Source organism: Mytilus trossulus, chromosome 2 (genome assembly GCF_036588685.1).
Source record: "Mytilus trossulus isolate FHL-02 chromosome 2, PNRI_Mtr1.1.1.hap1, whole genome shotgun sequence".
In the NCBI taxonomy this organism is placed as follows: domain Eukaryota; kingdom Metazoa; phylum Mollusca; class Bivalvia; order Mytilida; family Mytilidae; genus Mytilus; species Mytilus trossulus.
Window position 1 is genome coordinate 60,040,669 of NC_086374.1, and position 276,392 is coordinate 60,317,060.

Genomic DNA, 276,392 nt, shown 5'->3' on the forward strand with positions numbered 1-276,392 from the left:
TATTAAACAAATTAGAATTTTGTTATTTAAAATTATCTTTTGATTGAAGGTATAAGTTGCAAATTGCAGGAAGGATGAAATGGTTTTGTTTTTTAATAGTAGCAAATTTCAGTGATAATGAGTTTTCATGTCCCATTTATTGGCATTATGTTTTCTGGTCTGTGTGTCCAAATTGACTGAGTTCATTTTGATTAAAGTGCAGAAGCACTTCATTCTAAAAATGTGGGCACAATCAATGCTTCTACAATCCTATGAAATTACTAAAAGAAGCATTCAATACTAATAATTACATTTTTTTCTAGGATCATGAAAGCACAATTTGTATGAAGTTTTTCTTTTAATTTCCTTTAAACTGTATTGTGGAAGGTTGTGTCATTATGAATGTTCCATTTCATTTTGAAATGAATGTTAATTTCAGAATGACACAAAATTGCTGATAGCCAATCAAAATAACGTAATTATGAAACTTTCATGCAATGTAATTATTACACAGCAGTTTTCATGTAACCTATACTCTTTTCTTGCACAAGATTTTCAGGAATGTGATTCTACTTATTAAGGTTCTTTAGTGTCCATACTTCAAGCTAAAGTACTATGGATTCATTATTATTCGTTGGATACCAATTTTCGTGAGTTTTGTGGGTACAGGTGAACCACAAATTTGAATACTAAATGAATAATATATATTCAGGCTTTGTTTACTACGATCGCAAAACCACACAATCAAATATCCAGGCGTATGCAAGTTTTTAGCAATCCACCAAAATTGATACCCACGAAAATAAATGAATTCACAGTATACAATGTTTTATTTTTTTCTCAAATAGAAAAATACCTAGTTAGATATGACATAACTTTCATATTTTTGATTCTCATATAACCAGATAATTATATTGTGTTTGTATGTGGGCGTTTTTCAATAAAAACATATTTTCTTGTCCTAGCCACTTCAAAAAAATGTGTTTGATCTTTGCAAATATTTTTTTGTGCAGTCAGTACATTGAATTAGATTTAACATTTTTATGCAAAGAAACAGTTTATTTTTAGAGGGATTGATAAGATATTGACTCCTGAATGGTCCAAAACAACCAAAATGGCATGTCCCTAGACCGCCTGATCAACATTCATACTCTAAAATATCACAAAAAAAAGAAGAAATAAATGTTTTTTTTACCTTACATAAGTTCTTTAAATATTCAAAAGTATGTTCAGAGCCAACATATTTTGATAAACAGCTTTCAATATAGGTTTTTTAATTTCAGAAGGTGTGTCCCTCACAAAATGTCCACTACGAAACGAAGTCATTAAAATTTGCCAATAAACAGTTCTTTAAAATCAATGTAATTTTTGTTTGCAAGAGATATAAACATTAGGGTCTTACAAAAGAAGTGATGCTTTTATAACGGCAATCAAATTGTTACTAAGAAAAATTGAGCACATCAAATGGACCAGAGTGATACCGTATTTTTAGCTCACCTGGCCCGAAGGGCCAAGTGAGCTTTTCCCATCACTTTGCGTCCGGCGTCCGTCGTCGTCCGGCGTCCGTCGTCCGTCGTCGTTAACTTTTACAAAAATCTTCTCCTCTGAAACTACTGGGCCAAATTGAACCAAACTTGGCCACAATCATCATTGGGGTATCTAGTTTAAAAAATGTGTGGCGTGACCCGGTCAACCAACCAAGATGGCCGCCACAGCTAAAAATAGAACATAGGGGTAAAATGCAGTTTTTGGCTTATAACTCAAAAACCAAAGCATTTAGAGGAAATCTGACATGGGGTAAAAATGTTTATCAGGTCAAGATCTATCTGCCCTGAAATTTTCAGACGAATCTGACAATTCGTTGTTGGGTTGCTGCCCCTGAATTTGTAATTTTGAGAAAATTTTGCTGTTTTTGGTTATTATCTTGAATATTATTATAGATAGAGATAAACTGTAAACAGCAATTATGTTCAGCAAAGTAAGATATACAAATAAGTCAACATGACCGAAATGGTCAGTTGACCCCTTTAGGAGTTATTGCCCTTTATAGTCAATTTTTAACCATTTTTCGTAAATCTTAGTTATCTTTTACAAAAATCTTCTCCTCTGAAACTACTTGGCCGAATTAATCCAATCTTGGCCACAATCATCTTTGGGGTATCTAGTTTAAAAAATGTGTGGCGTGACCCGGTCAACCAACCAAGATGGCCGCCACGGCTAAAAATAGAACATAGGGGTAAAATGCAATTTTTGGCTTATAACTCAAAAACCAAAGCATTTAGTGGAAATCTTACATGGGGTAAAAATGTTTATCAGGTCAAGATCTATCTGCCCTGAAATTTTCAGACGAATCGGACAACCCGTTGTTGGGTTGCTGCCCCTGAATTAGTAATTTTGAGGAAATTTTGCTGTTTTTGGTTATTATCTTGAATATTATTATAGATAGAGATAAGCTGTAAACAGCAATTATGTTCAGCAAAGTAAGATTTACAAATAAGTCAACATGAACGAAATGGTCAGTTGACCCCTTTAGGAGTTATTGCCCTTTATAGTCAATTTTTAACCATTTTTCGTAAATCTTAGTTATCTTTTACAAAAATCTTCTCCCCTGAAACTACTTGGCCAAATGAATCCAAACTTGGCCACAATCATCTTTTTGGGTATCTAGTTTAAAAAATGTGTGGCGTGACCCGGTCAACCAACCAATATGGCTGCCACGGCTAAAAATAGAATATGGGGGTAAAATGCAGTTTTTGGCTTATAACTCAAAAAACAAAGCAATTAGAGCAATTCTGAAAATGGTCAATTGACCCACTAATGAGTAATTGTCCTTTATAGTCAATTTTTAACAATTTTCATAAAATTTGTAAATTTTTATTAACATTTTCCACTGAAACTACTGGGCCAAGTTCATTATAGATAGAGATAATTGTAAGCAGCAAGACTGTTTAGTAAAGTAAGATTTACAAACACATCACCATCACCAAAACACAATTTTGTCATGAATCCATCTGCTTCCTTTGTTTAATATTCACATAGACCAAGGTGAGCGACACAGGCTCTTTAGAGCCTCTAGTTTATAATGTCCACTACGAAACGGGTCAAATCTCCTTCAGTATCTAGTTTTAAGATTATGAAAAAAATATCAGTGTACAGCTTGATAAATGCTTTGATGAATACAATCAGTATTTTTACTATTGCAATATAGGGATTGTGGGAAAAAAATAAAACATGCGAATACGTCCCTTACAAAACGGTCCCCTACGAAACAAGTATGGAAGAAAAACGTTTCGTAGTGGACACTACCACTACCATGCAGTCTTTTTTTAATCTTTTTTCAATTATATTCGTGCAAAACAAATAACAAGGGTTAGTTTCATGTAATTTTTATTTTGTTTTTAGTAACATATGATAGGGTTGATGTCAACTACGAAACTTTTTGTCCACTACGAAACGGTTTTGTCAACTACGAAACGCATCAAAATGTCCACTATGTAACATAAGTTGAACCTTCATATGTGAAGTACTGTCTAATCTTTATCCATAAAAATGGTTTTCCAATTCAGAAAAAAATGATATTTTTCTAGTATTTAAAGTAAACAAACTGGAATGTCTACAGGAAACATTTAAAATTGCAAAACATATGTGTGTTTAGAAGAAGTTTCGTAAGGGACAAAAGTCCCCTACGAAACAGTACACAAATTATGAAAATAATATCATTTTAAAGAATATTTAAGATTGCACTTTTTGTTTACAAACAGGTCTATTATAGAGGTATTCAAAATAACTCTTGGAATTAGATTTTAGACAAGTTGATTTTCCATTTTTTTAGGTCTGAAAATAACGCTTTTATTGAAAAACGCCCATGTATGATTGTTGTGAAAGATGTGAAAGAATATCTTTAAAAAAGATTTTGAAAGAAAAAATATATGTGTAAAAGGTTTTTGAAGAGACTTATAGTAAATCATAATGTTATTTAATGATATTTTTAAAAGTTGTTGTGACGTGTAATTTTCTTTATGTAACCACTACTTTCCTGTATTCATGTCATTTTCCTCAAAGTGTTAAGCATTATCAAGATACAAACCAATTGATGAGGTATAAGAACACCAGATACAGCATGTTTGTAGTTCCAGGAAAGGAATGAAATTAGGCAGTGGCTTCCAATGGATTGTTAGAAAGAGATAAAAAAAAAATGTGGGTTTACAAGTTGTTGGATTACCTTCTTAAACTTCATTCACAAAGAAATTACATCAGGGAATCTGTTTAACAATTTTAAGAGAAATTTATGATAATGGCCTCTATTTTTTTGTTTTTGAGATAGTTTGATAACTAAGCATTGGCATGCCTTTTTCATGTTAAGATTTAGTGCCAATTTAAAAAAAATCAAGGATTTTTTCACCATTTTTTATATGACCGCAAAAATTAAAAAAAGATTTGGTCGTAATACTATATTGGTATCATGTCTTTGTCTACAGCGTCATCCAAAGACAAATTGTTTCCAGATAATAACTTTTGAATAAGTGAAAAGAAATCAATTAAATATTTATACAATGTTTATAACCTTAAAAGAAAGCTGGGGATAGATTTTGGGGGTTATGGTCCTAAAGGTTTGGGAATAAGGTGCCTAAGGGGCCAAAAACAGCATTTATCTAGTTTCAGGTCAAAAAGTTGTGTATTAGTATTTCAAGTGTTCTGAAATTGTACAACAATGTTTAATATCATAAGTAGAAGGTTGGGATTTATTTAAAGGAGTTTTTGGGCAAACAGTCTAGAAACTAGTGGCCAAAAAGGGGCAAAAAACAAGCATTATTTTAGTTTCAAGACAATAACTCGTGTATAACTATGGATCTCTCTGACATTGTACCACAAGTTTCCATATAACACAGGGAAGGCTGAGACTTAGTTTGGGGTTTATTTTCTGGAAGATGTAGGAATAAGGGGCAAAAAAAGGGCCAAAAAAAGCATATATATAGTTTACAGACAATAACTTGTGTTTTAGTAAAATTGAGAAAGGAAATGGTGAATGTGTCAAAGCGACAACAACCCAACCATAAAGCAGACAACAGCTGAAGGCCACTGTTGGGTCTTCAATGTAGCTAAAATTCCCGCAACCAAAAGGTGTCCTTCAGCTGGCCCCTAAAAAATATGTATACTAGTACAGTGATAATGGACGCCATACTAAACTCCGAATTATACACAAGAAACTAAAATTAAAAACCATACAAGACAAACAAAGGCCAGAGGCTCCTGACTTGGGACAGGCGCAAAATTGGGACGGGTTAAACATGTTTATGAGAGATCAACCCTCCCCCTATATTTCTAGCCAATGTAGAAAAGTAAACGCATAACACACATTAAAATTCAGTTCAAGAGAAGTCCGAGTCTGATGTCAAAAGATGTAACAAAAGAAAATAAATAAAATGACAATAATACATATAGTCCGGCGGCTACAAGCATATTTCAGACAAATTGTGCACATCCTGTTACAAGCATGAAATTTGGCATAGACCTTCCTTAACTATTACTCTTTTGTTTCAGATAGGGAGGCATTTGAAAAAAATGTCTCACTTCCGGTAAAATCCAAAATGGCGGACATCATACTTAAATCAGCCCAATATCTAAGGCTAGCGTGTAAAATGTGTTATTATCATGCTACTATCATAATATTTGGTACAGACCTTAGTTTTTTACTACTTTTGGATAAATTAAATAGATTAGATGTCTTCAGAATCCCCACTTCCGGTTTAAATCCAATATGGCTGACATTGTACTTAAATAAGCTTATTTTTTAGGGAGGGTAACTGAAATGTGTTTTAACGTATTGCTTCTATCATTACATTGTGTATGAACCTATCGTTGGTGTTTCTGATGGATACAATGCATAAGACATATGTCTTAAAAACCCTTTCTTCCGGTAATATCCAAAATGGCGGACATAGAAATATCAATTTTTTATTAAAATTTTATTTTTTTCAAAATGTAAAGAAAATGATTTTATTTTGTGCTGGTCTTTAAACTTTTGGCTTAAAGTTATCCTCAAAACCACTTATTCTAGCATGTTGTAAATATTTAGATATAAAGTTGACAATAGTTAAAAATATGACGTAAGTTTCAAAGATGAGTCCTCAATCTATTTCTTTGATGTAGAGTTTTGGATAGATTGATTAAAACAAAATAAAATAACTATAGTACTAAAAATTATTTAGAATTACTACTATTTGGCCAAGAATACATGTTTGTTCACAGTCACCATGACATGCACATATCGCAGTGCACGGGATACACGATTTTCCACATTAAAAATGACCACGTTATCCTTTCTTACATCCACAATGTATAAGCTTTTGACAAAATGATGAGGCCTCAAAAAGAGTTTTTCAAAAGTTGTCCTCTTTGTCCTCGCCTGGAGTGGGTAGCATAAGAGCCAATCCCAAGCTCGTCTCCCTAAACACCTACCTAAGTATATTGCATGATTTACATGCTGGAAAAGACTAGTCAAGTATAGGGAATAGCCTCAAAAAGCCGTCCCTGTTGCGCAAATAGTTATTGCCTTGCTTCGTTATCCATGTTATACCCATCTGTTAAGTTTGTGCGATCTTACAGTAAAACCCTGGTGATTTAATCTGATTAATCATCATTCTTTTTGTTAAAATCACATCTTCAAATGCAATCAATGTCTCCCACATAGTCTTTTCCCCCCTTTCAAGCAAAGAGAGAACCATATCACAACATGTAAAGACATGGCTAACAATAAATGTTTCAAATCACTCAGATCACTCATTGCCTAGTGCATTTGAAAGGCCATTGATAGATATAATATTAATCCAAGGCTTTTGCCCTCCCAAACACAATCCATAGTTCGTCTACCCCTATGTCACGGAATAGCGAAACAGTAGTGACAGCATCATCATTAACGACTGTTCGAATCATGACTCGTTTAAGTGCGTGTTTCACTGCATCAGACACATGCACCATGATTTTAGTGTCTGCCTCTGAATGTGAACTTGGTGCTGAACTTGAAATACATTACGTGGTGGATAAGATAGAATATCCTGACCATTTGTTGCTATAACTACCATACGCATCCAAGACTTCATCCACTCGTATTTCAGTTTCGAGATATTTTATTTCGGTAAGGGCATAATACCCAAACAGCATACTCAGTAGGCCGCAATTCACAATCGGAGAGCTGATTTCCAACATTTACAAAGACTGTGGTATTGCTTCTCACATTCATAGATTCTGCAAAAACACATATTTTCTTGCCTTGTTAACCTAATCTGTTTCTTTTATTTTTCGATCTTCCAACAAAACCACGTATCGTTTTCAATGACATTAAACATCAAATCCATATGGTGATGTTGGCTGGTCAATCATCATTCTAAATGCTATAGTCACATCTTCAAACTCCATTAAGGTCACCAACGCAGTTCCTTTTTCAGCAAACGTGTTATCTTTTAATGCCTATAGAGCATTTGAAAGGTCATTGATTGATATTATCTTATACTTTTACCCTTCCAAATGCAAACAAAAGTTTGTCTGCCCCTATGTCACGGAATAGCAAAACAGCAATGACATCAGTATCTACTGTTTGAGTCATGACTCAATTAAGTCTATGTTCCACTGCATCAGACATATCTATCTTGATTCTAGTGTCAGTCTCTTCGTGTAAACATGGTGCTAAACTTGAAACATCATCAAGTGTGTATTCCCTTTCCCCTAAACGTTGCCCTTGCTTCTTTTAGCAGCTTTCAAACTACCAGTATTGTCTATGTTCACATCCAACACTACATTCACTGTTGTTACAGTTTCAAGGTGTTTCCTTACGAGTATGATGATTGAGTATTATGTCCTTACCTTAATAAAATACCTTGAGACTGTAACAAGAGTGGATGAAGTCTTTGATGAGTATGGTAGTTGTAGCAACAAATGCTCATGATATTCTATCTTATTCACCACGTGGTGTATTTTAAGTGTGGCACTGACACTGACACTGACTGACACTAAATCATGGTGCATGTGTCTGATGCAGTGAAACACGCACTTAAACGAGTCATGATTAACAGTCAATGATGATGCTGTCAATACCATTTCGCTATTCCGTGACATAGGGGCAGACGAACTATTAATTGTGTTTGGGGAGGCAAAAATCTTTGGATGAATATCTATCAATGGCCTTTCAAATGCACTAGGCAATGAGTGATCACACACTTTTATTTCTGACCTATACCTTATGACGGGTTGTGATACTGTTTTCTCTTTGCTTGAAAAGGAAAAAAAAAGACTGCGTGGGAGACATTGATGGTATTTGAAGATGTGACTTTAACATAAAGAATGATGATTGATCAGCCTAAATCACCGGGGTTTTACTGTAAGATCGCACAAACTTATCAGAACTTACATGATAAACGAAGCAAAAAAGTCAATTTTTGCACAAAAGGGAAAACTCATTTTAAGTGAGGCTATTCCCACGACTTGTTCTAGTCTTTTCAAGCATGCAAAACGTGTAATATACTAATGCAGGTGTTTAGTGAGACGAGCTTTGGATTGACTCTTGTGCTACCTAGTCTTGTCACTAATGGATTGAGAAGGGACAAAGAGGGTCCCTTTTAAAAAAAAACTCTTTCTGAGACCTCATTCTTTTTTTCAGAAGCTTGTACATTATGGGTGTAAGAAAGGATGCCTTTTAACTTTTAAACGAATCGTAATCGTAATTTGTAAAATCGAGTATCCCGTGCACTGCCTTGTGTGCATGTGGTGGTGACTGTGAATAAGCATGTATTCTTGGCCAAATAGTAGTAATTAAATATTTTTTAGTACTATAGTGATTTTATTTTGTTTAAATCAATCTATCCAAAACTCTACATCGAAGAAATAGATTGAGGACTCATCTTTGAAATTTACGTCATATTTTTACCGGAAGTGTCAACTTTATATCTTAGCATTTACAACATGCGAGAATAAGTGGTTTTGGGGATAACTTAAAGCCAAAAGTTTAATGACCAGCACAAAATAAAATCATTTTCTTTACATTTTGAAAAAAAATAAAAATTTGAATAAAAAATTGATATTTCTCTGTCCGCCATTTTGGATACTTCCGGAAGTAAGTTTTTTTTAAGACATATGTCTTATACATTGCCTCCGTCAGAAGCACCAAAGAAAGGTTCATACACAATGTAACTATAGTAGCAATACGTTAAAACACATTTCTATTACCCTCCCTAAAAAATAAGCTTATTTAAGTACAGTGTCCGCCATATTTGATTTTAACCGGAAGTGGGTTTCTGAAGACATCTAATCTATTTAATTTATCCAAAAGTAGTAAAACACAAAGGTCTGTACCAAATATTATGATAGTAGCGTGTTAATAGGACATTTTTACACGCTAGCCTTCGATATGGGGCTGATTTAAGTATGATGTCCGCCATTTTGGATTTTACCGGAAGTGAGACATTTTTTTCAATTGCCTCCCTATCTGAAATAAAAGAGTAATAGTTAAGGAAGGTCTATGCCAAATTTCATGCTTGTAACAGGATGTGCACAATTTTTCATAAAGCCGCCGGACTAATATATAACAACAGACTACTAGCAGTTAACTGACATGCCAGCTCCACACCTCAATTAAACTGATTGAAAGATAATGTCTTCATCATATGAATATCAGGCACAATCCCTCCTGTTAGGGGTTTAGTATCATACTATCAAAATATATATGAGAAGAACATAACCTGTGTCATGCCAACAACTGCTTTTTAGAAAAAAATATGTTTAGTTCTGATGCAAAGACCCTATAAGTGAATCAATATGAAAGCCAAAATATGCAATTTAATGACCTGACAACAGTATCGTAACTATATCCCTGTTTAATAAGTCTAGTTTAAGTTTTTTTTTAGTTTCTGAGGTGAATACTGACATTTTTGAATATTTCCATAAAAAATTGGATATAAAATACCTGAACGTATAATATAGCGTTATATATATATTATAATTCCTAGACTGTTTGCCCAAAAATCCCTTTAAATAAATCCCAACCTTCTACTTTTGATATTAAACATTGTTGTACAATTTCAGAACAATTGAAATACTAATACACAACTTTTTGACCTGAAACTACATAAATGCTGTTTTTGGCCCCTAATTCCTAAACCTTAGGACCATAACCCCCAAAATCAATCACAAGCTTTCTTTTGTGGTTATAACCGTAGTGTATGGATCTCTATAAAATTTTAAGAAGGTTCAATACCACTTAAGGAAGGTTTGATTTTTTATTTTTTTTTATTTTTTTTTGGGGGGGGGGGGGGGGGGGGGTTATGGTCTAAATAGTTATGGAATTAAAGGGCCAAAAAGGGGGCCCAAAATATTCATTTATTTAGTTTTCAAACAAAAACTTATGTTTAAGTGTATGAATCTCTCTGAAATTAAACCACAAGTTCCATACCATGAAGAGATGGTTAGTATTGACCTTGGGGGGTTATGGCTCAAAATTATTCCGAATTAGGGGAAAAACTAGGTATGTCAGGTCAATGAACAATTAAGACAATTTAAAAGCAGTGTATGGGAGGTAATTCTAAAACATTTAACATACAAAGTTTGATATGTATGAATTTAAAATTTTTAAAAAGTTGAATGAAGAAATATCTTGACATTTGTTTTGTGTCAGAAACTCATAGAAGTCCCAATTCAGAGCTGTATTAAGCTTGAATAAATACTTGCCCCAACTTCTGTAGTAGTATAAAGCTGTGCCCTGCAGAGCACCTGGTTTCAAATGGTTTCGAATATTTTGGTATTTTTATTTTTATTAAGATTAGATTATAAAAAGGCAACACACAAAACATATTTCTAAAAATAAATTTTAATGAATAATGTCCATGAAAAAAAGTTAATCTTGCTGTATATAAGAACATTTGGAAGTAAAGCAAAAATTTAAATCCAACCAAATATGGGAATAGTTTCAAAATATAGAATAAACAAATTGATGTACTCAAGATTTAAAAAAATCGGTGATTTGAAAATTGAAGTAATGTGGATGCAACCAAACAACAGCAGAAGATTTTATAGTTATATAGAAAACAAAATGTGGTCTTGTCTGTCTTGTTGGAAACCTGTAATGGTATATTTAATTTTTAAATAGAAAAATAAATATTCTTGATTGTCAAATGCAAATGTGTACCCCAGATGTGGAGATGAATAAAGGTTATATGCTATAATTTGCACTCTGTTGTTAATTTATGTAAATTTATTCAGTTACAATATTATTAAAGTTGTTAAATACTAATGAAATTATTTATATGTGAATTCCTATGTTAATATTATCTGTACAGAATTTTTTCTCTATTGGCACCATTTTATAAGTTTTGCTGTAACCTATAGAAAAAATTCAGGTAAATTTAAGAACAAAATGATCTGTCAAAAGTATTCTTTGAAATGTGCACAAAAGAAGATGTTTTGCATATAATAACAGGAATGAGACAACGCCTATCATAACAACATACAGTTCTCATTTGATTGAAGGTAACAGTAGTATACTGATGCTCAATAGTCATAAATAGATTAAGCAAAAACAACAAATCAGGGTCACAAACTTAAACCAAGGGAAACACACCAACTATAAGAGGAAAACTGCAGATCAACAAACAAACTGAACTGCAACAAAAGGCAACTCAAACATTCATAGAAACGGACTATTTGGTAACAACAGCCATAACTGACTTGGTACAGGACATTTTAAGAAAATATGTAATGCATTTGTCAAGCAAGATGATGTGAATAATTGGAAAAATAACTTTAATGATCTACCATCAAAATGCTATTCCTTCATAGAAAACAAAGTTTACATATTATATACACAAAGACAAAATTTGAATGAGATATTTAGGACATGGAGTATATCTCAATCTTGAAATAGTATTGTTAGTTCACCAATTAATTAAGTTACATGTAACAAATGAAAAGTTCAAGAATAAACAACAAAACCAGTTCATAAAAAGCATTCACTGCATTGATACACAGAGGTAGTCCAAGTGTAAATTGCAGGACAGGTAGATAGAAGTATTGTTGGTACTGATATGAAAATCAAGATCATTGGTGGCCTTTGGCTGTTGTTTACTTTTTGGTTGGGTTGTTGTCTCTTTGACACTTTCCCCATTTCCATTCTCAATTTCATTTCATAAACATCTAAGCTTCATTTGCTGTTTTTTTTAGAATTATTGTGTTTCCTTGTCCATTTCCTCTACAGCTTTTATAGCTTACTATGTTGGATAGGGTTTGGGCATTGTTAAAGGCTGTATGGTTACCTACTGCTTGCTTTCGTCCACGACATTTAGTCTACTGGATATTTGTTTCATTGACAATCATGCCACATCTACTGGATTTTATATAAACAATAAGTTAGAAGATAAATATTTTATTATTTTATTGACTGACTGCTTTAATAGATAATTTAACCAACTAGTAGTCTTCTAGGTCATCTGAAAATATATCAAAGTAAAGTTGATTTTTTGATTTACGTTTATTTTCTACTGTTGTTATGATAGGCAAATCTAAGGATTCACAATTTAACTTCCACCCTCTTCCATTTTCCGTCGGTCTTGTTGATTTAAGTTGAGGGTAAACAATGATTTATTAAATAGTTTAAGTACAACATTTCCACACAACAAGGCACAGTATACATTTAAACAAAACAACACTAGTGATCACATACTTAAACATAATGACAACACAATTATTTATTTCAAAACTTTCTCATAGCTGACTTAAAGGATGTATCAAATGGTTAATCCAAAAATAATATTAATGTGCTTATTAACGAATATTGATGTTGACTGTATTCTTATTTTACGATTTCGTGTTTTGTTTGTTGTTGAAGGCCGCGTGCACTTTCTAACTTCTTAACTTTCAACACAACAAGGTGCACTTTATATTTTAATAAAACAACACATGTAAACGTATGTACAAACGTAATGACAACACATTCATTTATTTCAAAACTAACTCATAGGCTATTGAATAAAACAGAAAGACCGATGGAAAAAGATAGAGAGTGGAAGTGAACATGGACAAGGAAACATAATTATCCTAGAAAAAGCAGCAACTGAGGCTTAGATGTCAACCTCCAAATGCTCAGCTGGAGTAGGATCTGCTCAATCTTCCAGAGCATTTGATATCACTTCAAAATTGTGGTGGGATTTTTTTTGCCTAGTCTTTAATTTTCTATGTTGTGTTTTGTGTACTATTGTTTGTTCGTTGTTTTCTTTTTTAGCCATGTCTTTGTCAGGTTTTTTTTTTTCGATTTATGAGTTTAAATGTAATAGTGATATGGAATAGTTCATTTCTATAGTTCAAAACTAAAGATTTGTTACATTTTTTTAATTTTCTTTTTTTTTTGCATTTACCATTGTTTCGCCATTTTTATTATTATTTAACTTTTGTGTAATGCAACTGATTAAACTAGTCAATACATTCAATAAAAAAAACATGCATCAATAAGAAACGTATTCTGAAATCGGAAGTTTTAAAATGTTTCAATATTGTCCTCTTTAGGAGAACCATATTTCAACATTACTATTGTATTTTAACAATAACATATTTTAAAAGTTTACTAATGCCTCAATAAAAATACTATTTTAATCTAAAAGGTAACATACCAAGTCGAACCTCATCCTCAAGTGAGCGCCTTCTTCCCCAACACGGATAGGAATATGTCTTACAACAGTAGCTTCCCCTACACCAACATATCCTCTTATAGCATGTTTTTCCTTCCACGGCATGCGGAACAACTTTAAAAAGCAGAAATCTATTATTGAATATATTCAACTATTGCAACGCCATGGCATTCGGAACAACATTCAAACATAATAACTGTATTCAGTATCATTACCTACGACCAAGTCCATACAAAGTCTTTTTTTATTAAAGATTTCTTTTTTCTTCTTCGTTAGTTTTTAATTTTGTATCAGGCCATATGAGACTCACAAATCAAATAATACACATGAGAATAGTGTTATGAAAATAGGTGCCGGGAGAATGGACTGAGCATTTAATTGTTATGTTGACCCAACCCAAGAGTTTGGAATATGATATAATAATCGACAAGGAGGAGTGTTCAAAAGTCAACAACAACAAAACCTACAACACAAATCAATCGAAATAAGTATCTTAGTAAATTACAAAATAAAACTCACAAAAAATTAGTAATGAATATGATTTGTTTAATACTTACTCAGAAGTCCAGCAAGAAGTAGAAACATCACACATTTCAACATTTCCCCGTTTATGTAATTAAAGCACTGCTACAAAACAAACAAAATCAGCCATTATCATGATACTTATATATATCTAATAATATCAACTAGATTTTTCCGTTGAAGGTTAGTTGTTAATTATAATTTGATATATTTTATAATTTAGAAATGTTTCGTATAGAAGAGACGATTAAAAAAAAAAAATTGGCAAACATCTGCGATCCGAATAATTACGAATTCACAAATATACGCTGAAAACCATTGCATAATTAAAAATAACTAATATACAATTTATCGCAACTTAAACATTGTTAATGCATTAATGAATATCCATAACAAAAGTGATTTAACTAGTATATTCTCTTTAATTTTATTATTGTGTCACAAACTGATTGAACATTTTACAATGACATAATGAAAATATACATTAAAACAATCAACACCAGGCCATAAGGTTGGCTTATACGACACATACAAAATATTTCCCATTTTAAGGAGGTAGAACTAGGTTAAGGGAAATAACTCTTAAAATCATCAGTACGTTTGTATCAACCATTTCCATAAGTATATTCTAAGCTTCTATGTTACATAGATTATTTCCAATCTGTTTCAGGTGAATGCTTAAAATACATTGATGATACTTGACTTTTACAAACGCATAACTGATTTAAAGAGTTATCTCCCTGAACCAAGGTCTACCCCCTTAATATATGTAAATATAACATTTCCTAATTTTTGATTTTTTGTACAATTTCAAAAAAAATTTAATATTTAGATATAATTACGAATTCAATTGAAAATTCATTCAATAGATTAAAATAATAAATTATGTAGATACAATTATTATTCAACATATAATACTTACATACACAACCTTAATTGATATCTGAATACATTATTATTCTGTTTTTGTTTATATTTATTGCCAAACTATATTGATTGATACAACTGTTACGGAACAACATGTGGTACCAAACAATACCTTCCTAGAATACAATTATGATCAAGGTTACATACAATTAACTAGAAATTGAATTATAAACATATCAGTTACTTGTATTTTAAATATGTATACATTTTAACAGATGAAAAATTATATGTGCAGTTTTTCATCAAATTATTCAAAATGTTATATGAATTTTGGGTATAAGAATGTTATTTTTTTTAAGAAAAAAAGTAAAATAACGAAAATAGCAAACTCCGACTAAAGTTCTAAATGGAAAGTCCATAAGCTAATAGCAAAATCAAAAGCCCAAACACATCAAACGAATGAATAACAACAGTCAAATTCCTGAGCTGGTACATGTATTTTCTTATTTAGAAAATTGGAGATTAAACCTTGTTTTATTGCTAGCTAAACTTCGCACTTGTATGACAGTAGCATCAAATTCCATAATATTGACAAGGATGTGTAAACAAAAGAAACAGACATCATAAGTAAAACTATCAAAAATAGGGATACAACAGTCAATAATGTGTTATAGTCTTAATCCCTATAAAAAAACCAAATATCTCAATAAATTTAATATGAATGAAAAGTTATAATTCTTAGATGATACCGCCAATTGAAAGTGTGTGTTTGTGTGTGTGTGTGTGAGAGAGAGAGAGAGAGAGAGAGAGAGAGAGAGAGAGAGAGAGAGAGAGAGAGAGAGAGAGAGAGAGAGAGAACTGCAGGCTGTAAAAGAATTGAGATCACAATACACACATATTTTACATTGTGCCATGCAGTTCATCAATAAATTGTCTGCACACCTTAATTGTCGCGTAAAACAATTATCTACGACAATATTCAACCATGCTACGATAAATTCCTCTTTGTCACACTCTTGATTATATTCAATTAAACGAAGAATAAAAATGCAAGATACATAAAAGTATCTGTATTAGGTAAAAGTGGGTACATCATTTGGAGGATTATACCTAATCACCTATATTACCGCGCTGGAACATGTTATAAGTAAGAAATGTTTACATTCATTTTGTTTATATCTAAAGGATAATTGAAGAGCATAAAGTGTAGAACATGCATACAAATGGAGATGCACAGTTATCATTTGAGGGTTAAAACAACCCAGAATATATATAAAAAAAGGGTATTAAAACCTCATAAGTCGAATAATTGGCTTTATAAAAGTTTTGCAGTATCCTGAAGGATATGAGTAATTTGGTGTGTGGAAATGATAAAACTATAATTTTGCTTCAATTTCTGAACCTTTCAGACAACTAAAATTGTGATAAGCATGGAAGACACTGACTTAATTTTTAACGAAAATCATAGTTGTTATCTTCTTTTGTTACTGAACCACAATGGAACTCCAATAATAATTTTCTACTTTGTGCTAGCAGTTAAGCAGTTGTGTACCTGCTTAAAATTCCTAACATATACAAATGTGAATTTATTCAAGGGAGAAAACTAACAACTTATTTTAAAACAAAACAAATCAATGTGCACGGAATATAAAAACAAACAATACAACTGTTTTTAAATGAAACACGTTTTTTGTATTATTGATTGGTTATTGAAATACATGAAATTTAAAACCAAAACAATAAATATAAGTTCTTTCTCGAAATAAAATTTACGTCAGCACCGACACCAGTGTTTACATATGTTATCAAATTGGCACAGTGCAAATTGGTATTGTCATATTTATGAATCAACTATATACAAATCTTTGAAAAGTTCGAAGTACTAATCGTTTTTTATCACAAGAATATGTGACATCAGCTGTGTATATATAAACTTTCCGGAATGTTGGACCTAAATGCTCTCCAAATTTGTAATATACTTGACATTTAAACTGTTTTCATTCGAGCGTCAGTAAGGAGCGTTTCTAGGTAAAACGAACGTCTATTGTACACAGTTATGAGGATGTTATCCTTGAACAGTTGTTTTCTTTTATAGTAAATAATTAAGAAATAATTGATGCAAGCTATACTTTATTGTTGTTTTAACATGGGTAGGCATTATATTCTTATTTTCTTGCCCGAGCAATATTGAGGGCTACAATAACACAAATTTAATGCTTACCCATGTTAAAACTATAATAAAGTATAGCTTACATCAATTATTTCGATTCTGATTAGGACAACTAAGGTAGTTTCTATCTCCTATGTATATAGTTATCAAAGGTACCAGAATTATATTTAAGTACGCCAGACGCGCGTTTCGTCTACATAGGACTCATCAGTGACGCTCATATCAAAATAGTTATAAAACCAAACAAGTACAAAGTTGAAGAGCATTCAGGATCCAAAATTCCAAAAAATATTGCCAAATACGACTAATTTATTATTCCGCAGTAGTCAATATAAGGATGTGCAAACCAATTTTATTGGATTTAGAGAACGGGTTTATTCACAAAAAGAACGAAGCACGTCATATTTGAATTCATTATCAAATCTGTTCATGTTTTCTCATCGAAATATTAAAGTTATGATGAACATACACTTAGAGACACAAAGAAGAGACTGGGTCATTGCATGAAACAACATAAGACACTAGGTTGTCCGAATTATATTCGTAGGTCAACACACCCCTAAGTTGTCTGGTTTGAAAGTTGACACTATGTATCCTAGATTAGCTATTGTAAATAATTATGTCGTTTTGACTGACCTATAATTGCTAAAAAACAACAACATTGTTGTATCAGCCGAGTTGTGATATTTATGGAGTTGTAATATAGGTACAAGATTATTATATCGAGCACATAGAAATTTGTTAAGTTCCCCGATACATCAAAATAGTTTCTCACTTCCATTAGTTGCCTCTGTAAGTTAACATTGGCAAACGCTAATAGGGTCTTTTAAAACCGAAAACGATCAGAATAGATTTTTTTGGAAAAGTTTTAATATATTTATAGTTTCCGTAACCTTGAAAACTTTTTCAAGTGACATTGTCCGTCATAGATTGCTAAAGATATGCCCAGAAGGTGGAAGGCGAAAAATACGAATGCTAAGCGAGAGATGAAAAAGAGCAGTCAAATAATAAAAAAAACTCCTCCTACGCCTCTACAATATTAAATGGTCGTCCACTCTTAAGTTTTTTGAACTTAAAAAAAAAACCTCGAATGACTTCACAAGAATTGATGCTTCAATAATATCCTGTATTATTTGTTAAGTGGATACGGATTATGAATCAACAAGGTCTTGGTATCTTCCGATGAAACCTTTAGAAAATAGACGAGGATGGTTAAACTAGTTATAAAACCAGGTCTTAACCACCTTTTCATTTCAGAAAATCATTTTTTTCGCTCACTTTTTTCAGCTATTATGGACTACATCTTTTTGAATTAGTCATTTAGTTGTTTTTTGGGGCTATACCTTTTTTCACTTTGAATGGATTTACTATTAATTTAAGTCGTTTTTTTTCCATTTAGGTCTGCAACTGATTTTTATACATCCTTGCCTAGGCTTTGAGTGTTTCTGATAAAAATAAATTAGGGAGGCGAAGGCTTTGTACGCATACAATTAATAAAGTGTGGTTTTCATTTTTACTAATTCGTATTAAAGGAGCATGCAAATTGTAAAGTAGGACAGCAGACTTTTCACCTATCGATATTCTAGATATGGAATAATGGGTGCAATTCGAAGGGACAAACAGACGAAAGAGGGGCTATATATTCTAGAGGGACAGTCAAATTCATAGAAAGTAAACTGACAACGAAGTGGCTAAAAAAGAAAAAGGTAAGAGTAAAGCAAGTACATCGTGATACTACATATAGAAGGTGTAATACCATATTTGATTTTCTGCTATTATACTTTGTTAAATTTGCACCCTTTATTTTTGTTTCAAATAATAAATTTCTTGGCATTAGTAAATATTGATCCAGCTCAATTCTATAGGTACAATTTACATGAAAATTTCATCTCATATGCACAAATAACCATCACTTGAAATCAACCATTCACATGTTCACCTCTATTTTTCCCATGTAAACAAGCTTGAGTAACAATGTAATATAAAGTTTCCAAAATATTACATAGAAGCACCAAATATAAACCAATTGTGCTTTGAAACACTCTAGATGTTTGTTCATGACCAAGATTTTTTTTTTACTGCAATGAAATAAAGGATTGATTTGAACTGTCAAATTCAAGGCAGTATTTTTTCTACCCTTTGACGGACTATGAGTTGGTAGTGTAACACATAACTAGAAGCAAATTTAATAACAGTTTGATTGTAAAATATTTCAAAATAAACAAATAAGCATATACGCGCATGGAAATAAAAGAGGAGCAAAGATACCAGAGGGACATTCAAACTCAAAGTGACAAAATAAACGAAAAACGCAATGTCTAAACAAAAAAGACCAATAGATAAAAAAACAGTACACAAAACACAACATAGAAAAATAAAAACTGAGAAACACGAAGACAACCCAGAAATAGGGGTGATCGCATGTGCTCCGGAAGGGTAAGCAAATCCTGCTTCGCATGTGGCACCCTTCGAGTCGCTCATGTTAAATCTAACAATCCCGTAAATAGTCGAATTCGGTAGGTCACATTCATGAAAGGGGATTGTAGTTACGACATTCGGAACCTATTCGATATCGTCTGTGAAACAGATATTCTCTAACAATCAACCCACACGTTATGGCGTCCATAAAATTTCGAAGGGTTGATTTTAACTTCACCATTTGGAACTCGTGGTTTAATAGATTTCGTGTGAGGAACAACACTCTATCAAGGTAATTATAATAGGATATACGAGCCCGGGAATATCATATCAATTGGGAGATATATAATCCGTATTCAAGAGCAGCTAGTCTGTTGCTACATAGAAATGGAAAGTTCACAATTGGGAAGTTGAAATCATATTTTTTGTTGTTGTAAAGTTTCTTTTTATCCAAACCTCATTGTAAATTTAAAAGTTAAACAAAACTAAGATAATACCAGTATGGAATTACATACTACTAATGAATTGACAGGGAAAGTAATGATTTTTCAATATTTTGTGTTATAAGTTAGTACTGTGCAATAGAGGGTTCTATATCTTCACAATTAAAATACTGTAATAATCACACGAAACAGAATTTATCAATACAAGTCTTTATTATTTGAAAGCATATCTGCTTAGTAGGTATCGTGAATTAGCTTGTCTTCTAGCTCATCTGTAAAATAGGAGAATAATGTAATATTAAGATTTATTGTCCATTTTACCTCTATATATTTGCCAAAAAAAATCTTAAAAATTCATTTTTATAAATTAATATTTTTTTCCTCGATATATGTTAATATGTTTATATTTATAAAACTTTTATTCTTACAACCATGGTGATTTTTACTTTCTTCTTGTCTTGCATACCGAACATCGTGCTCTTCTTAAATAAATATATGGTCTTACTTTAATCGAAAAAATTTACTGATTGCAATAGCATGAATTGTTCTATATAATAAGAATGTTCTTATCCCGGGCATAAAAACAATGCCGTATTTGGCGAAACCTTTTCAACTTTTGATCTTCAGTGCTGTACAACTTTGTACTTTTTTCACTTTCGATCTTTTATATCTGGGCGTTACTGGTGAGTCTTGTGTGGACAAGGCGCGTTTTTGGCGTATTGAATTTTAAACCTGATGCTTTTTGTTATCTATTAATCATGTTTTTCTTTGTCTAATATGTTCTCCTATTTATTTGTATTGTAGTCCTGTAATATTATGTTGTCATTTCAATATTATATTTAACTTTGCCATTAAAGTGCGAGGTTTGGCATGCCATAAAACCAGGTTTAACCCACCACTTTTATTCCCCTTTAAAAGTGTCCTGTACCAAGTCAGGAAGATGGTCATTGTTATATTATTGTTCGTTTCTCTGTGTATTGCATTTTAACGTTGAGTCGTTTGTGTTTTCTCTTATTTTTGAGATATTGAGATAAGACGTGGCACGGTACTTGTCTATCCCAAATTCATGTATTTGGTTTTCATGTTATATTTGTTATTCTCGTGGTGTTTTGTCTGATGATTGGTCAGTTTCTGTGTATGTTGCGTTTCGGTGTTGTGTCGTTGTTCTCCTCGCATTTCGCTCGGTTTTGGTTTGTTACCCCGATTTTGTTTTTTGTCCATGGATTTATGAGTTTTGAACAGCGGTATTCTACTGTTGCCTTTATTAATCCCATTTATTTTGTGATACGATTTTTAAACACTTTTTTTAAAATTCTTAATGCTGTCTATCATCGTCAGTCACATTACATCATTTATTTCATTGGTCTTATCTGCAAAAAAATACTGAAAGAAACAATCTTCATTTTTAACATATCGAAAAACTCAACAACTAGATAACTAAATTTATTATAATAATGGTTGTTGCATACCTTGTTTGACTTCATTCTCGGTTGAGCGTTTACGTACATAACAATTCCTCACCCATCTACAACATCTTCTCCCTCCACGACAGCGCACTGCACACTTCCAAAAACAATAACCGTCCACTGAATCAGGAACAACTTTAAGAAATAAATCAATTCTCGTGAAAGATAATATTTATTTTACAAATTTCACATTTGCACAATACAATTTGAAATATTTTCACCCTTTTAAATCGAATTAATAATTTAATGGATCTTTGTTTTATTGAAATTTACTGTTAAAAATTCATTTAAAATTAACATGAGTAGGAAATGTACCTCCTTATTGCATATAATTTATATTTAAAAAAGAGGATGTGGTATGATTGCCAATAAGACAACTATCCACAAAAGACCAAAATGACACAAAAATTAACAACTATAGGTCAACGTACGGCCTTCAACAATGAACAAAGCGCATACCTTATAGTCAGCTACAAAAGACCCCGAAATGACAATGTAAAACAATTCAAACGAGAAAACTGAAGGCCTTATTTATATAAAAAAAGAATAACGAAAAACAAATATGTAACACATTAACAAACAACAACCTTCGGTTTCGATCCACTCTTTGACCTTTTCAGTTATCTATACTTTTAAGCGTTTGCATAATATTGTGTGTTTTCAAACATTTTGGCATCGATCATCGGTTAAGAGCCATTAATTGTCGAAATTACCTTACTATGTAGTAACATGGGTACTGTTAAATATATATTAAGATATTTGCCGAATTATCTATCTCAAAATCTTTAAATAAAATGTAGATGAAATAAAGAATATACTTACCCAAAAGACCAGCAAGAAGAAGAAAAATCACCAAATTCGACATTTCGATCCCCTTTTTAATAACAGCACTGTAATACAGTTAATACTCAGTTACTTTTATGCTAGAATCAGAAACAGCTTTCAGATGTTTGTAGAATTTGTAGAAATGCAAATACGTAATTTTTATACAGTCGGAAACCCGGTTGAAATAGAACAAAAGAATCGAAACTCTTTGTTAGAGAAGGCGAAAAATGCTTACTGTAATGTTTACTATAGTGATGAAAGTTTAAGTTTATAGAAACAAACAAAATTACAATGTACTTCTCAATTACGAAGTGTTTTAATTTAAAAACACCATTTACATAAGTTTTCAATTTATCTAGTACATACTAGTAAAGCAGAAAAATTATATATCAAGTCGACGACATTGGTATCTTTCAAGTTGGATGTAGAAAATGCATAACCTCCGATTTTTAAATAAAATTTACCACGGACGGAAACATATCGATCTATTAGTTCAGTAATTTTCGTGTCTGCCCTTCCATTATGTGACTCAAGAAAAAATTCCAAAAAATGGATTACAATTGTATCGAAAAGAGAAAATCGAGTGCACCTTTTTATGTTAGGGCGTGTTTGATTTGAATATTTTGTATTGATATCTAACAAATCAAGAATATTTCATACATTGTCTCGCTTCAGATCCTATCATTTTTATATATTAAAGCTACAGGTTGACTTTATAACATAAAAAAATCACAGTACTAAAAGATCAAGTGAGATACCTATATAATGAATCACAAAAACAGAGTAGGTGTGTTCGAATAGCTATTTTACTTAAAGTACTTGACGACAGGCTTTCAAGTTGAATGATGAAAATGCATATCTTCGAGAACAAATAATTGTGTGTGATAACTAGGGTTTATAAGCTTCAATTACTAAAAAGACTTTAGTCTGCCCTTCCACGACATATTTAATTAGAATGTTTTTAAATATTTATGAATTTTCGAAAATTCTACCTGACAACCGATCAGACAATAGTTTCAAGTTGAATCAATGCAGACATGATCATTACTTGATGCTCATTAGCTAGTTGATATATTTGTCTTTTGAAATACAACTGACATATAAGTTTCGTAATGATGCAATGTGGATAAATTTTTCCGTTTTCGAGAGCAAAATGGGCGCGTCATCCCTACAATGGCTTCCTTTTTTACGATTGTAAAAAAAAACCTGGCGTAATGGGGAGATAATTTTGACGAAATAGAATCATGACTGTATATCAGTAAACAATGTAAGGAATGAATGTAAAGTATTCTCAATACGTAGTTTGTATGTATTTTCAAGTACTGAAACATTATTTGGTAAACCTTATTAACTGAATATTTCTTTTAAGAATTACAAGATAAACCAATTAAATGACTATTGAAAAGCAGTACTGATTATAGATAAAACAATTTACCTTCTAAAATTAAACCTGTAGTTGTTATTTCGCTCTATATTTTTATTGTTGTTTTCAATATATATAATGCTTAAGTATATTGATTTCAATTTCTGTAATTGAATAATATATAAAATCAAACAAAACCTTCCTGGAATATTAATTTGATCAAGGTTAAATCCATTTATGGGAAACTGACATGATTCTGTTATTGTTTATACATAAATACTACCATTTCATATTTATTGGAAATGACACCATACGTACAAATAGGTTAATATGTATTCCCATTTATTCAAGAATGAACGGTTTTCTAGTAATTTGTTTTGATTTGATTTTTCTGTCATATTCTTATATTAATCAAATATGGCCAAAGAAAAACAGAAGATAAACATGTTAGTTTTTAAAGATTTTAAAATAATGGAAAAGTTCAAAAGATAGAAAAGTGGGGATAAGAATTGAAATCATTTTGTGTTCAAACTGCACATCAACAATTCGCAATGTGAAATTATAATTGTTTTGAATATACATTGAACGACAAAATTTCTGCTTATGTGACGTTTACATTTTCTGACACAAAATTCGCTAAAGAATGATTATGATTTTAGTTTGAAGATGTGCTTGTTTGTAAATGTTTTTTTTTGTTTTGAGATTGTAACACAGTGAAGACTGTTGTAACCATATTTTGACTATTTTACCGATTATATCTATTTTGTTCTCGCATCGTTGTAAAAATAACGGAATTTGATGTGACTATCATACAAGTGAGAGGTTTAGCGTTATAAAACTAGGTTGAATCAACTATTTTCTACATTTGAAAAGGATTGTACCAAGTCAGAAATATGACAGTTGTTTTCCATTTGCTAGATGTGTTTTATTTTGATGTTGACATTTCATTATGGACTTTCCGTTTTGAACTTTCCTCGAAGTTCAGTATTATTTGTGATTTTACTTTTTATGTCATATTTTGTTTGCCAACATTTTTCATGCTGTTACTAAAAAGTCAATTTGATTAATCAAGATGACCATTAGCCGAAAGTTATTTTTGTTTGTGAGAAAACTTTACATTACTTTTATCTTACTATGGACAAGGGAAGACAATTATGATTATTCTGCCTCATTAGACTTGGGGCTTACTTATCATAATTTGAGTTTCAGCTGCTTTTCGTAAATATAAAATATTAATTCTGGTTTATTTTCATGTTTGAATGTCTATCCTTCTTTCTAGGATATACAGAGAGTTCTTGGTGTTTCTAATGAATGACCAGGTATCAAAACATCTCTCTATTTGTACGTATTAGTCCGACGGTAATAACATTTAATCTTAGTAGATAAAGCTGCTCAACAAAAGTGTGTCATCTTTATTCTTTTTATTGTTATTCTGCGATTTACATGCTGAAATTTTGTATTATACTATGTATCTATGTATTTCTATTTGCTGAGTGTTCTTGCATTTGTGTTTACTGTATTCCAGTCACGTAATGTTGTCATATTAGCGGTATTTTTTAACATGCAATATAAGCGGGAGATTTGGCTAGTCGAAATAACAGGTTCAACCCACCATGATTAATTAAAATGTCCTGTACTAAGTCAGGAATGGGGTATTTGTAATCTATAGTCTGTTTCTATGTATAATGACGTTTGCTTTTTTGTTGTATTTCAGTTTTTCCTTTGTTCCTGTCTTCCTGTTTAAGTTGATGTGTTTCCCTTCGTTTTAGTTTGTGAAGATTTGTTTTTGTTTAATCGAATCAAAACTATTGAAGCGGTAAACTTTTGTTGTCTTTATTTTTTAGTAGTAAATTTATGTAATCGCCATATCGGAGGAGATACTAACGTACATCACTTGAGGTTAATCTTAGCTTATTTTCTTCACTTTTGAACCCTTTATATAGCTATAAGCCTTAAGTTGTTTCGTTTTTCATTCCTTTCTTTTATCAGTATATTTGATTTGTGTTTTGCTGATTGACCTTCGCCAACCCTTCTGTTGGGATTTTAACGTTATCTACCTTTTTTCCTAGTACAAATGACTTCTTCAATTTTTAGACTAGCAATAGATGAGCTTGTGTATTTAAAATGAATTGTCTGAAATTGCATAGGTACTGATTAAATGTGATTCTATTATGAAATAACCCAACGAATTTATCTCGAGAACTTTTTCATATTTATTTACTTTATACGTTTTCAAAATAGTCTGCACCAACACTTGATTTTTAGGATTTCATTTCTCTCAATAACTTTTCTTTCTGACGATTTTTGTTATGAGGAATTAATACAAATGCATATTAAAGATGCAAACGTTTATGCACCTACCGTTATCTACTTATATTTGTACTTTCTTTAAATCTTGAATTATATATCTTCGTAAAACTTTAAAGTTATAAAACCAGGTGAAAACAATTCAAATATCCTAAAATTGGTTATTTCTCCCTTCCCTAATTACGAGCTTAATATTTTTGTTTTAGTTTTAGGTCAATATCAGCTACATGTAGTATGCGTTTGCCATATTTCTACCTAAGGATCATGATTCAGTTTAATGCATACGGATAAGCTTACACCCCTTTGAAATGATTTAGTGAATCATTTAGCTGATGACAGTTTATTTTCAAGATATTTAAGAAAACACAAACAATAAATTAGTTTCAATATGTTTTTTTTATTTCACGAAGCTTGATCTTTTGTCTGCTGAGTTTGGTCTTAGTCATCTATGTGTCTTTGAGCTTAGCTGAAATATACCAAAGATAAAGTTATTTTGCAGATTGTCATTTAAAAATTTTTAAGAATATTTAAATGCAAAGTCAACATATTTTACCAAAATCCTACCTTTTCCTCATTGTATTTTTTTTATTGGTAGCGTTGATGGTCCGTGTATTCATCTGTCAAAAACTTAAGAGAAATAAACAAATCACAAAACTTTAACGGACGCCATCACAAGCTGTTCCACTCATGACAAATGAAGTAGTCATTTGAAAACTGTATAGAATTAGAATTGAAATGTTTTATAGATAAAATTCACATTGCAACCTATTGTGTTTTATTAGCGAAATTGTCTATATATATATATATTTAATGAAATCTAATTATAATGAAAAAAAACCCAACTAATTCCTTGTCATAATAACAACAGTTAAATAATGAGTCTTTTGTAGACGAAACGCGCGTCTGGCGTATATACAACATTTAGTCCAAGTATCTATGATGAGTTTATTTGAAATGTAGGAAAAATACATACCAAGTTCAATTCTATTCTCGATGGATCGTCTTCCATAATCACAATATTTATAGGAAGTTATCATCTTATATCTACAGCAACGGTAATAACAATACTTTGTACACACAAAACGAGTCCGCAAACAACTCCTACACTCGGTATTCTGAATAACTGAAAATGAAACAAACATTAGAGATTATTGAATCTTGTCCATTGATGATGATATTATATGTTTTTTATACTTAGAAAAAAAAACCGTCGATAAATATATTTTTTAACACAATAGCATTTACATTTATTATCTCTATCCTTTATCACACTAAAAAAAACAATGTATACATACACTTTGCTTATAATTTGTTTTTACCAGCCCCTTTCCTTTCCTGAATCTTTAATACTATATGAGCGACACTTAGTATTAAAACATCAGAACAGTGCACTTTTTAAAAGAAGTTTGTGTTATATTTCTGCTTTGTTTTCTGTGACTACATTGTATCTGCTCTTCTATGTTTGATAGTTTCATTTCCAATTTGATCTGATACACTGATTTTATTTTAAACTGTCACAATCTGTCGTGAATAATTATAACAATCAAAGTTATTTAACACTATAACATATTTAAAACAACAAGTAATACACTTAGATTTGAAATTATATACGTACCAAGAAGACCAACAAGAAGAAGAAAAATCACAAATTTCGACATTTCTTTAGAAAAGTACAACTACAAAATGCATAGAAAGGAGGTAAATTAACGTGGTATTGAGATAAATTATTGTGAACTAGATTTTACATTTCTGAAAATAGATAGGTGTTATTATTAGATTTTTTTTCTAAATAGCAAAGCAATAAATGAAGATAGGAACAATAAATGTAATATACATAAACATGGGTTCTATATTAATTCATAGAGTGGAAATTCTGTTAATCGTATAAATCGTAATTCTATTTTAAAATTTTTCAATCAAAACTTTTAACAATATTCAGAAAAGAAGAGAACGCAAATGTTTGACATACCTTCACTATCTTTCGTTGATATCTGTTTACATCATAAGTATTGGTTTACAATATATATTGCCAACGTGTATTGATTTACTCCTGCAATGGAACATGTGGTCTTAAATAATATCTTTCCAAAATGAAACGTTGATCATGGTAACATACATTTAAAAGGTTTTGTTTGTGCAGATGTCAGCTGAATCACTTAAGATCGATTGATTGACTGGTGTTTGTGCAATAACATTGATAAAGAGGATGAAAAAAACATCATGTATAAGTACTTATTTCTTTTTTTAGATTGTAGTCTGTATAGTATAGAATGATAATTATTGCACAGCCTTATTCGAACAAATTTAACATCAAACTCAGACATTTTGTTGTTGAATAACTTTTGTTCTACTTTAAAACTTTGGAAACTCAACATATACCCTCACGACACTTACCAAAGAGGAAATCCTGGATAATCATAGGTCTGTTCTTTGTTTCTTTGGTATTTCAACCAAAGATGAAGAACTGGATCTTCCATCACTGTATTGGATACCTAAACTACATAAGTGTCCTTACAAACAACGGTATATTGCTGGGTCTTCCAAGTGCTCCACGAAACTCCTTTCTAAAATATTAATATCTATTTTATCAGCAATCAAAGACGGGCTTCAAAGTTATTGTGAAACTGCCTATTCTAAAGGTGGCGTGAATCAGATGTGGATACTTAAAAATTCCAAAGATCTTTAAGAGTACATACAATCTAACTCTCTTTCATCTTGTAATAGTATTAAAACATTTGACTTTTCTACTCTTTACACAAGTATTCCACATTCCAAACTAAAAGACAATTAAAAAGAGTTGGTATTACTTTGCTTCATAAAAAAGAACGGCCAACGTAGATTCAAGTATCTTGTCTTAGGGAGGAATAAATCCTAATTTGTAAAGAATCACTCTGATTCAAACAATAAATTCTCTGAAACCGATATTATCAAGATGCTTGATTTCTTGATTGACAATATATTTGTTACGTTCGGAGGACGTGTTTTTCAACAGACTGTCGGCATCCCAATGGGAAAAAACTGTGCCCCTCTACTTGCTGACTTGTTTCTTTATTATTATGAGGCTGCATCCATGCAGGAACTTCTTAGGAAGAAAGATAAGAAGTTAGCAATATCCTTTAACTCTACTTTCCGCTATATAAATGACGTTCTTTCACTAAACAATTCAAAATTTGGTGACTATGTGGAACGAATCTATCCCATCGAATTGGAGATAAAGGATACTACAGATACAGTTAAGTCGGCTTCATATCTTGACTTACATCTAGAAATTGACAATAAGGGTCGGTGGAAGACAAAACTTTACGACAAAAGAGATAATTTCAGCTTTCCAATTGTGAACTTTCCATTTCTAAGTAGCAAGATTCCAGCAGCACCTGCATACGGGGTATATATCTCCCAATTGACACGATATTCCCGTGCTTGCATTTCCTATCATGATTTTCTTGATAGAGGGTTACTGCTCACAAAGAAGCTATTAAACCAAGAGTTCCAAATGGTGAAGTTGAAATCATCCCTTCGTAATTCGCAGGATCTGCTTACCCTTCCGGAGCACCTGAGATCACCCTTAGTTTTTGATGGGGTTCGTGTTGTTTATTCTTCAGTTTTCTATGTTGTGTCATATGTACTATTGTTTTTCTGTTTGTCTTTTACATTTTTAGCCATGGCGTTGTCAGTTTGTTTTAGATTTATTTGATTTTTAGAGTTTGACTGTCCCTTTGGTATCTTTCGTCCCTCTTTTAAACTAATAAGACATTTGAAAATAGTTTTTCTTGATAGCCTGGCACTAGCAGAAAAAATAAACAGTTTGTCTCAAATAAATAAGAGAAATTGAAATAACTGTAAAGCAATGTTTAAATCTGATTTCGCATCTAAACAGTAAACAATGTCCTTATAGACACTAATGATCGCCAGCCTGATGAATATATTTAGATTGCAATTATTACTTTTATAAATACATATTCTCTTAATCAAACATGACAACACTGAGACCTGTTATAATGGATAATCTAATAATAAAGATGTTAAAGCGGTTAAAATGAACATTAATATTCCAAATAGCAACCCTCCTGTTGTATATATTGGTGTCAAACTGTGAAAGTGTAAAACAATAATTGTCGAAATTGAATAGAATTTTTAAATACAAAATATGAAAGCAGTAAACAAAAAACAAGATGCAGTTTGGAATAATCTCATCAAATATACCAGGATAGAATTGTGTTTGCAAGCCGTACGTTTCGTTTACAAAAGATCCATTAAAGACGTTCAAATAAATATAAGTTAATAAGGCCAAATAAAGTTCCTAGTTGAAGAGCATTGAAAATCAAAAATATCTGACAGTTTGCCAAATAAACGTAGATAGTCTATTCTTAAGTGAAACATTTTCCGAGTAATATCAAAGAAACTTTACAATGCTATACAGATGTAAAAGAGAAACGAAAGATACCAGAGGGTCAGCCAAAATCATAAAGCGAAAATAATCTGACAATGCCATGGCTAAAAATAAAAAAGACAAACAGACAAACAGACAAACAGACAAACAATAGTACACATGACACAACATAGAAAACCAAAGAACCAGCAAACACCAAAATTTAACACCGAGCAATCATTTCTGCGGTTCAACAGGGTCTTAATCGAAATGTGAGAGTGGATATTTAATGCTTGTTTGTTCAATTAAAGTTAAACATTGACAGAGTTGAAACACGGTAAATGGAAATTTTATTAATTCATTTTTTTTATGGACCCCAAAAATTTCAAAATCAAGTCGCTATTTTTTTAAATGATGACGTATTTGTTACTATGGAAGAAAATTTGTTTTAATAGAACGCAATATTTTCTTTAATAAACGAAATTTTATTTCATGTTACTAAACATTTTGGAGAGTTGTAGCATTATTTGGTTTTTTTTCCAAGTTCCATGCTGGTTTAGTAGTGGCGATATTTCGCTGAATGAATTTAAACACATAACAAATAGATTTAGTATAACATTTTATTACTTTACATCTGTCTGTTGCTAATTGTCGTCAAGCTCACCTGAAAATAGATTAGATTGAGTTATCTTACAATTGACATTTAGTTTGACTGTATGCTTTAAACTATTGTCAATGGATGTGGCGTACTACTATACTTAGTCCCTAATTTTTTAAACCGATCATGTAATCATTATCGTCTGAATTTATATATATATGTCTTTGTTTTGTTTATGGTCGAATCATAGTATTATTAAATAAAAAAAAGATATGTTCTGATATTGTTGGTGGCTTACTTTAAACCTAGGTAAGTTTTCTGCAGTGAATACGATTGTCTGATAATAATGGTCAAACAAACAAGACTAAACACGACCTATGTCCGAATTTTCACGATGAACAAGGCGCCATGTTTACTTCTTCAGTTCACTTGTTTCTGTTTCAAATTTAACTTTTTTTGTCATCAACTCACGGTTCCATCCTATATTGAATGCTAAGTTAAATCTGATAAACATGTTTTCCAAACTGTTTTGCAATTTTCTTTAACTCTAAATATAAAAATAAACTTCCTAATCATCTGGCGTCTATGCATATGTATTTGTATTCCTATTGTAATATCACAGAAACACCTTATTGGTCTAATCGATAGAAGCGTGAATTTAGATATTACATAAACATATATTTTTAAAGTACGTAAAGTACTTCGCCCCGAGACTGTATAACTACAGTATTTAAAACTTAAGTAATTACATACCAAGTTCAACTTCATTTTCGACGGAACGTCTACCTCCTCTACACCTTGAACACGTGCATACAACCCACCATTTACAATAACCTGCGTTACATGCCAGTCTATGACAATACTGTGCACACTTCCAATCATTTGGGCAACCATGTCCTGCGTCAGCAATTGGGATAACTATAAGAAAATCAGAATTAATGAAGATTGTTGACAATGTCTTATTGATGTTCATTGATCTTTAAAGACTTTATTTTTAATTTTGCTAAACATGGATTCCTATTTTACTATCACATTTACCTTGTTCCATCAGATGGAATCGTATTATTAAAGCTATTGGGATAGCGGTGCCAATATCCCTCCACGGATTACAGCACTTAATACCAGATAGCGAAAAATGCAAGACGAATGGAAAAAGTACACCGGAAGCGCTTTTCGTTCACATAAGATTCATCATTGTCGTTATTAACTGAAATGTATAAGGATAAATTTGTTTTCGAGCATTGATGATAAAAGTTGGAAAATCAAGTTGTATCAAAGCTTGCTGTAAAGCTTCAGGTTCATTAAGGTTTATAAATTAAACTGTTTATCTAGGTTCAAATCTAAAATGGATTGTGAAGGGACTGACCAAAAAAAAAATAATGTTTAACCATTCTGTGGTCAGCAATGTATGATATCAAACGAACACCAAGAGACCACAATGTTTTTGGGCCTTCCGATGCACAAAAAAGTAACGAATATGTTCTGAAATAATATACTTACCAACCAAACCAGCAAGGAGAAGAAAAATCATCATTTTGGACATTTTTGTTTTGTTGATAATAGTTCTGCAAAAAACAGAGAAAATTGATTACTTCTCATGAAACTAATGCACACTAACATTAATTATGCTTGTTATTTTGAAGATTTGCTGTAAAAACAAATTTAACAATAAAACCACATGTAAAGATATTAAAGATTTTCTTGTTAAAAATTGAACAATCTAAAAATCTAAAACAGTATCATTTAGAATCTATTAAAAATCAAGAACGAAATTGATTAAACTAGCTACTTTACCTGCACAACCAGTTGTTAATATATGAATACACTATTATCGCTATTTAGTCAATTTATATTCCCAAAATATATTGACTGAAACTTCTCAAATTCATAAATATGTGGAATCAATTAATATGTTCCGAGAATAAAAGTTTGGTCAATGATACATACAATTAACTTGAAAATATTTTTTTTTTAAAGAATTTGTTCTAATTTGAACTTTATATTTCTATACGCAACATAACTCGCCCTTGACAGAAACTCGGCATTGTAACAATAATTCACCCCCTTAAAATTACAGAATATAATTATTAGCATTTGCTTTTTATCTTTTTTAAATAAATTGTCCTCGCAATTCTCCAAGTATAATTTTTTATAAAATATAAGGTTTAGCGATAGGTAAGTATACTAGATAAAGTGTTGCTTTTGACACTTATTTACAGTTGATTTTAATTTGTAAGGTTAGTTTGAACATACTGTTTGTTGGGATTCTGTTTCACCAATCTGTACATGTTATGTATGTATTGCACACAGCATGTACTGTCTAATCTGGTTTTTGTATATAACTGAAAACTCACTTACTAGACCACGTATTCTTTTTTTCATAGATAATTGAAAACATTTATTGTTCTACATACACATATAAACTATCAAAATAAAAGTAAATATAATTTGATACAAATCAAAACGTTGAAGAATTGTATGTCGAAAGATACAAGTATAGATCAATATAAGACGAATAATTATGTAAATATCTACGTTCGAATGCAAGCATTTAAACCCGCTATATCAATGTCAACAATGAACAACAATTATGTAGACATATTCAACTGTCAATTACATCACGCATTCAACAATGAGCAAAATCCAGACTTTAAAGTAACTTACAAGAGAGAAAACATAGCAAAATTTAAAAAATTAAAATAAAAAAACCAACAAATTTATCTATGAAAAAAACACGTTTCGAAAAACAAGTAGACAACTAACAACAACAACCATTGATTTACAAGGTCCTGGTTTAGACCAGATAGATACATCATGTTGCAGGGTTACGCATGTTTGCGAGTATCCAGCCCCTTTACATAAAATCTATGTTATTTGAGATAAAGGAGACATGTTTAATCTTTCAAGAATAACTATAACAAAATTTATTATTAGTCAATTACTTACAATACTAAAGTACATTATACATTGTTCATTTTATACAATTCCATGTGTCTGAAAACTGTAATAAAGAACTAATGGAAAGAGAAAACTTAAATTTGTTGTAATATGTGTATCATTTATGACAGCTGGCTATACAGTCCTCAAACGGTCGGTTAAGGTGGCTTGCGTGTCTTCCTCCATCGTAGACTTTAAATAAAAAGATAACAGTTTTATTCTATAATGATATGTGCACATTTGAGATGATATGTAATGCATGTGGAAGAGTATGAATTTTAATGCAGATAGAAATGTGTTTGATCATATTTACGGCTGTTTTTTCTAAAAAAAATTAAAAAAATTCAACTTTGCCACATACGGGGAGATAACTCAGATAGAAGAGGAGATAACTCAGATGGAGTTCGGTGACGCATAATCTTTTACTATCTGAAAGCATGTTATAAAAGTTTTTTTCTATTTTATATCAAAATTCTATTTTGAATTTAACAAATGTTTTACATTTTTTTTTAAAATTTCATGCATAATATAAATAAAATCTGACAATTTTGCATAACCTGTAACATGAAAAAAAAACCGGTGATCTATACTTTTTACTATATTTGGAAAGAAAAAAACTACAATTTGAAATTTTTAAAAAAAATTATAAGAAATCTTATAAAGACACCACCTCTAACCCCTTCCCCCCCATTCCCAATCCAACTCAAGTTTTTGTTATATCTTTAAACTAATTTTAATCTTTTGTCAAGCTTTAATTTGTTGATATCAATATTTTTTTTCTTTGAAATTGGATAAAACGGGTATTTGTCGCTTTACTTACATCATGATTTCACGAGGGATTAGAACCACCAGACTAAAATCGTGACAAATGTAGGCTAGTGATAACGAAATCAAATCGACGATAACACATTATTTTGTAAATATTTAGATTTTGTTTTGTTTTGTTTTGGTACAGTGAATCAATGCTGTAGAGCTGGAGACATTTACGTTGTACAAAAACATTAGATGACGAGATGTATTTCATTCCGAGAAAAAAATTTCGTATAGATATTGATTGCATATTATATATCGTGTTTAAATATGAATGGCATGTTTACAAAATAATCAATATTATTAAAAAAAAACTTGCTCACTATCAAGATTGTTTTTTTGTTTTTTTTTTAAATTCTACGTATTTAGTCAATACTGCATATTGACAAATCAAAAATATTAAATAGAAATGAGCTGTCAGTTTATTTTAAATGAGACAGCAACTAAGTTCACCCTGAGGTCCCTATGAAATCATTGTCGAAAGACTAGCCGACGTTTTGTATGCAAAGTTCTATATTTTATAATTCATGCAGACTAGAAACCAAACCGTAAGAACCAAATAAAATTAGACATGATCAAAATCTCAAACACGTAAAAGAGACGATAATAATCACTTATCACTCATTAATAAGTATACATGTATTGTTTTAGTAGACTTTTTTATATATATATCTAGTACAGCAAAACACTTTGAGAAATTAAAACATTAATCTTAAACAATTAAAGCTCAAAATATTATTTTAGATGACAACATTTATTTTACTCAATCAAGCGAACAGGTTTTGCAAGATACAGAACTTTAACGATTTATTATCTACGGTTAATATTGATGCTGCGCACTCTCGTTCGTCGCAATGAGAACAGCTGGAAGGAAGTGTATTATCAATTAAAACGTTTAATCCCGCTGCAAATGTTTGCACCTGTCCTAAGTCAGGAATCTGATGCACAGTAGTTGTCGTTTGTTTATGTAATATACAATGTATACGTGTTTCTCGTTTCTGGTTGGTTTTTTTTTTTTTTTTTTTTTTTTTTTTTTTTTTTTTTTTTTTATAGATTAGACCGTTGGCTTTCCCGTTTGAAAGGTTTTCCACTAGTAATTTTGGGGCCCTTTATAGCTTGTTGTTCGGTGTGAGCCAAGGCTCCGTGTTGAAGGCCGTACATTGATCTATAATGGTTTACTTTTTTTAAATTGTCATTTGGATGGAGAGTTGTCTCATTGACACTCACACAACATCTTCCTATAGCTACGTATTGCTTTTAATTAAAATTACTCAAAGTTACTGAGACAATATTCAAGGTTCTTACAAATATTGCCTGTATTATGAACAACAAACCTATAGCTGTAATTTAGAACGTAGGATAAGAGACGACCGTATGAAACAATAATACCGTGGATTCATTTATTTTCATGGGCATCAATTTTCGTGGATTGCTAAAACTTGCATTTTCGTTGATATTTAATTTCGTGGTTTTGCTAATCTCTGGATACAAAGCGTATTTAAAATATATTATTCGTTGAACATTATAATTCGCGGTTTACCTCTACCCACGAAACCCATGAAACACACGAAAATTCGTATCCAACGAATAATAATGAATCCACAGTAGCATAAATTAATTATGCTTAATAAATGAGGTTCATAAAATCGTAATTCCTTATCAGAATAAATATTTATGTTTCGGACAGTTTTCCTCTTGCCCGCGTCACACTGTCCCGATTTTTACGCCGATGTCACCACGATTAGGGAAATTTCCAAAATCGGGACTGATCGTATCCAGATCGGGCTATTCTTAATGCAATCTTTAACCATCGTAGAACCATCGGCCACTTTTTCTAGACTTCGGGGACAACTTCGGGAAGGGTTCTAACTTTTTTAACATGTTAAAAAATCCCCGAAGGTGCGTCCGATGTTGAGGGTTCGTATTGAGTTCGTATCACCATCCTCACCATCGTAATGTCACCGGAAATGCATCTTTGCACATCGTATTGCATTCGTGTTTCCATCGTTTCCATCGGGCAGTTTTGACATTACGATGTCTACACGAATGAATCACGAAGCTACCAGAAGGTCTTACGATGGAAACACGACTTCGTGAAGACCTCGTAATCCCGTCGTGTTGCCATCGAATTAAAGTACGAAGGCGACAAGATGGAACTACGACGGCAATAAATTCAGCTAAATGTATGTTAATTTTCGCGCTAAAATAATTTAAAGTGCCAGTCGCGATATGCACTGGTCAGTCTAATACGACAGTTAAGAAAGACGTTCACAAAACATGGATCTCATATCATATGATTCTATCAGAACAAGAAAGACGACAGCGTTGTTTCTATTAATTCAAATAGAACAAGAAGAGCAGCTATTACAGGCTCAGGATTAACTTTTACAATCAAAATATTCTTTTTTGTCAATTTTTCATATCAAGTAACATAATGAAAATCATAAACGCGCCTCATACACTAACACTGCATATTCACGTATATAGGGAAACCAACTTTTTCTTCATTATTCTGATTTTTTATGTATCGTCTGAGTTGTTGTCACACGAACGTTTACTCCAAAACCATTTTGTTTTCTATATGTCATATTTTGCCGCATTTGTTGCTTTCCCCACTTCTTTCCTTTTGTATATATTGTTATGATATTCTCCTGGAAAGAACTCTTTTTAAATAAAAGGGATCAACGAACCCATTACCTTACATTTAAGATAGATCAGTAAACATGGGCATAATTATGGGTGATTATTCAGACTAGTGCACTCATTAAACAGTTCAAACAAGGCAATGTCGAGCGGTGGCATCCCCTCGTATGTAACATATTGGGGACAAATATGAACACTATATTTGTATATGACACATGCAGAAAATGGTAAATTGAATATGCATCTTTGATACATAAACTATTCTTTTAGAAATCAAACAAAAGATTCAGTAACTGGAAATACCTTTAATATTGTCTTTAGAATAGGCAGGTAAAAAATTGAGCAACCAATTTCCTGTGTATTATGCTATTTTAAGGAGAAAAAACAAGTCCATCTGCATGACCTTGACCTTTGACCTTGAAATTAAAAAATGTCAGATCATTACAAGGAGGAACTATATACCAAATGTGCTTAAAATCTTATGAAGCATATTGGTTTAAGAGTGTCAACAAGGGTGGTATTGCCTTGTATTACGACTGCCACTGTGACCTTAACCTTTCAACTTTAACGAGTAATACTGTAAGACTTGTACAGAAACGATATGTTGTCGAAATTCTGTTCGTATCATAAAAAAGTTCAAAACAGGTAGAACGAAGTTTTAGATCGTTTGTATACTTATCGTAAGCTGTACACGACGTCTTTTATATATCGTATGGCACAGGCACTTGTCTCAGAATTTTTTTTCCCTATATACCTTATTATAACACAAGGTACTTAACTTGCATTTTAGAAAAATGTTGGGTGGTGACGAAGTTCCGTTATATGCCGCTTTATATGATGTTAATCCCACTAAAGCCTGTTTTGTCGTAAATCTAAATTGATTTATCTTTACAATGGTGTATAACATGCCTACATTTATTGTCGGAATCATCCGTAGCAATCCTACCAAAGTATGTCAATCGTTATAATTTTGCAAACCGCTGAAGAATTGGCAGTAAACGCGTCATGCTCCTTGTATATCTCGGTTTCCGATTGGTCAATTCTATTGGAAAGTCTAAATGATTCTCGGAGTTATCTGATCTTGTTTCATTTCATACGTAAAGAGAGAGTCTGCAAGACATAATTGACGTCATGGGAAAATTTGTAACTTAGACATACCACAAACAACACTTGTTAGATTTTTTGCACGGTATATAATACATTTTTACTAACTGTATGATAAGTTCTATTCATACGAACACTAACAGGTTTTTTTACAACAATTATTATAATAAACCATTTACTGCGGCCGTTTATTGCCAATTCTTCAGCGGTTTGCAAAATTGTTACGATTGACATACTTCGGTAGGATTGCTACGGATGATTCAGACAACAAATGTAGGCAAGTTATACACCATTGTATAGATAAATCAATTTAGATTTACGATATAACAAGCTTTAGTGAGATTGACAGCCTATGAAGCGGCATATAACGGAACTTCGTCACCACCTAACAATTTTCTAAAATGCAAGTTAAGTACCTTGTGTTATAATAAGGTATATAGGAAATTTTTTTTCTGAGACAAGTGCCTGTGATCGTATGGTCATCGCGCCATCATCGTAATCAATCGTGTAGCCTTCGTAATCCATCGTGTAGCCTTCGTGATCCATCGTGTAGGCTTCGGTTGAGTTATGAAGCTTAAATAACCGTCTTCGGTTAACCTTCGTATGTCCATCTTTTGTTATCGTATATGATTTCGTTATTCATCGTACTTGCTTCGGTCACTTTTTGGTATTTCAACGAGATCGGGACCAACTTCGTACGAACTTACAATTTTCGCATTCGGGTGTCCATCGTATATAAAAATCGGGACAGTGTGACACGGGCATCAAGAAGTTTTATGTCTTTTTTTGTATCCGTTCCTAGTAAACTGATGGTGCTTTTTTGTTATATTTTGCAGCTAGGCCTCAATATGAAATTGCATTACCCTTTATTGAAAATATCTGACCTGGAGAAAATAAATATATTTGGATTTCTACTGGAACGATTGCTTTGAAACTTTCAGACAGGTGAGACTATATAGCAGGCAAGGTACACGTAAACATTCTGGTAGCACCGATTGGGTTTTCGATGTTTATTTGTCTTTTTTATCGCTGTTGTGTGACAGTTTTGATCGTTTTACTCGGAGCACCACCATTCTTAGGAAAACGATTGGATGAATATATCTTTTTTTAATATTTAATTAGTTCATATTTACATAAAGAATGTTTTAGCTACCAAAAACTTGAAGCGAAAACGTCATTTTGTAACATAAGAGTGTATCAAAGTTTCCATCAAGCAACTTGTTTTTTGAATGTCGGAATCCCGCTTGCCAGTCTCCCGAATGACCAAAATATAAGAAAACCGTACAGTTCCGTTCCAACACTGTAAGGACTATAGACAAAAGTTCACATTACATTTCATTGCATTTTCTAACTACTGTATCAATCGAAGTTAACCAATCACATTTGCACCCTTTCTCTTCCTGTGTACTTTTGTAACCATGTAACCTCAAGTATTCAAAATATTCCATAGAAACATCAAAAGAAATAGCAATGGTGCTTTCGAACATCCAAGGTATATATATATATGACACAGAATATTTTCTACTACAATGCAATGTAAGATTAATTTCCTTTACCTTTCAAATTCAAAGGAAAATGCTTTTTTCGCATGCAACAGGTTGTGACGTACTAAGATTTCGTGGTGTTACACCTTGAACTGAGTTTTACTGTGCGTATTACGTTATTTTTTGTTGTTTATTTGACATTGGCTAGAGGTATAGGAGGATGTTGAGATCTTACAAAGCATGTTTAAAAGTAGGACGAAAGATACCAGAGGGCAAGTCAAATTCATAGATTGAAACTAAACTGACCCGCCGCATTTTTGCTCATGTCCCAAGTCAGGAGCCTATCACCTATGTTAGTCCTGTATGTTTTTTTTTAAATTTTAGTTCATTTATTGGTTTTAGAATTTTGATTGAACTAATACACATTTGGTTTAGGGGCGGGATTTTTTCGCTGTATTAACGACCTTTTGGAAGACTTCGGTTGTTTTCTTCGCTCCGTCGGGTAGTTGTCTTATTGACACATTCCCCATTCCATTCTCTGTTTCATTACTTGTTTGTTTTAATTTTTTACTACTTTGACTGTCTAGTTTTCGAAGTCTGTGCTATTGTAAGCTTCCTTTGCTTAAATTTGACTGAAATCTGAGCAATTCTGTTGATTAACAAAAATCTCTATTTTTCAAATAATCAGATTTAAAATCAGAGCTTTTAATAAAACTTTGGCTTAAGAGTTATATTTATCTTTTTCAATCGCTTTTCATAAACTTGAATAAAAAAAAATTCAACATGCTAATTGGGTCCAAAGACGCCTCTTAGTCAACTTACTCCTTTATGTAACTGTTCCGGACCATATGAGTATTTGGACCATACGCGTATGCATGACCATATGCGTATACTCATATGGTCCGACCATACGCATAAACGATTTGTTGTAACATGGGCAACACGATGGGTTCAACATGTGGAGCAGTTTCTGCTTACCCTTCCGCAGCACCTAAGATCACCCCTAGTTTTTGGTGGGGTCGTGTTGCTTGTTCTTTAGTTTTCAATGTTGTGTTATGTGTACTATTGTTTGACTGCTTGTCTTTAACCATTTGGCGTTGTCAGTTTATTTTCGATTTATGAGTTTAACTCTCCCTCTGGTGTCTTTCGTCCCTCTTTAAGATTATTGTGATCAAGTTAATTTCTGAAATTTAAAATAATGTTTTGGGGTATTTACAAATCAATTTGTTTGCATCGATCTTATTTCTGTGTTAGCTACAGTTGGATATTTTTTCTCTTAGGAATTAAGTACTGATTCACAAAAAAATCCAACTTTTATCAATAGAAAATGAAAGACAAATAAAACAAGTCATTATGCCTAGTATTTATTTTGGTATAGTAGTTGAAGAAATCTTTTTCACAGATGTCTCATTCTTGTCATTTGTATATCTACACCTATTCATCACATTATTTAATTAAAACTATCTATCAAACATTTGGTTACTTCCTTCCGAACTTCCAGTTGAAGAAGTGGTATCGCGAAATAAATACCAAAGAAAAATAATCTGCTCGGCTTTTAAGCTGGGGTCACACATTCACGATTTTTACTACCGTTCTTGATAGGACCATTCCCGATTAAAATTTATTAAAAGTCTGATCAAGATCCTGTGAATCGTGGATGGAAATTCAAACTTAAATTAAAATTTGTAAAAAAAATAATTTGATCACGACAACAATCAGATAGTATTCAGGAAGCACCGATATTCAACCGTTTCTAAGCGAATTAGTCCCGATAATACCGTTCTGAATCCGCTTCTAATCCGATTTGTATTTTTCGCCAGGTAAAATTCGACCGAGTCTGTCACGACTGCGTCCCGACTCTACCGAATGTTATCCGACTGAGATCAGACAGTGACCGGACAGTGAACCGACGCTGACGGAAGTTATCCGTTCGAAAACTGTCGGCATATTCGGGATGATCAAGTACTGTCGGAACGTAATCCTATCATAGTCCGCTCTATCGCATTGCAAACGGCTTTGTCTGGTCTCAGTCGTATTGTATTCTGTAATTGTCGGGACTCTGACGTGGGTATCATTGACGAATTTCGTATTAATAACGGGACTGTTTCGGAACGGTTTCGGCAAAAAACGGTTCGCAATCGACAAGATCTGGATGCAATCTGGACTCAATCGGCAGAAAAACAACTATGAAAAATTACTCCGGATCATTCCCGTTCCACAGGACACCGTCCAGAATACACAAGACATTGTTCGGAATTCGATCCGATACAGCAGAATCTGTCACGACATAGCCACGATTGTAATCCGACTAGACAAAATCGGCTGAGTTGCCCCGAATGTTACGGGACGCACCTAACTGTCGGGATGCTTTGCCGAACTATTCGGACCCTTCCCGATCCGTAGGAATCTGTTACGAACTAAAACGAATGCGTTCAGACAATGATAGGACATTCCAGATAATTGAGGATACTAATCCGACTTTTTCACTTTTCGTGTCGTATTGCTGTCTGATCTCAATCGGGAGCAATAATCGGCAATGTGTGAACCCCGCATTAGAATGTAATAATTATCATATAACAGCATTTCATGCATGATTCTTTTTAAACTATTAACAACTGCCATGCAAGTTTGAGGTTTTTAAGGTGCAGAAACTCCTGTTTCAAGCCAGGAAAAAAAGCAATTTTCCCCTTTTTGAGTTTACATTGCAGTTTGGTATTTTTGTTAATGCTTTTTTCGGTACCTAAAATAGATTGACAAAGCACCAACGTTTAGGATAGTAAACTCCAAGACCAAAAAAACTGATTTTGCGTGACACATTTGAAAAATAACTAGAATCAAGTGCCAAATAACCAGTAATTGTTTGGTAAAATTAATGGTTAAGAAAAAACATCTATCATCTCTAAGTCTGAAAATATATACATGAAAGTTTAAGAAAAAGATTTATAGGAGACATTTGTAAACATTAAGTGCCAGTCTTTGTAAGAATCAGGCAATTTAGGTAAAAATTAAAACTTGAGTAGAAAAAATCCTCCGAACTTATCATGTTTTAATTCTAACCATTATCCCGAGTTAAAAAGTATAAGTCTTTCGTTTGTGTGTGTCTGGTAATATCAAATAACTTGGTTAGAACATTGGTTAGAATGATAGCAAATTACAGAGTTATCTCCCCTTTTTCGTTAATTTCTAGTGCATTTCAACCAAATGGTATCTTCTATTAATAGTACCAGGACAGAAAATGGAAATGAATGTTATTTTGGTGCATACCAACATATTATGAACTGAAATCAATGTCAAATTGGGTGGGTTTTTTTTGTCATGTGTTTACCACTGCCTGATTCTTAGGCAGACTGGCACTTAATTCAAGTCAAACATCTGTAAATTACCAAATGTATAACTTATTCATTTGATTGCTTCAAAATGGCAATAATTACACACCATTGAAAGGATTTAACTAGCTGATAACAGTTGATTTTTGATCTATGAATTTGAATGTCCATCTGTTATCTTTACCAAATAATTAACATACTATATAATAAAATATCATTTGTATAGATCACTGAAAGGGGAAGTGGTTAAGAACACAGTATTATTTTTTATAGGGGGTTCACTGTATACACGCACATTTTTATTGTCTTCACTTCAAGGTAAATCGAGCAAATTTCAGCAAATTTCGATGTTTTACAGGCTTTCACCTTTAGCTATGGGCTCACTAGGGTCTTATATCTGATCTTATTGCTGTGTCCACAATTGGTATTCTACGCATTTCACCCGTATCGGTGTGGACAATTCCATGTTTACATCACATCACATGACATTTCCGCGGAAATTACTTCTATTGAGACCGTAAGAATGGATGCAAATTTGGATTAATGCACATGTATTGTGAAATACATTGTTCTCTGTGTATACATTTTTGATGAATTGATGATCACGTTTTCTACAACATGGTTAGATGTCAGGTTTTTAGTCTCTACACTAGTACACATTACAATATATGATTTTCAAGTGAAGAACACTGAATGGTTTGTCTTGAACGCTTAAGGCTCTCTGTCTCATTTTTAATTAATGAAAATGTACACACAAAAAAATCAGTTTCAATATATTGTTTTTGTATTACACGCAGATTGATCTTTTGTCTGCTGAGTTTGGTCTTAGTCATCTAGGTGTCTTTGAGCTTAGCTGAAAAATATCAAAGATAAAAAGTTATTTTGCAGATTGATATTTTTTTGAAAAAGTATACACTTTCTGAAAATTGTTTAAATGCAAAGTCAAAATATTTTACCTTAACCCTACGTTTTTCCTAGTTCAAAAACATAAAGGGAATACAAAATCTTTAATCTTAAACGGATACCATCTAAAGCTGTTCATATTATGACATATTAAACTTTAAAAGTAGAAATGAAATATAGAATGTTTCTTCTATGGAAAAGTTACATTGCAATCCTATCGTCGCTATTTGCAAAAGTGTCAATATAGATTTACAGAAATCAAATTATACTGAACTTTGTTTCATGACATGATAACGAAAGAATGATGTGTAATATAGGAGAAAACATACCAAGTGCATCGTCATTCTCGATCGACCGTTTACCATATCCACAAATATAATAATCCAGATAAGTCCTATATTTACAACAACGCCACCAACAACGGTTTGTACACACAGAACGATATCGCTTACAAAAACGTATGGACTCCGCCTCCTGAATAACTTTAAATGAAAAAAATACATTCAAGATTATTGATATGAATTTTGTCCGTTGGGGATGATAGTAGATTGTTTTATATTTAAAAAAAATAATAAAAGAAAATATAAACACAATTTATACTGTTTTTAACACGAAAACATTTTCTTTTTATATCAGCCTTATAATTTGGTTATTTTTAGCAGCACAATTCCTTTCTTAAATCTGTTACATTTTATGAGCTAAGCTCGTCCAACAACATCAGGAAAGTGATTTTTTTGTTAAGGAGTTGGGGTTATATTTGGAATATTGTGTTTTTATTTTAGCTTTGACCTGAAAACACTATTTTTATTCTAAATTGTCGTATTCTGTTATGAATAATGTATAACAATACAAATTATTTAATAATGTACCATCTTTCACTAATAAGTAATCAACGTAGATTTAAAATGATATACATACCAAGAAGACCAGCAAGAAGAAGTAAAATCACAAATTTCGACATTTCGTTTGGAAAACTGCAAAAAGCAAATAGATTATTGAGGTCATATAATATGGATATACAAATAGAAGACGTGGTATAATTGCCAGTGAGACAACTATAGACCAAAATGACACAGAAATTAACAAATAAAGGTCAAGTATATTTTACTTTCTGAAAAAATATTGCGAATAGAACATGATCTATTCTTATGAATAGTAAATCAACGCATATTAAAAGATATGAACAATAAATGTATTATACATTTACAATGTTTTTATAATAGTTATAGTTCTAATCGTATAAATCAAAACAGAAATTAATTTTCAATGAAAACTTCAGCAATATTCAGAAAAGAAGAGAACGCAAATATTTGACATACCTTCACTATCTTTAGTTGATATCTATATTCCTTTTTTTGGGTAACACTTGAATATAAATTTATTGCATCAAAGCTGTTAACAATGACATTACCGCTACAGCTTTAACTGTAAGTAACCCTGAAATTGTAAGTATCTATATTCCTAATAAGTATTGTTTTGCAATATATATTCCCAAATTGAATTGACTAATCTTATGCAATGGAACATGTGGTCTTAAAGAATATCTTTCCAAAATGAAACTTTGATCATTGTAACATCCATTTAAAAGGTTTTGTTTGAGCAGAAGTTAGCTAAACCACAGAACAAATTAAGAACGATTGGTTGGTGTTTGTGCAAAAACAATCATACTGAGGATGAAAACAAGATAATGTAAAAGGGTTGTCTCAAAAGAGTACTACATTTGTTTTATCATTATTAAAAATTAAAATAAAGAAGCATGTGTTCCATTATTAAAGATTATAGCGGCGCCTGTAGTCTAACATGTTTATTATTACACACCCTTATTAGATCAATTGGTATATCAAACTCTGAAATTTGGTTGTTGAATAACTTTCAGTCTATTTTTAAGGCAACTAATTGGACATCTGAAAGTAATTCTTCTTTATCTTATATCCTGGGACTTGCAGAAAAATAAACAGCTTGTCTCAGATAAAGAGGAGTAGCTTCTGTAAATCAATGTTTTAAATTTGATTTCGCATCTTAACCTTTGTCTCTATATACACAACAGTCAGCCTGAGGAAGATTTATATCGCAATTTTTCTTTAAGTACACTCTTAATCGAAATTATTTCTATCAAAATAACGCCCCCTTGGTACGTTATAAGTTCACACAGGAATTTATTTTTTTGCCATTCTAAGAGAAAATTTGTCGTAATTTCGATAAACTTAGTAATGAAACTGTTGATAAAAATAAGCATGTACAACATAATGTTATAATGAAGTAAATTATAACTTGGATGAAGAGTTGCCTCATGGCACTAATACTACATCTTCTTATATCTACTATCTAATAATAACAATGCAGAATACGTTAATATTAGTATTGGGTCGATGCCACTGCTGGTGGAGATTTATTTCCCCGAGGGTATCACCAGCCGAGTAGTCAGCATTTTTGTGCTGACATGAAATATTATTGATATAATTATAATTTAACTGTTTAAAAGATTTTGAATTTTTGAAATACTAAGTTTTTCTACCTCAGGCAAATAATTATCAAAGGTACCAGAACTATAATTAAGTACGCCTGACGCGCGTTTCGACTACATAAGACTCATCAGTGACGCTCATATCACAATATTTATAAAGCCAAACAAGTACAAAGTTGAGGAGCATTGAGGATCCAAAATTCCAAAAAGTTGTGCCAAATACTGCTAAGGTTATCTTTGCCTGGGATAAGAAAATCCCTATTTTTTTTCGAAAAAAATAAAGTTTTGTAAACATGAAATTTATAAAAATGACTACATTATTGATATTCATGTCAACACCGAAGTGTTGACTACTAGGCCGGTGATACCCTCGGGTACGAAACGTCCACCAGCAGAGGCATCGACCCAGTGGCGTAAATAGTTATCAAAAGTACAAGGATTATAATTTAGTACGCAAGACGCGCGTTTCGTCTACACAAGACTCATCAGTGACGCTCATATCAAATTATTTATACAGCCAAACAAGTACAAAGTTGAAGAGCATTGAGGATCCAAAATTCCAAAAAGTTGTGCCAAATACGGCTAAGGTTATCTATGTCTGGAATAAGAAAATCCTTAGTTTTTTTGAAAAATTCAAAGTTTTGTAAACAGGAAATTTATAAAAATGACCACATTATTGATATTCATGTCGACACCAAAGTATTGACAACTGGGCTGGTGATACCCTTGGGGACAAACGTCCACCAGCAGAGGCATCGACCCAGTTGTTCTAATTTGAATTTAAATTTCTAATTCGCAACTTTACTCGTTCTTGAAAGACGCTTGGCATTGTTGCAATAATTCACCCATTAAATTTATAGAATTATAAATATTCAATTTGATCATTTTCAAATATAAAAAATGTCCAAACAATTCCCAAGTTGTATGTTTTTTTTTTTATAAAACATCAGATATTTTAATAAGGAAATATACTTAATTTAGTGTTAATTTTTATACATTTATATGGTATGTTTAATCATACTGATTGTTGGGATTCTATTTAACCAATCTGTACATATACATGCTTATGTCTGTATTGCACACAGCATGTACAGGTAAATCTAGTTTTTGTATATAGCTCAAATGTCAATTCGAACCATGTATTTTTATTTTCGTATATAATAAAAGAAAACAGAATATTTTTCTGCATTTATACTTTCAAAAATATATGTTGATATGATATAAAACCAGGATAAGGTAGAATAGTTGGTAACTGAATACTACCGCTCAAAGTAAAAAAAAAAGGGCAACACTTCGTGCAGGATTCCTGAATTCTCCTCATAAACATTTTAAAGTTAAACTCAAATTGGCAGTATTTCAGAGAAGCCAGAAAATATTCAAAATTGTCACACCGTCAGGAGAATATTTAAAAAAAAATAAAATATGTATGTTAAGATAAGATTACTTTTCATATCATCATTATTTTGTAACGCATTTTAAACGTATCGATGAATGATGAACATCCTATATGTTATCAAAAATACCAGGATTATAATTTAATACGGTAGACGCGAGTTTCGTCTGCATAAAACGCATCAGTAACGCACAGATTAAAATAGTTCAAGTACAATGCTGAAGAGCATTAATGACCCAAACTTTCAAAACTTTGTGCCAAATACTACTAAGGTTATCTATGCCTTGGATAAGAACATCCTTAATATTTTGAATAATTCATACTTTGTAAACAGTAAATCTATAAAAAATGACTATACAATTGATATTCATGTCAAAACAAAAGTGCTGTCTACTGGGCTGGTGATACTTTTGGAGACAAAATGTCCACCAGAAGTGGCATCGACTCATTGGCGTAAATAATTTTCAAAGGTACCAGGCTTATGATTTAATGCGCCAAACGCGTGTTTCTGTTTCTGACTTGTACTAAGCTGACTCATCTAGCAGTAATCTTAATAGGCTAATGCACAACTCACGACTTTATCATCTGTCGTGGACATTTTTTTTTACCAACAAGAAACCATTCCTTTATTTTCTGCTGAAAGCTAAAATAAGACAAACACCATTTTTAAAGAGAATTGTTGACAAAGTAGCATTTCCATGATAACACATATACAGATACTATATGTTTCATTTTCCATTTATATTTAATGCAGTCCTTCAATACATTTCAAGCATTTACTCAAATGTTTCTAATTGACAATCAATGTATTGGGTACAAGTAGATAGATTCCAAACGACAAGTATAAAATGAGATATTCCAATCAAAACTTAATTCTTTCATTTCGATGTTAGCAGTTAGCGCTAATTTATTTCCAGCAGTGAACTATTACAAAAGATGATATGAGACCCCCCTCCAATATTTTAAACATAATTTGGATAAAGAAGGATGTTTGGGCGGTCTCCTGTCCATTTTCTGTTAAGGATGCAATCAGATGATTTTTGCTTTTTATAGTTTCCAAAGATAACCAAACTTAACCTTCAGTCCTGTTCTATTAATACACTATTAAAAAAAATAATTATCAAGATATGATATGAACACTTGCAAAAAGAAAAAATCACACAAATACTGAACTCCGGGGAAAATTCAAAATAGGAAGTTCCTTATCAAATTGCAAAATCAAAAGCTAAAACACATCAAACGTTTGGTTCATGCATTTCCAAATGTAAAAAATATAGAATTCAATCTAGTTGTATGGGTAGCTAAACCTCTCATTTTGTATGACAGTCGCACAAAATTCCATTAGATTGACAACGTGGTGTGAACAAAACAAACAGACATAATAGGTACATATGTAAAAAATATGGGTACAGCAGTCAACATTACGTTATTATCTATATGAAAATAAATAAATATATGAACAAACTACAGAGCCCCGTAATATGTAACAATGAAACTCAAAAAGGCAAATAGACATGATGAATATAGAATGAAGATAATAATACAGACACTATTAAAGAACTATGACAATATGTATAGGTACAGCAGAGTCATGTCTGTTATGAATGACATTATGATACATATAACTTCTAGAGGTTATGTATACATTTTTTTTTTAGTATACTACTTAGAGACGTCTTCCCAAGGGCGATGCACATTGTTTCTATTAAAATACAGACATTTCTGTTAAAACGAAGTATCATAGAACAGTGTGTCCGTTGTTTTTATTCTTCTAAGTACATGTTCAAGAATACGATGTTTAAAAGAGACTCAATTAAATTTACAGGTAAAAAGTGCACTTTTAACTTTTACAATTTTAAAAAGCACTAGCTGATTGTTTTTTTCGATACAACATTTTCTATCATTAATTGACACTCTAATTAGAGATTCATTTGTTCGAAATGTTTTCCTTAAGAGCGAAACTACTTTTTGAAAGAAAGTGAAGAAACACAATAAGGGTCTAATGAAAAGAGAATACTTCTATTTGTTGTTATGTGTCTATTGTTTGAGGTTTTTATTGACATCTTTTAATTACTTGAAATAGTTTGTTTAATTAAATGTTTAAAATTGGATAAAACTTTAAATTTATTATATTTTGCCCGGGGATAGCCCACTTTGCCCGTTTACGGATCAGACTATAATCGTAAAATTTTGTAAATATCTTTGCTTTATTTTGTTTTTGATCTAGTTGTTCAATGTTGCACAACTGGTGACATCTACGTTGTAGAAAAATATCTGTTTATGAGATGTCTTTCATTCCGAGAAAGAAAAAATTGCATAAATATTGATTGCGTATTATATATCATGTAATACATTTAAAAAGCATGTTTGAACAAATAATTGATACAATTAAAAAAAAATGTTCACTATCAAGCAAAAATATATTTATGAAATAAATTTGTATAAAGCAGTTACTGCAATTTGAAAAATAAAACAGATTTAATAGAAATAAGCTGTTAATTTTTAATTAAATGAGATAAGAACTAAGTTCAACCCGGATGTTCCTATATATTACCTAACAAAAGACTAGCCGCTGTATTGTCTTAAAAGTTTTGAATTTCCCACATTTAATCAAACAAGAAAAGAGAACCAAATAATATTACTATCATCAGATAAAGGCAATAATAAATATTGCGAAAAACTGGAATATTTTAAATATCAATTATGTGTATGATCACACATAATTGTCCTTAAACTGATCGACCAAAAATGTTCCTTACAACAAATACATGATTTCCTTTTGGTCAGTTGCAGAGGATCGTTTACTGTAAACAGATAGGGTATTGCCGGGTATTTTCGACCGGAGGCAGTTTTCGGCCACCTTACATCTAAAAAATTGAAACAATCTGACTACACTTGAAAAATTTGAGCAATATAGCACTTTTTATCAAAATGAAATTATAAACAATAAGTAAGTCGCGTCGAAAGAAATTGCCTGACTGTGTGGTTTGGTTTATATGTAAGACAATCTCAAAATAATATGAAATCTTAACTTGATAATGTTATTTTTAAATCATTTGGTGACTGTTGTGAATCAAAGATCAGCAGCACCTATTAATTAACATGAATTTTTTTCAGCTTTTGTTAAATTTGAATAGTACCTTGTCATAAAATGTAAATGAATCTTTTTCCTTTTATCTCCTTGGAGCAATCCCCGAACTCACAACTGCCGTTTGAATTGGGACTGTCCTTTTCGAATTTGCCTCGGAGTTGGGTTTGTTTTTACCAGTTGTATTCTTCACACTCCACACTAGTATACCTGATCAACGAACGAGCCACTACATAGTCTTACTAAAATTGAGAATGGAAATGGGGAATGTGTCAAAGAGAAAACAACCCGACCAAATAAAAAACAACAGCAGAAGGTCACCAACAGGTCTTCAATGTAGCGAGAAATTCCCGCACCCGGAGGCGTCTAACACACCTTTGTTCTAATAATGAAAAAAGGAAATCATTTTTTTTAAGGTCATGACAAACCTTACTGGCAAAAGAATCAGGACGATTTTAAAAATTAACAAATTACATTTTGTAGATATTGAGTATTGTGGTTTGGCTGCATATAAGCCAATACGAATGTGTATTCAGTTTAACATTTGAACTCGTGGTTTATATTTACCTACAAAATACACGAAATTGGTCTCCAACGAAAAATACTGAATCCAGAGTATCAAAATACTTTTTTTTTATCGACAACATATGAGTTGAGTTTTAAGGATTCCAATTGTGCACCACTACTGACTGACCAACTTGTTTTTAGTACTCATATGAAAGCAACATTTATACAGGACCTGCTCATCTGAAGAAATGTATATTTTTTTGGAATTTTGGATCCTCAATGCTCTTCAACTTTGTACTTGTTTGGCTTTATAAATATTTTGATATGAGCGTCACTGATGAGTCTTATGTAGAAGAAACGCGCGTCTGGCTTACTAAATTATAATTCTGGTACCTTTGATAACTATTGATCTCATTGTTATACATATTGACATTGTACAGTTAATGAATTGGCCATATCTCAAATGAAATGAATTAAACAATAAAGCCACAATTGTATCCAACACTTGCTGTCTGGTGCCTGTTTGTATTGTAAACATTTACTGAATGTTTGTTTACCGAGAATATATTCCTAAGACGAGTTCAAGTTTGTCAATTAATTCATAGGGTATCATGTGGTAGTTGAAATTATCCAGTGCAATCATTTTGTGTCCAACGGTGTCTTTAAAACATATCAAATATTGTATCCACTGTCTGCTGTTCCGTAGTCGGTTAGGTCACGGGTTTTTTTAAACTTTAGCCTCCCATGGCCACTTCGGCAATACCAAATCAAAGAGGGGGAAGGGGCGGTTACTCGGGACAAACTTTTTTTTTGTCAATTCATAAAAATATCGTTAAAAGTAACAACTTTCTGTATTCTCAAATCTACAGTGACATCACAACATTGAATTCACCAAGGTATACTTAAGCTTTTATCTATAGATGTCTTATTGAAAATAATAATCACGGAATATCAAAGTATTTTCTATGGTAAACATATATAATGTCTCAGAAATTTTCTTATGCAAATAATTTTAAAATTTTCATTTTTTTTAAGATAAAAGTGTTATCAGATATGTAATTTGACCCATGTCTTGCGGTTCATCAATTTTCGTTAAAATCAAAGAAACACCGGCACGTTTAACATTGTTAAATACTTTCATTTACTTTTTATTCTGTTTAATCAGTACAAATTTTATTAGAATTTATTTTATTATTTTGAGTTTACATATCAATCTCTAACATATTACCATGATTTTTTTTTACATGTAACAGTACTCCTTCGTGTCAAGAGTGTCATATTAGTATTATAATTCCTTCGTGCACTTAGGAGTCCTAATCAGTGTTAAGACACACTAACTTCATTAAATGTTATATGAAAATATAATATAGATTTCTGTACATAAGAAAAACCCAAATAATTACAAAAAAAAAGAACCATAGAACATAAATATTTAAAGATTTCTTGTTTATGAATGTTTAAAATTTGTTTCTTACTGTTAAACAGTCGCGAATTAGTTTATTGATTATAACATTCTTCAAAAAAACCTTTTATTTCTTTTCCCCTGTTATGTCAACGTTTATTGGGGCCAGTTATTATAGAAATTTAACTTCTGACACCTCTTAGCAATAAAACAGGTAAACCTGAGATACTCTAGCCACCTGTAATATGCATTTACCTGTAAAATCAAACCTTTTAGAGAAAAATATACAAATATACATGTATAATTATGATAGTAAAAGGTTTTTTTACTTTGTAAACGATAGAGAAACCAAAAATTATTTATGTGTGGAACTTTTAAATTTTACAATTTATTCTTCAAGAAGCTTCAATATTCGTGGATTGAAAATTGGAAAATATGTTCCTCTTGTGTCCATTCTGTTGCATGAATAGTCCGATACACTTTACCATCATAGTTAATACAAAGAAAATAGTTGACCGCCAATCAAAATCGTTTTTACAATTGGCTAGCATTTCCGGTTTTATCTAAAATTATCGAATTTACGACTTGTATTTTAATTCACTTGGTCGAGGTTAACTATCATTGTCGAAACAATTCACCTTGTCGTCTGTAAATGCATTATCGAATTAGTAACTATCATTGTCTGCGCGCGAGTCACACTGTACGCCGTACATCTATAATGGTCGACCGATAATCTATCATTGTCGCCGATAAACTGTTATTATCTATTGATGTGCTTTGCGCGTTCCATATATGTCATATAACCCATAGAACTTGAAATAAAGGATACTACAGAAACTATAAGGTATGCTTCATATCGTATTTTTTTTTCGATATTGATACAGATGGATAATCTACACTATGTGATATGAATATTTAATGTATTTTCAGTATAAATAAGTGAAAACTAGACATTTCGTGAAAAATTACATTCCCATTTGTTATTAACGTGTTTAAAAATAAAGCGTATGCTAATGACAGAAGGCGAATAATTGAATCAACTCTTCTGCAATCTGTCGTCATAATGAGACGCTCAACCTAGTTTTTTTATTCCATTTTATGATGTCTGTCATTTAACCATTAGCAAATAATATGAATCGAATTAACGAATATGACAAAAATGCTATATTCTAAATCTGGTTGTCTCTCTCATCAGGCATTTCATGTAGAGGGATATTCATATAATCTGAAGAGTTGTATTTCGCTTGTTTTATTAAACGTTGAAGGTTATAATGGATTGGTTTCTTTCTCGTTTTAATTCGTAGTTCGTTCATGTTCAATTATAATTATGTATATTTCCTCCCTTAGGAATAAATTATTGAAATCGAACAAACAGTTGTATGGGTATAATCTTGCTTGGTAAAATGCAACTATTTTGAATATCTTTTTAATCTGACAATCATGCTGCATGTGCATTTCTCGTTGAAATATCTCCGATAATTAAAATGCACTTAAAGTGCATTCGATACTAACGAATTGTACTATACGGAATATTGACTTGAGCGAAATAAGAGATAAGTAGCTATGTGTAGTGTTAATCTTAAATCTGCCTTAATGACTTTTAAAACTTGTTAAAGAAAACATGCAACAAATTGGTATATGTCATTTCGTTCTGATATCTAAGAATTCTACAGTCGACCAGAAGTTGTGATGAACGCAAAATGCAAAAGGAAACATAAGCAATGATTAAGTTATATCGCATTTAATGTGAATTTCTATTGATTTGAATAGAGCGCATTTGATGAGTCCTGTAAAGACGAAACGCGCGTCTTGGGTATGAAAATATTGGCCTTGTATCGTTACAGATTTTTGTTTATACTATTAATGTGAAATTTATATTATATTCTTTAACAATATAAAAGCTTATTTAATACACTTACTTTTGCAGTTATAACATTTTGTTTTACCTAAAGCAGTCAGCAGAGTATCCGTGAGAGTTAGTATCTGGATAACTAGGGAAATTACTAAGTAGTTAAATCAATATACATAGATAGTATAACAAATTATTAGTAGATAACATAAGGTTTTGAACCATAAAAAACTACATACAGTTGTTCAGTCTTAAACCATAATTTAAACCATATTAAACGTTAAAAATTGAGGACTCTCTGCTTTAAGGTAAATTCAAAAGAAATCAACCGCACATTTTAACATCATTTATATGTTAAACATAGAAATGACAAAGTTTAAAAATAATTTTGAGATTAATTCATAAATGTGTCTGTATGAAGAAAGGCAACAGTAGTATACCGCTGTTCTAAACTCATAAATCCATAAAAAAAAATCGGGATAACAAAGTAAAACTGAGGGAAACGTATTTAATATAAGAGGAGAACAACGACACAACATTAAAATGTAACACACAGAGAAACGGACTAAGCATTAGACAAAATCTGTATAATTGAAGATAATAAGATGTGTAATTAATTAAGTGTTTGGGTAAAACTCATCATATATAACTAGAATTGCAATTGTGTACGCCAGACTCGTGTTTTTTGTCTACAAAAAAATCATCAGTGGCTAATGTAATAACTCCAAGAAATAGACACAAAATATCTTTTAAATATAAATATTTTTATTGTAAATAAGTATTTTAAATGTTACTTCATTGCGTGTTTAATAAAAAATAAATCAGATAGAAGAAAATTCATAGGTGTACGCTAGATACGTGTTTCTGCTATAATCGTCATTATGCACGATCATGACCAAACGTTTGCACTTCGCAAACCGTCGAGCACTTCGCAAACCGTCGAGGGTTATTGCTTGCTTTAGAGTGATGCAAAATGAGTTTTAACACGATAACGAAAATTAAAAGTACGTATGCATCATGCTAGTACTAGAGGTCGGTCATTTAAAGACGTATCAACCGTATCATATACCTTGAAGTATACTGAGTACGCATCTGCAGAGTTACCAATAAACATTGTGTGATCCCGCGTTGTATACTTTCAATAATGTAGATGGGCAACTGATTAATTTCTAATGCTAATATTCAATTGGGTCGTTGACTTAATTGTTGAAGAAGAAGGACGAAAGATACCAATGGGACAGAGGGAACACGTAAAATAGTCTTAAGCTCTGGATCACAAGTCATAATACTTTTTAGAATGTCTGCAGATGCGTATACGTCAACGTATATGATAGGGTTGGTATGTTTTTAAATGACCAACCTCTACTACTGCTCGGAGGGTTCCTTTTGGTAGATAATCCACCAGTAGAGTTGTCTCATTGGTCATCATACCACATCTTCTTTTTATATAAGAAAACAAACGCAAAAATTTGCTAACACTCGAATCAAATTATTTTTTTTCTGCAATTTTATAGGGTTATCTTTCGAATATGTTTGGCATGAAGCGCGCTTCAATCAAACTGTGTTTTGGTGAACAATTTCACATCCAAATAAAGTTACAAAAGGAATCATTCGATTTTTTAATATATGAAGGTAGAATAAACGTTTGAACCGATTTGTGAGCAAATGTCAAGTGAAGTTTAGTAACATTTATTAGGTACGCTTGATGAAGCTTTACAGATATATTCTTGTAACATTCAGTGTTACAGAAAATCGTATCACGTCTTACATCATATTATTTTCCAAAAGAGTTTATACTTGTAAACGGATTAATTTCGCTTTATGCATTTTATTTCTTTTGTATATTCTTTTAACTTTATTATCATGCTGCATAAGGTTCCAACTTTTTTAAACTTCATCGTTCTTTTAATACAACTTCATGTGTCGAAGAACTGGTCTATAATACAGGATTTATACAGAAAATCCGATAATAACTGAATTTTACTCTGCTTTTTTTCATAAAGTTTGAGATTAAGAAAATGGAAAGGTTTCTATTTACACGTAATAGAAGATTTCTATAAGTTTGATAATAAAAGTTGTTATTTTTCTAAAAAAAGAATGCATTCTACAATGTTATTTGATTTGTATTTCAAAATATACGGATATAGTCATTCACTAATCAATATTTCAATGAGTGCTTAAATCTCATACTAGTATATCCCACTGACCTGAAAAAAGGATAGTATCGAAACTCGGAGGTATGCTTCATATCTCAATTATTCTTTGATATTGATACAGTTGGACAACTTTGAAATCAAATCTTTGACTTGAAGATTCAATGTGATTTTAGTGAACATATAAATTAGTAAAAATAATAAAAGCTCCGCGGAAATTTCTAAACAGGAAGTCCATAATCAGTAAATAATAATACATAAGTGAACGCTTAACCTTTATTTCACTCTTCAATGTTAACAAAAACATCATAGCTCGTTGGTTTTTTTACGTGTATTTAAAAAAAAATTACAATACTGGAAAAACCGCCAATAGCCTAACGGTGAATCCAGAGCTAGGTTAAGCTTCTCATTATGATGAGAGAAGGCGTATTGTTAAATCAACTCTGATCTGTTTTCATAATGAGTAGTTCAACCTACATATAGCTCTTTGCATTCGCCTTTTATGATACCTATTATTTTTACATTATCAATATATATAAATAGAAGTTATATTACTATTAAAAAATGCCATGTTTTAAAACTAGTTATCACTCATCAGGCATTTGTTGAAGAGTGAACATTATATTTTCTTACGATTCGTATTCCACTTTTTCTTGTAATTGTAAAAACGTTGAATTTCAAGATTGACTGGGTTCAATCTCGTTCTTATTCGTAGAAAACAATGTTCATATATAATCAAGTGTAATTCCGCCATAAGGCATTCCAATATCTTATTGGAAGTGAATTAACAGTTGTATAACTTAGTCTTGTTTGGTAAAATTGAACTGTTTTGAATATCTTTTTAACCTTGTAATCATTCGGCATGTTAATTCTTCTTTTAGATATTTTCAATTATTTATATGCACTGAAAAGACCTTCGATACTTATCGAATTGTACCATAATCGATGTTTACGTGAACAAATAACGAGACAAATAGGTTTATGTAGTGTTTAATCTAAACGTGGAAGGTGTGCTATGAGTGACAATGAGACAACTCTCCATCGAAGTTATAATTTGTACAAGTAAACCATTACTTACTAGTCAACAAAGAAACGATACACAACTTTGGAATTAAATTTATCAAAAAGTATTAAATGTAAATCAATATGGGATACACCATATCAAAAAGCTTTCATTTTCAATGTATGCAGAGATGATAACGAAAATAAAAACCTGTCGGAAAGTAACTAAATTCCGTGGAAACGATCATAAAATGCACATTCTGTTTGCGGAAAGTTGGAAAAAAATCAACATACAAAAAAAAGTACTAAATGAATTTTCAAATTTCAAAATTTCAAAATATTTGATATGGTAATCCAGTTATGTTCATGTTGTAACTAAGGGTTGAAATATTATTTTTTTTTAAATTTTGGTAAAAATAAGTGTTTTTAAAATCTCATAAATTGCAATTATATTTTTTCGTCTCAAATCAAATGCTTTAGATATGAAAACAACATACTGTAAATTTGGTAACTTTCGGATTAGTTTTAAGATTGTTACCGTTTTTTTAAATTTCACTTTACACACATTGCCTATGGTAAATCAATTGATAGTGTATACATTTAAACTATTTCTTGTGGTGCCAAACTTTGCTTTACAAATAAACGAAGGAACTGCGATTTTTAAAAAGAATTGATGGCAAACATTGTTTTACCTTAAAATGAGAGGTTGGTATCATTAGTTGGAACTTCTGTTTTTAAAATTGTCGTTCTATGTAAATTTTGTCAAAAAAATGACGTCCTGAGAGCAAGACAATTTTGTTTTAATCGAATTCATAGTGCCTTGGTCATTGAGTACTACTACCTTCAATATTGGTCCTAAAAACGGAAAACTTCATCTTTAATTTGAAAATAAGTCGTGTATCGTTTCTTTTGTTGACTAGTATATGTCAACGTAAGGTCTTTTTAACACGGAGCCTTGGCTCACACCAGACATCTGCCAGCTGAAGGACACCAATGGGTGCGGGAGTATATCGCTGAATTGAATTCCAATTGGTGGCCTTCGGCTGTTGTCTGATCTATGGTCGGGTTGTTGTCACTTTGACATATTTCCAATTTCCCTTCTCAATTTTATTTGAAAAATGTACCAAATTAATTTGAATATCTAAGTATTCTAGAGTCAATTATGACTGGTGCCACAATACAAGAAAAGTAGTTTTATTTAGTGTTAAATCTAAAATCGGCATTAATGCGGCGTTCACACATTGCCGATTATTGCTTCCGTTTGAGATCAGACAGCGATAAGACACGAAAAGGGAAAAAATCGGATTACTTTCCTCAATTATCTGGAATGTCCTATCATAGTCTTAACGCTGTCGTTTAAGTTCGGAACAGATTCTTTCGGATCGGGAATGGTCCAGATAGTTCGGCCAAGCACACCGACAGTTAGGTGCGTCCCGTAACATTTTAGAAAACTCGATTTTGTCTAATTGGATTACAAGCGACTATGTCGTGATAGATTCTGCTGTATCGGATCAAAATCCTAACAATGTTCTGTGTTTTCTGGACGACGTCCTTTGGAACGGGAATGATCTGGAGAAATTTTTCATTGTGTTTTTTTTTCCTGCCGATTGAGTCTATATTGCATCCAGATCTTGTCGAATGAGAACCGTCTTTGCCAAAATCGTTCCGGAACAGTCCCGTTATTAAAACGAAATTCGTCAATGATATCCACGTCAGAGTCCCGACAATTACAGAACACAATACAACTTAGATCAGACAAAGCTGTTTGCAATGCGGTAGAGCGGACAGTGACAGTATACCTGACCATCCAGAAAATGACGACAGTTTTCTAACGGATAACTTCCGTCAGCCTCGGTTTCTTTCTTGTCACTGTCTGGTTACATTCGATAGAATCGGGACGAAATCGTGACAGACTCGGTCGAATTTTAACATGCGAAAGTAACAAATAAAGGCAACATTAGTACACCGCTGTTCAAAATTCATAAATCGATAGAGAAAAAAGCAATCCGGGTTACAAACTAAAAATGAGGGAAACAAATCGGATCAGATTCGGATTGAGAATGGGAGTATCGGGACAAATTCGTCGAATCGTGAATGTGTGACCCCAGCTTAATTAGTTTGATTATTTAAGAATTTACAATCCATCATAACCTCAACAAGCAAAATAAAAAATTTCAATCAAAAGAAATGAATTTATTTAAATAACCATAGATATAGGAAGATGTGGTATGTGTGTCGATGAGACAACTCTCCATCCAAGGATCAATTCATATGAGTAAACCTTTAAGGGAACAATAAAATAATATCACAACATAAAAAGACTATAAAATATCAATTGGAATAAATTAACTCAATCAAAAAACGCAGTAGCACGAATTTACACACAATGAATACATTATATTTGATGAGTCTGTTGTATGCAAAACGGGCATCTTTCGTATTAAACTGTTAGCCTGATATCTTTTTCTGAATATCATTAATATTCTAAGGTAAGGACTCTTTGCTTTTATTCTAAATCATTAGAAAAACACTCATGCATTATTTCAACAAATCTGAAAGAAAATACATTTGTTTATGTTCAGTTAGCTAAAAGATGGGCGAAAGATACCAGAGGGACATGCAAACTCATAGATCGAAAATAAACTGACAACGCCATTGCAGAATGAGAAAAAAGACAAACAGACGAAAAACAGTACACGAGACCCAACATAAAAAACTGAAGACTGAGCAACACGAACCCAACCAAAAATTTGGGATGATCTCAAGTGCTTCGGAAGGGTAAGCAGATCCTGCTCCACATGTAACACTCGTCGTACTACTCATTTTATTACAAACACAGTAAATAGGCTTGATATGGTAAGAATCAGAGTTTCTTAAAACGTAATTTCTATCTTTTAATGCATAAGAAAATGCCTTTGCTTTATTTTTATAGAATACAAATTATGTGACGTTGGTCTAAAACAATATTTAACAATCTAATAACATACCATTTATTAAAATGTCAAAACTGTATATCCTTTCTTTTTTTGTAGAGTTAATACTCATATATTTAAGTTGCATATAAAATGTACAAATCAAATATACTCCCCCATATAATATACGCCTGGCAAAACAACACACATCTTTTAAATAACGATTTCTATTGCAAAAGAAAAATTGATTAAGAGAATACACAGCGTGTTCAACAACAATAAAAGATAAAACATTATTAAATGAATAAGAAAAATCTGTATGAGTTCGATTTTTGTACTCCAGACACATGTTTCTGCTATCATCTCTATTAGGTACGATAGAGGGTGCAAGTTTGAACATTTTATACATATATATATATATATATATTATTCAGCAGGTGTTACAAGGCGGATGGTACCAATAGCGACTGATATTCCAGCGAATGAAATGTCATCTATAGTTATATTCATGTTGTATTTAGTCTTACATTAAATGTTATTCAGTGTTTCAGAAAATCTTATTCAAAGTGAATTAACATTTGTACGAACTGATCTCGGTTAATTAAATTCAACTACTCTGAATGTACTTTTAACTTCATCATCATACTGCATACACATTCCTCTTAACTGTAATCATTGAAAAGCATTGGATGTCCTTTTTAAATCACAGTATAGTACCGAAGCTCTGTCCCCTTGAGTCAATTACATCTTTATCTTAAGGTAAGCCTGTTTTAACAGCCAACAAAACTTTTATATATGTGTACATATTTTGATAACTAAATGTTTAAGGTGCCGTAATCAGCTGCCATGAAAAAAAAAGAAACACTTAATAGAATAATTAAATTAATTTGAAATTCTAATAGTTTGTTGCCAAAAGCCTCCTTCTAAAAATTCATATGCAGGTTAATTAATACGTTTTATTTAAGCCGAGCGAAAGATACCAAATGACATTCAAACTAATAGATCATAAATCAGGTAAGACAGGATGCTGTTATTCAGCGATTTTCCGTTTTGCTGTTTTTTAAAGTAATTTTTTGTTTCGTTTATCTCTCATCAGGTCTTAGGTTTTTTTTTTTGGATGACAGATTCAAAGACGTTTAAAACCATACTCTGAAATTTAAATTCAAGACCAATTTGTTTGATGAGAAGCAGATCTGACAGAAGTAGAGATGCGGAAAAAAAATACCAAAGAGACATTCAAACTTGTAACTCGAACACAGACTGACAATGTCATGGCAAAAAATAAATAAAATAAAAAGGACAAAAGAAATAAATAACATATTGCTTTTTATTAATATAATATGCTCTAATTTCTCGCCTAATTTCTTACTGTTAGATCATGTATTTTGACGTTTCCGGGTGTTTCAGATGATTGATTACATTTTCTGTCGTGGTTTTGAAAACGTTTATTTCGTTCAGTATACTTTGCAGATGAACGTCAGTTTGTTCTATGATTTAATACTTTTTCGTAACTGATGTTCCTTCTCTCTATGTTATTTTGTTTTAAATCTTTGTATTACTCATCATTTTCTTACAGAGAAATGAATAAAATGATGACAATAGAGTCTAAACTTTACAAAATGGCGTTCATTATCACTAAACTAGTATATATTTGTTTAGGGGCCAGCTGAGGGACGCCTCCGGGTGCGGGAATTTCTCGCTACATTGAAGACCTGTTGGTGACCTTCTGCTGTTGTTTTTTCTGTGGTCGGGTTGTTGTCTCTTTGACACATTACCCATTTCCGTTTTCAATTTTTATAACTTTTAAGCAGAGTAAGCCATAAGTCAAATTAATTAGGAAAAGCTGAGAAGATAGTTCTAAATTATAAACAAGTAATAACTATATTTTGAAGCAATGACACTCAAACTTAAATTGAAACAATACCTGAAAACATTCACGAAAATTAAGAACTTTAACAACCCCTTAAACATCCATATCATCGATTTAAATTATGTCATGCCACTAAATAACCCACATATGAAGTGCTTCATGCATCTTATATATCACAGGGATCCAAATATTGAGGATATAACCGTAACTAGAATTTTGTCCTCTATCGTAAGTGTGTCCTCGCTATTGACACCCTCAATTGTTTACCTGGATTTTTATCTGCTTGATGGAGAAAACTAGACAAAACTATAACTAATTTTGACTTTTGTTATCGAAATTGTAGAGTTTTATTTTCAAGGCACGAAAATTATCATAGTTCATCTTGGATTAATACAATACTGTATCCTTGTATAGGCATATTTGATATTCGCTCAATTTCTTGGTAAAAATCGGATAAAATAGTTGCAAAGTCAAATAAAAACGAATTGTTCAAAATACATCTACAGCATTATTTGCGCGGGGTAGAAAACCTCCAGTTTCGAATAGTTCAAAATTTTTATTAAAAGCAATTTACAGACAATGAACATTTCGACAAAACAGATGTTGGTTACATCATGATACTTCGATAGGTACATATATAATCCCTGTCATTGGTTAAGCTACAATTTCACGTCTTGCATGTTGATTCATATGATTTAGTAGTATTTAGTTATAATACTGTTATGTCAAACCCAATCATATGTGTGTTATGGTTAAACTTATATCCATATTTCAATCCTTCACCTTTCATCTCAAACAGTGAAAATACAAAATGAGTATCATGTTATGGTTGGTTGCTGTCGTTAATTGGTTAGTCATAAATGATGCCGAACGTTTTCTCATGTGAATTGATTTACGTTTTTAATGTTGTTGCCTTTTATAAACATTGACTATATGGTATAGAATTTGCTCATTGTTAAAGACATAACGGTGAACAATATTTGCTATTACCGACGTCAACTGCACACTGGTGGATAGGTTTTCTCATTTACAATCATATAAAATATCAAACATATGTTTATTCTGCATTGAATCGACACTGAGAGCTTAGCCCTTTTCAACCGATTTTTATATTTGTTATATGTTGTACTCTTACATCAATGTCCCAGCTTAGGGGATAGTTGAGCGTTCACAACCAAGTTTTTCCCAGCCACATTCTGTATGTGCATGTCCTTAGTCACGAGCATGTTGTTCAGTGGTACTTGTTTGTTTATGTTTGTCATATTTGCTTGTCGTAAATTATTGTGTTATAACTTTACTCATGAATATTAATTATATGGTCATTAGTTTTTAAATTTCCTGTTTACAAAAGTATGATTTTATCGAAATTATAAGGTTTTTATTATCCTAGGCATAGGTTATCTGAGCCGTATTTTGCACAGCTTTTTAAAATGTTGGGTCTTCAATGCTCTCTAACTTTCTTCTTGTTTGGCTTTATAGCTATTTTGATCTGAGCGTCACTGATGAATCTTATGTAGACGAAACGCGTGTCTGGTGTATTATATTTTAAGCCTGGTACCTTTGATAACTATTTACTCAGTTGAATTGTTTTATATTTTATTGTCAGGGCATTTGACAGCCGACAATATGGTATTGACTTCTCATCATATAATGGCATCACCATGGCTTATAATTGCTTTCATCCACTTCATTTAAACTTTGATGGATAGTTGACTCCAATCACACCGCGTCACTTAATTTCCATATTTCATAAAATAAAGTACCGGAAAAGATGTAAAACGTAAGAAAAAAACTGTATAACGGAAGAAAGTCCAAGTACAAGAACTCAATTAAATTACAATTTACTGTATTTACGAATGCTCGATTTTTCAGACATCTAAAGTACTTAACCTGCTGATACTAAACCATGCCATAATTTACTTTAATATAACATGATCTTTATCAATATTAAGTATTGATCTTTATTAGTGAATAGTAACTTTGAAAAATGTTGAAAGGCTGAAGAATTTTAATTCAATATGCGTACTTTATACTAATTTTTAAATTGACATCAATGATACTTGAAAATACTCCTGTTTTGTGTGTCACTTCAACTATAAAATCAAAATAATTAGTATTGTACTATGTCGTGAGGAAACCTCAACGTGGGATAAAAGTTGTATGCAAGTTAATGGGTTTATTACTCACATCTATATAATTGAGAAGTGGTTGTACTGAATTTAAAACATATGTGTAGTGGTTGGCTTATTAATTGGCTTATTAAATTATCTGTGAGCAAACGGAGTATTTCTTCAAGTAAGTTTTAATTGCACCATATTTTCGACTACCCATCAAATATTTCAAGCTGAGAACCTGTTAGATATACTCTTTAAAAGAAGGACCAAGTAATTGTTTAGCAATGTTTTAAAATATTAAGTTCAAATTTCACACGACAATCTCATTTAGGAATATGAAGAAATAAATTTAGTCGTCACGAACGATGTGTTAAGTCAGTATTCAAGATGACTTCCATGTGCGATTAACACTGTTTTGTGTCTCCTTGGCGTTAACGAAATACAACTCTGTTTGCCCTTCATTTTAAAACGATTGACATGAGTTGTTTCAATGGTTAAGGTCTGGGTTGACATGAATTTCAACTATATGGCCTTTTTTTATGAGTTTTCTGTTTAAAAACTATGAACCTTTCAAAACTAAGTATTTTCTTGTCTAAGGCACATATTACCTTAGCCGTACATGACGAAACTTATGGAATTTTTGATCCACAATTCTCTTCAACCTTGTACTTGGTTGGCTTTATTGCTGTTCTGAGAGTCACTGAGGAGCCCTTTGTAGATAAAACGTGCGTCTGGTGTATTAAAATATAAAAGGACAGGGTTGACGTTAGGCTATATTTAGCCTTGAATTTCAACCTTTATAACAAAATATCACAAAGGCCATAATTATGTTTCTGCTAAAAGCTAGGTAAATCAAATATCTCCATGAAAGTATATAATTTTGCTTCGAAATAAGAACAGTTTCGAGAAGTTGACAACATAACACGAGTTTGTAAATATTTAGGTAAATTTTATCGCCACCTACCATCTGAAATGTTTTACAACAAAAGACGTCGATATACATTGGATTCATACAAACAAAATTTTCTTGATCTTGGATCAAGGGAGCTAAAGTTACTTATGCTACAAACTATCATACGTAAGGAAAACACCGGACCAAATGCATAATCAGATAGTCATTACTTCATAATATATGATGTGAGATACAGTAATATCTCCAATATACTTTTATTTGTAGTATTTCGGGTTGATTATGATTATAACATACTGAAATATCCTACGGCTGATTAAATCCCTTTGTTTATCTACTCCTTTTTCGTTATACCATTGTTATAAATAAGATAAATTCCAATGTATATGAAATTATAAGTTTGACTGACTGGATCTGAAGCACTTATCTTTATATCTCGATTATTTGGGTAACAGGGATTGGGAGAAAAACTTGCAATAACAAAAACAGTGAAGAAAAAACATAACAACACAAAAGTACAAGTACAAATACTAGATGTACTTAATTTCTGCTGGTGTAAGCTATTTGTTCATGTTTAATCAGGTAAATAACTGCGTAGTGTATGACTACAATTGAATTCATAACAAATGTAGTGGAAGTAAACTGCAACAGTTGTTACATGGGTGTACCACTATGTAAAGTTTTTGATTTTCTATAAATAGTTAAATTAAATAATCATTTAACAATTTTGGCGGTCATTTTAATTCAATTTAGTCGACAATAGTTCAGCCTTGTCACGCAATTTAGATGTAAGAATCTGAAATTACAAAGAAGGTTATTTGATATTTTTTCGAATATTTATTTTTTTTCGAAGTCATTCGAATTTGATCGTTTATTTAATGAAAGTCTTTTGTTATATAAAAAATTTAGGACAAATGCAGTGGAAAATTTTGAAGCAATAATATGCATGTGTAAAGTAAGATGCATGTTTGATAATGTAATAAAAATTGAAATTAAATAGTAATCATCAAAGTTCAGTAGTCATATATAATTCAACAGAATCAGCAACATAACAGTCTCGTAATGATTACTGGTTGCAAGAAATTGAAATCCCAAAGGCAAGTTCATAGCATATATATTTTAACATCTATGTTTTTAAAACTGTTTGCGGATGATAGTGCATTTTATATATAAAAAAGTTTAATAGTAAATAACACTGAGAACTAACAATTTTTATATATTATGCAGCACCTCTATATGGAGTATGTATTTCAAACTTGATTTTAGATATATAACAGAGCTAACGCATTATATGGGGATTTCTGTGATAGAGAGTTGCTGCTAACCTTGAAGTTTTTGATATTCTTGGCGACGTTCAAAATTTTTACGAATGCTTTCATAACAAGGTCGACCGTTTTTTTTAAATGCGTACGTCACATGTGACTACCAATTTGTAAAATTTGTCGTTGTCAAAAATCTATCATCGGTAATATCGTTACCATATACGACTGTAATTTGAAAATTTTGCTATGAATGAGTTACAAATCTTATATAAAAAATTGGAACAATAACTTTTAAAACTCCAGGGGCCATTTGACTTTACTAAAACTGGGGTTCATATTGTTTAATCTATAGTATTCTGTGGTGTATTCAATGATTATTGTAAGGCTAGGGTGTATTTTGTTTTGCTTTGGTGTGTTTATACCTGTTGCAACCCAGGACCCCCTAGTTCCGGTGTTTGCCCTCTTAGGATTGATGTGTTTCCCTCGATTTTTGTTTGTGGCCCTTTATTTCTCTTCTTAAAGAAAATAAACAGTTCAGTACATTTTTCAAAAATATCTTTAAAGAAAAGTTCTGCGAAATGATGTTATCATTTTTGACAACTTAACAAGGTGACGTCATATGAATGCTTCCGGCATAAAAAGTAATCTTGTATGCCTCTTATTTTTCAATAACATCATATTACTTGTAGGATCATATGGGGGTCATTCAGAACCGCCAAAATCAGTATCGTGTGTAAAGGGCTTTCACCGTTAACAAAATTACCGATCTTGTCATATTAGAATCAAAATAATTCATGGCAGTAGTAGACAGGTTAAGCATTCACATTCGTTGATTACCACTCGCTGCCGCTCGGGATAATATAATCTTAGGCCACACCAATTTAATTTCTTGTTCTACGGATTTTTGGACTCCAAAAATTGGGGCGAGCGAGCGATTTGAAAATTTTAATAAAAAAATATTTAATTTGCAAATTTTTGAGGCGAAGCTTAAAAAGTAAAGGCGAGCGATTATAATTTTTTTTTGTAAACATAAAATAGTAGGTTTTGACTATATTAAAACTTGATTTATCACTTGTACCTTGACATTTCTTTAATTTATGAAGTATTTTTCCCTGTTCGACAAGAAAAAATTGAATAATTAATTCTGGTCTATGTATGTGTGACTGGCAATGAGACAATTCTCCATCCAAGTCATAATCAGGTTCAGAACAACCCCTTAATGTTATGAATATCCCTTTTATGAGGGGTCAAAGTATTAAAGTCATAATTTTTTGTAAAAACACTTTAAGTACAAAAGGGCTTATATTTTCCCAAAGAACTATATATTTGGTATTAAATGGTCAAAACATGTCCAAGAATTTTGTTATATTCCTGGACTTTAACCATGTTTACACATTTACTTTAACAGTTTAATATTATTTAAAATAAGTGGACCCATCCCTCTTTTAGAAAAGTTGTTTAAAATATAATGTATTTCTCCTCTTTTTGAGTAAAAAATTCTAAGTTGTCAAAGGTTTTGTATAGTAGCACTGTACAAATCCTTAGTATTTCTATTTTCTTTTCTACAACAGACTGAACAGTAAACATGGTAAAATGACCCCTTCAAGGCCCTTGTCTGAGGGAGGGTTAGTCCCAACCTGATAATAACATATAATAGGTCAAAGTACGGCCTTTTACACAGTGCTTTGATCAAGACCAACCAGCAAGCTATAAGGGACCACAACTTAGTATTGTACACAATTCGAACAGGAAAACCAACGATCTAAATTATATTTCCAAACGGGAAAAATTTACCAATGAACCACATCAACAAACGATAACTGCTGAACGACAGGTCTCTGAATCAACCAGGACAGGTGCACAAACCTGCAGCAGGTATGACCGTCACCATACATTATAATTGCAGTTGAAGGCAAATCCTTCAGAAGTTCTTTGTACTTTATTTTAACAACGAACATTTTTTTTATAGGGAATATAAGTTAGGGGGAAAGAAACCAACGTTTTGTTCTGTACTGGTATTTCTATTTATATCGGAGCACTCTCGCTTGGAATAAATTGGCTTCATTCTGAAACAAATATTCTCGCAGATATTTACAGTGTTGTGGGGTGCTGATAGGTTTAAAATCGTTATATAAAGGCTAGACTGTGATTTTAAAAAACAAATGTTGAGATCTTTACATTATATTTACAAAAAAACGATGCGGGAAATGGACATGATTTCATTTCCGGATGCGGGAAGCGGGAATATAATAAAAATAAAAAAAATATGTTTTGAAAAAAATAGGTGCGGGCGGGTCCATCGAACAAGGAATCAAATTGGTGTGGCCTTATCTGATTTACAAAACTATAGTTAAATGTAAAAAAATCTACGGCTGCCATGAATTATTTTTTATTGATGTTAAAACGTATACATGTTAAATAACTGTCTAATATGTTTATCATGAATATTTATGAAAAATTAGCCATTGATTATTATTAAACTCTTATCTTGTGTTGATCTTATTTTTATAGTAAACAAATTTCCCCCCAAAAAATGCTATTCACAATATTTGTGATTCTTTAACTGTTCTTTTTTTTTTTATTTCAGTGAAAATGTATTACCTCACTGTAGTAGCTACTGTGTTGGTAAGTTTGTGTTTGATGTTAGCACCGACGTTTTAGCCAATAAAATGGAGAAAGTAAATGGAGAATGTGTCAAAGAAATAACAATCTTACAAAAAAGCAGATAATAGCCCAAAGCCGCCAATGGGTCTTCAACACAGCGAGAAAATCCCGCATGTAGAGACGGTTCAGATGACAAATGTATATTAGATCAGTGAAAGCACACTGAACTCAAAAACATATAAATAAACTAAAATTAATAAAATAAATGATATAAGACTTAAAAATGCCAGAGACCTCTGATTTGGGACAGGTGCAAAAATGCGGCGGGGTTAAACATGTTGATGTTAACATACAGATGTACATAACTTTTATGAATATATCTATTCTATGAAAACTGAAGTAATGAAAACTCACTTCAATCCAAAACAAAGATAGAAACAAAGTTACTCATTTGCATACCTGTGTATATGTAAACAACGAAATAAACTACACAAATGGATTGTGATGATACCGATTGCAAAATTAGAAGCAACATAAGTTCACCAATGCTTGAATCAATTCATTAAAAAAAGCAAATCACTGAAGTTGAATGCCTACAAGGAACAAGACTGGATGATAGACAGGATAAGTGTCACCTGAAATGCATCTAAGTCCCCAATTACTCGACAGGTTAACTGTTGGAATAAGACACAATCGGTATATTTACAGAAAAAAGGACTGATGTTGTATTAAAAGAGCAAAGGCTATAAAGCCAGTTAAGGTCGTTAAAAACTTCCATTTGTTGTTGAGCTAAGATCGCGGCAACATATGACTAGAGAGATCAGACACTGATTTATCTGATTTATCTGTGTCAATATTAACATTCCAATAGTAATTGGGTAATTGAGATACGGTCACCATTATTTTCTTATATTTTTCAAGGCGGTGATGTATATGACATGAAGTGAAACAGTGACATGCTTTTTGTAAAGAGGGATATGCGCTTTCTACACGATAAAAAAAACCTGATAAGAAAGCTCTTTTAAGTACGAAGGTGGTTCTGTCTTGCATTTTTTTCTAGCATATACGTACCATTGTATTGCAGTTCAATTAAAAATTCCCCTTAATCTATCAGTGTGGTCCTATATACCTTGTAGAACCTGCTTATTGGCTTAATTGTTAATGGTTTCTTACATTAAATGTGCATTCAGAAAATGCCATATGACAAAAAGCAAGCAATAATGAATAAATCAGTCAGTGTTTGAGAAAAAATGAACATATGAAACAAACCTTATATTTTCGGTAGTATCCTTAATTTGATGTTCAATGTGATATATGAGATGTAAGCACTTCCTAAAATGTTGGTTATTCAGCGCGAGTCATCATAGTTGAAAACATCAAAGGTTTCAACTTATTTGTATAACTTTAATAGTTTTCAAATTCAAAATAAATTTTCAAATTATTTAACTCATTTTTAAGTAATTCTACTTGTAAACTTTTTCCAAAGTACCCGTTTAAATACTTTTAAAGCAATATTAAGTGATATGTTTCAACGTTGCAGATTATTATCGATACCGCCAGCTCAGGCTACTATCACAAAGGTAAGCACATTTCCATTCAGTTATTTTATAAACATGGTGAGGTTGAATATAGGTAATTCTGTTTCTCCTTTATCAATTTTATTCCTTTTCTTGGTTAATGCTAATAAACTGGATTTTTTTTTTGTATTCGTTTCTATCAATGAGGTTCAGACAAAAAAATATAAAGCATGCAAATACAAAAGCCTATTGGCATTTGCTAACCTTCACTGATGGAATTCCATTCATAAATTTATATTTGTCTTAGTTCTATCCCATCTATTTTTTTTTTGATAGTTTTATGTTTGTCTTTGTTCAGATGGCTTGGTGAGGTGATATCATTTAATTTTTCTCCGTTTCAAATTTATCTATTTATTCTCGAACGCGGGATATCTTTTATTTTCAAATTGTTACTTTTTTATTGGAATGATTCACAATACGTGATTGGAACCAATGAAATGTTTTACCTATGTAACAAGTGTAATCTTAGGGGTGCCAAAATTAAGCGATGAATTTAAAATCTCAAAAATCGATTAAGAGAATCCTAATCAATGTAACAAATACAGACTACGGGAATTGAATCTGTCATGCAAATGCAAACTAATTAAAATGACAAAATCTAAAACACAATAAAACCTACAAGTCAAAGTAATTTTTGGTTTTCTGTACAAATAAATGTCAAAATAATTGATTCTTTTATTTTGGTTCCATGTTTATATATCTGGGATTTGATTATTATTATAGTAATTGATTGTCCAGAGAATGCTCGCTATAGATCAGTTGATGGGTCTTGTAACAACTTAAGACATCCAACTTGGGGACAGGCTGGAACAGCTCAGAGAAGACTGAAGGATATAAATGGAAGACCGATGGTATCATATGAGGACGGTAAGAAATTAGCTTTAAATATATAAACAAACGTATTTTTTTTTAAAACAAATTAGGTTAGAATATATATCATATTGATGAATGAGTAAAATAAACAAATCGTCCTTTATTTTGAATGGCAAACAACAAGCATGTGTTTTTTAAGAAATAATTAAATGTCTTTGTTTGAAATTTTATTTGGTGTTATAAAATAAAGGATATACAAATGTCAGTGCACCAGATGCACATTTCGACAAGTAATGTCTCGTTAGTGATGCTCGAAATCAAGACATATGAATATTCAAATTATAATGTTTAAAAGATTAGTAAACAAACAAAAATGATCATTAAATTTTGCATCGGCAGTTAAAGCAGATCCTGCTCCACATGTGGAACCCGTCGTATTGATCATGTAAATACTATGACTTTTATTATGTGTTTTTCATTAATCATTTATTTATGACGTAAAGAAGTAAAAAATAAGAGAAAGATTCAAAACAGTACATAAAAAGGACAAAGCACGACCCAAAACTTCGGATGAATCAGATGCACCGGGAGTGGAGGCAGTTCCTTGGCTGCGAGTGGCAGGCCTAAAATAGCGTGATATTGAAGTTGCATTTGGTTGTGCCACCATCGAGAAAAAGATGACGGATTGAAGGTTGATGATCTTTGACACAGATTAACTATAATTGTCAGTCAACTAGGGTTTTTCTTAATACTTCGAGCACCGATAACATGTAACATAATTTATTCATTCCGAATAATAAATTTTGTTGTATATCAAGCGTAAATTGTTTAGTTAATGTATTTATTTCTCAACAGGGAAAAGCTTGCCAAGAGGTTTTCCGAACAGACTTCCCGATCCACGACTGGTTAGTAATGTAGCTTCTGATCCTGCATTAGGACCATTTAATCAGTTTGATAAAATCAGAACAGGGCAACACATGGCATTTGGGCAATTACTGGCACACGATTTTATAGAAACGGATATACCTACAGGTATTTTCAATTGATTTGACTTATATTTATAACAAGTTTATTTATAAGAATACAATAGTAGCAAATAGCATATATAAAATTTAATCAAGACAAATGATATGCAATAAAAGTAATTAATCCTCTGTGATTAGTATTGATTTGAATGAATATTTTAAATTCATTTTTATTATTATTACTTGATAAACGATATTATAGTGCAAGATACTTGTAAATGAAACTGATATTCTATGTGCATATTGAATATAGATAACAGTTTCGTAAAAACAAATATATTGAAAAAGATAGTGTTTTTGTGTATGTATCTCTTTAGTGTTACTTTAATGTAACACATACTTCAGCGTTTAATGTGAAGAAAAAAGTAAAAAATAACACCGAATCAAAGTTCAAACCGATAAAACAAATGGAAAACGAATGTTATATTCCTGACTTGGTACGTTTATTCCTTATGTGAAAATCTAGGATTAAACCTAGTTTTATAGCCAGGTAAACGTCTCAATGGTATATGTATGTCTCGCTACGTTAAAGCCTTTTTTCGCTCATGTGGCATAAAACAAACACCAATCAATCAATCAATCATGTACATTTATGCCATTTGAATCAAATTCTATTATATTGGCAACAATAAATAATAATAATATCACAGAAATAAGGATTAAAGTGTCATAAACTGAAAAATTACTTGCACATTATTAAACAAAAAAGAGTGCTACAATAAATTTGACAACAATGAAATGTCGAAAAAAGTTTGTGGAAACCAAAAAGTAGTTAAAATAAACAGATAAGTGATATTTTATTATCGGTAATAGACATTTAACTGTATCGTATGGATGTAGAAACCAGTGTTATATTGTTATGCACAAATATTTGTTTTGTTTTCATAGGGATCGACTGTTGTAATAGATCAGATCCACACTTTGGCAAGTATGACCCTTTTTTCTATAAATTATTGATTTTAAAAGACAAATTGCAATGTATGAATATAAAAGGTGTATTTAATTTGAATATGTTCCTTCGAATGATTATAAAAAATGCATACAGGAGTGCCCCTCCCACGTATAGTACCAAAGAAGCCCTACTTCAATGGTTTCAAATCGTCATCGCGCGTTTAAATAAATGCATGACTTCAAATATTTTTTATATCAACTGACAGGCATCGCATTTTAAGTGAAAACAGGTTTCAAAAGAGTTTTTATTTCAGCTTTGGTGGATAATTGTCTCATTCGAAATCATACCACATCTCCTTATAATTGTTTTAAAGAACTTGTTTTTAATGATAGCAAAACGAGTTAGTACAACATGTGTCAATATATTTGTTTAAGCCATCGAGGGCACTCAGTCTGTATTTATTTTTTAATCAAACAAGGGCACAAATTCCTGCTTTTTTTAACATATTTTAAGCAATGGGGGCACTAAATCCTGTATTTAAAAAAATCTAATCCGAGATAAAATAAATTATCTTCTGACATAGTCCTTTTTAAAAGTAAAGCTTCCTTTTTGTTATTAAAAAAAACCCAATTTTAACATATTTATTTTTTTAAACCTTAGAAATCAACATGTAAGTTGGAAAGACCTTCAATTGTTCTTTGAAGAATTGTATTTTAAAAATGAATTATTGTTGGAAAAATAACTGAAATATAATTTAATTTATTTAGTCAGCATTTTTTTGTTTACTTTTCAACAGCCCTGATGTATGTTTTCCTCTTGATGTTTCTGATGGGGATGAACGATTTCAAGCAGGATGTAAAACATTTATAAGAGCAAAACCTGCAAAAGAAGATCCATATTTGACTTGTAAGTTTTTTTCGGTTCACGATTTATAATTTTGCGTTTACAACACGAAACAAATTTTGATCATGTCAACTAATTCACACCATACGCATTTCTTTTTAGATTCAGAAATGTTGTGATAGAATCAATACATAAAGGCAACAGTGGTATACCGCTGTTAGAAATTCATAAATCGATTAAGATAAAAACAAATCCGGGTTACAAACTAAAACTGAGACAAACGCATCAAATATAAGAGGATAACTACGACACAACAGAAATACAGCGATAAAATGTAACACACACGGAAACGAACTATTATATAACAATGCCATTTTCCTGACTTGGTTCATGAAATTTTAAGAAGACATGAGTGGGAGGGAGGGGTTGAACCTGGTTTTGTGGCATACCAAACCTCCCGCTTGTATGGCAATGTTAAATATATAACATTGAAAAGAACATTACCGGACAGGACTAGAATACAAATAAATGGGAGAACGTATTTTACCAGTAAAATGAAATGTCAGTAAAGAATCACTAAAAACTAGGCGGACTAAAGATGCGATTGAAAAACCAGCAGTGCACTAAAATAAACGTTTGAATATCACGCTTTAGTTTTTCAAATTATATTAACGGAGTTATGCGCATGCACAATGATCGAGCTTGAAATTGCGTTTAAAGGAAAACAAATTTAGATTCAAAATGTGTGTTATCATGCATCATTTTGTCATATTCATTTTTACGTGGGCGCATAAAGCCATACAAAATACAAACAATAGTATACTATACATTAAACATACAACTAAACACAAAGAGTAACAGGTATCTCCCACTAAAAAAAAACCCGAAACTTTGCAAAGATGCAAGTATCATATTCATTTACCCCTTGATAAAATCCGAGAATTAACTCAAAGACGCAAAACTGGTAAAAAGTTGCAGTTTCACCTTTTTATTCTTCCATTTTAATTACAACATGTTACACTCCTATGACTTGATTATGATAAATATTAACTCTTTTTTTACTTAATTTATGTACATTTATATAAACACACATGGTTGTTATTAAAATATCAATGCACATCTAGTTTGAAATATGTACAAAATATATGGGCATTCTAAGTCGTTAATGTTTGTTCCTACATATAATTTGAAATTGTTTTTTTATTGGACTTTGGAAGGGATTGAATGTATTTATCATTCTAGTGAGTCTTTCCCCTTGGACATTACAACTAAAACAGTATTTTATATAACATTTTATCGTCACATCTGACTTCAAAACTAATGTGCAGACCTGTTAAAACATTCACATCAGTTTAGTTTGCTAGTTAACGAATTCCAAAGCAAAAAAACGTACAAAAGAAAAATCAATAATTCATCAAACTTATCTTTCTTTTTCAGCTTATTGGGAACAGATAAATCTGCTGTCCTCCTACGTAGATGCTTCATTTCTGTATGGAAGCCAACATAATTTGACTGTAGAACTGAGAGTACCTAATAGCTGTGAGTCAATGATGTGTAGATGTACTCATATACATTTATATTATAATTTGTAATATATTGATTATAAATTGTTGTTTTAAAGCCAAATGTTTTATCTTATTTTACTTTTCGTATGTTTATCATTCAGATGTTATGAGTATAAAGTATTTTAAAGAAACAGACAAAAACAATATTAAGATCATTCGTTATACATTATAATTTTACAGATATCTATGATTCAGTTAAATTCAACCGTAGTAGGATAACTTCATGACAATGCCCCTTGTCGTTTTGTCGTGTGAAAACAAGATCCAGTAAAATATTCATCAGTTAAGCATGTATATTTTCATAATTCTCTACCGTGTTCACTCTATGTGTACTTACTTTATAGTTTTGATGAAGACAGACCCTGGAAACCTTTTACCAACACGTAAAGGAGGAAGTTGTTTAAAATTGACAAACAACGATAGATGTCCATTTGCAGGTAACAGTAGACTTAAGTACTGTCAGCACACGTAATAAAAACATGTCAGTATATTAGAGTCACACATCAGCGTTTAGCACCGGCGTACGCCGTGCGTGATCAAAACCATGTACGTTGCTAATACGCTATTAATTTTTGACGGATTCAACCTATAAATCATATCTGTATCGTGTGCAAAAACCAATTTTAAGCGTGTGTATGACATACGAGAACCGTACCTACACGTTTATTAGGCGTTCAAGTTACGTATGTTGGCGTTTGTCAAACGTAGATGAAAAGCACGTTACGAAGGAAAAGTTCGTTGAACGTATTTGAGATGATTATCCGGGCTTCGTGGTGTCATGTAATTATTGGCTGTTTCACGGACCTAATACACATTTTTATTTAGAGGCCAGATCATGCCAAAATCTGGCTGCAGGATTTTCTTGCTCAATTGAAGACCCATAGGTGGCTTTCGTCTGTTATTTGGTCTTTGTTTGGTTGATGTCTCTTTGACATATTCATCATTTCCATTCTCGGTTTTATTGTTTGTACTACTTCTTGATGCACATGGTCTTTTAAATTCATTGACATATGCCACTTGATAAATGTCAGAACAAATTTCGTTGAATGTCAGAAAACGTTTTTGATACGTGTGTTTTATATGTTCATGGAGCGATTAAACTACGTCAGGCATATGTTTCAAACACGCCCCGCATACGTCAAAGTAAAATTCGAACGATCTTGAGGCGTTAACAACGTGTCCTAAACGTGTCTTAAACTTATCTGTAGCGTTTTCCAACGCTAATTATGACCGATTGGTTGATTTATGCTTGCTTCATGTCCTGATGCAATTATTTCATATATATTAAGGGTGAAAATTCAGTCTTTGTACTATCTTATCTAAAACCAAGTATGTATTTTCGAATATATGTAGATATAGATGTAGCCTTTCATATATGAATTGGCTTAAAAAGAAGTATAGATAAAGTTTAGTTTTTTTTAGAGTTTACCGATGACGGACAGTTTCTGATTGTCAATTCTTCTCTTCAATTGTTGTTTTTTTACTGTCTTTGAGAACGGCTAAACATGGTTAAATTATAAAAAGAAATAAGATAAAACTAACGTGAATGATACTGTTCGAGTGCATATTACAGGGACAAGATTTGCTGTGAACTTTAAAAGAGGGATGAAAGATACCAAAGGAACAGTCAAACTCATAAATCTAAAACAAACTGACAACGCCATGGCTAAAAATGAAAAAGACAAACAAAAAAAACAATAGTACACATAACACAACATAGAAAACTAAAGAATAAACAAAACGAACCTCACCAAAAACTAGGGGTGATCTCAGGTGCTCCGGTAGGGTATCTTTAACTTATCAAGTTTGGTATGATTTAAATGCAATATTAAAGAAACACTATACTCATTTTCAAGAGCTTTCTCTCGTACACTAGTTTTGAATTTACAAATAGCACTTGATATACAATGGGCATCAAAACCTCAATAACTTAGTGCATATTTTACATAAAGACCCTTTTGTCATCTTGAGATAAAAGTAGTCGCGTATATTACAGCACAAAAGACGTTTCAATTGTTACTAATATAATGATCGACATAGCACTTTAGCGATTTAACTGCGTTCGCCAACGGATTGAAATCAAGTCGCTGCATCGTTTATACTAAAAAATCTGAAGCTTCTGTTATTTTCATGTAATTGTTTTGTTTTCCCAAAAAGATATATTTGTTAACAAGCTAGAGTTTGTTTTACTTTTTTGACATATAAAAATTCAAGATATCTTAGCCATATGTTTCTCGTTGTATATGCATGTCTTTTTTATAAGCTGTAGATGAAAGTTGATGGTTTGTGTGGACTTTTGCACTGCCCAACATGTTTCGTCATTTTGTAATCCTTTGTATGTATCATTTAAAATAAATAAACCTAAAATTTTATTTCCCGTTCTAAGTGAACTCATTTATTTCAGGAGATAAACGAAATCACGAATCACCAAATTTGGGTTTAAACCATTTGCTTTTTGTGAGGGAGCATAACCGATTATCTACACAACTTCACGAACTAAATCCATGTTGGAGTAATGAAAAGGTTTTTCAAGAAACTCGTCGAATTATCATAGCACAAGTTCAACATATTACATATAATCATTTTTTGCCACTTGTCGTTGACCATGATACAATGAGACAATATAATTTGTACTCCAAAACAAATGATTTTGATCATTGTTATGAAGAAAGTGTTGATGCATCTATTCTCAACAGTTTTGGAATAGCTCCGTGGCGGTATGGACATTCGCAAGTAATGGCTGAACAATCTGAATTAAAAGATGACTACAAAACTATATTCGAACATAAAATAGAAGATAATTTATTAAGTCCTTATTTATGGCAATACGGCTATGGAAAACATGTTACAAGTCTTTCAAGATGGCTCGCAACGGAACCGGCATTAAAAATTGACAAGTAAGTTTTATGGAAACAAATTGTTCTAAATGTTGCTTTTTTGCAGTTAGTTTATGGTTTGGACAAGTATTTGCAAATATGATTACCGTTGAAAACAACATATGAAATTGTTCAAACAGTGGCCATAATTGCCAACTATACCCTTATTTGATAACGTTTGTATCCCTAGTAACGTTTTGCGCTTACTCCGGCATGTTCTTGATTCGTGAAAAGTAGATAAAAAAAGGAAAAGGGGTGATATGATTGTGCAAGTGAAGCAACTACAAATGTATCTACAAAACACATGATTGGCGCAAGATGTTACAATCGGAACAAGACCAGTTTGCCTACTTTAGCATAGTAGTATTCAGAGCTGTCCCTTTACTTGTCTGCTATAGTTTGTTCAGTGGAATTTCCAACAGTACCTTTTTTGACGTATTCGTTATCTTCAAACATGTTCAGAACTTTTGGTACCCTTTTTGGCCTCCTAAGCTATTTTCCGTTATAATCAAAACTTTCGGTGCCTCTGTTTTCTTCCTTAGCTATTGTCGATCATACTCAGATATTTCGGTACCCTGTTCGCCTTCTTAGATCATATAAGAACTTTCGGTACCCCTGTTTGCCTCCTTATTTATTTTCGATCATACTCAGATCTTTCGGTACCCCTGTTTGCCTCCTTATTTATTTTCGATCATACTCAGATCTTTCGGTACCCCTGTTTTCCCTCTTAGATCATATTCAGAATTTTCGGTACCCCTGTTTGCCTCCTTAGTTAGTTTCGATCATTCTCATACCTTTTGGTACCCCTGTTTGTCTCCTTATCTATTTTCGATCATACTCAGATCTTTCGGTACCCCTATTTGCCTTCTTAGATGATATTCAGTACTTTCGGTACCTTTGTTTGCCTCCTTAGCTAGTTTCAATCATACTGAGATCTTTCGGTACCCCTGTTTGCCACCTTAGCGAGTTTCGGTCGTATTCAAAACTTTCGGTACCCCTGTTTGCCCTTTAAGCTATTTTCAATCATGTTCAGAACTTTCGGTACCCCTGTTTGCCTCCTTAGCTAGTTTCGATCATATTCAAAACTTTCGAAACCCCTGTTTGCCACCTTAGGTAGTTTCGTTCATATTCAAAACTTTCGATACCCTTGTTTGTCTCCTTAGCTATTTTCGATCATATTCAAAACTTTCGGTAACCCTTTTTGCCTCGTAAGCTATTTTCGATCATATTCAGAACTTTCGATACCCCTGTTTGCCTCCTTATTTTTTTTTCGATCACGCTCATATCTTTTGGTACCCGGTTTGCCTTAAAGGTGTAATACCACCATTGATTTTCCCCTATTAGTCTTTGTTAAATTTGCACTTTTCAAAAAATTGTGCAGAATTTATCTTTGTTTCAAATGAAGAAATACTTGGCATGAGTAAAGTTTTATCCTGTCCAGTTCTATAGAAAAATTTTCACATAACATTTCATTGCATATAAGAAAATAACAATCATTGGAAGTTAATCAATCAAATTTCTCCCCTTATTCTATGTGTGCACAAGGTTTAGTCACATGTAACCTCAAGATTACAAAATTTTCTATAGAAATCACAAATAAAAAATAATGGTGTTTAGAAATACCCAAGACATATGTTTATGACTCAGAAATAGTTTTACTGCAATAAAATGTAGGATTAATTATTAACAACGGTCAAATTCAAGGGAATATTTTTTTAGACCTACTTTCGTATACAACCGGATGTGACATACCATGATTTGGTGGTATTACACCTAAAGAAGACCTTTTTGTTCAATAAACTGAATGAGACTTTTTTCATTTGTTATACTGGTTATTTCAAGCATTTCTGTCAAGTTTTGTCATAATCAGTTCAATAGTTTGAGAAAAATCTAGTATAATGAAAGACGACATCTACAGCGATTCGAGCAAAATTTCTTCGACAAATCCAAACCAAGCCGCATCAAGATAGAATGGAGTGTGGACCAATAAATGATCAAATATCTATCTTATCTGCATACAAACAGTTGAATATGATACACCAGATGATTTTAGGAAGATAAATACCACTAATGAACCTCTTTATCTTCTTTATAAGGTCTCTTTGGGTCAATTTATACCTCTAATTTCCTCAAAATTTCAACATTTCAGGCCAATAAATAAAAATAATGGGGTAACTTTCACTCATTTATGGTAGAAATGATATAAGAAATGAGTAATTGAAGCATTTTAGCAGAATGAACAATCCATGTGAAAGTTTATTGTCTCCAAGGAGGTTTTAATAAGTCCTTACGTAAAAATTTAATTTACGCCGCGTTCCAAAGAGGGACATAAAAGGCTTCTTTTTTTAAAGAATAACTTGTCGTTACAACATTAGAAATAATTTCATCTACTTATTACTATATATTTATTTAAGTATATTACCTAGGAAAATGTTATATCATAGCAAAATATATGAAATAACCATCCCCTCCAAAAATATTAATATATGGCTTGTTCTGTCAACTGAATATTCATGGTACAGGCCTATTTCACGACAATTTTCTCATAAAATGTGTTTTGGAGACTCAATCCACTCAGAATATTTCAATTTTTGTATTATTGCACTTAAATAGCAAGAAATTTTAACACATGAGAATACTCACAAGGCCATAGGTGCATGTACAGCTTCCCATATTAGGTGTAATACCACCATTGATTTTCCCCTATTAGTCTTTGTTAAATTTGCACTTTTCAAAAAATTGTGCAGAATTTATCTTTGTTTCAAATGAAGAAATACTTGGCATGAGTAAAGTTTTATCCTGTCCAGTTCTATAGAAAAAATTTCACATAACATTTCATTGCATATAAGAAAATAACAATCATTGGAAGTTAATCAATCAAATTTCTCCCCTTATTCTATGTGTGCACAAGGTTTAGTCACCATGTAACCTCAACATTACAAAATTTTCTATAGAAATCACAAATAAAAAATAATGGTGTTTAGAAATACCCAAGACATATGTGTATGACTCAGAAATAGTTTTACTGCAATAAAATGTAGGATTAATTACCAACAACGGTCAAATTCAAGGGAATATTTTTTTAGACCTACTTTCGTATACAACCGGAAGTGACATACCATGATTTGGTGGTATTACACCGAAAGATATTTTTGATCATTTTCAGAACGTTCGGTATCCGTGTTTGCTTCCTAAGCTTTTTTTTCTATCATATTCAGAACTTTCAGTACCGCATCGGATATAATCAGTGTTATTTTGAACAGTAATCTTGTGTGCACTATTACATATCACCAGTAGGAATTCTAAACAGTAGCCCTGCTTGTCTTATTTTATATCATCCGTGATAATCTAAACAGTACTCTTATTTGCCTGATCGGAAAGCATCAGTCATTATCTCAACCATATTCCTGTTTGTATAGTTCTGTCTTTATGCTATATTCTAAAACAGCCAATCTGTGTATGAAGTAGTTATCTCCAAATTGTTACGAGATAAAAATTCAAAGGGTGTTGGTTACATGAAATATTTTTTTCCTTTCATTATACAGAAAGAAGCGCGTAAAGACAAATATTAGTTTGTGGATAGAACTTATTCACTCGTATACTTGTCCTGTCGAATAATCTATGACAAACTTTACAGTATTCCAATCTACCAGGCAAATATAGCAAAATGATACTCTGACAAATGTTTCTAGTCAGCACATCATTTCTTTGTAGAATTGTATCAATCTCGCAGTCTTGTTTTAACCGTATTCTTACCCAGATGCTTGTATATGTGGTTCAAACTATTCATTTGCAGAGTCCGTTCAATAATTTCTTACCTGTTTACCTGCGTTGCCAAACAAGAAATCAAGGCTAGACACCATTCGACTCTATTACTCATTTCGTCTTCCCATCCACAGACCTGAGATAGAAATATTTCGTTAAAGTTTTCTTAATATCTCAGAAAGCAATAATTTGATATGTTGGTCCTCATCTAATAATGTTTAGTTGAAGAATGTAGGCAATTTTCACATCTGCTGTGCAGCTACTTCGTGTTTCCTGATCATATGAAATTTCAATCAATGATACTAACGCAGGTGAAGACCCACGAATGGTCTTCTTATGTCTTAAAATTTTAAAACTAGAAGACGGTTGAACTGGACAAGCTCAAATGGTAGACAGACAATGTTAGGTGTAGTCGAGAAATGTTCCGAAAAATTATATTTATTGCAATCAGTCTCAAATATCAGAAAAAGTTTTCGGAATTAAAAAAAAATAATTATATTTTCTTTCAGTTTTCTAGTTGAAGGATTGCGTGACAAACTATTCTTCATCACGTCACCACCAGGTTCAGATCTGTTTGCTTTAAATATACAACGAGGACGTGATCAAGGTGTTCCTGCTTACAATGAATGGAGGAAATTCTGTGGACTACAAAAATTGAGAAGTTTTGACGACTTTGGAAAATTTGGCTCGAATCTTGCATTAGTATATAAGTATGTTTTTTTATAATTAATCTGAAGATTTAAATGAAAGTTTCAATATGTATAAAATTCATCATGTAATGTTATAAGTGAAATTAAGGAAGCTTACAAAAAATTTCCTATAATTGACAGCTACCGTGAACTCTTACCACATTTTTTACCCATGCCTCACCAAAAATCTTAAAACCGAAAACACCTTGTAGGATTCCAATATTGATTTAGAAGTAAAATAAAAACTCGATCATGACCAACATAAAAATCTTTATACCAATTTTGATCTTTTTAGATCAGTAGATGATGTTGATTTGTTTATTGGCGGTCTCTTAGAAGAAGGCGAAAACGGTAGTGTTGGACCTACTTTTTCATGTATTATGGGCAATCAGTTTCAACGTTTCAAAGTTGGAGACCGATACTGGTATGAATCCTCTGATCCAGATTTTGCTTTCACAAAAGGTAGCATTTTTTTTTATATTTCAGTATTTGATAATTAAAAACAAGAGATGAGTTTATTTTCACCAATCAAAGATATTCTTCAGTACATTATTTTGTTTAGCCGACTGCCGAAGCACGCATTAGGGTGTGTGATTTCGCCGCTGTATTGAAGACCCATTCGAGGTCTTTGGCTATGTTCTGATTTTTGGTAGGGTTGTTGTCTCTTTGACATATTCAGAATTTCCATTCGCAATTTTATTCTAAACTAAAAAAAGATATTAAGTCATTCCAGATTGGTTAATGTTATTTCTTAAAATGGATCATTCACAAATGTATAAATAAATATCTCATTTAAGCAATGTTTTAAGACATATGTAAATTGAGTTTCTTATAGCATAAGTATGAACATCGAATATATAAAACTACATATTTGATTATATACTTGTAATTTCTTTTAATTTTGAACGTTTTTTTTTCATTTAAGATCAGCTGAACTCTTTAAAATCTACTTCATTATTGTCCAAAATATACTGCACGAATTTTGGATTGAATGAGATACAATACGATATATTCATGATTCCATCTTTAAAGAAGTAAGTATCTTGATAAATTATTAACAATGTGTACATTATACACGTAGATGAGAGACAGGCATAAAGTTTTTAGTCTTTAAAATTTGACAGAGTACTTTGTATAACCGTATTATACATAGGTAACTTTATTAGATCGTCAATAGCGTAGCCAATTTGTATGAACAGTAAAAAAAACCTGAATATTTTCTCAATTAACGATATATTTTCAAATACCATAGTCGGAATGACATTATCTCATGTTTTTCTATTTATATAAATAACCGAATATCTGTATGTCCGAGACAAATAGAAAAATTACCACACAAATACAAATAAGAAATAAAAAAAGCCTTTTGTTTAAACAAATATTATTTTGAATCAGTAGTCCACAACTCTGACGATAAAGTACACTACTCTTTGATGTTGATGTTGATATATATACGGATAACAAAAAGTGTCCTTAATCTATAACAGTGTTATTTTATCAATTACATTGCTTCGATCATCATAGTACTTCCATTTGCGATAGAAAGTTGAAGAATTTGGTAAATAGAGGGACATGTAATTTTTGAAATTGTTAAGGATATAAATTATGCTCCTTTTGATTTTAATATGTACGTTGTACATGTAGCAACTGTTATGTTCAGATTTGTTAGTCATCGGTAGAAGTCGAACTTCACATATAAATTGTCACGAAAACGAAAATCTAACCGAATCCGGAATTTATCATACACAGAGATGACATTTGTTCACTTAAGAAGCACATTTTGGAGTCACATATATTTAAAACGAAGTTGTTATGTCTGATAATTATATCAACTACAGCTGCTGATAATGTTCACATAGATCAGAACATGAGTTACAAATAAAAGATGTTCTATTATATTTTTCTTTCAGTCCAGTATCTTTCTGTAGAGACCTTCCCGAGATAGACCTTCACTTATGGAAAGACAAAACGTGCGTGTATGGGCCACAAAACTAATTGATAAATGTCTAATTGATCACTGATCGGGACAATAACTCAAAGGAGGTGAATCGATAATTCGAAGATTAAATTCAAGTATTGTACAATTTGTATTTAAAGCACATATTGTTTTGTATTGTCTTAGTTTTAATTCACTTGTGGTATTATGAATGTGGAAAAAGCAAATAGTTTATTAAAAAGAGCCGCTTAAAGATGTTCTAGCTGCGAGATGTATACACAATTTTAAATAAGATTTTTTGTTTTTTTAATCATTAGAAAAGTGAAGAGGTTCAACTTTGTCAAAATAAGCTAACAAACATCATTGATGATTAATTCATTTGCGAGTGAATAATTTGACCTCATTGAATACGTGTCATTGTGCCCTTCAATTGAACCCCTAAGTTAGAAATGGATTACACATTAAGTAAGCATAACCAGTCATTAAATGGAAAATTGTCAACATGAAATTGAAACAAAGAAAATTCATTTGATTGACTGATCCACAAAAAAATAATAGGTAAAAACGCGAATTAACTTCATTTTTAAAGTAAAACATGAAATCAAACAGATAGAAAAATCCAATTGATCATGGTCGCCACCTATTTATATTTACGTGTATATCATGTTATATGACCGTCGGATGTTTTTTGGGGCTCATCTCGATTGTTATAAGATGGCGTCTAGACTTAAATACACACGAAATTCTAATAAATTTTATCTAGTTTATGCATTCTTAAATGTTTATTACAGACTGATTGTAATATGAATATGTGTTTAGTATGTAATATATAAAATCTGAGAATTTCAGTAAATTCGGTGAACATTATTTGACCGCAAAAATCCCTTTAAATAATAATAAATAGGTACAACACAATTTCCTATAATGGTATCTTATAATTACAGACTGTTTATTTATAATTTAAGAGTACTTCCCTAGATTCTATTAATAGCGAATATTATGGTCACGCTGCGTTTATTAAGTTTGCATTGTTTAACATGTATCTATGTTTTTTTCTGTTTTCTATTATACCGGTGTCACAGTGTTGCGTGTGTTGTTTCAACTTAATTTTTATTTATGTTCTTCTATGTATCATATTTTATACTCCTGTCCGGCTGATCGAGATTCATGTGATTGATCCAGCTTATATCGACGACAACTACCCTCTGGTGGATAGTTGTCTTTATTAGCAATCATATTTAAGAGCAAACAATGAAATAAAGTACAGAAAAGCTTACACATTTACAAAATGTAAGACAAAAATACAATCACAAACAAACTTCAATTATATAATATCCTACTGTATTAATGGATGAGTGCTATGGCTGAAAGCAAATTCAATGTACATAGACTACTGATGTTTGACCATGCAATTCCTCACAAGAAAATTGCATCATCTTTCACAACATTAAGCATCTATTTTTCAAAGAATAAATAATCTGAGAAATGTTGAAAAGGTTTACACATGGTTGAAAAAAAAAATGAATTCAGTCTGATTATTTTATTCTAATTGGTGAGTTGACGCCAAGGATATCGATATCTCTCATAAGACATCACTAAACCTGTTTAGTGTATCACTTCTCCAACTACAAATTCAAACAAATAGTGTAATTGCCTGACCATTACCATGATTAAGGATTATGTACCCTTTTGATGATTCAGTGCTAGCAATGATCACCTTAATAAAAAATTATTAATTTAGATATTGGTTATAATATTTTCCTCGGTTTTAGTTTGTTACCCCAATTTTGTTTTTTGTCCATGGATTTATGAGTTTTGAACAGCGGTATACTACTGTTGCCTTTATTTATAACAAATATAAATATGGACCAATTTAAGTACACCTTCTAGGGTGCGTTCAACTTTTTGTAAACAATAAACTACAGTAAATCATAGAAAAAACAAGTGAGTAATCTATGTATCACAATTTAATAACAAAAATCTACGTATTAAAGTCAGTGGATTTCCAAAAAAAATCTTGGTTTTATTTTCACCAAGTTCTCTCTTTTTCTACTAACTGCAATTAAACTATCAATAATAATGCTTTGTTTGACGTTTCCCCTTGGCATATGTTGAAAATGGCCAATCTCTATTATTCATTATCTTTGCTGTTTTCATACTATTGCAGTTTCAAAACTTCGTAATTCACAGGGCATAGATAGGGTCATAAACCTTGAGTAAAACCGACGATTGGACTAAAGCACTAAATGCTACCAGCTGATACTTAAATCAAGAACCCATCTAACAAATGGTAAAGGTCTAAAACATGTAATGATATACAATTTTGCAATGGGGTGTTATGTACGAAGTCAAATATAAATAATAGCACAGTACAGTGAATGCGAGCAAATGTTGTACATGGAACAATTAAATTCCTCGTATTTCACGTAATGGATATGTGTGAGAATGGGAAAAGGTAACAGTAGCCTCGATATTTTGAAGTTCTAACACGTTTTAAAGATGAAATATCCTCCAAGTCTGGAACACGTAAAGATAATACAGTTATAACCAACGAACTATATATATCGATGAATGAGGTTACAGAATGATTAGAATGGTTTAACCCCTTAAGATTTAAGCTATCCTCATTTTTTGTTGTTGCAAACCACAGCTACAAGCTATTAGTTCAGTACAATAAACATATCATTTTGGAAATATTGCTTAATAAAGGATACTTCTGATTAATATCACCACGATGTTGCTGAGATTCTAAAGCCTGTCAGGTGCTGATACCTTAATCATGAATCAATCGAACAGAGCTGAAATATAAAATGAATTACAATTGTATAATGGAAACGAAGAGGTTATGTCAACCTTTTTATTTTGCCATACACCAGCCATACAGTTAAGACTTTAGCTAAAGGGTAAAGGGTAAACAGTGGCATTGTTTGGGTTTTAAATCAGTGGCACATATATATTTTGACTGGTGTATAATTAAACAATGATTGATGTAAGTTATACTTTATTGTAATTTTAACATGGGTAGGCATTATATTCGTGAATATTTTTGACCGGGGGATAGTGAGGGCTAAAATAATACGAATATAATGCCTACCCATGTTAAAACTACAATAAAGTATAGCTTACATCAATAATTTCGGTTCTGAATAGGACAATTAAGTTAATAATAAGATAAGAACAAGTGTAAAAACGTTTGTAAATCCTCTTCCATGAACCTCCCTTTTTTGTTTGTAAAGAGGCAAACGGCTGGCACTGTGATTATTCAGAGGGAGGACTATGAACAACCAGCATGAACAGTTGTCGCATCTAGGTCAAATATGTCTATTTCGGAATGTAACACATTACAGTCATAATAAATGAATAAGTAACATCATGTGCACCATTTAGGAGTTTGAAAGTGTTTTAAAGTTAAGGAAATATATTGAGTGCATGATAATTTGATAAAATTCATTATTCTGAAGAAGTCAACATACGCATGTGCAAACCAATTTCACAAAGCGAAAGAAGCACATCATATTAGAAAAAAAACCTCTTTGTTATAATATTTTAAAAAAAAAAGGTTTTAAATGGTTTTCTTCTTATTATGTTTACTCATATAGGTATTTCAAATAAGTTTATTGATGGCAACACTTCAGGTTTCTATGGTAAACATGGAAAGTAAGAGGAACAATATGACTTAACACCAGCCCCATTAACAGGCAAACACGCAATGGACATTAATGAAAACAACTTGGACAGTTAACTAACACATATTTCAGACAACAACACACTACTATTCTTTTAATAAAAAGAAGATAAGTTTGTCGAAAACTAAAGACATTCAAAACATACTAAAAGGAGAAAAGTACAGTAAATATTTGCACTGAAACAAATAAACTTTCACCAAAGGCCATTATGAAATAATATGACGTACTTTTACTGATTGAGTAGTCTAATGGAGTAAATAATTAAAAGGTATTAGCATATAAAACAAATGATAGCAATAGCTCAAAATAAGGGAAAATTGAATTTCGAACGTATTTTAAAGGAAACTGTACTGTGCCCGAAAGAGGTGGTCATTACCTGTCGTAATAGTATCAATTAACTTGGTGGAAAGTCTTAAATATCATAAAAGAAAGAAAAAAATGTTAACCAGAAAAACCGTTGCTATTCAATTTTAATATTTTTGCTATACGCGTGTTAGTATATTTATAGATTTAATTGCTAAAAGAAGACAAAAAATGTGTTGATAGAATAATGTACATTAAAAAAGTTCACCATGTAGAACGCCACATGCAGGGTGTCGGCTATGTTTGACACGGGATGGGCAATTTTGACGACGGAGAAAAACTAACGAAGTAAGTTCAAGTATTAAAATTTCTTTTTTTTAGAATTCTTAGTACCATATAATGTATTGCACGGAATGAACTGAAACATAATGTATTTCCTGCACGGATAATCAGTCGTTTGCAGTGCTCTGTTTCGTCAAATACCTCTCCCTAGTTTTCCGTGTTGTAGATTTTGAGACTTCATATGCAAATTTCTTGATAAAAACTGCTTTAGACGACTTCCTCCCGTATCATTTATATAGAATTAAATTCCTATCATGGAATATAACCAAAGACCTGTTTCTTACTAAAAATAAATTGGTTTTAAAACTAGTTTTTCATCAAATATGAAATTGTACTATGCATTTACACGTTTCGAATAGATATATGCATGTAATGTTAAAATTTGTGTAATTAGTCACAGGAAGTATTACGGAACATAAGATATGTATATCAATTCGCACATGACAAACAAATGAGTAGCTTAAAAAATTAATAAAATATATAAAAAACATTCACTAATATGATTTACATTTCCTGACGTCCAACGTGATAATAGTAACAGGGAAATAATATTTATGATATGAAAACAAACATTCATATTTCCGCGAAGCGCAACTCTTGATTCACATTCACCAGCAGCGGACAATTGACTAATGAGCTGTTAATACCATGATACACTCGGAGACTGAGATTCAACAGCACCGATACGACCCAGTGCTAAAAAAATGTAAAAAAACTTTTAAGATTCCATTTGTCCGTAGCACAATCCTAGAATTGCATTCATCAAGAACGCCCAAATCGAAATATTTGAGAGTCATAGATGTATAAAACCCGAAACATTTGAAGAGCCATATGAAAAAAGGATCTTAAAGTAATTTGTTAATCCATACAACTTTGGCAGAGCGAGTTGAAACTTTAGGTTCTAAATAATTCAATATTTCGAGAATTTTTTTTTATCTTCTTTCAAAAAATATTGTTCATGTTGAGTGGTATTGTAGGGTCATACAAACGTTTTTGATTTGAAAGCCATCGAAACATTAAATTTATCTGTTTTATGTGTTTTAATGGAAGAACGAGGTCGGTTATCTAATTACTTATTTGGTAATTTCGATCAGAATATAATATAATAGTGTATATATTGTAGTTAAAGAAAATGTCAAATCCAACTGGCGATGAAGCCTTGAAGTCCAAAATATTAACATGACCAGTAGCACTATCTAAGACAATTATAATAGCAGGAGAAAACAAGCCTGATATAGTTGATGGATATATTACTCACTCCGATAGGACTGCAAAGGGGTTGTTATGGCATCGAAACATATGTATAGTGGTTGGCATACGTTGGTGCAAATAGTGACAAAATTCTTGACTATAGCATCGTCTTATTCACATCTGTAAAAGATAGCACTCCATACTCTAAATATCTACTTTTTACTTATTCAACTGTGTAAATGTATTTGCAACAGGTCATGAAATATTAAGTATCAACCACAGGGTCGATGCCACTGCTGGTGGAGTTTTAAGGGTATCACCAGCCCAGTAGTCAGCACTTCTGTGTTGACATGAATTATCATTGATATCGTCATATTTATTAACTGTTTACAAAACTTTTTTTCAGAAAGATAGATTTTCTACCTCCTGAATAGATAAACTTAGATGTATTTGGCAAAACTTTTAGGAATTTTGGTCCTTAATGGTCTTCAATTTCGTACTTTAATTGGCCATTTAATGTTTTGGGATTCGAGCGCCACTGATGAGTCGTTTGTAGACGAAACACCCGTCTGGCGTAAATACAAAATGTTATCCTGGTTTCAATGATGAGTTTATTTAATATTTAATTCATTGAAACAATCATGTTCTCATCAGGGAAGGTGATCAAAGTTAAGTATGCTGAAAATAGGCATTACTTATAAAAAAAATATACTAAAACCAACGTTATGTACAACACAAATGATGCACAGTTAAGTGGTCATATCTTCATAAATTTTAATGTGATGTACCAAAAGTACTCATTTTGTAGTGATAGTAATATTTTGTATTGATAGTAATTACAGGAATATATCTTTGTTAAATTTGTAGTTTTCTACCTGATTTAAAATTCCTTGAAATATCTAAGGGTCAATTTCGCCCTTCATGAACCAACTCCACCATAGATCTTCCAACATTTCCGACGTAAAAAATATAAATTATATTGATAACCCTTTATAACCATACGTTTTTCAAAGGAGAACGCCTGTCGAAAATTTTTAACGCCTGTCAAATATTTTGACTATAATAAAACTCATATTGATGTGATTGCATTGTAAGTAAATGTATTTCCTGCATTAAAAAAACCCAGCTGATCTGCGAGGTAAACTATGTACGCAACCTTTTGATCTGGAATTACAGTGGTTTGAAGATACGTGTAATAATAAAAAGTATAATCACAGATTTACTGGACTCCGAGGAAAATTCAAAAAGGAAAGTATAGAATCAATTGGCAAAAGTCAAAATCACAACCACATCAAATAAATGGATAACAACTGTCAAAGTCCTGACTTGGTATAGGTAGTCTCATATGAAGAAAGTGGTGGATTAATCCTGATTTTAGAACTAACTTTATGTCTCACTGGTATGACAGCTTCATCAATTCAAGTTTACAAAAACATTGAACAACATTAGAGTACAAGAACTAGATGTACTAATATTCAGCTATTGATTCATCAGGTAAAATAACTGCGTAGTTTATGACTTAAAAAGAATTGGGAGCAAAGGTAGTAGTAGTTAACTGCAACAGTTGAAACACAGTTGTACCACAATGTTATATTTTTAAAATTCTATGAATTATTAATCGTTTAACTTGTTTGAAGTTATTTTAATCCAATCTCATCAAAAATATTACAGCCTCCACAAATCTATTTCTGTAAAACAATTTGATTTCAAAAGAAAAAGATATTTGAAATGTATTTAAATATAACGCCTTTGTTCGAAATAGTTCGCATTTGATAAAAAGTCGTTTGAAATACGTAGTATAAATTACAAATATAGTTGAATATGTCAAGGTAATAACAGATGTCAAACTATGTTAAATGTTTGATTTTCTAATGAAAACTTAGATTACTTTGTAATTTATAAAATTTATCAATCATATACAAATCAAAACGACCAGTGGCAAATATTTCGTACCTATTCAGGATTAAGGGATTAAGGCGAGGTTAAGACTGCCACGGGATATGTGGGTATTTTGGATAGGGACAGACATTTAATCTCGCAACAGGTCACCTACGGGTTCCTAAGAATTGTTGCAAGGTTTTAAAGAGGCAATAGCGTAGCAATCTCTTTAAACGAAGCATCGTATTTAAGTTCCCATTTTGACCGGACATGACTGCAAATTTGCATATCCAATACGGCCAAAAACAGACGTCCCATTTTAGCGAAGGTTTTACTTCCGGTCAGAGGAAGACCAATGGTGACCATACTTTTATTTTCCAGTCATCTATGGCGGAGCAAGATGACGTACTCTTTGTTTGTTCAAATTGCAAGAACTTGAAATCACAAGGTTGATAGAATATTTGTTTTCAATATTATTTTTTCGAAATTGTTTGCAGATGATTGTGCATTTTATTATGTTTTTTCTTCTTATTAATCACTGGGTATCATTGTCACCGGAAAGTGTGACATAGCCCATTTACTGCAAAGTGACCTTAAAAGTCCTTTAATATCAATCAGTTCTACGATGCCTTTCTAAATGATAAAGTAGTGCTTGAAATTTTTATGACAACCAGAAACAAATAAGGAAACGACAAATTTCGAACCTGTTAATTTATCATTCTGAGTTACAGTTTATGGCTATAAGTAGCAAAAACCCATCGAAACAACTTCTGATTCAAATTGTATAAGCACTTTTAGATATTTAGGTGATCTATTGGCTCTCCATAAGGACGACTTCAGTATGTACTCTAAAGACATTTATCATGCTGAACTGAATTGAATAAAGCTAATAATAACAATGAACACTGCCCTTTTTCTGGATCTTGATATCAATATATTTCACGGGAAGCTTAATACCAAAATTTATGGTAAAAGAGATAATTTATCTTTTCCTATTGTTAATTTCCAATTTCAGAAAGTGACGTATCATTGTCATCATCTTAAGGTGTTTATATATCTCAACTTGTTCGATTCGCTCGAGTATGTTACATCGTATTTGATTTCAACGAAATAAATCTCTGTATTACTTAAAAATTATTACACTAGGGTTTTTGATGTAACAAACTAGTTGAGACATTTTTTAAATTCTATCATCGGTACAAGGGCATCATTCGTAAATATAAATCAACATGCAGACAGGTATTTCACATCCAATATGATGAAGACATAACCAGCTTAATTGAGGTCTGGAGCTGGCATTTCAGTAACTACTAGTAGCTCTTTCATTTATGTATCATTGCTTAGTTTCTTTTGTTACTTATTCTGACATCGGATTCGGACTTCTTTTAAAAAGAATTTTACTGTGCGTATTGCTATGTGTTTCTTTTTTCTACATTGTCTAGACGTATATGGGAAGGGTTTGAGATCTAACAAAATATGACAAACCCTGCCGCACTTTTTGTGTCTGTCCCAAATCAGAAGCCTCTGGTCTTTGTTAGTCTTGTATCATTTTTTAATTTAGTTTATTTATATGTTTTGGAGTTAAGTGTGACGTCCATTTTTACTGAACTAGTACTCAATTTTATTGAGGGCAAGCTGATTACCACCTTTAGGTGCGTGATTTTCTCGCTGTATTGAAGACCTATTAGTGGACTTCGGCTGTTGTCTGCTCTTTGGTCGGGTGGATGTCTCTTTGACATATTCCCTTTTTTTATTCTCCATTTTTTTCGTACACATTTTAGATAAAGTGCCAGAACAAGACCGCCTCTGGAAGAAAATCGTTCAATAACAAAACTTTTTTAAGAAAAAAAACATTTAACGACTCAAATGCACAAGTACTAAAAGTACTAAAAATCGGTCAGGTAAAATAACTGCGTAGTATAGGACTAAAATTGAACAAAAACAGTTGAAATAAACTGCAACAGTTGCATCATGTTTGTGCAAAAATGTATGTTTCTGAATTTAAATGATAAATCATTTATATTGTTTGAAATTATTTTATTGCAACCTTAAAATATTTCAGCCTAGTAAGCTTATGTTGATGTAATTATCTGATTTCAAAAAGAAAAGTTATGTGACATTTATTTCAATTCAAGTCTTTGTCGACATGGTTCGCATTTGAACATTCATTTAAATAATAAAAGTTTTTGTTATATAAAAAAATATAACACAAATGCTGCGGAAATTTTCAAAGGGTTAAACATGTTTGAATTTTGAATTAAAAAGTTATTAATCAAATTTAGTAGTCATATAAAGCAACGGAATCAAGAATATAACAGTCTCGTTGTGTGCATTGGTTCCTAGAAATTGTATTAACAAAGGTTAGTTGATACAATATTTATTTAACATTAATTTTTTAACATGTTTGCCGATGGTTGTGCTTTTTATATTGTTTTTCTTCTTCTAATTGACTTTTAAATCTCTGTCAATAGACAATAAAAATCTTATCTGATGATTATCCAAAAATTAATTTGGCAAAACTGATTACGGATTATGTCATTGTCTCAACTTCTCTCCTCTATGTCGTTTCCTTCTGTTTCGTTTGGAATATGAATCACCTATCACCGCATGTGGAGCAGGATCTGCTTACACTTCCGGAGCACCTGAGATCACCCCTAGTTTTTGGTAGGGTTCGTGTTGTTTATTCTTTAGTTTTCTATGTTGTGTCATGTGTACTATTGTTTTTCTGTTTGTCTTTTTCATTTTTAGCCATGGCGTTGTCAGTTTGTTTTAGATTTATGAGTTTGACTGTACCTTTGGTATCTTTCGTCCCTCTTCTCTTGTAATTGAAAATTAAGTTCATGCTCTTTTATAATACATGATCAATTCGTCGAAATATTTTTCAAGTAGGGCCTTGAAGTCGACCATAAGGTATGGATTTTCTCATTGTTGAAGGCCAAACTGTTGTCGATATTTGCTTCAATTTATCTCTTACGAACTTTTATGTGATTGTTTTCTCACCACCGTTTAGTATACAATTTTGTAATTTTTGTAATAAAACCATTTGAAACTGGCTGAAATCAGTGTAAGAAATATATTGATGATTTAGTAATCACTATATAAATATTGATTCTTACACTGCAACAAGTGTATTACGAGATTTCTCTACTGGAGACAGTTAAATTTTATTATTTAAAGCGCGAGGCTTGTCGAGCTCTTTAAATAATAAAATTTAAATGTCGAGAGTGGAGAAATATTGTTATACACGAGTTATAGTGTCGGAATCTGTTTCTCTAATGGTTTTTTATCGTTCTTTTTCAAAGATTTTCAACAACGTGTGCTCTTTATATGCGACGTCATCAGGAGAACAGATTTTTCACTAGGGAGGAGAAATATTTTTCTCACACCGGTCAGGAAATGTGAAAATAGTACAAAAATAAGAGAAATATAAGTTTATAATTGCGTACGAGTCATTATCAAACAGCGTCCTTAGTTTTTCGAAAATCCTTAGTTTTTTCGAAAACTCAAAACCGGTCATGGCCTTCGATTATGTTCTGCTCTTTGGTTGGATTGTTGTCTGTTTGTCACATTCCCTAAATAATTTACTCTAAACGAAAAAGACATTATTTAATCTTTTTATGCTGAACAGCCAACCTGGTATTTTTAGCGGCTAAACTTTTTTTTTTAAAGTGAGGTTACTCCATACCATTTTTTTTTTCAATTACTTTCCGTGTTCTGTTCGATACACATTGTTTTAATTAATACGAAACTGTATTTGGAAAACAAATTTAATACAACTAAAGATGTTCTTACCCCAGGCATAGATTACCTAAGCCGTATTTGGCACAACTTTTTGGAATTTTGGATCCTCAATACTCTTCAACTTTGTACTTGTTAGGCTTTATAAATATTTTGATATGATCGTCACTGATGGGTCTTATCTAGACGCGTGTCTGACGTACTAAATTATAATCCTGGTACCTTTGATAACTAAATACATACAAGATATAAATAATTATATGTAAGAAAGTTATAAAAACAACAAAAATATGTTGTATTGTATCCCAAGAAAATTATAATATAAGGGTCATCAGTAGTTTACCGATGTACAAATCGTGTAAATATATGTTGAATGCTAGAAATAAATCAAGTGAAAACGACTCACAACCGAAGACCCTCTCAAACACGTCGATTTGGAGTGTTGGTATATACGCATCGTATAAGCCATCCACTGTGTGATGGAGTTCAAAATGTTTGTGCAGTACGATTTCAGTCGTTCTTTCTCGTAACCATTCTAGATTGTATATTTGAAGTGAGTACATTAATAAAGTTAAGAAGATACCCAAAACAAAGTTATCATAAAACGTTGAGTCAAAGAAAACCCACAACACCTAAACCTAAATAACACGAATATGATACTAAAGATTGAACAACAAAATCCCCAGTAAACACGTAATAAAACCTCAAATGCTTCCAATGTGGTAAACGTATTTGTCCCTTCTTTTTCGCATCAGATTTGTTCCTATAGTAAATAATCGAATTTAAAATTTCTGGGAATGATAAATGTACATTTTTTTAAAACAGAAAGAGATAATCACTTTCATTTCCTTATTACGTGTTCAATCAAGATAGATTCTTGAAGAAGATACATTGTCTTTTAGCAAACATGAATTTTTAAACCAAAATGTAAGCAAAACATATATAATAGTATTAGGGTACAAATAAACTCATTATAGAAACCAGGATTAAAAATGTATTTTAACGCCAGACCTGCAAAAGACTAATCAGTGACGCTTGATTAAAAAAATGTTTAAAAGACCGAATAAAGTACGAAGTTGAAGAGCATTGAGGACCAACATTTCTAGAAGTTTTGCCAAATACAGGTAAGGTTCCCTATTCCTGAGGTAGAAAATCCTTAGTTTTTCCAAAATATCTGATGATGGGTATTGTGACTGTGACGATTTTTTTTTACAGTTTTAGATTTTGTATTTACTAGATGTCACATCTAGTAAATACAAAATCTAAAACTGTAAAAAAAAACTGTAAAAAAAATCATGTGTATGGTTTGTAATACGTAGTGTTATGAATGAAAACTAAACAGAATCGCAAACAAGTATTGATTCGAAAACGTATATTCATGATTGACCTCTCTTCTTGTCATGAATATTCATGAAAAAAATGGCCACTGTCTATTAAGGTTACTACTCTGATCATCTACGGAAAAGAGAATCATATACAAGACATGATTTTTCCAAAGAATTTACTGTTAAGGATATTGATGCGTATTGCATTGCTTGCCAAAAAAAAAGATGTAGTTGATTATATTTATTTTCAGTTGAAATGTATTACATCACACTATTAGCTACTGTTTTGGTAAGTTTATGTTTTATGTTAAAGCCGACGTTTTAAAAAAAAACGAAATAATCTGCTCAATTTTGAATTGATTGTTCTTCGATTTGGCAAAAGCAATTTGTACATTTTATCAGATTTAATATGTAAACACAAAGACAGTTGATTGTATGATTATAAGCTTAACCTATTGCTAGTGAAAATCTGAACAGATGGCTTGATGTATAGACAGATGATTTCAACAACAACAACAACCACAAAATAACTCACTCATGAGTAATTGAGAGAAAAAAAACCAATAAATATAATCGAATGAAATACTATCGATATATGTTTTTTTGCATATAAAAAATGCATCTATTATATTCATTCTACCGGAAAACATAGAATCCAAAAATTTACAAAAAACAGGGTATATGACGTTACCTCTTCTACAATAAAAAATCAAGATGATGGATACGCACGGCAATACAAATTTAAAATCAACCCAAAGTTATATATCTGCACAAATGTGTATATCTTAAGATCGGATGAAACTGAAAGCATGAGTTTTGACAATACGAATTGAAAATATGTGGCAACAGTAGTTGTGAAATAATCAAGTATCATCAATTCATTGAGAAAATACAATGCAATGTGCAAAATAAAGGAAATCAGATGAAACAGATTAGGGAACAAGACTCAACCAGCTCATGGTGGTAAAATTTATTAAGTCTCGATTTCAATCATTTTACCTCATAACTTTGTATAGTAGTTTTTGTTCCAGGACCAGGTATTGAAGTATGGTCATCATGGTCTGCTTCAGACTAACAGTAAAGACCTTTTAAAAAGAAGGGCATTCAGTTTGATGCGCGTGATGAATATAACATTTGGACAGAATAGTAATGTTAAATCCGATGTATATTTTGATACTTAATAAAATGTGCCTGATTTGACAGTAAAAAAGTAAAGGAAAAATATGTTTTCAAAAATTGCAATTCGACAAAAAAGTAATCTACAATCAATCAGTCAATATCACAGATGATATCAGAATTGAAGATTTATAGTATCAGAAGTCCCCTAAATCTGAAGTTCACTTCAATACATGGGATGCAAGTACTTATTGAAAAAAGTAAAATTACAAAAATATTGAACTCCGAAGAAATTCAAAACAGAAAGTCCTTAATCAAATGACAAAAACAAAAGATAACACACATCAAACGAATTGACAACAACTGTCATATTCCTGACTTGGAACAGACATTTTCTAATATAGAAAAATTGCGGATTGGACGTGATTGTATAGCTAGCTAAACCTTTCACTTGTATAATAATCTCGTCAAACTCCTCTACATCGACATGAAATGTTACCTTTTGAGTGACATAACATCGTTTGGGAAAACATGAAAGGTTTTATTTCATTAATGTTTTAAAAGTTTTGAATTTATAATGGGAATTGTACAACATATAATATATTTTCACAAATGGAATAATCAATCATTTGAAAAAAAAATCAGTTTTTTACTAATAACTTTTACTTGATATATCAGTTTTGGTACTTTTTTGCATTGCTCAGTGATATATTTTCAAGTTGCAGATGATTATGGATACCGGCAGCTCGGTCCACCATTACAAAGGTATACACTTTTTCGTTCAGTAATGATTCAAACTTGTATTTTTCATTTGCTCTTACCTCATTTTTAAATTTTCAATTTTCTTGTTTTCAATGAGATTATTTGAAGTTTCCTGATTCGTTCTAATATGTCGTCGACCAACAAATTAAAAGGTTGCAAAAAAAAATTATTAGCAGTCGCTGATATGTACTGACGAAATTCCATTTATAAATTTCTGTTTGTTTTTATTCTGTGTCATCCAGTTTCTATATATTTTCTTGTTTTCCAAGATTCTCTTTGGAAGTGAGGGTGGGGTGATATAACTTTTTTTCACCGTCTTCCCTTTCATCCTTATTAAAATAATTTGTTCTTTGGTGATTGTTTCATTTGTATTTATCTGGTGTTTGTTTGAACTAATAGAAATGCATTGCCCAAAGAAGCTGCGGTACAGATCAGTTGATGGTTCTTGTAACAACCTAAGACATCCAACTTGGGGACAGGCTGGAACAGCACAGAGAAGATTGAAGGATATTAATGGAAGACCGATGGTATCATACGAGGACGGTTAGAGATTAACTTTTATTATATTTAGTATGCATATATATATCAACAAGTTCAAATGAAGAATATTGATGAAAAATAATAAATCATTCTTTTTTTATTCGACCATATTAATTGACAAACAGTAATTATGTGGTTTTCTTTAGTAATATCTCAATACAGGATGCATTGCTTCTTTTTTTTCAAATGTGTAAGATGTTTTAACATAAACGGTACCAATTGTATAGCACCAGATGCGCATTTCGACAAATAACATCTTGTCAGTGATGCTCGAGACCAAAATGTATGAACATCCAATGTTAAAAACAAAGATTGAAGAGCGGATCAAACCAAAATGTATATCCTAATGAAAACAAGGATTTAGAGCTTTGAGGGTAAAACGTAGACCGAAATGCATTTTCAACGAAATGTATTTAAAAAAAAAAGAAGAGAAAGAGAAAAAAATTTAAAAAAAGTTAGAAAAGTCATATAATTTTGTGATGATGATGACGTGTGTGTTGATGAGAATGATGATGATGTTCCATTCCAGTAGCAATAACGCTCTATCAAGGCACAAGAAATCTGTTTGACCTTTTTATGAAATTTTAAACATGTTTGAACATTCTAATATTTTGTTCCTTTTAAGTTTGTGTTCATAGACGTTACTTTGACGTTGTCATGTGAATCACATGGTTTGTTGCATTAAAATTAGAATACAAAAGAGAGACCAAAAACAAGGAAGAGCTGTTTAAACTCATAAGTCGAAAAAAAAACCTGACATTACCCGGAGAATACATCTAAAATGCAAAGACCGGTATACAAAACACAACCTTAAAAACTAAAGAACACGAACACCACAAAATAAATAGCATTTGGTTGTGTCACAATCGTGAAAAGGAGAACGGGTTGAAGATTACAAGTTGGACATATCCGTTATGATATGTGACTCAACTATTTGATAACGGTATACCAAACCAAAAGGATGTCCATTATACTCTAAGCACCGGTGACTTACAAACTAGTAGGTTTTCTTTCATTTTTTGTTTTTTTTCTAAATTTTAATGTATATCAAAACGTAAGTTTTATGGCTTATGCCTCTATTACTCAACAGGAAAAAATTTGCCAAGAGGTTTCCCGATTAGACTTCCCGATCCACGGCTAGTTAGTAATTTAGTTTCAGATCCTGCATTAGGACCATTTAATCAGTTTGATGAAATCAGAACGGGGCAACACATGGCTTTCGGGCAATTACTGGCGCATGATTTCATAGAAACGGATATACCATCAGGTATTTTTAATTAATTTGTCTTTAAGAAAAGTTATTAAAAGTTTATTGATAAGAATCAAAACCAAGCATATCTCATACAAAAAAAAAGGCAAAGGATACCAAATACAAATAATTGTGTTTTTTTTTTATTTATATTGATTTGAATAGATTTTTTTAACAAATTTTATAACAAAGATTGTTGCAGTTAAAACGATATTATACAACCTGATAATTGAGATCTAAATGGATGTTCTAAATGAATAATGAATAAAAATCATAGTTCGTTAAAATATATTGAAAAAAGTGTCCTGTCTGACACAATATGAAAATAGAGTTTTACTTTAAAAATGACAATAATGACAATCGAAAAAAGTGTCTCTTGTCCAAGAAGTAATTATAATTATCAAATGTACCAGGCTTATAAATTTAAAATATTCATGATACACTAAGACATATTTTTGATACCTACGGACCTGCAGCAAACATTTATAAAAATGTATCATTTAAATAAAGTAATCTGCAATTTTATTGAAAAAACAATATTGTTTCGATAGGTATTGACTGTTGTGATAGATCAGATCCAAACTTTGGCAAGTATGACATATAGCTACTACTTTTAATTTCGAAAATTATTGATTTTATATGACAATGCATGTCAAATGATTTATTTCATATTAGTTAGGAATAATCTTTTATTATTGGATAATAAGGAACGATATGATATGACATTATTTATTCTTCAGATAGTTATTCTATCAGTCTGTAACAGGACAAACGGGCCAGAAAACCGGTCGTTAACGGACTTTTAAACGTTAATGAAGAGCTGGGCTTGGTTCCTCTGTTAAGGGTGGTGTCAATTTTATATTGAATTTGTTGAATTGTTTATCATATGTTTTCGTTTATCATAAAACTAATCAAAACTTTATATTGTATTCATCTACTGAATAATTGAACTATGACTGGTCTTCAATTTTTCCTATTGAAATTGTTTAATAACTCTTGTTTCCTTTAAAAAAATAGTTCAATAAACCTTAGTTTTTAATATGCAAGTTGGAAAGACCATCTCTGAACATGTTTATGTTCTTTATTATAATCATTTTTCGAATTATGACTGAAATATTTCGTTTCTTTGCTCAGCGTTTCTGTTTTACTTTCGTATAGCCCTGATGTATGTTTTCCTCTTGATGTTTCTTATGGGGATGAACGATTTCCACCAGGATGTAAAAACTTTATAAGAGCAAAACCTGCAACAGAAGATTCAAATGTGCCTTGTAAGTATTATTCGATCCCCGGTTTCAAACTGTCCTTTGAAACACTAAACGAGCAAATTTGCATAAATAGTTTTGGTCATGTCAACGTATTAAACCGAGCGTATTTTATAAATCATAACAGAACAAAATCGCTTATTCATTGCACAAAATATATTCTGACAAGAAAATTACTACTTGGAGTGATACTGTCGAGAATTATATTTTTAAAGGCTATAGAGTTTTGATAGACATCGTCTTAGTTAAGCTATAAGCAGCTCTACACGAGGAAAAGTGTTGAGGGAATACGGTAATCGGTGTTATAATCAGTTAAGTTTGATATATGTAGTGTTAGTTTCTCTCAAATACTAGATAACCGATGTGATGACAACGTTGTGTTTTGCAGTAGCCTTTTGTGTTGGGAAATACTAACATAAACATTTTCGCATACAAATGTTGTACTAGCGTCACTAAACGTATTGATAGTTATCAAATGTACCAGGATTATAATTTTATACGCCAGACGCGCGTCTGATCTGATGAAAATACAAAAAACAATATTTATTCAGCGTGAAAATAAAGGAAAAGACAAGATGTATGTTACTATGCATCATTTTGTCAAATTCACTTTTGCGTCAGACGTTTTAAGACACAACACGACAAATAACATCCGAGGGTGAAATCAAACATGTAAAAGGAGTTAGTAGTTCCTGTTCCACCAAATTATTTTGACATGTTTAACTAAAAATTTATTCTAAAACGATATATCCATGTACGAGGTTTATACATTTTACCACTCAACAAAATATAAGACTATTTAATCTACATATGTTTTTCATCTTAATTTATTTTTGTGTGTGTTATTCTTGTTTATAAAAATAAGTCTCTTCCCACTGAGATATAACAACATTTTTTAAAAATAACTCAGCATCTTATCTGAAATATAAATTGCTGTGCAGACCTAGTGTATTACCTATTAGAGTTTTGTTGGGTGGTTGAATTATTCAAATGCAAATAGAGCTCATAAAAAATAAAAATTGTATAACAGGTATTTTAATTTGCAGATTATTGGGAGCAGAAAAATCTACTTTCCTCCTACATTGATGCTTCATTTCTGTATGGAAGCCAACGGAATTTGACTTTAGAGCTAAGAGTGCATGGTAGCTGTAAGTTATTAATGTGTAGATATACTCATGTGTATTGGTGTTTTTTTCCAGATCAAATGTTCTTATTTTATTAATTTTCGATGATTCGTTTTGTAATTTTTGTAAGAAAAACTATAATTTTCCTTTCATTCTTTCCAATTTTTACTGGAAAAATAAAAATACGGATACATCTGTCCTTACCAGTACCGACTTTGCAATTATTTTCAACCACCAAGACGATATAAACACGCCCAATCTAAATACGTCACCTACATGCTTTAATTTACCTGTACCTAATTAAGTTTCTTTTTTGTTTCAAATAAAAACATAACCATAGTATTTGTTTCAAATTAAACGATCATAAGCCGCGTCTCACAATACTACTTCCGTTCTGGAGAAGAAGAAAACACACAAAAGACACCGAAGAAAATATGAGTTAATAAGTTGAGTTACAAGAAGACAAGTTTACTGCAACGAAAATTCTGTTTCAATGTTAGAACTTGTAAATCATATTACGGTCACAGATGAGGCATCCAGTGCTGCTTGCAGACAATTAAATTAAACTCTAGTTTTTTTCAAAACTAATTACCACCATGTAGACATAGTTTGTTATACCAACGATGTTGGGATTGCAAAAGTTGTTTCATGTCTTTAGTTGTTGACCTTCGAAATGTATTTTTAGTATTCTATCCAATATAAAAAAGATAGTTTTACTTGCGAAGAAATCACTTTTGTTTTAACAAAACAAAGTTATAAAATTCAAGCACAATTTTAGGTTTTCGAGGCATTACATGCTGAGTTTATTTTGATTCGTTGGTAAATTGCCTTGGGCTTATTTGATGTTTTTATGGCCCCGCAACGAAGTTATCGGTGCCATAGTAGTAGTTTAACCCTTCTCCGTCATTCCGTAATTCCGTCATTCCGTAATTCCTAATTCTGTCATTCCGTAATTCCATAAGTCCATAATTCCGTTATTCCGCAACGAACCAACATAAGGAGGTTTTTTTTCTAAACGCCTCCAGATTTTGAGCTGACATTTTATATGTGAGACTACCATCATGTTTGTTTCAACATATATTATTAAAAATACATATTTTTCAACTTTTTGGGACAGGGTCATCCGTGTTTCTTTGACCCATCTGTTTTTCTTAAAAATAGGGTCAGAAATTTAATAACAGGTCAAAATACGGTACAATGACATTTATAACTTGTTGAGTAAATTGTGTAGACTATAATCTTAACGCACGAGATATCATTAAGAATGTGGTATTGCAGTAGTAGATAAAAGTTCAGACAAATTTAAAATAACTTTTAAACATTCATATTAAAGGTATATAAGAATAATTATTGAATAGCGTTCAGAGAGCGAAAATGATTGTGTCAGAAAGATGATGAGTTTAAGAAGTAATTTAGTTTTAAGAAACATACATCGAAATGAAGGAGTGATGATTTTGTTGTACAATTAATTGTTCAACATATATAATTCAGTTAAATAAAACCTAGGTACAAAAAAAATGAAACAGAGTTGAATGCCTCACTAAGATTTCAGTTAAAGAACAGCAGTTGCAGCTGTTCCTTTACATTTTGTGTGATTTTTTGCTAATCATGTTCTAATTTTGTGTCATTGATGAATACCCGATATTCTTTTTTTTTCTATTAATTTATAACAACTTACATTGTCTCTTTTGTACATGGTAAAAATAAATCAAGTAAAAGAGAGGCGAAAGATACCAAATAGACATAAAAACTTACAAGTAGAAAAAAAACTGACAACGCCATGGCAATAAAAAAACCAATGACACTTAACAATATATAAAACAGAACACACAAAACTAAAGTTTGATCAACACGAACTCCACCGAAAACCCGGGAGGGGGAAGGAAGGATCTCAGGTGATTCGGTAAAATATGTTAATTTTACAAGTAGATTATCATTATTGGAATAGCATTATTTACCGTGTTTATTTTTGTGCTTAATTTATAGTTTTGATGAAAACAGACCCTGGAAATCTTTTACCCACACAGAACGGAGGAAAGTGTTTAAAGTTATCAAAACGGGATAGATGTCCACTTGCAGGTAACTGTAAAGCTGAATACTGTCATGTTATGCAATTCAGACAATTCATCATTATATATCTGTCAGCTTTGTTTGTATAACTAACCTTCTTAAAATCATCGTCATTGTTGCCCTTACTTTTGGTTTACTTGCTTAAGATAATTTATTAACATTTCATATCATTTAACGCCAATTACTGTCACATGAATACCGTATAGCGGGTTATTTTCGCGGGGTGTTAATTTTCGCATATTTTCACGGATAGAACAAAATCGCCAAATTAAAATCCGCCAATTTAAAAGTGCACATGCAAAGGTATTGATAAAAGTTTAGAATCCGCCAAAATAATAACCGCCAAAATATTTCGTATACCTTAATCAATAAAAATCACGAAATTTTACACCGGCGAAAATAACCCGCTATACGGTATTCTGTATACATTTTCAAGCCTGCGTGTATGAAACAATTTATTAACCTTTAGCTCTAAGAATCCCATAAACGTGTAACCGTATACTATAAATGTATCATATATTGGTTCGATGAAGATTGATTGATTACTGCTTTATGTTAAATTTATATTGTTTCATATAAAAAAAAGATGTGGTATGATTCCCAATGAGACAATTATCCACAAAAGACCAAAATGACACAGACATTAACAACTATAGGTCACCGTTCATGCATGCATGTTTCGGGCAAGAAAACTGGTAAGTATGTTGGTAAGGAAGCTTACATTAGTAGGGATAAGAAATCATGAATTTGAACTTCATAGATTTTTTCTTAAAAACAATATTTACGATTGAATATTGAAATTTCAGGTGATCAAACTTTATCTGCACTTGTTGATTTGTAACTGCCTTTGGGTCCATATAGGATAAATAATAAAACTCTAAGTTATGGTTACACGGGATGATAGTGTATTGGTGCATATTACCTAGTAAAGATACGCAGCTTAAATTCTTTTTTAAAGTGTGGAAGCAATTGCCACCAACAAATATTAAATATATATATAAACATTTATAGATTATCATTGATCATCTCAACTAGATTGATATTCTCGCTTGAGCCGGTAAAGCGAAAGCAAGAAAAGCAATTGAGTTGAGATGACCAATGATACTATGTTTATCCCTGTTTTACCTATGGCGACGTTGTCGATTCCATGTCAATATCATTAGCAACGCCACGTGTTTCCTTAGTTTCTAGCAATAATTTTCCATCTCAAGCGAGTAATGTGATATGAAAAGTTATCACAAAAAAAGATCAAAGGAAAAAAGGCACGAAATAGCGATAAATATACATAAGATTTAAAGAAGATGTGGTATAATTGCCAATGAGACAACACTTCACAATAGAACAAATGACACAGAAATGAACAGCTATAAGTCACTGTATGGCCGAGAACAATGGGCGGAGCCCATACCACATATTAATCTATGAAAGTCCCCAAAATCACAAATGTAAAACAATTCAGAAGAGAAAACTAACAGCATAGGTAATGTACAAAAAATAAATTACTAAAAATAGTTGTAACACAGCAACAAAATGACAGCCACTGAATTACATGCTCCTGACTTTGGACAGACACAAACATGCGTCAACAAACATGACTAAGCTTAGCTTAAATGTTTGTTAGAAAGTTCTTAATTTTTTGCATTCGGGAGTTCCCGAGTGACTTATTTGGTCTTTGATACTTATATTTTTTTCTCAATAAAATAAAAATCAACAGTTATCTCTCGTATACCATTGTGTTTTTATTTTTCTGTTTCAAGCGTAAAACTAATTGAGAGAGAATCGTTCTTCTTTCTCTTGAACATATATCCAATCATTTTATATATTTATTTATCGCATTACAGTCAAATTGTAGAAATTTAATATGGCTGCTAGATACCATTCGTACGTATTTTTTTTTGGAGGTAAATGATAGTGTTCATGTCTTTTAACACTTTTCGTAAACGAATGATGGGTTGCCGTGTACTTTTGCACCGTCCAATATTTTTCGTCATTCTTATAAAACTATTTATGTATTATTTCAGATTAATTCCCCAAAAAGTTATATTTTATGTTCTATGTGAACTTAACTTTTTCAGGCGATAGACGAAACAATGAAGCACCAAATCTTGGTTTAAACCATTTGCTTTTTGTCAGAGAGCATAACCGATTATCTACGAAACTTCACGAGCTAAATCCATGTTGGAGTGATGAAAGGGTTTTTCAAGAAACTCGTCGAATTATCATAGCGCAAGTTCAACACATTACGTATAATCATTTTCTACCACTTGTTGTTGATCATGATACAATGAGACGATATAATTTATACTCCAAAACAAATGGTTTTGATCATGTTTATGATGATAGCGTGGATGCATCTACTCTCAACAGCTTTGGAATAGCTCCATGGCGTTATGGACATTCGCAGATAATGGCTGAACAATCCGAACTAAAAAGTGACTACATAACTATATTCGAACATAAAATAGAAGACAATTTACAGAGTCCTCATTTATGGCAACGCAGTTATGGAAAACATGTTACAAGTCTTTCAAGATGGCTTGCAACGAAACCAGCACTAAAAATTGACAAGTAAGTTAATTAACAGAAACAAATGTTTTCTCACATATTTAATTTTGAAGGTAGTATATGATTTGGAGAATGTTTGCAATATTATAGGCCTTTTTATTATACTGCTGTACCCCTATTTTTGATTTTTTTACTGTATATATATGTCTGTTTGTTTTGTTCACATATCGTTGTCAATATAAAGAAATGTTATGCAACTGGTATACGAGTGAGAGGTTTAGCTAGTTATTTAATCAGGTTTATTCAACCATTTTCTTCATAGGTAATCTCTGTACCAAGTAAGGAGTATGACAGCTGTGATCCTGTCGTTTGATGTGTTTGCGTTTTTGATTTTGCCATTTGATTACTTTCCGTTTTAAAATTTCCCCGGAGTTTGAAATGGTGATACAGTTATCGAGGTTATACATTTTTAATTGTTTATTCCAGACTTTTTTTTATAACTTTGAAATACGTTTTAGTATATTCAAATTCAAATAGAAACATATAATCAAACTTGAGTCAAATCGGTTAAAGTCTGTTTGCTTTTCAATTTTTTTTTTATATAAATAAGGCCATTGGTTTTCTCAATTGAATAGTTTTGTTTTCAAGTCGGGACCTTTTAGAGCCGAACAAACTGTATGGATGTTTCATATTGTATCACTCTTTGCAGTTACCTTTGATTGCTTACATCCACTTTATTAAAACTTTGGTGAATATCTGTCTCATTGGCGATCATGCCACATCTCCTTATTTCTATATTAACTGTTTTGCTTGAGTTTGCAAAGAAGAAATCGGACTAGAAACCATTCGACTCCGTCCGTTATTTCAAAACCCTTTAGACAGAAAACTGTCGTCAAAGTGTTTTTAGCTTCTATGTAATGGAATGAATTTATAACTTGATCCACAGCTTGTTATGATAATTTGCAGTCAATGTGTTGCTCGGCCTTTAGATTTCTATGTTGTATGTTGTGCTCTGCTGTTTTGCGATGATATTGTAAATTAGTTTTTGATTTATATTTATATATTCATTTGATATATTTTGTCTGTCTTTTGATTAAGTTGTATAGTGTAGAATTTCTTTTTCTTTCTAATTCAAAATTTCAAATTTATTATACATAAGACCCGTTATTTAAACAGTACGTTTCTAATCCATGAAGACCAGCGGTGCTTTGCTTTTGCGCCAATGGGACTCGATCGTCACTGATTCGTCTTTTGTTGACGAAACGCGAGTCTGGCGTATATACAAAACTTACTCTTGGTATCGATGATGAGTTTATTTACATACCCTTTGCTGTATAGAAAATAATGTATCATCTAAGTGTTTTCAGAAGAACAAAAAAAAACCGGAGAATGATGTTGATAGGGTTAAGCAGAAATAAGACAAGTATCTAGATTTATTATAACATTTTGAAAGATTGATACTGTAAAAATAAGTACTTAATTTTGGCAACTGTTTAAGATGTCCTTGCTCGCTGTATCACCGGATATGCCGTAGATTGAACACCGTTATCTGTTTGGAATGGTTGTTTAAATGTCATTTAATCATCTACTTCTATTTTATTGAAACTCTCTGTTGAAAACGTACAAAAAGCAAAGGAGCGGGGAATTTCTAAACCGTGTAAAAAAAAAATAACACGTCGACGTTTATCACATTTCTTTTAAGCACCAAAAACAAACAATTCAGTGTAATCTTCGAGAATGTTTAAAATTTACAAATAATGCAAACGTCAGCAAATACAAGGCTAACAGACTTAGTTTATTTTACGTTAAATGGTATTGTCGTTACAGGACTACGATATAATAAGGTATGATCAATAAATGTATAATAAAATGCATGCAATTAGTCTCTTCTTAACCAATCTCATATAATTGATAAGCGAAAAAGCTTTATAAATGTTAATGACACAACTTGGTCATCCAAGTAACAATTTGTAAAAGTAAATCATCACAGATCAAAGTATTGCATTCATAGCTTACAAAAAAAAGCACCAAGAAATAAAGGTTTAACAAACAAATGTTGTTTCAGTTTTCTAGTTGAAGGAATACGTGACAAACTATTCTTCATCACGTCACCACCAGGTTCAGATCTGTTTGCTTTAAATATACAACGAGGACGTGATCAAGGTGTTCCTGCTTACAATGAATGGAGGAAATTCTGTGGACTAAGAAAATTCAGAAGTTTTGACGACTTTGGAAAATTTGGCTCGAATCTTGCAGCAGTTTATGAGTAAGCTCACCTTTATTTTTAATGATGATCTTACTATTAAGTTATAAGTGAAACTACGGAGATTTGCCCGAAATATCAAACAGCTATTGTGAACTCTATCATATTTTATAATGATGATTACCCACAAACTCAGACAAGTGTTTGAGGATCTCAATATTTATGATTTGAAGTTATATGAAAGTCTTCTTTTTTTCTCATGTGAAACTTCCGCGTTCATGTATACAATATCACTAGGTGGTGACCTGAACACGGTCACAAACAGTCTGTTTAAAAAATAACCTAAGTGTCGAAAAATCATTTGTTACTGATTGATAATATAATTATGTAATAATTTTCCCTTGGACGCCCATCATCACATTATCGACAAATACCAAAGAAAATTTGCACAATGGTAGGTGGGTCTATTGAATTTCAATCCACGATGAGGAACTGTGTGTTCCTATATAATACTGGATAACCAAATTGGATAATTGATTATAAAAACAACGTCAAAATGTTGAATCTGCAATATTTTCTATGAAACCTTTTCCAAAATTATCAACATCTATCTAATCAGCATTTGCATATTTATGAAATGAATTTCTATTCCAACTTTTGCCTGTCATGTGGGGGGGGGGGGGGGGGGGGCAGGACCTTTTCCGGGAAGTCGGGATCGGTTGTTTTTAAGCTTGAGATTTCGGGATTGACCCTTTCGGGATTCGGGATTTCTTGTTATGAATTTCTGGTTTTAATTTTTTTTTAATTCCGGACCTCGGGATTTCGTGTTTTTAAGTCAGGGATTTCGGTATCAGGACCCTTCCGACCCCCTTCTGTCATGACGGTAGCAATAGTGTAGCTGGATTTTTATTCTATTTTGAACTAGTGGGGTTACCACTGGTTTTTGTAGGGTTCAATATTGCTTCACATAAAAATAGATTTTTTTTTAAATATTGTACATATATTTGATGATTTAAAAAAAATGTCGCTGGTAACTAGTAAATATATGCCATTCAATTTCAATAAAGAACAATGCAGTTAAAAAAAACTCGAGCATGACCGCCGTAAACAAATTTCAAATCAATTGTATTCCTTGTAGGAAGGTGAATGATGTTGATTTGTTTATTGGTGGTCTTTTAGAAGAAGGCGAAAACGGTAGTGTTGGACCTACTTTTTCATGTATTATTGGCATTCAGTTTGAACGTTTCAAAGTTGGAGACCGATACTGGTATGAATCATCTGACCCGGATTTTGCATTTACAAAAGGTATGTTTAATATTTCAATATTTGATTGAAAAAGAGATAACATTTATTTCACCGATCAAGGAAATTCTCCTTAAGACTTAAAAAGGTAGTTTTTAGTTCTTAAATCTTGATTTTAGTTATTTCTCAAAATGTCACAAATGTATAACTATAAAAAAAGAAGATGGGGTATGATTGCCAATGAGAGAACTGTCCACAAGAGACCAAAATGACACAGACATTAACAACTATAGGTCACCGTTTAAGCAATATGTTTTGTAAACACTTGTATAACATAAATGATATAGATATATATACATACAAATCTTTAAAAAGGCCACCGGATTTTTCTTTTATTTTGGAATTTTCTAAACTTGTAGATCAGCTGAATTCTATAAAATCCGCTTCATCATTGTCCAAAATATACTGCACAAACTTAGGATTGAATGAGATACAAGACGATATTTTCAAGATTCCATGTTCAAAGAAGTAAGTATGTTCTTAAATCAACAAGACATAGATAAATCAATCATAACTGGTTTTGTTTTCAAATTTATCTGAATGTGATGTTAACATTGAATATATGTGCGATATGTATAAAAAAAGGGTCACGCGTATAAATTTTTACATTGCGATTTTGATTTTTCAAATGAGAATACGAAAAATAAAAAAAATATAATTAAACAAAAATAGATAATTCTAATGTTATAATTAAAACAAATTTATTTGCTAATTTAAAAGCGGGATAAAATAATTTTAAGACAGCGAAAATAAATTATGTAGTATTTTAGCTTCCACTGCTTTAAAGAATGAAAAATTTATATTGTAAAATTTACGATGTCTCTGTAGTGGTCAGTGGCTCAGATTTGTTTAACTGTGATATTTCATGGTATCTATGATGAGTTTATTTACTACCACTGGGTCGATGCAACTGCTGGTGGAGGTTTATTTCCCCGAGGGTATCACCAGCCCAGCAGTCAGCACTTTTGTACTGACATGAATTATCATTGATATGGTTATATTTATAAATGAACTGTTTACAAAATTTCGAATTTTCGAAATACTAAGGCTGTTCTACCTCGGGCATATATTACCTTAGCTGTATTTGGCAAAACTTGTTGGCAGTTTGGTCCACAATGCTCTTCAACATCACTGTATTTGGCATTTTTTACTTTTTTTGGATTCGAGCGTCACTGATGAGTCTTTTGTAGACGATACGCGCGTCTGACGTATATACAAAATTTAGTCCTGGTATCTATAATGAGTTTATTTCATTAATTGGCTAAATTATATAACACCTTTTAAAGTGAAGAAAACGATGCGAGTGGATTCCATACTTATAATTCGTCAATATCATTAAATTTCGTCTTTGATAACTTGTGATTCTAAAACATTGCGTGAAATTTAAATTCCCCCTGCAAACCTCCCTTTATTTCATCTCTAAAAGTAGTTTGGTAAATATGTTTTTGTTAGTTGGGCAGATTTTTCTCTCCACATTTGCTATTTATTCAATTAATATGATTTCATTTGATGTAATTTCGTATTAATTATGTATTATAATTGCATACGTGTCGAGTGTTCATAAGAAGGCGGAGGAAAACAGATTGAAGTAAAAGAAAAAGAGACAATACAAAGCATAGTAAAAAGAAACATCCGTCTGATGTCACAGTACATTATACTTGCAAACACAATGAAAAGTTAAAATATTTGCAATACAAAAAAAAATTGCTAATGTGACAAAAGTCCTCTATATACATATGACAGTTCTATCTTAATAACTTATATAACTCACCTAATCACATACAGTCTTGAAATACGGCATTATGTTTGATAATTAATAGAGTTACTGCTACTGCTAATAATGTTCATACAGATTAAATCATAACTTACAATTAATATATTTTCTATTCCATTTTGTTTCAGTTCATTGTCTTACTGTAGAGACCTTCCTGATTTAGACCTGGACTTATGGAAAGACAAAACGTGTGCATGGACCACAGATCTCAGTGGTAGGGGTAATCATCCAACTGACTGCTGACCGATGAATATAACTCAAAGGAGGAGATTGAATGATTTGAAAAAATAAATTAAAAAAGCACATTATCTTGCTTTTAATTCACTTTTGATTTTTTAAACCTGTATACCACCATTCCCCATGTGAAATTTTAAATTTTTTGAAAATACTTTAAACGACAAAATTATTCTATATTTCTTCCTAAGTGACGTTTACATTTTCTGACGTCATATAAGCGAATCAATGACTGTGGCTTTTAAATTTGATAGATTCTGTTTGTGCTTTTTTGTTAAATATTTGTTTGTGTTGAGATTGTAACACAGTGATGACTGATGTACCCATATTTTGGATATATAACCTATACATTATGTCTGTTTTGTTAACACATCGTAGTAAATATAACTGTTTGATGCGACTTTCATACAAGTGAGAGGTTTAGCGTTATAAAACCAGGTTCAATCCACTACATTCTACACTTGAAAATGCCTGTACAAAGTCAGGAAAATGACAATTGTTGTCCATTCGTTTGATGTATTTCATCATTTGATTAGGGACTTTCGGTTTTGAAATTTTCTCAGAGTTCAGTATCTAAGTGATTTTACTTTTTGTTGTTTTCAATTTATATTGATAATGCAATAGATTCTTTAGAACGGCCCGTTTTAATATGTAATATTTTTTTGCAATACACTTATCAATAAAGTCAACAGTAGTATACCGGTGATAAAAAAAAAAAACACATTAATGAGGGTTAACCCTAACAAAGATATTTTAAGATGTTTAAGATATTATAATACTTTTCAAGATTTTAATTATCCCAAATTCCTGTTTTGAAATGGTTTGTTGACCTTTCTTTTTCCTTTTAAATAAAGATTGACATGCTGTGCAACATTGATTTCAATCTAATAAAATACGAAACTAATCATTGTGACATCCGGAAAATCTAAAAATCTTTATTTCATCAAAAACGGGTTGGGGCGTTACCATTTGATGAAACATGTGCATATGGTATTGTGTTGCTATCATATAGGTGATCGGTTTGATTTACATACTAGAAAATACTGGAGAAAAAAAAGAAAAATTGACTTCTAAAATATAATTAATAAAAACTTATAGGGTGCTAAAATACAAGTGCCAGAATAAAAAAAAACGTAGAATAGTGGAGGAAAAAATAAATTGAGAAAAATGAGCGAAGTATACAGAAATGAAGATGGTTTGTATATGAACTATGTGATTGAGATTGTCTCCATGTTATCGTTTCTAAATCTTTCTTAAAATAATAGAATCATAATAGGATAATTAGTTAAGCCAAATCCTTGAGCTTAATAAAGAGAACTTCTTTTACTCGGTAAATCATGTGACCAGTTTTGTATGCAATTTCCCTAACACAGTTCGATTTGTTTAACAAATAATTAAAAGCTTAGTTACAGCAAATACTATTTCACGATATTTTCTTACATGTAACAAGTGTTACTTCGATCATTTATGATTCTAATTAAATATTAACAAATGATTTTGAACGAAGATAACTAAGTTTTTATTACAGTTTTAATAAAATTAATCTTAATTGTATCAGGTTGTCGTTTAATGTTTCAATGTCGTTTTAATCAATTGGTCAATGATTGTATGCATCATTCCCTGTTATAATCACGAAGTTCGGACTTGACAATTCAAATGTTTTGGCAAAGAAAAAGTTTGATAATGCCCCTTTATTGCATTCGAAACAGAAAAAAATAAAAATATCTATAAAATGACACTCGTCAGATGATCATAAGACCTTGGTCTATCAGTTTTTATAATTATAAACACTAACCTAACAGATATGATACTGCAACAAACTATAGTTTTAAAGGTTTTATGATAAGATTGACCCTGTTGTTTCGGCATTAAACATACCGCTTTACAAGCAGAGCCAAATACAATGAAAGTCCCAACTATGCATTGGCTTCCGAAGCTACACGAAACACCTTACAAATATAGATTTATTTCGTCTTGAAGCCATTGTTCCAAATTGTCTATTCATCTTACCAGCACACTTGGCACAATTAAAAACCTGATAATAAATTATTCAAATAAGGCCCTCGAAAATAGTGGAATTAATTACTTTTGAAGTGTCAAGAACTCGTTGGAAGTACTTGATAAATTGCATGCTTATATTGATGATTTTGAATCTGTTCAAAGTTTTGATTTTTCTACCCTGTATACCACATTGCCTCACATTCTCATTAAGAAAAAATTCACACACCTAATTAAATGGGCATTTAAAAAGTCAGAATGTGAATAGAATGACATTCAAAACAGTTTGGCTGTGGCCATTGATTGACACATTAAATTCATCCATTGACTGGGACAATTTACGTGAACGTTTGTCTGTAACGACCACTGTTAACGACGTACCTACGATAGACATTTAAACTATGGGGTCACCAAAGGTTTCTAAACGCCTTTAATTATAGAATACTTCGAAAAATTAATCAGGAATTAACCTTTATGATTTGATTTATATAATTGGTATAAATCAAACATCGTGTTATTTCTGATTAATTTTTCGAATTACTTTATTAAAGTGTTGAGAACCTTTGGTGACCCCATAGTTTAAGTGTCTTTAAAAAGTACGTCGTTAACAGTGGTCGTTACATACAAACGTTCACGCAAATCGTCCCAGTCAATGGATGAATTTAATGTGTCAATCAATGGCCACAGCCGCACTGTTTTGAATTTCATTCTATATATGTTCAAACTTTTTTAGGTCATTTTTTAGTAGCAATAAACAAAAAAACTATGTCAATTGGACATGCTTTGATACTATATATGCCCTTGGATTTTAAGTAGATAACATTTTTGTTCGCTGTGGAGAATCCGTATATCATTAGGTTATCGGAATTCCAATGGGGACTTACTGTGCACAACTTATTGCGGACCTGTTTTTGTATTGCTATGAGTTACAATTTATGACAAAAAATAAGCAAAGACCCATCGAAACGACATCTGATACACAAATCTAATAATACTTTTAGATATTTGGATGATATTTTGGCTCTCAATAATGACGACTTCAGTATGTTTATTTAAGAAATTTATCCTGTTGAACTTACTTTAAAAAAAGCTAATACTAACAATGACCTATGCCCTTTCCTCGATCTTGATATCTTTATCACTAACGGAAAGCTGAATACTAAAATTTATGATAAAAGAGATGATTTTTCATTTCCTATCGTTAATTATCCATTTTTAGATGATGACGTTCCCTTGTCACCATCTTACGGTGTTTACATATCTCAACTTGTACGATTCGCTCGTGTGTAACAATGATTTAGATTTTAACGAGAGAAATTTATGTATTACTGAAAAATTATTACACCAGGGTTTTTGATATCACAAACTAGTCAAAACATTTACTATATTTAATTTTATCATCGGTATAAGGACACCATTTGTAAATATAGCTCAACATGCAGACGTCTTATACGTTCAGGTATTTCACATCCATTTGTTTATGGAAATATTCTTTATAAAGCACAAAGGTGTCAGTATTCACCTCAAAAACTAACAAAACCTTTGAATAGACTTATTAAGAAGGGATATAGTTACGATACTATTGTCAGGTCATTAAAGATTGCTTATTTTGGCGTTAATATTGATTCACTTATAGGGTCTTTGCGTCGGAACTAAACACATTTATTTAAAAAAAAACAGTTGTTGGCATGACACGGGTTATGTTCTTCTCATATATGTTATGATGGTATGATACTAAACCCCTAACGGGAAGGATTGTGCCTGATGTTCATATGATGAAATCATAATCTTTCAGTCAGTTTAATTGAAGTCTGGAGCTGGCATGTCAGTTAACTGCTAGTAGTCTGTTGTTATATATGTATTATTGTCATCTTGTTTTTTTTATTTGGTTACATCTTCTGACATCAGACTCGGACTTCTCTTGAACTGAATTTTAATGTGCGTATTGTCATGCGTTTACTTTTCTACATTGGCTAGAGGTATAGGGGAGGGTTGAGATCTCACAAACATGTTTAACCCCGCCGCATTGTTGCGCCAGTCCCAAGTCAGGAGCCTCTGGCCTTTGTTAGTTTTGTATTATTTTTATTTTATTTTCTTGTGTACGATTTAAAATTAGTATGGCGTTCATTATCCCTAAACTAGTATATGTTTTTTTAGAGGTCAGCTGAAGGACGCCTCCGGGTGCGGGAATTTCTCGCTACATTGAAGACCTGTTGGTGACCTTCTGCTGTTGTTTTTATCGACGGTCGGGTTGTTGTCTTTTTGACACATTCCCCATTTACATTCTCAATTTTATTTGAATATACAGTATATATCAACAGATGAAAAATTATCCGGAAAAATTATACTCTACGAAAATGTCGCCATGCGACGTTCACAAAAAGTGATTTAGAAAAAGAGCAATTGAAATATGCTGGAGGCATCCATTTCTTGAAATATTAAAAGTAAGCGTATATTATTGTCAAACAGTTATAAATATGTCTAGAAAATAAGCAAAACATCAGTTATTTGATTTTTACGGATACGAATGTAAGCATTGGTGCAATCTTGGTGCTCCCTTTTTCATTATCACGGATGGTCTGGTCTTCAAAATAAACAGGCACACAATGAGAACGTTATTTTTTTACATGTTTTCGTTCAGCGACTGTTTAACAAAAATTCGGATATATATTAGTCATGCTTACTTCACGCGACTGTTTTACAAATATTTACAATATCTATAAGCCGCTAATTCAAGACTTAATAACGTCAGTCGTTTATTGGAAACTGGGATAATAGCTGGAAGATATTCTACATGTCATATATCAATGACTGCTTTTTTCACCTTTTCCTGAAAGATCTTACAAATAGACAAAATATTGAAATGTTGTTTTAGCCAACTTATACTAGGTCGAAGTTGTAGTCGTTTTGGCCACAAACGTTGTTATTTTTTTGGGGTTGTAAAATGGTAGTAGGTTTTATAATTTGTAATCACGATTCTTAGGCATTTAGTTTTGATACACTACCAATACAAGCATTTAATGACACTTTAACTGTACGTGTTTTCCTTCTTGTAAAACATCAATGAACAGCTGCGGCAAAACATTGTAATGATGTATTTTTGGTGAATTCAGTACTGCTGCACTTTACACGTTGTACAGCAGCCATTTTTCTATGTTCAGTTATTTAACAGTTCTATTTTTAAAGTAGTGTAACAGTACTAAGTTTTATTGAGTTTTTTTTTAGTACATTAACTGTACTGTTTTGTTTTTCAGTAACGTTACAGTACTGATGATATTGTATTATTTCTGTAGTGTTTCTAGAAAGATTTATTTCAATAGTGATTTTATAAATACTAACTTCTGACTACTGTGTTTAATTTATATTTTATCTTGATGAACTCACTCTTTCTGTGAAGTCTTTTTCAGGTTGTAAGTTTAATATAAACAACTATCTCCATAATGATAAATAAAAATAAGGAGAATTTGTATGATTACCAATAAGACTTCTATCTTCTAGATACACCATTTCTGAAATGATATCCTTTTGTTAATTCCGTTTCTCCATGTCCATAGTTTTTAAATTATGTGAAATGTTTGTGCCTTTGATTTTGACATTTGACAAAGGACTTTCCAATTTTATATGTTTTCCTTGGAGGTTGTTTTCTGTTTGTTTGTTTTACCTTGTTTCTTAAGTATTCGAGGGAACACTCTTTGATTTTGCAAAATAAAAGAGCATCTAGAGAGTTATATTGAACCATGCCTCAAACTTATGTAACTTATGTACAAGCGTATATGATTTTTAAATGTTGAAGCACCATAAAGATTGCTCGTTAAGTATAATAGTATATGCATTATGAAAGCATGAAAATTAAAAAATCCAGGCCACACCAAATCTATGAAAAAATAATAATATTAACCAAAGCGTAGTTTGAGTATAAATGTTTATTATAATGTAAACACTGATTGAATGCTAACTAATATCTTTACAACGTTACAAAAAAACACGAACTGCATCATTTAAATCAACAGAAATGAAAATTAAAATCACAAAAATACTGAACTCCGCAAAAATTCAAAACGGAAAGTCTTTAATTATTGATACTGGAAAGATACGCACTGGAAAGTAGGTACTGATTCGGTAGGGACGTTCATCTGCCCATGAACCCCAGTGATTCACATAGTCACTTTGAAATAGGGCGCCCACTAAATCAGCATTAAGATAAGAACTTGTAACAAGTAAAACTCATCATAGATACCAGGACTAATTTTAGTATATACGCCAGACGCGCGTTTCGTCTACAAAAGACTCATCAGTGACGCTCGAATCCCAAAAAGTTTTTAACAACCAACTGTGTCGCTCTCTTAAGGTGGAACTGTAACCACTTTAAACCAAATCTGATAGCTTATTACGATAAACAGTTTTCAAATTTTAAAAGGTAGCAAATAACTGTTTAGAACCAGTTATGATCAGTTATGCTGATCTTACATTTCTTGATATACATATATTTCTTTTAAACCTAACCACTATAAGATTTACTATATGATTCAATTAAAATGACAACTTTACCCTATCAAAAACTACAAGAAATTTTCCATTTCATAATTGTGAATGAATGTTTGCTTGTTTTTCTTTTATTCGATGTTATTTGTATTATTATCACAAAATTTTTGAACATTTGAAGTTAAAAAGTAATCTGTTGTGCATTGTGCAATGTTAATCACTACTATAATACATAATAAAATAATGTTTTCTTTTGATGAACACATTAAAGACTTGTATCAGCATAGAATTGAAATTCAATAAGCAATTATAATAAAATAATTCTGAGTATTGTCTTTAGAAGTAAAAAAGATCTAGCAGTCTTTATGATTAAACGAAAATGGCGGGGGAGGCCATCTGTGATCAAAGAATCAGAAGATATTTATAGTCGTGTACGTCCCATGTGCAACAATTTTGCATTTATTTAATACATTTAGATACATATATAAATATTGAAACGAATTTAAATTGTACATTACTATTTTAACAGAGCAAATAGATTTGATTGCATCTGCTTACGTGATGTTTAACGCCAATTTCTGATCAATTGGCCATTGGAGTCACTTATTATTGGTGAAGGAAGAAAGAGTATACAGGCATGACAGTCAATATTCGCGGGAGAAACTAACTGGTTATTATTATCAATAAAGATGTAAAAGATGGGCGAAACTGTCGAACTCATATACTCAGTGTAAACGAAACTCGCGTCTGGCGTTCTTAATTATAATCCTGGTACCTTTGATAATTATTTACACCACTGGGTCGATGCCACTGCTCATGGACGTTTCGTCCCCGAGGGTATCACCAGCCCAGTAGTTGACACTTCGATGTTGACATGAATATCAATTATGTGGTCATTTAAATAGATTTCCAGTTTACAAAACTTTTACTTTTTCGAAAAACTAAGGATTTTCTTATCCCCGGCATAAATTAACTTAACCGTCTTTGGCAAAACTTTTTGGAATTTTGGATCCTCAATGCTCTTCAACTTTGTACTTGTTTGACTTTATAAATATTTTGATGTGAGCGTCACTGGTGAGTCTTATGTAGACGAAACGCGCGTCTGGCGTACTAAATTATAACCCTGGTACCTTTGATAACTATTGATTGGCTATAGTGATCCAATAGATGGAATTTTTCAGACAATTCGGACATCTTATGAGGGTCTGATAGGGGAATAAGAGAAAATTTAATACGGAAAAATGTTTTAAGCAACAATACAAAGGAGCCATAACTCGTTTACATTTGAGGCTTCCAGTTTTCGTATAACTAGATCGGTTAACTTTTATCATTTCATTTATTTATTTTTGTTCCAGCCTATATAAGTATTTGGACCGTAAGTATGATCATGACCATCTACGTATATAATCATATGATCCAACCACACGCGTATGATCCAATAAATGTTAAAATGGTGTCATATACATTCAGATTTTTTTTAAATTTGATTTTTATTTATTCATTTATATTGCAAAGAGGTTTACATGAGTATTGAAATTAAGTGAATATAATTTACAAGTAAGAATTAAAATAAAATTGTTTTACATGGTTATTATTGATTTGTCATTACATTTGTACGAAACACAATATGTTGACTTACATGGAAACTACAAGAAATATCCAAATAATCTATTAATCAATGAGTGAATTGCTTAACTCACATGAATTTTTGTCAGTGAACATTCCTTCTTGTAGACATTAATTAAAAATACCAATAAAATTAGAATTTTTAAATATGACAATTGTTTTTAATTATGTAATGTATTCTTGTCAAATTTTAGTTGTTGAACGATTGCATTACAGGGCTAATTGACCATTCTTGTTTGTAATACAGTATAACCTCTTCTTAATTCATCCTTATTATTTCATTAATTCATTTGTATAGAACTAGAATTGAGAATGGAAATGGGAATGTGTTTAAGAGACAACATCCCGATCATAGTGCAAACAACAGCCAAATGCCACCAATGAGTATTCAATGCAGCGAGAAACTACCGGAGGTGTTCTTCAGAAGGCCCCTAAATAAATATGTATACTAGTGCAGTGATAATGAAAGTCATACTAAACTCCGGATTATACACAAGAAACTTAAATTAACTGTCTATCTATTAAGATAAGTAAACGAATTCATACGACTATCGGTTTTTAGTGTTATAAGAGTTACAAAATACAAAATGTGACAAATGAGATGGATGAATAAGAGCACACATTCGGATTTCGTCCATGAAGATTACTTTCATGGGGATTTTAAAGAAAAACGGTCACTTCATACAAAAATTCAGTAAAAGTTATTCCAAAACGCCATCATATCGAAACTGCAACCCAACATATCATTACGATATTGAAAATCTAGAATGATTGATTGATGTTATATGTTATTCCAAATTTATTACTCATGTCAACACTTTGTTTTATGAAAAAGTTCAAAAGATTTAAGCCAAATACAATAAATGGTGTGAAGATATCATATATCCTGTTCCAAATCGATCTCCAATCAAAAATTAACGGTAAGTGAAATTATACCAAAATATATAAAATCATATTGCTAGAATAAAGCAAAACTTTATATCAACGCTGAAGACGCTAGAAATCCTGCATTTAAAAAAAAGAATTGTATGAACATGAATAATATTTTAGTGTTTTTATACAAATTTATTTCTCGTGCACATAATTTAACTCTGCGTCTACTGCAAGCTGTGTTTAAGATAGATTTTAATCATTTTATAGTGTAAACTTTAATTAAGAGCGAACAGTTTTAAAATTCACAATAATGTACCATTAACATTTTTCATCGCAAGTTGTTATCTACTTATATTACAATTAAAAATTTCAATACAATATAATGAGGGAGGGATCGTGTGTATCCCTTATGACAAAGAACATCTGTTACACCCAACTGTGGTATAAAAACAGTAGTACAATTAAAGCATTTACAAAACGATTGCCTAACAGAAATATACAACAGCCATCAAGAAACATTTCATTCGCCTAGGATTTTTAATACTTTGTGACTTTGTTGCTTGCATGTTTGCTGTAGGTAAGTATTATGCAAAACAACTTGTTTGTTAGAACAATCTTATCAAAATAAGGATTGATGATTTTGATATGTTAATGCGTCACAAAATAACCTTTATCAATGTAGTATACAGGTAATATATTGTGTCATAGTTTTAGTTTTGCCATTTTATTAGTACTTTTTATTTTAAAATTCCTCCGAGTTCGGTACTTTTGCTATTTTACATATTCGATAAAGTTTAACTAAAAAATCATATCAGCACAATATGATGCTGTTGAAGACATATGCAACGAAATTATAAATTTTACATGGTTTTGTCATTATTTTAACAGTGAGACATCGATAATCAAAATGAACTTATTTGTATGGATAGTTTTAAGGTGGTACCCAACACTTTCACTAAAATTAATTTGGCTCGTTAAATTTTCATAAAATTTTGTCAAAGTATTTACTTTGACCCTTAAACAAAAATTTGGAAAATTTGGAACCAACCGTTTTGTCAGAAAAATTACACTGGTTATATAGCACTTTGACAAAAAACAAATTTGTTCATTGAGAAGCTTAATATTCCTTTTACAACACAACGTAATTAAAACGTTTAGCTGACTTTCAAAGTTATCTCCCTGTAGTGTTAGGTACCACCTTAAATTAAGTTACGGTTAACGATGATGTTCGTCTTGTACATTTTGGGATAAATTTTCAAAACGTGCCAACATTGAAATTTTGAGCTATCATTTGGAGTTTATAATTTTGCGAAACTTTTAGACAATTTTGTATGACGAAGAGACAGACAGACTACTGGTGCCTTGTAAAATGTCTGTTGAGTACTCAGAACCTTATTTTTTAATTTAAGACATCTGTAACGTGCTACATGCAAAATCTGTTAAGTGCAACACGCAATATCTGTAAAGTGAAACACGCAATATCTGTAAAGTGAAACACGCAATATCTGTAAAGTGAAACACGCAATATCTGTAAAGTGCAACACGCAATATCTGTAAAGTGAAATTGCAATACGTGTAAAGTGAAACACGCCATATCTGTTAAGTGCAACACGCAATAAAGTGAAATACGCAATATCTGTAAAGTGAAATACGCAATATCTGTAAAGTGAAACACGTAATAACTGTAAAGTAAAACACGCAATATATGTAAAGTGAAACACAAAATATTTGTAAAGTGAAATACGCAATATCTGTAAAGTGAAACACACAATAACTGTTCAGTGAAACACGCAATATCTGTAAAGTGAAACACACAATATAATTATTATGAATTAAGACAAGCAAACACTGACGAGCTCCTGTAAATCTTTATACATTTATACGGAAGGGTTAAAATAACCAACCCGTCTATTTGAACCTCCGAAAAACAAAAGATAAAAAATTTGCCAAAAACATTCAGAAAATTATTTTGATATATGTACATCAGTTCAATATTTATTCAATATCTGAGTTATTCTCTTCAATGTATTTTGATACTTGTTCATCCATAGATTTCAAATGTATTTGCTTTGAGTTTTCCTGATGAAGATAAGTCCAAAAAAGCTCTTAAGATGCATTTAATACATAAAGTGGGTTTTTTTTCTTCAATTTTAAAATATAATGATTTATTTTACTGTAGTATATGTTTTAACCATCTGTGCACAACTAGTTAGATTAACAAGTGTATTCAAATTTGTACTTGTGGGAGTTGTCACGTTTTATAATTTTCCTCAATATATCCAGAAAAGATAGAAACATTCAACAGATCGGAAGGTATAGGTAAGGTTCAGAAATTTGTAAAAATTGCAATAGCTAGGTTACTTTCATATATTCAATAATATTTTCAACTTGTATACTATCATATTTACTTCTCTGCAATACTTTTAATATCTTTTAAAAAATTTAATGAAATCGCCCCCCAAAATATGCAGCAAAACTTCATTAAAAAAAAGTATTATTGAAATTAAGTAGAACACATTTTTGGTAAAAGGTACCGGTAAAATTGATAATATGTCATAAAGTAAGTAGGTGTGGTAATATTTCCAATTAGACAGCTGCCTACTAAATGAAAACACATTTTAGCACATATAGGCAGTTGTACGTCCTCCAAAGACAATACGTAAAACCCGTAATCGTTCACATTTCATATAAAACAATCAATTATAAAGTAAAAACACTAATCATTTCAATACATGTATGTATTTTCGATGAAACAAGTCATTGATGATAGTCTGTAAATAAAAATAAAAGATTTATCACATACCTTTCAAAACAAATCAAACTAACTTGCCTCGTCACACGCAGATAATTACGTGATTACTCCTTTGAGTTATCAAAGATACAAGGATTATAATTTTGTACACCAGACGTTGAGTATTATCGCACGGTTAATCAATTAGTGTTGGGTGCTCTAGTTTTAATAATATTACTTTTTATCAAACAAAATTGAAAAATTTTGATTTGGAAAAAAACAGTAGGAATTAACATTAAGATTGAAAAACTAGTTAATTGACAACATTTAGAAAGAAAACAGGCTATTAGAGGTCAGCTGTAGGTCAATATTGTCCATACCATACAGATGCCATATGTTAAGATCAAATGATTGATTTTTTGTATTTTTACTTTTAAGATTGTAAGTTGACCTCATCGAAATAAATTGTTCCTCACCTAAAACAATAAACTGAAATTCATACTTTACTACTGAAAGTGGGAAATTATGGCCAAAGTTAGTTTGAAAATGGGTGGAATTACCCTCTAATGTCTTCATCATTTTTTTCCTGTACTTATCATACAGGTACAATAAAATTAAAAAAGGGGAGAGAAATTAGATCTTGGTGAATAATTGGATCAATTTTTCAAATAAGATATCTGAATTCAAATCTTTTTTTAAACTTACGGTAAATTATCTGTCTTGGTACTACAAGATAGTTTTAAGCAGTATGAACATTGATTCTGAAGATACTGCATGTAAATCACCCAAAATTTCAAATAATAATGACAAAAAAGGAATATGTCAATATGTACACGGGCGAATCTTGGAATTAATGATGTATTTTGGAGCAAGATGAATGTAATTTGCTATGTAAAATCAAGATAAACTTTAAATTTATATTTTTAATATTTTAGGTAAAATGGGGAAGACTGTGTTTATTTCCATAATCGTTTCTTCATTGGTGAGTATCACAATGTTATCATTACTAGTAACCGTGAAACAATTGCATGAATTAACATATTTACATCGTTTAACTATCCCGTTTTGCAATTAATTTTAGACCTTGATAAACATATTGGGCTTCGCCATTTATATTTTTCCCGTTTAGCTGATTTTTGTTTCCATTTTATTTATATAGAAACTAGTTGTTCAACAAATATACAAATACGATTTTGAGTCATGTACAGTCTTATGATTTGTTTTTAGAAATGTCGACGACATTTTATGCACTACTGCTCAGACGTGTGATTAAGTACTTACAAAACAAATATTATTTCTAGTTTATACTGCACAATGGCGATCACTAAGACGCTTGCAGAACGTTAATAGTGCAGGGATACAGGCGATACCTTCTATCTGGTACATGACGTCATAAAGGCGCGTATTATTGACGATTTTTTTCCGGTGACGGATGAACTCGAAAGTGGTCTATCTTCAGGACAGTCGTGAACTTATCATTTTGAATAGTATGGAGACTGACTGAAAGACTGACAATGACTCATTAATTTATCAACTAGTCTTTTAAACAATGTTCAGATCAAAATTACCATTTCAGCTAAAAAATGTATACTAGAATTTGCATGGCTTGTGTAATGAACACGTATGGAATTTCACATAAAAATAGTTAAACTTTTTAAGGTGACACATAATATATATACTTGCAAATGGAAACAGTTCTTAACAATTATCTTTCGCAAAATGATTGCTAGTTATTATTTTTTTTTCATTTCAGATTTTCATAGCGACAGCACTCTCGCCAATAGGTAATGAAATTTATCTTTTTTCTACAAGTTTTTGATACGGTTTTTGTTTTGGTTGAAAAAAAAGGATAATACCATAATTCTTTGACAAACATAAATAAACTAATCAAAGAAGTCTGACTTAATATTTTTTTCGACAAATGCGGTTTCATCTACAAAGGACTCATCAGTGACGTTTGAATATAAAAGTGTAAAAGACCAAATAGAATACGAAGATAATGTGCATTTAAATGTTTTTCCTTTTTGAATGGAATCACGATTCCACATTCTACAATGAACAAATGTACTATGATATGTCTTTTGCATTTACTGAAGACAATTTAATGATAATGCGAGATCCGAATGTAATTTTTTTTTCAAAAGAAATAATTTTTTTAATTCAATGGAATTGATGAATAGTATTCGTCGATATATCAATTTTCTTTAAACATTTGTTTCAATATTGACCTGCAAATACAAATTTTAAATTTTAAACCGCAAATACTGATCAATGTTTTGGCAAAAGGTTAGTGAGCCAGGATTTTGTAATGTAACGTCTCTTCCTTTTATTTTCCCTCAAAAAATAAAAAAACAGACAAGTAATATGACATTTGTATTACGCTTACTTTGCAAATAATACAGGATGACTTTGAGTTATAGATTATAGCATTGTGTTCCAATGCAGTTTCTTTTAATTTGCTATAAATGTATAAACTACAGTATAAAAATTGAAATTATTTCCAGTTTATTGGAAAAGATTCTCGTTATATTGGAAAGTGTTCTGTTGTTTGTCGTTTGTATTTTTCCTTTTCAGCTATGGCGTTGTCAGTTTATTTTTCGACTTATGAGCTTGAAGCCACTTTGGTAGTCTATTGCCTCTCTTTTTCATGTCCAATATTTAAGTGTTTTAAACTTTTCTATAATAGAAAAATACATAAAGTTAGTTGATTAATACACTGATTTGTATTGTACAATACGGAAACATAACAATTATGAATTTGTGAAAAAAAGAAATTAAAATATTCAAAGAATTTTAACATAATGTTTAATTCTAAAACAACAGATGGATGTCTTGTTTGCTATATATAATATTTTCGCAATTAATAAATCCATGTCAAGATCAAAACAATATGAATACAAGCTACATTACAATTTATCAATAGTTTTCTTACGTAACTGATATTTTCTTAAATTGAAAAATGAAATAAAGATAATGTTATAACTCATACATAAAAAACAGTAGTACATTATATTGCGGTAATTAACTCATTCAACAAAATATGCACACAAAATACAAGATTTTTCAGATTCAAAGTGTAATAATTTTCATTACAAAAACAGGCTTATAAATGTCAAAATTGGCTAGAAAAACATAATGTCCAAAAACGAATATATATACGCTAAAATAAGCTGATATGTAGTTTCAAAAGTCAAGGTGCGCCGATGTGGGAGTACTTAGAAATGCATTCACTCAAAATGGAACTAAATCAAGTGCCTCTCTCCTCTTTTATTTGATGCATTTCCCTCCGTGAGTGAGTTTTAGTTTGTAACCCGGATTAATTTTTTTCTCAATCGATTTATGAATTTCGTACTACTGTTGCCTTTATTTCTCAAAATGTAGAGATCATAGATCATGCGTGCATCATCAATCATGCATTAGTCATAGATCACCCTCGTGTCACTCGTCTCAAGGTCAGGTACATTAGCAACATTGATGATGTTTGAGTTCATGTTGTTAACATGTTTAATATAGTACGTGTATAACTTATTGTAACATGTAACCTTGTTAAAACCTTGAACAAACCATAATGTTGATAGTTATCAACGGTACCAGGCTTATCATTCAATACGTCAGACGCGTGTTTCGTCACACATAAGAATCATCGGTGACACTCAGATCAAAATAGTTAGTGATGACCATAGAACCATTTTTTTTTATAACATATGTATAAGAGATTAGTTTTTCAGGTTTTATTTGTGAAATTTCCATTACATAGTAAAACCAATATTTTGCATATTGTAGCATAAAGAAAAGTGAACACAAAATATCACGTTATTTCGGAAGACAGTTAAAATTGTCCGTTTGTTGTTTGAACGGAGTCACATCCATGTCATTGATAAATCAACACGTGACGTTGTTTAATGGGTTTTCTGGTGTATCAGGTCTCGTTCATGGTCTGACAAATGTTAGGCCGTATGATGAAAAAGAAAATGTAGAAATTACTGATAATATCTTGTATCTAATAATTGTGCACGAATAGCTAAAGTAGTGCAGTTTATTTCAATAATTTATTTTAAGAAGTGAATAAGATAATATGATTATTAGTCAATTGGTAGAGTTCAGTTTTGTAATTGAATGAAAGCACTAATGTCCTAACCCTGGATGTCTTATTTCATTGTATTGGAAACTCAGTGTTATGTATTTTTGTAAGGTCGGTTGTTTTCTATGGATCCTCCGGCTTCAATCAAAACAAATTCAAAGCGGCCAACTTGACAAACGTGCTGAAAAGAGCGTCAACCTAACAAACAAAAACTTTTCTATAAATAAATGTTAATATTCGTTATTCAGCTTGTCCGAAAAATGCCAGATATAGGACAATTGATGGGTCATGTAATAACTTGAAAAATCCCACTTGGGGGAAATGTGATATCACTCTGAGAAGATTGACTGACCATCGTGGACATCCAATGGTGGCATACGAAGACGGTAAGAGCTTAATTACCTGTTAAAATATAACAAAGAACATTGAAATATAACTATATGAAACAATTACTGATGCTTAATTTCAGCCGGTATATGTTGAACGATAGAAAATCCAGTACATTTTTTAATAATTATTCAAAGTTAAGATAAATTACCGTTTTTGACTATAATTCCTGGGTTTTCATAAAAAAGGAAAAAAATTAGTTTAACATGTTTTTCTTTATAAATGTGCATACATTATGTATGTTAGTTTGATTTATTACACTTATTTTGCAATGTATGACAATAGTTGTATGTGTGTCATTTCAAGTCATTTCTGGCTGGAAATTCATTTTCGAAATTGACAAATGTCTTGAAACGGATCACTAGCACAACACAAAGATCTTTTAAAATGTCATATTTTAAAATGCTACTACAGGCATTTTCAATAAATAAATTAACCTTACAAAATTGTTAAATGTTTATGTTATCCTCCAATAATCCTTTCTGATATAAAATTGCAATGTCTCAATGCACTAACGTCATGTTTAAATAGTAAATTCTGGTATCTGTTAATTAATGGATTGTGTTCCATTCCTGGTTGTAACTGCGTGTGCGGGTGGTAAATGCAAAGCAAGATATTCTTTCCCTGCCGAAGCACCGGAACTAGCTCATGCGATTCCTCAGTTTTTCTTTTGTTATTTTTAACTTGTCTTCTTAATCGATTTATAAAATTTGAAAAACGGAAAACTATCTATGCCTTTCCTGATTACTGTGTGTTCATACCCGGTTTTGTTGTCAATTCAATTCAATATATATGAGATACTATTTTGTACTTCTGACAGGAATAAGTCTTCCTAGAGGTTACCCGAACAAACTACCAAACCCAAGAACTGTCAGCAATTTGGTATCAGATTCGACTTTAGGACCAAGGAATCAGTATGACCGATGGAGAACTGGAGAGGTCATGTGTTTTGGTCAATTAATAGCGCATGATTACATTGAAACGGCTCCAGCGGCTGGTAATTTCTGTTAGATTTACATTTTTTTCATCTGCATTACAGGTCGATTCATTATTTTGTTGGTTTTGTTTTCTTGTACATTATTCAAAATTGAACTTTTTATTTAAAAAAAAACATACTGGTGCAGTTTCCCCATACACAAAATGCTATTTTCTAACTTAGTCAGGATGTATATGGTTATTAACTCTGAATTACAGATTTTCATATGAAAACAAATTCTTTATTCGGTGGCCGAAAAGGGGAGGGGATTGGTAACAATATCATTGCATTGTTAACTCACTTCCATGGAATCACAATATAAATGAAAATCAATTTCGTGTATGTTTAACTTTAAAGGCAAGTGAGAATAAATTAGTTTTACTCTTTAAAATTGTTTAAATACCGTTTGGACAGATATTTCTTGTATGATTTCGGACATGTAATATAAATATATCATTTTCCACTATGAGTAGCCAGCTCAATGGAGTACATATTTACAAACATATCATCATTTTATTTTATGAAATGAAATGAACCTGAACATGATATGAAAATGAGAAAATAATAGATATTACTGGGATAGTTATGTTAACTAATGTATATATGTATATGTCGTGTACAAGTTGCGATTTTGTACAGGTTATAACGTGTACAAAAATATTGTACATGTTATAACTTGTTTAATGCAAAAATACAAGTTATAACATGTACAAAAGTACCTCGTACATGTTATAACCTGTACAAAATATTGCTTAAAAATGGTTTTAACTTGTACAAAATCGAAAAATAAGGATATGTTTCTATTATCGTAACAGACGTTATTAACCTCAATGATATTTTCATAACTTTTTTATTATTCCTTTATGTTAGTGTGTTTTGTCCTTTTTTGATATAGTTAAGATGATCTTTTTATAGGTGTTAACTGCTGCAATAACAAGGATCCTAATTTTGGCAAGTAAGATGTTACTTTTATAATATGTTATCTTCTATTATGAAATATATAATGTAAATTATATATGCCTGTTCGCTCATAACTGTGAATATTTTATTAACATACTTTATCCTTACCTCCGCGTCCGAAAGTAATCAAGAAGACATTTTTTTTTATTAGAAGATAGTTTTTTATAAGAATAAAATATCTAATAGAAAAGTAAAAACGAACCAATATTTTGTTAATTTACTGTTTTGATGTATCATTAATGGACAATGATGTCACATAAACATATTATCACACTACAAACAATAATAATTATGTTTCAGTATTGATGTTTGTTTTCCTTTCCATATTCCGCCGGGGGATTCAAGTCTTCCACCAAGTTGTAAAAACTTAGTTCGATCAAAAGCCGCTGAAAAAAACCAACACTCACCACGTATGTATGATACAATTCTTGAGACATAATAAACGAACAGCCAATTCGTTTTGATTTTTGATTTTTTTTAATGGTAACAAAATCTTTTTATCGCAACTGGCCCAGAGATAAAATGTCTTTGTTAGTGAGTTTTCTCATCATTTGGCATCAGTCGTCTGTGGGCTTCGTTAAATTTTACAAAAATCTTTTTTGACATTACTTTGTATAGTTAAACCATACTTGGTCTAAATTATACTCATGGTATCAAGCTAAGAAATGTTTCAGAAGACCACGCCTGCCAACTAAAATGGCCGTCATGGCTAAACATTGAACAAAGAGATTAAGTATATTTTTGGCTTATATCTCTGAAACTAAAACATTTAGAACTGATTATACATGGTAAAAAATTTCATCTTGTCAAGATGATAAAAATTATCAATTGACTCCCTGAATTGCCCTTTAAAGTCAATTTTTCAGTCATTGTTTTTTCTTTTTAAGTCTCTCACATAAATCTTCTCCTCTTAATCTACTTGGCCCAATGAAATCAAATTTATCCACAATTATTGTTAGAAATTATATCTTGATTAAATAATATATCATATGTCCGTGCCTTACAACCAACATGGTCCCCATTGGTAAAAATAGAACATATAGGGGGTTTACAATTGAAATCTTTGGGGAGAAAGAAAAAAAAAAAAAAAATGATCACACCTTGAAAAGTAATTTAAATAATGAGGAGCGAATTATTTCAAAGGGGGGGGGGGGGGCTTATAATTTCTCCTTGATATGACATTTTCAGAATTATTCAGTGTTACTTTTGCTTTAAACCATTATTATAAATTTTCTTTCAGCATACTTATATTGGGTGAATGCCCCCAGACATTGCGGGTAAATAGAGGTCAGAGGAATTCCTGACCAAATTTTTATAGACGCATGTTCCATAAAAACATATAAAGGCCTTTTCAGAATATGCAGTTCTTGTGTGAAATAAATTTAAGAGATTTTTTTTTTATAATTTTTTTTAATTATCATGAATTTCATTAAATAAGCAGATCTGTTGACATGACTTATTGGCATTTGACAACTTATGCGAGTTATTGTCCTTTAAAGTTATTTTCTGCAATTTTTATGCCCCGTTTATGGGCATTATGTTTTCTGGTCTGTGCGTCCGTTCGTCGTACCGTCCGTTCGTTCATCTGTCTGTTCGTTCGTCCGTCTGTCCCGCTTCAGGTTAAAGTTTTTTTTGGTCGAGTTAGTTTTTGATGAAGTTGAAGTCCAATCAACTTAAAACTTAGTACACATGTTCTTTATGGTGTGATCTTTCTAATTGTACTGCCAAATTAGAGATTTTACCCCATTTTCACGGTCCACTGAACATAAAAAATGATAGTGCGGATGGGGCATCCGTGTACTAGGGACAAATTCTTGTTTGGTAATTTTTGTAAATCTTTTCAAACATTTTCTGCTTTGATTTATTACCTCAATCATTTTTATGGAACATTTATGATTCTTACATTATTTTACATAATTTCCAAACCATAGTGAATATAGTAATTACAAGTGAGCGCCACAAACTCCATATTTCCATTATCAAATATTGCTAAGCCGTGTTCAAAAGTTCTCTGTAGAGGACAAATTGTTTTCACATATGTTTACTTTAGACAAAACGCCCATCTGGCGTATAAAATAATATGTCTGGCATCGTTGTTGTGTTTTTAATAGATATTGATACAATGAAAAAGACATCAAATTTTATTTTTCTCTTTCAACTGAAAAAATAAGCTAAATTCCTTATTCTAACTATAAAACCAAGCAGACAAAATAATGCCATATGTTGCCCTACAATATTTTTCTGATTCTAAATCAAACAAAACTATTTTCACAAAAATAATAACGATATTAACATGAACAATGATAATGACGACAACATTAACAATATCATTAAACTTTATCATTATTCTAAATATATTGAAAAAATATTTTTGCAGCTTACAGGGAACAAGTGAACTTGATAACTTCATACATTGATGCTTCTTTTTTGTATGGCAGTAGGAAGGGTGTCGCAGTATCAGTAAGGAAACCAAACAGTTGTAAGTAATTTACGTAATATCAATTAAAGGGGATGAGCTTTAAATCACTATGGGGAGCCATTAATGTAAGTTTAAACAAAATTTTAAAAGCAAACGATTATACCAAAATGATTTTTTAACTGTACGAAATGTATTTTGCTAACCTTCTATTCGTCCGTTTTGAGATTTTCTTTATTGTGACATTCCCAGAAGCGAAGTGACTTTTAACGGATTTCTCCGTATTTTAACTACACGACGGGCGTCATATACGAAGCAGGTACTGCTTATCCTTTCAGGAGCACCTGATTTCACGTACCATTTTTTTATAGCGTTTGTTGCTCAGTCTTTTATTTTATAGGTAGTGTTGGTTATCGTTTCTATTTTTGGCCATTGTATTGTCTCCTTTCACTGTATTTAATATTTCTTGATTCCACATTGGTTTTTTCTCTCTCTCTCTCTTTTTTACAGATTATGTAAAGGAAATATCTACATAAAATAGTTAACTAACATTTGATAAAACAACAATGCCGTGTCGTTAGGAGTATGCAGCGTCTTTCTTTAGTAAACATACTATCTATATCAGTATCTTTCAAAGAAAACAGAACATTTCCGACTAATAAATGATGTATTTATCTTTACTAAACATTATTTGTACGATACCTGAATCAACTGGAGCAAGTGATGTTTTGCTGCATATGTTTTTCTGTGCTGTTCACATTGTGTTTTTTTTTTAGTATTTTGATGAATGAGTATCTTACAGATAGATATATAGAATAAAACTGTAAAAACTACTTTCCTTCTCTTCCAACAGTCCTAATGAAGGTAGATCCCGGAAACCTTTTGCCATCTATCTCTGGTGGAGGTTGTCTTAAAGATACACCTAGCGTCCGCTGTCCGTTTGCCGGTAAGTATTATGTTTGCTTGATTTATCGACTTAAGATAAATAAGACATGTTCACTAAAATTACGAAATAGCACAATGATGACATTTCTTGTCTAAATTTGATTTATGAAATAGAAAGATTGTGAAATTTATCACTTTTTATGTTTTCGCCTAGGTGACAGTAGAAGTGTGGTGGTTCCATATCTTAGTCTAAACCATTTGCTATTTGTCAGGGAGCATAACCGATTGTCTACACGACTGAAAAAGCTAAACTCATGCTGGAGCAACGAAAAGGTTTTCGAGGAAACTCGCAGAATCATCATTGCTCAATTGCAACACATTGTCTACAACCATTTCTTACCAGCTGTTCTAGACAAATATACCATGAGAAAATTTCACTTGTACTCTAGGAGATGGGGTCATAATGATATATACAATGATCGAGTCGATGCGTCGATTTTCAGCAGCTTTAGTGGGGCAGCTGCTCGTTATGGTCATTCTCAAATAATGCCTGATGCGTCCGAATTAAAGGATGATTTTTCTACGGTTATTACTCACAAACTTGAGGACACTTATTTCAATCCTTATTTAATGCAACAACACTATGGATCAAATATTAAAGATCTTACTAGATGGATTGCTACAAAACAATCACAAAAAGTTGATACGTGAGTGGTAGTATATACTTGTTATTCATAGGGTCGTTCGGGATTTTCAAATACTAATATTAAATAATATTAAAATAAAATGCATTTGTTTCTTAATACACACGAATACATAAGAATATCTGAACTAGAGTAAATAAGGTGTCATTGAAATTTAGGAATGAAATGAAATATTTTTTGAGTAAACAACGATATCACTTTGCTTAAGATGATTTAATTAAATTCCCCCCTTTGTCAGCTTTATCGAGTAGGTTAAGATTAATGAACGATTCTTTTCGTGTCCGGCTATACTATCTCTTAAACTGATGTAAGAGTTTTAGTTTTCAATACTTTTACCGTTTACATTGGTAAATACCTTTTATAACAGCGTTTCCTCAATGTTCGAGTTGGAATACTCCGAATTTTGATGAATGAATCAGTTTCCCCGATAACTATATATATACTTAAGCTCTACCAAAACAAAAACCACAACATAGTACAAAATAAACAAATTCTTGTTATAAAATCAACATTTGAGTTTTAACTTGGATCCCTCAGACATATATTCGTAATCACTAATTTTTATTTTTTTTCATTAGTTTCTTTGTAGACGCAGTTCGTAATAAACTATTCTCGAACAGGAATCCACCAGGTTCAGATCTATTTGCAAGAAATATACAGCGAGGACGTGAAGAAGGACTTCCTGCATACAATGAGTGGAGGAACTATTGTGGGCTCAGAAAATTTACATCTTTTCATGAGTTCGGTTATTTTGGATCTGCACTTTCAAGTGTATATAAGTATGATTAATTCTTTCTTCAAAACTCTAGCTAATATAAGTTTCTCGGATATATTTATATTTGACATTTTCATGATGTACAAATTTGATTACCGAATTCTTATTTAACAAAAGGTTATTTTTATGTATACAACATTGTACGCGCATATCACTGTCAATTACCTTAACGATTAAGGTAACTCGCTGTGTATGTTCAAGAATAATTACTCTTATAAAAATAAATCACATCAGATCTTCAACTTACAAAATGCGTTGTTGTTTCGCTGATAAATTTTGTTGTTTCTATTGTATCTTGCTTGTCATCCTCAGAGTAGGAATTTGATATCTAACTAAACGAATTATTATTTTTAACTCAAGTTAGAAAAAGATAACCAATGTTAGTGAATCGACATGACTTGGGCTTAGATGTTCATGTTTCTAGAACAATGTTCATTCGGCTTTAATAATATGTCCATCACATATATATGTTTTAATGCGAGTCTGATGTTTGCACTCATCATATTTAATGCTGGCTGGTTATTTATTACAGCTTTCTCCATGTTTGTATCGCGCATTGTAGTGTGCACGTGCATTTTGGTATACCTGGGTTAGAATGTATGTGGCCACTTAGTATGATATAAAATATACTGCTCTTATGTGTGTAAACCATTTTGTCTTTTACTGATGTCTTTTCATACAAAAACTGACACTTTATTTTCAGTTTCCACTTCAGCTTATGATCGATATAGTCATACATAGCAACTTATATATAATATATTCGGATGTGCACTCAAAGCAACATATTAGATTTCTTTGTTTATGTATCTTTTGTTACCGTATTTAGATTTGATATTGTACTTTACTTTACTTTAATATAGGTCAGTAAACGACGTTGATTTGATTGTCGGTGCACTTTTAGAGAAGGGAAGAGGTGGAAGCGTTGGTCCAACGTTTGCTTGTATATTGGGTATACAGTATTCTCGTTTGAAGGTTGGTGACAGATATTGGTATGAATCAGCTGACCCTCTCTTTGCTTTCACAAAAGGTAATTAACCTTGTGTCATGAAAGGTTTATCAAAGGCAGAAAATTGAGATGAATACTATTAATATCTTATCATTTTTTTGGACGTTTATTTTATATTTTTATGATTGCCTTTTCACTTAAATCAAATTAAAGGAAAAATCTTAAGAACAAGTAAACATTTTGCAAATATCTACATATTGTAACAAGTATCAATTATTGTTTTGTTGTTGCTACAATCGATTTAAACTGCGCTGCATTTTCACAACTGCATACAATCTTGTTAAACGAACTATCTTTAACCATTTATGAATATGATTTAAAAATCTATTTCCAGCACAGTTGAACTCTATTAAAAGAGCCACTTCATTATCCAAAATATGGTGTACAAACTTTGGTATTGAATTTATACAAAAGAACATATTCAAAATTCCACGAAGATCTAAGTAAGTAAATCTATATCGTCAGCATGCTTGGTTGACACTTATGTGTGCAAGTTTTTAGAATCAGGTCGAAATGTATCTCCTTCCGATTGTTTCTCTCCTGTTCCGAAAATAGTGGATTTTTTTAAGTTGCTGACACTGTGGTTATATATTACTTTAATGTAAAGATCGTTGGATGTTAGCAATTGACAAGTAATCAATTTAAAAAGGTGAGAAGGTATAAAAGTGACAATCGCAACACAAGTTCGGAAAATAAAAATTGTAGGGCACCATGGTAAAAAAGAGGGAACAGACAAACATGTCTACAAAACACTCAACACTAAAGGTTGACCAAGACACCTACATGAACTCGAGTTCTCCTGATTTTTTCTCTGCTAATGACAATGGTATTGCTTACGTCAATTAAAATTCAAAATTTTTTGAAAAAGTATAATAACTATGTAAAATGAGTTAGAATAGCTAGAAATTTTGAAATGGGAGTTATACAGAAGGGGCTCGATATGCCATGACAGTGGGGTCAAAAACCATAGCTACATTAAATTTTCAGGACATCCTTTTAAAACATATTTAAAGCTAAATTCAAATTTGATTAGTGACATAAAGATATCTTTTTATCAATCTGATTCAAGGAACACTGTCTTTTTTCATCATATCGTTGTTTTATATTTTAAAACAGGTTTTGCTTTTTTTCATAAATTATCACAAACCCTCACCAAAGATACCAGTCTTATAATTTTATATGAGTAAGATGGTATCTTTCGCCTCTCCTCTACATAAGACTGGTAAGTAGCTTTCGAATCAAAATAGTTGGAAAAACAAATAAAATGCCAGGATGCATGAAGAGCATTAAAACCGAGATTTTCCTAATTCAAAATCATATTTACCTTAACGTTTGAATAGTGTAATTTTCATTTTTTTTGAAAACTGATTGTATAAAGTATATTCCCGTACATATGCCTCTAGATTATGAAAGAACACCACAAAGCTTGTGGTATGAAGAATCAAATAAAAACGATTATGGACTCTTTTTTTCTATTCTACATATGTTACTTTTGGTATAAATAACTCGTTCTTAGACAAAATATTGATTGATTTCTGTAATTAAAGAGTTTAATACATTTTTTTTGATTGTGTGAGTGCATTACAAGGAGCGTCACTGATGAGTCAGTAGTAGACGAAACGGGCGTCTGGCGTAAATAAAAAATTTAATCCTGGTATCTATGATGAGTTTATAATATATTTGCATTCAGAATACGAAATTAATATTGTATGTTTTACTTTCAGTAAACTCAGACATTGTAAGAGTATCATATTTGCATTCCGAATACGAAATTGATATTGTTTGTTTTACTTTCAGTAAACTCCGACATTGTAAGAGTATTCCAGACATTAACTTGTACTTGTGGAAAGACCATAGTTGTTCTTCTAGTTCTTATCACCAAGTTTACTCGAGTAAACGTTATTCAAAATAAATGATGCGTATCAGCACTTTGATCTTTTTGTTTTGTTTTCATTCATAAAAAAGTATCAGGTGACTAATGAGTATTTTTGTTGCTAATTGTTTTTCCTTAAAAATGAGTAGCAACAGTAGTTTGCCTGTACCAAGTCAGGAATATGACAGTTGTTGTACATTCGTTTAATGTGATTTATCATTTGATTTTGCCATTTGATTAGGGACTTTCCGTTTTGAATTTTCCTCGATGTTCAGTATTTCTATGATATCATTTTTTACAAAAGCTTGCATGAAGTAGGGGACTATTTTTTGTTTGTCAACAACTTCAAAACTACAGATAGGCTGGGAATGGAATTATCAGTATTGATAAAAACTGAAACTAGCAGTTCTTTTCCATATTTCTAATGATGTGATATATATGCAAGTACATTGAAAAATATTATAACACAATGTTGACTGCTTTACCCCTATTTTTAACATTTTCACCTATAATGTCTGCTTGTTTTGTTTACACATCGTTTTCAATATAATGGTATTTGATGCGACTGTAATACAGTTAGAGGTTTAGCTAGCTATAAAACCAGGTTTAATCCACAGTTTTCTACAAAATAATATGCATGTACCAAGTCAGAAATATGACATTTAGTATCCATTCGTTTGATGTGTATGAGCTTTTTGATTTGTTTTGGGGAGACAACACCTTTTAATCCTTTTCTCTACAAAAACGCTAACTGTACCACAATGGTATTTTACCGATTTGTTTAGAAATTAACAAAATAATAATTTGGGAAGTGAAAATTGTAATCGATGGTTTCAGTTTTTATCGATACTGATTACCGTCAAGTATGTATTGGTATAGCTAGTTGACTATGGAAACCCTTTTTATAACATCAGGAAATGGTTCCCAATTTACATTATATAGAAAAAAGTATTTGGACGAAAAGTTGCATTGTGATTTACACAAAAGAGATCAAACAGGTAGGATGCCTATATGAGGACAACGGAGCATACAACATCTGGAAGAGAAACGTCATAGTTGATTTTGTTATAATTTTTTTTGTCTTCGTATTTTGAATCCCTATATATTCTGTAATTTTCTTTATAAAGCTAACAGTGAAACTTAATGTTTATGTCAAGTTTATAAGAAAATACCGAGGCGGGCTAACGCCAAATCACAACTACTATAAGAGACTAGACTCCGAGGACAATTATTCTAAACATATCGAAAAATATATATTGAGATGCATTTGGTTATACTTGCAACTAATATTTAACGGAGAAAGTATATTATGTTGAGGTATTTCATTCTTTTAATGTATGTGTTTTCACGTACATATTTTTCAATAGTTAGTTTTCACCCGACTAACTCTTTGACGAGAGGTTTAATATCCAGATTGAATTTTGTTTATAATCTAAAACATACTTTCTGCAGATTTTCCGATTCTTTTAGTATAATTTCAAATGTAATAATTGCCATTGTCACTGTCCGTGATGTTATCATTCTTTCATTTAACTTTCAGGAAACCAACCTTTTATCAATATGAAATATATTATCAAAATTTTGTTTCTATCATTTGAGAGAGAATTTATCTAGCAATTGATTCGAAACAACCGATTAAGACTGTTGATAATCTACTACGTACTTGTTTGGCTTTATAAATATTTTGATATGAGGGTCACTGATGAGTCGTATGTAGACGAAACGCGCGTCTGGCGTACTAAATTATAATCCTGGTATCCTTGATAACTATATCTACCAAGTACATAAAATCATAATATATTTAAAAATGTCGTCCTACTCTATAGGTGATACATAAGACTCATCAGTGACGCTTATATCAAAATATTTATAAAGCCAAACTAGTAGAAATTTGAAGAGCATTGAGGATCCAAAATTCCAAAACGTTGTGCCAAATACGACAAAGGTAATATATGCATGGGATAAGAAAATCCTTAGTTTTTCAAAAAAATCACAGTTTTGTTGTCAGGAAATTTATAAAAGTGACCACATTATTGATATTCATGTCAACACCGAAGTATTGACTACTGGGCTGGTGATACCCTCGGGGACGAAACGTCCACCAGCAGTGGCATCGACCCAGTGGTGTAAATAGTTATCAACGGTACTAGGATTATAATGTAGAACGCCAGACGCGCGTTTAGTCTACATAAGACTCATCAGTGACGCTCATATCAAAATATTTATAAAGCCGAACTAGTACAAAGTTGCAGACCATTAAGGATCCAAAATTTCAAAAAGATGCGCAAAATACGACTAAGCTAATCCGTGCCTGGGATAAGAAAATCCTTAGTTTTTTCGAAAATTTTAAATTTTTGTAAACAGGAAATTTATAAAAATGACCACATTATTGATATTCATGTCAACACCGAAGTGTTGACTACAAGGCTGGTGATTCCCTCGGGGACAAAACGTCCACCAGCAGTGTCATCGACCCAGTGATGTAAATAGTTATCAAAGGTACCAGGATTATAGTTTAGTACGCCAGACGCGCGTTTCGTCTACATAAGACTCATCAGTGACGCTCATATCAAAATATTTGTAAAGCCAAACTATAACAAAGTTAAGGAGCATTGAGGATCTAAATTCCAAAACGTTGTGCCAACTAACGGTAAGGTAATCTAGGCATGGGATAAGAAAATCCGTAGTTTTTCGAAAAATTCTAAGTTTTGTAAACAGGAAATTTATAAATGACCACATTATTGATATTTATGTCAACACCGAAGTGTTGACTACTGGGCTGGTGATACCATTGGGACGAAACGTCCACCAGCAGTTCATCAAAGTTTGGTGACTATATGGCATCTATCCCATACATATTGTAATAAATGTAACAATAGATACATTTAGATTTACCTCAAATCTTGACATTCGTCTTTAAATTGCCAATAGCGGTTGGTTGAGAAAAAAGTTTGACGACAAATGGATGAATGTGAGGCTTTCCAGCAATGCCTGCATATTTAGTGTATATCTCTGATTTGATACGATATTTTAAAGTTGGTATTTCCTATGATGATTTCCTTGATAGAGTGTTGCTGTTTACAAGGAAGCTTTTAAACCAAGAGGTCCATGTGGCGAAGTTGAATCATTATTTGAAAGTTTACAGACTCCATTATGAGTTGGTTGATCGTACTAAAATATCTTTTTCACAGATGAGGACATACATGGTTCATTTATCGTTACCAAAATCCTGTCCCCTTACTCGTATGTGACTTATCGACTTGAGACTTTAACACCGGATTTGTTCTTTCGTGTAGCATGAAGGGTGTCACATGTGGGGCCAGAGATGTTTTCCCTTTCGTCCGGAGCACTAGAGATCTCCTCGTTTTTTTTGTGTGTTTCTTGTTGCACAGTCTAGTTTTCCATGTTGTGTTTTGCAAATTGGTGCTTGTCTTTCAGTCGAATTTCGTTTTTTGCAATGGAAGTTCGTTTTTGACCTATGGATTTGATTATCTCTTTTGTAATCTTTCAAAAATAATCATTTAAGGGAAAGAGGTCTTGTATTGTTAATTCGTCTTGCTAGTTGAAGCAATACATATTAAAAAAAAAACAAAAAAAAACTAGTTACTGTATACCGCTGTTCGAATGTCATAAATTGATTGAGAAAAAAACTAGAGGCTCTTAAGAGCCTGTGTCGCTCACCTTGGTTTATGTGAATATTAAACAAAGGAAGCAGATGGATTCATGACAAAATTGTGTTTTGGTGATGGTGATGTGTTTGTAAATCTTACTGTAATAAACTGTCTTGCTGCTTACAATTATCTCTATCTATAATGAACTTGGCCCAGTAGTTTCAGTGGAAAATGTTAATAAAAATTTACAAATTTTATGAAAAGTGTTAAAAATTGACTATAAAGGACAATTACTCCTTAGGGGGTCAATTGACCATTTTGGTTATGTTGACTTATTTGTCAATCCTACTTTGCTGAACATTATTGATGTTTACAGTTTATCTCTATCTATAATAATATTCAAGATAATAACAAAAAACAGCAAAACTTCCTTAAAATTACCAATTCAGGGGCAGCAACCCAACAAAGGGTTGTCCGATTCGTCTAAAAAATATCAGGGCAGATAGATTAAATTAAACCCCTGTCAGATTTGCTCTAAATGTTTTGGTTTTTGAGTTATAAGCCAAAAACTGCATTTTACCCCTATGTTCTATTTTTAGCCATGGCGGCCATCTTGGTTGGTTGACCGAGTCACGCCACACATTTTTTAAACAAAATACCCCAATAATGATTGTGGCCAAGTTTGGATTAATTTGGCCCAGTAGTTTCAGAGGAGAAGATTTTTGTAAAAGATAACTTAGATTTTCGAAAAATGGTTAAAAATTGACTATAAAGGGCAATAACTCCTAAAGGGGTCAACTGAACATTTCGGTCATGCTGACTTATTTGTTAATCTTACTTTGATGAACATTATTGCTGTTTACAGTTTATCTCTATCTATAACAATATTCAAGATAATAACCAAAAACAGCAAAATTTCCTTAAAATTACCAATTATGGGGCAGCAACCCAACAAAGGGTTGTCCGATTCGTCTGAAAATTTCAGGGCAGATAGATCTTGACCTGATAAACAATTAAACCCCATGTCAGATTTGCTCTAAAAGCTTTGGTTTTTGAGTTATAAGCCAAAAACTGCATTTTACCCCTATGTTCTATTTTTAGCCGTGGCGGCCATCTTGGTTCGTTGACCGGGTCACGCCACACATTTTTTTAACTAGATACCCCAATTATGATTGTGGCCAAGTTTGGTTTAATTTGGCCCAGTAGTTTCAGAGGAGAAGATTTTTCTAAAAGCTAACGACGACGGACGACGACGACGACGGACGACGACGACGACGGACGACGACGACGGACGACGGACGACGGACGACGGACGACGACGACGGACGCCGGACGCCAAGTGATGGGAAAAGCTCACTTGGCCCTTCGGGCCAGGTGAGCTAAAAAGTTGGTAACATAAAGCGAGGGAAACACATCAACTATAAGAGAAAAACAACGGAACAACAGAAACACAGAACTGCAACAAAAACAAACGCCAATGCAACAAACTATAACCTAACTATACCAAATAACAGTTTTCAAGGTATTAGGTAATGGCACAAACATTGGTAAAAAAAATTCACTAAAGGGAATAACTCATGATATAAAGATTGATTGACATTTCAGTTTTTTGACATATTTGAAGATCCTGTGTTGCTGATAATATCTTTACATTTAAATTTGACATACATTAATAATTGGCAAATGTCAGCTTAGCATAATTGCAGTTTCATCATTGAACTAAGTGAGGGGGAAAGTGGGAGGATAACAACAAACAACACCCTTTAAGAGTCATATACAAGAGAGATAGAGTTCCCAATCCCAATAATGCAGCCCTAAATAGGTATCAGAGGAACCGACTTTTCATAATATTGCCCACAAACCCAAGAAAAGCAAATAATATATGAACATATTGCACACTTTAACAGATTAGTTTTAACACCTACCCCTCAAAACATAATACCACAGAATGGCATATCAGTATCATATTTCTAGTCATGAATCTAAAAAAACTTATGAAATTTCCTCGTCTTTAATTGAGCTATGTCTCGTTTACATTTACTCCATATCCCCTTCTTTACCCATATCTAATATCTTTTTATTTTGCTCTGAACAGCGATTCATATGTCTTGCTCAGCCAAGCCATACAGTTTTTGCTATGCTATGAATAGCAATTCATTTCTCTAGTCAACCAAAGCCATACTTTTTTGGCTACGAATAGCAATACATATGTCTTGCTCACCAAAACCATACTGTTTTTACTACAAACAGTACAATAGATGCCTTGCTGACCAAGCTGTACTGTTTTTGCTACTAACAGCACAATAGATGCCTTGCTCACCCAATCCAAACTGATGTATAAGTACCCGGCCACGTCCACTTGTATTTTTGTCCATCTGATGAGTTAAGCCTTTTTCAACTGATTTTTATAGTTCGTTCTTATGTTGTAGTGTTATACCACTGTCCCAGGTTAAGGGGAGGGTTGAAATCTCGCTAACATGTTTAACCCCGCCACATTATTTATGTATGTGCCTGTCCAAAGTCAGGAGCCTGTAAATTCAGTGGTTGTAGTTTGTTTATGTGTTACATATTTGTTTTTCTTTCATTTTTGACATAAATAAGGCAGTTAGTTTTCTCGTTTGAATTGTTTTACATTGTCTTATTGGGGCCTTTTATAGCTGACTATGCGGTATGGGCTTTGCTCATTGTTAAATGGCCGTACGGTGACCTATAGTTGTTAATGTCTGTGTCATTTTGGTCTTTTGTAAATAGATGTCTCATTGGCAATCATACCACATCTTCTTTTTTATATGATATTTAAAGTGGGAGTAAAATTGCATGGCAATACACACAAAAGTCAATCATATTGCATAAATAAGCTTTATTCTTTCCATAATTTTTTATTCTATGATTTTAAAAAAATTACTTGGCACATTGTAAATTGCTAACACTACTATAATGCTGATAATAGCTTTTAAAAGATATAGTATGACTTTGATTGTTTAAATAATGAACTACAATATTTTTTATATTTGATTATGAAAAGTAACACTACTACATGTAATATCATTCAAAGGTATACAACTTCACTGTGGTTTTTGAAGTAAGAATTTAATTCGACTCAAAAGGAAAAGGCTGCTGCCATATTTGGCTTAAAAAAAAGATCAAAAGATGGCATAAATTAACCATTACTGTAAAAAAAAAAAAAAAAAAAAAAAAAAAAAAGAAGACGATACGTGAATACAAGTATTTTGGCACAGTTTTGTGACTATAATTATCAAGTGCATACATGAACCATGTAAATATGTTTATGAGATGTATTGCTAGTATAGAAAAGGATTACAGTAAATCAATGAGAAACTTCTACCATGCACTCTAGTTTCATGTGTTAAAAAATCTTAAAAGAGGTATGATGGCATCACTTGGATTTAGTCATGAATCACAACCTATTTGTTTTAGATATGTATTATCTCATCTAATAGTGGCCATAAATGTAAACCTGTACCTTATAATCAAGAACACCCATTTCAGCCAAAAATAAGGCCAACAAATGCCCTTATCTGTCTTATGACTGGTATTTTATTGTACTTTTTTTTAGTCAATAATAATATTTTCTTTTATAAAAACATCTCCTTAGTTGTCAGTTTCATAAAATTTAAGTATGTGCCATTTTTGTGTATTTTACATTTTAACATTTTTAATCAATAATATGATAGTAAGAATGTCTATTTAAAATGCTCTCACAGTTGAATTTGTCTATTTAAGGACTGAATGTTTTTTTTATACATGTCGGCTATGAGTTTTTGTCTGAATATTTTGGTCAAGGTAGCACAATACAAAGATTCGTTTACTGCCCATCACTAACCTTTGAAATGCTGTAACTTTCTTATGAATGAATAGAAAATAATAAAAGAGGTATATAAAGATAGATAAAAGATGAATCTTTTAAATGAATGCAATATGTTTAGTATGCAATCATTATGTAATCAATTATTATGTAATTAGTGGCAAAATCTGGGTAAGTTCACTTGAATGAATTTAGCTCTATCATCTCTTTAACTATATAGAAAATTTTAATCAGCACATCCTGGGCTTCAAAAGGATGTCTCAGATTGTCTCTATGGTATTCCATTCTCTCATAAATCTCTAATTAGTGTAAACATCCTAACCACATAAAAGAAGATAATGTTTAATTAGCTGTAAAATTTGTTCTATACATTCTATCTGAAATCTGAGACACCCTTTTGTAGATAATGGCCATAGGAACAACATATAATAAAATCAATCCTCTAGGGATACCTATGCAGAAGCTAATTTCATTTGAAAGTGGAAATTTGGTGAAAAAATATTTTAGACACAGTTAACATCATAATTGGTTACATAATTGTTGCATAATACTAATATTGCATTAATTTGAAAGAGTAATCTGTTAGCTATCCAAAACTACTACTTTTTTAAATTTTCAAGCAATATTAAGAAAGTTACAGTATTTTAAAACTTGGGGGTTGGAGTTATAAAATCTTTGTATTGTGCTACCTTAAATATTCAAGTAATGCATCTGTTGATACCTATTTTAAATGACACTTGTAAAACTTGACAATTAAAAAAAGTACAAAAATGTCTTTATGTATAATTCTGTTAGTAAAGATGGTGTCTGGGGACATTTTCACAAGTTTGACACTGTTATTTGAACATATTAATTTTGTTTCACATTTAAATGTTTCCATAAAAACAAATAAGCATTTATGACAAATTAAAGGTAGGTCATGCCAAAAACACATGACTAATAGCACCTGGTAATGATTCAAAGCCAAACTAGTTTTAGCTCATATCTATATGAATTAAACAATGTATATCAAATTGTATGAAAATAAAATAACAAATCAGGATGATTATACTGGAGTGACCTTAAAAAAATATTTTAAAAAATGTATAAAATCCTAATAAGAATTAATGTACCAGTATTTTGCATTAACTGCTGACTGAAAACAATACTATCAAATATATCTAATAATGCCCATACACAATTCTAACTTGGGATTTCATATATGACAAAAAAAAGATATCTATCAATCTGAGGTATTATTTGAATAGTATGATAATGCCCATACAATAATTTCACTAGAGATTCAATCAAAACTTCAATATTACACACTACAGCTAATGAATATGTCCTTGAAAAGAACACTGATGCATGGTCTCAGAAGTCATAGCTTTGTAAGGGAGTTTCCATTTTTTTGATTTTTTGTACTAAATCCAATTAACTTTATGTTATAATAAGACTGAACTCATTTCTATAAGGTTTCTTAAAAGTATGATAATGCATGTTTTCTGGAGTCATTGATTATGTAGAAAAGTTTCCATTCTAAATCATTCTGTACTAAATCCACTTGTCTATGAAATAATCAGATTGTACTACATTTCTATAAGGTTTCCTGTGCTGTTATGTGATACTGGACGTGGTTGAGGCACTACTTATATCACTGCAAGAGTCTGACATTGGTAAAGTTACTGGTAGTCGAAGAGTACTAAGTGGATCAGATACATAACCTGAAAATACAACCCCAAAAAAAACATAATAATAAGTAATTTAAGTAATCAACTCCCCCCCCCCTTTTCATGAATTAAAACAAATGTAGTTATAAGAGCATTTAAAAGTAAAACTTAATTGCAATCAAAAGCAACCAAGTATTAAAAGTTTTCTTAAAATAAGACTTTATTAAAGGTAATTCAGCCTCAATTATGACTTCCATTGCAATTTTCTGACAGAAAAATGTCAAAATCCCTCGGGACATTGAATGATAGAAGTTTTTTGTAAGACTTAATAATTTAGGTTAAATCATAATTTATAGATCACAATAAATTTCCTTAAAGGATACCTAACAAGACTCTCCTAGGTGCATCTAAATTATAATTTGAACAATTAAAATTCAATTGGTGTCTGAGAACGAAACGGGATACAAAATATAAGTAAAGTCAATAAAACTAAACAAGAAGGTCTTCACAACCTCCTTTGATTGATCTTATCTCACCCCTTTGAAATACTTAAAACATGTTACTGAATATTCTACTTAGGTATTTAATATTTTCTTGAATTTTTTTTCAGTTTTAAGGGGCACTAGCTAAGAGATGTATAAAAAATCTAATATCTTTTTTTATTTGCTCAATCAATAATGAAATGCCAATAGTGAAATAATAATTAGCTTTTAACAGCCAGTATGGTTCAATTTTGTCAAAATAAGCTAAAAAACATTGATTTTGATTTTTTTCTCTTGCAAGTGAATAATTAGACCTCATTGAACCCCTATTTATGTGAACTTAAATTTAACCCCTTAGCTTGAGATGGATAACACGTGATTTGTATGTGTAAAAAATATTAAAGAAAAAGAATGTCAACATTGAAAGTGAAACAAAGGTAAATCATTTGATGGACTGATTAGATCCACAAAAATTATTCTAATATAGGCAAAACGATGATAACCATTTATTTTTCATCTATAAACTAAAAGGATATTAAATAAACAAAAAATAATCCAACAGCACAAGTTTTTTTTTAATCTATTTATATCTATGTTTAGCTTTACATCACTTATATGGTCATCACATGACTTTTGAGGTCAACTCAATAATTAATTAGATGGCTTCTGGACTAAAATACACATGAAACAAAGCTACGCATTTTCATGCTCGTGCCCTGTATATTATTTATTTTAGACTTTTAATAATTTGGATAAATGTTTAACATTGTTATAAATAAAATATGATACTTTGAAATAAACATGAACATGAATTTGACAGCTAGTGCCCCTTTAAGACTTAAATACTTGAATCAATTATTATCTCAACTTTTGTTAAATTATTCAAGCCACAGAGGCAGTGATGCTGACACTCACCATTTTTGTCTATCTGTGGAAACTGAAGCCTTCTCCTTATCTCTTCTAATGGTACAGTGCTACAAGTAAAGAGGTACAATGATAGATATTTCATTTATTATAAATCAAGTCAATCGTCTACAATTTTTTGTCCAATACATATACATTTGTTGGTCTAATACATGTACATGTTCATATGTTTAAATTCCCTAACTTTGTCAATATTTTCTTGCAACTTGTCAGTTCAATTGAAATTTTATCAAGTTATTGTTACTTAAGTTGTATAGCAATGATCATTGTCAGAAAAGGTTGTTATATTGTGTGCCATTTATGATAAATTTTACCAAACGATAATTGTAAAGTATATTGTAGTTTTGTGTGAAAAAAAATATGGAAATTCAAAATACTTTAAATTATGCACTGTTTTTGATTTATAATCATTCTTACAGTTGACATTTTCTGGATATATATATGTGTAAGTTTACTGTTGTAATTTTCAATAGACTTGTAAGCAAACTTAGTAAAATCCATATAAAAAACAAATAACAAATGAACAATTTTTCTTAAATCTAAATAAGTATGTACAAATATTCTTCAGTTTTAAAAGGTTACTACTTAAAAGCTGTAAAGGGATTTTAGTATAGAATCAAACTAAGAATTCAGACAGTATTTCCTTCTTTGAAGAACTGTAATTTAATTCACAGTAACTACCTGTTCCTATTAGCTTCCAGTTCCCATTTTGTTCTGAGTGCTGTCACTGTACCAGAAGGGGGTGGCGTAGCTCGTCCTTCCTCTTCAGAGTCCTCGTCTTTGAGTTGAGGTAGTGCTGAAGTGAAATGTGCCACCAGACTGGCAGTAGAGGATGTATTATTGATAGTTCCAGCTGCTTGAGATTCTCTGCATTCTTCAATAAATGGCAAAATTTCACGAAATTCTGGACGATCCTAAATAAAATTACAATTTTTTTCATTAAAATTTATAAAACATACACACATAAATAATGATAATCATCAACACAATGATGTCAAATTATGAGAAAATATCAAAGTAAAGAGTGATATATTTGTTTTATAGAGCAACTTTTGAACAATAACTTTTAGAAAAAAGGAAATATATATGCTTTTCATAGTATTTGTCCCAGAAATATTTATTGAAATTTGTTTTTGGCAGTAATTATAAATGATTGCCCTTTTTATGTATGTAAATGACATTATTTCAATATTTTCCTTTCCATTACAGCTGTTATTCTTATTCTAGCAACTTAAAAGGTTCGGTTTGCTTGCTTGCTTTGCTTGTATCAAAGTTAAGGCAAGCAAGCAAATTAAATCTTTAATTTGCTAACATAAGGATAACAGCTGTAAAAAGTTTTTTTTTTTTGTATTTACCTCTGGATTAGCATGCCATCCTCTTTGTAGAAAAGCTACAATAGGTTTAGGAAATGTAACAGCTATCGGTGGGCGAGTATTATGGTAAGCCATTTCTGCAGCTGCTGCAGCTGAAACAAGAACAGAATTCACAGCTAATAGGATAATGATGAGATAAGGGAATTAAGCAGTTAACATTCCATTAATGTAAAGGAGAATAATTTGTTTTTTATATAAAGATCTCCAACACTGGAAGTATACTATTTTCTATGAATCACCTATATATCAATCTAGTCAATTTTGGTTAAAACTGATTAAAAAAAAATCAGATTTGCAGTGATTGTCCATGGGACTCTTAATTCCAAACAATATTTCTTCTGATAAACAAACTTATTACAAAATTATTTGCCATATGCAAACAAAATATACAGACTATTCCAAGTTGAACAGAAAAAAATTGTTAACACAAACATTACTTTGTGCTTTAAATCCTGTTATCAAAATCCCCACTCTTTTATATCTAAGTACATAATAGGTTACTTCATTAACTTTCTAAACATGTTTCTGTTAATTCTACTCATAAGTGTTTATTTCAATAAAGTCAGTTGTATTTTGAAATAATTACCTGGCTTGAGATGAGAAAATGGGAGTTCTCCAGATAGAAGTTCCCAAAGACATAGTGAGTAACTGAATATATCAGCTTTAATACTGTATTTATTGCACTGAGTAAAGATTTCGGGAGCCATCCATCTTAAATTCTGGAAAAAAATTATTAAAATTTATAAGTTTTAGTTTTGGTTAGGACAATATGGACACATGGTTTTTCGGCAATCTAAATGTTCATTTACCATTTCTGCAAAAAAATTTCACCTCCTGTAGAAACTTACTACTAGAAAGCAGCTTACAAAAACAAAAGCAGAAACACAACAATAATAAGATGCATTTCAAGGAGTTTTAAATGCAAAAATTTTTTCTTTAAAGTCTGAAATACCAACCAATTAGTTTTTTCCTTTTTACATATGTGATTTCAGGGCCTATTGTACCTGATTATGCGGTATTGGCTTTGCCCGTTGTTAAAGGCCATACAGTAACCTATAGCTGTTAATTTCTGTGTCATTTGGTCACATGTGGAGACAAATTGTCTCATTGGCAATCATATACCACATCTACTTTTTTACAATTACATATTAATCATCTAAACATTTCACTTTAATCTGATATTTATATGACCTTTGATAACTGTCAACAAGACAGAATCTTACCACTCTTATTTAAAAAGCAGCCAGTAGTAATCTTTCCTAATACCCCATTGAGGAAGTCATTAATGTATTCTAATCATTGTTCATTTTCATTTATATTTTTGTTAATTGTTGTTACACTGTTTGTAATGCATATAAATTTAATCCATATTTTTCAATTAATTTAAAATCTCTTACCCCAGGTTGTTTTGTCATGTTATCTTCAGTTGACCTTAGAAATCTGGATTCTGAAAAAAATACAACATAAAAAATAGATAGAATGATGGTTTTATAAGCAATGGCAAAATAAGCAATAAAATATATTTTACAAGTAGGCCTAGACATAACAATATACATGATATAAACAGTAGCAAATCAACAATTTTCTAAAAACAAAGAAATCAAATCATATTACAAAATGGTAAAGGCAGTGCATTCTTCTTTTCACATTCTTTTATTTGAGGGATGATAATAACTAGTCTCAGAGAAGACTGAAACACTTATCCAAAAAATTTACTCCCTTAATTGCTAAAGAGAAAATATCTTCAAATTTAGTTTTCGATGATGTTAATTCCATCAATCCCCTTTGATCATATCTTAGAGGTTTATACTATTAAAGAACTGAATGTTGTCAGATGACAGATCTCAAAGTCTCTTTTAGTACTTGATTGTCATCTTTTATTGACACATATCCCAAATCATCTTTGTTTATTAAGAGAAACAAATGCTGATGTTCTATGTTAAAAATACTGACCTCCAAAATCGGCCACGAGGGCATGACCATCCTCGTCCAGTAGTATATTATGGCTGTTGAGATCTCGGTGGATAATCGGTTGTGGGAGGTTATGTAAGTACATCATACCCTTGGCTACATCACTGGCAATAGTCAATTTGGACTGTACATCAATCAACCTGTAATATGGAAATATTTACATGAAAGTTATCTTCCTAAATCATGTAATTTAAAGGTTTGATCAACTTGCTTGCTTTGTTTGCATAAATTTTTGCTCAAGTTCTGTTATTAAAACTAAAAAACATAAGCAGTGCTTCAGCTTATATAATGCTATTGGATGCTTGAGCAAACATTTATACAAACAAAGCAAGCAAGCCAATCAAACCTTTTAACTACATGCATTAGAAAAAGAAAATAGCTCTAAAGTTATAGAAAACATCCTGAATACAAAATTAAAGTGTCACGGTGTGTGTCATCACAAATGTTGAAATGTGCATTAAATATACATTGGAACTTACAAATAGCATATTACTGTAAATTATCATTGCAATTTTGTCATATAATACTAAAATGTGATTTTAATTTATGCGATATTGAAAAAAATCCTGTTATATTCATATAAAAAAATTCAAAATGCTAGTTTAAATTATTGCCATTATAACCCGGTCACATTTTTTACAATAATAAAAAAAAATGCAATAACTTCTGAATTAACAGTATATAAAAAAGTATATTTGGTTAAATATTTAAAGAATCACTTCTATAAGAGCCTTGTTACATGTATTATAACGATGTGTCTGCATCACCAGTAAAACTGCATAAGCAACTGTCAAATCATCAATTGACAGTGCCAACTCTTTAAATACATTACTGTCATTCCTTAATTTCACTGAAGACAAATAACAGCAAATAGATCTGGATGGCATAGGTATCACTTGTTATGCTCACTTTTCAATCATTTGTACTGGAAGTTGTTTAGTACTGTTACACTTACCTTTTATGTTCATGAATAATACTAAAGATTGATCCACCACTTACATACTGGGTGACAATAGCAAATTGCTGAAAATATAAACATGCAGTGAATTAATATTTCAAGTTATGGTCATTAATCAGATTTAAGGGAACAATTATTTGTTTAAGAAGACACAGAGCCAGTTCATTATTCCAAAGCCAAAAATATACCAGAAAATGTTATAAAGGTGTCATCTCTACTTTTCAAATTGAGTACAGGTGTTGCAAAATTTTAATGAAATTCCATGTATTATCAGCTGGTACCATCATCAGCTGGTAGGACAAAACTGAATTTTAGGAAATTTTTGGGCCAAAAATTTGTCTATAAAATTTACCCAGTAACTTCCACTGTTCAATAAATGAACTGCCCAAAGCCATGAAGTTTGAATAATGAGCGCAGTGAAGATTTAACTGCCAAATTAAAGGCCCAAATTGTGTGTGATGACCAAACACGAAAAAAAATAACCCCATAATTGTTAAATAATACTAATGATGAAAATGCATTAAAAGTAGTTTCGATATTTTCATGTTATGTCTCTAAATGTGTGACTGACAGCTAGATTGAACTTGTTTATATTCTCATATACAGTTAAACAATTGTTTAATTCTCAATAAAAAAAACTATCCAAATTTTTGATATAAATGTTTTAATTTTCAACTTACACTTGGGTCATCTAAGGTAGCACCAACAAAATTAATAACATAGGGACTATTGAGCTTGGACAGGATGGCTACTTCTCTACAAAACATATCTACATCAGACTTGGCACCAAAGGAATTACCCCTGTATCTGAAAATAGATTAACAAAGATAATGATCTAACTGCTTGCATATATAAAACAAATTGCCTATTTAATTAGTTTTAGTCTTAGTTGTTTTGTTAGATATTTTAAATTTAGTGAGAATTTTTTTACAAAAAAATTGTCTTTTTTAATTTTCAATTTCATAAGAATTTAACAAATTTTACTCTATAACTTTCAAAGGAGGGATTGCCTTCAGTTGTACAAACGAAATTGTATGCCAATATAGTCTGATAATTTCTCTTACTAAACTTTTGTTGTTGTTGTGTCAATTATAGAACCTTTGCAAACCTTCTACTCCTTTTAATGTAAGCACATATATATATAACTTTTTGTTGTAAATAATTTTATGTATTTTTTCAACCACATCCTCAATTCACTGAACCATGAAAACTCTTACAAACTCATTAATAATACCTTTTGATTGCACAAACTTTTCCATCAAAAAAACCTTTGTAAACTTTTCCAAATGATCCACTACCAATAGGTTCCTGAAATATCAGATCTGTCAACTGTAATTGAAAATGTCTCGGCAGTTCGGCTCGTAACTGAAGTACATCAATTTTCTCTAAAACAAAGGATAAGAACATATTGTACACATAGAATGTATGAAAATGATTAGATAAACATACCAAAAACAACTGTCGACAACTATGACAGGAGTTTTGAATTTTCAAACATTGTTGCATCAAGCATTACTATAGAGACATTTGACGTTTTGTCCCCTACCTAGGGTATCACCAGCTCAGTGGTCAGCACTTAGGTGTTGACATGAATATCAATTATAATGTCACTTTTTTTTTTTAAATTTACTGTGTGCAAAAGTATGAATTATTCCAAAAATTAAGAATTTTCCTATCCCAGGCAGAGATAACCTTAGCTGTATTTGGCACAAAATTTGGAATTTTGGGTCATCAATGCTCTCCAACTTTGCTCTTGTTTGGCTTTCTAACTATTTTGATCAGAGCTTAACTGGATGAAGCGTGCATCTGGCGTATTAATTCTAAAACTGGTATCTTTGATAACCATATATGATTCTCAAAATGGGCTTCTTGTTCCAAAAAAACTTATGGTATTATTAATGTTACTTTAGATAAAATTCAAAATGAAATGACCAGTTGCATGAAATTTGGTTGAATCTAGTATTTTTATCTATTGAGCCGTTTGACAGAAACATATCACTCAAGTCTCATGAAATCAGCAGAACTTACCTCTGGTCATACTTTTCAGTTTCCCTAGGGGTGATGGGACAGATACATACGACCCTTCACCCCCGGGCTGTGAATAGTCTCCACATGCAGACTCTTCTTGTGGTAGTTTATGATGTTTAAGTAGTGTAACAATGGAATCATGACCTGAAATAGAGAAGAAATTAAAGCTATGCATGTATGTAAATAAGTGTCAGACATGCACCATTAGCTGCAAATGTTAATGAAGAGGTGTGTCAAGTATTACTAATTTAATTTTTCAGTCTAATTTTAACCTGTTAATATTAAATTTGATCTCACAGTTCAATATCATCTTGATCTTTTTGTGATTCGTGTAGCGTATCAGAAAAAAAGTCTTCAATATATACATATATTTTTGCTGTTACAAATATAGTTTTAGAAATTAATAATCTTTGGTCATATATATTTTGTATTCTTTTATATTTTGTCTGATAAAACTAACTTTAGCTAGAGCTTGCAGTGAGGTGTGATATTTTTCTCTTTGTGCAAGACTTCATTGTGACTTTCACTCAAAGAACAGCAATAAGAGCAGTGTACCTTTCTTTGGGTTTTGTCATGCATGTGTAGGACCTTGAGTTATGAATTAATAATATACCACATTCCTTTTTTTCCTTTTCTATATACAAATAATGATTTCTTTTATATATTTCAGAGTAACATAACTAACATTAACTGTTTTGACGTTGATAAAAAGAATGATGTTGAAGACTATATCTATATCGCTTTACAATATAAAGACCATACCTTGTTCATAAGCCCACATCAAAGCAGTTTGTTCTTCAATCTTCTCATTTCCATCTTTCTGGTCAACAATTTGAGCCACCAAGTTCATGTCCGCTCTCCATTCTAGTAAGAATTGTACTACTCTAATATGACCATGGTAACATGCACTGTGTAATGCTGGAATGGAAATAGATTTTCTTCACTGATAGAATATAACTTTTAGCTCTTTGTAGCAGATTAAGCATGTAATCTAGAAACAAAGAGGGCAGGAAAAATCATAACTTATTTCATTTATTTATTCTTTTCAATGCATACCAATAAAAGGATGTATAAAAATGTCACTTTAAAGGCAGCTTTAACTCGTAAAAACCTATATGTCACATAGTTTATCAGTACATGACTGTTAATTCAGATTTTATGCATGGATTTATTGTAATTTCATATTAATGTTCATACAGATAGATGCATCAGTTACCAGAATGTGAGTTTTGTTATTGTGATACTCACCTATTCCAATTAACAAAAATCTTGCAATAATTTCTGAATTTACAGTATATGAATCGTTTAGGATTATAGGTTTCACAAAGCCTCTTTCTGATATTCAATGATATTCTGTTTTGTTTACATACTGGTCCCCAGATATGATCTCTATGTTTCGTCTCACTGAGAAATAATATGGGAATGATACCAGTATTTATAAAAGGAAGGGGAAAAAAAATATTGTTCAGGCACACCTGAAGTGAAGGGAGTGTTAATACAAAATTTGAATATAAGTTTAAACACTTAGAGGTTTGGGGCATATAAAAGTTTAAAACATGCTGCACAAATCAATGTTTAGATCTTTGAATAAAAAAGAAGTGCATATCAACTTTACATTCTTAGATTTAAATGTTTACAAAACATCATCATAAAAGTGGTACAGTTTTAGCCCTAAAGGGAATTTCTATGGGAAATTGGATTGTCTAAATTTACAACAGTCAAACCTATAAGTCTAAATATGAACCTAACAAAGCTATAAAAAGAATTACCTGTGTGACCATCTTTACCCTGACAGTTTATATTGACCACTGGTTGTTCTAACAGGAATTTGATTAATTCTAGACTTCTGCCATTGGTACATGCACTGTGGAGTGGTGTTTCACCAAACAAATTCTCCTTTACCAGACTATCAGGACCAGTTAGAGATACAAGCTGTTTTACAACTTCAACTTTAGCATTGTAGCAAGCTCTGAAAAATTCAATACAAATATACTGTGAAAATATTCAAAATATAGAACTATACAATAGCGTTGGTTATTTTTATTTACTGCCATATTTACAAATATGAATAGAAAGAGATGTGTTGTATAAGTTATTGAGACAGTAACCTTACCACACACAAGAAACCAAATGAAATTAGAGGTAAACAACAGCAATACCAAATGTCAAGGTCCAAATCATTTTCATTGAATATGAGCCAGTCCACATTTGGTTGAAGGGGCCAGCTGAAGCCCATCTCTGGAGCAAGATTTTCTTCATGAGTTAATGACCCATTTGTGGCCTTCTGCTGTTTTTTTGCTCTTAGGTTATGTTGTAGTCTCTTTGACACAATCCTCATTTGCATTCTTAATTTTATAGTCCAAAAAAGTGTGAATAAATTTAACATAACATTCAATGATCTCCCAATAAGTATGTTCATATAAGAAGCTATAAAACTTTATCTTTTAGTAAGGTATATAGTATATAATGATCGTCATGCTGTGTGTTTATGTGTGCATATTTATTATGCGAAGAAAAAACTTAACAATCTCTGAGGTTAAATATCATAATCAATGAGGTAGTGTCAGTGTTATCCCCAGATATTTCATATAGCATCCCAATATAACAGGGAAATTTGAAATACCATCTTGTATCTAAAAAATGTAGCATCACATAACACAACCTATAAGAAATCATTTCAGAGACCATTCCATTATCACAATATAGCATCACATTACTATGATGCTAAAAAGCCCTGTGTGGCAGAATTTATATGTGATTTTATTCATGAAGCTGTGTATCAAATTTTGACTTACAAATGCAGTGGAGTATCACCATAGATATTTTCACCATGTGCTTCAGCTTGGTGTTCTAGAAGATAATGTAGCACCATAAGATGTCCTGATTTACAACAAAAATGTATGGGTCTGTGCTCCTCATCATCTGTCACATTTACTGGGGGAAACATAAAGTACGATAATAGTTATAATTATTTCATGTCACTCCCTTGTATACTATGGAATCATTTATTTTCATTGGAACCAACATTCATGAATTGAGGAAAACTTTCATTTTGTGGATATTTGATTTAGTGGTTATGCCAAAGTTTGCATATTTCTAACTTGTTGGACATTGCAATTTGGTGTTTCAAGGTTACCCTGAAATCTGTGAAAATTGGTATTTATTCAGTAATAAAGAATCCTGAGCATGACAGTTAGATGGTGTTGTTTCTTTTAAACTTCTAGTCTTTGACAAGCATATAATAATATCACAAGTTTTTTTTTTATGTTTACCATACAATCAAATCTTTAAATCTTAATTAGTGTTTTAATTTTTAGAATTGGTTCTTTTACTGGGTTTTTTTCCGTAATCAACAAAGTATGTTAATTCTTTCCTGTACTTTAGAACTTCATTGCATTTTTTGTCCTTCATAACAATTATCACCTTACTATATACAATTCATGATTAATTTTGTCAACAAACTTTACATTCTAAATGCATAAAATACAACTAATTTAAATATAGACTTACCGTCTGCTATTTGCTTAGAAGTACCATTGATTAACAGCTTGGTAATATTCAAATGGCCTTTGGAACATGCTAAATGTAGAGGTCTGTCCCCGACCCCACCAGATATATTGATATCTGCACCACAAGAAATCAGAAGTTCTACAACCTTCAACAGAAAATAGATTTATATTAGCAATAGTGGAACATATAAGATGATGATTACTATGGATTGGTGTTTAATATCCAGTTGCAAATATCAAATGTTTATCAGGATGAGAACATGTTAATGTGATAAGATTATGAATCCAACTTTGTACTAGACTGACAAACAAAAATGTATTTTCAAAATGCTAATTTACAAGATAACAGTCCATAGAAAGACATGTCTTTCTACCATGACCAATTATTCACTCGCCAAGTTGAATTTTCTTTGCTTTTATTTCTAAATGCAGTATACTTAACGAAATAGCTGCAAATACCAATTGTCTGATGTTTAGTTTGACCTTGCTGAGTATCAAACCTGTTACCTATCTTACTTTAAGTGAGATAAGAACTGCAAATGATATCTAAAAAGGGTGGAGTGCAAGCTGACACAACATAACTAATAAATATACCCAACAACAATTTATATAATTAAATCAAAAATTTCATCCTGAGAAGGAACAATCTCAGATGCTACTCAATTATCATTATACAGTGTAACCTGTGTTTCCTCAATTATCATTATACAGTGTAACCTGTGTTTCCTCAATCATCATTATACAGTGTAACCTGTGTTTCCTCAATTATCATTATAAGGTGTAACCTGTGTTTCCTCAATTATCATTATACAGTGTAACCTGTGTTTCCTGACACACTAAGGGACAGATGCTACTCAATTATCATTATACGGTGTAACCTGTGTTTCCTGACACACTAAGGGACAGATGCTACTCAATTATCATTATACGGTGTAACCTGTGTTTCCTGACACACTAAGGGACAGATGCTACTCAATTATCATTATACAGTGTAACCTGTGTTTCCTGGCGCACTAAGGGACAGATGCTACTCTATTATCATTATACAGTGTAACCTGTGTTTCCTCAATTATCATTATACAGTGTTACCTGTGTTTCCTTAATTATCATTATACAGTGTAACCTGTGTTTCCTCAATTATCATTATACAGTGTAACCTGTGTTTCCTGACACACTAAGGGACAGATGCTACTCAATTATCATTATACAGTGTAACCTGTGTTTTCTGACACACTAAGGGACAGATGCTACTCAATTATCATTATACGGTGTAACCTGTGTTTCCTGACACACTAAGGGACAGATGCTACTCAATTATCATTATACAGTGTAACCTGTGTTTCCTGACACACTAAGGGACAGATGCTAGTCAATTATCATTATACGGTGTAACCTGTGTTTCCTCAATTATCGTTATACAGTGTAACCTGTGTTTCCTGACACACTAAGGGACAGATGCTACTCAATTATCATTATACAGTGTAACCTGTGTTTCCTCAATTATCATTATACAGTGTAACCTGTGTTTCCTCAATTATCATTATACAGTGTAACCTGTGTTTCCTGACACACTAAGGGACAGATGCTACTCAATTATCATTATACGGTGTAACCTGTGTTTCCTCAATTATCATTATACAGTGTAACCTGTGTTTCCTCAATTATCATTATACAGTGTAACCTGTGTTTCCTGACACACTAAGGGACAGATGCTACTCAATTATCATTATACAGTGTAACCTGTGTTTCCTGACACACTAAGGGACAGATGCTACTCAATTATCATTATACAGTGTAACCTGTGTTTCCTGACACTCTAAGGGACCAAGTAAAAATGTTGGATAAAGCAGGGTGTTGGAATACTCAGGTTTTTCTGCAAAGATAGGCATATTTTGGGACCTTGAAAATATGTTGGTTAAAAGAGGATGTTGGAATATTTAGGTGTTGTATTATGCAGGTCACACTGTACTATGTTAGTTTGACTCACTTATAACTAATTTTGTCAAAATTATATAAATACCTTGTCATGACCAAAATTACTAGCTAGGTGAAGCGGTGAAAACTTCACAGCATCTCCTTTGTTTATCAAACCACCATTTTCCAGCAAAAGACTGGTGATCTGAAATATTTATAAGTATATGTAATAATTTAGACATTTAGAAAACATCATAAGATTACCTAAGTTATGGCACTGGTGTGTCAATTTGTCAAAGGTTCAACTTCAACATATCACCTTCAAACCAAAAAAGTTATTTTCACTTTTATTTCAAACAAAATCAATTTAAACACACAAAAACAGTTCAGAATCGTAAACAGTATATATTATAAAAGTAAGTATGTTTTTGGGGGGATTTCCAACAAATCTTAATTTTTAGTAAATAACAATGCATATGAGATTTTCAATCATTGCAGTTAAATTTAAATTGCTAACAGTTTGTTTCCTGGATATAATCTACATCAATATTTTTTGAAAGTAGTCATAACCTTCATATATACAGTACAGTTTTCGCGAAAGCCATCCCATACTCCATACACCGAGTTTTTCCTGGTGTAACACCAGGAAACTCCGACATCACTCCCTAAATTCTCGGAGAAATTTGGGAGTATTCCCTCTGACTTTCGCGTAAATCCGTTACCTTTTGTTTATTGTATTAGGGACATCTCTCCCAGTCTGGAGTGACGCGGTGTCAAACCTGGTCATTAATTGCCCTAATCCTTCTGATCTATGCCGGCAAGCGACAGTCAAGGTATGCGAGATTTCTTATGTAATTAAACAATTGCATTTCCTGTCTATTAATTATCAGTTTACATCTGATTGCTTGAAACAATTGAAAGATTAAATAAAAATCAAAAAGTTGTTAATTCTTTTAATTGCACTGACTCTGTACATTTAAATCAAGTTTTAAAAACAAACTATATTTGATTTTGACTTCCGTTTTTCATCAGTTAATAAATATTTAATTTACTAAAAGAGATATAATTGTGTAACAATAAACAGAGACTAACGCTGAATAAATTAGGGCAGTGTTAAGAAAAATTACAGGTCTCAAAATTGTTTATACAAGTAAAAATGAAAGTATTATTCACTATCTGTTATGCTAATAAGTCTACGCAGTTTCCATTTTACGATTACAAAATAAAAGTTTTAAAAAGCAAAAGGTTGTTGTTAATGCTTACAATTGCATTAAAGTTTTATAAAAAAATATCTATACCTGATTATGATCTCGATTTATTTTATCGGTAATTTATATAACTTAAGTTATGAAAAGAGACATACTTGCGTGAAAATAAATGGATATTAAAGCTGAAGGTATAAAATGTGAGAAAGAAAGAAAATAACGTTTTAAAACTTGTATATGCAATATGCAAGAAAAAAAGAATATACTATTCACCATTCCTTATGCTTAATAAGTCTACGGCATTTTCTCTTCACGGTTTGTTAGCATTAATTTCGGACAAATAATACATTTCGGCTACAAAAGGATTACTTCTATAGCTGCATCAAATCATCGTTGCATAATATTCATTTACGCACAATGAATGTAAACTTTTGTGTTGTATTTAGAAGAGTGATCTTTAAATATTTTTAAAGCAATTAATTGCCGTGGGAAGAAGATATGCATCTCAGTGATCAACAGTGCGTAGTTGAACTTGAACTTGACTTCGCTCACAATATTGAATGCTAAAAATAGTGACACCAATTTTGTCCACGAGATTTTTATTTGGCGGGAAATAGTATAATGTAACAGTAAACTCAGGTGACCTTTCTGGATAACCGTGGGAAAGTTCATTCAAGGTTTAAACTTGCTTTGTAAAAACTTGACATAAATGTGTGTGCGTTAAGATTGAGGCTCTAGAAGGTCCTTTTACAATTGATTAACCGGATTCTAAATTATATTCCTTTTCTGAATAAACCAACATCAGTCTTTTATTTTTACGTTCTCAGTCAACAGAGGACATAAAACCGGACATTATTTATACGTCCATAGTCAACACTATATATTAATGGTAGATGAAAACAGGATGCATGTCGTTCAGTTCCTGATGGGCTTTGGTAGAGATCCTCTGTGAAAATTTGTTGATATCGTAAAAATCCAATCCACATTTTTTTTTACAAATTTCTTTCTTGAAATACGATATCATTTCATTTTAATATTCTATTTTAATAAATTGTTGAAATACTTCTTTTTATATTTCGCCGAGGATTTTAACAAGCAGTAAAATACGGACGGATTGCGCTAATCAAATTTTATTTTAAATAATTAAAGATCAATAACAGATCATTACGGATAAAAAAACACATGATTTTTTTCTCCATATAAATAAATAAGGTTGTGATTATTGTGTTGTGTCTAGGCGGCGAATGCATCTCAGTATTTATGAATATAGGGCTGCCACATTGCATACATACACAACTATTTGTCACTTTACAGTTTCTTTTTTAAATTCAAATATTTCAAGTCGGTAATCTACCGAGGTAGTGAAACATAATATTTTACATTTCAAAATAAATTGAAAGTATTAAACAGAGTTCACTTGTTGATCTGATAAATTAACTCTTGGGTTTAATTTAGATTGAACATATAACCGTAAAAACATCATTTTGATTTAAGCCAGTTGATATTAATTATATAATATTGAATATTGCTCACTGAGTAGGTCATAAAAGGTTCTGATTGTGGTAAAATCATCTTTGTTGAAAAAACAAAAATTATGACCGGATCGGACTATAATGAAAATACAAAATAAGTGTTTTATTCGTATTTTTATACGTTGTACGTTGCCTGTCATAAGACAATGACATGAGCATATACATACAAAAATAATTATCTTATTTTAAATAAAAATGTCACACTTTTATCTGACAATGAAAGGACATTTAAATACCGTATTTTAAAGAACACAGGTGCAATCATGATCGATTAAAAGTACAAAGGTAATAAATCGGGCTAATCCAATGATGTTGTCACGCGTCATTAATTTTCAGTTCATACGATGGGCAATAAACCAATTAACAGCCACGCGGTGTTGGGAGAGAATCTTTTGAGGAAATTGGGAGTATAATCCGTGATTCGCGGTGTCAATCCGCTACACACGGAAATCGGTGATTAGAGTTCGCGATTACATACTCTCTGGGCGTACTGTATCATGTATATGTTCTGTTTGAAAAAAAAACTAAACTACACCTTTAAGCAGACATATTTGTATGGTGTATCTAGCATTTTAAATACAAATATATTACAAAAACGGTCTGCACAATGCCCAATTATCAACAACAAATATGTATTTAGATGTCAACCATCTTCATCTTAAATATTTTCCATCTTATTCAATAAGGTTTCAGCATACATTTCTTTATCTCTGACATCCCTTACCTCAGAGTGGCCACACATAGCAGCAATGTGTAGAGGAGTAATACCACTGTTTCCTGGTAGGTTAACATCAACATTGTCATGTTCTAATAAATATTGCACACACTCAATATCACCCTGTAATTAGATATATTTATATTTCAGACAAAAGAATGATGATCCATTTAATTTGTCATCGTCATAATGCTGTCCTATCTTCCTCTTTCAGGGATGTAAACAACGCTTGTCATTACAATTCCAAAGCTGACCGTATGAGGGCTGTATAGCCAGTCAAGGTCTTTAAAAACTTCCATCCTTTTTATGATTCCTTAAATCATTCAACTACTTTTACTTTTGATATTCCTTCCTCATATATATATTAATTACAATTTACTAAAACACAAATTAAGAAATGTTCCTCGTTCAGTGAGGGTCCAGTTAGAACTTGCCTTTCAAGTTTATTTTTATACCTCAGTTTCATTTTTAGAACTTTTTTCTGGTATCTATTAATTACATATGGGTTTGTTTGTTTTTTGTTTAGCTTAAACAGTGCTGTAGGTCTTTTAATGCAGATTGATTCCTAATTTTCAACCAAATGAATTTTATATGATAAAGTGTATTTTTGTTTTTAATGACACAGAATTCGAAGCCGATCGTGAGTTTCCTTAGAATTAGCAAGAAATTAAGAGTTACCAACCTTGTAAGCTGCTAAATGAATAGCTGCAAACTGATTTTTAGTCAGAGCACATGGTTGCACACCTTTCTTTATCAATAAGTCTACTAATGATCGACTTGCTGAAATAAAAGGAAAAATAATACATGTAGCTTCTTTGTGTCATTTCTACTCAGGTTTTTTTTTTTTTTTAAATGATGCAATATTATCTATAAATATACCACTAAAATCATTGACTTTGCAATTAGGGGGGGGGGCATCAATTAATCTTCACGGAAATCCAATCAGCTAATGGTTATACAAATGCAAAAAACTAATGTAAAAGCAGAAATATTTTCGTGGAGGATTTAAATTTGTTTATTTCATGGAAAAAATATATCCACGAAATTAAAAAAAAACACGAAAATGTAACCTTCATATAATACCACTTCCATTTAAGGAAACCACGAAATTAAATCCCAATGAAATCTTATATAGGGTCAATACCACGACATTTTAACTACACGAAAATTAATGTTTCTACAGTAATTGTTATTTACAGACATTTCTGGTTCCCATTAAACAAACCTACTATAAAGTCAAACACATATCAACACCACTGTCACAGACCAGGACCAAAACAGCTTTAAGAATTCATACTTTTAAGAATTTGTCACAGGCCAGACGAGCAAATATAAAACTAAAACTTACTTCCAGAAAGACATGCTATGTGTAGCAGAGTAAAGTTTCCATCAGTATTCTCCAGGACATTTTCATCTGTTAAAATTTCTTTCAACTCATTTACATCACATTTTCTGTAAAATGAAATGCAGTTTAGTTTATCGAAATTAAAGATTTTTTCTTCTTTAAAATTTCTTTATATTGATGACTTTAGATTTATAATGAAATTAATTTATGAAAGAATTAAACAAAGCTGACATGGCTGAAGCAATAACTAATTAATTTAGAGCAGGTTCTTGTTTTCATTGATTTTTCAGACTTAAAATAGACTGCCTTTGATGGATAACCTTAAAATGATGAAACCTTAAATTTTATTATTCAGAATTTGTTTTCCTTGAAAGTGCAGGCTGTCGTTTCAATTCTTTCTAAAACATGTATCTGACTCTGCTACAAACAAAATGTGTTTCAAGGGGAGTTAATTCTAATCACTATAGATTCTGACTTACAGATGTAGTTCTATGATTACCATGAATGATGAACAAAATTTTTATTTTAAGACATGAATAACTCTTGTTTTTCCCTTTTATTGTGATAACTTTGATATTTGGTTTTCAACAGCATATTTTGTGTTAGAATTATGACAAGATCAAATTTCTGAAGAAAAATAGTTTGTTCTGTTCTTGAGTTCAATATGTATTTTAGTATACCTTTATTCAACTCAGGTGATACCAGCATAAAATTATATATATAATAAGTAGCTTAACTTACGCACATAGTTGCTGAAGTTCTGACCAATCTGAATCTCTTGGTCGTAAATCTTCTATTACTCGAGAACGGAATATAGAATAACTCTCACTGATTTTCTTTTTTAATTCATCTACAAAAAATAATTTGGACAACTGAAAATAGAGTTTTGATATAAATGTAGACTTACACTTTAGTATATACTTCTGTTTCAGTAAACAGGAGAAATAATATAAAGTAAAAATCTGCTATTACATGCTCATGTTTTTTATGACTACCATGAGCATTGAATAGCTTTACAGAAGTGACTGTTTTTTATAACTGTGCTACATTTAACTACACAACGCAAGACTTAATACTAGACATCATTCAATTTAAAATAACTGGTATAATGTTGATTTTATTTAAGCCTTAAACATGTTAAAGCTAATATTCAGTTTTAGAATTAAAAATTACCAGCACATGACACTGTTGGTCTTGATTTATAATTTCCCATTCCGGAACATTTTCGTTACATTCAGAACACATCAGCATAATCTTCTTCATGTGTTTTTGAACATCAGAACAGGCTTTTGTAAAGTTTTCTGTAAAAAACAGTGGAGTATTAAACTTTAATCAAATCAGTCATCTAGAATATCAAATAAAAAAAGTGAAAAAGTAAATTTTAATAAAACGCATCAAAATAACAGGTCAAATAACTGATGTTCTTAAACCCTGCTGACCATGTTAGTTAAGTAAATTTTATCAATCATGATTTTGATTGAATTAAATGATTACACCTGGCGTTACTTAAGTTCACAATCATCAGACAATTGTTGAATAAACATACCATATCAATTGTAAAAATAGACTTATAATAATTTGATTTAAACAAGTCATCAAGTCATTGACCATTATTAATAATCATATTGAATTCTAATATGACATTCTTTTCTCGCTTTGTGAATAACCCGTGCTCAAAATCCAATAAAATTTGTTTGCACCTGCGTATATTGTATTACTACTACAGAATAATAAATTTTATCAAATTTGCATGCATTTAATATATTTCATTATAACTTAAAATACTTCAAAACTTTTAAACAATGCACATATATCATTACTAACATGACTAATTCATTTATTAAGACTGAAATGTGTTGCATTTTGAAATTGACATATTTGACCTAGATACAATAACTGTTCATGCTGGCTGTTCAAAACTCCTCCATCTGAAAAATCACTTTGCCTGTCGTTTCCTTGTAAACTTACAAACAAAAAAGGGATGTTCATGGAAGAGCTTATACAAACCCTCTACACTTATACACGTCAGACAGAAATTACCTTAATTGTCCTAGTCAGAATCGAAATAATTGATGCAAGCTACATTTGTATACTTTATTGTAGTTTTAACATGGATAGGCATTATATTCTTGTTATTTTAGACCTCACTATCGCTCAGGCAAAATTAATCATGAATACAATGCCTAGGCTATTCTCATGTTAAAACCTTTTTGTGGGACATCATGATCAGGATCAGGAGTTTCTAAGCTCAAGATTTCAGGATCCAGGAATTCTCTTTCGAATTTCGGCATGTCAGGATTTGTCCAAGATTACTCTGACGTCCGACGGCTGTTTTGCCAGACAAGCTGGGGCAGGATTTAATTTCTTTAAATTCTGGACCTCAGGATTTCATGTTTTTAAGACTGGGAAGATTGTGGAATCAGGACCACTCAGGGTCAGTTAGACATGATATCTTTTCAGACAAGGAACAATTCATCTTTTAAAACGAATCTTTAAACAAATAAAGTGCAAAAATTATGGAGCAAATAGTAGTCCAAATAATTATGACGTCTTGAAAGGCTATTATATTTTTTTTCTTTGACGCCTTACATCGACTGTAAGGCGTCAAAGAAAAAAAATATAATAGCCTTTCAAGACGTCATAATTATCATATAAGGCACAAAATGTGCACCTGAATATAGGTATCTTGTTTTGTAACCCCCATTGACATAATGGTTACATTGGTAACATTGGTTACACCCATACAAACTATCATAAATCATTCACAACTTCTCCAGTCTATTTGTAACTTTCCTTCACCTAATCCCAGGCTGGTTACAAATTTTAACTGGATTCCCCATGGACAGCCATTCATGTCCAGTTTGCAACAGATAAAGCCACTATTGCATATCATTTACTTAAGGTCCATGTGTGTAACCAATGTAACCAATGTAACCATTGCTTCAATGGGGGTAACAAAACAAGATACCTATATTTAGGTGCACATTTTGTGCCATATCTAATAATTATTTGGACTATAGAGCAAATAGATGACTGTCTTTGTCAAAACTTGATAGTAACAAATAAAGTAAACCTTACAGATACAACATCACAATTCATTGATCCTAACAGGTCAAGTAGTATGATACAAACACTTACATGTACTTAGTACTTCAATCAAATTGGTTAAAAAGTGAGGAGAAAGTTAAAAAAATTAACAACAGCTTACATCATTGACCAAAAATAATTGGAATATATGAGTCATGAATTTGTGAGTTCCAGTAAATCTCACAAATATACATGAAGTATTCTGAAAAGATTCGATTAATTTCTAAAAGTAAGATAATTAAAGCCTTGAGAGTAGTGATTTTTTCAACAAAAAATGATATAAGCGACTTTAACAATCTCGTAGTTCCCCGCGAGAGGCATTCGGTAGTTACCCGTAAACAACATGGAGGGGAGTAAGTCATGTGGAAACTTTTATTGCCCATTATTAGTGATGTTATCAAACTTAAAGAATAAGTCATAACGTACTCTGAAATGAAACATTTAAAATGTAATTATAGTATCAAAGGTCACTGACAAAATTGGCCTGTCGAGGAGTAAATAACTGAAAAATGAAGAATTCTTGCAACTGGTCAAAAGAGGATTATTTCCCAGCATTAATACATGCAGATAAAAGATCTCATCAATCTTTGGAATTTTTTGTTGATGATCTCCATGCCGAAAAAGAGGCTACAATAACAACATTTCTAAGCCATTCTGGTGCAGAGGATTTTTTGTGGGGTCTTGCAAAACTACTTGGCAGTGAGAGTCCAAGGTAAATATGTAGACATATTTTTTATTTTCCGAAGTAAAGCTAAAATAAAATGTATTTTTAATGATTTGCTTACTGATATAAGAGTGTTGTAATGCCCTTTAACATTACAGTCAGATGTCAAACAACCATTTTTTGGGACCGTTTATAGCGTCAAATTGATTAACATGTTACCGTGATTCATCAAATTATCCTTATCGTGATTCGTTAGAGGTCTCAAGTTATTATCGTTATTGTTATTGTTGGAGAAAAAAAATAATGTGATTTGTCGTCTAAAAGAAAGTGCATATTTTATCATCATGCACCAAAAATTGCCGTTAACATGACATCATATTTGGCAAGAATTTTTAACATGATTTGTCATGAATGTACCCTCATTACCACCCTCATATAAAGTTAGTCTTCATATCATTTTGCTCAATTCCCATGCTAAATAATACAGAATCAGATTTCTGCACAGGTGCAGGAATTTAGGTTAAAAAGTTGAACAATTCAGTTATTCTGAGTGCATTTGTACATTGTGCAAATGTAGATTGATTTATATATTTATTTATATTTTTTTTTAATCAGTTTTGTACCATAATTGACGACTTCCCATATTACCATAAATGTGTGTTGGAATAGGTCTGAAAATATTTGCACATCAATTAAACATTGTTGTTAAAGTTTGACCTTTTGTCCAGAATAAATATGATATATTACTATAGCCACAAACAAACAAAAATACAATACCAATATTTTATCCAAAATATTTACTTTATTTTTAACATATTTATTTTAGTTAAGTATTCCTAAAATGATATAACAAAAAGCATACAAACTTAACAAACAAAGCAGATCACAATTAATTTTTCTAATTGCACAGACTGTTCATGCTATTTGAAGATGTTATATTGTTGTGGAAACCAACATTTGAAGGGTTAATATTAAACACATATGACCACCTCTTACATTTGATATAAACCATGATATCAGATAACAGCATGCAATCTTTGCATATATATGATACATTGATCCAAATCAGCGTTGAATAAATGCTTGTGGAATGTCATTTCACTCTTCAAGAAAAGCAGCTCTTAGCTAGTTGACTGACTCTGGTAGCTGATATTATCAAATATGTATCTGGAAAAATGTTTTTCAACTTATTTGTTAAATGTCCAGTGGGTGGTGAATGGAGATCTTGTGATAATTAAATCTTGCAATGGATGAATGTCAATGTTATTCTCCTGAAGATATTGTGTGCATACACTTGCCACTTCATGGCACATAGCATTGTCCTGTTGAGAGGTACAATGTAAGCCAATTTTCATGCCTTGCAATAAATGGTTGTACAATTGGAGAGAGAATTTTGTTACGATAACGAACTCCAGTTAGATTTCTGTTGATAAACTCATTCAGTCTGCATCCAGTGATTCCTGCCCAAACAATCCCACCACCACCACCGGTTGACATTGATGCACACATGCATCTGCATAACATTTATTTCGTGTCTGTAAGTTCTAATTTATCTCTTCTACATTGTACATGTATGTACATTGCTATGGCGTTGTTAATGTTTAAGAAAGGATTCTACTACTGGAGGTCATGTACATGTAATTCATCCCTAACAATTAAGCCTCTCTTAGCCTATTACGAACAGTTTGAGCTGATGCCTCAGGGTATCATTTTGAATAGTAAAATATATCATTGTTTGCTCTTCTATCATCAGTATTATTGTCACATTTACATGTTGTACAAAATGTCAAAATTGATTTTTGTTTTGGTAGAGATTCAATATTTATTAGATACATATATATACATATATTTATATATTTGTATTGTGACTTGGCTCACTTTGCTTTTAACTAAACATGCTCAAAGGTTTGTTTAGTTTTAGTTTTATAGAATAGTACAATGTATGTTTAACATGTTTAACATGAATTTTATCATTTGTAATGTAACATTTGATAATAAAAATTTATCATAATTAAATATCGATGAGCATACATTAGATAATTGTATTTGTTGAAATGTTATTGATGAATATTGATATTGTTTAAGAAATAATTCTATCCTGCCATGCTCTATGCTCATTTTAACATGGGTAGGCATTATATATATTTGTTAATATCTTAATACCGAGCGTTAGCGAGGTATTAAATGTTTACAAATATAATGCCTACCCATGTTAAAATGAGCATAGAGCATGGCAGGATAGAATTATTTCGATTCTAATAGGAATATTTGAACTCTTTCACTTCGAAGCGGACCTATAGTAGACGCTCGGAATGTCACCATTTTGATTCATGAGCCAAAAACGTTATAGGAAATCAGCAGTTTATCAATAAAAAAAGAACAGAAGCATTTAAACTTACTTTTAGGATGTTTTTATTTAATTTCCTAGCGAGCAACACCAACAAAAATGTCCATTTATGATCTCTGGCGTTGTTCAAAATTTATCTGACGTTGCAATTTCAATTGTGACGTCAATCACGTGCAGCCCATGTTCTATTTGAATTAGAACACGGCTGTGTTTACAAAGCGTAATAAGGACGTCATATTAGAATATGGCACATACATGTACTTAATGGCATAAATGCATTTGCCAGCTACATTACTTTGAACTGAATCACCTGAAGACAAACTTACATAATTTAATACTGGTTCTCATTTCTGTGCAGGCTGATTACAATTACTTCTAAGCAGCAAGGTCTCTGTGAACTATTTGTTTAGGCTCAAACTTTGATTAGGTTCAAACTAAGTTATTTGCTTAAAAAAGAAATATTGTTTTATTATATATATCAATCACTTATTTGTGGTTATTTATACATGTTTAACAGTGATGATGATGTTTAAACTTTTAACAATTGAGATCTCCACTAAAAAAAAATTATAAACGTTTTTATGTTGAACAAATTTTTTTAATTATATTTGTTTCAATTTTTTCCCATACATGTACATGTATTGTGCCTTAAGATATATGTGTCTTATTCAAACGACTCTGGCTATTCATTTTCTAATTTTATTGCAAAAACTGCTATCAACAAATTCTTTTTTTATGAATATGAACACATGAAATGTTGCCCTATTTATTTTTTTAATAAGAGATATGGTCTTGAGTTGCTAAGTACTATCATATATTTCATTCTAATGTATTAATTTGACAAAAAAATGTGTTGATATGATATATTAACATCCATATATTATTATATATACATTGTATATCTGTGGTATATTCTATTCTATTAATGAAATTTTTTGCCTTACAATATGCTATTCCACTAATAACCTAACAAAAAAGGTAATCCTGTTTATTTTCACTAAACCCCAAAGACTTTACAAAACAAAATAATGCCATGAATCAGTTAAGAGGGTAACATACATGTCTTTAATTAAGGTGTGTGTAGCATGAATTTACAACTTTTTGTCTAAGGAGCACATGTGCTATGATTTATAATCTGGAATAATTGTCATGACAATGCAGGAGTCAAGGTCAATATAAAAAATGTTTTTTTGATGAATAAATTTGTATTTTGTTTGTCAAAAATTCGGAACAAAATCATTTCATACCTCTGACAATATGTTAAAAATGTGTTTAGTCATGTTAGTACCGAGGAAAGTACAACTGTCATTTAAGATATCAGAATATTTCAATGTAACTTTATACATGTTATAAGTTATGCTTTATAATATGATTTAATATGCATTGTTAAAAGTGCAGAATAATCTTTCAAATCTTATTGAGCTAAAATTAAGATTGTTTATAGAACTTTAGCATATCAGCACACAAAAAAGTCGATCAAATTCAATCGTTTATTTAGAAAACTGATATAATCAGCTCATACTGTTTTTATGTGATTGTATATTGGAAAAGTCATGCTATAAACATACAATATTATCTTCAAATCTGACACGGTTTACTGTGCGTCTTTGTTCGGTCTTACAAGTGAAATCAATTAGCTTGTGGGAACAATAAAACTACCGAAGTTTGAAGTAATGCTATTCATTTTAACTCTGTTGACAGATTTCTTTAAATTATTGATCAGTTAAGTATACAGTCTGCAAGAGAAAATCGGCTTTAATCCTTATTTTTATAAACAAAGTCCTATTTTTAGCTATAATCTATAGATATCTGTATGAAATCAAACCCTTTTATCTAGAGTGTTGTTATTTCATTACATTCAAGGATTTTAAAAATGCATTTCTTATTTGATATCGAAATTCAATATATGATGCAAATGAGAAATAATACTATAGCTGCGTGAAGTTTGATTTATTTTAAATGCTTAATATGGTGCAAAAATATCATTAATAGTGAACTGTCGTATTTCACAATTGAAATTGATTCTTTTAATCATACATTGAATAAACTTATTCATAATGTTTGGACATGTTTCTCATTTCTCTAAGTTTTAAAAAAAGAAATGCAATATACATACAATACATGTACATCAACCATAATTTTTATCATACTCCTTGTCCTTGTAAAAATAATTGTCATATAAATATACGTTTGAGAGACACATCTCCATTAATCCTGATCGATATGGTGTGTTCATGAATGCCACTGTACCCTTGTAGAGGGATTCTTCAGATATGGAAGGCATTCACCCAGTACATACATACACCTTTAAATTTTTCATTTTTTTAAATTGGAGAGAGATTACATACATGTAGAAGTGTTGGTCATGCAGCTACCTTTTTTTTGTACTTTGATTTCTCTTGAAATGTAACAAATGTTTCCACAATTCTTCTTACGATGTCCAATTTGTCTCTTCTTCAAGCAGATTGTAATAAGGCATATGAATGTTGATCAGGCTTTATATTTCAGTAGGCACTATATAGAACACCTGAACATGTACCCATAATACTTTACAGTTTATACAATCATTCCTTTTTTGTTGAGAAGTTTCCATCTGGCAATTTTAGTATCCTTGACCCCATTTTGTATGGTTAATTGACTGCTAAAAGAAACTGAATATATTTTTGTCAAGTTATTTTTTCCATTATTACATGTTTTGGTTCTAGGACAATTATTTTTTGGTATGTAGAATCTTGGTAGATATACATGTACATTAGACAAGGTTTAGCTGACTATTACATCATTTCATTTGTGATCAACAAGAGTTTTTCATGATTAGGTCCTGACTCCTTTTTTCAGATACTGTTAGCAGTACATTTTGAAGGTTAACTATATTTGGTGTATGTAATGATTGTAAGTTAAGTATATCTCCTTCCTCAAGAGTTCTTAAAATCTTTTTTTCCTGGTGGTCCTTGAGAAAGATATGGTGGTCCTCACTATATTTTTTTTGCAAAAAAGTAAAGTTGTGCTGGTCCTTTGCAAAGGAGTAGGGGCAATAAGGCCCTTATTTGGCCCAAAAATTACTGCAAATTTTAAAGTTATCATACATATTCTTAAATTACTGAAAACTTGTCTAAGGTATAACGTACTAAGAAAAACAAAACAAATTTGACATCGAACAAGTTACCATGGCAACAAATCATAACCTTATTTGCATATTTTGTTAAATTTCGTGATTTTCCTTGTTTTTTCATCAAATTTTAAGTATATTTTAGACTGCAAAAGTATGTGCGCACCCAAGAAACAACTTTATATTTGGTGAAATAATGCCAATAATTATAATAAAGCTTTTGTTAAATTATTTTGTTGTTTCTCGGCTGCGCAGGATGTTTCCACAACGGAAATAAAGTCAGAAAACTGCATAAATTCTGTATTTTTCATCGTTTTTGTGAAACCAGTACATATTATGACGTAATTGTGACGTCATCAGATAAAAATCTTCATGTTTTTCATTTATATTTCTTGACCCTATGCATTTCTAAACATTATGTGCCACTTTGAAATAGTTATCAAACATTTTATTTTCTTGGGCCAAAACTAGACCTTAATGCCCCTACTCCAAAATCCCTAGGACAGTTCGACCACTACTTTTCAATAACTCTGACCTAAGTTTCATTTCACTATAACATGGCTGTAAATCTACTATATTTTGTGTATTAAATTTTTATTATTATTGTAATATAAAACCAATTTTACAGAAGTTTAGGCCTTTGGCCTTCTTCAGTTTCTTTATTTTTCTCACAACTACATGGCTGATATCTATTACTAAAGGGGTAGTTCCAGTAAGACCCCTATTTGGCCCTAAAAATATAGCAGTTTTACAAAATTGTTAAAATATAAACTTTTAGTTATTTATTGGACAGTAGAATGCTTCATCTACTTAAACATGATCTGTTTTTGACAATACAATGCACATATATCGGGTACTAGCACCATAAAGTCATGCTAAATTACTGAAATCTTCACAATTTTAGCATTTTAGTTAAATTTTAGACGGTTTTCGTGTAAAACGAAAGTGGCTGCATTCGTGTTCATCCTTTACATTGAAATGTAAGTTGTATTTTATGATAATACATAACATATATAAAGGTTGAGGATTAACACAGATGCGGCCACTTTCATTTTTGACAAAAACCATCTGAAAAGTGACATTTTTTCTGCATTTTGGTAGATTTTTCATATTTGAGCTTGAATCCGATGGTTTTTAATGACTAAATCAGTTCAAATCTCTCATATAAACTAACTGATTCATATGAAATAGACACTTAAGTGTTTAAAAAGTGGTTAAAATCTTTTGTCAGATGAACCTGAAATTCGAGGCCAAAATCGGTCCTAACCGGACCTTCTCCATTTTGTAAAGTGTTCAGGTCTGTCTGGCAGGGTTCATCTAACATTTCTAACCTTGACTTTACTTCATATTTTTGGTTCACAGGTCAACAATCAACATTCATTTCTTTAATCTGTTTCTTAGATAATATAATTAAAATCAATACATTAAAGATCAACTATCTAATTATTGAGACATTTAAGTGTATAGAATTAATTAAGGGTGCCATTTTTTTCTGGAAGTGTTTCTCTGACCTTGACCCTAAATTTAAAGAAATTATACTTAAAAAACTAGGTTTAAAGTACAGCTACTGACCATAATCAACTCTTACAATAATTTTATTGTAGACAATAACCAAACATGGATATGTTTCTGTGAAGAAAAAAACATGTACAGGATTACATGATTACATCAGGCAATTCTGAATTAACAAATACATATAGCATTTATAGCTGTTATAAATTGCTGCACTTTGCATGTCATGTGTATGTTGTAACAATGAATACAATATATATGTGAATAATGTGTAAAATTTATTTCATTTAAAACCACCCATAATTAATTTAAAGTTGTGGTACTTAAAACATATTGAACAAATGTAAATGATTTTTTGTATGTTACAAATCCTTTTAAACGTTAATGACTGTTGCATGTATCAAACCAAATTTTCTATTGAACTGAGAATGCTTTTTTAACAGCGTACTATCAATATGCTATTTAAATATTTGGAAATGCAGAATTGAATATTTGCGTTAAAGATGTTTAGAATTTTAAATGGGTGATTATTGGCATTTAGACAGATCACTTTATAGATTTAAGTAGATATATATTCAATTGGAATTATTGTTGGAATCAAATGTGGCCTTAATTTGCTTTTCATTTCAAAACTAACATCGGCTTTCAGACTGATAATTTTGTGTGAAAACTGATGTCAAAGGAACAATGCTAGTGATCATAAGTTAAACCTAATTTGGTTGGCCCAGCGAATTTTATGCATGTTTAATTCAATGTCATAGAAATGACTTTGAATATATACGTAACCTTTAGTTCTTTGACAAAATACTGAATACATAATTTTAAACAGATTGCTTTGCATATAAAACTGTTTGATTTCAGTTTGAGAGATCATCATAATGTTGAAATGTTTAAAGATACTGTTTTGATGTGTATGACTTTATACAATGCAGTATTTACAGATTTTTGTGGTATTATGATAGCAGTGTTCTCCCCAAATTTTCAAATAGCACCATGGAAATTAAAATAACACTGTTTTCCCAAAAAATATTGCACCGTGCCCTAAACATTCTATTATAAAATCATTCAAGATAGAACTATGGTAGAAAGTGTAACACCAGGGTACCACAGTGCTTAAATGCTCTGGGTAGAACATGTACTGGCTGTAGTGGTTGTGCTGACATGAGTGACATTATTATTGTCAATATAATTTTTATTATTCAACATATATAATAACTTTTGTCTTTAAATATGATCTTTGGTACAAAACAAAATCTTAAAATCCCAAATTTTTTAAGATTGCTTCAAGTCTTAAAAACAGCATTTTCTCATGTTTTTTTGTGACAAAAATGTCGATAATTGATTTGGGGATGTACAGGGGGCGGTAGGGAGGGCGGCAATCAAATGTTGTCTGTGCATTAACTCATGAACTGTTCAACCAAAGCTTTTAAAATTTTAATATGTTGTTACTGACAACTAAATAAAGGTCAATTTCAATAATAGGGATTTTGACTTTTACCGTTCAGGAGTTATGGTTCTTGAAAGAAAGTTATGGTTCTTGAAAGATTGAAAAATGGAGTTTCCAGTCGTGTCCGTGTATTTTCGCATGAACTGTTCTACCAAAGCTTCCCAAATTTTAATATGTTGTTACTGATGACAAAATGGAGGTCAAGTTCAATAATGACAATTTTGACTTTTACTGTTCAGGAGTTATGGTTCTTGAAAGATTGAAAAATGGCGTTTCCAGTCGTGTCCGTGCATTTACGCATGAACTGTTCTACGAAAGCTTCCCAAATTTTAAAGTTGTTACTGATGACAAAATGGAGGTCAAGTTAAATAATGTCAATTTTGACTTTTACCGTTCAGGAGTTATGGTTCTTGAAAGATTGAAAAATGGTGTTTCCAGTTTTGTCTGTGCATTTTCTCACGAACCATTCAACCAAAGCTTTTGAAATTTTTATATGTTGTTACTGATGACAAAATAGAGGTCAAGTTCAACAATGACGATTTTGACTTTTACTGTTCAGGAGTTATGGTTCCTGAAAGATGGTAAAATGGAGTTTCCATTCACGTGGTTGCATTTACTCATGGACAATTTCAATCTAAGCTTTTCAAATTTTAATATGTTGATACTGATGAAAAAATGGAGGTCAAATTTGATATTGACGATTTTCACTTTCACCATTCATCAGTAATGGGTCTGTGATATTGCCAGGACGCAAACAAATGTTAATAAATCCGGTTTGCTGTCGTTGTGACAGCCTCTTGTTTATATATTGGGGTTTTTTTGTAATTTTTTTTTTAACTCAATTTCTAGAAAAAATAAAATGGTTAATGTAAAGTGAATTGACCATTGAAATCTATATTTGTAGTCCTAAAACTTCTGTAGGTTTTATTTTTGGTCCAATTTTGATCTATTGATTTAAATACCTTAGTTATATGAAAAATTCCTAGACAAAAGGGTTGAGTGGCAGGTAGTTAAAAACCACCTAAATCGGATGTCTTTTTAAAATTATCAGTCAGAGATTAGATATGGATACAAGATATGTTTGAAACATCCAATATGTCATCAGGATTCCAATGACAGATTTTAAATATATGATTTGAGGTTGTTTTCTGTCAGTTTCATTAGAATGAAGATAGCAATTTTGTATTTTAAGCTTTGAGGGCAAGAACTTGTGATTTGATGGTTGCAAATACCCTTTTACTGGCACTGCTAACACTTTGCTCCTAAATTTAATTTGCTACCATCAAATCACCAATTGATGCCAACGAAGGTTAAAATACAATATAGTTTCTAAGTAAAAATGTCATAGGGAGAGATATATAAGTTAAGTCTTGAAGCATGTCATAATGTGTGTTTAAAGTAGTTAAGGAGAGATTATTACATAATTCAGGATAAATCACACTCAAAGTAACTGTTATGGTAACTTAAGATTAAATGATTAATGAAAGGGAGATTATTTGAAATAAAAAAAAAAAATATATAAACTCAAGGAGTTTTTTTTTTTCATTACAGTTTGGTTTTATAAAATAAATTGCAATTTGGTCAAAAATTTAAATAAGTTGCAACAGTTGGAGAGCAACACTATTAGTCAAGTCACAGTAATTAAAGTGATATACATATTCTAGACATAAATAGTCTCCTGGTATTCTACTTCTGTTGCAAGCAATGGTACTATTTACATCACAGTTCAATTTGGAGGTCCTCATTGCGCTCTGCATTTTAGTCATGTCAATTTCTTGCAAAAACAAAATCAACAATTAGAATGGAAAAAATAAGTATAATTTTAATTGCAGGATAAAGACAATAATTGTTTGGTGTCTTTAAATATCAGCTGTATTTTTACTGTCAGGGCTCGAAAGTCGAAACAGAAGTTATAGCTCGCTGAAGCTTGCATTACTCCTGTTTTTAGCCTTGTACAAATACAGCTGATATTTTTAAAAAGACACTAAACCGTTCTTGGCTATTTATACAAAAAGTAAGGAGATGTCTGGATTGTTTAATTGTTTAATTGTTTGTACATGTATGTTTATTCTGGTCTGCTAATTCTACAAACAAGTGAAAGGATTATCAGTATATATTAATATTGTTTGTAATGATTAAGAAAAATACTTATGAGGATTAAATTATGGTCTATGAATAGTTTAATTTTCAGTAAAAAGATTTATGAACTTTAATAAAAGTTAAAACGGAAGTGTCACCAACCCTGGTCAAGAACAAATACGTAAATAACGAGTTTAATGACAAAAGGATTGTTTTCAGGCTATTTTTATTTATACTTTACATAGGGAAAGTTCTAGTTTTAACCCTCTATATACACTGATTCAACTAAGCTAAATATGACCGCTGTTAAATAATGAAGTTAGCATTTTATTGTGTGGTGAATTGATTTATATAAATGTTATTGAAAACATACATGAAATAGTATTTAAATCATAGCCACATGGAAATAATACTCATAAAAGATTGACTGGCAATATCCAGTGGCCAGTATTACAGTTATTTGAAAGAGCAACTTAGAACAGCTGTCTTAAGAAGAGGGACTAAAAGCTATAGTTTTGATTGCCCCTGCAATTTTGCCATAATTGCCTAACAGAATTTGAAGTATCCACATAAATAGTAACCCACCTAAGCTGCCCAATTTACCATTGCAACCAGAAAATGATGAACTGAAAATGGAAACCTAGGAATAATATCACAAATATTTATAACCGTAAATTGCTCTATTTTGAAGAGTCCAGTTGTTACCATTCCAAAAATTAATATGTTAATTTTTTATTTGCACTGTAACCATGGTAACACACATTTTAGACAGAAATGCCTGATTTGTTATTTCTATAGTTTTTTTGTGTTTTACTCCAAATACAATACTTAGCATCTTATTTCTTGGTTTTACATATCCACAAATCAGGTTCAACTTATAATATTTCTCCAGTTATAGTGCATTCAGTAATAGCTATTGCTTGATTAGATTTAAAAGATGACATGTACACTATTTAAGTGCCCACACATTGCTTGAGAAGAATCCTAAGCCACTCTCAGATTACTTGATCTTCTAAGTTTCAGAAACATTGTTCATTTCAGTTCTTATAAGCAGGTGTTTTTACCAACAGTACATAAACCTTTTGTACATTTTAATCTCATGTGAACAGAAATTTGAGAAATCTTAATGAAATTTGTCGTAACCTTTGATGCAAATAATTGAACATTATTTTTAACTTTCAAATATACTCAAGTTTCATTTATCAGAATAATGAAAAGTTCAGTGCATAAAAATTTAAACCTCCCAATTCAAAGTTTGACAATAATCATTACAATTATTATTTTTTTCTTACAATAAGGTCTCGGTAAGTAATAGTTCTCATGAAGCTTTTTATCAATAATCCACTTAAATTGCTTTCTGTATGAAATAGAGAGGATTTTGTTTTATTAATAGTCTCTCTCCATGAATTTGTGCTTTCCAATTTGCAGTTGTAATGATTAAGATAAATGCAATATCAGAGATTGAGAGTTCAAGTAGCTATATATAATTTAATTTAAAAGTTGTCAAATTTGCTTATCCATGATTTTCAAAAAGTATATAAACAGCCTCCCACAAAATTAGCATAATTTACATTTAATTTTTCTCTAAATAAGTTTGCATAACTTACACAATTGACCCTGAATTTTTTTCAAGTCTGATATCTTTAAACTTTAAAGTCTTCTTGGCATGGATTTAAGCATAGAAAACAAGTTTTGATGTAAAGTCCTTGAAAACTATGTTAAATTTTACAAAGGGAAACATTGAACTGTTGGATTAGTTTGAAATTTATTTTGATAAATGACAATGTTCAAAATATATTTCTTTCAGATAACTTGTTCAAGAAAATAAAATATCCAATAGTTGTCAGTACCACTGCAAAGGAGTAGGTCCTGTAAGACCCCTTTTTGGCCCCAAAATATGGCAGTTTTACAAAATTGTTAAAATGTAAACTTTTAGTTATTTATTGGATAGTTGAATGCTTCTGCTACATAAATATGGGCTGTTTTTGACAATACAGTCCACATATATCGGGTTGTAGCACCATCAAGTCATGCTAAATTACTGAAATCTGCAAAATTCAATCATTTTAGTTAAATTTTAGACGGTTTTCGTGTAAAATGAAAGTGGCCGCATTCGTGTTCATCCTTAATATTGAAATGTAAGTTGTATTTTATAATAATACATAACATATACAAAGGTTGTGGATGAACACGGATGCGGCCACTTTCATTTTTGACAAAAACCATCTGAAAAGTGACTTTTTTTGGCATATTTGAGAGATTTTTCATATTTGAGCTTGAATCGGATTGTTTTTAATGACTTAATTAGTTAAAATCTTTCACAAAAACTAATTGAATCAAGTGAAATAGACACTTAAGTGTTTAAAAAGTGGTCAAAATCTTTCGTCAGATGAAACTGAAATTTGAGGCCAAAATGAGTCCTTACCGGACCTACTCCTTTGAAATTCTTGCATTTTTCCAATTTTTTATGTATATATATATTCATTCGTGACTTAAACATTATAAGACATTTAAAAGGCAATTAACCTGTTTTTGGAATTGTATTTTAATGTTGCTTTAATAACAGGAACGTGTAGCATGAGGTGAAGATTGTTTTTCAATATCCTTTTAAAATCAATGTCTTAAATTGGTGTTTTCCTTAGAAACAGGGGAGATAATTGAAGTTTAAGGCATTTTAATCTGTACACAAAGTAGATGATTTCAGAAACAAGATTCTGGATACATTGATTTTAACATAAAAAGCTAATTGCCAGCCAATTGCCATCACTGCCAATTGCATTCACTTGGCATTTAATTTTATTCTTATGTCCTCATTAACATTATAAAAAAAAAACATGAGGACCCATTTAAAACAACTTTATAGGCTGAATGATCCTCAGTTAATTTAGTAAGTTGTTTGTGCTTCTTCTCAATACCTGTCCGAAGTCATCAGCAACAAAAACAATAAAGATCACATGAAGGCCACTAAATTAATACTTCAAATAAGCAAACTTTGCCATTAAGGTAATGATAAATAGGAAAATGGCATATGTTTACAAGGTGATCAATTATGGGTCTTAAGAGCATATCGCTTTGATATAATAAATTGAGTTTGTTTTGTAATCCTACATAACAAATGCAGAGGATTCATTTCCTGGGGGTAAATACCAAGTGTCTCTTATGTACTTTTTTTAAATAATTTTATACTGAGGACTTCGGATGTTTGAGAGTTCATTCTGAATTGATGCTGTAAATGCATGAAATCATTGCATGCTTCCAACAAATAACTGCTATCTTTATTCTAACACAATACTCATAAAATATTCTTACTGATGTCTCTATTTGTCAAATGTTGAATTGAAAGCAGACATTATTAAATCATTAGTGGCCTAAGCTGCCTATATATAATATTACTAATGTCACTATTGCATTAGGATTTCACTTTTACTCAAATCTTCAGTCAATATTTAAAAATGTCCCTCGACTTATTTCTGTAAATTCAACTTCTGTCATCAATGTTCATACAATGTTGAAGTTTCTATCAGCAGATGTTCATAAAATTCTGAGGAAAATGTATAGTTTGGTTATAGTTATCTCCCTTTCAAATCTTTGAACAGTCAAGAACTACAGGATTTGATTAATGAAACTTTTTATATATTTTTTTGCATATTTATATAAGAATTTTTTGTTTATCAACAGAGTTGCTGGAAATGCAGCCTACATTATTGGAACTTTGGCTGAATCTGAGCTGGGATGCTACAGAATTTTGGGTCTATCCAAAAGTCCTCATGCCGAAAGTAGAAGAATATTACCTGACCTGACAAATATGTTAGGCTTTGATGATTCTGAGAGTGTGATGAATGCTGCTGGAACTATGGGAACTTTGGTAGGTAGTATTATATAGTCACAACATTACATACTTTTTCATTTGAAAATTCTACTTTTATAGAGATACGAAACATGTGCATTTTTATTTTGATTTCTGCATGAGGTAATTATATGATCTCAGATACTATAGATTTAAAAATAGAATGATCTACTGATTTCTAGTGTACATGTACTAATCTGTTTGATGCTATCATAATGATGGTAAAATCATTTATAAAATACATGAACATATAATTAAAAAAGAGGCATTTTGATCAAAGGAGGTATGGGATATACATAAATGATACCGCACTCCAACTACTTGGTACATACATTTGTACAAAAGCCAAAGACATCATAAGGATCATAGAGGTCAACTTTGGTCATCAACAACAGTCAAGGTGGAAATCTATTAGAATCTTAGAATAGTTGTCAATAAATTTAATAGCTGTGTATATTAGTTGATAATGTGATTTGTTAAATTTTGAATGCATTTTATATCATTAAAAGAAGGAATAACTTGAAAGTTGATTGATTCATTAAGTAGAAACAAGAGACTTAAAATATAAATGAGAAAAAAATGCTTTATTTTTAAATTCTCATGTATTACTTCATTTGCATAAGTCTTAAAAAAGAATTGATATTCATTTTTTTTTTAAACTTTGTTTGTTTTAGGCTGAGAGTCATGAAGGGAGAGAATGGATACTAAGTGAGCCGTGCCTTAATGATTTGCTAAATAAGGTGACGTTTCTCTTACATGCTGACAACATGTGGACAGCCAGCAATGCTGCTCTGGTTTTAGCTAGGTAATAAAAGGCAAAACAAAATAATATAAACCCATCCCTCCATAGTGTACATGTATATTTTATAACAGCTGGATTGTTAACTATAGTGCATTTAGGCAAAAAAAGAAATATTACAAGATTATACTACTGTAAGTTCAGAAATTTTTGCGATGTTTTTATTAATGCAAATAATGCAACTGGGAGAGTATTGCAATAATTAGAACTTGCATTCAAATATCTGAGGTATGCATCTGAATATTTAGATATCTGAGGCATACATCTGAATATTTAGATATCTGAGGCATACATCTGAACATTCAGATATCTGAGGCATACATCTGAATGAAAAGTATCCTGAAATCGCAATAATTAATCTCGAATTTTAGTCCATACTTCCAAAATTGCAATATTAGATGCATGCAATAATTTCTGAATTTACAGTATCTGCATGCTGTTGAAATAGACACATTCATCAAAAAATTATCCTTTATTAGCATGATATGGTTTAATTTCAAGTGCATATATCATGTATATATAACAAAGAAGAAGTGGTATAATTTTCACTGAGACAACCCTCCACAATAACCAAATAACACTGAAATTAACAACTATAGGTCACCTTCACCAGTCACAGTTTAGATTTCTAGCAAGGTTTTAATTTTGTATTTATCTTGCCCATGATGCTGGGTTTAAAGATCATATACTGTAAATTCAGAAATTATTGTGAGGTTTTTATTATTGCGAATAATGCGACTGAGTTGTAAACGCAATAATAAAAACTCGCATTTTGTAATATTTTAACTGAATTTAGCATGACTTTTCTCAAAATCATAAAAATTAAAATCGCATTCAAGGGTAAAATGACAAAATCGCAATAATAAATGCACACAATAATTTCTGAATTTACAGTATCTTTGAGAAAGCAATAGATAATATATTATCAGTTTGATAGTAAAGAAGTTAATGTCAGACTTAATTGATCACTATTGAGATATTTTTCTCCTCTTAATTATGATCTGTAACCATTAAATGGTTTGCAATGTATTATTGCAGGTCACAGTAATTCAGAAAGTCTGTTTACAAAATTTATGAAGTGCACTTTGCAAACAGTGACTTGAATGGTTAGGGTTGCTAAGACTTTCTCAAGTATATTTACATAATACTTAGCAAAGTTTCGGTTTGTTTGTATTTTATTTGAGGAAAGTGCAATAAAATTGAATTTACAATTGTATAAGGTTTCAATTATCAGTTTGAAGTATTTGAAGTTCTAATGAATTTATGATATTATATCATTTATAAATCTACTAATGCAAACATTTTATTAAGTTTATCACTGGTTTTAAGAGTTAAAATATAATTTCGCAATGTCAAGGAATAAGCAATAACTACAGAAAAAAAATAGGTTGATTTCTTGAAAGGATAGTGACATGTATTGTTGAACTTTGTGCATGTGGGTGCAGTACTAAGTAACATGAAAAACTCAAAAGTCATAACATGAACATATGATGCTGATTGCTATGTGCATAAAATATGTTTCTGGTGCAATCTTTGCCTGGTACTGTCTAGTAAAACATTAAACGATAATATCTTGACTCTTTTAATGATCAATTTTTACACACACAATAAAATTATTTGTATACTTAAGGTGGTATGGGAGTCTAAAATAAAAATGATAGAATTTGTTCATACTTTGTCAAAATGTAGTATCTATTGATACATGATCAAAAATGTTATAAAAATGATAGGTCACCGCGCATTTTCTCAAGCTACAGGTTGTGACAAAATGACAAATTTTGTATGGATTATACAGGAAAAAGCACCATTTTGTGAATAGAAACTAAACAAAATGATAGAATCGTATAATAAATTAGAAAAAGATAGCTTCCAGACAATGCTTTAAGAATTTTTAAGAACGTTTTTTCCGGCTAAAAGACAAAATAGGAAAATTTCATGTAGAGTCCAACAGAAAATGCACTGTTTTAGAGTTACCTCCCCTTAAAATGCCAATTTGAAAATATTCAAAAAACAACCCAAAATAACCTACACTTCTAAAAATTTAATATTTCTAAGTTATATTCTTATAAATTGGTTCTTTTAAACGAAAATTCACATTAAATATTGCATTCCTGCATCAAATTTTGCCAATTTGATAGAAAATATGGACCTTAGATTCTCTGTTTTTTACAATCCAAGATGGCGAAAGACACCCATACCACCTTAAGCTTATAAGTACATACATAGTAAAAATAAAATTGACATGTCTATTTGAAATTGTAACTATTATAGTTAAACTCTTTTACATCAAGTACCCTTGCATTGCAATGTTTTGTATATTAATTCTAGATGTTCTATATGTTTAATGGTCATATAATTGATTTTTTTATGCTAATCTCTATATTATTTATTTTTTTTACTTTTTAACACTCATGACCAGGAAAAATTGATCTTACATTCTTTGTCCATACTTTGTTTGACTTTTCAAACTTTTGGTCTCTCGTTTAGCATGTTTAGCCTAATGAGGGTACATATATGTGATATGTGCAATTCAATATATTATATATGTTTTTGTTATATTCAACAAATATTTTACTTTTTACTTTCCAGATTAAGTATATCTGAAAATGGATGCCTAAGTGTTCTTAAACATGAAAATTCACAACAAATTTTGTCAAAGATAGTACAGTCACTGGGTGTTGATGAAGCAGGTAAAATATTTTCTGTCTATGTTCAATGAAGAATATATGTTATAATGAATATTTCAAAGTCTACTGAACTATCACTTTGTAAGTCAGACAAACTGCTTGCTTTATTGTCATTTATGTTTGTGTGGGATGTATCAAATACACAACCCTTCTTTCAAAACAAACAAAGACTTAGATGCTTATGAGACAAGTACTATTAAAATGTCAAAAACATAAAACAAAATTAAGGGTATCAAAACAAATATTTAGGCCTGAACTTATACGTTTTATCAAAGTTCTAGACATAATTACACAATTTATGTCTTTTAAACTGACCATTTCAGTTCAAATGCTATAACAATATTTTTATTGTATATAAAACGCTATAAATATGTTTAACTATATATTTGATTATATACAGAAAGAGGTATGAATGCAATGCTATAACAATATTTTCGCTATAAATAAAACACTATTAATATGTTTAACTATATATTTGATTATATACAGGGAGAGGTATGAATGCAGCATTTGCTATTGGAAGGCTTTGTGATATGGAGGAAGGAAGAAAAAGACTACTGCAACTGGTTGAGTCAGAGAGAATGGTTAGTTATAATTACCAGTTAACTCATATGTGATAGGGAAACTCTCACCCTTATCCCATAATGGAGTGACACAGCTCCTCTTGCCCTTTCCATACTGTCTTCCATTCTCAGTGTTCACGATCTTTCCTTATAAACCTGCCCTACCGGTATATGCATTTTTGTTTTCTGAAAGAAAATCATTTCTTTTGAATGCAAATTAATAGTTAGTTTTGTTTTACAATGTCTATGTATATAAATTATTGAAAGCTTTCAATCTTTTGTCCCAAAACACAATCAATTTAACAGTTTTCAAACAAGAAGGCACACTATCAGGCCATTTATTTTTAAACTGTGCCCATCTGCACTAAGATTCTAGCTACATAGATATAAGAAGATGTGGTATGAGTGCCAATGAGACAACAAAGTAAACCATTATAGGTTAAGGTACAGTCTTCAACACAGAGCCTTGGCTCACACTGAACAGCAAGCTAAAAAGGACCCCTAAAAATTACTAGTGTAAAACCATTCAAACAGGGAAACCAACAGGGTAATCTATATTAAAAATACGAGAAACACATATAAACTACATCTTCAATGTATAGATCATCAATTGCAATGTTTTTATTTGAACCTTTGAATTTACTTTCACAGATATCTGCCTTAGCAAAGATGTTATGTTGTGAAGACACTGGTGCTAGTAAAAATGCATGTTTTGCATTGAGCTGTCTTGCCACAAATCCAGAGGGCCATACAAGAATCCTTAATAACCTCCATTCTGATGATGTCATTAATACTCTAACCAATCTGTTAAATGCAGACGACAGTGAAACTGGCTGGTTTGCAGCCATGTAAGTAATATGATTTGGAGATAAAATATTTATGAATTTTTTTTACATGAAATTTAAAAGGAATTCCTTCAAAATATTTATAAATGTCATTTGACGTGCTTCATGTGTAACGTGACGGTACCCAAATTGCACCTATTTTGACAGTTTTTTCACCTACGGTTTTTTATGATCAGGAAAAAAATGTCCATACTGTGTTTATTTTGTAGCCCTATCCTTCTTTGTCATATAGGTACATCAATTTAATTTTTAGTCCATATTGAGTCATTAAAAAATGGGTTAGAATCAACCTCCAAACTATCCATGATTCTGTAATGAGGAGTACCCAAATTGCATCCATGCTTAAATTTACATCATCAAAAGTCTATTAACCGAGCTTTTGTTTAATTTCTTCAAATATTTTGAACAATTGGATATTTGTCCATGCTTACTATTCATATTTTACGAAATGGATACTTATAATATATTGTATTTGCCAATTTTAAAAAGATGACGTTTTAATGACGTCGCATGGTGACATTTTCGTACATTTTTTTTTTTTTCAGTAAACAGTCCATCTGTTGATAAATACTGTGAACGTTTTGTGTATAACTAAATATGTTTACCTATGTTGAAAGACGGGCATAGTATCAAATCATAAAAATACAACTTGTTTAGTCTCTAGGAAATCTTGTAAGATTTTTATTGCTATTTTTTTCTAAATAGGTGCAATTTGGGTACTCTGTGCAATTTGGGTACCCTTACGTTAATTTACTGCAAAATTTGAAAATAGCAAAAAATAGTTAAGTAGTACTGTAATTTTAGAAATTATTGCGTGCATTTAGTATTGCCATTTTGTCATTTTAGACCAAAATGCGATTTTTATTTTTGCAATATTGAGAAAAATCCTGTTTAATTCATGTAAAAAATATAAAATGTGAGTTTAGATTATTGCGATTATAAACCTGTTGCATTTTTTGCAAATATAAAAACTTCTCAATAATTTCTGAATTTACAGTATTTATTTGAAGTGTGCATTCTGCCTTTTGTAATGAGACTTTAAATGAAATGCACTTATTTTACAGGACACTAAGAACACTTGCTAGTCAACCTCGAGGCTGTCTGAGGCTTAGAGAACATTCTAAAGTTATTCCTTCATTAAAGGTAATAGACTTAAATCATCATATAGATATTCCTTCCTAAAAGAGAACAGACATACAATCATCTTCTGTTATTAGATACAAGAGTTCAATGATAATAGATATAAAAAGATATGGTACGAGTGGCAATGAGACAACTCTCCATAAAAGTCACAAATTGTAAAAGTAATTTTAAACCAATATATATCAAAGTACTGCATTCAACACATAGCCTCGACTCACAATGAACAGCAAGCTATAAACTGACTGATTTAGCATGCAATGGAGGTTGAAAATATTGAATTTTGTTATATTATACCCCTCTTTAATAGTGGAGCCTTTACCTTGTCCACTTTATCAACATATGTTTCTTTCCACTTTTCTAAAGTACTATGGAACAGAATTACTTTATATTTAGTCAGGAGCCTAGCAGTGATGATCAAGCATTTTTGTTTTATTTTGAATGGGGTGTGTAAAATAAAATTTGATTTATAAAAAAAAAAATGATTTATAAAAACTAGACTTTCTCAAATTTCTGTCTGCCAATGAATTATTATCTCCCTTGAATATGTATACTCCCATTAAAAATATCATCTAATTCATTTGTTTTAACCTTTTTTCTAATCCTGAAAAGAGTTATGCTGTTGCATATTGCTGGTGCAAAAATACAACATTCTTTGAAGAGGTTAATTGCAAAGCAATATATAAATCTTCATCAGTTAGTTTAATTCTGGTATAAAGTATATTTGTGTATTGCTTCTCGTATCTTTATTTACATCGTTTATGCTTTATTTGTTTTAGGTTGTGTCATTAAAAGAAGATATAAATGCAGATCTTAAAGAAGAAGCCTGTATTACATTAGAAATATTAAAGAAATTAGAAAAACCTTTACCTCCTAATGTGGAAGGTACAGTAACAAAGTTTATTATCTTCATATTAAGGTGGTACCTAACACTACAGGGAGATAACTCTGTAAAATCATCTAAACGTTTTAATTACGTTATATTGTTAAGGGAATATTAAGCTTGTCAATGATCAAAATCAGTGTTTTAACCAGTGTAATATTTCTGACAAAATGGTTGGTTCAAAATTATTTTTTTTTTTTATATTTTTGTCAAAGGGTGAAAGTAAATGCTTTGTTAAAATTTTATGAAAATTAAACGAGCCAAATTAATTTTAGTGAAAGTGTTGGGTACCACCTTAAATGCATGCATTTTAGAAGCTTCTGAATCCTCTGTTGTTTCAGTGGTTCCAAATGTGCATTCTTATTTTCTTTTTTTTTTTTTTAGATTTGATGACATTTTATTACTACGGTAGAAAAAAGGAAAAGATTTGATGAGGTCCAAATAATTTCATAATTTTGAAGAATGAAGACGTGTCAAATCTAATTTCTGAAGAAATGTTATTTTCTTCTTAGATTGTAAAACACATTTTTCAGTGAGACTACACAATTTAGCTCCATTACATGAGTGGAAAACCTCATTTCAAAGATAAAATGAAAAAAAATCAAAATTATATGAAAAAAATTAAATACAACTTTATATGCATTGATTAAAGATTGATTGACTGTACAATTTAACAATAAAATTTTGCATCTTTTTTGCAAATGTAGCAATAACATTTTTCTTCTTGATTTACTTATTAAAATATGTTTATCCTTCACTGATGTGCTTATTTAAAATGCATGTTGAATTTAACTTAGACTAAATTTTTTTTCAGTGGTTGGTTCAAATATGGTGAAGTGTTCATGGGATCCTATCTCTACAAAGAGTGGATTTCCTGTAAGGTACCAGATTTTTGATGGTATGTGTAAATCATACAAATTTTCAATTAGCAGTTTCAGAATAAAAAAAAAATCCTGGGTAATGTTTTCAAAAGTGGATATCAAAATGTCATAATTGGTTAAAAATGTCATGAACAATGGAAATGCAACCAATGATGTGACTGGTATTCATTTTTGGGTAGGAACAATGAAATTACCCATGGTTCTTTAGATTCTGAAACAGGTAATTGAAGGTTAAGATATTGAAAACTCACCCTTTTTAACTTATTTCTTATTCTGTTTTTTTAAATTATTTCTGTAATGTTTGGGTTATAAAACAAGATAAATAGGTAATGTGTGAAATTTGTTTTGCAGTTTTTAAAAATTATAATATTTTATAGATTTACATTATTGTAATATTTGAAATCACACTATTACAAGTTCTTATATATTTATTTAAGGTACAAAATGTGTCTATACGGGTAAAGAAACACATTGTGATGTAACTGGTTTGCATCCATGCCAACAATACTCATATAAATTACGGGCATACACAGAAGGAGACGAGAGTCCTTTTAGTGACCCTGTTCCTATAGTAACTGAAGAAGCTGGTAAGTTTTCAGATATAATATAAAAAAGATGATGTGGTATGATTGCCAATGAGACATATAATATTTCTTTCAGATAGTTCAGATTGCTGACAATGTTAAGTAATGCACTGGTTGCTTAAAATATATAGATATCTCTTGAAATATGGAGTTTCCCATAGCAAAAGTTAAGTTTTAGAAAAGTAACTACTTTTAATTAATTTATATTCATGCGTACCAATTTTCATGGATTGCAGAAAACTTGCCTTTTCATAGATATGTGATTTCACAATTTTGCCATATTCTGTATACAACCTAATTGAAAATTTGTAATTCGTTGAACATTTAGTTTTTGGTACACATGAATCCACGAAAACCTCAAAAAATTGTATCCAACAAATAATTATAAATTCACAGTATTGTGTTAGCATTTTGTATTTGCAATTTGGACAATATCCCAAATGCTCCTCTGATTGAGGAACCTGATTGAGGAACACAAAAGTTGTTTGTAAACAAAAAATCTCTTTGTAGTGATATTGGACATGTTTCAATTTTTAAAAAGTGACGGAGCTTAACTATTTGTGTTGATCTTGAAAGTATAGGACCTTAGAATAAATGTGTAAAAATTAAGGAGTTATTATATGTATTCAAAGTATTAAATTTTCAAAGAAATTATTGTGTGAAAAAAGGGACTTTTTACCATGAGGAGCTGAATCACAAAAGGATTTTCGGGGTATGCTAATTTACGGAAAAATGAATCACACTTCATACCCTGAAAAATTTAATCACATGTGTAAAAATGTCTCAGCTTCGAAACAAGCCATCATACATATACAAGTTCACGATATGTGCATATTGCCCCAATTAGACTGAAACAAATAGCAGCTTTTCAATTACACCATCACTGAATCCTTAGTGAATAATAGCATTGTCTTATGTGACTTCTTTTTGATATATTTACAGTACCTACAGCACCTCAGAATATAAGGATTGTAGGATACACTATATCACAGTTAAAGGTTGGATGGGATCCTCCAGATCAGATAAATGGTACAATTAAAGGTTACCATGTATATTTAGGTAAGTATATTCTGGTTGTGTCACACATATAGGTAGGATCTCATGGTCAAAGGTAAAGCAATTGCACTGTGGGTTGGGATTTTTTTTGTTGAAAAAAAGAAGATCACTATGATGAATCGATTGATTGTTAGTTAGTTACTTAATTTTCAATGTGTCTGACCACCATGAAAATGTATGACTTATGAAAAGGCATTATTACAAGTTAATTTTTTTTTTAAATATTGATAGATTATTCAGATTTTATAAAATTAATTATACCTTAATTAACATGGTTTCATCTTAAATCTTCTTGCAATTGGTCAGTTCTTTTGGAATTTAACAATTATTTTACGAAACTAGTATGAGTCATAAACAAGCATATCCAAAAAATTGTATTTAATTATTTATTTGTAGAGAGAATGCTCTGTTACAGTTCGATATAAGTCATTAACAGAAAAATATAATTGGGGTTTTTTTTCAGGAGAAAAGATGCATGAACATACAACAGAACTGCAATGTATTATTTCTGGTTTACAACCCAGTACATCATATGAAATATCGGTGAGCTTATAAAGAAACAACAAGCATTGAAATCAGCATTTATAGTAAAGCAAAAACAAAGTTAAACAAATAAATCTCAAGTTAAAGATTCCCTCAAAAACTTATATATGGTTAATCCAAGTTAAAATAAAATGCTAAACAATATTCTGAAAAACAAACAATTAGCCAAAATGGAAAACTTTTTCTGCTTTGATGAATTTGCCTGCAAAATTAAAATGGAAATTCATTTACTCCCTATTACAGGTTAAAAATTGTCTTATGTTTTCTTCTTTTCATAATATACTGTAAAATGTGCTTGTTTAAGCCAGTATGAATTAGATAATGCATGAAAGAAGAAATTCTTAATGTATCAACATTATTACTTTTAATCACTATGTATATTCCATTTTAGATAAGTGCTTCAACTTCCAAGGGTAAGGGAGAGAAAGCCCACATTACTGGGTCTACATCAGATTTAGGTAAGTCTAGTGGGAAATATGTTTTATGTATATTTGATTACATCATAATTATATCCCCTCTTTAAAAAAGTGGGGGTATACTTTTTACCTGTGTGTCCATCTATCTTTCATAAGTCTGTCAGTCTGTCGCATGAATATTTTTCGTTGCATCTATCTCAGGAACTACATCATAGGGATTTCTGAAATTTGGTTTTGGGGTTTATATAGGTCAGTTGTACAGTGTGTTGCATTTACAGATTTATCACTCAACAATTTCCTGTCTACAGAATACTAACATATTTTGAAACTATTAAATTATCCATATTTATCATCAGTGAGCAGTAACTAGCAGTTTCACTTGTTATGTTCATGTTTATTCATTCCATGAAAATCAGTCATGTGATAAAATTCCTTAGCATTGGAATATTTACACAAAAAGTCCTGCAAGAAAGGTAAATAAAAGAAAGAAATTTGTTTTTCAGACAATCTTGATATAATTCAAGAACTTATCATATGTAAGATTAATGCAAATTTTTTCATAGTTTAAAAATCTTTTAAAACCATTGTTATATTTTTTCGGAAAATTTTATTTGGCAGTGATTCTAGATTCTTTATAGTGTAAGAGCACACACAAAATGATGTATTTTATTTGATTACAGGTGCTCATGCCCCTTCAAAACCTCATGTTCAGGTGATAGGAAGAAATGAACTTCATATTACATGGGAACCACCTGAACAACCGCTGGGGAAAATTAATCGGTACGACTTATCCATGAATAATAAAGTGTTGTATTCTGGGACAGACCATGCCTTCACTGCCAGAAGACTTACGCCTGATACAGAATATAATGTTGTGGTAAGTATGAATTCTAATGCAGTTTTTATGTAACAATTTTTTTCATTGGCTAAAAGTTAGTAGTGGATCATACAGTAAAACTGCGTTTACGACTGTCAATTTGCCAATTGACTATGGCAGCTCTTCAATTTCAGTACTGCTTACTATAATAGGTTGTTTGGAAAATGTTTTTTGTCTTTTGATTAAACTTGAATGAACTTTTCATATTTTGATGTCATTTAAAAAAGGGGTGTTGCAAACAGTGCCATTGTTAAACATTTAGATGATTACGGAAAATTCTTGTTAACAACATCTTAAAGAAAAATAGTAACATTTGCTTGTTTGTGATATTACAACAAGTGTATAACTAAAATACAAATCAAGATGTATAAAATTTGTGTTATTATCTAGTTCAAAATATTCTTTTTATTTGATAAACAGGTAACTTGTCTTACAAATGAAGGGAAATTTGAAAGTAAACCAACAAAGAAAAGGACAGCCAAGGATGAATGTAAGTTTCTTATGTGTCAGTTTTTAAAACAGAAAAATAGTTGTGATTTAAGTGTTATTTATCCTTATAAATGAAACTTGTAGTTTTTTAGTATGTATTGGATGATAAATTGTGAAGGCAGAAAAGGCCAAATTTAATTCTTGCTCATAAAACCCAATATTGACTATACTTTATGCTTCTGTAATAAGTATACCAACTATGGAAATATTGATACATAAATGAGAGATGTTTTATCAAGGCTTGGTTAATCATCTTATTCATTCTTGCAAATTTATGAAGAAAGAAGAACACTTTTGAACATAATCTGTATATGCTCGAAACAATTCTAGAGTTGCTTTTCTTTGACACAAATTTACTCTTATTAAGTTATGATGTTTTGGTATATTTTATGAATTCTTTTATTATAGTGTATAGAGAGACTTCTGAATTAAGAAATTTAAATTGTCTTTGAAAATATATGCTTAAGTGCCAGTCTGCCTAAGAATCAGGCAGTGATGAAAACATGACCAAAAAACCCCACCCAATTTGACATTGATTTCAGTTCATTATATGTAGTCATGCACAAAAATAACATTCATTTCTGTTTTCTGTTCTAGTAATAGAAGATACAATTTGGTTGAAATGCACTAGAAATTCACAAATAAGGGGAGATAACTTTATGATTTGCTATCTTCTAACCAATATTCTAACCGAGTTATTTGATATTACCAGACACACACAAACGAAAGACTAATAGTTTTTAACTCAGGATGATGGTTAGTATTAAATAGAAAGATTAGCTCTGTGGGTTTTTTCTGATCATGGTTTGATTTTTACCTAAGTTGCCTGATTCTTACAAAGACTGGCACTTAATAAGAACCCATCATCCAAACATATATTTGAACAATGAGGCATATGATTAAATATATAATTAGGAAACCAGGATGCAGGTCAAATTAAGCCATCTTGAATCCAAGTACACCTATGGTAACATTTTCCGTGACATTAGAAAATTTAATAATGATGGACCATAGGAAAAATTTGATTTGACTAATGTTTGAACTGAAGATTTTTGTAGTAGAGACTTCATACTTGTCTAAAGAAACAAATTATTTTTTCCCCTTACCATCTAAGTGAAGATTGACATTTTGCAGGAACGCCTCTTAAAATATTTAGATTTAAATCTCCTGTCTGGAGGTGTATATGTGAGTACTTTCAATATTTCTTTGAGCACTAGATCTGCCAATGACTGACATTCTCATGTTTATCTCAACTTTGTATCTGATTACAGGCTCTGCTTGCCTTGGTGGCTGTTGTAAAAACTAAGTCTCGGCAATCCTCTTAATAGCAGAAAAAAAGTTTTTGTAACTGATTTCTGCACACAGATATTCTGATCTCAGACTAATATTCTTCTTATTTTTGCCTTGTAAATAATATGCTCCAATGTTGGGTTTAACAGTTGTTTACGGCGATAAGAAATCAAACAGAGACATGTTTCATGATTATTTCTTTGTTAGGCTACTTCTGTGCAGGAGTTGGATGTTGATTATTTAGAGTCCAATTTGATGTAAAATGTTCTTTGTAATTTGTATCACCTGGTTTGTATAAGTATTTTTACAGAAACTGCTCATTATTTTTCTACCAGATGATTGAGCTAGACCTATTGGTATTTGTTACACCTGATTTAAATATTTTTTTACAGAAACTGCTCATTGTTTTTCTTCCAGATGATTCCGATAGACCCCCTCTGTATCAACCTCCATCTGAAAGGAAGGATAGTATTAGTGCTGACAAACCACAACCAATACTGGGAAAGAAAAAAACTAGTCTTCTTGATAAGAAAAGAGTTTCAAGTGCTAAAGTTTGTATTCATTTTATATCATATCTTTTGTATTGTTAATTAAGCATAAATTAAAATGGCATGAAAAAAACAAATCTATAGAATGGAATAAAATCATTTTTGTCAAGCCTGCAACTTTTGTTACAGAAAGCTCGACATAGGGATAGTGATCCAGTGGCGGCGTTAGCTAACTTCTTAAAAGATTTATATTTTAGAAGGTAGAAGACCTGGATGCTTCATACTTTGTATATAGATGCCTCATGTTATGAAGTGTCCGTCAGTCACATGTCCAATGTCTTTGACCTCATTTTCATGGTTCAGTAACCACTTGAAAAAAAAGTTCAGATTTTTTGTAATGTTAAATTCTCTCTTATTTTAAGTAATAGGATAACTATATTTGGTATGTGCGTACCTTGCAAGGTCCTCATGCCCGTCAGACAGTTTTCACTTGACCTCGACCTCATTTCAGGGATCAGTGAACAAGGTTAAGTTTTGGTGGTAAAGTCCATATCTCAGATACTATAAGCAATAGGTCTAGTATATTCAGTGTATGGAAGGACTGTAAGGTGTACATGTCCAACTGGTAGGTGTCATCTGACCTTGACCTCATTTTCATGGTTCAGTGGTTATAGTTAAGTTTTTGTGTTTTGGGTTGTTTTTCTCATACTTTATGCAATAGGTCTACTATATTTGTTGTATGGAATGATTGTAAGGTGTACATGTCTAGCGGGCAAATGTCATCTGACCTTGACCTCATTTGATGGTTCAGTGGTCAAAGTTAAGTTTTTGAGTTTTGGTCTATTTATCTAATACTACCGGGTATATGCGATAGGTCAACTATATTTGGTGTATGGAAATGTTTTATGATCTATATGTCAGTCGCGTAGGTTTTATTTGACCTTGACCTCATTTTTATGGTTCCTTTCTCAGTTTTTGTGGTTTGGTCCGTTGTTCTTAATCTATGAGCAATAGGTCAACTATATTTGTTGTATGGAAGAACTGTTAAAATGTCTGCCTGGCATTGTTCATCTGACCTTGACCTCATTTTCATGGTTCATTGGTCAATGCTTAGTTATCTTGGTTAATGTTAAGTTTATGAGATAGTTGTAATAAAGCTTTATATTTAGGACTATCGACATAATATCAATGATTAGTTTAGAAGACGAGACATTTCAGCGTGTGCACTATTGTTTCAATTTCATCAAGAATTATTTAAATAAAGTGTCAGGTGTGAGACTAAAATTTATTCAAACAACATTAAGTAAATGAGAATCAAAATCAGTTTCACCTGAGCAATATTAGCTCAATGGCTCGTTTCAAGCTATTCATGACTAGTCACACTCAATTGGCTACAGTGATAACTATGTTTTTCATAGGCCACACTTTATATTCTTTACAATACAATTCAAATCATGAGTCAATCAATTCAAACATAACAACTCAATTAATTAAGTTCTAAGATATTCCAAGGTTTATTTCCAGATGTGAAAGTTGTCAGAAAGAAAATAATTATGAACTAAACAAACATGTATTTTTGTCTACAGTAAATAGAAATGAAGCAAAAGTAGTCCCAATACAATGTACAAGTTTGTTGTAAAATTAGTCCCAGTAAAAATTGGCTGCAAAAGTAGTCCCATTTGGCTTCTCCAGTCATTAAGAATTTTATTGGGTCATCAATTTTCAATTCATAAGTCTATTTACCAATAATAATGCCCTAAATCATATTCAATTTTCATCATCTGTAATAATTGTCATTTACTAATTTAACTTTACAGCAGCCATCATATAAAGAAAGAAGTAGAACACCTGGCGATGCATCATCCATTGGTAACCGTCCAACTTCAGGTTAGAATTATTAACTATGTTAGATAGTAAAAACTGTAGCTTGACTTCTGTTTTCCTCTTGAAGTGAACTCTTTCATCTTTTCATCAGAACTTTGGCTGTTACATTTGTTAGTCAGTATGTTATAGGCTGTTATCCTTCTTAGATTGGAATAGTCAAATTCATTCATTTCTAAAAATTCTTTCATTTTATTCTCTCATAAATAATTGTTTTCTTGCATTCATTAAGAACTCATATTTTGTTTGCACTTTGAATCAATATACCAGACTAAGGAGTGTCAGTTATGTATAAGAAAGTGCATTGTGTACCTAAGTGCCAAGTTTTGATTTCTTTTTACTTTTTTTTTTAACATGTTTTGTCCAATTATACTTTCATCACCATTAAAAATTTGTTATTTTTTTTAATTTTAAGCTATATTTTTTTATTGTCAAGCTATATTTTTTTACTGTCAACAGTGGTCATGCTATATTTTTAATTGTCAAGCTATATTTTTTTACTGTCAACAGTGGTCAAGCTATATTTTTAATTGTCAAGCTATATTTTTTTATTTTCAGTCAATATGTTCTAGTTGTAAAGCTATATATCCTTTCTTTAACCAATTGTCGTTAAGCAAATACACAGAAAATTTTAAAAAAAAACAAACTGAAAAAGTAATTATTGTCTTATGCCAATTTGCATTTTAGAGCGATCAGTGTTACCAACATTGGTGTATAGAAAATAAAAATATCAGCTAAGTATTTGGAGTGAACCATGGCACAGAATAGTGAAATTTTCTATTGTAGTGGACCAGAATCAGTACATTAACTGTCCTTTAGTTTATAGATAATGTACAATATCACCAGAGAGAAAAAATATATTTTGTTTATTTAGAAAAACATCACTGTTTTGTTTAACAGTTTGATTTTGATATAAGCTTGATTTTTTTGAAAGTTTGCATTGTTTTTTCTCATTCAATTCATTGCATATTATTGTTGTGTTATAAACACATTTTAGTTGTGAATAAATGTATTTCAAATGCATTTTTAGCTCACCTGGCCCGAAGGGCCAAGTGAGCTTTTCTCATCACTTGGCGTCCGTCGTCCGTCGTCCGTCGTCGTCCGTCGTCGTCCGTCGTCCGTCGTCGTCGTCGTCGTCGTCCGTCGTCGTTAACTTTTACAAAAATCTTCTCCTCTGAAACTACTGGGCCAAATCAAACCAAACTTGGCCACAATCATCATTGGGGTATCTAGTTTAAAAAATGTGTGGCGTGACCCGGTCAACCAACCAAGATGGCCGCCACGGCTAAAAATAGAACATAGGGGTAAAATGCAGTTTTTGGCTTATAACTCAAAAACCAAAGCATTTAGAGCAAATCTGACATGGGGTAAAAATGTTTATCAGGTCAAGATCTATCTGCCCTGAAATTTTCAGATGAATCGGTCAATCGGTTGTTGGGTTGCTGCCCCTGAATTGGTAATTTTGAAGAAATTTTGCTGTTTTTGGTTATTATCTTGAATATTATTATAGTTAGAGATAAACTGTAAACAGCAATAATGTTCAGCAAAGTAAGATCTACAAATAAGTCAACATGACCAAAATGGTCAGTTGACCCGTTTAGGAGTTATTGCCCTTTATAGTCAATTTTTAACCATTTTTCGTTAATTAAAGTAATCTTTTACAAAAATCTTCTCCTCTGAAACTACTTGGCCAAATTAATCCAAACTTGGCCACAATCATCTTTGGGGTATCTAGTTTAAAAAATGTGTGGCGTGACCTGGTCAACCAACCAAGATGGCCGCCACGGCTAAAAATAGAACAAAGGGGTAAAATGCAGTTTTTGGCTTATAACTCAAAAACCAAAGCATTTTGAGGAAATCTGACATGGGATAAAAATGTTTATCAGGTCAAGATCTATCTGCCTTAAAATTTCAGATGAATCGGTCAATTGGTTGTTGGGTTGCTGCCCCTGAATTGGTAATTTTGAGGAAATTTTGCTGTTTTTGGTTATTATCTTGAATATAATTATAGATAGAGATAAACTGTAAACAGCAATAATGTTCAGCAAAGTAAGATCTACAAATAAGTCAACATGACCAAAATGGTCAGTTGACCCGTTTAGGAGTTATTGCCCTTTATAGTCAATTTTTAACCATTTTTCGTAAATTAAAGTAATCTTTTACAAAAATCTTCTCCTCTGAAACTACTTGGCCAAATTAATCCAAACTTGGCCACAATCATCTTTGGGGTATCTAGTTTAAAAAATGTGTGGCGTGACCTGGTCAACCAACCAAGATGGCCGCCACTGCTAAAAATAGAACATAGGGGTAAAATGCAGTTTTTGGCTTATAACTCAAAAACCAAAGCATTTTGAGGAAATCTGACAAGGGATAAAAATGTTTATCAGGTCAAGAACTATCTGCCCTGAAATTTTCAGATGAATCGGTCAATCGGTTGTTGGGTTGCCGCCCCTGAATTGGTAATTTTGAGGAAATTTTGCTGTTTTTGGTTATTATCTTGAATATTATTATAGATAGAGATAAATTGTAAACAGCAATAAAGTTCAGCAAAGTAAGATCTACAAATAAGTCAACATGACCAAAATGGTCAGTTGACCCCTTTAGGAGTTATTGCCCTTTATAGTCAATCTTTAACCATTTTTCATAAATCTAAGTTATCTTTTACAAAATCTCCACTGAAACTACTAGGCCACAATCATCTTTGGGGTATCTAGTTTGAAAAATGTGTCCGATGACCTGGCCATTCAACCAAGATGGCCGCCACGGCTAAAAATAGAACATAGGGGTAAAATGCAGTTTTTTGCTTATAACTATGAAACCAAAGCATCTAGAGCAAATCTGACAAGAAGTTAAATTGTTAATCAAGTCAATATCTATCTGCCCTGAATTTTTCAGATGAATTGGACAACTGGTTGTTGGGTTGCTGCCCTCCAATTGGTAATTTTTAAAGAAATTTTGCCGTTTTTGGTTATCTTGAATACTATTATAGATAGCGATAAACTGTAAACAGCAATAATGTTCAGCAAAGTAAGATCTACAAATAAGTCAACATGACCTAAATGGTCAATTGACCCCTTAAGGAGTTATTGCCCTTTATAGTCAATTTTTAACAATTTTCATTAATTTGGTAAATTTATGTAAATTTTTACCAAATATAGTTCTCTGTTACTAATGGGCAAAGTTCATGATAGATATAATTGTAAGAAGCAAAATAGTTCAGTAAAGTAAGAACTTCAAACACATCACCATCACCAAAATACAATTTTGTCATGAATCCATTTGTGTCCTTTGTTTAATATGCACATAGACCAAGGTGAGCGACACAGGCTCTTTAGAGCCTCTAGTTTTGTTGTATGAATGAAGGAAGAAGATGTGAGGTTTATGTCAATGAGACAGCAGCCTATCCATTTAAAATAGCAAAACATGTAAAGAGGAGAACATAAATATTTTTTTCCCAGTACAACTATTAATAACTGAATACATAAATAATAATGTAAATGTAAGATAAAACATAAACTTTCCCTTAATGACTAGAAAAGTATCTGTGATAGCTGTTTAGCAAAAACATAAGAATTCAATAATTTTTAGGATAATATAAGACCAAAGAGACAAAATAAGTGCTCTAATATGTAAAATTACACTAGAATAATAAAAACTACGAAGATAGCCCTAGGCCTTAGTCAAATAGTAAGTGTATTCTTTTATACTTGGGGAGGCTGACAAGTTGCTGCATGGTTAAGTCACATAAAATAAAGAAATAGATAAATTGTGTTTTACAATTGGTAACATTAATGCCATGTTAAAGAATTTATTTTCATTTTATGGTCAACTTATTCATGACTTAAAAATATTCTTCAGCAACAACTTTGAATAAAGTAAAATACAATCTGAACAGAATATTTAAGCTTCTAGACAGTTTCATCGTTTTTTTCTCATCAAAATCAAGGATTTGGATAGTATACAAATCCTTGGTAAACTGAAATCCTTGAATTGGAAACATGGGGTTTATAGTGATTTTGTGAGTGGTATTATTTATCATGATTTTGAAACCCTCATTGTTATTTTATTAGTGCTATACAACCTGTACTTCTATAAACATATTACCAGGTACATATAATAGACCACTTTCGAGTTTATCCGTCACCGGAAAAAACTCGTCAATTATACGCGCCTTTATCACCGTCATTTGTGCGTTTAGGGGTGTCGTCACTTCCGTTCCAATGTTGAGCGAGTGGTTGGAAAACTATAATTCTATATTGTTCGAATTATTCGGCAAATTGAATTCTCAAAATTGACTACCAGCACTGCTGTCATTAGGGAATTGTCATTAAGTACCTACAGAACAACCATTATTTCTAGTTTATTCTACACAATGACGATCACTAAGACGCTTGAAGAACGTAAATAGTGCAGGGATACAGGCGACCCCCTCTATCTGGTAAATGACGTCATAAAGGCGTGTATAATTGACGAGTTTTTTCCGGTGACGATGAACTCGAAAGTGGTCTATTTACACTGCATCCAATTTTCTTAGTTTAATTTTTTAGAACATATTTTCCAATATTCAATTCAGTACTCTTTTGATTTAAACAGCTTTTCAGGGGTTTTATTTTAATGAATCTGTAATAATAGCAAAAATTAGTACTACTTTAGTTTACTTGTTACCTTTTTATAAAACACATTTGGCAGCTTTGATACAAATTCCCATTTTTGTACTTGCACATCTTACATTACCAATACCATGAATATACTATTCCTATATGAATTGAATCATATGTTTAAGATATTGATTGTTTTGGTTAAAAAATACCTATTACAATTAGATATAGAATTAATCTGACTGCAAAGTAAGTTCTACTATACTTAACTCAAGGCTCAAGTATGAATAAACATCATTAGCCAGGAGTGTGAATAGATCAGGGGATCTAGGTAGTTCATTAAAATCTACTTGTAATGATCAATTCATCTTTTCACTCACTTCGTGTCTTGCTACTTCCGAGATGGCTGTAATTAGTAGCCATGTACAATGACCGATACAAGCTATGTACTGTAGTAGGGTAATTCATTGAACTCACCCCAAGTCACTTGCAAAAAAAAGTGAGGTTGTTAGCTTTTGAATCTATTAGTAAGCAAATATTGTCAAGTCATTCCACTATGATTTACTTTAAACACTTTTTATTTCATCAACAACCCTGTTCTTTTATTGACATAACAATGTTTTTAATTATTTATTTTCCAAGAGATTTTTTTATGAAAAAAATATTTGTTGATTCATGGTTATAATGTGTTGTATGATAAAGAAACAAATTTAATTGGTATAAATACAAAAGGTTTTCGTTTTATACAATATGTGTAAGGAGAATGAACCAAAACATTTACCAATTTGTACTGCTTCATACTTTCATATCATTTGAAAACCATAACCATTTTGAGGAACTTTACCATCATGTTATAAACAGCAGATGAATCTTTGATGATTTAACGGTAAAACTTATTATATTTTTTTTCTTTTCTTTTGTAATTATTTTAAACACTTATTGCAAAGGCAATAAAACCCTTTCCCCAAAATCAGTTAGAAATTTTAAAGTTCACATTGGATGAACTCCACAGAGAACAATAGCTATTAGTCCGAGATAACTCTGACATCCGAACGGCTGTTTTGCCAAACAAGCACGACCCCAGCTTGTCTGCCAAAACTGGACTACAATAGCTATTATATTTATTCAAAGGGACAGTTTCATTTGCAAAAAAATATATGTTCCAACTGATTCTTGGGAAAGATTTTTATCTACTTTGCAATATTGTTATTTTGATTGAATTTAACAGTAAGAATTGAGTGTAAATTCTGTAAGTTTAAATTTAAAAGATACATTGTACAAAATTTGCTTTGCAGAAAAGGCAATGCCATTGCAATAAATGGTAGTAAGACACCTTACATGATTATTATTTCCCTCTTTCTTCCTCTCTTTACAAGTGAAATTTATTTATTTTCAGCAAAAAGTGAAACATCCTCAGCATTGCAAGATAAACAGTCAATAGGTGAACAGCATGAAAACGTAAGATTAATAACAATCTTTCATCATTCATCAGTACAAGATACATTTGTTTATAAAACTTCATTATAAATTAAGATTGTGTGGCCCTTTTTGTATGCCCCAATTAATCTGTTTGTCTGTCTGTACCGCTTGAGGTTAAAAGTTTTGATGAAATTGAAGTCCACTCAAATTGAATCTTTGTACATATGTTCCTGATAATAGGATCTTTCTAATTTTAATGTCAAATAAGAATTTTGACCACCAAATTCACGGTCTACTGAACAAAGAAAATGATAGTGCCCGTTTCAGTTTTGGTCAAGATAGTTTTTGGTGAAGTTGAAGTCCAATTAACTTGAAACTTAGTACACATGCTCCTTAGATCATATCAAAAGGAAATCTGTCCAATTGTTATGCCAAAGTAGAGTTTCGACCACTAATTTCATGGTCCACTGAATATAGAAAATCATAGTGTGATTTGGGCATCCATTACTTGAACTATGTACACATTCTTGTTTTTTTGTTTTTTTAATCTAAGGGATAATAGGGTGTAAATGTAATTCAAATATTAGGTTAGATATTACAAGTTTTTTTGTATAGAGTTATTTAGAAAACAGAAATAAAAAGTTTGTACTAGCTTGAAAAATGGGTATTTTAAATTTGTAATAAATCTAAGCTTATCAAATTAAATAATTTTGACCTATTGGGGGGAAAACTTTTCTTTTGTTTAAAGAATGAAAGATTTGTTTCCATAAAGCTGAAAACAAAGTGTTAATTAATTTTAAGTTTTAATCAGTGATAATTTGCTAATTATTATATATTTAGTACCAGCGACCTCTTAGGGTAACATTTGCAGATGACCATGAAGTATTGGTAGGTTATATCAATAATATGGTAGTATCACATGCAATGGACAACAGCTCAAACTACGCTGACAGTTTTACTTCAAATTTTAATTATAATTTGACAGTTTATTTTTTTGGAGAAGGAATTCTTCACCCTTCCAGATTGCCTGAGTTTTACACTCTTATACCCATGTTAAACCAAACATGCAAGGGCTGTATAGAGAGTCAAGGTCGCTAAAAACATCCATCATCACCCATGTTAAAGCATATTCCAACTATTGAAGTGATATGAATTCAATAACTTTTAAAAGGAAAAACATGTTATTCATGTTATCTTATGGTAATTAAGTGGGAAGATAACCCATGTACATATCTGTTACCTTGAAGTAGTCAAGTATAAAAATTTGTAAATAATGAAAAATTGTAACAAAAAAATGTTAAAAATTGAAAGAAAACTGTATATGTTTTATAAATTTATCTGCAGACTTTTGGGTGTTTCCTATCTTTTCCAATTTGGGTTTGTTTATGGGACGTTTATTTTTGCTCAAAGTCAATAAATAAGGGTATAAAGGAGTGGTGATGAAAATATCAACTTATATATAAAAAAAGAAGAATGAATATATTATTGCCAATAAACAATTCTTTCCTACAGACCAATTGACACAGAAATGAACAACTATAAGTCACTGTATGGCCTTCGACAATGAGCAAAGCCCATACTGCATAGTCAGCTATAAAAGACCCCTAAATGACAAATGTAAAACAATTTAAGGAAAAATATTTGCTAATGATTAACCCTTGTTAGGATGTTTCTTTCAGCTTGTAAGTGAACAGAAACTATTCAAGTATGACTTAATCATTTTTTTAACAAAATTCTCTGCATGCACTTGGTCCCAGTTTGCATCAATGCCTACACTTAAAGTGGGAAGTCTTTGTCATAAGATAAACTTTATAAATCTTCTGTACTATATTATTTAATTGTTCTGGGGTACAGTGACTGTTCTATATAGTTTTCAAGTCAACCAAAGTGGATTACTTTTTGATAAAATTTTCTTCTGGTATCCTGAATAATCCTGAGTATGCCTGGAGCATCTGGAAGCAAGTTCTGTATTTTCAGTGACATTAAGTTGCTGTGATTTTAAAGGATGTTTTGACCTGTTGTCCATTAGATCTGATGCTGGTGCTTTAGTATGTAAAGGAGAAGATCTTACATTTGTGATAATGGCTTCCTGTCGCTATGAAACTAATTATGTTTTATATGTAGAGGGTCGGGTCATTAATCAGAGCTTGTTACAATTCTGCTTGGAAAATATATGTCTCTAGCTTATCTGACTTTTCCAATAAGAGAACCTTGTGTCATCAATTAGCAACTGTTGTTTGGATCAATTTAAACCTGTTTAATTACCATTAGAAAACATTCAAATATTTTAAATCTTTGCATTAAAATAATTTCTTCAATGATGCATCTGTAACCTTTGTGTATTTTGCCAGCAGATATTACCATATATTTCGTTTCTAAAAAAAATGCCAATAATCCAATGATCAGAAGTAAATTATACACTAGTACAATGTAACAACAAAAATCTTTTGAAAAGTTCAATCATTATGTGTATTGCATTTACCGTACATGTATGATGACATGAATCGTGTTTGGTTATTGTGAGTCCTAAAAAATTGCTGATTTTTAAAATTAAATCTGAAGGCAAATAGGTCTTCAGTTTTTACATCCTTCAATTTAGGATCAGTTTGAGATTTCAAAAATGCTTAAGAACTAAAGAAAAAATGTAAAAGGTGTATGGATAGTTCTCTGAAATCTCTTTGTTATAGATGGATTATAATTATGTGTTATAAATTATTTTTCTCTATTTCTGTGCAGATAATGATCTTTCTTACAGATATATTATGATTGTGTTTAATGTCATTCCCAGTTGATGTACAAATGTATTGTTACTTTTTCATATGGAACAAGTTTATTGTCAAACTGTTAAAATTTTATTAAATATTTTAATAAATATTGCAGTTCTTGACTCCTGACAGAAAATATTTTTTATAATCATTAACTTGAGGAACCACGTATCTCTTATATTTATGTCTCATACTTAAACATTAATCTAAACCAAAAATAAATTATTTCATGCAGATTAATATGGTAACTGTCAAATTGCACCCTAATTATCTAAAAACAATGCAAATTTAATTTTAGTAGACAACTATATTTTTTTGCTCCATTTTCAGGAAGATATCTAATGTGTGCAAAGTTGATATGAATCCTCCTTTGTACTAGATCACTAAATTTATTGTTCTAGGGGAAAAAACATATGTTTAATTAGGTGTATGTACATAATTTATGTACTCATAATGTTTGCAGTTACACAGTATTAGTTAGTTGTTTCAATTGTTTGCTTTTAAATTACAGCCACTGAGAGACCAAATAAGAGTTATTACTCCTAAGAAAAGTGATTCAAGACCAAATTCTCGAAAGCTTAACGGAATGTATTCACCAGCATTTAGAGATCAAAAGCATCATCAACAAAAACAAAATTATCCGAAAACGGACAAGAATTCAATGATGAAATTTACAGTACCATTAAGTCGTGTTTCAATGCAGGACGACCCAGATAAAACTTCGGAAGTTGTTCATGAAAGTATTAAACGTGGTTTATCATTTGTTGAACAAAGTAATAGTAATTCAATTAAAGTTGAAAGGTCAAGGACGTTTGTAAATAGTGGTAGATATAGGACTAGAGGTCAGAAAATTGAAGCTATGCTAGGTAATAGTACAAAAATTAACCCAGATTTAATACCTACGGCAGTATCGGTTGAAAAATTTAGTGTTCATCAAATTCCACCTAATGCTAATGTAGGATCAACAAAAGATTCTTATAAACCAATTCTTAATGATCTGCCTCCTACAAAGCATAAACACCACAATAACGGGGATGTAAGAACATGTGATAAACATCCAGAAAAAGTTCAAAGTTCAAATGAAAGATTACGAAATTCAATGGAAAGACATCATAGTACTTTAGATAATGTTAGGACCTCATCGGACAGAGTGCATAGTTCCTCTACAAGGACACAAGATAAAATGAGAAACTCACAGGAAATGAAACCATTACCTAAACCTAAACCTCCTAGTCAACAATATCTTAAAGAATCAGTTTCAAACACTCCTCTTGGTTCACGATCTCTACCTAGTCCAAGAACCTCAAAAGAATTTGCTAGAGAATTTGACCACCACGATCCAGAATGGCTGACAAGACGGTAAATATTAGATTGTTTTATTTTTAATAAAAAAAATTTATAAAATAAGATTAGGAGAAATAAATCTTAAGTTTAACATATTTTAACATCATACAGGCATAGCATTTAAGCTTCCATGTTTTCGTGTCTGTGATATGCGTTTGTGATGTCAATGTTTTTGCTAGAGGCTCAGCAATATATATCATAACAAGCATCCTCATGTAATTTTAATTGTCTTTCTTTTGAATTTTGATATGGTCAAAATAAATGTAGGTGGTTGAATTATTGACCCTTGCAAAAGCAGAAGAAATTCAATGACTTGCTGGCTAGTATCTCAGTGTGATGATACTAGGTGGTCATAAACAAGGTGATATACGGTCAGTGATACTAGGTGGTCATAAGCAAGGTGATATACGGTCAGTGATACTAGGTGAATTTGATAGTTCACAAAGTCAGTTACCTCTACATGGAAATACTTCTGTAGTTTTACCATATTTTTTATAAATTTTCATATTAAATGGCTAATTATTTTCTCACGAAGTTCAACTTGCAATTCTAGGTTATTTTTTTTAACTAGGTAGACACTGCTCTGACAGTATAAGTGAAAATCATTAAATGTTTAAAGAAATCCATTACAATGTCCAAATTCAAAATGGATGACATTTTTGAAATGGTATTAAATTTTACTTTCACTTCAGTATAATCACTTAAATAAAAGCAGTAAGTGTAAAAAGTGCAAGATTTACCCCATTTACACTCTACTTTTTCATCAATATGGATCGGTGTCCTAATTTGTAACCTGCTAGACAAATGAAAGCCAGTTTCAAAATACATTTCTGAATAATCCTGTAAAAACAATGTTGTGATCCTTTGACTGTCACCACCAATATATTTAATATCTTGATATTTTAAAGCTGTTTATTTCAGTGTTTTTTGTTGACACATTTCCTTTTAATACCTTATACATGTTTTTTAAGCCTCCATCTCATACCTGAAAGAATGTGTCAACCAGTTTTGTTTTTTTTAAATCATTCTTTGAATTGTTTTCATTTATTTGTTTACCACCAAAACCATTGATATGTTAACCAAATTTCATGCAACTTACTGATAAGTCTAGGTTGAATTTTTGTCGAGCCTTCGACTTTAGTCGAAAAAGCGAGACTAAGCGATCCTACAATCCGTCGGCGTCGGCGTCGTCGTCGGCGGCGTCCACAAATATTCACTCTGTGGTTAAAGTTTTTTAAATTTTAATAACTTTCTTAAACTATACTGTATTTCTACCAAACTTGGACAAAAGCTTCTTTATGATCATTAGATAGTATCCAGAAGTAAATTTTGTAAAAATAAAATTCCATTTTTTCCGTATTTTACTTATAAATGGACTTAGTTTTTCTGCGGGGAAACATAACATTCACTCTGTGGTTAAAGTTTTTGAAATTTTAATAACTTTCTCAAACTATCCTGGGTTTGTACCAAACTTTGACAGAAGTTTGTTTATGATCATAAGATAGTATCCAGAAGTAAATTTTGTAAAAAAATAAATGCATTTTTCCGTATTTTACTTATAAATGGACTTAGTTTTTTCTACAGGGAAACATAACATTCACTCTGTGGTTAAAGTTTTTAGAATTTTAATAGTTAAAGTTTTTAGAATTTTAATAACTTCCTTAAACTATCCTGGGTTTGTATCAAACTTTGACAGAAGCTTGTTTATGATCATAAGATAGTATCCAGAAGTAAATTTTGTAAAAAAATGAATTCATTTTTCCGTATTTTACTTATAAATGGACTTAGTTTTTCTGCTGGGTAACATTACATTCACTCTGTGGTTAAAGTTTTTAGAATTTTAATAACTTTCTTAAACTATCCTGGGTTTGTACCAATCTTTGACAGAAGCTTATTTATGATCATTAGATAGTATCCAGAAGTAAATTTTGTAAAAACAGAACTCCATTTTTTCTGTATTTTTCTTTTAAATGGACTTTAATTTTCTTCCAGTTTACCTTACATACAGTCTGCAGTTAAAGTTTTCAAAACATTTATTATATTCATTAAACTATCATAGATTTTTACCAAAATTGGACAGATTAGCTTCTCACAATCATAAGATAGTATCAAGAGGAATATTTTTATTGACTTTTTTCCTCAGTTTTGTTGAGCCTGCGATTTACAGCAAAAGTAGGCGAGACACTGGGTTCCGCGGAACCCTTACAATTTTTTTTTCTAGAAGACCTATTTGAATTTTTTTATAGATAATGAAGCAACCTTAGAATTCATGAGTTCCCTTTTAGCTATCACTTGGTGTCCGTCATTATTGGTCGTCGTCTTTGTCCGTCTGGTGTTAACTATTTCAAAACATCTTCTCCTCTGAAACTACTGAACCAATTTCAACCAAACTTAAACTGAATGATCTTTAGAGTATCTAAAATAAAGTTTGTATTTTCTGTTTCGTCAAAAAACATGGCTGCCATGGCTAAAAATAGAACATAGGGGGAAAATGCAGTTTTTGGCTTATATTTCAAAAACCAAAGCAGTTAGAGCAAATCTGACAGGATCAAAGTGTTCATAAGAAAGTTCTATCAGCCCTGAAATTTTTAGATGAATCTAATAACCCATTGTTGGGTTACTGCCACTAAATTGGTAATTTTAAGGAAATTTTGCAGTTTTTGGTTATTATCTTGAATAGTATTAATGATAAAGATAAACTGTAAACAGCAAATATGTTCAACAAAGTATTAAAGATCTACAAATCAGTTTATATGACCAAAATTGTCAATTGATCCCTTAAAGAGTTATTGCTCTTTAAGGACAATTTTACACAATTTGTTTATTATGTTTTCCAACTTCTTTTCTGAAACCACTGAACCAATTCCAAATAAACTTGGGCTGAATGATCTTTAGGGTGTCTTGAATATAATTATGTTTTATTTTTTGTTTTGTCTAAAACATGCCCACCATGGCTAAAAATAGAACATAAGGGTAAAATGCAGTTTTTGGCTTATATTTCAAAAACCAAAGCTGTTAGAGCAAATCTGACATGGGTTTAAGTGTTCATAAGGTAAAGTTCTATCAGCCCTGAAATTTTCAGATGAATCTAATAACCCATTGTTGGGTTACTGCCACAAAATTGGTTATATTAAGGAAATTTTGCAGAGTTTGGTTATTATCTTGAATAGTTTTAATGATAAAGATAAGCTGTAAACAGCAAATATGTTCAGTAAAGTAAGATCTACAAATAGGTTCCTATGATCAAGATTGTTGATTGACCCCTTAAAGAGTTATTGCCCTTTAAAGGACAATTTTACACAATTTGTTTAAAAAACAAACTAATATGAAATTGAACACTTAAACTCTTTTAAAAACAAAAGACAAATGTAAAAAAAATCAAGGTGAGCGATTTAGGCTCTTGAGAGCCTTTTGTTTATTCAACATATGATAATTTAAAAAATTATCTGTAAATAAAGTAAAAAATATGACTGCATTTCTGGAAAGAAAATTTGATTACACTTGAATGGTTTTGGTTGTAAAATTATCAATTAACATCATTAAATGCAATAATACACTTTCTGTTAACCCTTTTTAATTATTTATATATTTGGAAATTATAGTCTGCCAATTTGCTTTCATTAGCATTTAACCAAGAGCTAATTTATGTATGTGGTTTGTTTGTGTATTATTTTATTACTTTTGGGTTTTCAGCTTCTTAGATATTCCTACTCGGATCCCAAAGAATTTTTTGTCCCCATCGGGACACGCTAGTGACAGTTCTTACTTCCTGGATATGCAGGAAGCATTTATCCAGCGGCAAAATACTTATGTAAATTCCCACAGGTAAAAAAGGGCAACACGTTTTTTGCTAGCTTCAGTAGAATAGCATATATATCATACTTAAATATATATATTGGAGACATAGGACTCTTATAGTGTAGATAATTTTTTTTAATTTTTATTAACAAAACATTATGCTTAAATTTTTAATCAGTTTTAACTTTTAATTCTTTTTTAATCCCATGAACAGAATATTCATATTAATTAGGAAAATAATCGTAGAAGCCGACATTTTAGCTATTGATTTTTTTTAATAGATTACAGACAGTTATACAGTGTACATACAAATTCTTAATCATCAGGGAATTTCCTGAAGATTTTAAGCCAATTTGTTTTTTTTTCTAATTTTGTAATTTCTTTGAGCAACTTCATTTTGATCGTAGGTTTTGATACCTTACCAGTACTTTTGGTTTTTTACCCATCAAATCCACCTTCCTAGTATTAAAAAAATAGATGTAGCACTTTTTACAATAGTCGACATAAATTTCAAATCAAAAATGCTCAAAAATATATGTAAATATAACAAAGGTACTAAAAAGTACAAAGCTCCTTTAAGGTCAATAGCAAACTTAGCAAGTTCCTAAAAGGCCTGCATGTTACCAGTAATGTATCAAATATCACAGATCAGATTTTTTAAGTGCTTTCTAAAAATTAGAAATAGTATGATTGCTAATGGACAAATACTATTCATTAATACCATAGAGCAAGGATGTAAATGACTAAAGATCACCATAGATTGGTTTTAAATACCAATGGCAATGATAATGATCGGTGATATATTTAAATAATTGATTGATGGGTTGCTTAAAGTCAAATTGCAAATATTTCATGCATATTCAGGATGATGTATTTTAATGATTGAACAAACTTAAAATTGTGAGAATGTATACAAAAAAAAATCTGTGTATCTTTTAGAAATCAACAATAAATAGTTGTGACCCTAATTAATTTTCAGTTTAGGAATTACATCACAAATAACTCTTAAGTTTTTTATGTCTCCAGTTTTTTGAAAATATGGTAGCACTTTATAGATAGCTTGGTAGGTGTGTAAGCTGTTGGGTGTACTTTTCCTGCTGTATAACATCTCTTTAATATTTATCTCAGTCAATATATACTCTTCTATTTTGTGATATAGAATTGATGTCCATACCGTGCACTGACTAGTGTTAATATAGTGGTTAGAAATATGACATTTTGTGTAGTGATTAAATATATGAATTTTTTTAACAATATATTCAATGTAGCTTGCACAAAGTGATTCAGCAATGGTGCCACAAGATTCACTGTGAAGTGGGGTAATTGTTGGTATATTTCCAATGAAATCTGCAATTTTTACACAGATTTTGCATTGGCAAATACCCTGATTCAATAGCATTTATTCAGTTGCTGTTTTATGTTCCAATATGTCATTCAGATTAAGGACATTAAACTTTTCTTTAGAATTAGTTGAAGTTACTTAGTTTTGCAAATTGTATTATCCTAATAGATATTGCTCTCAATGGGAAATTTAAATTTCTCCTTGAAAAAACAATCATTCATTGATTCATTTAAAAGTTGAAGCTGTGAAATAAACAATTTAAGGATACACATGTGGATTTTTAGTTCCAATAACAATTTTACCAATACAAAATAATGACACAATGTGTGTTATGTTGTATTTATTTCATATCAATTAATTTATTACATCTGCAATACTAGTTTTATTGCATATAAGGGAAATGTTAACTGCATTACTATATCTTCTTTAACTATAGAGACTATAGAGCTAAAATAACCTGATATAAAATAATCTGAAATATTAAAGTTTAACACCATGAAGTTGTAGTAAAACCCATGCTGCAAAGTCAATAATAAAAGGCCCCAAATGATATGTAAAACATTTCAATTTGATTTATAAGAAAACTAAAGATTGGTTTCTTCTATCAAAAATACAAAGTAAAACTTCCATATTATAGACTTTCAACCTAAATTTGAACATGATAGGTATATAAAGCTAAGGCGAGACTTTTGATAGTGTGTGCACTCTTATGTCTACTAGATGTCATTTGAAATGGAAGTCACCTCAACTATATCATATAAGAACATGTTCTGTTCACTAAAATTGAATAATTTCTAATAAAGATTTTTTATAATGAATATCTGATAATTCCACACTAAATCAATGATTGATATTAATTAAACCATCTTACTATTTCGAAGCAGACAGGATACAATTTCAGATCACGATTCTTCAAATATGAGACATAATGCAAGTTTTTATTCCTTGTAAACAGATATGATTAGTCATTTTACACCGGATAAACAGTAGAATAAGTAATAAAATGGAGATTGGAAATAGGGAATGTGTCAAAGAGACAATAAATCTGTTTTAGATAAGTCATGAAAAAAAGAATTATTTTTATATAACATTTGATTTAAAAATATTAAAAAATTCCTACTTACCATGCTTGCAGCTAACTGAAAGATAAAAAATATGAATTTTAAAATGTGTGTCAAACTATGTATAAAGGAGCCTCACTGTCAATTATTTTAACATTTTATTGAAGGGTTTTCTTTTTTTCACAACAATCCCAGATTAGTATAGGGTTGAGCATTTTCACCCCACTGCATTGTATATGTGCCTCAAGTCACATAAAATTACTAAAAATCTATGTTAGACAAGGATTTGAATCAACAAGTAATTAAGGGCCGTTTATTTTAGTGTCGTGATGACAATGGACACAGGTCTGAGGTAAGGACACAAATTTGAGACAAATCATAGATTTGACTCTTCCATATATACACAGAAATATACAGGAAAAATGGGTTTGAGTACATGTGTCATTAATTTAATTTTTATCCATATATACAGAGTAAGCCCAGCCAAATCCAATAAGTCTAGTGACTATGACAGAAGCTCTCGAGAATCCTCAGTTACACGACTGCCAAGCATAACCCAGAGAAATAAGAGGTTTAATTTTACAATTTGAAAAGGCCAGTTAGAAGTCTTTAGTTTCTCTCTGGATTTGTTATCTAAATTTTCATGAAATATAGAATTCAATGTAATTTTGAATGTCTAAGAGTCTTAAATGAATATACTTCATATGTTGTTTGTTTTTCCTTCTAATGCTAACAAGGAAAACAAAGTCTTTAGAATAATTATATATAAATACATGAATAATGATTTTTTTACAATTATCTTCAAATCTTATTTAATTTTGAATGAGTTAAATACAATCTTAAAACTTAAGATCAGGACATATTAGATAACAATCATATTTGGTAACCTTGGTGTTCAATTATTCTGACACACCCATTAAAACAAGTTATGATTTATATAAAAAATGCGGAACTTTTGAAACTAATTATCCAAATTTTCTTTATTTATTGTATGATTTTGAAAAAAATTATTGTATGATTTTGAAAAAAAATGAACCTAAAGCCAATTTAAACTTATTTTCAGATTATTCTCACATCAGTTTAACTGTACATATGTACTACCAAAATAATGCATAGGTTTGGCAAAAAACAAACTCATTTAGAAACTTTGTTGGTTTTGATAATCATGAATCAATAATTTAGTATTGAATTTATAATTTTTCAACAACTTTGTTTTTTGATAATCATGATAATAAAAGCTTTATCTAAAAGCTAAGAAAACTCAACAATTTATTGGAAAAAAATGTGAACTTAAAAACAAAATTGGAACAAGAATACATTTTTCATTCTTTTTTTTTTTTTTTGGAATTCTAACTTTGTTCTGGAAATAAAAAATAAAAAAAGTAGAACACTGCAAGGCACTGTTCCAGGGAGAAACTAAAGACATTTAATTTGACTTTGACACAGTGTTGTTGGAATTTAGCACTTTCTGACAATATTAACATTGATTCCTTTCTGTTTTGTTTAGTGTGGAGATTTGATTTTTTTAAACTTTAAATTTGGTGAGTTTTTTTAGTCTTTACCTAATTGCATGTTAAAATTTATAAACTGACTTCATTTATAACTATATGTAATTTGGCATAAAAAATAACAATGTATTTATTTAACAAATGAGACTTAGATATTACAAGTCATTATTATTGAGAGGATTATGTCCCTTGAATTTTTCATGTTATTTGCAAGATATATAATTTAAGACTACCTTTGTTTTATTTTAAGCTCATCATTCCAAAGGAACTGTCAGCTTTAGCCATATCACTTGGTGTCCATCATCGTCGTCCGTCTGGTGTAAACTATTTCAAACATCTCCTCTAAAACTACTGAACCAATTCCAACAAAACTTAAGCTGAATGATCCTTAGGGTATCTAGAATAAAGTGTGTGTTTTATTTTCTGTTTCTTCAAAAAACATGGCCGCCATGGCTAAAAATAGAACATATTACAGAAATTGTTCAATAAAACTTTCTCACGTGTATTTAGGTCATCTTAAAACATTTTTTATCTAGTAGCAATGAACTTTATAATTGGGGCCAAATATGACCCTTACCGAATTTACTCCTTTGCAAAGAAAATTCCAGAAGTGCCAGAAATGTTCCTCTTTCATTATATTTTACCTTCTCTTAAATTTTGGTACATGTGCCCATACATTATTAGAAGTAACAGTCAATATTAGTTCTATTCAAAGATAACTTGAATCAGTGTCCCATGCATTAAGTCAAGCACCCACCTATACAAACCTCTTTCTTTCCTATTTTGAAGGGCAAGATGTTTGTAAACAGCCAAAGGCCTACAATGATCAACCTATACCTATATTTGAAAAAAAGCTTGAATTTGACTCTTTAATTCATAATCATTAATAAGAAATTTGTCAGCATTACAATTACTTCTAGCATCAATGGCAAGAAGCTGTTGTAAATCAATAATATCTATATGTTATACAAACATTTTTAGTTTCATAATCAAGATTAAAGGAAGTAAAAAGACCTTAAGTAAAAAACAATTTGATTTAAGCCAAATTTTACAAGGCATAAAAAATAATGAGGAATAGCTACAAATCACAATGCTCTTCCATTTCAGCAAACCTGTTCAAATAGTGAATCTAAGGCCAATTTTTGTTTCAGGAATGATTCTCTTGAAACGGATATATGTTATTTGTTATTTGATATTCATAAAATCATATGAAACATAAATCTATGGACAATATAATAATGGTTTTATGTACTTAGATTTTACATATAATAGTAATGATTGGTTAGATTTGCTTTTTTCCACTAACAATTTAACATTGAGTCAACTGGACTTGTTTGTATTTTTATACTTATACTATATTCATATACATATCGTCAGCATCATTTCATTCAAATGTAACATTAAATGTCCATTTTATGAATTTTATTATAGTCCTATTTCCTTTTATTTAACATGCTGACCTCAAATTTTCTGTTTTAACATAAAAATTTTTTATCAGTTCCTAGTGTGTTTATCTTCTGTTTCAATGCTTATATATTAGACGAATCACCTTTTATCATATTCAAGTCAAATCCAAGACGCTTAGATATGATATTTTGATTTATTGATATCTGGCAATGCAGATCCTACTCTAAAAAGAATAAAAGTAATTATATCCACATAAATAGAAGAGGCTCAGTATATCTCAATGAAAAAGTAGAAATAGTAACCCAAGAGCAATATAAAATCAAATAAAACAACACAGTGTATTGTATACATAAAATGACTACCAGTAATTTTGTTTGTTTTTTAATGAGATGTTATATCACTCTGTTTTTCATCTTTCCAGACCTCTTAATAAGAAATCCATGGAAAGGTTAGGATCAAAGAGTACAACTAGTTCCTCCATTCCATTAGTACCGAATGCTACCTTTGGTTTAGACCTACCAGATAACAAGACCCCACAGGCTGAATGGAACAGTAAATTCATACCAATGCAGTTACGAACTCAACCAGCAAACCTCGGAATGAACCAGTTACAGAGGATGAATACGATAATAGCTGATCATAGAGGAGGTAGTCTACTGTTTCATGTGTTATTACTGATGAGTCATTATCATTTGTTGGATATCAATTTTTGTGGGTTTGGTGCATACAGGTGAACCACCACCTCAAATATTTAACCAATTACAAATTTTCATTAGGGTTTTAACGCAGTTATTAGCAAAACCATTAAAATCAAATATCCATGAAAATGGAAGTTTTTTAATCCATGAAAATTGATACCCACCAAAATAAATTAATCTACAGTAGATATGACCAATGTAAAGCCAAACTTCCAACTGATCTGTATCATTAGAGTTATCATCTTGCAGACATGTTTAAATCCTGTTCTATACAAGTCTTTCAGAAATCTGACAACTTTGTGAATTTGTAATTTGAACACAGCAAAGTTTCCCTTTAGAAAGTATTTATTTTAGCTTTTTATAAGTTTGAAATGGAAAAGAAGGAAGGTCATTAAATAAAAGTCAACACCTCAATTATCTGCACAGAAAATAATTGCCAAATCTCAATAATGCTAATATTGTACATCTTACTTCAGTCTTCACGCTGAACTGCCAAATCTACAGGCCCGCAGCTCAATTTTTGAAAATTTTTAGTTAGATTCTGTTGGCCTGTAGGTCTGATTTTTACAGGCCCGAGAGCAATTTTACCAGCCTGGGCTGCCAGGGCTGCCACTCGTCGTGAAGACTGTTACTTACATAAAGTGTAATATCAACATTTAGCACCCTATAATAGACAACAACAGTAATAACTTCACAATCTATTTGTGACAAACAAAGATTCATTGATACCACTATTATATGTTTATGTGCATTTTACTGTAAATTTTTAGTGTGTCATTTTTGCCAGATTTGATATTCACAAATTTTTGTTCCGAGTGGCTGCTTTTTACCACATACAAGTTAAAATTATTGAGTTTCTAACTTGAGCATGCAGTCCCATACCCATGTTTGTGTTTGGTTAAAAATTTAATGCTAAATCGAATGCAAAAATAAAGACACAGTTTAAATCCAATTTAATGAACCAGTTATAAATTTACTCAACTTGAAATGAAATTCAGGATACCCAATTGACCAGAAGAATCGTGAGTATATTACCCAGTCCATCCATTGCTTGATATATATCTTCAACACAGCCTTAACCCCATTTTTTTATGGTATTTAAAAATGGATGCATTTTGGTCACACAAATCTTATTTCTACTTGACTATATATCGACTGCTGCAGTTTTGCTTGCTTATTTACTTGTAATTTTTCATAGCATCTTTTTAATTGCATGAGGCATGGTTGAGTGTCCATTTTTCCCACCAGGTTTATAATTAGAAATCTATACTATCCAGAACTTGAACTTATACAGCTAATACAGGTGGCAAAAAAGTTGACCGTCTCCCATCTAATAGTCTATAGGCCAATTCCTGTAATTGACCCTGTAATTAGAGATCCCTTTTTGTGTTGTTTCCCTTATGTTTTAAGGGACATAATTTTTTATTGACAATGGAGAGCTAGGGGAAAGAGCAAATTTACCTGTGCCTAATGTGAGTAACCTTTAAGTTTTTCAAATCTTTTAATTACATTAAATTGTTTAGCTTAATAGCCATTTTTTCCGGTATGGAACGAGTCTACAATTGACAAAGGGAAGTAATTTGTTTAAAAAGTGTGGAATTACAGAATCAAATCGGTAATTGGCAAATGGACTATTGGAAAGAAGGGATTATAAAAAAAAAAGTACTCAAATTAACACACACTTGACCAAACCAAAAGCAAACAGTTTTTTTATTCTATTCTTCATCTCAAAATTATGATGAGGCTTTCAACAAAGAACAAATGCTCACGTCTGACTACAAGATTAAAGACTGCACCTAGCACCAGTTTGATTTATAAAAGAAAAAAGTTTTTTTCTTGTACATTGCTAGTAAACGAAAACATACAAAAAATACAACTGTGCATGTTAGTATATAATGGACTCTCATCCAAGTATAACTTGGAATATGAAGGATGAGAGTCATTCTAGTAATGGAGCCTGAGGCTCAAGAGGATGTAACTTTAGCATTCATTTCCCGATGTGCAACGAGGCATCTCATTTAAAAGAGGTCAAAATCCTTGACCTATGGGTATGACGTAGCTATACCTAGCTATAAATACTGCGGCTATTACCTGTGCCAATCATGATTCAAAGTTTGTTTGTGCAACCAAAACAATTGGGATGGGCAAACAGTACCCTCCAAACTGGGTGGGTAAATTGTTACATCCTCTTGAGCCTCAGGCTCCATTACTAGAATGACTCTCATCCTTCATATTCCAAGTTATACTTGGATGAGAGTCCATTCTACTAATTACGCTCCTCGGCTCTTCGAGGATGTAACTTTAGCATATTCAAAGTGTTGGCACAAACAAGTAGTACCCTGAACAACTAACAGAGAGCAAATCATAATTTGCTGATTCAGTCCAGAATATACTGGAGACTAAGATAGTAGTCAATCTAACTAATCTTTCTGAATTAATAATAAATATCATATAAATATGAAGGTAAAGTACTAATATTGTTAGTACAGGTATAAAAAAAATAAATAGTTTCAAAAACATTTAAAGTAATTTTGAAAATAAATATATATCAAAATATCAATAGATTTTGTAGTCTGAATTTTACTATTTTCAAGAATAATAACGTATTCTTTACATTCAAGAGAAATTCTTTTAACTATATAAAGAGCATATATAACACTCATACCACATCTTCCTATATCTATATATCAAGTTTAGAATTTTCAAAATACCATTTGCCTGATACTTGCTTACAAACCATTAATTGTATATCTAAATATCTACTGACATATTATTCAGCCACACTTGTATTTAATATTTGAAAGTGTTTAATCCTGTAGCCCTTCTTTTTTGTACTCTTCTAACATGACACTCTCTGTAGTTCAGATGTGTATGAAAAAACAAGAATTTGAAAACAAATTCAGGAGACAGTAGTTTAAATAACAATGTAAACACAGCCATATATTCAGATTTTCATTAGCCTTCTGAAGATTTCAATGTTATGTATACATGATATATCTAATATCAATCCATGGTAAAATATCTAGTACATTTACAAGCTAAAAACCGTCACTGCAAGTTCTACAAGTATTATCTATTTGCATGACATTTGCATTCAGTCTGTCTTTAATATTGTAAGAACAGAAAAATTGATTCAAAAGCTCAAGTACGCAACGAAAGCTTCAAATAGAATTAATATTCATAACTTTAACATAACGTAGCAATCAAAAACTCCTCTCTGAGTCATATTAAAAAGTCATACATAGGTGATTACTGTCACACAAATGTCACCTGTTAAGTAAAGGTTGACTTATTTAAAACTACATGTAGATGTCAAAGATGAACAGCCCCTACTGTAGTTCTTATTCAGGACACTTAATGAAGTGACTATATTTACAAATTTCATCTTATTCATTTTTATCTGGAATATACCAACTACAATATAGTATTAGATATCTGGTTCAGTAAATTTACATTCCATGTTAGTTTATGACAATGGGCATGATGGGTATATGTAGTATATGAATTATATATATATATATATATATATCAAACAGTATTGATAATAAATTGAATCTTATAAAATCCAACACATCATACAGACTAGGTCTACATATACCTACTGCATCTAATGTGCCATTCTAAAGTAAACTTCATCTCAAAAGTATCATCGTTATGATATTTCATTAAGTATAAACAAATTATACAAAACACAGTGTAGCTATTTAATATCTTATGTTATAAGAATTAATATAGATCAATATATCCAGAATTAAAACCTGATCCAGCGTGTTTTAAAAATCCTAACAGTAATACTGTTCTGTGAACACTCATCTGATAATCTGATAATTATCTTGAAAAGAACTGGAGAAGGGTTACAAAGTTTATACTTCATTGTAAACTGTAACATTTGAAAATGACCTTCACCCATCCTGATATCCATACACATGTTAGATATTGAAGGAATATAACTATTACTGTATATAATAACCTATATCAATCAAGTCTTGAACTGCTCTTTTGTACAATATGCTTATGATACATCTTACATGAACTATTTTTCTATATATATACATCTGATATTATATATGGCTATGTTATATTTAAAGCAATATAACTACATATATTTAAGAAAAGTAAATCCTAATTGAACTGAAAAGAAATTCCAGTGTACATGTACAAAATATAAGTTTGCAATTTGCTTTGCAAATTCTAATGCTTTATAGACAAAAAATGATAGGAGACTTTTCAAAGTTTCATTTCTCGATGGAGCATAAAAAGATATAAATGATATATAATATACATATATCATAGTATGACTATGTCAATTCTTATAAACTGATGATACAAAAGCATCAATATAGCAATTCTATCTCAAGCTCATGGAGTCTAGAAAGAGCACCATTTTCTTTTTGTGTTTTTAATTACCATCATGGATTTCAATAATACAGATGCATAGATGCAATATAATCATTTGATTATCATTATAGAAACTTTATAAATTCTACATAAATTCATGCAATACTACTTTCTTCAGTATATGCTATCTGACACGAAAAATTTGTAGGAGATTAGTCCCCTTAACATTATATACAAATGTTTACAGAGATATGACTATAGCCTATAACAAGGCAACACTTTAATAGTCACTTAAAGATTAGTGATGCACATCCAATGTACATTATAGTATTCCTTTATAAAAAGGAAAAAATGTCAGATGTTTCATGTCCAACATCAAACCAAAATTTTCATGTTGAGAGAAAAATCTTCTTGTTTTGTATAGTTCTGTAACATTCATTGCTGCTACCAAGAGCAATTTAATAAATATATTAAAGTTTATCATATCTAGTATCATTACTTAGATTGTAAAGCACAATTTGTCTTGTCAAAAAAGCACCTTTATACACTACTTTCTGCAAGTCAAAATAGCGACTTTTTGGAAATAATCCTTTCTTGGCAGAGTCTAAATAATTAGTATAGTTGTATCAATCACATAATATTATTTCTGTAAATATTTCAACTGTAACACAGTATTATTATCTCACAAAGAGCTTATTTTGAAGCCTTAATGGCTTTGTATATTAAAAATATACATATTCTGTATATATTCTCAAACTATATTTTACAGTAAAAAGTTGTTTACTATTACTGGTACCTTGTAGACAGCAAGATCAAGATCTACAATTGTGTTCTTATTAATGGGAACAATAACTTTGAGCTTTTTCTTCAGAAAAGAGCTACTGTTTACCTATTCCAAGGCTTTGGTTGTTATTTCATAATTAATGTTATAACAATGCCAAGATATAAGACTGAAAAACTCTTATTATATTTTATATAATATGGTAATAAATGTACATGAACGTATCATTTTACAAGTGTCAAACAATTTTATTCATAATCTGAAATCTACCTTTGATGAATTTCAAGGCACTGATAAAACCATCCAATGGAAATTATTTTTATTTCCTTCCACACTGCATATATATATATATGGAAGTTTTTAACGACCATCACTGGTCGGTAACACTATAATGCATGTTATGTCAACATCATAAAAAATTATCCTTGAGAAAAGGAATTTACATCTGACCAATGCAGGTCAATCATATAATTATTTCAGAAGATCCTATGATCTTTCTTTTTTACTATTTGATATCAACTAGTATGTTTTGATATGTTGGCATTACACTTCTCACAATTTACAACATTATTATCATATTGTACTAATTCTTTTTCAAAAGCAAAAAGCTTAAGTTAACAATTGGCAATAATCCTCTGCTTTATTTTTTGCCAAGATAAAGATATAAATCTTAAATCATAGTAAAGACATGAGATTAACTTCATGTACAGAATTATGCAACAAAAGTTTGCATATTTTAAAAATGCATTGTTGCAAATTTTTCAAACAATAATAATTGTTTTACTATTATTTTCTACAGTATGTTTCTACCTAATCAATTGTTTGTTAGTGGCATGTTAAATGCTCTACAATGAACTATTCATTAAATGCATAGATGTTCCACCTTCGACCTTTCTGGTCTTGTTTGCCATGATATACCACTTGCTACTCAATATGGTAGTTAAAACAATATTGTAAGTTCATTCTGAACTGTTGTCACATTTATGACACACCAAGGACTTATAAAAGTCTCTAGGCTCATTAATTGCTTTAGACAAATAAGCTTTTAAAAATTTGAACGTTATTTGATATAACATATTTTAGCAAAGGTTTTCAGATACCTTAGATTGGAAGTGGCACATAATGCCCTCCGTATAATCACTAACTTTTGTCTATTTATAGTAACACACATACAGGTGTTTCATATCGACACGTAGTCTAGCATATTCCAATGCACTACATTACAGTTTCTTATATTGGAATAAGAAATGTATTTTAATCACAACATTTTGTGATAATAAATCTCAAATATATTTGCTATATTTTCTATAAATTGTACGTCACTACGTGGGTACATTAAAGCAAGAATATACGAGTACACCTCGGTACATTTTGAACTTACCTTGAAAAACAAGAAAGATATTCTACTCATATACTTCTGTATAGAGATTCATTCGTGTTAAAAATAACTACGATATTAATTATTAAAGAGTGAAAACGTTCGGTCCACCATTGATTACGTGATAAGCACCTGTGTGTTACACATCACAGTACACGTGTATTTTTAGAACAAGGTTTAGAAAATAAAACAACGATAAAATACGTTGTATTTAACGAACTTGGATAATAAGTTCTCAAGATAATTAATGTTTATAAAACATTTTATACTGGAACATCGTTCTCAGTTTTAAAAAATCTTAAAATTCTGGACGTCATCACAGATTATAACGAGTTAGACACCTCGCTGCTCGAAAAATAATATGATTGGCACAGGTAATAGCCGCAGTATTTATAGCTAGGTATAGCTACGTCATACCCATAGGTCAAGGATTTTGACCTCTTTTAAATGAGATGCCTCGTTGCACATCGGGAAATGAATGCTAAAGTTACATCCTCGAAGAGCCGAGGAGCGTAATTAGTAGAATTTATGGTTTCTATTTTATAGATGTTTTGTACTTTTCTAGTTTTGCATCTGAGAACTATGGACACATTCTTGTTTATTTATTAATTCTTTGAATTAAGACATGATAAGATATTCTAAGATTTTTCTTCATTAATCATTTACGCATCTGTTTTTTGTATATCAGACATTCGATGACAGACTCATAGTCTTTAGAAAGCCAAATGTTTATTTCACAGCCCACACTCGTTTCTATACCAAAATAGAAGAAAATTAAAGGAAAGAATTAATTATTATGACCGTAACAATCTGTCATTGTTTTTATTTTTATCTCATTTCATTTTGCTTGTATTAAAAGTAAGCTAAAAGCGTATTAAGGAGTGTATTCATATGGGCAATGTCTATTCCTTTCTTTTTCATTAATTAGATTTTGGGCTAGTTATTCATATTTTTCATAAGAAAATAGCAGAGACTTTTGATCTGATGTGAGATGTATCAATGAATTTTCAAATGTTAAAAGTCGCAGAAAGCAAGACTGAAAGTTGCTTTCCAGCTTCAGTAAACTGGTGACGACGACAACTGCATCAACAATTGTTAAGCTTTTTTAGTTTGATTTATAGGAACTTCTTCAACTTGCCATAAAAATTGATGCTGATGTATTTGGCTTAAAAGGAGATTTTACTTCATAAGTGGGTTGAAGAAGGATGCAAATCTTAAATTCAGTTTTTCCCTTAAGCCTGTGATATTAAAGACTTTTTTGTTAGTAGGATACATTATAACTTGTTTTTATACGCCCGTCAAAATTTTGACGGGACGTATTATGGTATACACATGTCTGTCCGTCCGTCCGTCGTTCCGTCCGTCTGTCTGTCCAGTGTAAACATGTCGCACCGTAACTTGAGAACGACTTCTCCAAATTTCATGAAACTTAACATAGTTGTTTCTTATGATGGTCAAATGATCTGTATACATTTTGGTGAAAATTAGATTTAAACTTTTTGATTTACGACACTTTGTAACTAGAACAGGGGGGTGTTTTTTTTCACATGTCGCACTGTATCTCAAAAACGATTCTTGATTATGGCTTAAACTTTAAACACTTCTTAGTTAAATTAATCTTAATATCTGTATACTTTTTGGTGATGATTCAAAATTTCATTTTTGAGTTATTGAGTATTTTGTAAAAAAAGGGGAAGGTTGTTTTTTTTACATGTCGCGCCATATCTCAAAATCGATTTATGATTATTGCTAAAAACTTTACACATGTCTTTGTTATATTAATCTTAAGATCTGTATACTTTTTGATGATGATTCAAAATTTCATTTTTGATTGATTGAGTATTTTGTAAAAAAAGGGGAGGTTTTTTTTACATGTTGTGCAGTATCTCTATAACAATTTATGATTATTGCTAAAAACTTTACACACTTCTTTGTTATATTGATCTAAAGATCTGTATTTTTTTTGGTGATGATTCAAAATTTTATTTTTGAGTTATTGAGTATTTTGTTAAACAGGGGAGGTTTTTTTTAAAATGTTGCACTGTATCTCAAAAACTATTTATGATTATTGCTTAAAACTTTACACACTTCTTTGTTATATTAATCTAAAGATCTGTATACTTTTTGGTTTTGATTCAAAATTTTATTTAGTGATATTTATTTTTTTGTAAAAAAAACCAGGGTGGAGGGTTTCCCGCCTTGTCTCAAAAACTATATATGGTTATTGCTTAAAACTTTCTCAGAAACTATTTATGATTATTGCATACAACTTCCACATAAGACGTCAGGCGTATCATGCGCTCATGGCGCAGCTGTTTATTAAAACATTAAATCCAGTTTTTTAATTTGTTGATATACGAGTCTGAGTATAACAGTCATTCTCAAAAGTTTAATGACTGCAAGTATTCAAGTAACTCCTTTGTTTTAGAACTTTGACTTACTTATTTTTGATTATATGATTCTGTTTATAATATCATTCACGGCTTCAACTTGCTACCTTTTTTAATTACTGACAGTTTGTGTGAACTTGCTACCTTTTTCTTATTACTGATAGTTTCGTGTGAACTTCACATCAGAACGTATTTTTATGGTATTGCTAACCTTTTGATAGTTATGTTTAAAACTTGATATTGTTAATGCATGATTATATTTCACATATCAACTAACAAGATGAAAAATAAATTTACTAGTAATAAAAAATATAGTGTTACAGTCAAGCTTTCAAAGGTTAAAACAAGGGCAACAACATAATGCAAATTTCTACTTTTAGCATGCTGTTTTTATTGTCTGAGAATTGAAGTCAGTGGTGGGTTTTTTTCATACACAAAAAGTTCTCAACTTAAGACAGCAATAATTTCAAATCGTAAATTAAATGTACATTAACATTTACTTTTTTTAGGTCATCAATATTCTTCCACTTTTATAGAATAAAAGATCTCCAGATGATTTTAAATATAATTTTCTGTTCTCCAATGAAATTTAATGTCTTTGTGAAAACAAATGAAATCAGAACAAACATCAAAGCAGCCACCACACACACACATTTTGTTGCTGAAAAGGAGATTAATGTTATGCTTTGTTAGCTCACTTTGAACTGTAGGCTCATGTAAGCTATTGTTATCCTTTGAATCACAATCAGTAATTATTTTATTTTTTTGAAAACTAAAACCACCAAGTCATTCTAGACGAAACTACGCCAAAATCATGCTTAAAGTATTAAGCTTTAAAATTGAGTCTCTTTCATACCCTATCCCTTTGCTACACAAGTAAAAAAAAAATGTTGTTCTTGCTTTTGGAGAAGATGTAGAAATAACTGTCACCAATTGGTGATAATCATTTTTTGCTTAATTGGCCAGATTTTGTTTTATATTTAAAACTATAACAGCTAGAAAGCACCTTCAAAAAGCAAAAATTATCAACAAGACAAGATTTACGGGAAAATCAAATGATGGAAATTGACAATTTACTTCTTATAGGAGTTATTGTCATAAAAACAACTTTACCATTTAAAATAAACATCTTGTGGATCTTGATAAAAGCTGGTGTCACTCATCAATGATGGCTGTGACTGTAGACACCTTATAGCTATTTGTCTGCCATAACTGGATATCACACCAGTTCCTGTAAAATGTTGACATCATAAAACAAAATATCTGACACCACAATGGAAAAGTGATTGTTGTTGACGTCAAAAGTTCGAGCGGCCGGGTCAGCAGGGATAAGCAATAAGGTGTATTGCTAAAGGTTTAACATTGAATATGTTTGGCGATTTCCATAATATTTGTTTGCCTTAATTATCATTTATTTTTGATATTTGCAGTGAGTTTGTTTTGCTTGTCGATACATATTAATTACATCCAAAACCTTAAACATGTTAGCCAATTTTCTAGCACCAAGTCAGTTCAAATGAGCTTCATTTCAAATATTTTGACAGATTTTTTATTTCAGTATCGATCACGGAAATAACTTGCTTGTTTCAACACCTTTTAATTTTTAACAACAGCTGTTTGTAAATTTAAAAAAAAAGTAATATAAACACTTTCAAGAAAATTGGCAAGCACGTGTATGATTTTGTTGCTACTAACATTTTTTTGCTTATCTGGGCCATGGGAGTCGTTGCCATCACTTATTGTTTGTCATTGCCTGTCCTATCAATAAAATAATATCTTTTGACAGGACGTCTTATTTAGAAATAAGGAGAAGTGGTAATATTGCCAATGAACTAACTATCCACCAAAGGACATGAATTTAAGCAAATATAGGTCTAGATACAACCTTTAACATAGAGAAAAACCTGTAATGTATTATAAGCTGTGAAAGGCACCTACATGACTAGATTTAAAACAACTGGAACTGAGAAACCCAACTGGTTGTTACTTTAACCAAAACCCGAAACAAATATGGTTTATCTTTGTAAGAATTAAAAGAATAAATTCAGAAAAAAAGTGCTTCATTTTATTTATTCAACAGCAGTTTGTGGAAATGTTATTTTTCATATATTTATTTATATTTTCTTTTTAGGTGTACAGTTCAAGCGTGTAGAAGCCTTGGCCAGAAGTCATACCACTTTGGATATGAAACCTCCAGGTACTCCTACCTTGGCAGATCAATTGGACCAATTTCCTATAAAATCAGCTAAAGAAACAAGGTATTAATCAGAAGTTGAATAATCAAACAAATATCCTTAAATGTTTTTGTATTAATATAAAATGATTAAAAGTAGATATGCAGTTAATATCAGGGTGACAGAAACCCAAGTATAAAAATTACCCCCCCCCCCAAAAAAAAAAAAGAAAGAGAGTTGAAAGATACCAAGGGGACATTAAAACTCAGAAGATGAAAACAAACTGACAATGCCATGGTTAAAAAAGAAAAATACTAAAGCCTTGGTCACACATATTACTGGATAGCACGAATGATTTTTAGGAGGCAAGGCAAAACTATTGGTCTATAATTATCAGGATAACAGGCATCGCCACTTTTAAAAATTAGGCAAACTCTAGCAGTTTTAAAAATACTTGGAAATTTACCACTTTTGATGCTTAGATTAAAAATATATGTCAAGGCTGGTGCAATGACATCGCTGCCCATACTCAAAATATTTGGTCCGACATCATCTAAACCAGTTGCTTTAGACTTGTCAAGTTTTTTAAATGCATGTTTACATCTAAAATACTCATTTCTGGTATAAAGAATTTTTGTAACTTTGATTTTACAAATTTATTGAGTGCATCAAAACTTGCACCATCATCATTATTACATATTATACCTTCAGCAATATTTGTGAAATGCATATTAAATGTATTTGCTATATCATTTTGAATTACACTTTTTTTATATTCTAAATGCGTGATATTATTATGTATTTTTTAGGATTGAGACTTTTGACATACTTCCAAATAGTTTTACTATCTTTACAATTTGAAATAGAATTTTGGAAATATTTTTTCTTTGCCTGTTCTAATAAAAATGTAACCTTATTTCGCCAAATTTTATAATTATATATATCACCAATTCTGTGAAAATAATCTCTTTGGTGTCTAGAGCTATTTATATCAGAATTTCGCCATTCTTGTTGTTTGGTATTTTTTATTATGACGGACATGAACAGATTGAAAAAAAGTTTTCTGTTAGTCGTCCGTTCAAGCTATCCGTTAAGGTGTGACCGAGGCTTAAAACGCAAACATAAGTACACAAAACACAACACAGAAGACTAAAGACTGAGCAACACGAAAAACTGGGGCTGAAATCAGGTGCTCTGGAACAATAAGCAGATCCTGTTCCACATGTGTTCTTGACTAAAGTTTTGTAATTTCACTTAAAAAGAAGTAATAGAAGATACCGAAAAATACAATCAATATTTAGAAGTTGGAGGGAAAGGACATTCAAAACACTTATTACATTTAAGTAAACAACAAGTTGAGAAAAAGGTATATACCTGAATTAGATACTATTAAATTTGAATTGTAATCTTCTAATATTTTTTTTTAGCAGAAGTGCGGCAGGACATAAATCCAAAAGAACTCAAAACAAATTAGTTAATTCTACTGTTCAGCGTGGGGAACCAGATTCACTGCTGTTACAACAATCTTGGGCAGTTAATACATCTCTTGCCAGTGCAAGGTGACCAGTCTAGATTCCAGGAAATATTCCTGAATAAATGAAGAGACAAATTTTGTGGATTTTGAAAAATAATGGTTGGATAATTAAGAATTTTACATGGAAAAGTCTTAATTTTGTTATACCAGCATAAATGTCACATGTTGTAGGGAGATATTTTATGTCATAAGGGATTTGATTTTTCTTTTCTTAAACAATATTTTCCTACTTTTGGTAACTAGTTTATCAATATTTTAGAAGTTTGAACAGATAAACTTAAACATAAAAATTAAAAAAAATAGTATTCTTTTGTGGCTTTTTAACAAAGAGGGGAAATTTTACTTTTGAAAAAGTATTTTTTATATATATAATAACTATTATTGTTAGTTATGCACATACAGAAGAAATGGTGCTGGACTCTAGTGCCTTAGTCACACTTTTGTCGTTTTTCTTCAGTATTCTTTAAAACCTTTACAAGATTATTGATATTCAGGAAAAATAGAAAATATGACATTACATATGAATAATTGTTGTACTAAATTTATTATTCAATTGCCAGGCTGAGCTGCTGATTATGAACTTCTACAAGCAGTAATGAAAAATAAAAAATGGTCAATTCCACTATTTTTTACGGTAAAGAGCACACTAATTTCTAACAAATTCTTGAATCAATTTAGGAATTTTGACTTATTGATATTATTATGAAGTTTTATTCAAAGATGCACAATTTACTGATTCAAGTGTCTTACTTCAGTACACATTTATATTTTCATTAGAGAAATTTCATGAGTCTGTCCGACAATAAATGATAGCAGTTATTTGTTAAGATTCTAGATTTTCTACAGACAAATATCCTATTTATAGTTGTATAATGATGTTTTTCTATGTTTTTGCAATAAACAAAACAATTCTTTACTTTAATTTGAAAAAAAATCCTAATTTGTTGACATTAAAAACACAGCTTTATTTGATGAAGAGTGTAAACACAAATAAATGTTGATATTTGACATTCTTACCTTTTAAAAAGGTATAGGTCTTATAAAAAGGAGTTGAATGGTTTCTAATTCAACAATTATAGCAATGAAAATGGAGAGTATGTTTGACTTAAGTATGTTAAAAGTTTTGCAATATTAATGTGAAAAATCCTCTTATTATCATGATATGAATTCAAAGTATTCATAAAAATGTTTCTGCAATAAATAGAATTTATTGAAAGTGATTGAAGGTATTTACTTGTATTCTTGTCCTTTATGTGTTCCTTCTTCTATCCCTCATGGTGCTCATTGCAAAGCATTCATTTAAGAGAATAATCATCAAGGAATTACAATGTTGTCATAGTGTATCTATGAGTTAACTTTACAAAGATTAGGAGGAATAAAGAGAAAGTTATCTTTACTGGTCTATATTAACATCTCAATTAAATGCTAATTCTGCCATTGATTGTCCATGATCTTCAAGCAGTCAAGGTTTTTATGCCCCACCTACAATAATAGAGGGGCATTATGTTTTCTGGTCTGGGCGTCCATTTGTCCGTCTGTCTGTTCGTCCGTCCGTCTGTTTGTTCATCCGTCTGTCCCGCTTGAGGTTAAAGTATTTGGTCAATGTAGTTTTTGATGAAGCTGAAGTCTTGAACTTGAAACTTAGTACACATGTTGCTTATGACATGATCTTTCTAATTTTAATGCCAAATTAAATTATTTACCCAATTTCACGGTCCATTGAACATGGAAAATGATAGTGCGAGTGGGGCATCCGTGTACTTTGGACACATTCTTGTTTATACATATTATGGATCAATTGAAAATTCTATGTACATTTCTTTCCTTCTAAAAAAAACCTTTTATCCAATAGTTCCTTAAAAGCTGTATTTTGTCAACTGTCATAATATAGACTAATTTAAAAATTTAGCAATATTTATGAATTGTTGTTTTTTTATTAATTGTTATTACTAGTGCACATGTGTTTTTCATATTTTGTGATGAAATGTTTTGTTCAGTGTTGATATGATAATGATACATTTACGGAACATTTTACTTAAATATTAATTATATCTTGTATATTTCTTTGTTATTGACTTGAATAGTGCATTTTATTTTCATAATTGTATTTAAATTTGTATTATATTTTATCATCAATTTTATAGTTGTTTCATTTTTTTTAGAAATTTGTGCTATTTTATATGTAAAAACATATTTACAAATACATCAGATTAAATAGCTTTGAGGAAGAAATGCATACTAATATATTTCCAAAACTTTACAAGAAACTTTTTGTGTGTAGATAGAAGAAAGAGCATTGCCTATTAGACAGCCATCAACCTATGAGTAAAACTTCTGCAAATAAACATCTTCATGAGAGATGACAACAAACAATGAAATTTCAAAATGTGAAATAAATAAATCTGTCACTAAAAGAATAATTTATGTCAATAGAATTGAGTGAAATGCAAAATATAAGAAGACTTTAAGCAATAGTGAGGGGAATAGGACCTTAATCAGGACTCCGGGATTGGGTGTTTTTAAGCCCTGGATTTTAGGATTGACCCTTTCGGGATCCGGGATTTTTTTTTTCGAATTTTGGGAGTTCTGGATTTCATATTTTTTAAGCCCAGGATTTCAGGATTTCATGTTTTTAAGCTCGTGATTTTGGGATCAGGACCCCTCCTACCCTCCCTCAATAGTTACAGGCTGATGACAGGTATAATAGTAAGGGCGTGTGTGTTAGGCTCATGACTAGACCAACAGCATGTGTTTTAGACTGTTTGTGTTTGTTGTGTATTCAATTGGTTGTATTCCTTTTCAGGAGTTTCTTGATAGCATTACAAGGAACTCTTGCATGAAAAATTCCAAATGGTCAAGTTCAAATCATCCTTTAACAAAATTTTACAAACTATTTTTTGAAAATTGTTAAAAAGAAAGTCATTACTTCTTGTTCATGGTTCTGTTTAATCTGATGTATACATAAAATGTTTTGTAGACACCTCACTGATTGTAGCTGCACAATAAAAATAAAATTCAATCTAAACAGTTAATGGTTTTTAAGTTTATCGTAAAGATCTTATCATATAGAAAGATTAGTTGGAACAAAGGTAGATGTAGTTTGGACCAATATACATGTACAAGTATTAGTCCTTGTTTAAAGTCACCGAGTTGAATATATCACATGTGCAATACCATTCAAATGGTAAAATAGCTCTTGAAATTGAACTATCAAGTTGCTGTATTGTAAGTTCAAATTATTCTGAAAAAAATGATAATTTTTATATAAAAATAGCCAAAAGTCTAACAATATGTCGTCTGTTGTAGGTCCATGTTCATAATCCTTACATGGATGATGGCTTTGTGTCTTTTACTCAAAGATTATTTACCTTAACTTATGTTTTTGCTGAGGATGGGGACAGTCTGTCTTGTCTTAATCATCAGGATCCTTTTATGTATGTCAGATTGAAGTAGAATTATTTATCGGTCTTCATTATCATGGTACAGTTTTAGTGTACTTAAACATTTTCCAAAGAATTCACTTCTTTATTTGTTGCATAGTGTCTTATATTGTACGTGTGATGTGAACCTTGTCTGGTGATATAAAATTGTCCAACAGGTGTAATTAAGGTGTCTTTACACAGAAACTTTGGTGCATTAAAGACAAACACTGTGCTGATCTTAATTCTGGATCATTAGTCCCTTTGTAACAATTTTGTTCGTTGTTTTTGCAGCTATAGTTCTAGTTGTTTTCAAATATTGATTGCCGAAAATATCGTATTGTCGTATGATATGGGATCCTTTGGAACTAATGCAATATATATTGTTAAAATGTCATCTCTATACCATACAATACGAAAAAGGGAGAATAGTTATTTGATTGAGTGGCATGTGTTGCTCGTTTCACCAACATTATTATTCCAGGTAAATCATATATCCAATAATTTTGTATGTCTTAGCATATTCACATAAATCATCACTAGTACAGAGTTAAAAGGTACAAATAATCCATTAGTATAAGGATATGAGTTTTCCACGATTTGATATGAGAGGGAACGAGTGAAAATTCCTCAGAAAAAATATTTTTTTAACCTCTTAGGCCTATAAGTAAGGGAAGGACTCGAATAACTGTCCACTCCTATAAAAACATGTTTTAATTTATAGTTAGTTGTTGTTGTCCAACTAATTAATGAATATGTCAATGTGCCATCTGTGCAAATATCATGGGTGGTTGCTGTTGCTATATGGAAGGTCTTGAATAAAGAAAAAGAACGCTCTGATTACTGGCAGTTTTTTGGACCTTTTGGATTATAGCTCTTCATCTTTTATATATGCTTTGGATATCAAATATTTTGGCCACGAGCATCACTGAGGAGACATGTATTGTCGAAATGCGCATCTGGTGCAACAAAATTGGTACCGTTTATTTTATTACAGGTTTTAACATTAGTCTTAACATCACTTTACATAGAACAACATATGTTCTTTTGAATCCTTGATATTCATAACCAGCAATAAAGTCATGAGAGGACTTTAGAAGGTCATCTCGCAGGTCTTGGTATAGCAATTTGTTTACAAAACCTTTCATCATAGGAAACCATTTCGTAACGTTTTGAATAGAAGTCAGTCAAAATGCTATATTTTACGTCATATTAATAGGATTTTGCGATGATTGGTATAGCTTTTAGTGTGGCTTCTGTCTTTTTTTTCTAATTGTTGGTAATTGATTGCATCTGGGAAGTCATGACACCTATGTTATTTTCCTAGGTTTCTTCAGCACTAGATTGGCAATCCATTGACAGCAGAGGTGACGAGGATAAAGTTCAGACGTTTGCTATTATCAAATAATGGAGCTTATTCATATTGCATTTGATCCTTACTGTTGAATATAAAACGTTCAAATAACTCACTATTATCATGGTCCGATTTCGTCATTTTTCTGTACCTGTCGCGAAATAAAAATCTGCTGTATTCCTGTCACCTGAACTATGTTGAATTTTGAAGTATGCTTTTAGAAGAAGACTTCATCTGCCAAAACGTCCATTTCAATCTTTGATCTATTGACGATATTTTACTGAAACTTTTTTCTGTTGCAACAAGAATTTTCTGATCTGCTATAAAATTAATAAAATGCCGAATCCCAATAACTAGTGCTTATATCTCTTTGTTCGCACTGCACCAATAAGCTGAGTCTTTTGATAAATGCTCTTTATATAGATTACATAAAATAAAGCGTCACTGATGAGTCTTATGGAGACGAAACGTACGTCTGGCGTAATAAATTATAACACCTTTGATAACTATCTTCCACAATACGTGATTACATCTTCTCTTTCATCTTGAAATTGTGACTTATTATGTAGCCAATTTAATATTCTGGTCACCTTGCACTGGCAAGAGATGTATTAACTGCCCAAGATTGTTGTAACAATATTTCATTTCACAAGGGATTTGATTTTTCTTTTCTTAAACAATATTTTCCTACTTTTGGTAACTAGTATATCAATATTTTAGAGTTTGAACAGATTATTAGTAACTTAAACATATTTTTTTTTAAATAGTATTCTTTTGTGGCTTTTTAACAGAGAGGAAATTTTACTTTTGAAAAGGCATTTTTTATATAACTTAATAACTATAATTGTTAGTTATGCACATACAGAAGAAATGGTGCTGGACTCTAGTGCCTTAGTCACACTTTTGTCGTTTTTCTTCAGTATTCTTAAAAACCTTTACAAGATTATTGATATTCAGGAAAAATAGAAAATATTTTATGACATTTCATATGAATAATTGTTGTACTAAATTCATTATTCAATTGCCAGGCTGGGCTGCTGATTATGAACTACTACAAGCAGTAATGAAAAATAAAAAATGGTCAATTCCACTATTTTTTACAGTAAAGAGCACCCTGATTTCTAACAAATTCTTGAATAATTTTAGGAATTTTGACTTATTGATACTATTATGAAGTTTTATTCAAAGATGCACGGTTTACTGATTCAAATGTCTTACTTCAGTACACATTTCTATTTTCATTAGAGAAATCTCATTGAGTCTGTCTGACAATGAATGATAGCAGTTATTTGTTAAGATTCCAGATTTTCTACAGACAATTATCCTTTTTATTGTTTTATAATGATGTTTTTCTATGTTTTTGCAATAAACAAAAAAAAATCTTTCCTTTAATTTGAAAAAAAATCCTAATTTGTTGACATTAAAAACACAGCTTTATTTGATGAAGAGTGTAAACACAAATAAATGTTGATATATGACATTCTTACCTTTTAAAAAGGTATAGGTCTTATAAAAAGGAGTTCAATGGTTTCTAATTCAACAATTTTAGCAATGAAAATGGAGAGTATGTTTGTATGTTAAGAGTTTTGCAATATTAATGTGAAAATTCTCTTATATCATGATATGAATTCAAAATATTCATAAAAATGTTTCTGCAATAAAATAGAATTTATTGAAAGTGATTGTAAGTATTTACTTGTCTTCTTGTCCTTTATGTGTTCCTTCTTCTATCCCTCATGGTGCTCATTGCAAATCATTCATTTAAGAGAATAATCATCAAGGAATTACAATGTTGTCATAGTTTATCTATGAGTTAACTTTACAAAGATAAGGAGGAATAAAGGGAAAGTTATCTTTACTGGTCTATATTAACATCGCAATTAAATGCTAATTCTGCCATTGATTGTTCATAATCTTCAAGCAGTCAAGGTTTTTTATACATATTATGGATCAATTGAAAATTCTATGTACGTTTTTTTCCTTCTAAAACAAATTTTTTATCCAATAGTTCCTTAAAAACTGTATTTTGTCAACTGTCATAATATAGATCAATTGAAAAATGTGGCAATATTTATGAATTGTTGTTTTTTTATTAATTGTTATTACACATGTGTTTTTCATATTTTGTGATGAAATGTTTTGTTCAGTGTTGATATGATAATGATACATTTACAGAACATTTTACTTAAATGTTAATTATATCTTGTATATTTCTTTGTTATTGACTTGAATAGAGCATTTTATTTTCATAATTGTATTTAAATTTGTATTAGATTTAACCATCAATTTTATAGTTGTTAAATTTTTTTTTAGAAATTTGTGCTATTTTATATGTACAATGTATAAACATATTTACAAATGCATCATATTAAATAGCTTTGAGGAAGAAATGCATACAATAATATTTCCAGACTTTACAAGAAACTTTGTGTGTGTAGACAGAAGAAAGAGCATTGCCTGTGAGATAGTCATAAATAAAATTAACGGTACCAATTTTCTTGCACCAGATGCACATTTCGACAATACATGTCTCTTCAGTGATGCTCGTGGCCAAAATATTAGACGGTCATCAACCTATGAGTAAAACTTCTTCAAATAAACATCTACATGAGAGATGACAACAAACAATGAAATTTCAAAATGTGAAATAAATAAATCTATCACTAATAGAATAATTAATGTCAATAGAATTGAGTGAAATGCAAAATATAAGAAGACTTTAAGCAATAGTGAGGGGGATAGGACCTTAATCAGGACTCCGGGATTGGGTGTTTTTAAGCCCTGGATTTCAGGATCGACCCTTTCGGAATCCGGGAATTCTTTTTTCGAATTTCGGGACCTCTGGTTTTCATACTTTTTTAAGCCCAGGATTTCGGGATTTTGGGATCAGGACCCCTCCTACCCTCCCTCAATTGTTACAGGCTGATGACAGGTATAATACTATAGGCGTGTGTGTTAGGCTCATGACTAGACCAACAGCATATGTTTTAGACTGTTTGTGTTTGTTGTGTATTCAATGGGTTATGTTCCTTTTCAGAAGTTTCTTGATAGCATTACAAGGAACTCTTGCATGAACAATTCCAAATGGTCAAGTTCAAATCATCCTTAACAAAATTTTACAAACTATTTTTTGAAAATTGTTAAAAAGAAAGTCATTACTTCTTGTTCATGGTTCTGTTTAATCTGATGTATACATAAAATGTTTTGTAGACACCTCACTGATTGTAGCTGCACAATAAAAATAAAATTCAATCTAAACAGTTAATGGTTTTTAACTTTATTATAAAGATCTTATCATATAGAAAGATTAGTTGGAACAAAGGTAGATGTAGTTTGGACCAATATACATGTACAAGTATTAGTCCTTGTTTAAAGTCACCGAGTTGAATATATCACATGTGCAATACCAATCAAATGGTAAAATAGCTCTTGAAATTGAACTATCAAGTTGCTTAACACTGATATCGTATTGTAAGTTCAAATTATTCTGAAAAATTTATAATTTTTATTTAAAAATAGCCAAAAGTCTAACAATGTCGTCTGTTGTAGGTCCTTGTTCATAATCCTTACATGCATGATGGCTTTGTGTCTTTTACTCGTAGATTATTTACCTTAACTTATGTTTTTGCTGAGGATGGGGACAGTCTGTCTTGTCTTAATCATCAGGATCCTTTTATGTATGTCAGATTGAAGTAGAATTATTTATCGGTCTTCATTATTATGGTATAGTTTTAGTGTACTGTGTATTCATTTATTTTCGTGGGTACCAATTTTCGTGGATTGAGGAAAACTTGCATGTTCGTGGATATTTGATATCGTGGTTTTGCCGAAGTCTGCATACAAGCCATGAGAAAATTTGTCATTCGTTGATCATTTAATTTCGTGGTTTTACTGTTTCCTCGAAATCCACGAAAAGTGGTATCCAACGAATAATAATGAATCCACAGTAAACATTTTCCAAAGAATTCACTTCTTATTTGTTGCATAGTGTCTTATTTTGTACGTGTGATGTGAACCGTGTCTGGCGTTATACTATTGTCCAACCGGTGTAATTAAGGTGTCTTTACACAGAAACTTTGGTGCATTAAAGCCAAACACTGTACCGATCTTAATTCTGGATCATTAGTCCCTTTGTAACAATTTTGTTCGTTGTTTTTGCAGCTATAGTTCTAGTTGTTTTCAAATATTGATTGTCAAAAATATCGTATTGTCGTATGATATGTGATCCTTTGGAACTAATGCAATATATATCGTTAAAATGTCATCTCTATACCATACAATACGAAAAAGGGAGAATAGTTATTTGATTGAGTGGCATGTGTTACTCGTTTCACCAACATTATTATTCCAGGTAAATTATGTATCCAATAATTTTGTATGTCTTAGCATATGCACATAAATCTTCATTATTACAGAGTTAAAAGGCACACATAATCCATTAGTATAAGGATATGATTTTTCCACGATTTGATATGAGAGGGAACGAGTGAAAATTCCTCTGAAAAAATATTTTTTAACCTCTGGCCTATTAAGTAAGGGAAGGACTCGAATAACTGTCCACTCCTATAAAAACATGTTTTAATTTATAGTTAGTTGTTGTTGTCCAACTAGATAATGAATATGTCAATGTGCCATCTGTGCAATTATCATGGGTGGTTGCTGTTGCTATATGGAAGGTCTTGAATAAAGAAAAAGAACGCTCTGATTACTGGCAGTTTACAGGTTTTAACATTAGTCTTAACATCACTTTACATAGAACAACATATGTTCTTTTGAATCCTTGATATTCATAACCAGCAATACAGTCATGAGAGGACTTTAGAAGGTCATCTCGCAGGTCTTGGTATAGCAATTTGTTTACAAAACCTTTCATCATAGGAAACCATTTCGTAACGTTTTGAATAGAAGTCAGTCAAAATGCTATATTTTACGTCATATTAATAGGATTTTGCGATGATTGGTATAGCTTTTAGTGTGGCTTCTGTCTTTTTTTTCTAATTGTTGGTAATTGATTGCATCTGGGAAGTCATGACACCTATGTTATTTTCCTAGGTTTCTTCAGCACTAGATTGGCAATCCATTGAAAACAGAGGTGACGAGGATAAAGTTCAGATGTTTGCTATTATCAAATAATGGCGCTTATTCATATTGCATTTGATCCTTACTGTTGAATATAAAACGTTCAAATAACTCACTATTATCATGGTCCGATTTCGTCATTTTTCTGTACCTGTCGCGAAATAAAAATCTGCTGTATTCCTGTCACCTGAACTATGTTGAATTTTGAAGTATGCTTTAAGAAGAAGACTTCATCTGCCAAAACGTCCATTTCAATCTTTGATCTATTGAAGATATTTTACTGAAACTTTTTTCTTTTGCAACAAGAATTTTCTGATCTGCTATAAAATTAATAAAATGCCGAATCCCAATAACAAGTGCTTATGGCTCTTTGTTCGCACTGCACCAATAAGCTGAGTCTTTTGATAAATGCTCTTTATATAGATTACATAAAATAAAGCGTCACTGATGAGTCTTATGAAGAGGAAACACACGTCTGGCGTAAGAAATTATAATCATGGCACCTTTGATAACTATCTTCCACAATACGTGATTACATCTTCTCTTTCATCTTGAAGTTGTGACTTATTATGTAGCCAATTTAATATTCTGAAGTCTCTTCTGATAGAATAAAGGTGTGTCTATTTTTTTTTTAAATGAGAGGATGTAACTGTTTTATTTTTTTCCGAATTTCAAAAATGTTTATGACAGGCTGTACTTGTTTGGCATTATAAATATTTTGACATGAGCGTCACTGATGTGTCTTATGTAGACGAAACGCGCGTCTGACGTAGTAAATTATAATCCTGGTACCTTTGATTACTATTTAGTCCATTGAAGTCCATTACATTTCTATAACAATGATGTTTGTTGTAATACAAGTTTTGAATAATCCTTTTAAACATTTGTTATTCAGCGTCACTTATGAATCTTTTGTAGACGAAACGCGCGTCTGGCGTAAATATTAAATTTTAGTTCTGGTATCTATGATGAGTTTATTTACAACCACTAGGTCGATGCCACTTCTGGTGGAGATTAATTTCCCCGAGGGTATCACCAGCCAAGAAGTCAGCACTTTTTTGTTGACTTGAGTTATCATTGGTATGTTCCTAATAATGAATTAACTGTTAACAAAACTTATAATTTTTGAAATACGAAGGCTTTTCCACCTCAGGAATAGATAACCTAAGCTGTATTTGGCAAAACTTTTAGGAATTTTTGGTCCTCAATGCTCTTCAACTTCGTACTTTATTTGGCCTTTTAAACATTTTTTTATTCGAGCGTCACTGATAGGTCTTTTGTAGACGAAACATGCACCTGGCGTTTATATAAAATTTTAATGCTGGTATCTATGATGAGTTTATTCAAAACAAATTTTCTGTAAAAAAATAGCTAACATTATTCTATCTATTGAAATGATTTGTCCCAAATATTTCGCAGTACTATGCAAAGATGTCTCTGATTTTTTTAATATGTTTCTTTGTTGTAAATATTTGTCTTTTATCCATCTTAATCAAAGTCCACATCAAAATTTGATTTCTTATTAACTTAATCACTTTTTTTAGTAAAGAGGAACGGCTTTAACAATCTTAGCTTTGTGAGGGTGTACTATTTCTTCATTTGCAGTATCAGTCTTTTTTTGGATCCAATAATTGTGTTATTCCCTATTAAAATCTTTCCATGCGCAATTGCAAGCACATTATAACTGTAAGGTGTGCTAGTTCTTTCTGTCATAGTTTTTGCAATTCCCATTGATAAGATAATATCTGTACTGGTTGCAATTGAAACTGAATTAAGGTTTAGTTAAACCAAGACTTGCGAGTTAACCTTCTTAAGTCTTATCATGATTATTGCTAGTTGTGAACATTAAGGATTCGAAAGGACATATGCTGTTCTTTGTAAAGTGATAGCAAGGCTAATGTCAAAATTTGTAAAACTTGCCAATAACCTGAGCGTGCTTTTTATTCAAGACCTTCCCTGTAGGAACCGCATTCAAACATGTTTTAACAGTAGTGGATAGTTATTCGAGTCTTTCCCTTTTCGAACTCGATAAGCCAAAGTAGTTGAAAACACTAATGGATTATTATTCTAAGTGTTATGAGTTTCGTAGTCATGAATTGTGATCGTCAGTTTGCGTTATCTGTTTTCAATTGATACTCTTAGAGAAATAAAATTGAGAATGGAAATGGGGAATGTGTCAAAGAGACAACAACCCGACCATAGAAAAAACAACAGCAGAAGGTCACCAACAGGTTTTCAATGTAGCGAGAAATTCCCGCAACCGGAGGCGTCCTTCAGCTGACCCCTAAACAAAGATATACTAGTTCAGTGCTAATGAACGCCATACTAATTTCCAAATTGTACACAAGAAACTAAATTTAAAATAAAACAAGACTAACAAAGGACAGAGGCTCCTGACTTGGGACAGGCGCAAAAATGCGTCTGGGTTAAACATGTTTATGAGATCTCAAAACTCCCCTTATACCTCAAGCCAATGTAGAAAAGTAAACGCATTACAATACGCACATTAAAATTCAGTTCAAGAGAAGAGGAAGCCTAATCCTTAGTTGATTTTTACATCAATAATTTGTTTCGAAAACTCTAAATTACTGACGAATTAAAACTTTTGAAAATTTGTCGCACATATTAATACTATTACCAGATGTACTTCCTGACATTCTCCGACAGTACTAAATGATGGGAATCTTATAACATTTCTCTTTATCAACACTGCATGAGAATTAATAATCTGGTTCTTGATTTGTGATATGTAATAATTAAGGCAGCAAATCTTAGTTTTGTACATCCGAGTGTACATCAAAGCTTGAATTATCTTGGAACCAAACAACACAAATATCTGAATCAGCGTTATGCTTCGAAAATAGAGAAAGCCATTATCTACAAGGTACAAAAATATGGTAATATTTGCTGTACTGATTGACCTTTATATTTGGTACAAGGAAAGCTTTCTGTGGTAGATAATAATTTAGTCACTGATTGGACAAAAAAAACCGCTTGTCTGGCGTACAATGTGTTAACCCTGGTAATTACGATGTATTTATTGTCATAAAAATCAATTTATTGTATACTAATTCACCGATATTTTCTCGTATGCAGTAAATTTAACTTAAATAACCTTTCGTTATATATAACGCCGGACACCATACAGTACAAGTTCAAGGGAAAACTCATGATAAAGAATGTAAATAAACATGCACTGGAAAGAAATAGTAATAAATGGTTCTTAAAGAACAAATTTAATACAACAAATCATTTTACATCGTCATGGGAAAAGTTTATATTTAAAAATAGGAACGAATGGAAAATACAAAAATAAAACTGTCGTTGCTCTTTTGATACACTGATTTATCTTATGTTTTACGACCTCTCTGTTTCGTAAAAAGTACTGAAACACATTAAGTTTGGTATAAAGGTGTAATACCACCAAAGTATGGTACGTCACATCCGGTTGCATACGAAAAAGGATAGACAAAAATATTTCAGTTTGACAGCTGTAGGAAGTAAACTCATCATAGATACCAGGGTGAAATCTTGTATTTTCGCAAGAACACGTTTTGTTTACAAAAGACTCATCAGTGATGCTTGAATGAAAAAATATTTAAAAAAGCCAAATAAAGTACAAAGTTGAAGAGCAAAGGGCCAACAATTGCTAAAAGTTTTGCCAAATACAGCCCAGGTAATCTATTCCTGAGGTAGAAAGACCTTAGTATTTCAAGAATTCAAAGTGTTTTAAATAGTTAATTTATATAAAAAAAAACTACCATATGTGTGAACTGTACATGCAATAGATTATACTGATGAGCCATAAGGCTCAAAGTTAATAAAGAATTTGAATTTAATATATCAATGATAATTCATGTCAACACAGAAGTAGATTTATCCTACATTTCATCGCAGTAAAGACTCATAAGCATATGCATATATGTGTGTGTTTCAAAGCACCATTAATTGTTTTTGGTGATTCTATAGAATATTTTGGAAACCTGAGGTTACATGGTCACTAAAGCTTGTACACAGGTAGAAAAGAGGAGAGCATTCGTTTTGAGCATTTGATTTGTTTACTTCCAGTAATGGTTGTTATTTTTTTTTTATATGCAATGAAATATTATCTGAACTATTGTCAATATATATAGTACAGGACAGGAAACACTTTACTCATGATAAAGATTTGTTTTATTTGAAACAAAGATGCAAATTTAACAAAGATTAAGAGGGTAAATCAACGGTATATGCATGCATTGGTTCAATAGTTTCGATATCATTAAAATTACGAGAAAGTAGTTTCATTTGACTTTAATAATTCAATAAATAATAAAGTGTACCAACTAAAAGATGAGTCAAAATGAATAAAAATGCACTATTGAAAGTAACTGTTACTGTCCTACTGAACTCTTTAAACTCTTTGTAGAATTACTAGCTGGGATTGTCCAAAAAACAAAATTTGTAGAAGAATCCAATTTCAATGTAACGAATGCATGAATGTCTGTTATCGAAATGTGCTGCGTAGTACGGTTGGAATTAAAATGTCAAATGTAAAAGAGGGGCGACAGACATCAAAAGGACAGTAAAACTCATAGATTGAAAAAAAAACTGACTACGCCATGACTAAAAAAAGGAAAAAGACAAACAGACAAATAATAGTACACAAAAGAGTCATTGAGTTTACACCTGGTTCTTGGTTCGAGTTTTTTTTTTATCAAACAAGCAGGTGTGTGTCTGCTCTGAGTTGTCTGCTTTAGAAGTTCAATGCATTCGGTTGATAATAGCCCATTTGTGATAACTTATAGTTGATTTATAGATTGTCAAAACAGGATAAAGACGGTACTCCTCATGTTCTATGCATTAAGCGGTGTTGTTTATTGTTAAAAGTTTGTAATTGATTTTGAAAAATTTCTGCGCATTATTTATAACTATAATTTTTTATAACCAAAACTGAAAAGAAACCTACATTTTAATTTAAAGTTAAAAAAAAGTTTTATAAAAAAAAAAAATGGAAAATACGATATGAATAGTATAATCAAGATCAAATGCAATTAAAGGCTTGATAAATTATCAAACGACACCTGTCTACTCAATAACCAAATAAAAGAAACAAAAACCTGCAAAAAAAAAACAAGTCTTTGATAATTAACAAATAATTCAAAATTTAAGAACTGAATATCAAAAGCTGAAAATGAAATTTTTTTTTTAGAATACACGAAGGAAAAATGCACTCATGACAAACAAACTGTACTATGGGCTAGCTTCAAGATAGTCTAAAGGAATTGATTAACTTCCTGCTGAATGCTACTAGCTAGTCATTTGCGAATAGCTGTTTTTAAGAACCAGATGTTTTAATGAAATCTCTCTGGAAGAACACAAGGACATGCAAATTGAACCACCTGAGCCGAGCTGTTTTGTATAAGCAATATTGATTTCAATTGTGAATAGGTCTAGGTTGAAATACAACACAAACAAAAATTGTGCGGGAGTTTCTCGCTGCATTGAAGACCTGTTGGTGACCTTCTGTTGGGTTTTTTTCTATGGTCGAGTTGTTGTCTCTTTGACACATTCCACATTTCCATTCTCAATTTTATATTATGTAATAATAAAAGAATTCTAGAAGTAAATGCTCTAAAAATAATAACTATAACACATTTGCAGCTTCTTTTTTGCAAGAAACAATCAGAAAATGTCTTAGCTTTAACTTGATTCAAACTTACAAAGTCAGTAATCCATGCTCCTTAAAACCTTTGATTTTTAAGATATATAACTTCACTTCTCTTAAATTCACATTGGAACAGTTAACGTTCAGTTGATGGTGCGTTATTTTAATCTTCTATACATTCGGATCAAAATTAATCAACTTCACAAATAATACACGATGGTCCTCTTCGATAGATTGTAGGTACTGTCGTTATTTTTTTTTTTAATCAAATGTTCTAGTATACTTTATCTGTTTTTATAAATTTTTACTTTTAATGATTAGTTGTTTTTAGTAATCTCCATTTGACGTGGCTCTGTGCTTATTCATCCCATATATCATTGTGTTATTGTGCTGTGGTAACTTTTTGTATTCTTGTCTTTCGTTTTTGATTATGTGGTTTGTCTATACGACTTTTTTTCCTCAGTTGACATAATTGACTGCAGTACCCTTCATTTTGACATTTTGACATATCATGTCTGTTTGTTTTGTTCACACATTGTTGTCAATATAATGGATACTATACGACTGTCATACAAGTGAGATGTTTAGATAACCATAAACTACATTTTCTACATCAGAAAATGCATGTATCATGTCAGGAAACTTTAGTCGTTCTCTATTTGTTTGAAGTGTTTAAACTGTTGAATATGCCATCTGATTAGGGACTTTCCGTTTCAATTTTCATCAGAGATCGGTGTTTTTTTATTTTTCTTTTTTTTCGCTGTTCAACTACCTGCATACATGCGCCGATTCTTTTTTGACCGTATAGACATTGAAGAGAGTCATTTTTTGTCAGCTCCTTTGGACTGTATATACCCTACAGTAGGAATAAGGAAAGTGGTGTATAGTTTTTGTACCCGTCTGTCCGTCGGTTAGTAAGTCGGTAGTCATTTTTGTTTCTGGATACTAACGCAAATACTTGAGGAAAAATAAGGTCGAACTTGAGAACAGACTGAAAGTTTTGCAGAAACCAAACGAAATGACAAAGATGTAAGCAAACATAGGTCACGTTATGTCCTTCAACAAAAAGAAAACTCATGCTTTATAGCTAAGCTATTAAAGTCCCTTACAGTAATTATTGCTAAAGAATCAACCCATCATAAATTACACCTTAATTAAATATTGAAAATAGAATGTTACTATTCTAGTTTTGGAAAAATTTGATGGCTATTATAGTGTATACTAACTGACGTGGTGGTTTTTTTTAATAATATATGAGGTTACTTACATCCACCTTTTCCTACCTTCCATCACCTTTACCTAATACTCATCATCTTCTCTCAGCACCTGTCACCTTTTACCGTCACCAACACACTTCTGATTGTTCATCTCATTAGTTTATGCTTTTTATATTAATCTGTTTTAAGAAAAGCGTCAGTATTTTATCACTTTGAGCCTGTTTTTCTGGAAGTTCGCTGAACTATACGTTAGGTTTGTTCAAAACACTTTTTTATAATCTATATTCAACCAGTTGAAACTACCTCTTTCGGGTTTTGGATTAAATGCACTACTTTTTGAAATGCAGAATTATTTAATTGGCCATGCAAAGACTACTATTTGTAGAAGGTAAAACATCTAAAATTAATGCAAACAGGGAAAAGAAACAGTTCCTTTGGAGGTAGACTTTAGAACTGAAAAGGTTCAATATAAATGACTATCATTCAAATGTAGATGTTTTTCTGTTCTTGAAAACTCAGTGCTAAGTTAACAAGCTCACTCGTAACTGCTGGTGTTCTTTTGTATAACAATGATCACAATTCAAGTTTTTGTTATGTAATTGTGTTAGACCCGATATTAGCTTTACTAGCTCTTCTTTTGACATTTCCTTTTGTATTTTTTATGATTTTTTTTTAATTATTAGTACAATACTGGACTAGCATATCCTGAATGTGTCCCAAGGGAACTGTGTACAATAAAGTAAATGATGAACAATCCATGTATTCTGTAGTTCAACAGAAGACTCCATTTATTGAATTTTGCCTTGACCACTATCACATATAATGTATAGTCCATTTATTGTCTTTCATTTTTGCTAATGTGCTTTGTCTATATGCCCTTTTGTGTTTCTTTGTTACATATAATGTTGCTCTTTACCTTAACACCCCGTCATTTTTTTATATTTTGCTATTGTATTTTTTTGTATTCTTGTCTTTCATTTTTGCTAATTTGCTTTGTCTATATGATTTTTTGTGCTTCTTTGTTACCTATTTGTTTGTTACTTTAGTGATTATGATTATAACACAATGTTGACTGCTGTACCCCTATTTTTGACTGTTTTACCTAGAATGTCTGTTTGTTTTGTTTACACATCGCTGTCAATATCATGGAGTTTAATACGAATCTCATACAACTGAGAGGTCTAGGTAGCTAATAAACTAGATTTAATTCACAATTTTCGATATAAGTCAAGTTTAGTTTAATCTGGTCCAAAATATTTTTGTAAAAGTTTAACAACGACGACGGACGACTGATGCAAAGTGAAGAGAAAAGCTCACTTAGCCTAATGGGCCAGGTGAGCTAAAAAAAAAAAGATGAATAACGAACAAAAAGCTAAAGTGTCGGACCAAAAACATAATCGGACAAAAAGCAAAGCTGACCGAGAGCAACAGACAAAAAGCAAACATTTTGGCCGAAATGCAAAATTAACGGACAAAAAGCAAATTGGACTGAAATCAACGGACAAAATAGCAATAGGCAGGGGCGGATGCAGGAATTTTCGAAAGGGGGGGGGGGGTGCTAACCCAGGGCAAAAGGGGGGGGGGGGTGCAAAACATATGTCCCGATACAAATGCATTGATCGGCAAAAATAAAGGGGGGGGGGGGTGCGCACCACCGGAACCCCCCCTCTGGATCCGCCACTGATAGTGTCGGACAACAAGCAAAATTATCGGACAACAAGCAAAAGTATCAGACAAAAAGCAAAAGCATTCTTAAATAAAATCCCGGACCGTAAGAACCGTATTGGGTATCCATTCGTTTGATGTGATTGAACTTTTAATTTTACCATTGATTATGGACTTTCGGTTTAAAATTTTCATCGGAGTTCAGTATTTTTGTGACTTTACTTTTTACTACCCCTACGTATTAAATGGATTTATCGCTCATCCGTGGTGATGTTCCTTTGTGTGATACTTTTCGTCCGTTTGATTTATGATACATTTGCAATAGAAATAGATATCAAAGTTTTATTAGTTTGACCATACGTTGACGTTAGTGTCATGCCATAGCGTTCAATTGACGTAAATAGAAAATTGTCTCTTTACCTTTTATGGTTTTGATAACATAAACAGGTATGAACTTCCTATATCTTGCACTGGGGTAAAGCTGATGACCGTAACTGCATTCACGGTCATCCCAAGATGTCGGATGAAAAATTAGGTCAGTATTTGTTATTGTCTGTTAAGGTGTTTCTACATCATTTTCTTTACAAAGCATACTTTGATATGATGTAAATATATAAAAGATTCACACGGAAGTCACAAATCTCTACCGAAGAACGTGTTTAAAACGGGAATTTGGATTTGAAAAATTCGCGAGGATGACCGTAAATCGTAATCGAGATGACCGTAACAGGATTAGCGATTCATAACAAGGCTGACCGTAATTGGTTAAAAGATGACCGTAAATTGTTAAGGATGACCGTAATTTATAAAGAATGACTAAATTTAAAAGGATGGCCGTCAATTGAAAGAAATATCCATATTTGTATGCATTGTTTTTTGTTGAGTATGTCGCAATAGGGGCTCGGTTAGTTCTTTTTAACTATTTGGCTTGTAGTTGGATGCTATACATATAACGAACCATGTATTTGAAGCACGTCTTATTTTTGTCTACCTTTAGGATAATGTTGTCTTAAAAAAATACACCTTTGTTGAGCCAATTTAGTCTTACTCAAATGATTAGATGAACCTTCTCATTTTACTGAATCGTCGTACGTCATCATTGTTAGACCTTTTTATAACAAATGATGCTCACATAATAAATTACTGTGGAGTCGGGCCACCTTTATTAGACCAAATACGTTTTGACTGTCCTATAATTAGTCTTTTGAACTTTCCAAAATGTCGTCCAAAAATTTTTAAGCGGAAAATTAGGCTATATGATCGAGGAGACTATGACGGATATCGTAACATTTTATCTAAAAAAAATTGGGATTCCGTAATTAACTTAAATAACGTAGAACAATTTACAACCGAAATAACAAAAACTATCATTGAAGCTGCTGAAAATTGTATTCCAAATAAAATAATAACTGTTCGCAAAAATGAACCTCCATGGCTAACAAATGATGTTAAAAAAAAGATAAGGAAAAAAAAAATAGAATCCACAGAAAGGCTAAAAAATATAATAACACATCGGAGTGGTCAAAATTTAAGAAACTACGAAATGAAGTTACTAGTTTAATAAGAAAATCGAATGATGATTATAACAACAATTTAATTAAAAAAATCACGAACAGTAACCCGTCCACTACTAACTGGTGTAAAACGGTTAAACAAATATCCGGATTAAAAACAAAACGACGCAAGTGTATCCCCATTAATGGTTAATAACAACTTAATATTTAATGAAATCGAAAAGGCAAATGAATTTAATCGATTTTTTTCTTCCCAGTCAAATATTGATGATTCAAGTGCTGTGTTACCTGAAAAACATCATAATATTAGTGATGACATTAGTTATATAGAACTTACTGTAAATGAAGTTGAAGATATATTGAAAATTGTAAATCCCACAAAAGCTTCAGGCCCAGACCTCATAAGTCCCAAATTGTTAAAATAAGCATCTTCTGTTTTAAAGTATCCACTATGTAAACTATTTAACTTATCGTTAAGTACGTCTACTTTTCCAGATCAATGGAAAAGAGCAAATGTTATACCAGTTTATAAAAATAGTAAACCGAATGACGTTAAAAACTATAGACTTATTTTATTGTTGAGTGTAATATCAAAGTGTATGGAACGATGTGTATATGAATATGTTTACAATCACTTTATGCGCAATAATATTTTAACAAAAAATCAGTCGGGCTTTACACGGGGAGATTCAGCAGTTAATCACTTAATTAACATTTCGAATGATTTTGGGAAGGCTTTAGATAGCGGTAAAGAAATAACGGTAGTATTCTGTGATATAAGTAAAAGTGTTTGATCGAGTCTGGCATAAGGGACTGCTATTTAAACTTCAACAAGCGGGCATTCCGGGTTCTTTACGAAGGTGGTTTGAAAAATTAAATTATCTTACAAATAGAGTCCAGCGGGTGGTTATTAACGGTTCAAGTTCCGAATGGTTACCTGTAAATGCAGGCGTCCCACAAGGGTCCATTCTAGGCCCTCTCCTTTTTTGATATTTATAAACGATGTTGTAGAAGACATTCAAGCTCAAATTAAGCTATTCGCAGATGACACTTCATTATATATTATGGTTGACAATCCAACAAAAACAGCAAAAATTTTAAATGACGATCTAGATAAGATTTATAATTGGTCCAAAAAAATAGCTTGTTAATTGTAATGCCCAAAAAACTGAAAGTATGATAATTTCAAAAAAAATAAAATAGACCCTTTCATCCTCCATTAAATATGAACACATAAAAGCTACAAACAGCAAGTAAACACACACATCTAGGTGTCTTTTTTTCTAACAACGGATACTGGAACGACCATATTGAATATATAGTTTCTAAATCTTACAAAAGAATAAATATAATGAGAAAAATGAAAAATGTTCTTGACAGATTTTGACTTGAAAAAAAATCGCCAAATTCTTGAATATGCCGATGCCGTTTGGGACTCTCAAAATCAGAATTTGATTGCTAAACTTGAAAGTATTCAGCTTGACGCAGCGCGTATCGTCACGGGGGGGTACTAAACTTACCAGTATAAACAATTTATATGTTGAAACTCGATGGGAAAAATTATCTGAAAGACGACGCAATGACAGACTAACTCATTATCACAAAAATTTGAATAATAAAACTCCAGAGTATTTAAGAGACTTATTGGCTGATTCAGTAGGCAGTAGGCATGATCATAATACAAGACAGAGAAATAATATTTCACAAGTCAACACACGGACCCGTTTATATTCTGAATATTTCATCCCTGCAACAACAAAACTATGTGACACTTTTAACTTAAACAGAAGAAAATGTGAATCTTTATCATTATTCAAAAAACAAATTAGTACTCAAAATAGTAAGATCCCAGTGTATTATTATATAGGACATCGTTTTGGTCAAATTCTTCATGCTCGCTTAAGAATGGGTTCAAGCTCAATGAATTCTCACCTTTTCCTTCGTAACTTAGTAGACTCTCTAAATTGTCGTTGTGGTGATGTGAAACAAATTCTCACTTCCTGTTATCTTGTCCTATATATACTAATTGAAGAAAAGAACTATTGGATTCTGTTTCAGGTCTTCCTGTTCAAGTTAACACAAAAACTTTGCTTTTTGGATCAACTGTACTCTCAAATGAGCAAAATAGTCATTTATTTAGTTTGGTGCAGAAATATATTATTAAAAGTAAACGTTTTAACCCTTGATGTTAATGATTCATCACTCAATAGGAACCAAATCATTTCACACTGTATACATTACAACAATTCATGTTTATTTTTTTTTATTTTTTTCTCATTAAATTTTTTCTTCTTTTTCTTCTTTCACCTTTTTCACATTCATATATTTATTACAGAGCATGCCAGTATTCATATTTTTGTATTTTTCAATAAGTGTATTATTTTTGTAAAGGAGACAGATTTGTATAATATCGTATCATGATGAAATATCTGAATACATATTGTTTAAACTAATGTTGTCTTATAAAGTACGTCTTTCACCAACACGATAAATTATTTGATACAAAAAAGGTAATACAAATACGGATATTTCTTAGAAATGACGGTTAAAATATGAAAGGTACGGTCATCCTTTATAAATTACGGTTATCCTTTCGAAATTACGGTCATCATTTTACCAATCACGGTCATCCTTATTATATGTTACGGTCATCTTGAAAATATTTTAAAGATGATTTACGGTCATCTTAGCGAATTTTTCAAATCCAATTTCCCGTTCTATACACGTTTCTCGGTAGAGATTTGTGACTTCCGTGTGAATCTTTTATAAATTTACATGGTACCAATGTATGCTTTGTAAAGAAAATGATGTAGAAGCACCTTAACAGACAATAAAAATGCTGACCTAATTCTTCGTCCGACATCTTGGGATGACCGTGAATGCAGTTACGGTCATCACCTTTACCCCAGTGATCTTGTATAAAAGTGTTTAAAATAAACAAGGTTGTAAGAATATTATTATATGGATCGAGTTCAGAAGAAAATTTACAGAAAGACCGTTTTTATTTATATATACGGAAACGGTATTTTCACTGGTTATGAAGAAGCATTATTTTAAGTCTATCACGAAAGAAAACGTGACAAATCGACAGGTGTTTGGTAATAATGTGTCAAATGCAATGATTATATTTTTAGTTCAGTAAATATTATATTCATCAATAAGGTAGTGTTATTCATTGGGTGTGTTCATTTTAAATCTTGTATAATGATCAATGTCCAATTTTCAGACACATGGAATTGTCTTAAAAGGATAATGTATTATGAATTGCAAATCATTAGTTGATAATTGATAATAAAATACCTCAGATATCCATTATTTTACGTTTTAACTAGAGATTACATGTTAATCGTAATACTATTGATCATTTGTCAACAATTACAACTATTATTGAAACAAGAAAAATGTGTAAAATGTCAACTTTTGCAGCTTTTATTGATTTCAAAAAAGCATATGATACTGTAAACAGATTTTTATTATTTTGTAAACTTGAGTCAATAGGAATTAGTAGTAAAATGTTGAATGCTTTAAAATCTTTATATCATAAAGTACAGTCATGTGTTAAAGTTAATGGGAATTTAACCCAATGGTTTGATGTTCAATGTGGTTTAAAACAAGGGTGTGTGTTATCGCCCATTTTATTCAATATTTTTATTAATAATTTAGTAAATGAGGTTAAAAGTTTAAATGTTGGTATTCCGATAGAGGAAGAGAAAATATGTATTTTGCTCTATGCTGATGATATTGTTTTACTTGCTGAAAATGAATCAGACTTACAGATGCTCTTAAATGTTTTACATATGTGGTGTCATACAAATGATATTAGTGTTAATTTGAGTAAATCTAAGATTATTCATTTTAGACCACCTTCTTTTCCAAGGTCTATTTATACATTTATGCTGGGTAATGATAATATTGAAATTGTAATACAATATACTTACCTTGGTTTACATCTTACAGAATTTTTAAATTATGATTTAATGGCAAAAGCTATTGCCAAGTCGGCAAGTAGAGCTCTTGGGTTATTGATCGCAAAATGTAAATCAAATGGTGGTTTTTGTTACTCTACTTATACAAAGCTTTTTGACACACTTGTATGGTCAGTCATCGATTATGGTGCTTCAATATGGGGAACAAGAGAATTCTCTTGCATAAATGCTGTTAAAAACAGAGCGATGAGATTTTTTATGGGTGTAGGAAAGTATACACCAAACTTATCTCTGTATGGTGATATGGGCTGGATTCCATGCAATGTAAAGCAATGGACAGCTGTTTTTAGATTATGGTCCAGATTTTGTAAAATGGACAATGATAGATTGAACAAAAGAGTATTTATATGGTCATATAAGTATGGAAATAAGCCAATTAAAAACTGGTGCTTCAGAGTGATGACTAAGTTTAAAGAGTATAATCTTGAACCATATTGTAACTGTGATATATTGTTAACTAAAAATGTAATTAAGGATATAGAATGCTTAGCTATTGATTTATATAAAACTGAATGGCATAATAAGTTAGTTTCGAATGAATATGCCAAACTTCGTACTTATAAATTATTTAAAACAGAATTTAAGGTAGAAAATTACATTTGTAAAACTATTGCAGGGAAATATAGAAGTGCTTTTGCAAAATTTCGTTGTGGTGTTGCGCCCCTAAAAATTGAAACGGGCCGGTATCAGAACTTACCTATTAATGAACGAATATGTTTTAGTTGTAATGAAACCATAGAAGATGAGAAACATGTAATTTTGAAATGTCCACTATATGCAGATTTTCGTGCTGTGTTGTTTAGTCATGCTAATTCTTTTTGTCATGATTTTAATAGTATGTCAGATGATGATAAATTTGTATTTTTATTTAGTGATGAAAATGTTTATTTTTACACTGCCAAAATCTGCTATGATATTTTACTGAAAAGAAAATGTTTATTATATTCTTAAAATTTGTTTACTTTTAAACTGTTTTATGTTATTCTTAACATTTGTATACTTTTAATTTGTTTTATGTTTTATGTATGTAAATATATATATGTAAATGTATATACCTTTTTATAGTCTCTCATAACTCTTTTTAGAGTGGCTCTTGTTTTATATTGTAATATTTAAATTGTAATATTATGTAAATGTTTTAGAAGAGGTGAGACTCAAATAAAATATTGTCTTGTCTTGTCTTGTCTTTGTTAATTTTGTCAATTTGTTACCCACAGTTATCCAAAATGATTATCATAACATTGTTCCAGCAGCACTTAATTATTCAGTCATATGGACTAGTAGACGTTTCAAACCGCTAATCATTGGTCTGAAAAGAGAATTATTAATTATTATTTGAAAACACAAATGAAAACCTTAAAAAAAAAATTTAAAGGGTAATGAAGATAAAAAAAAAAAACAGACCGGAAAAGTATCGACATTAATAAATAAGAAGATTAGCCAAATAGTATTTTTAACATCACACTGAACACAAATGATCAAACAACACAAGGATTAGCAGTTTCGTTTCGTTGATCTATAGTTATCATACATATGAGTAATGTATCGCTGTTTCTGATTTCATATAAAAGAAATGAGAATGATTTTGTAGCTTAAATAAATATATAAAATCTTCATACATTGTATCTGCATAGTTGGATTCTGCTCGTTCCGACAGACAAAAGAAGCCTAATTTAAAAAATAAAACTTATTAATAAATAAAAGTTAAAAACGAAAGACATTTTTCATTTGTTTCTGATTAAAGTTACAATATTTAATCTAGTCAATCAATACGTCAATGAAATAAGACCAATAAAGAACCGGTAAAAAAACCAAAAATTAAGGGATCTGCATTCATCATCCGGCATGCGTTTCCAAACTCGGTCAAAATATCACCATCGGTTAAAATATAGAACAGGAGACCATACCTTAGACAGTGGGAAAATAGTCGTATCGGTCAACTTAATTTCAGTTGCTTTTCTACTTATACTTTGGTTGGTTAATTATTTATGTGTGAACATGCATGAAGCTCAGCTTAATATATTTACTTATATATTTAAACTGCATACGATGGAGAAATTTGATACTGCTGAGAAATTTAAAAGTTGAAATTGTAAATAACCCAATTTTCAAATCCTCGAAATTTTGTTTCGTGACAAAGCTTGTTGATTATTTATGTTTGTGTTATAAGTAGACATGTCTCGGCGTACGAAAAATACATGCGAGTTTCAATGTAAATAGAACTTCTGTCAATCTAAAGTGAAAGGATGAGTGTTACACCTCAATATGAATTAACCAGATACTCCGCAGGGCGCAGCTTTATACGACCACAGAGGTTGAACCCTGAACGGTTAGGGCAAGTATGGACACAACATTCAAGCTGGATTCAGATCTAAATTTGGATTGTGATTAAATAGTTGACACAGCATAGGTTTCTGACACAGAATGAATGTGGTCTAATGAACTTACATTTTTTTTGGCCTTTGAGCAATTCACTATGCTGTTGAATATTAATCCTCTCAAATAAAATTTTGAAGAAAATTTTCTTTTTATTTATGAAATCTGAAATGAAAAAATTGACCACCCCCCCCCCCCCCCCCCCCCAATTTTTTTTCACATCCCCCTTTCCTTATTCCAAAACTGATCTCAATTCAAATTTCTAATGGAGTTTGCAACAATAACTGCTCATTTAAATACATCATAAAATATTAAAATGTAAAAAAAGTGCTTGTTATCACTGAATGGTAAAGATTGTTTTAATTTATCAGTTGGTATTAAAAGTGAAAATACATTGTATATTGTATAAAAAAAAATGATTTAAGTTGATTCAACTACTATTCTGTACAAAGAAAGATAACTCCAATTGAAAATTTCTTGCTATTGAACAATACTGTGCAATTGAAAATTACTTGCTATTGGACAATATTGTACAATTGAAGATTTCTTGCTATTGCTGAATACTGTGCAATTGAAATTTCTTGCTATTGTTCAATACTTAATATTATCCTTTTATACTCATAAACCTTGAGTTTAAATTTCATAGATTTCTATTTACTTAAACTAAAGTTATAGTGCGAAAACCAGAAGTATTCGGACGACGACAACGACACAGACGACGACAACGACGCAGACGACGATGCCAACGTGATACCAATATACGACCAAAAAATTAAAATTTTGCGGTCGTATAAAAAGACAAGATCGAGTTCTTATACAATATTGATATACTGCAAACATGTAACCAACTTTTCACATCGAGCAACAACCTTAAAACTGACCAGAAAATACATTAACTCTGTCTTTATTTTTGAATGTGAAACATGTAAGAATAACCAGAAACTTTAAGTGTTCTTCAGTGGCGACTTAACGACCATAGACAAATAGCATTGATTATTTGCGACAGTTCTATAGAGTTCATGCAGACGCTAAGAAAATATAACTATTTAACGGTTAGCAGGTGTCACAGTTAAAGTTCTTGTAATGTTTATTATACTATTACACCAAAAATACTAAAATTAGCCTTTTAACATCTCCCTTTTCAAGAGAAAACACTGTTTTCGAAAATTCACTTTAATATAAAATAAAAGGCGTTGCTCCAATTTACATACATGTAATAAAAACCAGATGCTCCGCAGGGCGCAGCTTTATACGACCACAGAGGTTGAACCCTGAACGGTTGGGGCAAGTATGGACACAACATTCAAGCTGGATTCAGCTCTAAATTTGGATTGTGATTAAATAGTTGACACAGCATAGGTTTCTGAGAGAGAATTAATGTGGTCTAATGAAATTAATTTTTTTTTTGCCTTTGAGCAATTCACTATGCTGTTGTATATTAATCCTCTCAAAAAAATGTTTGAAGAAATTTTATTTTTATTTATGAAATCTGAAATGAGAAAAAAATGACCCTCCCCCCACCCCAATTTTTTTTTCACCTCCCCCTTTCCCTTATTCCAAAACTGATCTCAATTCAAATTTCGAATGGCCCCTAACAATAACTGCTCATTTAATTACATCATAAAATATTGAAATGAAAAAAAGTGCTTGTTATCACTGAATGGTAAAGATTGTTTCAATTTATCAGTTGGTAGTAAACGTGAAAATATATTGTATATTGTATAAAACAATGATTTAAGTTGATTCAACTACTATTCTGTACAAAGAAAGATAACTCCAATTGAAAATTTCTTGCTATTGAACAATACTGTGCAATTGAAAATTACTTGCTATTGGACAATATTGTACAATTGAAGATTTCTTGCTATTGCTGAATACTGTGCAATTGAAATTTCTTGCTATTGCACAATACTTAATATTCTAATTTTGAATCCTGATTTTGACCAACTTGAAAACTGGGCCAATAATCAAAAATGTAAGAACATGTTTAGATTCAGCATATCAAAGAACCCTAAGGATTCAATTTTTGTTAAAATCAAACTAAGTTTAATTTTGGACCCTTTGGACCTTAGTGTAGACCAATTTGAAAACGGGACCAAAAATTAAGAATCTACATACACAGTTAGATTCGGCATATCAAAGAACCCCAATTATTCAATTTTTGATGAAATCAAATAAAGTTTAGTTTAGGACCCTTTGGCCCCTTATTCCCAAACTGTTTGGACCAAAATTCCCAAAATCATTCCCAACCTTCCTTTTATGGCCATAAACCTTGTGTTTAAATTTCATAGATTTCTATTTACTTATACTAAAGTTATGGTGCGAAAACCAAGAAAAATGCTTATTTAGGCCCTTTTTTGGCCCCTAATCTCTAAACAGTTAGAACCAAAACTCCCAAAATTGATCCCACCCTGCCTTTTATGGTCATAAACCTTGTGTCAAAATTTCATAGATTTCTATTTACTTAAACTAAAGTTATAGTGTGAAAACCAAGAAAATGCTTATTTGGGCCCTTTTTGGCCCCTTATTCCTAAACTGTTGGGACCAAAACTTACAAAATCAATCCCAACCTTCCTTTTATGGTCATAAACCTTGTGTTTAAATTTCATAGATTTCTATATACTTAAACTAAAGTTATAGTGCGAAAACCAAAAGTATTCGGACGATGACGACGACGCAGACGACGACGCCAACGTGATACCAATATACGACCAAAAAATTGAAATTTTTGCGATCGTATAAAAAGACAATATCGAGTTCTTATACAATATTTATATTATGCAAACATGTAACCAACTTTTCACATCGAACGACAACCTTAAAACTGACCAGAAAATACATTAACTCTGTCTTTATCTTTGAATGTGAAACATGTTAGAATAACCAGAAACTTTAAGTGTTCTTCAGTGGCGACTTTACGACCATATATAAATAGCATTAATTATTTGCGACAGTTCTATAGAGTTCATGCAGACGCTAAGAAAATATAACTATTTAACGGTTAGCAGGTGTCACAGTTAAAGTTCTTGTAATGTATATTACACCAAAAATATTGAAATTAGCCTTTCAACAATGAGATGAACTTATTAATATAAAAATAAGGTGCTTTATGTTTGATAGCCTTTCAATGATAGTACTTGATCCCTTGGATGCTGATGTTTGCTTTTTCTGGACAATGTATGGTCTTATTGAGCTGTGAATAATATAACAATAATATCACATATTTAAGAATGACAATAAATGTAACGCAATAAATTCCGTCGATGATTTTATTAGATTTATGATAATTTGAATATAGGTAAATTACACTGTCTCTAAATTATCCTTTGCATCTCCCGTAGAATATCCCTAATTGACACATTCGATAACCAATGAAAAATCATTGACACATTCGATAACCAATGAAAAATCAGAATCTCAATTGTTATTACATTACTTAAGCAAGCAACTCGCACGCAAATGGCTCCATTATTCTTTCACACGACAATCACATTAAAGTTAATGACATAAAAATATCAAGGTAAGTTTGTTTCATATTCAAATACTACGTTAATAATAGGGACAAAATTCACATCAGCTTACCTGCAAGTCGTTTATTTATCACTAATGACATATAAGTTTCACTAGCATTAAAATGGCATACATAGAATTACAGTATCTAGTTCCAAATTGTATTGTTGGGTATCGCTCATGTATCTCTTTGGATGTTTGGTCCGAGGATTGAGGGTATGGTCGATGTTGCATCAGAAACCTTCGAAATCTGGATCAAAGTTCATCATTAATTTCACAAAACTTTACTTCACAAAGAACTCGTCTACTGTTTATTTAAGATTCAATAGCTTTGACCTACTTTTGAAAATGACACAAAAGTCACCGAAATTTGGTTCAAAGGCAAATTTCAATCAATAAGAGTGATACTTTCCCTGAACCCATATACATTTATGTATCAAAAGGTTCAGAAAGAATCATTTGCATTTCTGCTCAATTTTCTATAAAATTTAATAGATTTGAAAAGATCGAACGTCAAATCTTTGATGATAAACAATACAATATATTCTGGACCTATGGGTGGTACGGATAGGAAAATACGAACTGTCAAACAGAAAAATAGCCTATACCACATCTTCTTTTTTATAAAAACAATCTACATGTTCATATAAACCCACTTCGAAAGCTATATTATTCTTCAACTATCTAAAAATCTATTTTATTGTATAAAATTTTTATATCTAAAAAAATCACCATGGCCATAATGCAAAACTAAACTTCAAACTGTGTTTTGCTACCTTAGACTAAAACTTTAACCAGAAATCGGACGCAAAGACTGACTCACAGACCGGAAATGATATTATGATCTTGTTTCCTTTTTTTTTATTTCTAATTTTACAATAATATCTTTTCTATTTTTACTATGTATGTGTTGTGTTTAAAATCATATTTTATATTTATATTGGGTAAAATAAAGCTATGTCCAATCTAAATATATATGAATAATTTTCACATAGTTAATTATATAACATAAACCAATAGCTGATAATGGAACATTGAATCAAACGAACAAATAAAAGATGTGTGTCACGTGTTATAGAATTCAATTTATCAAGGAACAATAAAATCGTAGGTCAACAAAAGATTAGCATGATTTTGCAAAACGGATTCCAAAACGAGTATCCATCAAAACAGAACGAAACAGAAATCTCAATGGAAAAGAAACCGTAGTATTCAATGTTTGATGGTAAGTTATGTGTAAGTACCGAATCCGTTGAAGAGCTTTATGTAAATCGGTTCATCTTGATACCATTTGTTCAACAGCATGTTTAAAAAAAAATGGATCGATCTTAATAATGCATTATATAGTTTTATTAAATTTGCAGTTCATATAATTTTTGAAATGTGCTCAAATTTATGTTCTGTGGTTTCATACTCATTACTACCTTAGACGGGGTTGTTAGTTTTGTTAAATTCTCTTTGGTTTTTATTTTCTATTTATTAATTTGACTTTGTAAACGTTTCTCAAGTGTAAAAATAAAATTGAGAATAAAATGTTGGAACGTGACATAGAGACAGCAATCCGACCAAAGAGCAGAAAACAGCCGAAGGTCACCGATTGGTCTTCAATACAACCAGAAAATCTCGCACCCGGAAGCGTGCTCCAGCTTTGCTCATGCCATTACCATTTTCTTGTTCACAATCAATTAATTGAATACTTTCACTGCTTTATAATTTTCAACGATAAGTTTTGGTATTAAGCTGTATATTGTAAAAAATAATTGCTGATTTCGTTTTATTGATAAATTTGCAGATGAACGTGACTGACATCACACAGGAACCGTATACAACATACTATTCTCCAACACCTGTAAAGGAAAATAAAACGCCATACATTGCAATTACCTTTGCTACATTTTCCGTACTAGTAATACTTAGCAACTCAATTTTCCTCGTGTTTTATCTCATATCTGGACACAAAACTGCTCATGGATTCTTCGTCATGTCACTTTGTATTGGAAACTGTCTTATCGGATGTTCGGCATCACTGTCTACTCTGCAATCTATAATAACTGGGACACCTTATGTCTGTTCAATCAGCACATGGACATTGACATGGGGAATTATCTTCAACATATGCATAACCTTCTGGATCTGTCTGGAGAGATATATCATCGTACATCATGTTCCAATGAAAAACGTTCAATGGATGCAGAAAAATAGGAGACAGATCGTTTCGGGTACTGCTTTAGGTATTGCTATCTATTTGACAATTCTCTTTGCATGTACTGGGGACAATAAGGTTGTTATATGTGATGGAATACATCTGTTTCGCCATCTTTATCCTGTGTATGCAGGTATGACGTCAGTTCCGGTCTTTTGTTTTTTGTTAGCTACCGTGGTTTTGTACAGAAAAACACTAGTTAGGCTCTCTCAGCTGAAAAGGAAAGAAAACAGCGCCCTTAAAAGGAAAACGAAAACCAACTTACATGTAAAACGAACCACTCCTGAGAAAATACCGCCTTTAAGCGAACAATCTGAATCGTCGGAATGTCAACAAACAAGAACTATTAACTTGTCTACAATAGAATTTAATGACATTACAAATGACATATATTCCAAAACGAATAAAAAAGTTTTGACTACCACTTCAAATACTTCAAGACAAATCACAAGCACAGAGGGTAAGTCTATTAATCTATATTGATATTTTATCTACATAATTTCTTATACTAATCCACTTTTTGTATCTGTGACCATATTGAATTAATTTGTCTGAATTTTACGTATTTGTTTGAAGAACGATTATACATTTACATTATGTACATCTGTTAGAATCATTGTAGTAATTCACAAAGCAGTAAATTTGTTCACAGTTATTTTAATCATTCGATAGTCTCCTTCACTTTTTGAACAGACTTATTTTACTACAAGAAGCTAGAATGCAGTGAGAAAATTCAATTAAAAAGAGACAAAAACTATTATGAAATTTGGAATTTATATCAATGTAAAGTAATTTTATTCTAAATCCTCAAAAGATAAGATTTTCTTGTTTTATGCTCCCAGAAAAAATACCTGTTCGAGCAATTAGTTACCGCTTTGTTCGTCCGTCTTCCCTTCACACCACCCGTACACATGTGTGTCCGGACAATAATAGGTACTTTCACTTGAACAATTAGAATCAAACGTTATCAGACGAGAGCACAGCAAATGGATACATTCATATTAATGTATGTGTCGAGAGGTCATAGTCTATGTTAATTAAATTAAAAATTGTTGGGAAAGTTATTTATTGTCTCCTACCTGATTCAATTAAATTTAAACAGATAGAAAATATGTAGCAATGGAAAGCGCCTCATTATTTCAGAATCAATAGGATTAAGTTCTACCACCATCCAAAGGTTTATCAGTAAGGAATGCAATTACAGTAGAACCTGCTATATTAACTAGTAATCTGACACACTTTCGGTCCTAAAGGTAAAACTTCTGTGCTAATGGGAAGAATAAACATCCCAGACTTAATGTCGTTGAAGTGAAGAATTATAAGTTACTGTAGGTCGTCCAATGTGCAATCTAGTCTCACATCTCATAATTAGTTATGAAAGACACCAAAACAATGACCAGTACATAACAATTCAAATTTCCATTCAAAACCAGATAAGAAAATAACAGAAATAGATAAAATCAGATGGAAACATATTGGAACATATGTTCATACTTACTATTAACATGCTAACCGTGCTTAATATCTGTGTTGATTGTTTATCAAGGTCACGATTGGTTATCTTCGAAATATAATTTATTGTCATTGATATGGTTATATTTACTGTTTACAATTTTTGAATTTTTTAAAATACTAAGGCTTTTCTACCTCAGGCATAGATTACCTTAGCTGTATTTGGCAAAACTTTTAAAAATTTTGGTCCTCGATGCTCTCCAACTTCGCACTTTATTGGCTTTTTTAACTTTTGGGATTCGAGCGTCACTGATGAGTCTTTTGTAGACGAAACGCGCGTCTGGCGTATATACTTTTAATTAAATCCTGGTATCTATGATGAGTTTATTTACAGCGACATTTTGAATACAATGACCGGATGAAATTTGTTGTGTTATGAGCTATATAATTAGTTATCAAAGGTACCAGGACTATAGTTTAGTACGCCAGACGCGCGTTTCGTCTACATAAGACTCATCAGGGACGCTTAAATCAAAATATTTATGAAAACCAAACAAGTACAAAGTTGAAGAACATTGAGGATTCATATACCAAAAAGTTGGGCCAAATACGGCTAAGGTAATCTTACCTGGGATAAGAACATCCATAGATTTTCGAAAAATTCAAAGTTTTGTAAACAGGAAATTTATAAAAATGACCACATTATTGATATTCAAAACCGAAATGTTGACAACTGGGCTTGTGATACCCTCGGAGACGAACTGTCTACCAGCAGTGGTATCGACCCAGTGGTGTAAATAGTTATCAAAGGTACCAGGATTATATAAGTTATATACTATGTGCCTAAAATTAGCATAAGAAACGAAATGAACACAGAGCATTAAATTGCATGCATTATTTCTGCAATGCCTTGTTCAAAGTCATCAGTGTTTTTTTTTTCATTCATTTTGTTGTTTGGTGTAACGTTTGATTTTTGTCAGATTTTTATGGACCTTCCCCTTCATAGATTTAACTTGTAGTTTTCGTATGTTTTACAATACTTTTTTACCTTACATTACAACTACTAGAAATTTGTGTTAGTTCATATAGCATTAAATGTGTAATTGGGTAAATAAAATATGTTCTAAATTCAAAAATATTTACTATGTATATGGCATGGAAAATTACAATGCAACAATCATTAAAGTTGTTTAAGTTGTATTTTGAGAAAGTATTTGGATAATACAATTTAAATACTTCTACATACATCATTCAATCTAGAAAATGTCATCGTAGATATTCATACTAGATGTCACAGAAAACACGTTTTCTAATTTTTAGATGATTTATTTCTTTTTTGACTTTATGATTATTCTTTTGTAATCAGCATAAGGTTAATTTTTTTTTATCCCAGTTATTCAATGATCAAAAATGCAATTATAACGTTAATTTTTCTTGCTTTTCTCTCTATTTCAAGTTTGAGAGTCACGAATAAAAAACACCAATATATCTAATGTTATTTTATAGATATAATACATCTTTTTGCAGATCATTTGGAAAGAAGGAATACGCCTCAAATTTTTAAATTAATAATTTTACTGTCTTGACTGAAGTCTATAACACTACACACGTTTTATACTACAACCTGTGAATCCCATTTTTTTTAAAATATATATTGTATTTTTACTTTAAACATGTTACATTTTTTATTGTAGAAAAAAGATCAGAAAAATCACATGAAAGTATCAACTGGCAAACAAAGGCTCACAAAAATGTTCGAGTTATCATTTGTCAAGTATCACTATACAGCTTATCTTTGATTGCTGGTCAAATTGCAGCTAACTTTGGTGCTTTCCAAATACGCTCATTTTTCATGGCTGTAATGCTGCTCTGTGTTTTTATTAGTCCGTTTGTGTACGTGGTGCGTGTACAAGAAGTAAAAGTGGCGATACAGAAAGCATTTCGTTGTAATGATAATACTGTAGACATCAGTACAGAATTCCAAGACTAAAAATAAGCGGTCAGAATGGCAAAAAAGAAAAACAAAGGATAAAGGGTATTCATCCGACACAAAATCATGTCTTTTATGTTACGACGTTTGAGTTTAGCATTATCTACTGATAAGAACACGAAATATTTATCTTTGCATCTAAAATCTACTAGATGCATAATATGCTTATTTTCTCAATGTAAACAATTTTAGGTCAAAGTATTCAGTCTTCAACACGGAGCCTTGGCTCACACCGATTACTGAATGCGATTTTAAAAATTTTGTCCCGGAAGACAATGAGATGGTAGTTGAAAATATTATATTGAACTGTTTTTACATTAAAAACACAACTTAATAATGTTATCTGTATTCATAAAAATTATAAATATGTACCAATTGGTAAAATGAATTCAACAGTAAAAGAATAGGGGCGACAGATACCAGAGGGACAGTCAAACTCATAGATTGAAAATAAACAGACAACACAATGACTAAAAGAAATGAAAAAGACAAATAGATAAATAATAGCTAGCTAGACAAAACTAGAAAACTAAAGAATAAGCAACACGAATCCCACAGTAATTTGCAGTTTATAGTTATCTTCATCAAACTCATAATTCGACCACAAACTTTCAAGACACGGTATTGTTATTAAATGATAACCTTACACAAACTGTCTCAAGGTCGTATTAAAAAAATACTTTACCCCTTTTTAAAAGACCTTTTACTCTACGACCAAAAAAATGTTAATGTATCCAGTGTGAATAGTCAAAATATGTGCAGCAACATTCCATAAGCTCTATGAAAAATATAATCCTCCAGTTCATACAGAATGCTAGGTCTTGCTTTGCCTTTTTTTAACTCCTTGAAAGAAAACTATATCAAAGATACAAGGCTTATAATTATGGTACATCATACGCGCATTTCGGCTATAAAAGACTCATCAGTGGCGCTCGAACAGTTGCATCGCAAGAGCAAAGTACTAAGTTGGAGAACATTCATAGTAGTAACTAATTATTCCAAAACGTAGTACCGAATGCGACAGAAGCAATCGAAACTTGGGGGTAGGAAAACCTTAGCGTTACAAATATTGAAACCTTTCACAAACAGTAAATTTTCAAAAATATACAAACATACTAATGATAACTCATAACATCAAAGTAATGACTACTGTGCTGATGATATCTCCGGATCGAAACTGTACTCCATCTATAGCATCGAACAAGTTGTTGTAAAACATCATCAAATATTTCTGGCTAATAAATTCGGATTCATCTACAAAAGACTTTCTGTCGCGCTCAAACCAAAACAGTTACAAATGCAAATAAAATATTTTGAGGTTGAAGATATAATCGAAAATTCAGAAAAGTTGTGCCAAATATTTGAACAAAGTATACTGCTTAAAAGGAACCTCATGATCTGGTCTTAAAAGGTCAAGTTTAAATTGTCCTATCTTAATGTACGGTACAATGATTTGGTTGACCATCACAGAAGACCAAGGATAGGTTTCACAATCCTGTCCAATTTCTCGTTTGCGATCTCTTTTTTTCCCTTAATGTATGGACTCCATGGATCAATTATAGATTTTTTCGTAAATTTTTAGTCCAACACTATCGTTTAATTATTCTAATTTCAAATTTCTTCATCTTCCTGTTTACTAAATAACACAGATCTGATCAAAATGGTTACTTGAATATAAAACTGTATCGCGCTTAACAAATGCTAAAGGGATTCTAACTCTTATTCTTAAAAATAAATTATCACGCTTTAATTTTTCCTTTGTCATGTTATTTTCCTTTGTATCCGTTATTATTTGAAATGATAAATAATTCAATGCTATTCTTAGTATATTATGTCTAAATAGTACAAGGTATACATGTATAAAGGCCTTGAAAATGGACATGGGGAATGTGTTAAAGAGACAAAAGCCCGACCAAAGAGCAGAAAACAACATAAGGCCATCACTGGACCTTAAACACAACGAGAAGATTCTTCACCCGGAAGCAGGTTTCAGATGGCTCCTGAACAAATAAGTGTACAAGCTAAGTAAATGTGAACGTCAATCTAAACTAGGAAACATATAAATGAACTAAAATTAAAACAAAATGAAATACAGGGCGTAAAACTGTGAATGGGTAAGAATGTGGTGTGCGATCTCAACCATCACCTATAAAATATAGCAAATGTGAAAACATACAAAAGGCAATACGCACAATAAAACTCAACTTAAACACAATCCGAGTACGATTTCAGAATACGTTAAAGAACAAAGTAACCAAAATGACAATGGTATGAAAACCAAGTACACTCCCTTCCGTTACGGCTTAAGTATCATACCATCATAAAACATATGGAAAGAACATTACCCGTATCATGTCAACAACTGGTTATAGAATAAATGTGTTTATTTCCGATGTTAAGACCCTGTGAATGAATCAATTAATTTTTAATATTTCATCTTCAATGATCTCACAACAATATCGTCACTATATCCCTTCTAAATAAGTCTGTTTAAAGGTTTTGGATAGCTTTTGAGGTGAATGACGACATGTGTTGTCTTTGTATAGAATATAAGAACGTTTAAAATGCTGTCCTTGTACCGATATAAAATGTGTTATTGTTTTTACTAGTTTGTGAATTCGAAAACCCTGGTGTAATAACTTTTCATTAATACAGAGATTTCTTTTATACAAATCAAACACGTTGTCGCCTACACTAGCGAATCGAACAAGATGAGATATATAAACACCATAAGATGGTCGTAAATTTTGGTATTGATCATCCCCTTAAATAAAGGCAACAGTAGTATAGCCCTGTTCAAAAGTCATCAATCAATTGGGAGAAAACAAATCCCTGTTACAAACTGAGGAAATTACATCAAATATAAGAGGAAAGCATTGGATCAACAGAAATACAGAAGTGCAAGAATAACAAACGACAATGCATCATACTTAGAAACGAACTATTTGATAACAACCGCCAAATTGTGGTTTGAACCTGGTTTTATGGCTAGCAAAAACCTCGCTCCTAATGGCAATGTTTAAAATACTGTTAAAATGACAACCTTACCTGACAGGAATACAGTGAAATTAATTGCAACAACACCCAAGATAGAGAAATACATACATAAATGATATAAAAGTACAATTCGACATGTTAACTACAGAATAACAACGAACACCTAAAATGAATATGTAGGACTCTAAAGTGCGATGGTACTCTAAATTGCGATGGTCACGCTAAAGTGCGATGGTCTACGCTAAAGTACGATGGTGTCTCACGCTAAAGTCCGTTGGTTGTTTGTTCGCTAAAGTACGATGAAGTATCACGCTAAAGTGTGATGGTCCAAAGGGTACGATTCGAAGTATTAAACATCGAGGTTTAAAAAGTCTTTTTGCAAAAGCTATTATGCTAAGGTATAAAAACATTTGTGATATGCTTTACAATTTACGGTAGTCGGAAGTAATTATTTCTAAATTATCAAGTCCGACCAAGTAATAATTGCTAAAAAGGTAATTTATGTTTTGCTCATATTATATTTCATGTAAAATGATTTTTTAACAATTCGGAGCGTATTGAATATTTGGAGAATTGGCGTAGATTGTCGTTCACACTAATGTTACAACCTCCCGCACATTTGTCATTGAAAATTAAAAATATCCCTAATTCGTTCATTGTTGGAATATGCAACATTTATTTGCATAAGCTTATATCTAAATACGAGAGAAATGGAATATTCGCCGAGCTTTCTCCTTTTCCGTATTTTCCTACAATATACAGTACGAACTTATGTTTTAGCAGACAATTTATAATTAACGCATGAAAACATGTATCTCTTTTTTACCGACGTTACTTTTCATCATAATCGACAGTTGCATTTTAACGGTAATCTCAAAGTAAACTGCCGCATAAACAATGATTCGAATTGTATCCATTCGCTTCAAACAGTAGCAGGATAAGTTTGTCTGTCCTGTTTTGTATAAATATAGTAAAATGTTCGACTGTAGGATACAAGTCCTTTTTTCAGCACTCGCAAAAAATAAACATTGTGATTCAGCCAACAAAGAACGGTTAAATTCAATCAATTACTCGTAGGTCATGGACATTTGGTGTAAAAATTGTTAATCAAATATTCCTAATATATGTTCAGGTATGTTCATTTTTAGTTTGTATAAACAACTGTTAACGTCATTATCGAACTACGTTTTTACGTCTATATTTTCCCAGACTATCGCACTTTAGCGTATGGAACCACGTACTTTAGCGTAGACCATTGCACTTTAGCTTGACTATGGTACTTTAGCGTCCATATTGCACTTTTAGAGTCCTACAAATATAGAGTAGAAAAGGTAAAACTATGACTTAAAGACTAAATAAATCTACATTTGTACGGTGTTTTGTGCAGCTTCGGAAGATAGTATGTAGTTGGGAGTGTCATTGAATTGCTTCTGATTGTAAAGAGCTAGCTAAAAGTTTATGTTTATAGTTACCTATGTTATTTTCCGAAAATAAGTCAGCTGGAATTTAAATGAATTCGTTATTCACTTTTGCACAACCTCTATGTAAAATTTACGTCCAACAGTAATGATATTATGGACAGCCTTATCAGCCAAATATTTAAAAAAAAAAACATTCCTTAAAGTTATTAAGCTTATGTTTGAAACAAGAAAAAGGGCTTTTAAGGTTGTTATAAGGAGTAAATTTTTCTTTAATGTTTAATACGAATTTCAACAATATTCATTACTGAATTAAAAAAGAAATTCTAAAGATTTTTTTTAAGTAAGCTGTGAAAGATCTTATGGCAGTCATTCCAATTAATAATTGACGGGGCGATATGTACCGAGGTATATCAAAACGAGTTCTCTTAGAAATCTGTGTAATTTCAAGCATGGAGATGCTTATTTGTGATATTATTGTGAAAGTACTTTTTAAAATTGAAATTCGTGGGTATCAATTTTCGTGGTTTGAGCAATATTCACATGTTCGTGGGTTTTTAAATTCGCGGATTTTAGTTTTCTGAAAAAAAAATTGAAAATTAAAGCCATTTAGAAACAAAGGTTACAAATAGTCTGGATTTCTGAAATTGCAATGTAAACATTGACCCGTGTAAATCGTAGTGATAACACTAATTAACTATGATAAAGTGATCAACAGATTAAAGACCATCAAAGGTGTTAATGATGCCATAAACATGTCACCTAAAAAAAACAGTAACTTAAACAAATGATGGATCTTTCCATGTCTTGATTCATTGGACAATGGTTGTTTTATTTCGTTGGACATTTAAATTCGTGGATAAAGTCATCCACGAAATCCACGAAAATTGGTACCCCACGAATAAAAGTACTTTCACAGTATATGGTTTTTACATTATAAATTTAAATTCATTCGTGAAAAAAGTTCATTATATACAAAAATAGTGAATATTTTTTTTCATATAAAAAAATAAAAAGTTAAAGATTTATTTATTTTTTTAAATCCAAGAAAACTTTAAATCGGAAAGTCCCTTATCAAATGCGCAAACACATCAAACGAATTGAAAACAACTGTAATATTCCTGACTTGGTATAGGCATTTTCTTATGTAGAACTCGGTGAATTGAATCTTGTTTTATAGCTAGCTAAACTTGTCATTTGTAATACACTTGCTTATATTTTCATTAAGTTAAAAAACAATTTGAACATAACAATCTTATTATCACCCTTTGTTTTTGTTTTCAACTTGAATATGCGTACAGTATCATTATGAAGACATGAAGTCAGTGACAACAATATAAGTATCCTAAATAAATTGGACAGTGATAGGTTAAATACCTTTCATTGCTATCTAAATAGCAATTAGACAAAACACACTGATGTTCTAATTCGTAACCTCAAACGAACATAAAACGTTTATCAAAATTATACAAAACTCTCACATGGGAGTAGTCACTTGCAAAATTAAGGTAACAAATACAAGTAATTCATTTTAAATCAATGAGAATTATGAGAATTGTCTGTCTCTAATTAGCACTGTCACACCAATATTTTCGACTCATCTGGGACAATCAACCTGTAAATAAATAATTTTTATAATTATTTATTTGGAAAAAAATATCGAGAGCACTTGACCGCAATGACTCGAATGACTTTAATTCGATTTAAAGGGCTTGACCGCTAAATCGCGTTATCAAATGAAGGCAAGACTTGCGACAGTTCATGCACAGCTCATGTAACGCGCATGTCTTAATCCGATTACACGGCATATCAATTTTACCAGCTAAAGCACTCCTCACAATATTTTGAATGCACGATCTGCTAGGAATAACTGAATATATCTAAGGTCAGATTGTTGAGTTTATTGTACGCATATGTAATGTAAACCCACCCATCTCCTCTTTTAGTTTTTCGATACTGCTGTTTTATGTCTTATTTTACAGATTTCTGCTCGTTTTTAACCTCAACATAGAACTCCTGTCACGGCTTCCGGATTTACAACTCTTCACCAGTCTATAAACACAATTAACCACATTACGACGTCCATCTGACGAGTGATAGCGGATTAACAGTCATAGTGTACCGATAAATAATGTTATGATTAGGGCGGATTTTATAGGCTGCACCAGTACCGATGAACTTGATTTATCACTGTATTATTATTTAATTTAGAACATTAATCCATGTAATCTTTATTTCCACCTCAAACGAAATTTCTCATCTTGATTTTGGACATCTGTTGCAAGGGTTCAATTCAGCACCCCATTATTTCAAAATTTTATTTCATTTTAGTTTTTATTTGAATTTTGAATTTTATTTTTCTATTTTATTTGCATCTAATTTACGGTTGCCCAAAGACCCTTTTTTGTTTGTGGGTTGGTTACCGACAGAAGCCATAATCTTACTTCGCCAATGAAAATATATTTTGACTTTAATAACGTCTTCTCTCTTATAACTACTATCAAACCTGCATACTTTATATATCCAATCAAACAGACCTTGCTTTACATAGCATATCACGTGTACTTTACTAAACATAACAAACTAGCATCGATAAATGTAGTCTCGATAACCCAGACGCATATTCAAATATAGCGTCTGGGGTGATTAACCGGACTGGTCAGATATTTATAGGGGGCGTAACAAATAATTAAATATAGAACATATCTATAAATAGCACTTCCGTTATCCCCATTATATTTAAAAACAATTAATACAAACGGTAAACAGTGTAACGTTACATGTATAAAAGTTATGTGATTATTAAAACTGACATTTTGTAGTTGACCCTATTTTGCCCAACTTGCAGATGGGCAATTTTAAAAGAACGACCAAAAAATGTAATTAGCGGATGTCTTTTTTCCTGAATTTTGTGACACATGTAAAAAACAAATTAAGAATTAAGACAGGATTTTTTTTCGTGGGAAAAATTTGGTTGATTATATTGGGAAACAATGTAGCATGACTGTAGAGTGCCCTCATTATAACAAGGTCTGGATCAGCCACTGTTTGTGTACATAGGGGATACCACGCTCCGCTGTGCGCTATTTTTTTTTTTAGAGAGCCCATGGATCCGTACAGGTGGACCGTTGTACATAAAGCCATACAGTATACCCTAATTTTCTGATGAGTTACAGTTTCTCCGACATGTAACACAGTATCCCGAACGGCCTATAATCTAGGACCTCATCTTTATATTTATTGTCGTGTTTCCGTCCTGAACATTACCATTATTTACCACAAGACGATAATCAAGCAACCCAAAATCAATCTATTTGTATATTATAACACACCACGTTTAATATTCTCTTATCTTAATGCTATAAAGTGTCATTTTTCTATATTTTTG

General features: G+C 31.2%; 6 protein-coding genes and 4 long non-coding RNA genes across 21 annotated transcripts; 6 read left to right on the top strand and 4 right to left on the bottom strand.

The window, feature by feature from the left end:
- Positions 1 to 12,379: 12,379 nt before the first annotated feature.
- On the bottom strand, positions 12,380 to 15,116 carry LOC134705286 (uncharacterized). Of its 2 annotated transcripts, none has more exons than XR_010105523.1 (4): positions 15,088 to 15,116; positions 14,201 to 14,270; positions 13,626 to 13,757; positions 12,380 to 12,449 (listed from the first exon to the last, which is right to left on the bottom strand). It is a non-coding gene; the product is annotated as an uncharacterized LOC134705286 (long non-coding RNA). The 2 variants fall into 2 exon arrangements; XR_010105524.1 differs by lacking the exon at positions 15,088 to 15,116 and adding an exon at positions 15,008 to 15,028.
- Positions 15,117 to 20,290: 5,174 nt separating this feature from the next.
- Positions 20,291 to 23,819, bottom strand: LOC134705287 (uncharacterized). Its single transcript, XR_010105525.1, has 4 exons — positions 23,790 to 23,819; positions 22,352 to 22,419; positions 21,533 to 21,664; positions 20,291 to 20,335 (listed from the first exon to the last, which is right to left on the bottom strand). It is a non-coding gene; the product is annotated as an uncharacterized LOC134705287 (long non-coding RNA).
- A 2,582-nt stretch (positions 23,820 to 26,401) lies between these two features.
- Positions 26,402 to 45,749, bottom strand: LOC134705288 (uncharacterized). 2 transcript variants are annotated; one of them, XR_010105527.1, is made up of 4 exons: positions 45,518 to 45,749; positions 27,640 to 27,700; positions 26,998 to 27,147; positions 26,402 to 26,490 (listed from the first exon to the last, which is right to left on the bottom strand). It is a non-coding gene; the product is annotated as an uncharacterized LOC134705288 (long non-coding RNA). The 2 variants fall into 2 exon arrangements; XR_010105526.1 differs by lacking the exon at positions 45,518 to 45,749 and adding an exon at positions 27,994 to 28,018.
- Positions 45,750 to 71,271: 25,522 nt separating this feature from the next.
- LOC134705289 (uncharacterized) lies at positions 71,272 to 73,142 on the top strand. The gene is made up of 3 exons (XR_010105528.1): positions 71,272 to 71,308; positions 72,029 to 72,172; positions 72,974 to 73,142. It is a non-coding gene; the product is annotated as an uncharacterized LOC134705289 (long non-coding RNA).
- Positions 73,143 to 79,100: 5,958 nt separating this feature from the next.
- On the top strand, positions 79,101 to 85,906 carry LOC134705290 (peroxidase-like protein 3). Its single transcript, XM_063564039.1, has 5 exons — positions 79,101 to 79,340; positions 83,594 to 83,794; positions 84,069 to 84,235; positions 84,699 to 84,807; positions 85,684 to 85,906. Exons 1-5 carry the CDS (start codon positions 79,180 to 79,182, stop codon positions 85,766 to 85,768), a joined length of 723 nt encoding a protein of 240 aa, XP_063420109.1. The 5' UTR covers positions 79,101 to 79,179; the 3' UTR covers positions 85,769 to 85,906.
- Positions 85,907 to 100,451: 14,545 nt separating this feature from the next.
- Positions 100,452 to 114,339, top strand: LOC134705912 (peroxidasin homolog). Its single transcript, XM_063564626.1, has 9 exons — positions 100,452 to 100,593; positions 101,681 to 101,857; positions 104,148 to 104,249; positions 106,212 to 106,304; positions 108,371 to 108,863; positions 110,866 to 111,066; positions 112,142 to 112,308; positions 112,665 to 112,773; positions 114,208 to 114,339. The coding sequence occupies exons 1-9, from the start codon at positions 100,452 to 100,454 to the stop codon at positions 114,320 to 114,322; spliced, it is 1,599 nt and encodes a 532-aa protein (XP_063420696.1). The 3' UTR covers positions 114,323 to 114,339.
- Positions 114,340 to 123,772: 9,433 nt separating this feature from the next.
- On the top strand, positions 123,773 to 140,147 carry LOC134707678 (chorion peroxidase-like). Of its 2 annotated transcripts, none has more exons than XM_063567662.1 (14): positions 123,773 to 123,869; positions 126,959 to 127,005; positions 127,777 to 127,807; positions 130,353 to 130,490; positions 131,312 to 131,488; positions 132,383 to 132,422; positions 132,728 to 132,837; positions 134,805 to 134,906; positions 135,697 to 135,789; positions 135,943 to 136,435; positions 137,011 to 137,211; positions 138,068 to 138,234; positions 138,548 to 138,656; positions 140,011 to 140,147. In XM_063567662.1, the coding sequence occupies exons 1-14, from the start codon at positions 123,857 to 123,859 to the stop codon at positions 140,123 to 140,125; spliced, it is 1,836 nt and encodes a 611-aa protein (XP_063423732.1). In that variant the 5' UTR covers positions 123,773 to 123,856; the 3' UTR covers positions 140,126 to 140,147. The 2 variants fall into 2 exon arrangements, with proteins under 2 accessions (XP_063423732.1, XP_063423734.1); XM_063567664.1 differs by having other exon boundaries at positions 123,787 to 123,865.
- A 6,393-nt stretch (positions 140,148 to 146,540) lies between these two features.
- Positions 146,541 to 170,343, bottom strand: LOC134707679 (serine/threonine-protein kinase TNNI3K-like). 2 transcript variants are annotated; one of them, XM_063567666.1, is made up of 22 exons: positions 170,267 to 170,343; positions 168,302 to 168,429; positions 167,870 to 167,978; positions 167,132 to 167,235; positions 166,466 to 166,563; positions 165,793 to 165,906; positions 162,438 to 162,536; positions 160,419 to 160,563; positions 159,704 to 159,842; positions 158,678 to 158,877; positions 157,671 to 157,826; positions 156,909 to 157,052; positions 156,115 to 156,265; positions 155,561 to 155,687; positions 154,878 to 154,945; positions 153,905 to 154,062; positions 153,349 to 153,398; positions 152,538 to 152,670; positions 151,934 to 152,043; positions 151,260 to 151,492; positions 150,570 to 150,628; positions 146,541 to 149,226 (listed from the first exon to the last, which is right to left on the bottom strand). In XM_063567666.1, exons 2-22 carry the CDS (start codon positions 168,339 to 168,341, stop codon positions 149,120 to 149,122), a joined length of 2,544 nt encoding a protein of 847 aa, XP_063423736.1. In that variant the 5' UTR covers positions 168,342 to 168,429; positions 170,267 to 170,343; the 3' UTR covers positions 146,541 to 149,119. The 2 variants fall into 2 exon arrangements, with proteins under 2 accessions (XP_063423736.1, XP_063423735.1); XM_063567665.1 differs by having other exon boundaries at positions 170,207 to 170,304.
- Positions 170,344 to 170,527: 184 nt separating this feature from the next.
- LOC134707680 (uncharacterized) lies at positions 170,528 to 236,209 on the top strand. 7 transcript variants are annotated; one of them, XM_063567667.1, is made up of 24 exons: positions 170,528 to 170,927; positions 185,052 to 185,238; positions 185,895 to 186,025; positions 188,609 to 188,709; positions 189,196 to 189,290; positions 189,921 to 190,117; positions 191,179 to 191,257; positions 192,034 to 192,139; positions 192,952 to 193,035; positions 193,456 to 193,605; positions 194,545 to 194,661; positions 195,122 to 195,201; positions 195,593 to 195,659; positions 196,298 to 196,494; positions 196,915 to 196,984; positions 198,691 to 198,824; positions 200,579 to 200,648; positions 206,637 to 206,698; positions 209,936 to 210,783; positions 214,462 to 214,593; positions 220,306 to 220,532; positions 221,581 to 221,604; positions 231,601 to 231,727; positions 233,071 to 236,209. In XM_063567667.1, the coding sequence occupies exons 1-24, from the start codon at positions 170,725 to 170,727 to the stop codon at positions 233,204 to 233,206; spliced, it is 3,624 nt and encodes a 1,207-aa protein (XP_063423737.1). In that variant the 5' UTR covers positions 170,528 to 170,724; the 3' UTR covers positions 233,207 to 236,209. The 7 variants fall into 7 exon arrangements, with proteins under 7 accessions (XP_063423737.1, XP_063423738.1, XP_063423741.1 ...); XM_063567668.1 differs by having other exon boundaries at positions 233,074 to 236,209; XM_063567671.1 differs by lacking the exon at positions 214,462 to 214,593 and adding an exon at positions 217,442 to 217,540.
- Positions 236,210 to 262,882: 26,673 nt separating this feature from the next.
- On the top strand, positions 262,883 to 268,973 carry LOC134705291 (uncharacterized). 2 transcript variants are annotated; one of them, XM_063564040.1, is made up of 4 exons: positions 262,905 to 262,954; positions 264,056 to 264,169; positions 264,737 to 265,607; positions 268,294 to 268,973. In XM_063564040.1, the coding sequence occupies exons 2-4, from the start codon at positions 264,167 to 264,169 to the stop codon at positions 268,587 to 268,589; spliced, it is 1,170 nt and encodes a 389-aa protein (XP_063420110.1). In that variant the 5' UTR covers positions 262,905 to 262,954; positions 264,056 to 264,166; the 3' UTR covers positions 268,590 to 268,973. The 2 variants fall into 2 exon arrangements, with proteins under 2 accessions (XP_063420111.1, XP_063420110.1); XM_063564041.1 differs by lacking the exon at positions 264,056 to 264,169 and having other exon boundaries at positions 262,883 to 262,954.
- The last annotated feature ends 7,419 nt before the right edge of the window (positions 268,974 to 276,392 follow it).

Excerpts from the sequence above, each read along its gene's own strand:
- LOC134707680 (XM_063567667.1), top strand. The coding sequence starts at position 170,725 with ATGAAGAATTCTTGCAACTGGTCAAAAGAGGATTATTTCCCAGCATTA. Across the intron at positions 185,239-185,894 it reads CTGGAACTATGGGAACTTTG|GCTGAGAGTCATGAAGGGAG; the intron begins GTAGGTAGTATT and ends TGTTTGTTTTAG. Across the intron at positions 214,594-220,305 it reads ACTTATGTAAATTCCCACAG|ACCTCTTAATAAGAAATCCA; the intron begins GTAAAAAAGGGC and ends TCATCTTTCCAG.
- LOC134707679 (XM_063567666.1), bottom strand. The coding sequence starts at position 168,341 with ATGGGAAATTATAAATCAAGACCAACAGTGTCATGTGCTG. Across the intron at positions 154,063-154,877 it reads ATTATTCATGAACATAAAAG|GTTGATTGATGTACAGTCCA; the intron begins GTAAGTGTAACA and ends TCCATATTACAG. Across the intron at positions 153,399-153,904 it reads CCTCGTGGCCGATTTTGGAG|AATCCAGATTTCTAAGGTCA; the intron begins GTCAGTATTTTT and ends TATTTTTTTCAG.
- LOC134705290 (XM_063564039.1), top strand. The coding sequence starts at position 79,180 with ATGGCTGAACAATCTGAATTAAAAGATGACTACAAAACTATATTCGAA. Across the intron at positions 79,341-83,593 it reads CCGGCATTAAAAATTGACAA|TTTTCTAGTTGAAGGATTGC; the intron begins GTAAGTTTTATG and ends ATTTTCTTTCAG. Across the intron at positions 84,236-84,698 it reads AGATTTTGCTTTCACAAAAG|ATCAGCTGAACTCTTTAAAA; the intron begins GTAGCATTTTTT and ends TTTTCATTTAAG.
- LOC134705912 (XM_063564626.1), top strand. The coding sequence starts at position 100,452 with ATGCATTGCCCAAAGAAGCTGCGGTACAGATCAGTTGATGGTTCTTGT. Across the intron at positions 100,594-101,680 it reads GATGGTATCATACGAGGACG|GAAAAAATTTGCCAAGAGGT; the intron begins GTTAGAGATTAA and ends ATTACTCAACAG. Across the intron at positions 111,067-112,141 it reads AATCTTGCAGCAGTTTATGA|GAAGGTGAATGATGTTGATT; the intron begins GTAAGCTCACCT and ends TATTCCTTGTAG.
- LOC134705291 (XM_063564040.1), top strand. Across the intron at positions 265,608-268,293 it reads ACAAATCACAAGCACAGAGG|AAAAAAGATCAGAAAAATCA; the intron begins GTAAGTCTATTA and ends TTTTTATTGTAG.
- LOC134707678 (XM_063567662.1), top strand. Across the intron at positions 134,907-135,696 it reads AGTAAGGAAACCAAACAGTT|TCCTAATGAAGGTAGATCCC; the intron begins GTAAGTAATTTA and ends CTCTTCCAACAG. Across the intron at positions 135,790-135,942 it reads CGTCCGCTGTCCGTTTGCCG|GTGACAGTAGAAGTGTGGTG; the intron begins GTAAGTATTATG and ends GTTTTCGCCTAG.